The 288358-nt window shown below is 41.6% G+C and overlaps 1 protein-coding gene across 1 annotated transcript; it reads right to left on the bottom strand.

The window, feature by feature from the left end:
• Positions 1–127899: 127899 nt before the first annotated feature.
• Positions 127900–265129, bottom strand: LOC124789138 (putative neural-cadherin 2). Its single transcript, XM_047256431.1, has 14 exons — positions 265007–265129; positions 241937–242145; positions 209829–210097; positions 208384–208589; positions 208093–208235; positions 207690–207950; positions 205052–205396; positions 196304–196417; positions 195977–196163; positions 178250–178439; positions 139633–139850; positions 135673–135870; positions 133068–133235; positions 127900–128096 (listed from the first exon to the last, which is right to left on the bottom strand). Exons 1-14 carry the CDS (start codon positions 265062–265064, stop codon positions 128029–128031), a joined length of 2634 nt encoding a protein of 877 aa, XP_047112387.1. The 5' UTR covers positions 265065–265129; the 3' UTR covers positions 127900–128028.
• Positions 265130–288358: the final 23229 nt, after the last annotated feature.

Here is a 288358-nt window from a genome sequence, read left to right as displayed (position 1 = left end):
GACGCTTCAAACAGCGAGGTATGAGACGTGTGATAAAAAGGCCCGAGGTCAGAAGCTTATCTGCCGTGTAAGGTGGGGTAATGACGTCACATTGGCATCAAATTTCACCAGAATGCTGTTCAGCGCCACAGTGGACGTGTCACACGATGGGAAGGTCGTCACACCCCCTCATTCCCTCTCTTGACGCCTCTCCGATGGAGATCAAAATGGTGACACCTGGTGTTGAAATCACGCAGTTTATTTACGATTGGCCATGTAAAAATGACTTTTTTTAAAATAATATCAATATTTATATATGTGTTTGGAGAGAGAGAGAGAGAGAGAGAGAGAGAGAGAGAGAGGGAGAGAGAGACAGACAGACAGAGAGATAGAGAGAGAGAGATTGATTTTTGATTGAGATTTTTACTTTAAGTCGTAACTGGTAACTGAATTTTGGTTGCTGCCTCCTTGAATGATTAGCTTCTGCACCAGTTGTTCACGTATTGCAATTTGGAGGAAGTCATTGTTCTTTAAGGTTTAAAATACGACTCTGTTAGTTACTTGGCCGTATTGTGGATAGCTTTGAGCCCAAGTTTTCGTAGCTTTTCATAACTAAGGGACCACTGTTGTAAGTAAGTAATATCAAACAGCAATGTGTTTTTCGTGAGAAAAGGAGATTGCTTGGCACACAAACTTCCTTCAAACTACACGTCCTGCTACATCAAAATTGGTCAGTGGAGTTCATCGCCATACCATTGTACAAGAACATAATAAAATTACTGTAATTAAAAAAATGAGAGGTTGTTGCTTATTGAATGAAAACTATAGTGAATGCATTTCTTTTCCTATATTTTAGTGAACTTTGTACACTTACAATTCTGTCGATTGATAGACGGCAACGACAATGAAGTTCACCTCCTTTTCCAAAAACAAGATTTTTTTATTCTTCACTTCCAGAAAATTTATGCACATATGTTTGGCAACTCTTACACACACTTCACTCGGTTTTATCACTAGAATGTATTTACATACATTACTGAGCTTCTCAGAATAAAATCAGACACAAATTAGTTAAAGAAAGAAAAGCAGTGAGGCACACATAACATTCCAACACCCCCTCATCACCTCTATTGACGCCTCTTCGAAGGAGATCAAATTGGTGACACCTGGCGTTGAAATCACGCAGTTTATTTACGAGTGGCCAGGGAAAAGATTTCAGATACACTGCTACTCAGAACAGACAGGAAAAGGACTCAGAGGATGACGTAAAAGGGCTCAATGAAACCAGGTCTTTCCTTGGGGGCGCTGAGTCCCGCACATTTTGCGGTAGAAAACGACAGTTCTCAGTGTGATGAACACCAGGGCCGAGTCCTTAACAACCTCTTGACTGTGCTACACCCCACGACATTTCAATTCCTCTCTTAGGACACTGTGGGGTTGCATCCCCATTGAACGCGATAGCTCATATTTGGAGCGCAGCCTGATCGCAATTTTTGCTCTCGTGTACAGTTTTGAATCCCTAGCGACCATCGGAAATTATTCAACGGCATTTGAGCTTGATCCGAAACAGTAAAGGGTCCTTATACATTTTCATCTCCCGTTCCGCATTCTCCTGTGGCGTGATCACGGAGAATTGCGACATTAACACATGCATGAATACAACGGGAGAGTGTGCCTCTAAGACCTGCCTCTAAGACCTTACAGTTTGGCAATACTCTTGGTCGCATCCGACCACATTTATTGAGAAAACCTGCATCTTTACGAAGAAAAACTGCCAAGTAACCCTAAATGCCTGCAACCTGCCAGCTGGCTTCGGACGGTTTGTCAAGTGATTCCTTGCGTGCAGGGACCTAGGGATGCTTCACAGGTTTTGTTTGCAGAGGCACATTTCTAAAATTCTCAATACATGTGAGTGGGTGCACTGTCGAGCCACAGGATGACACATGTCAGAGTACGGTGCAGCGAGTAAATGCAACGTTTTCAGACTTGCTAATGGTGACTGTGTGTTGAAAATGGCTCAAAGAACACATATTCATTACGTTATGAGGGGTAGAATACTAGGGCGACTGCAGGCTGGTCAAACACATCAGGTCGTAGTACGGGCCCTCTGTGTGCCGTAAAGTGTGATCTCAAGATTAGGCAACGATTCCAGTAGACCGGAAACGTGTCCAGGCGCTACAGTACGGGACGTCCACAGTGTACAAGACCACAAGAAGACCAATACCTCACCATCAGTGCCCACAGGTAGCCTTGCTCGGGACCTTACCGCAGCCACTGGAACAGTTGTCTCCAGACACAGTCCACAGACGACTCAACAGACATGGTTTATTCGTCCGGAGACCTGCAAGTTGCATTCCACTGACCCCTGATCACAGGAGAGCCCATAAAGCCTGGTGTTAAGAAGACAGTACATGGTCATTGGAACAGTGGTCCCAGGTTATGTTCACAGACGAGTCCATGTACAGTCTGAACAGTGATTCTCACCGAGTTTTCATCTGGCGTGAACCAGGAACCAGATACCAACCCCTTAATGTCCGTGAAAGGGACCAGTATGGAGGTCGTGGTTTGATGTTGTGGGGTGGGATTATGATTGGTGCACGTACACCCTTGCGCGTCTGTGACAGATGAACTGTAACAGGTCAGGTGTATCAGGCCATCCTTTTGCACCAGTATGTCCTCCTTTTCAGGGGTGCAGTGGGTCCCACCTTCCTCCTATTGGATGATAGCGCGCGGCCTAACCGAGCGGCCATCGTGGAGGAGTACCTTGAAACAGAAGATATCAGGCGAATGGAGTGGCGTGCCTGTTCTCCAGACTTAAACCCCATCGAACACGTCTGGGATGCTCTCGGTCGGCGTATCGCTGCAAGTCTTCAGACACCTAGGACACTTCAGGAGCTCCGACAGGCACTGGCGCAAGATTGGGAGGCTATACCCAGCAGCTACTCGACCACCTGAACCAGAGTATGCTTACCCGTTGTGCGGTCTGTGTACGTGTGCATGGTGATCATATACCATATTGATGTCGGGGTACATGCGCAGGAAACAGTGGCGTTTTGTAGCACATGTGTTTCGAGACGGTTTTCTCAACTTATCACCAATGCTGTGGACTAAGAGATTTGTGTCGTGTGTTTTCCCTATGTGTCTATGCTATTAGCGCCAGTTTTGTGTAGTGTCACGTTGTGTAGCACCACATTTTGTAATTATCCTTAATTTATGAGCATGAGTGTAGTCGGTATGGCTGCTTTCACTGCTCTTGTAATCGCACTCACCAGCTCTTCGGCATACTTGTTCACGTCTATGCCCTGGTGTGCGTCACCTTCAGGTAATGCAGGAATGTCGCACTCCCTCGCTAGGCGTTCCCAATCTGCTCTGTTGTAGTTCATCTGAACCTCCCAACCCACGGTCCCATGGCACTCTCTGTCACCCAGAGTGAAAGTGATGAGACTGTGATCACTTGTGGTGGCATTGTCTTCAACCTTACAATTTTTTATAATGTTAACGGCGTTTGGTGTGGTTAGCGTCACGTCAATATTTGTGCCTCGTCCCCCTCTCACTGTGTAGGTGGGAGGGTTCCCAGACTTATTGGCCACCACAAGTTGCAAGGCCATGATCGACTCTTACGCTTTTCCTCCATTTGCGTTTCTTGTGCAACTGTGCCATATGGGGGATTTTGCATTAATATCAACAGTTATAATCACATTTTGTCCCCGCAACACCGTGATTACTCTTGTAAGATAGTCCAAGTGTTCCTCAATATTATATCCGTACTGGAAGTATATATTTACGAGAGTTAATACTCCCGCGGGAGATTGCATTTCCACGACGTTGCAGTGACAGTATACTGCGAGAGAGTTGTTTCCCGCAATAATCTATTTGTAATTATTATTGCAGCTCTCGGGTTAACTCCACTGCTGACAATTTGCAATGTTGCAGTTGCAAAAGCTATTTTCCCAGCTTGGGAGTACGGCTCCTGCAGGCAGAGCATGTCTAGTCTCTTCTTCTCCACGAGCCTGTGCAGCTCCTGCATCTCATGTCTGCTGTTATGATTGTGTATAGATGTCATCAAGATCGAATTTTCACCTCGTGTTTAAAAAACTTTCTTAAGCAGATCCCGCAGGACTCCGGAGTCTGTGGGGAGTTTCATCGATTTGAGCTGTATTCTGTCCACAGCCTCTATCACCGAGAAGGTGACCTTTCTGTCATATTTATGCCCTACCTAGACCACAGGTCGCAATGCAGTGATCAGGGTAGACAGTTGCTCCAGCCTTGCAAACTGTATGGTGTGTTCTACACTCCTGGAAATTGAAATAAGAACACCGTGAATTCATTGTTCCAGGAAGGGGAAACTTTATTGACACATTCCTGGGGTCAGATACATCACATGATCACACTGACAGAACCACAGGCACATAGACACAGGCAACAGAGCATGCACAATGTCGGCACTAGTACAGTGTATATCCACCTTTCGCAGCAATGCAGGCTGCTATTCTCCCATGGAGACGATCGTAGAGATGCTGGATGTAGTCCTGTGGAACGGCTTGCCATGCCATTTCCACCTGGCGCCTCACTTGGACCAGCGTTCGTGCTGGACGTGCAGACCGCGTGAGACGACGCTTCATCCAGTCCCAAACATGCTCAATGGGGGACAGATCCGGAGATCTTGCTGGCCAGGGTAGTTGACTTACACCTTCTAGAGCACGTTGGGTGGGTACGGGATACATGCGGACGTGCATTGTCCTGTTGGAACAGCAAGTTCCCTTGCCGGTCTAGGAATGGTAGAACGATGGGTTCGATGACGGTTTGGATGTACCGTGCACTATTCAGTGTCCCCTCGACGATCACCAGTGGTGTACAGCCAGTGTAGGAGATCGCTCCCCACACCATGATGCCGGGTGTTGGCCCTGTGTGCCTCGGTCGTATGCAGTCCTGATTGTGGCGCTCACCTGCACGGCGCCAAACACGCATACGACCATCATTGGCACCAAGGCAGAAGCGACTCTCATCGCTGAAGGCGACACGTCTCCATTCGTCTCTCCATTCACGCCTGTCGCGACACCACTGGAGGCGGGCTGCACGATGTTGGGGCGTGAGCGGAAGATGGCCTAACGGTGTGCGGGACCGTAGCCCAGCTTCATGGAGACGGTTGCGAATGGTCCTCGCCGATACCCCAGGAGCAACAGTGTCCCTAATTTGCTGGGAAGTGGCGGTGCGGTCCCCTACGACACTGCGTAGGATCCTACGGTCTTGGCGTGCATCCGTGCGTCGCTGCGGTCCGGTCCCAGGTCGACGGGCACGTGCACCTTCCGCCGACCACTGGCGACAACATCGATGTACTGTGGAGACCTCACGCCCCACGTGTTGAGCAATTCGGTGGTACGTCCACCCGGCCTCCCGCATGCCCACTATACGCCCTCGCTCAAAGTCCGTCAACTGCACATACGGTTCACGTCCACGCTGTCGCGGCATGCTACCAGTGTTAAAGACTGCGATGGAGCTCCGTATGCCACGGCAGACTGGCTGACACTGACGGCGGCGGTGCACAAATGCTGCGCAGCTAGCGCCATTCGACGGCCAACACCGCGGTTCCTGGTGTGTCAGCTGTGCCGTGCGTGTGATCATTGCTTGTACAGCCCTCTCGCAGTGTCCGGAGCAAGTATGGTGGGTCTGACACACCGGTGTCAATGTGTTCTTTTTTCCATTTCCAGGAGTGTATTTTCGGGTACACCCTAACGGGGTGGTATTCTGACCAGAGTGGTGTCTTGTGTCGCTGGGTGCACACTGTTGCTTGTTACTGTATTTTCTTCATCTGGATGTTGTTCCGCTCTGCGCAGATCATTTTTCTGCATGGCCACAGGTGGGACCACTATCACAGGATGCCCTTGCCGCTCTAGGTCTTTTATGGACCTGAATCCCCGACTTTTAGAGGAGAGAGTTACAACCATCATGGGAAGCTCCGTCTGTATCCCGATGTCAACCATTTCGATTTTGTGGGTGCCCGAGATTGACCTCAAGAATTCTCTGAATTTGCTTGCCCTTATAGCGCCCCTCCTCCTTTTATTCGGGATTTTCGATTTGGCGTACTGCTTCCATTTCTGTTCAAAATGGTTCAAATGGCTCTGAGCACTATGGGAGTTAACTTCTGAGGTCATCAGTCCCCTGTAACTTAGAACTACTTAAACGTAACTAACGTAAGGACATCTCACACATCCATGCCCGAGGCAGGATTCGAACCTGCGACCGTAGCGGTCGCGCGGTTCCAGACTGTAGCGCCTAGAACCGCTCGGCCACTAGGGTCGGCCCCATTTCTGTTTTCAGCCATAATCTATTCTCGAAATGGGCCTTTGTTCAAGCATCCTGAAAGTAGGGCAATTCCTACCAGTGATTCCACATGATCTTATTCCTCGTTTCATGCATGGCTTACATACCCCTGCTGTCTTGCAATCTTTGCGTGTGTAACTTTCCTCACCGCACTTGGAACGAGCCGACCCCCTGGTGCAGTGCTTGAGAATGTGGTCCAGGTCACCACGGTTATGGCAACGAGGTACCACGGGATAATCCCTGACACTGACTGCATGAAAACCAATATAGAGTTTGCCCACTGTCATTACTTTTTTCCACATTGCTCCGGTGACTTCAGCAACGTGATGGACGACATCACGTTCCCGAGGCCCCGTTTTAAATCTCAACTTAAAACTCCTTTTAAACTCTTCGTCTTCCATATCTTCTCTTTATTGTATCATACAATTCCCCGTCTTTCATTACTGTAGGTACATCATACAGGATAACTAAAGGATTTCTTTTCTTGGGTGGCTCGCATTTCACCACCTTGCTTAACTTTTGGTTTTTCATAAGTTTTTCTTTGTCCTCCTCACTAACTACATCTACGAATACGACATTTTTACCAGGTTTGACCTTGTTAATCCTAATTTTAGCTTTAACAGGATTAACAATTGTTGTAAGAAGTTCCTGTACTTATTTGATGTCCTGGGCAGGCAGGGACCTCAGGAAGACCGCCGTGTCTGACCGTTTGCTCACTTTCGTGATCGTGTCTTTAGTGGTCTGCGGCTTGAGTGGCGATTGCGCGACCCAGGTGTTTGTCGGTTGTTTCCTTAATCTCTCATTTTCTTTCTCCATTTGTTTGACGCAGCCTTCGAGTTTGGCATTGGCAATAGCCCATGCAGCCAACTCATTTTTAATGGTTAGTAGAGCTGCTTGACTGATTTTGCCGTTTTTAATGTTCTGCTCCAAGATCAGTGTGATTCTAGCGTGCCTCTGTGAAACAATCTCATCAGCCGCCTGTCCCAGCTCGTCCTGTGGAGAGGGGTCAGACATCGTAAATGCCCGTGAAGGCGCACTCACATCACTCGTTTCTGTTTCAGCCATCATGAGTTAACGAGTGATAAAAGGTGGGAGCCCGTCTCTTCCCCGGACCGGCTCCTTTGGCATGGGGGGGGGGGGGGGGAGGGGGCAGATGCAGCTCACCCACCGGCCTCCCCCCTAGACCAAGTGCACTCCAGAGCTGCCGGGTTCAGCAAGCCGTCGCCAACGTACTCGTCCCCCTCGGTGGCGATTTCACTCGGCGCTCCTCGGTAAGTACACTACTGGCCATTAAAATTGCTACACCAAGAAGAAATGCAGATGATAAACAGGTATTCATTGCACAAACATATTAAACTAGAACTGACATGTGATTACATTTTCACGCAGTTTGGGTGCATAGATACTGAGAAATCAGTACCCAGAACAACCACCTCTGGCCGTAATAACGGCCTTGATACGCTTGGGCATTGAGTCAAACAGTGATTGGATGGCGTGTACAGGTACAGCTGCCCATGCAGCTTCAACACGATACCACAGTTCATGAAGAGTAGTGACTGGCGTATTGTGACGAACCAGTTGCTCGTCCACCATTGACCAGACGTTTTCAATTGGTGAGAGATCTGGAGAATGTGCTGGCCAGGGCAGCAGTCGAACATTTTCTGTATCCAGAAAGGCCCGTACAGGACCTGCAACATGCGGTCGTGCATTATCCTGCTCAAATGTAGGGTTTCGCAGGGATCAAATGAAGGGTAGAGCCACGGGTCGTAATACATCTGAAATGTAACGTGAAATGTAACGTGACCGAGACGTGTAACCAATGGCACCCCATACCATTATGCCAAGTGATACGCCAGTATGGCGATGACAAACACACGCTTCCAATGTGCGTTCACCGCGATGTCACCAAACACCGATGCGACCATCATGATGATGTAAACAGAACCTGAATTCATTCGAAAAAATGACGTTTTGCCCTTCATGCACCCAGGTTCGTCGTTGAGTACACCATCGCAGGCGCTCCTGTCCGTGAGGCAGCGTCAAGGGTAACCGCAGACATGGTCTCCGAGCTGATAGTCCATGCTGCTGCAAACGTCGTCGAACTGTTCGTGCAGATGGTTGTTGTCTTGCAAACGTCCCCATCTGCTGACTCAGGGATCGATACGTGGCTGCACGATCCGTTACAGCCATGCGTATAAGATGCCTGTCATCTCGACTGCTAGTGATACGAAGCCGTTGGGATCCAGCACGGCGTTCCGTATTACCCTCCTGAACCCACCGATTCCATATTCTGCTAACAGTCATTGGATCTCAACCAACGCGAGCAGCAATGTCGCGATACGATAAACCGCAATCGCGATAGGCTAACATCCGACCTTTATCAAAGTCGGAAAGGTGGTGGTACGCATTTCTCCTCCTTACATGAGGCATCTCAACAACTTTTCACCAGACAACGCCGGTCAACTGCTGTTTGTGTATGAGAAATCGGTTGGAAACTTTCCTCATGTCAGCACGTTGTAGGTGTCGCCACCGGTGCCAGCCTTGTGTCAATGCTCTGAAAAGCTAATCATTAGCATATCACAGCATCTTCTTCCTGTCGGTTAAATTTCGCGTCTATAGCACTTCATCTTCGTGGTGTAGCAATTTTAATGGCCAGTAGTGTACATCCCGCACTCAGGAGAACCGGATGCACTTCTCATTCTTCACAGCCTACTAGCCCCAGCTTCCATCTCTCGGCCAGGGACCCACTCCTGCTCAGGTGGTGGGCCGGTCACCCAGTCGTGCAGTGGTCGAAATGTATCCTCGCGTCTGAATGGGAAGTAAGAGTCATTGTTTGGTAGTTGATGTCGTAACGCGGCTGCCACACCATTGAAAAGCGGGCACTCGTAAACCACATGGTTGGGAGTATCCTCCAAGGTGCCACAGTCACACGCAGGCGTAGCCCTCCTCCCAAACCGACATAGCTATGTCGGATAGGGCCCATGACCAGTGAGAAAATGGACAGTCCCCCAGTTGGCTCAAAGTATTTCTTTCACCTCTGGTAAAAGTTGAAATGTTCTTCGGCCAGTATCATCAGCTTCCATGATTCCCGCGATAGCTCCTCGCCTCTTCTCCTAATCGCACTCTCATCCCCAACGTGAACGCCCAGAATGCTCCCTCTTTTCCCAATGTCCCCTTTCTTGACCTATAGCCATGCTGTTAGCTCTCTAATTTTGTTGTCTAGAGGACAGAGCCCCATTATCACTAACAGGGCCCCACCTGGAGATGTCATGTTCATCTGCACCCTTCTCACTGTCATGGCGGGCACCACCCTCGTGAGCCTGTCCCCCCAGACTCTCGAGCCTTAACCCACTATTGATGTTAATATGCTGTTATGAGGGGGAAGATGGAATCCTATATGACCAACGGAGATAAGGTTATTGAGTACTTGTGGGGCTCTTTGGGTTACGGCTTCGATGTGGTTTCCAAAGTTCCACCTTTCATCAATGACGACTCCCAAGTAGTGTGCCTCGCGTCGTCGAAGAACTGGCGAGGCCTCAATTACAATTCTCACTGTGGGGTTCCTAACGAGTTGTCCTTTTAGCAAAAGATATGTTGCGTTATTCGGTGAAATTGTCAATTTTATATTCCGGCACCATAGTTGCAGTTCTTCCATGGCCCTTTGTATCTTAGGCTCAATATCTTCGAGGCTACGGCCGCCAACAAACGGGAGGAGGTCATCTGCGTAGGCTGTCATCTCTAGCACCTCTTCGCTCTGTTGTAGGCTATCCAATAGTGGCGCCATGTGGATTTCCCAGAACAGGGAGCCTAACACGGAACCCTGGAGGCATCTCTTTGTTATCATTTTTCCAACTCCAGATCCTCGCAATACCTCCTCAGACAACAGTATAGCGGCCCTGGACACTCTTTCTCCCGTAAACAGAAGAAGAGCGAAGGCCACCACAGATAGCCGAAGGCGCCACTGATGTCCACCATGATGCCAAATACGAACTTGTATGCGGCTGAGTCACAGACCTTGGGCGCCAGGGCGATTGTGTCAATTGCCGACCGCCCATGCCTAAAGCTGAGCTGCCTGTTACTCATCCCGCATAGCACACGGTGTGCAGCCAGTCTATCAGCCAACAAATTCTTAAGTAATTTCCCAAAGAAGTCCAATAAACAAATTGGTCTGTATGATTTAGTTTCAACTGGGTCTTTGTTGGGTCCTTTCTTTATAATTACAAAGTTTGCAACTTCCCAGATTTTCGGTAATTTTTGCTGCCTAAGGCACTAGTGGAATAGTTGGGTGAGTGGTGTTACCAGCTGAGGAGCTAAGAATTGCAATTCCTCCGCCACAGTGCCGTCTTTCCCTCTCTTTTCTGCGATTTTATGTGGGTAGCCACCTCCTCTTCAGAACAGAGGTATACTGCCTTAACATTGGTGTATCTAACGAGATCGTCATTTCGGTTTCCCTGTACGCACTGTCGTCAGGCAGCAGGAATCGGAGGAGGACCTCAGCAGTTTCCTGCCGGGATTCCGTCATCCCGTCCCCATGCCTGACTGTTGATATCGCCATTGGAGAGCGGATCTTTTCTCTTTCTAGGTTGTAGGGTCATCCCCATGGGCCTATAGCTAACTGATTTATTGCGTAGCTTTCCCAGCCCCGTACACTTAATGCCCGAAATTCATTTTGGAATCTCTCCTTTGCCTCCTGGTATTGCTGCAACCATCGCTGCCCTTTCCACCTGACGACATTGCGCTGGTAGTGCCGTCTCAGCCTTCTGACAGACCGGCCCATATCCTCTAGTTTGGCTGACCATGGTGACGGAGAGGCCTCCATGGCCTTCCACCTACACTCATGCTCATAAATTAAGTATAATTGAGGAATGTTGTGCCACACAACGTAACACAACACAAAACAGGCGCTAATAGCATAGACACATAGGGAACACATACGACACAGATCTGTAAGTCCTCGGTATTGGTGATAAGTTGAGAAGACCGTCCCGAAACACATGCGCTACAGAACGCCACTGTTTCCTGCGCATATACCCCGACATCAATAGGGGATATGATCACCATGCACACGTATACAGGCCGCATCACAGGTTGCCATACTCTGAATCAGTTGGTTGAGCAGTTGCTGGGGTATAACCTTCCATTCTTGCCCCAGTGCCTGTCGGAGCTCCTGAAGTGTCCGAGGGGTTTGAAGACGTGCAGCGATACGTCAACCGAGAGCGTCCCAGATGTGCTCGATGGGGTTTAGGTGTGGAGAACAGGCAGGCCACTCATTCGCCTGATATCTTCTGTTTCAAGGTACTCCTCCACGATGTCAGCTCGGTGGGGCCGAACGTTATCATCCATCGGGAGGAAGGTGGGACCCACTGCACCCTTGAAAAGGCGGACATACTGGTGCAAAATGACGTCCCAATACACCTGACATATTACAGTTCCTCTGTCAAAGACATTTAGGAGTGTACATGCACCAATCGTAATCGCACCACACACCATCAAACCACAACCTCCGTACAGGTCCCTTTCAAGGACATTAAGGGGTTGCTATCCGGTTCCTGGTTCACACCAGATGAAAACCCGGAGAGAATCACTGTTCAGACTATACCTGTACTCGTCTGTGAACATAACCTGGGACCACTGTTCCGATGATCATGTCCTGTGTTCTTGACACCAGGCATTACGGGCTCTCCTGTGACCAGGGGTCAGTGGAATGCACCTTGCAGGTCTACAGGCGAATAAACCATATCTGTTCAGTCATCTGTAGACTGTGCAGCTGGAGACAACTACTTCAGTGGCTGCGGTAAGGTCCCGAGCAAGGCTACCTGCAGTACTCTGTGGCCGTCTGCGGGCAATGATGCTGAGATATCGGTCTTGCCGGCCATTGTGGCCGTGCTGTTCTAGGCGCTTCAGTCTCGAACCTCGTGACCGCTACGGTCGCTGGTTCGTATCCTGCCTCGGGCATGGATGTGTGTGATGTCCTTAGGTTTGTTAGGTTTAAGTAGCTCTAAGTTCTAGGGGAGCCCATAGTGCTAGGAGCCATTTGAACCACATGGGTGTATGTGTGTTGTTTATAGCATAAGTTAGTTAAGTAATGCTTAAATCTAGGGACCAATGACCTCAGGAGTTTGGTCCCTAGGGATTTCACACATACGCACATACACCCACACACACACACACACACACACACACACACACACACACACACGCACACACACACACACACACATGCATGAGGGTTATTCGACTGTGAAAAGAGACCACGAAACGAAAAGACACAGAAGACTATGAGCCTAGTATCATCCGAATACCACTCTGGTGCTTCAACAATTTTTCGACCTGTCTCACTAAGATTAAAAGTGCAAAATATTGTGCATGGCGCTTGTACGAATCCTTGTTAAAAGCGAGAAACACACTGGTACTAGATGGCATAAGGAGATTAAAAACGGAGTGTAGACGATTTATGTACACTACTGGCCATTAAAATTGTTGCACCAAGAAGAAATGCAGATGATAAATGGGTATTCATTGGACAAATATATTATACTAGAACTGACATGTGATTACATTTCCACGCAATTTGGGTACATAGATCCTGAGAAATCAGTACCCGGAACAACCGCCTCTGGCCGTAATAATGGCCTTGATACGTATGGACATTGAGTCAAACAGAGCTTGGATGGCGTGTACAGGTACAGCTGCCCATGCAACTTCAACACGATACCACAGTTCATTAAGAGTAGTGAATGGCGTATTCTGAAGAGCCAGTTGCTCGGCCACCATTGACCAGACGTTTTCAGTTGGTGAGAGATCTGGAGAACGTGCTGACCACGGCAGCATTCGAACATTTTCTGTATCCAGAAAGGCCCGTACAGGCCCTGCAACATGCGGTCGTGAATTATCCTGCTGAACTGTAGGGTTTCGCAGGGTAGAGCCACGGGTCGTAACACATCTGAAATGTAACGTTTACTGTTCAAAGTGCCGTCAATGCGAACAAGAGGTGACTGAGACGTGTAACCAATGGCACCCCATACCATCTCGCCGGGTGATATGCCAGTATGGAAATGTCGAATACATGCTTCCTGTGGTGTCACCGCCAGACACCACACTTGCTAGGTGGTAGCCTTTAAATCAGCCGTGGTCCGTTAGTATACGTCGGACCCGCGTGTTGCCACTATCAGTGATTGCAGACCGAGCGTCGCCACACGGCAGGTCTAGAGGGACTTCCTAGCACTCGCCCCAGTTGTACAGCCGACTTTGCTAGCGATGGTTCACTGACAAATTACGGTCTCATTTGCTGAGACAATAGTTAGCATAGTCTTCAGCTACATCATTTGCTACGACCTAGCAATGCGCCATTAAAATTTGCTATTTATCTTGTGATGCATGTACCGTCAGGCCGATGTTCACCAATTATGGATTAAAGTTAAGTATTCCAGAAGCTACGTACTTTTTTTACTAGACTCAACTCCTTTAACTGTTCCAGACCTCACGCCAGCCTGCGTGAGCTTAAACGCATGCCTTTCGGCTACCTCATAGTGACTTGGCTGTCTCGCCAAGTCACAACAGTTTGGCGACGAGCCAATTCGCGTTGTACCAATACTACCCTGATTTACTTGTGGAATAGATTCGCCACAATCTCCAGATGTACTGTCCGAATTTTATCGCTTACAGAATCAGCAGGCGCAGGCCTTATTGGATGCCCTTGGACAGCTCGTCCAGGGTCAACGTGCAATGCAAAACGATGCGGCAGCCGCCGCTCCACCGCTACCGCAGCCACAACACGCAGTTGCACCACCTTTTCGTCCTTTTGATGTGGCACTGGAAAGCTGGACGGAGTGGTCACGCCAATTTGGATTCCATCTCGCCGCCTACAGAATTCAAAGTAATGAGCGGCAGCCTTTATTATTATCGTGCGTCGGCGTGTCCACGTACCGTGTGACTGTCAAATTATTTCCCCGACGCGACGTAGCAACTCTGTCCTATGACGAAATTTTGTCTGCATTAGATGCATATTTCAAAGAATCAGTCAATGTAGTTGCCAAACGGTATACGTTCTTTCGTACAAAACGTACAGCCGGTCAGACTAATCGGGAGTGGCTTGCAACCTTGCACGGCCTTACTAGGGATTGTGCTTTTGCGTGTGAATGTGGACTCCCTTATTCAGATGCTATGGTACGTGATGCAATTGCACAGAACGTTTCTGATGTTCGTATACGGAAACAGATTTTGAAACTAGTCAATCCCTCCCTTCAACAAGTGATGGACATATTGGATCGGCAGGACACACTTGACTTTGCTCAGGAATCGTTTGAAACTTCGCCAGCCGTGTGTCGCGTTAATTAACCGGCCCGCCGGGCGTGCTGCACGGAACAGTAAACAGCCCGTCCGCGCAGCTGCCGCCAAACTCTCAGCCACGTGTGCCGCACAAGCAAGCAAATGCAGTGCTAAAATCATGCCCGCAGTGCGCTACTAGAGATTTGCGTGAGAATTGCCCGTCAGGCCGGCTATTTGCTTTTTCTGTAGTAAAAAAGGCTATGTTCAAAGTGTTTGCCAGAAAAAGCTCAGATCGGACACTCACAACCATTCCAGGCCCTTTGCTTCGCGCCACAATCGAACCAAGAATACTCGGGCTCGTGAACCTTCGCCCATGGAAATTCATGTAGTTCATTCCACTCCGCCCAGTGCCAATCTCTCAAACAGTGACTGTGTTCATCCCACAAATAGTGTGCGTCGACATCGCCGGAAATCCCGTCAATTCGCAAGTGATTCTGTACCAGTGTCAGTTCACGTTGCACGAGACAGTCACTCTTGTCGTCAGCAGGACAATAAACTTTTTGTAGATTTGGACATTAACGGCAAAGTGATACCATTCCAGATCGATACCGGAGCTGCAGTTTCCTTGATCAATCACAGCTGGGCACACCTCCGTTGCATGCTGCCACTGTTAAGCTAACTACATATTCGGGTCACGGGCTCCCTGTGTTAGGACAGTGCAGCCTTCTTGCATCATACAAGGGACAAACAACACTTGTGTCATTGTACGTCCTTCGTTCTTCTTCTGCAGTGAACTTGTTTGGTTTCGATTTATTTCAGTTGTTTAACTTGTCTATAGTAAATCAGGTCCTCTCAGTGAACCAGAATGTGCCTTCAGACAGTGTTTCTCGTCTATGTGAAGAATTTGCAGACATTTTTGGACCGGGCCTTGGTTGCGCTAAGAACTATAAAGCACGTTTGGAACTGAAAGTAAACGCGCAACCGAAGTTTTTCAGAGCGCACAATGTTCCCCACGCATTGCGTGATGAGGTCGCAAGAACATTAAACGATTTGGAATCACAAGGTGTAATTGAACGTGTGCAGGCTTCTCTCTGGGCATCACCCTTAGTAATATTGCCAAAACCTTCCAGAAAATTGAGACTTTGTGTGGACTTCAAGGCAACAGTGAATCCACAACCAGTGATTGCAACTTTTCCTTTACCCCGCCCGGAAGATCTTTTTGACAATCTGTGCCCGGGTAAATATTTTTCGAAGTTGGACCTAGCAGATGCGTATTTGCAAATACCGGTGGACGAAGAATCCCAGCGCGTTTTGGTGGTTAGCACGCATCTTGGTTTGTACTGATTCAAACGACTGCCATTCGGGTGTGCATCCGCCCCTGCATTGTTTCAGCAATATCTACAAACTGTTTGTGCGTCGGTCCCTACTGCAGCAAACTATCTGGATGATATTGTGATCTCCAGAAAGACGGAAGAACAACATTTAGCCAATCTCAGAACATTATTTCAGGTCTTGCGACAAAATGGACTTGGCTTGCGGAAGGACAAATGTGTGTTTTTTGCTCGTGACTTACCCTATCTGGGCCATGCACTCAATGCCCAAGGCATACATCCGAGTCCAGAGCACCTCCGTGCCATACAAGACTTGCCTTCGCCGCAGAATTTGAAGCAGCTACAGAGTGTGCTGGGCAAAATTCACTATTACCATCGCTATGTTCCCCACGCCTCTTCCATTTCAGCTCCGCTTCATCACTTACGCAGTAAAGGTGTTCCGTTCGTCTGGACGACGGAATGCGAACGCGCCTTTCGCCAGTTGAAATCGGCGTTGCTTTCCAATACTTGCCTTACACCATTCGATCCCCAGAAACCCCTTTTGTTGATGGTGGATGCATCGGATTTCGGGATCGGTGCTGTGCTTGCGAACAAAGATGGATCACATGATCGCCTTATAGCCTCTGCGTCCAAATTGCTCTCGTCTGCGCAAAGAAATTATTCACAGGTCGAGAAAGAAGCTTTGGCTCTCGTATTTGGTGTTACTAAGTTTCATGATTTCTTGTATGGTCGTCACTTTACCATCATCACAGACCACAAACCTTTGACATCGCTTTTTCATCCGAACAAGCCTGTACCTCCACGTACAGCGCAGCAATTCATTCGCTGGTCAATTTTCCTCTCGCAGTACCGCTACGATATCTTGTATTGGTCCACTGCTAAGCACGGAAACGCCGATGCGTTGTCTCGTTTGCCTGTTGCTGAGGATAGGGCATCCGATTCCTCCGAACTTGCTTGCATGTTCATTGATTCGGAAACCGATGACGTGGTCGAATCGTTTCCGATTGATTTTCGTCGTGTAGCTACAGCCACAGCTGCTGACCCTGTCCTTGCTACCGTTCTGCGTTTTGTTGCTACGCAGTGGCCCTTGTCAAAGTCACGGATCGAGGATCCGTTGGTTCGCCGATTTTTTGCTCACAAGGAGAGACTTTTTGTACGACGTGGTGTTTTGCTGTTGCGTTCTGATAATGATCAGTCCAGGGTCGTGGTCCCACGTTCGTTACAGTCCTCTGTCTTACGGCTTCTCCACCAAGGACATTGGGGTATAGTGAGAACGAAACAACTTGCTCGTCAGCACTGTACTTGGTTCGGAATCGATGCCGCGATTACGAATATGTGCTCTTCTTGCATGATGTGTGCTGAACAACAGTCAGCACCACCGCGGAAATTCTTTGCATGGCCACAAGCCACTTCCCCTTGGCAACGCTTACACATCGATTTTGCTGGTCCATTCTGGAATGCTCGATGGTTGGTTCTGGTCGATTCATTCAGTAATTTTCCTTTTGTTGTCCGGATGTCTTCCACGACGTCATCTGCCACCATCCAAGCGTTATCTGCTATCTTTTGCATTGAAGGTCTGCCACAGACTATTGTTTCCGACAACAGCCCACAATTCATGTCCGCAGAATTTCAGTCATTCTGCAAGGCCAATGGTATTCAACATCTGACGTCCGCGCCGTTTTCGCCGCAGTCAAACGGTGCCGCTGAACGTTTGGTCAGGACTTTCAAGTCCCAGATGTTGAAGTTGACAGAGTCTCATTCTCGGGAGGACGCGTTATTGCTCTTTTTGTCCTCGTATCGCTCTCAGCCCCGAGATGGTCGCTCGCCGGCTGAGTTGCTCCACGGTCGTCCTCATCGAACCTTGATGTCTTTGCTACATCCGCTGCATCAGGTTCCTGTGCAGCAGCAGACACCTGTTCCTGTGCAGCGGCAGACACCTGCTTTTGCCCTAGGTGACGTTGTATGCTATCGCAACTATCGAGGTTCACGGCGTTGGCTCGCAGGGCGCATTCTTCGCTGCCTCGGCCGCGCTATGTATCTGGTTTTGGGGGCCTCTGGTGAGGTGCGTCGGCATCTCAATCAGCTGCGCCTCTGTCGTCACACGGGTTCTGCCGCTCCCCGTCTGCTTTCAGCGACGGTGCCGTCCGGTCAGCGCCCTGGGGACCCATCTACTGGCACGCCTCATCCCCAGGTGTTACCGACGCTGCCTTCCATTTTGCCCCGTGGCGACGTGCCGCCGCCTGTTCTCTCGCCTGCGACGCCCGCGGTGGACGCGTCCCTGCAACTGCCGGGCGCCTCCCTGGGTCACGCGCCGCCGATCGCTTCCCGTGACCAGCTGTCCTCCGACATGGAACTCTTGCTCGCTCCGGACCACATGGCGTCTTCGCCCGTCGGGTGCCCCAACCCGATGGAGGTCGACCCTTCGGCCCCTCCTGTCTCTCTACGGGCGCGCACACCGCATGTTGGCGTGCACCCTGGACTAGGTTTTCAGGCGTTTCCTAGCTCCCCTCGGACCGAATGGCAGGGTGCGGGTGGCACAGCCTCGCCTGTTGTTAGGCTCCCCACCTCGTCGCATACGTCAATATGGGATCCTCCCCACGGCGGGCGGAAGCCTTATAACACAACCGTCCGCCGATTTGCGGGGGAGGAATGTGGTGTGACCGCCAGACACCACACTTGCTGGGTGGTAGCCATTAAATCGGCCGCGGTCCGTTAGTATACGTCGGACCCGCGTGTCGCCACTATCAGTGATTGCAGACCGAGCGCCGTCACACGGCAGGTCTAGAGAGACTTCCTAGCACTCGCCCCAGTTGTACAGCCGACTTTGCTAGCGATGGTTCACTGACAAATTACGGTCTCATTTGCCGAGACGATAGTTAGCATAGCCTTCAGCTACGTCATTTGCTACGACCTAGCAATGCGCCATTATCATCTGCTATTTATCTTGTGATGCATGTACCGACAGTCACGGATGCGACCATCATGATGGTGTACACAGAACCTGGATTCATCCGGAAAAATGACGTTTTGCCCTTCATGCACCCAGGTTCGTCGTTGAGTACACCATCGCAGGCGCTCCTGTCTGTGATGCAGCGTCAAGGGTAACGGCAGCCGTGGTCTCCGAGCTGATAGTCCATGCTGCTGGAAACGTCGTCGAACAGTTCATGCAGATGGATGTTGTCTTGCAAACGTCCCCATCTGTTGACTCAGGGATCGAGACGTGGCTGCACGATCCGTTACAGCCATGCGGATAAGATGCCTGTCATCTCGACTGCTAGTGACTCGAGGCCGTTGGGATCCAGCACGGCGTTCCGTATTACCCTTCTGAACCCACAGATTCCATATGCTGCTAACAGTCATTGGATCTCGACCAACGCGAGTAGCAATGTCGCGATAGGTAAACCGCAATCGCGATAGGCTAAAATCCGACCTTTATCAAAGTCGGAAACGTGATAGTACGCATTTCTCGTCCTTACACGAGGCATCACAACTACGTTTCACCAGGCACCGCCGGTCAACTGCTGTTGTGTATGAGAAATCGCTTGGAAACTTTCCTCATGTCAGCACATTGTAGGTGTCGCCACCGGCGCCAACCTTCTGTGAATGCTCTGAAAAGTTAATCATTTGCATAACACAGCATCTTCTTCCCGTCGGCTAATTTTCGAGTCTGTAGCACGTCATCTTCGTGGTGTAATAATGGCCAGTAGTGTAATAACTGTGGGGGACTTAAAATCTCCAAGTTTTCAGTCTAGATAACCAGCGTAGACACAGTGGGTCGACATTGTATATTTTCTCGCTTCATCTTTCAAGACTTGTTTGTAGTATCGATGCATGCATGTGGTATTGTAATGGACAATGGTTTAAGAAATGACGTCAGAACACATTTCCACGGAAACCACGCTCTGCATTGTCATATTTCTATATAAGAGCGGACGCAGGGAAGTTTAGGCAGAGCTTTGGAGACGGGTCACTACAAGCAGACAGAATGAAGCAGAAGCGAACATACGTGGACTACGCCGTCACCGCGTACAAGTCACTGGAAGTGCAACAGCTTAGGGGGTGGCGGCGTCGATGAAGTAAGCGAACTATACGAAGGTACGCCCTGGTATCTGATTGCGTACGAGCTCCTACGACTTGTGGTAAATTTTTGTTCACGTAATCTCTTATTTTTCTCAGAGTTCTGAATTTACTGGAGTGCAACGACGATGCCGCCGCCGTATACAAGTCGCTGGGAGCGCAAAAGCTTGGGAGGTGGCGGTGTCGAAGCCGTCTGCGAACGATACGGAGGTATGTCGCCCTGTCTGAGCTTATATGAGCTTCCACGAGTCGCAGTAAATTTTGCTCATGTACACACATTTATTTCAGTTTTGGATTTATTTGAGTACAACGACGATGCCACCGCCGTGTACGAATTTCTGGAAGCGCAAAACCTGGGGAGGCGGCGGCGTCGAAGCTCTTTGCTGACAATATATGTCGTGGTGTCTGAGCAAATTCGAGCTCCCGCGACTCGCACTAAGGCCTTGCTCACATAGGCCTACTCTTCGTTTTCGTTCAGAGCCTTGCCTTGTATTAGTTTGTGTACGACGACGATGACGACGTACTATTTGATGGAAGCGCAATAGTTGAGAGGAGTGGCGGCGTAGGAACCTGTCTGCGAAAAAGACGAAGGTATGCCGTGTTGTCTGAGCACATACGAACTCTCACGACTTGTGCTAAATTTTTACTCACGTTCTCACTTTTTTCCAGAGTTTTGGGTTTGAGTACAACGACGATACCGCCGCTGTGTACAAATCGCTGGAATCGCAATTGCCTGCGAAGGTGGCGTCGTCGGAGCTGTTTACGAACGATACGAAGATTTGTCGTGGTGCCTGAGCACATGAGTCTCCGCGACTCGCAGTAAACTATTGCTCATGTACTCTCGTTTTTGTTTCAGATTCTTGTATTTGTGTATGACGAAGACGCCGCTGCCATCACGATCGCCGCCGCCGTGTGCAAGTCACTGAAAGCGCAAAGCTGAGCAGGGGGCGGCATCGAAGCTATTTGCGAACGATGCGGAAGTACGCCGTGGTGGCTGACATCTTAGACCATTACAGCACTCAAGTCGCGCTGGGATGGTGGGAGACCGATCTAACAGCTGTAGCCGACGGGCGTAGAAGATGATGATGGGTGCGCGCTGAATTTCTGGACTCAATACTAATGCACTTGTAAATGAAACAAAATAAAATTAGCCTGAAATAAGTAACCGATTTTGTTGTAACTGGTAGACATATACAAACACACACATATAGAAATATACACCAGAGCCGCCAAAAATATTCTTTCTCAAACGTGAGCTTGTACAAATTATGTGTAAATTGAGTTTGATGGAAAATGCACATGAGGCTCATAATTTCTACTAGAATAATAAAAGTAATCACCTCCCACCCCCACCACCGCCGTAAACTAAAAAATACCTGATGCTCATAACGTCTACTAGAGAAACAAAAGTAATCTCACCTACCTCCGGCCCATACAGGTAGGAGCGGAGCAGACGTCGTGTCGCTTCTATCCTTAAGGCTCACGTAATTCAGATGGCTCACATAAACGGGTGACGTAATGGCGTTGACAGCGCATGCGACGACGAAAAAACGCACTATGCTGGGAAACTCTGACTTCCACAGCAAGGGTCTTTTTTTTTGCATAGTGTGGGGCTCAGTGTCATTTGCGGTCAGTACTGCTCCTGACACAGAATTCTGCAGTCAGTAGCAGCAGCTAGCAGAATGGGCTGCAGAATTACACCGCCACTAGAAGAGAGTTATCATGTTGTGGGCGATGAGACACTAAGGTATCAGAGCAAATGAAAAGGTCGACTTTCGCAAAGAGGACGATTCAGCATGGCATGAAAACGTATGTCCATGTTCCGTAAACTGCTATAACGACTAGAAGACTAGACCGCAGTGGTACACCTTCATGTCGTTGGAGATGATACCTTTCAATGCCGGCTCCTTGACCAGTGCTCAAGCTTTACAGCTGAGCTTTTTGCTCTCTATCAGGCTGTTCAGTATATCCGCCGCCATCGTCATTCTCCCTGTGCCAACTGATCTGATTCTTTCAGCGCCATTCAGAGTCTCCTTGACCCATATTCGGAACAGCCTCTCGTGCAACGCATTCACCGGTCCCTTCAGTCGCTAGTTGATACCGGCTCTCGTGTCCTTTTTTTGTGGATTCCTGGCCACGTTGGTGTGCCTGGGACGAAGCTGCTGATGCTGCGGCCAAGGCTGCTGTCCTCCTGCCTCGGACAGATTCCTTTTGTGTCCCATCAACTGATGTTAGTGGGGTTCTTTGTCGGCGCGTTTCATCATTGTGGCATGAGGCTTGTTCCTCTCTCCGTGAAAATAAGCTTAAGGCCATCAAACCGATTCCGACGGCTTGGACGACCTCGTCACGCCCTTCCCGGCGAGAGGAGGTCATTTTGGCCAGCTTGCGGATTGGGCATTGCCGATTTAGCCACCGCTACCAGGTGTCCGGGTGACCCCGCCCCACAGTGCCCCTGTGGTCATCCATTGACGGTGCGTCATGTTTTATTGTCCTGTCCCCATTTTATTCATTCTCATGTTTTCCTATGTCTGCCGTCTACCTTACAGGAACTTTTAGCTGATGACGTTCGAGCAGCTGCTCGTGTCCTTCGTTTTATTACACTGACGGACTTGTCCCAAATGATCTATTTTATTTTGTTTGCCTGCGTCCTTGTCAGTACTTTCTGATGTTGGCCCCTTGCGTTTTTCTACGCTATTTGTGTACTAAAAAAAAACTTCATGATGTATCACAGGAAAATGTTTGTCATAGTCATTTTCGTCTCCTCCTTGTTAGTCATAGTCATTTTCGCCTCCTCCTTAATCACGGGACAGAATGCAGCACCTCATGCAGTACCACTGTCGTGTGTGCGTGCATGCGCGTGTAGCTTGAGAGTAACCCAGATTTCAACCCAGCTTAGAAGAATATGTTGCCTATTTACAGGCACTTACGGCTTTTAACTATGTCTAGCTGACGTATAACAGTGTACTCTTCCCTCAAAATGACCGAACTTATTCCCTGAACACAGCGTGTATGTAAATTATACGAGCTTGTGTCATATAATGACATCTGCAGCTCATGTTATACCGGGAGTAACCACACTACTGGATCGCAGCATTATCAGCAGTTAGTATCCTTACATAACAATGTATTTTCCAAATACAGCTAAGTTTGATCTACTTCACCGTTGACAACCCTTTGCATCCGATAATTACTGGAAACTTTCCCCTTGAGATCACACAAATCTGTGAACTACACAGTTGATTTTAGTTGCCTAAACGCAAACCCTTATGTTCTTCCTTGCGAAGAACTTTGGCGTACCTCTTTCCCTTGCGAAGAACTTTGGCCTACCTCTTTCCCACCACTCACCCGGGCACACTCTCTTTTTCTTGGTTACGACATTACGAAGCGGGATGACAAAGGATGAAAGCTTCTGTTAAAGAGCCCTAAGTTAAGTCAGCGATATGTGGAAAAACCTTTAAGAGCCCTAATCATCGTTACAGTTAACCACGATAGGCAGTAGTTCTAAAGCATACACAAATTTTATGTCAAAACTTGTGTTTGGATGACTTAATGTTTTTAAAATAAGAGCCGTTATTCTGTGAAAAATCCTGTCGTGATACAACAAAAAGAAAGTATTTCTGGAAATCTATATTGATTGTAGAACACCTGCATTTGAGAAATCATTTGCCAAAAATTTCCAATTGTAAGCTTACCTAAACTTCGTCTCTAAGAAGTCTGTAACCCTACTCCGTATCGGTACAGATGTGTGGTGCCTTGTAACGTCACCACGGAGCTCGAGGACGCTTCAAACAGATATCAGACGTGTGATAAAAGGGCCAGAGGTCAGAAGCTTATCTGCCGTGAAAGGTGGGGTAATGATGTCACATTGGCATCAAATTTCACCAGAATGCTGCTCAGCGCCACAGTGGACGTGTCACACGATGGGAAGGTCGTCACACCCCCTCATCCCCTCTCTTGACGCCTTTCCGATGGAGATCAAAATGGTGACACCTGGTGTTGAAACCACGCAGTTTATTTACGAATGGCCATATAAAAATGACTTTTTTAATAATAATATCAATATTTATATATGTGTTTGGAGAGATAGAGAGAGAGAGAGAGAGAGAGATTGATTTTTGCTTGAGATTTTTACTTTTAGTCGTATCTGGTAACTGAAGTTTGGTAGCTGCCTCCTTGAATGATCAGCTTCTGCACCAGTTGTTGACGTATTGCACTTTGGAGGAAGTTATTGTTCATTAAGGTTTAAAATACGACCCTGTTAGTTACTTGGCCGTATTGCGGATAGCTTTGAGCCCAAGTTTTCGTAGCTTTTCATACCTAAGGGACCACTGTTGTAAGCAAGTAATATCAAACAGCAATCTGATTTTCGTGAGAAAAGGATATTGCTTGGCACACAAACTTCCTTCAAACTAAAATTCCTGCTACATCAAAATTGGTCAGTGGAGTTCAGCATCATACTATTGTACAAGAACATAATCCAGTAACTGTAATTAAGAAATTATGAGAGGTTGTTAAGAATGCATATCTTTTCCTGTATTTTAGTGAACTTTGTACAATTCTGTCGATTGATAGACGGTAACGGCAATGAAGTTCACCTCCTTTTCCAAAAACAAGATATTTCTATTCTTCACTTCCAGAAAATTTGTGCATATAAATGTTTGGCAGCTATTACACATACTTCACTCGGTTTTATCACTAGAATATCAGTTTTCATTAAATGTAACAATACGTACTGAGCGAGGGCCTAGCAACACGTCCTCTTTCCACAAGATACAGATTAACAGTCTTTTTGTAATGAAATCAATTGTCTTTTTTTTTAGAGTCCATACTCAAAGATTCTCTAATACTATCGTTGCGGGGATTGCACGCTAAAGAGTTTTTGCTGTCCAGCTGCGCTTCACTTCACTTCAAGTAGTTTTTGAGTCACATTTACATTTTCGGTATTTACATACATTACTGAGCTTCTCAGAATAAAATCAAGCACAAATTAGTTAAAGAAAGAAAAGCAGTGAGGCACACATAACATTACAACACCCCCTCGTTACCTCTCTTGACGCCTCTCCGATGGAGATAAAAATGGTGACACTTGGCGATGAAATCACGCGGTTTATTTACGAGTGGCCAGGGAAAAGATTTCAGATACACTGCTACTCAGAACAGACAGAAAAAGGCCTCAGAGGATGACGTGAAGGGGCTCATTGAAACCAGGTCTTTCCTTGGGGCCGCTCAGTCCCGCACATTCTGCTGTCGAAAACGACAGTTCTCAGTGCGATGAGCACCAGGGCGGAGTCCTTGACAACCTCTTGACTGTGCTACATCCCAGGACGTTTCAATTCCTCTCTTAGGACACTGTGGGCTTCCATCCCCGTAGAACGCGATAGATCATATTTGGAGCGCAGCCTGATCGCAATTTTTGCTCTGGTGTACAGTGTAATATTAGTATCTGTTTCGATAGCTTAAATAAACTTACATTCGATAATGTAAACATGCAGGTTCATAAAACACATCTGTGTAAAAATTTCTTAGATCGTCGCTGAGCAGCGACCACTTGCCATTTCAAAGAATACCTTACGCGCCACGGCGCGGAATGCGAATTGTTCATAAATTGTATCGATAGAGATATTTTGTGTTTCTTATTTTTTGACAGCTGAAGAATTGTAATCCTCTTCTGTTAACACAGTCGTGATATTTTTTAAAGACGGCGGACGCGTATATGGCGTGGTCCGCAATCACTAATTAGTTATTATAAAGTATTGCTATTGTTCAGTACTATGTAAGAATTTATGTGTGCATCTAAGATGAAATATCGAAGATGTTGAAGGACTTTATTTAAGGAAACAGCCAGAAAGATAGAAAATTGAAATTGTATGGAGCCTATTGTTAGCAATACTGACTAAGGTAATTAAATAAGTTATTGTGCTCTCAAATGCAGTAGTACCTGCTTATTACTTAAAGTATTTCTATGCTATACATCTCCTATTAATAGCAACAGCAATAACGGTGTTTTTATAGTTTTTATACAGCTACCAGGGACCGACTGCATGTCGGCAAACGTAGTTAAGGCAGAAGGCGCATTGATATTTACCTTGTTTGTGATTTAAATCCAACTTCTTTTAAAGTGTGGTGTAGTACAGCAAAGAAAATTTCCAGCTCTGTCTGGTCCCTTAGGTTTCTCTGTTCGTAGTTGCTATGTCTCATATCCGGTCGTGATCGAAAATCATCACGACACAAATAAAATAAATGTCAATGCGAACTCTGTTCTTGATCTTGAGAACGCTACGCCTTCTGCAAACGATTTCAGGTGACATATAAAATATGACATACAGTACTTAAGTTTTTTGAAAAGGCTTTGCTCCTCCCGCCAAGAAGTGGTGCAAAACTCACAACAGATTTCTGAATCTGAATCTGCACAAGAGAATAAAAATCTAATCAAAATATAATTAAAAAAAAAAACCACCACAACAGTTTGGAATCCCTAGTGACCATCGGAAACTATTCGACGGCATTTGAGCTTGATACGAAACAGTAAAGGGACCTTATACATTTTCATCTCCGGTTTCGCATCCTCCTGTGGTGTGATCATGGAGCATTGCGACATTAACACATGCATGAAAACAATGGGAGAGGTTCTCTCTAAGACCTGCCTCAAAGACCTAAGAACTTCCAGTTTGGCAATACTCTTGGTCGCATCCGACAACATTTATTGAGAAAACCTAGAAAACCTGCATTTTTGAGGAGAGAATCTGTGAAGTAACCCTAAATGCCTGCAAGCTGGCAGCTGACATCGGACGGTTTGTCAAGCGATTCCTTGCGTGCAGGCACCTAGGGCTGCTTCACAGGTTTTGTTTGCAGAGGCACATTTTTAAAATTCTCAATACATGTGTGTGGGTGCCCTGCCGAGCCACAGGATGACACATGTCAGAGTACGATGCAGCGAGTAAGTGTGGTCAGAGTACGGTGTAGCTGTAACACCGGAAATGCATATCCTCCTATATCCATCTATTGTACTTAAATTTTTCCTTATTGTGTTACCTGAAGATACGACATTTCTGTGTCTTTATATATGGTAATTGTTTTACTATTTGTATGTATATATTTATGAATTTATGTCGATGTACAATTGGTTTTTTTTTGTAAATATTATTTGAATTTTTACGCTGGGTCTTGCCTAGGGAAAACTATGCTATCGAACTATTACATCGATAGGTCGTGTGGAGAACCAAAGTGTTTAGGATCTTTGGTAGTGTTAACTCTGCCGCATGGAGCGCGGGCAGAGGGAGTCGGGCTGGAGTAGGGCGGTGGTGCAGGTGTGTTGAGTGACGCTCCCGCGAGTTGCCGCGCCTTTGGGGTTTGGCAGCATGTAATTGCGCTCGACTTGCTATGATAGTTTCTGACACGGTGTCGCGGACGAGAAGCATTAGCTATCGCACATCAAGAGCCCGTTTCACCTGGTGACAGTGTAGAGAAGAAGGCGCGCCAACATCCAGCTTCTGCAACAGCGACGGCCGACAATGAGTGACTGTCGCCACCTCCTCGACCGACGACTTCAAACCTTCAATCAACCAACAAGGAAGACTGGAAGCACGTAAAGTTTTAGAACTGTATGGAGGACCTCAGCTTTTAAAATTGTTCCATTCACAAAATTACAGCAGCTTAGCGTGAACCTTTGTTGCTCATTGTCCCAAATGCATTACCAATCAGGGTCCCTTCCTTTTCCGGAATGAGCCCAAGTGTTGTTGAAATTCAAACGCCGGCATTAAAGTAATATCATTCCATTTCACTGCTTTAATTTCAAAGTTCAGTTAAAGTATTCATAGCTGGCTACAATATTTAGATTACACACGCACAAATTAAGAGTGCGAGTTTTGTTAGCATATTTTAGCTTACCTGTGACTGCAGCTCAGCTTGGTACGTACCAAATGTTACAATTGTTAATTGTCCAGAATCATTTAATTCAAGTTCAAAGTTAAATCTCTTATTTCTAAATTGCGTAGATTCAAGTAGCTTTTGAAATGATTGTTGAGGTAGCCCAAGACTAACCTTATTTTACTGAATTTCGTAGTGCTTCAGAAACAAATCTCACTATTAATTTCAGTCACTAAATTAAGTTTCAATTTTCCGGTTTTATTAATTCTTTTGCAAATTAAGTCAGAGTGTAGCGAAATTTATTACTTCTGACAAACATTCAGTTTTCACACAACACGTGTCAACCTTCAGTTGCCACGCTTTTTGCTAATTATATGTGCATTAATCTTTCATTTTCAGTTATTATAGTAGTTGTCCATGGGACTGGCGACCGTAAATTTCAACAAACTCAAATATCTAAATAACGCCAATTAATTGTTAACGTAACGACCGCACATTTTTCTTTCTTTATTAATTTTACCCTTTTCTCAAAATGAATTTCCACCAATGCCTTTTGCATTTTTCCTTTCGTTTAGATGAAACCCTTTCCTCCCTCTTTACCGACAAATTAACTTCGGTGACGATTGCTTTTCACAAATTTCCCTAAGGTACACGCGGTTTAATTTTTCACTGTCATTAAGGTCGATAAGTGAGGGGGATGTTACATAGCGAGTAAGTGTGCAACGTATTCAGACGTGCTAATGGTGACTGTGTGTTGAAAATGACTCAAAGAACACATATTGATGTTGTTATGAGGGGCAGAATTCTAGGGCGACTAGAGGCTGGTCAAACACAACAGGTCGTAGCACGGGCATTCCGTGTGCCACAAAGCGTCATCTCAAGATTATGGCAACAATTCCAGCAGACAGGAAACGTCTCCAGACGTTACAGTGCGGAACGTCCACAGTGTACAACACCACAAGAAGACCGATATCTCACCATCAGTGCCCGCAGACGGCCACGGAGTACTGCAGGTAGCCTTGCTCGGGACCTTACCGCAGCCACTGGAACAGTTGTCTCCAGACACACAGTCTACAGGCAACTGAACAGACATTGTTTATTCTCCCGGAGATCTGCAAGGTGCATTCCACTGACCACTGGTCACAGGAGAGCCCGTAAAGCCAGGTGTCAAGAACACAGTACATGATAATTGCAACAGTGGTCCCACGTTCACAGCCGAGACCAGGTATAGTCTTAACAGTGATTCTCTCCGGGTTTTCATCTGGCGTGAACCAGGATCCAGATACCAATCCCTTAATGTCCATGAAAGGGACCTGTTGGGGGTCATAGTTTGATGGTGTGGGGTGGGATTATGACTGGTGCACGTTCACACCTGCATGTGTTTGACAGAGGAACTGTAACAGGTCAGGTGTATCGGGACATCATTTTGCACCAGTATTTCCACCTTTTCGGGGGTGCAGTGGGTCGCACCGTCTTCGTGATGGATGAGAACGCGCAGCCTCACAGAGCTACTATTGTGGAGGAGTACCTTGAAACAGAAGATATCAGGCGATTAGAGTGACCTGCCTGTTCTCCAGACCTAAACCCCATCGAGCGCGTCTGGGATGCTCTAGATCGACGTATCGCTGCAAGTCTTCAAAACCCTAGGACACTTCAGGAGTTCCGACAGGCACTGGTGCAAGAATGGGAGGCTATACCCCAGCAGCTGCTCGACCACCTGATCCTGTGTATGCCAACCCGTTGTGCGGCCTCTGTACGTATGCATGGTGATCATATCCCATATTGATGTCGGGGTACAAGCGCAGGAAACAGTGGCGTTTTGTAGCACATGAGTTTCGGGACGGTTTTATCAACTCATCACCAATACCGTGGACTTAGAGATCTGTGTCGTGTGTGTTCCCTATGTGCCTATGCTATTAGCGCCAGTTGCACATTCTGCAATTATCCTTAATTTATGAGCATGAGTGTAGTCGGTACGACTGCTTTCAATGCTCTGGCAGTCGCACTCACCAGGTCTTCTGCATACTTGTTCACGTCTATGTCCTGGTGTTGGTCACCTTCAGGTAATGCAGACAAGTTGCACTCCCTCGCTAGGCGCTCCCAATCTGCTCTGTTGTAGTTCATCTGAACCTCCCATCCCATGGCCCAGTGGCACTCTCTGTCGCCCCAAAGTGAAAGTGATGAGACTGTGATCAGTAGTGGCATTGTCTTCAACCTTTCAGTTTTTTATAATGTTAACGGTGTTTGGTGTGGTTAGCGTCATGTCAATATTCGCGCCTTGTCCCTCTCCAACTGTGTAGGTGGGAGGGTCACCAGACTTGTTGGCCACCACAAGTTGAAGGTCATGATCGACTCTTACGCTTTTCCTCCATTTGCGTCTCTTGTGCCACTGTACCATGCGGGGGATTTTGCATTAAAATCAACAGTTACAGTCACTTTTCGTCCCCGCAACGCCGCGATTACTCTTGTAAGATGGTCCAAGTGTTGCTCAATATTATATCCGTACTGGAAGTTGTAACATCCACCAGATAAATTTTAGCTACAGTGCGACGAGAGGAAATTATGCCTCTAACAGTTATAAACGTTATCTATCCGACATATGAAAAAAACAGTGAAAACGATGATAAATATTAATTATTTATATAATATTTTATGATGTAATTGGACATATCGATATGTATCATACAAAGACAATGATAATTGTAAATTCATTTTATTATCTGCGTTTGTCTTCTTTTGTTTTTACCTTTTGTTGGATGGCTTTTGTAGGCTACAGACGCATATCAAACTGAGGTATGTCAAGAAATTGTAATTATTTGTTAATTATTACTTGAGAATAGAGTTCATTATTATTATAAATATGAGTGAATAATTATTTGCAACTTTCATTCCTCACTCAATAAGCATTATCTGTGTTAATTATTTTTTTCCGCTGCAAGGAGCCCAGCCATTGATGATAGCGATTTGTATCGCGTTTTTGTCTGTGTTTTCCTTAGAAAAAAAATCAAATGTTTGCTTGATGAAGTCTAAATAGTGCACAATACGAAAGTAAAATTTAATAAGCATTTCAAATACTTATCCTATTTGCTCTAACAATAGAAAGTCTCTATCAATTTTCTGCCGCCATCTTAACAATTATCTCAGCGGCAAATTCAAATTACGCAACTCTGCAGACATAAATGCCGAAGATAATATAAATGTGTAAAAACAAATGTGCACCGGTGGTACCGAACTCATTTTAATGAAAACAATTCGAATCAGATTGGTTCTTTAAAAACAGTGCTCATAGCACGATCCTTATAAGAAACTTTTCTAGCTGATGTATGGAGCCGAAATTAATTAAGCACGAGTTGCGAACAATACTGTTTCAGGTAACATACGTCAGAGTTGTGCGCGGCTGATATTCGGTGGTTTTAATGATCATTTTGCTGAAGATAACTGCTTCCATCATAATCAATAGTTGTATAGAATCTGTTGTATGAACTGTGATTTAGTGACACACAACTTACAGACAACACTTTAACACAACGTTAACTTGGAGTTCTTTAGCAACTTGACCAAATCTTTAGCCGGGAGAAAAATTATTTAGTAATTACTCAATGTAATGAAATAAGATTATCATTTTCATTTACAAATTAAATACCAAACCACTGAATAAAACAGCGAACGCCACAAAGTACATATTTACGAGAGTTAATACTCCCGCTGGAGATTGCATTTCCACGACGTTGCAGTGACTGTTAGTGTACTGCGAGGGAGTTGCTACCCGCAATAATCTATTTGTAATTATTATTGCAGCTCTCGGGTTAACTCCACTGCTGACAATTTGCAATGTTGCAGTTGCAAAAGCTATTTTCCCAGCTTGGGAGTACGGCTCCTGCGGCAGAGCACGTCTAGTCTCTTCTTCTCCACCACCCTGCACAGCTCTTGCATCACAAGTCTGCTTTTATGATGTTTAGTTGACCAATAGCTATCTTTGTCATTACGGGAATTATGTGTGTATTCGATCATCTGGCGAATTCTTTCTCCAATCGAAAGCGATGCGTCCATTTGCCAACATTGATTGTGTATAGATGTCATCAAGTTCAAATTTTTCGTCTCGTCTTTCAAAAACTTCCTTATGCAGATCCCGCAGGGCTCCGGAGTCTGTGGGGAGATTCATCGATTTGAGCTGTATTCTGTCTACAGCCTCCATCACCGAGAAGGTGACCTTTCTGTCACACTTATCCCCTACCTAGACCACAGGTCGCAATGCAGTGGTCAGGGTAGTTGGTTGCTCCAGCCTTGCCAATTGAATGGCGTCTTTTATATTCGGGTACACTCTAACGGAGCGAGTAAGTGGTGTTCTGACCAGAGTGGTGTCTTGTGTAGCTGGAAGCACACTGGTGCTTGTTACAGTATTTTCTTGATCTGGATGTTGTTCCGCTCTTCGCAATTAATTTTTCTGCATGGCCACAGGTGGGACCACTACCACAGGATGCCCTTGCCGCTCTAGGTCTTTTATCGGCCTAAATCTCCGACTTTGGGAGGAGGGAGCTACAACCGTCGTGGTAAGCTCCGTCTGTATCCCGATGTCAACCATTTCGATTTTGTGGGTTCCCGAGAGCGACCTCAAGAATTCTCTGAATTTGCTTGCCCTCATAGCGTCCCTCCTCCTTTTACTCGGGAATTTTCGCTTTAGCATCCTGTTCCCATTACTGTTTTCAGCCATAATCTATTCTCGAAATGAGCCTTCGTTCAAGCATCGTGTACGTAGAGCAATTCAGACCAGTGACTACAAATGATCTATTACCTCGTTTCTTGCATGGGATACATACCATTGCTGCCTTGTAATCTTTGCGTGTGTGTCTTTCCTCACCGCACTTGGAGCAAGCCGATCCTCTGGTGCAGTGCTTGAGAATGTGGTCCAGGACAACATGGTTATGGAAACGAGGTACCACGAGATAATCCCTGACACTGACCGTGTGAAAACCAATATAGTGTTTTTGCCCATTGTCATTATTTTTTTTCCACATTGCTCCGGTGACCTCAGCAACGTGATGGGCGACATCACGTTCCCGAGGCCCTGTTTTAAGTCTCAACTTAAAATTCCTTTTAAAGTCTTCGTCTTCCATATCTTCAAAATTTTGTCTCTTTATTGTATCATACAATTCCTCGTCTTTCATTACTGTAGGTACGTCATACAGAATAACTAAAGGATTTCTTTTCTTGGGGGACTCGCATTTAACCAACTTGCTTAACTTTTGGTTATTCAGAAGTTTTTCTTTGTCCTCCTCGCTAGCTACATCTACGATTACATCATTGTTACCATGTTTGACCCTGTTAATGTTAATTTTATTTTTAACAGGATTAACAATTCTTGTAAAAAGTTCCTGTATTTTCTTGATGTCCCGGCCAGGCAGGGGCCTAAGGAACACCGCCGTGTCTGACCGTTTGGTCACTTTCGCGATCGTGTCTTTAGTGTCCAGCAGCTTGAGTGGTGTTTGCGCGACCACTCCCACCCAGGTCTTTGTCGGTTGTTTCCTTAAAAAATCTCATTTGTCTTTCTCCATTTCTTCGAGTCTGGCATTGGCAACAGTCCATGCAGCCAACTCGTTTTTAATGGTTAGTAGAGCTGCTTGACTAATTTTAGCCATTTTTAATGTTCTGCTCCAAGAGCAGCGTGATTCTAGCGTGCCTCTGTGAAACGTTCTCATCAGCCGCCTGTCCCGCCTCGTCCGGTGGAGAGATACCAGACATCGAAGATGCACGTGAAGGCGCACTCACATCACTCGTTTCTATTTCAGCCATCATGAGTTAACGAGTGATAAAAGGCGGGAGCCCGTCTCTTACCCCGGACTGATTCCTCTGGCATGGTGGGGGGGGGGGGGGGGCAGATGCAGCTCACCCACCGGCCTCGCCCCTACACCAAGTGCACTCCAGAGCTGCCGGGTTCAGCAAGCCGTCGCCAACGTACTCATCCCACTCGGTGGCCCCGTCATCGATGATTTCACTCGGCGCTCCTCGGTAAGTACACTACTGGCCATTAAAATTGCTTGCTACACCAAAAAGAAATTCAGATGATAAACAGGTATTCATTGGATAAATATATTGTACTAGAACTGACATGTGATTACATTTTCACGCAGTTTGGGTGCATAGATCCTGAGAAATCAGTACCGAGAACAACCCACTCTGGCCGTAATAACGGCCTTGATACACCTGGGCATTGAGTCAAACAGAGCTTGGATGGCGTGTACAGGTACAGCTGCCCATGCAGCTTCAACACGATACCACAGTTCGTCAAGAGTAGTGACTGGCGTATTGTGACGAGCCAGTTGCTCGCCCACCATTGACCAGACGTTTTCAATTGGTGAGAGATCTGGACAATGTGCTGGCCAGGGCAGCAGTCGAACATTTTCTGTATCCAGAAAGGTCCATACAGGACCTGCAAGATGCGGTCGTGCATTATCCTGCTGAAATGTAGGGTTTCGCAGGGATCGAATGAAGGGTAGAGTCACGGGTCGCAACACGCCCGAAATGTGAAGTCCACTTTTCAAAGTGCCGTCAATGCGAACAAGAGGTGACCGAGACGTGTAACCAATGGCACCCCAATACCATCACGCCGGGCGATACACGCCAGTATGGCGATGACGAATACACGCTTCCAATGTGCGTTCACCGCGATGTCGCCAAAAGCGGATGCGACCATGATGATGCTGTACACAGAACCTGGATTCATCCGAAAAAATAACGATTTGCCATTCGTGCACCCAGGTTCGTCGTTGAGTACACCATCGCAGGCGCTCCTGTCTGGATGTAGCGTCAAGGGTAACCGCAGCCATGGTCTCCGAGCTGATAGTCCATGCTGCTGCAAACGTCGTCGAACTGTTCGTGCAGATGGTTGTTGTCTTGCAAACGTCCCCATCTATTGACTCAGGGATCGAGACGTGACTGCACGATCCATTACATCCATGCGGATAAGATGCCTCTCATCTCGACTGCTAGTGATACGAGGCCGTTGGGATCCAGCACGGCGTTCCGTATTACCCTCGTGAACCCACCGATTCTATATTCTGCTAACAGTTATTGGATCTCGACCAACGCGAGCAGCAGTGTCGCGATACGTTAAGCCGCAATCGCGATAGGCTACAATCCGACCTTTATCAAAGTCGGAAACGTGGTGGTACGCATTTCTCCTCCTTACACGAGGCATCACAACAACGTTTGACCAGACAACGCCGGTCAGCTGCTGTATGTGTATGAGAAATCGGTTGGAAACTTTCCTCATGTCAGCACGTTGTAGGTGTCGCCACCGGCGCCAGCCTTGTGTGAATGCTCTGAAAAGCTAATCATTCGCATATCATAGCATGTTCCTCCTGTCGGTTAAATTTAGCGTCTGTAGCACGTCATCTTCGTGGTGTAGCAATTTTAATGGCCAGTAGTGGAAATTCCGCACTCAGGAGAGCCGGATGCACTTCTCATTCTTCACCGCCTATTAGCCCCAGCTTCCACCTCTCGGCCAGGGACCCACTCGTGCTCAGGTGGTGGGCCGGTCACCCAGTTGTTCAGTGGTCTGGACCCAGCTAACCTGGCCCAGGCGATGTCACCACGTCCTGGATTTGGCACAACACGCCTCGGTTACCCAAGGGCGCGGCGGAGCGTCCTTGCTGACTCGCGCCGAAATCCCACGCCGACAAACGAGCTCACCGGCATGCAGAGCACCTGGTGTTCTGTGCTCTGCGCAGAGAGGGAGAGAAGGAGCAGCCGCCCATCACTGAGGAGTCGCACACAGAGTGAGCAACACCCCCCGCAGCCTAGCAGCCCTGCTCAGCCCTCCCCCCTCCCCCCCTCCCCCCCTCACAAGGGACAGACCTTCGGTCCCTGGATACAGCTCCCCCTGTGCCATGCACCCTTCCCTTTCGCATTGCACACTATTTAGTCCAACTTAAACTAACTTACGCCAAGGACAACACACACACACACACACACACACACACACACCCATGCCCGAGGGAGGACTCGAACCTCCGACGGAGGAAACCGTGACAAGGCGCCCTAGACCGCGCGGCTACCCCGAGTGGCGATCTAGATGAAACTTGGCGGAAATGTAGAGGGGGCAAAATAGTGCAATGCGCATTTTCTCTGTTCGTCCCCAATTCCACTTTTAAGGGATAAAACACATCCTGGTTCAAAATATGGATACAAAGTTGCCGTTTCTAATAACAATAGCTTGCAGAAAAATCTTGTTCACTGCTTGAAGTGCACAGTTGCTCCTACACACAGTTCAGGAGTTCATAAAGCCACTTGTGATATGGGCCTTCAGTGTCAGCTACAAGGGACATTTATTGGGAAAAAGAGGCACTAATATGCATAATTCCACTTTTGCTGATCTGTTAATTTCCTTTCACAAACCGAAAAGTATTGACGAAATTTCCATTTCACATAGGGAATAGAAAGGTGATAGGCTCGACGTACTCGAAGAGCTGGAGGTTTTCAAGCATATTTCTAAGAACGATGGCCTCATCCTCAACGAGGAGTTGCAATTACGTAACAAAAATTTTTTCAATGGTTTTAATCGTCTACTCGCGGTATTTTTATGCCTTTATTTTTTACCTTGTTTTCTTGCCTCTAGTTCCGTAACATCCTGTTCTTCAAATCTCAGATATGTGTACTACTAAAGTTTCCTTCAGGCAGTGTGTTTGGACTATTCAGCTGTTCGTGTAAATATTCCACAATACTCTGTGCTTTACGTAATGTCTATTTCAGAAAAGCCTAATAGGTGGCTCTTAATTGTACTTTATGTACATGACTAATTTCTATTTTCAAAAATACATTAAGCTCTCATCCTCCGAATTTCATTTTTATAGTTAACTGTCCCTTAATTTGATTATGTCTGTTGTATGTCTCAGATGGTAATATGTTTCTGTCGGTACCTGAAAGGCGGAGTAACTTGTCTTGTTTTTGTAGCAGCAATGTAAGTCACTGGGCTGCTCATTCTGATGTGTCTTGCAAGGTGTACGCACCAAAGGATGGAACGTTTTTAATTTTTAATTTCTGATTTGAGCATGTCTGAACTAAACTTTGACTATTGCCTTCTTGCACTGTAACTTTATGTAAGTAACCTTTCTATTTTATGACATTTTCATCTTGATTAATGTTTCTGTAAAACTTATTTTCTGCATTTTATCTCATAGGGCTTTTAAATTTTCATTCTGATGAAGACATCGTTAGAGCCTAGATAAATGTATTAAACAATTATCTGCAACCGGTTGGCTGTGTTATTTCTCCTTTGGTTCTTCATTGACCACCCAAAAGGTAATTGGGCACTTTAGGTTTAGAGGGAATATCTTCAAAATGATATATAAAAAAATGTTTTTCATATAAAAGTTTATATGTAATTAATACTCTTGAAAACTATATAATAAACTTTTATAATAATTTCAAAGTTTGCAAAATACCCCACCATCATTAATCAATTTAGAAAAATGAAAATTTTTGTTTCAACATAAATTAGAAATGCTTTCAAGCCATACACATCCATGTGTAATAAGGCTGGGTTCTGAAATACCATTTTTGGAAAATAAGCTGTAGACAATGTATTGTCAGAACATTTTCAATACACCTAATCAAAAGATCCTTCCTCTATCCAGTGATATGCGCAGTGTGTTTGTCTTTCATAGTTTGTCTATAACGAAAAAACTGAAGTTGTTCTTACAGTTTGGATCATGTAGCCACTTCATCATAGCCGGCCGCGGTGGTCTAGCGGTTCTAGGCGCGCAGTCCGGAACCGCGCGACTGCTACAGTCGCAGGTTCGAATCCTGCCTCGGGCATGGATGTGTGTGATGTCCTTAGGTTAGTTGGATTTAAGTAGTTCTAAGTTCTAGGGGACTGATGACCACAGTAGTTAAGTCCCATAGTGTTCAGAGCCATTTGAACCATTTTGAACTTCATCATATGGCTGCGATGTGAGACTGTAAGATGGGAAAGAATCAAATATTTTTACCTAATAGTTTATCTGCAATCGCTTAAGAACGATTGCATAACAAATAAAAATATTCCGGTAAAACTATTTCAGTGAGAGATGTAGCTTTGCTTCGCTTACACAAAGAAATTTTTTCCACCAGTGCAGCAATTTTCTGCTTTCCTTGAATCAAACGTAGGTGTGGACACGAATCTTTACACGCAAGGGCGAAATTTTATGCTACAAACTGTCTGTGACAAATAAATGCGGTACCAGTAGGGAGTCTGAACGATGAATCAGAAGTGCTTGCATTATTACATTGTAAGGTGGCTATAATTTCGGACCTTACAAGGACTGATCCACATACTTTGCTGTAAACTACAACCACAATTAGATATCATTTGATAGATTGTACATCGTATATATGAATATTTAAAGGAGACTGACATTTTCACATACGCCTTGTAAATAATTGCTAATACTTATTGCATAAAAGGTGACAGAGTATCTTTATTATCATGCTAGTAGCGGTTGGAACGACAGTGGAAATGAAACAGCAGGCGGAAGTAAAGCTCTGGGTGGAAGGCCCACACAGGTGTGTTGGTCCTGCTTAAATACAGGAAGTAGCAAGGTGGACGTTGGGACAACTGAGCGCTGGGGCACAATAGAGTCGCGACCGGCCGGTTTGTAACTGGATGGGAAGGATTATATTTCGGAAACTACGAAAATCTTGGACGCAACTGAGAGGAACGAGGAAGCGTCACCTCGGAAACCACTTACGCTGGGTTATTTCCAAGTATTTTAACTCAGAAGCGTATCATTGTACAAGTATAGGTTTTTTTCTCGCAAATTTTCCGCACTGGACGAAAAAAGACTAAAATATGGTTGGTAGGCGTTCGGAAGAATCTGTAGAGAGGGAGAATATTCCTTGGTTTTGGGAATATGATTCGTTTTCGGACTTACGAGGATGGGGAACCGAGCCTTGTTGGGAGTCCAGCGGTGGAGAGACGAGGTTTTCCGTTGTGAGCGCCCGTGTGTGACGATCGCTCAATATAACCTTTGTTGGTACAGACGGACTTGCTATCTTTGCCCTCAGGAGAGTTTATAGTTGGACAGTTAGGCACTGTACTGTTGCGAATCTATACGATTCTGGACATCACCTCCGAGTTGGAATTAGTCGTTGACTATGCAGCGTTCAGTAATTGAGAGAACTTCCTCTGCCTATACTTACGTTGAGACGTTATCTGAACTCCGTCCTTGTGGCTGGGAGTTCGCGTTTCTCGTCTGTAGAACACAGAGAGGAGAAGACAGTATTAGAGTAGATTAGTTAGAGGACCGCCTTCTGCCGTACTAATGTTTGAAAGAGTTTATTTGTGGCTGGAGTTCTACCATCGAGTACGAGAACCATCACTTCGATGCACCGGACGCAGTACATACTGTGATATCGCAAATTGCTTCGGCTTATTAGGGCTATAAAAGCTAAATAGCCGTGATCACGTTAGTTTATTTCGGTTCTACATCACCGTAGATCATCTTTGAAACTAGTGTCTTCTATTGTGTGGTATGTAGATTATGTCAGTCATTTCGCGTTATTGATAATAGGTGGTGCAGTCATAATAAGGGACAGAGTTGGGCAATTGATTAGTAATTTTACTTAGGAAATGTAAACTTTGCAATCTAATTTTTTTGGATCTACAATAAATGTATAAGCAGGAACAACGTTTATCGTTTAGTAGGATTAGTTGCCTTCATTATTCATTTACGTTTAGATTGTAATTTATAGAATTAAGAGATCCTAAGATCTGCTTAAGGGGGTAGTCCGACAGGGCCAAATCTTCCTTTAGCGTTTATTATTTTCCGTTGCGCACATTCATTTTACACCCGCCGGGAGTAGCTAGCATCTTAGAACATGGCCCCTAAGCTGTGCAGACAGCACGGTAGTGGAGACAGCAATGGTAGTGAAGGACGGGCAGGAGGGGAAGGCTCTCCTGCGCTTGGGGTAGCGCGGTAGGGCAGATGTAATTCTACAACTTTTTTTTTAAGGCCGCTCCCGCATCAGGACACCAGCAGACCTGAGAAGCGATACCTGCAGCTCATCCGTACATAGTTTTTTTAACCCACGTGAGCGCTATGGATGGTTTTGACACCGAATCTGTAACCTGTGTGATTCAGATCAGGTCAGCAACTTGGGACGCTCCATCTTCTACATGTGCGTGGATACTCTTCAGTCACACTCAAGTGCCTGGCATAGCGTTTATCGAAGCACCTTCGCAATAATCCTCTATTATTCCAATCGCGAATAACGCGCGGAAAAAACGAACACATATACCTTTACGTGCCAGCTCTGATTTTCCTTATTTTGTTATGATGGTCGTTTCTCCCTATGTAGATCGGCTTCAACAAAATATTTTCGCATACGGAGGAGAAAGTTGGTGATAGATATTTCGTGAGAAGATTCCGCCGCAACGAAAAACTCCTTTGTTTTAATGATGTCCACCCCAAAACCTCTATCATGTCAGTGACACTCTCTCCCCTATTTCGCGATAATACAGAACGTGCTGCTCTTCTTTGAACTTTCTCGATGTACTCAGTTAATCCTATCTAATAAGGATCCCAGATTGCGCAGCAGTACTCTAAAAGAGGACGGACAAGCATATTATAGGCACTCTCTTTAGTAGAACTATTACATTTTCTAAGTGTTCTGGCAATAAAACGCAGTCTTTGGTTTGATTTCCCCGCAACATTTGCTGTGTGTTCTTTTCGATTTCAGTTGTTCGTCATTGTAATTCACAGGTATTTAGTTAAATTTAAGGCATTTGACAGATTCATCGTGTAACTGACGATTAAGGAATTCCTTTAAGCACTTGTGTGGATGACCTCACACTTTTCATGGTCAGTTGCCAGTTTTCGCACCACATAGATATCTTTTCTAAATCGTTTTGGAAGTTACATAGATCTTCTGATGACATTACTAGACAATAAACGACAGCATCATGCAGAAACAACCAAAGACCGCTGTTCAGATTGTCTCCCAAATTATTTGTGTAGATAAGGAACAGCAGAGGGCCTATAACACTACCTTATGCAACGCTAGAAATTACTTTTGTTTTACTCGACGTCTTTTCATCAATTACTACGAACTGTGACCTTTCTAACAGGAAATAACGAATCCAGTCACATAACTGAGACTATATTCCATAGCCATGGAATTTCACTGTAAGCCGCTTGTGTGGCACAGTGTCAAAAGCCTTCTGGATATCTAGAAATACGGAATCTATTTGAAATTACTTGTCAATAGTACTCAACACTTCGTGTGAGTAAACAGCCAGTTCTGTTTCACAAGAACGATGTTTTCTAAATCTGTGTTGACTATGTGTCAACAGGCCGTTCTCTTCGAGGTAATTGATTATGTTCGAACACAATGTATGTTAAAAAAATGGTTCAAATGGCTCTAAGCACTATGGGACTTAACAGCTGAGGTCATCAGTCCCCTAAACTTAGAAATAATTAAACCTAACTAACCTAAGGAAATCACACACATCCATGCCCGAGGCAGGATTCGAACCTGCGACTGTAGCAGCAGCTTGGTTCCTGGCTGAAGAAGTGCCTAGAACCGCTCCGCCACTGCGGCCAGGACAATGTATGTTCCAAAATACTGCTACATAACGACGTTATGATAAGGGCCTGTAATTTAGTGGATTACCCCTACTACCTTCCTCGAATATTAGTGTGGCCTGTGCAACTTTCCAGTCTTTGGCTACGAATCTTTCGTCAAGAGAGCGGTTGTATGTGATTGTTAAGTATGGAGCTATTGCATCAGTATACTCTGAAAAGAACCTAATTGGTACACAGTCTGGGCCGTAAGACTTGCTTTTATTAAGTGATTTAAGTTACTTCACTACTCCGACAATATCTGCTTCTAAGTTATTCATATTTACTTCGTCTTTGGTGTAGGAATTTCTGAAGGCTGTGTTTAGTAACTCTGCTATCAGGCAGAGAAGGCACTGATTGTGTCTTGCCACTAGCATACCTTACATCTTAGAATTATTCAAAACGCGAACTGGAATAAAAAGTGTTGGGGATTAAGAGCGTCATAAAAGAATATTAGTTCGAAGAGTAAGCTCCTCCTCGTTACAGTCACGTTCAAGCTACTTATACTGCCGCAGTTTCTGGACTCTGGCCAGTTGGAGTCCATGGAAATTATCAATCTCCAGTTTCCTCACAGCCTCTTCCTGGACATCCTCTCGAATCAAAAGAACTTCACACCACAGACAAACCACATTTTTTTATCCAGGATAAGAAAGTTTTCCTCAAAGCTTTCTTACAGACCGAAATAGCACAGCTACATTCCTGCTGCAGCAAGTGATGCTAATGGATCCTGTACATCAAACACGCTAGAATTATTTTAAGAAAAGATTTCTGAAGAAATAAGACACGTCTCATACTTTTTGTCTAAAACATGTGTAAAGTAAATTTCACTTTACAATAACGTACTATTCAAATAAAAACTGAAAATTCTCATTAATGTATATTTTACAGTTGCAACTAGAACTGTAACTATCGTTGCAGACAGCAAATAATTAGAACGAAATTAGAATTATATTAATACCGTCTTCTGCCGACGGGCGTTGATATATATCAACAGGGACAGGTGAAAATGTGTGCACCGACCGGGACTCGACCCCGGGGTATCCTGCTTACATGGCAGACACTCTATCCATCTGAGCCACCGAGTGCACAGAGCATAGTGCGACTGCAGCGACTATCTTGTGCACGCCCCCCGTGAGACCCACATTCTCACCTTGTATGTCCACACACTACATTCGTGGTGCACAGGTGGAAGCACAAGCGGCCAAAGACACTGCTAGCTAGGGCATAGCCACCTATGGTAAACAAACATACGCAAACAGCGACAAACGTCGGTAAGCCCCTGCATACCAGCAACACCGACTGGCAACTACCAGCTTCTATTAGAGCCGACCAACAGGCCACAGCAGGGACACTGACGAGCTCGCCCACAGACGTACAAACAATCTGCCAACATTCCCTCACACTGTGCTTCCGGTATATGACCTATCGGACACAAGAACGATAACAAACCTAACTGTTGCAGGTTGCTGACGCTGAACGAGGACTCTGTACCAGCACCCAGAGCCAGTCGCCGAGCAGCACAAACGCACAACGTCAAGGTATCGACATGCATGATACCCACTACTAACAAAGCCTATCCTTGCACAATCTATCACAGGCAGCAAGACAACCGCTACTGCTCTTACCACCCGACCTAACTACCGCAGAAGTTTTTCTCCCTTGGCTCTTGCCTTGGCACTTTTTTTTCTCTGCCCTTCAAACCGCTACCTTTCGTCAGATTTCGACCAATCTATCTCCAGATGAGCGCGTATTAATGGTTAATCCTAACCAAACATACGCAAACATCGCAGTACCCACATCCTGCGACACCTCACTTTAGTGAATACTAACCCTTATGCAGAGATCGCAGTAGACCTTTTGTGTTGGCCATTATGCCGGTGTGGGCGTGGAGGGGCTCCACCTCTGTTAAAAACACTACATTCGTAGTGTCCCTACCAAACACACTCGTTACTCGTGGAAGACATTCTTACCAAGTCCTGTAAGAGTTCGGGGAACATGTGTGTACCTGCACAGAAGAAGAAGGTCATAGCCGGTATTGCCAGAACTATATAATTATATGGATATGGGGTCTGTTCTTTCTTGGAGACAAAACAAAAGGCATACTAGGAACCAATGTACCATATGGCTGTTTGACTAACAGTCCTGTAGTCTCAGCAAAGCTCCAAGTCTTCCAAGTAATAATATTGGTATCTGTAAATGCTTCAAGGCCACCATAGTCTGCATGATTGTCCCAAACAACAGCCAGTGTCAGCCATGTACTGCCTCCAAACACAGCTTGTACATCACAAGTGAAGTTCAGACGCAGTCCACGAAAAACATTGGGACCTCCAATTAATTGCTGTTTTTTAGACTGTCCAGCCAAGTCAATATCAATTGCTTTGAAGCTCCAATACGTTCATGTGTGTTAACGTGCCTCAGCAATGCCTCTGCGACGTCTAGGTTACTGTCATCGCTGGCGCCGCAGTGTTGTTTTGTCTACCAGAAGAAAGAAGAAGTTGAATGCTGATGAGTATTTGTTTATGTGGGCCAAAGTCGGAAATAGCAATTGTAAAATAAAGATCAATGGTGACTGTATGTTGTATTATAGACAATAAAGTTCCTTATCTCCTTTCCTTATCTCCTTTCTAGAAAAATATTAACAATTATCATATATCTCGTGTGGACTTGGTTTCATGCTAGGCAGCGCGTGACCTTGAACTGCACGTAATATCTCTGACTTCGAATATTTTATCTGTGGCGCTCAAGCTCTTTGGCCGACATGGCTGCCGCCAAGCGCACTGCCATCTTGTCACGGGCCTTAGCTCCTGTCCGAAAGAACAGACCCCATATGCATATAAGCAAATAATTAGCTACCGATTAGACAGGTCATGAAAATCTTTTCTTCTCGTGAGATTACTTTCCTTAAAATAGCTTCCATTTCCGCCAGTTAATTTCAGGAGATCTCCACTGACTCATCAAATGAAGGTACTGACGTTCTCATGAAACTGAAAAATTTAACACTGTAATTTCTTAACTCATTATAAGCGTGCGAAACAACACGTTTATGTCACATTCACCAATGAGGGGATACACCCAGAAGTTCTTATTCTGCATTATCTTCTTATTTCCAACTTGCACACAAAGCTAGTAGCTCTTCTGCTGAGGGAAGATTGAACGCATTCCTCTGGTTGCTCTGCTGGCGTCTGGTACTGCCATACCTGAGAGCTACTAAGTCAGTGCCAGCAGACCTGCCGTCGCGTCCCATTTCGGAAGGGACCTAAGCCGTTACACAAAAAAATGTTTCAAATGGCACTGAGCACTATGGGACTTAACAGCTGTGGTCATCAGTCCCCTAGAACTTAGAACTACTTAAACCTAACTAACCTAAGGACATCACACACATCCATGCCTGAGGCAGGATTCGAACCTGAGACCGTAGCAGTCGCACGGTTCCGGTAAGCCGTTACACAAACGCGTAAGTAAGTATTCTGTGAACTAGCGTTAGTAACAGGTTGCGTTTTGAAAGCTGATACGTACTGAATAAATTCAGCACGTGAGCGCATGAAATTCTTGATGCCGATTCATGAGAATCCCTCCCTGACTGTTACGCATATTTCTGTAAAAATGCACGCCGAGATGTGTTGCAGACAGACTGCATGTACACGGTGTCCCATAATAACGTATACACTCTCTTAAGCTGAATATCTCTTTGATTTAAACAGACAGAAATGAAAAGTTTTTGGTGTTGTCTACATTAAGGCGTAACTTATGGGGCCTGCTTAAAGTGACCATCTTCTACCGCAAAGCATCGTCGACAACGACTTCGAACACAGCGGTATATCAATTGTATAGTTTCTAATTGATTAGCATCACAGGCTCGCTAAATTTTCTCTCTTTGATCATACAATGTTTGTAGTTTTGCGGCGTGCATGTGTTGTTGACACTCTCCCAAATATAGAAATCAAAAGGGGTCAAATGTTGTGATCGAGATCGATACTCCATAACACTTCCTCTTCGTCCTAACCATCTCGAAGAGAAAATGCGACTGACAACTTCCCTCACGTCAAGCTGAAAGTGTGATTCCGCCCATCATGTAAAAGTAATAATCTTCACGTCAAAAATGTCGGTGAGGCCTGGAGTTGTCAAGAGCAATATTGCTGGTAAGAATGACCTGTCACAGTCCCTTCGAAGACGTACGACATCATTAGCTCTCAAGACGACAGAGTACACCAGACAGATACTTCTGGCAGATTAACATGAGTTTCTTCGGTTACGTATGGATTTTCATTAGCCCAGTACACACAATTACGGCTGGTAATTGTTCGGTTAAGGTTAAAAGTCGCTTCATTCGACCAGAGAATTAAATTTTGGAAACACTCTCTTTTTCACCCATGTTGATTAACCAGTTACAAAAATTAGTTCGCCTATCGGGATCATCTTCAAAAAATGGTTCAAATGGCTCTGAGCACTATGGGACTTAACTTCTAAGGTCATCAGTCCCCTAGAACTTAGAACTACTTAAACCTAACTAACCTAAGGACGTCACACACATCCAGGCCCGAGGCAGGATTCGAACCTGCGACCGTAGCGGACGCGCGGTTCCAGAATGTAGCGCCTAGAACCGCTCGGCCAACCCGGCCGGCGGATCATCTTCGTTCAGAGCAAGGAGAAATATATGAATTTAATGTTTCCGTCTCTCATTCCTCGAAATCCTGTGGACCAGTGGTTTTCTGAGCGCAGTCTCAAGCGAGCATGCCTCTCATACTTTTTCGGGGACTGTGTGCACGCCTGAACACTGCACCAATCCTTTTGTTGTCTGTTGAACAACTCTTTCTTCCGCTACACCTCTTCTCTGCATCATGCATCAGAGCATCGACTACAAAAACGTCTCGGAGTCTTTTAATTGTTAATTGTGAAGGTGGAGATGTTCTTAATTCGCCCCTTCAACGTCGTCGAATCTCATAGACATTCTCTGTTTTCCCGCAACGCTTTAGTACTCGCTCCCGTTCTTCAAACGATAACGCCATATTTATTTCCAAATCTGCAGCAAATGGAAGCATTGCCAAGTTTTTCGACGTCTTCTGAAGTATTACCTTCAAAAAGTTGTTTCTATCTGCTCTAATTAAAGAGAAGTTCAGTTTCGAACAGTGTATACATTATCTTGGGACACCCTGTAAAAATATATAATAAAATGTAAAACATATTTTAATTGCCTAGATCGCGCACATATATAAAAATTAAAATATGACAATTAGACTAGTTTCAGTTATCAGTGAACCATCTTCGGATCATGCTTGTATGAGATGCAGGTTGAATTAAAACTGGACGTATCGGTAATAGCCATATCACGCAATAACTTGCACTTTTATCAGAGGCAAGTTAAATAAGAAATTTAATGGATACAGCAACAACAAAAAGGAGCCTTGTTCTATATCATGCTCGTATGAGGCGCAGGTTGAACAAAAACTAGTTGTACCAGTAAAAACTTGTTTGTAACCTTGTTTTTCTATAAGAGGCAAGCTCACCGAAAAACATTTTAGTTAAACAGTACATTAAAAATGGGACTCATTTACACCATTGGTAGTAAAATCGTAGTCAAACGTAAAATACAAAAAAGGCTATCGTTACACCACGTAACTTGTCGACAGGAAATAAAATATTTGTGTGTCCAATCGGACTAACTTGACTAATATCCATTCAAAGTCATAACAAAACTCAGTCCCATTTCTATTGCGCGTGTGCACCAAAAATCTTTTTTTCATCTATCTTGCTTTATACAAGCACAAGTTAGTGCCATCCAAATTTTGCGTTACGTCTAGGAAACCGTTCAGTTACCACCGTGTCGTTGTGATCCATTTTGTAAACTGAGCTTAAGTGAAGTATTTAGAGCTCACACATTGTTGTCTTTTTTAAAGTGAGATTGTTTTTTCTGCTCTTGCCTGTGATATAACCAATACTGAGCATGTGTGATGACCGATATCCAGGAATGACAGGATATTTATACGACATTATGCAGCGATTTTCTTTCCTTCAGACCATTACAGGACGACAGCCAGAATTTTTGTGTTACAGAAACATTTCTTTGCAATAGGAAACAAGCCGAAGTGGTGTTGCTCTGCTCAATTAATTTGTTTAGTAAGTTTTGGTTTTCTTTTCTTGTACAAATGATATTGCAGGCATCGTTCGTAATGGGGAGTTCACTGGTTTATCAAGATGCATTTCTTACGATCCGAGAGACACGTCTTAACACATGAACATCAAGTCAATCAGTAGCCAGATGCTGGAGGCTACCGGGTCTTTGCACCAGACAGCGTCAACAACTATTGAAAATTCTTTGAAAGCGCTCGTATCCGGCTTGTAGGACTGAAAGAGTAGCTTATTGGAAATCTGAGTTTCCAGCATCGGCCGAGTTTTTCCCCTTGTTGTAATCCTTGTTTACGTTCCTTCATCATTCACGAAAGAACTTGCTATCGGCGCTGACCTAAGTTAGCTGTGACGTAGCTGAAGTATTCATCACAACAACATCACGTCTATCTATCCTAATCATCCATACTCTCTGTTTTATCATCTCCGGTCTCTCTGTTTCTCCCCTCCACCTCCAAAATCTGTTGCTTTAAGCTCGTCGGCTTTATCGGTTAAGTGAGCAAAGAGTGATTCTTTTAGATGATACATACTAACGAATACGTTCCGTAGAAACACTGGAACACGTGAGGCAATACTGACCTTACGACTTATCTTAGAAGAAAGATTAAGGAAAGGCAAACCTACGTTTCTAGCATTTGTAGACTTAGAGAAAGCTTTTGACAATGTTGACTGGAATACTCTCTTTCAAATTCTAAAGGTGGCAGGGGTAAAATACAGGGAGCGAAAGGCTATTTACAATTTGTACAGAAACCTGATGGCAGTTATAAGAGTCGAGGGACATGAAAGGGAAGCAGTGGTTGGGAAGGGAGTAAGACAGGGTTGTAGCCTCTCCCCGATGTTGTTCAATCTGTATATTGAGCAAGCACTAAAGGAAACAAAAGAAAAATTCGGAGTAGGTATTAAAATTCATGGAGAAGAAATAAAAACTTTGAGGTTCGCCGATGACATTGTAATTCTGTCAGAGACAGCAAAGGACTTGGAAGAGCAGTTGAATGGAATGGACAGTGTCTTGAAAGGAGGATATAAGATGAACATCATCAAAAGCAAAACAAGGATAATGGAATGTAGTCTAATTAAGTCGGGTGATGCTGAGGGAATTAGATTAGGGAATGAGGCACTTAAAGTAGTAAAGGAGTTTTGCTATTTGGGGAGCAAAATAACTGATGATGGTCGAAGTAGAGAGGATATAAAATGGAGGCTGGCAATGGCAAGGAAAGCGTTTCTGAAGAAGAGAAATTTGTTAACATCCAGTATTGATTTAAGTGTCAGGAAGTCATTTCTGAAAGTATTCGTATGGAGTGTAGCCATGTATGGAAGTGAAACATGGACGATAAATAGTTTGGACAAGAAGAGAATAGAAGCTTTCGAAATGTGGTGCTACAGAAGAATGCTGAAGATTAGATGGGTGGATCACATAACTAATGAGGAAGTATTGAATAGGATTGGAGAGAAGAGAAGTTTGTGGCACAACTTGACCAGAAGAAGGGATCGGTTGGTAGGACATGTTCTGAGGCATCAAGGGATCACCAATTTAGTATTGGAGGGCAGCGTGGAGGGTAAAAATCGTAGAGGGAGACCAAGAGATGAATACACTAAGCAGATTCAGAAGGATGTAGGTTGCAGTAGGTACTGGGAGATGAAAAAGCTTGCACAGGATAGAGTAGCATGGAGAGCTGCATCAAACCAGTCTCAGGACTGAAGACCACAACAACAACAACGAATACGTAGTACTGGGCTGTAGTAATCAAGTTGTCTCTGGTAGTGTTAACGACAGGAAGAGTGGAGGATGAATAACTTTGCACCATATGGGGTCCAAATATGAGACACATTATACACAGGCAGGAGTTTCTTGGTGCTTGAAAGGCTTTTGGACTTTGTTCATTACATAGCGGTTCATGCCAGATACCTTCCAGTCTATTCATTTAGTAGAGTCTCTTAAATTGTACGAATGTATTTTAGTTCCTAGACAACTGCCGTATGAGTAAACACTATCAGAAAACGTTTTAACAATGCAACGTTTGTAGTAATGAAACTTGTTGGCGGATTAAAACAGTCTGCCGAACTGAGACTCGAATTCTTGATCTTTGCCTTTCGCAGTCAAGTATTCTACGGACTAAACTAGCCAAGCACGGCTCGCGACCCCCTCCACAAGCATTACTTGCCCCTACGAAGTCCCGAGTTCGAATCTCCGTTGGGCACACACTTTTAATTTGTCAGGAAGTTTCAGATCAGCGCACACTCTGCTGCCGAGTGAAAATTTTATTCTGGTTATAGTACTGCTTTGCATACATGGCAGTACTATATTACCATGGAACAACCACTTCAAAAAGTACCGATCATACAAACGTAGATGTAGCTGCTTAAATGTGAAAAAGGAAAGCTCTCGCTCGGTATGTAGGCAACAAACTGTTGATGACCAACTGTAAATAAAGAGCCCAAGCACCAACCCAACCTACGATCGGAATGTTTTACCAGATGTGAAAGTAACGATATAAAAGACCCTGCTGATGATGTTCCGACCGTGACGACCCGTGGTGTGGTCTTCAGTCGGAAGACTGACGCAGCTCTCCACGAGTCTACCTGAGCAGTTCTCTTCATCTTTACATAACTACTGCTACCTGCAACCATTTGAAGCTGATTACCGTAGTCAGTCTTGGTTCCTGTCTACAATTTTATCCCATCACCAAACACACTCACTACACACACACACACACACACACACACACACACACACACGCACACGCAAACACTTCCCACTATTACCACATTAACTATTCCTTGATCTTCAGAATGTGTCCTATCAAGCGCTCTTTACTTGTGCCAGAATCATTCTTCTCTGTAATCGAATCGTGTACCTCCTCGTTAGTAATCTGATCTTCAGAATTCTGCACCACTACGTTTCAAAATCTTCTGTTTTGTTCTTGCCGTGACTGTGTCACTTCTCCGTATGTTAGAGTCAAATGAAAAGCAAACAGCAGCTGTGTGCTACTCAAGACAGAACTTCGAAATGTTTCTTTCCATATCTTAATTTCACATATAATGTAATAAAATTCTGTATTGTGGTCTTCTTTTGAAGACCAATTCATTTGCCAAGATCGCTATGTTAACACAAATACTGGCCTACTTGTTGCGGCAATGTGTGTTGCCGCGCTGAGAGCCATAAAACCGGGTAGTAGCTGTTATGTCATACAATGTTTACACTACTTTGTCACATCAGCACTATACAATATGTATTTTAAAATTTGAAGCATTACAATGACATGCCAGGTGTTCTATAAGAGAACACTTGGCGTGCCGTTGTAATGCTTCGGTTTTATGGATCTCTGTGCGGCAATACACGTTGCCGAAACAAGTAGTCCAGTAATTCTTTTAAGGTGGCGATCTTGGCAAATAAATTGGTTTTCAGAAGAAGACCACAATACAGATCGCCTCCTGCGCTGAATGATCTATACCAGGTAACCAGTACAGAGTTAGAAAGGATTTTACTTCCGTTACCGTGAGAGTTTGACAGAGCACTGAAGGACCTAAGTCGAAACAAGGCCCCGGGAGTAGACAACATTTCATTAGAACTACTGATAGCCTTCGGAGAGCCAGCACTGACAAAACTCTACCAGCTGGTGAGCAAGCTGTATGAGACAGGTGAAATACCTTCAGACTTCAAGAAGAATATAATAATTCCAATCACCAAGAACTATCAGTTTAATAAGCCACGGCTGCAAAATACTAACACGAATCCTTACAGACGAATGGAAATACTGGTAGAGGCCGACCTCGGGGAAGATCATTCTGGATTCCGTAGAAATGTGGGAACACGTGAGGCAATACTGACCCTATGAATTATCTTAGAAGGTAGATTAAGGAAAGACAAACCTACATTTCTAGCATTTGTAGACTTCGAGAAAGGTTTTGACAACGTTGACTGGAATACTCTCTTTCAAATTCTGAAGGTGGCAGGGGTAAAATACAGGGAGCGAAAGGCTATTTACAATTTGCAAGGAAACCAGATGGCAGTTATAAGAGTCGAGGGGCATGAAAGGGAAGCAGTAGTTGGAAAGGGAGCGAGACAGGGTTTTAGACACTCCCCGATGTTATTCCAGTCTGTATATTGAGCAAGCAGTAAAGGAAACAAAAGAAAAATTTGAAGTAGGAATTAAAACCCACGGAGAAGAAATAAAAACTTTGAGGTTCGCCGATTATATTTTAATTATGTCGGTGACAGCAAAGGACCTGGAAGAGCAGTTGAATGGAATGGAAAGTGTCTTGAAAGGAGGATAGAAGATAAACATCAACAAAAGTAAAACGAGGATAATGGAATGCAGTCGAATTAAGTCGGGTGATGCTGAGGGAATTAGATTGGTAAATGAGACACTTAAAGTAGTAAAGGAGTTTCGCAATTTAGGGAGCAAAATAACTAATAGTGGTCGAAGTAGAGAGATATAAAGTGTAGACTGACAATGGCAAGGAAAGCGTTTCTGAAGAAGAGAAATTTGTTAACATCGAGTATATATTTGAGTGTCTTGAAGCCGTTTCTGAAAGAATTTGTATGGAGTGTACATGGACGTGGAAGTGAACATGGACGATAAATAGTTTGGACAAGAAGAGAATAGAAGCTTTTGAAATGTGGTGCTACAGAAGAATGCTGAAGATTAGATGGGTAGATCACATAACTAATGTGGAAGTATTGAATAGAATTGGGGAGAAGAGAAATTAGTGGCACAACTTGACTAGAAGAAGGGATCGGTTGGTGGGGCATGTTCTGAGGTATCAAGGGATCACCAATTTAGTACTGGCGGGCAGCGTGGAGGGTAAAAATCGTAAAGGGAGACCAAGAGATGAATACACTAAGCAGATTCAGAAGGATGTAGGTTGCAGTAGGCACTTCCAGATGAAGAAGCTTGCACAGTTGGTTGAGCTACAGTACAATGTAATTTCAATTAACTTTCTATGGAAATTGGCACATCCAAGGACTAGAACAAAACGAGTACACTGGCCTCCTTCCAAAGGACGTAGCGCACAACGGGAACTTTATCTCAGAATTGAATGGGGACTCTGAACTCTACTCTTCCTTCCTTCTTTCCGAGTTGAATGCGCCTGGTCACGTTCCCTAGCTTAAAGCAAGAGCATGTGGCGCATGAAAAGGAGAATGGAAACGAACACGACTGCTGAGGGGCCGCCAATAACGTATTCTACAACCCCCTCCCCATCTTCCCCGTCGCCTTTCAGGAGTCGTGATCAGGAGATTCAACAACAGGTAGGCAATATCTGAAGTGCATCACAAGGATGCGATGCCATCATGAAAACTTCCCGTCACCTGCTCAGGGAAGCCATCAGTGATTCCTCAATTTGTTCTTCCTACTCAACACCAGAAAATGATTTAAATCACGTACCTACTCTTTTCGTTTGAGTGGTTTGGCGAACAGTAGGTATTAGTGCAAGGGACTAAGGAAACTGAAGCTCTGGTTCCCCGACATCAAGATTCACCTAATAAAGGCAAGGTCTCTCCTGATTGTATACCAGTCAGGTTCCTCTCAGGGTATGCTGATAAAATAGCTCCATACTTAGCAATCATATACAATCGCTTTCTCGTCGAAAGATCCGCACCTAAAGACTGAACTGTTGTACAAGTCAAACCAATATCCAAAAAACGAAATAGGAGTAACCCGCTGAATTACAGATCGATATCACTAATGCAGTAGGGTTTTACAATATGGACTGCGTTCGAATATCATGAATCTACTCGAAGAAGACGATTTATTGAAAAATTGTCAGCATGGAAAATACTGTTCTTGTGAAACAAAGCTAAGTCTTTATTCTCACGAAGTTATGGGTGCTGTCGACGAGATAGATCAAACTGATTCCATATTTTCAGATTTCCAGAAGTCTTTTTATACTGTTCCTCACAAGCGACTTCTAATCGAATTAGGTGCCTATGGAGTATCGCCCCAGTCGTGCGACTGGATTCGTGATTTCCTGTCAGAAAAGGTCACAGTTCGTAGTAACTGACGGAAAGTCATCGAGTAAACCATAAGTAATATCTGGCGTTCCCCAGGAAAGTGTTAGTGGTGCTCTTCTGTTCCTGATCTACATTAACGACATAGTAGACGATCTTAGAAACCCTCTTAGTTGTTTGCAGGTGATGCTGTCATTTACCGTCTTGTAAAGGCTGAAAAGTCGTGGCTGACTCTAAATAATGAAAAGTGTGGAGTTACCCATCTGAGTACTAAACGAAATCTGATAAATTTAGGTTACGCCATAAAAGACACAAATCTGAAGATTGTAAATTCAACTAAATACTTGGGGATTATAATTACGAATAACTTAAATTGGAACGATCGCATAGATAATGTTGTGGGGAAAGCAAACCAAAGACTACGATTTACTGGCTGAACTTTGAAAAGTTCAACAGGTCTACTAAAGAGACTGCTTACACCACGTTTGTCTGCCCGGTTCTAGTATATTGCAATGCGGTGTGAAATCCAAATTAGATGGGACTGATGGAGGACGTCGAAAAAGTTCAAGGTAGTGCAGCTCGTTTTGTATTATCGCGAAATAGGGGAGAGAGTGGCTCGGACATGATACGCGAATTCTGGTGGAAATCATTGAAACAAAGGCCTTGTCCGTTGGGCAGGATCTTCTCCTGAAATCCCAGTCACCAACTTTCTCCTCGAATTGCGAATATGTTTTGTTGGCGCCCACTTATTTAGCGAGCAATGATCATCATAATAAACTGCGTTGCGGCAGGATCTTCTCGTTCGATTGCGAAACTATTTTCTTGGTGCCCACCTACATATGGAGAAATGATCATCATAATAAAATAAGAGAAATCAGAGATTCCACAGAAAGATTTAAGTGCACGTTTTCCCCGCGCGCCGTTCAAGAGTGGAGCAATAGAGAAATAGCTTGAAGGCGGTTCGATGAACCCTCTGCCAGGCACTTCATTACGAATTGCGTTGTTATCAAGTAGATGAAGACTACCACCATCAGAAAACGAAACACTTTGTGAAACCACCATGAAATTTGCAAGGAATTGTAACCTGCATGTATAACAGTGTCTATTACTGCGGAGAGCATTTGTAACATACTATGGTTCAAAGGGCTCTGAGCACTATGGGACCTAACTTCTAAGGTCATCAGTCCCCTTGAACTTAGAACTGCTTAAACCTAACTAACCTAAGAACATCACAAACATCCATTCCCGAGGCAGGATTCGAACCTGCGACCGTAGCGGTCGCGCAGTTCCAGACTGTAGCGCTTAGAACCGCTCGGCCACCCCGGCCGGCAACATACTATGGAGTGTCTGACAGGTGACGGTGCCATATCTATGTATTGTTGAATCGTGATCTTATGACGGCGTCGTATATGCAGAAGGTTGTGCCGGCTCAACACTTGATAGCCAGTTAGTATATTTCTACTGCTTTTTTTATCATTTCCTCTCGATACTCTACAAAAATTGTATTTCTTGCCTGATGTGTTACTACGATCTGTTATCAGGTACTGATTGCTCAGCCTGTACTTACACAAACTGATTTTGATCATTAGTGTAATACGGTGCTGCCTAGATTATATGTATAGAAAACGTCTAAAAATAAATACGAAAAAACCGTGTTTGCTACACAAGCATAGGTATGTTAAAGTTGTGATACTGATCTCTCTTCTGATGAAATGTAGCCAGTGTAACAGAAGCTCAATTGTCTCATTACTGAGGCTTCAAACATGTATTTTCGTTATTATTCTCGTTCCATGAAGCATGTGAAGGGAATTCCCAAAGAACGCTCCATTTCATCACGGCTTCCGCTGTGTAAACGGGCCCGCTTCCTCGACGGCCGCGACAAACACTTTTATCAAGCCGAAGGTTCAGCCAGTCAGTCATCCCGGTTCAGAAGGTTTGGAGGCAGCGCCCCATTGGACGGTCCACACGGAAAGGCGACAGTAGCTGGCGGCGGGCGCCTGCTGGTCTCCTTCCTCGTGACTCACGGTTTTGGCCGACCTACTGGCCAGTTGCTTAATCATCCACGTGGCTATCTTCCGCTTACTCTTCCCTGCACTCAGGGAGTTGAAAGAGAGTCCCATGTTCTTACAGGAGACTGTACAAGTCATAACGAGGAAAGGCCCTATAAACATATGTCCGGAAACAAAATACTTGTTTTTTCACATGAAGTGCTAAGTGCTATTGACAAGGGATTTATTCACATAAAGTGCTAAGTGCTATTGACAAGGGATTTCAGATCTATTCCGCAATCCTGGATTTCCGGAAGGCTTTTGACACTTTACCACACAAGGGCCTCGTAGTAAAATTGCGTGCTTATGGAATATCGTCTCAGTTATGTGACTGGATTTGCGATTTCCTGTCAGAGAGATCACCGTTTGTAGTAATTGACGGAAAGTCATCAAATAAAACAGATGTGATTTCAGGCGTTCCCCAAGGTAGTGTTGTAGGCCCTTTGCTGTTCCTTATCTATACAGGGTGTTACAGAAAGGTACGGCCAAACTTTCAGGAAACATTCCTCACACGCAAATAAAGAAAAGATGTTATGTGGACATGTGTCCGGAAACGCTTAATTTCCATGTTAGAGCTCATTTTAGTTTCTTCCACCTACGCTCAATGGAGCACGTTATCATGATTTCATACGGGATACTCTACCTGTGCTGCTAGAACATGTGCGTTTACAAGTACGATACAACATGTGGTTCATGCACGATGGAGCTCCTGCACATTTCAGTCGAAGTGTTCGTACGATTCTCAACAACAGATTCGGTGACCGATGGATTGGTAGAGGCGGACCAATTCCATGGCCTCCACGTTTTCCTGACCTCAACCCTCTTGACTTTCATTTATGGGGGCATTTGAAAGCTCTTGTCTACGCAACCCTGGTACCAAATGTAGAGACTCTTCGTGCTCGTATTGTGGACGGCTGTGATACAATACGCCATTCTCCAGGGCTGCATCAGCGCATCAGGGATTCGATGCAACGGAGGGTGGATGCATGTATCCACGCTAACGGAGGACATTTTGAACATTTCCTGTAACAAAGTGTTTGAAGTCACGCTGGTACGTTCTGTTGCTGTGTGTTTCCATTCCATGATAATTGTGGATTGAAGAGAAGTAATAAAATGAGCTCTAACATGGAAAGTAAGCATTTCCGGACACATGTCTACTTAACATATTTTCTTTCTTTGTGTGTGAGGAATGTTCCTGGAAGTTTGGCCGTACCTTTTTGTAACACCCTGTATAAACGATTTGGGAGACAATCTGAGCAGCCGTCTTCGGTTGTGTGCAGATGACGCAGTCGTTTATCGACTAATAATGTCTTCAGAAGATCAAAACAAACTGCAAATCGATTTAGAAAAGATATCTGAACGGTGCGAAAAGTGGCAGTTGACCCTAAATAACGAAAAGTGTGCGCAGGAGTACTAAAAGGAACTCGTTAAATTTCGGTTACACGATAAATCAGTCTAATCTAAAAGCCTTAAATTCAACTAAATACCTAGGTATTACAATTACGAACAACTTAAATTGGAAAGAACACATAGAAAATGTTGTGGGGAAGGATAACCAAAGGCTGCGTTTTATTCGCAGGACACTTAGAAAATGTAACAGACTTACTAAGGAGAGCCTACACTACGCTTGTCCGTCCTCTTTTAGAATACTGCTGCGCGGTGTGGTATCCTTACCAGGTAGGACTGACGGAGTACATCGAAAAAGTTCAAAGAAGGGCAGCGCGTTTTGTATTATCGCGAAATATGGGAGGGTCACAGAAATGATACAGGATTTGGGATGGAAGTCATTAAAAGAAAGGCGTTTCTCGTTGCGACGGAATCTTCTCACGAAATTCCAATCACCAGTTTTCTCCTCCGAATGCGAAAATATTTTGTTGACACCGACCTACATAGGGTGGAACGATCACCACGATCAAATAAGGGAAATCAAAGCTCGGGAAGGAAAGATATAGGTGTTCCTTCTTTCCGCGCGCTATACGAGTTTGGAATAATAGCGAATTGTGAAGGTGGTTCGATGAACCCTCTGTCAGGCACTTAAATGTGATTTGCAGAGTATCCATGTAGATGTAGATGTAGAGGTATGAGCCATTCTTTCTATGACAGCTGCTGACACTATAGAAGATGTTCAGTGTTGTTACCACTTCTTCTAACCTAAGTCTTTCAACTCTCCTCAATGAATCGCGAACTCACGCAAACACACCTGGTTGCCCTTGGATTTTATTACGTACATGGGACACATGTTTCTGTAATGCCCGTGCACTGGCTATGTGTGTGGATTACACCTTTGAATGTTCCGATAAACAGAAATCTGACAAGGATTTTTACGGCATTTGATGCCCCACATATTGTCAACAATGCAACCACAATATTGCGTCAACAATGAACAGCACTGAAGGTATCCAGTGGTGAGCGCAGCATGAAGCTACGCAGCGTGGTTAAACTGCTTAATTGATGAGGAACTCAGAACAGTGCTACAGTGATAGTGGTGTTGGTACAAAGCAGAGCAATCGCAACGGTAAACAAAGCAAATATTGCATTGTATCCACAACAGTAGTTGCCGATGTTGACATTTCGTCAGAAAGTAACACAAGGTTCAAAAATGGTTCAAATGGCTCTGAGCACTATGGGACTGAACTGCTGAGGTCATCAGTCCCCTAGAACTTAGAACTACTTAAACCTAACTAACCTAAGGACATCACACACATCCATGCCCGAGGCAGGATTCGAATCTGCGACCGTAGCGATCGCGCAGTTCCAGACTGTAGCGCCTAGAACCGCTCGGCCACTACAGCCGCCTAAAGTAACACAAGGAATTTCAAAGAGTGAGATAGAAGTGACAGATGAAACATTAGCATTTCTGCAAGGTGAGTTAGTAAAAAGTGTGGTGTCGTATGCACTCGACTGTGCGGACGATGTACATGAGGAGTATAATGATGGTAATACACGCTTAACAAGTGAAAGTTTTAGTGAAACAGGTATCGAGCCATGTAGTTCGTCAACATTGTCGGACAGGGAGTCACAAATCCCGTCTCCTTTGAAACACAGAAAAGGGCAATCGTTGTCCAAGGAGCGGGTACTAAAGATACTTGCGTACATGGAATATCATCCACAGCACGATAAAAAAAAATTACGAACAGATGACAGAAGTCCGCAGCAATATGACTGTGTACCGCTTAAGAAGAACTATGGGTATTCAGGTAAGGACAAGGCGTACATGTTACAAAAACTGGTATTTGCGCGTTGCAAGGAGACTCGATAAAATTTATAGAATGCGCATGATAATGACCTACTACATTACGCACATCAAACTGCGCGTGACATAGATTACAGTGATTTCGTGGGAGACAGTGAATGGTTGGATAACTTCAAACAGTGCTACAGACTGGAAGACGTAGATAACGAAATTTCAAACAAAGCGTCAACTTGACGATGCGCAGCAAACAGCGGAATCGGCCCGAAAATTTGTGGACGAATAGCAAACTTATCCCACTGTTCAGAAAGGAATTTGTTTTCAACTGCGATCAATCGGTGTTTGAAGAGGAAATGCATGTGAAAGGATCTCCCGAAATTAGAGGTACCAAGAGAGCCGCACTAAGATCCACTAACATCAAACCTTTAATGTATTCGTATAAAATTGTGCCGACTGTTAATGCAGATGTTAAATTGGCTGGAATGTCATTTATTGTGCTACGAAAAGTTGGAGGTCTCTACCACCTACGATTCTTTCTCATTTTCGTGATTCTGCAAGTGTAGTAGGGAATATTTGCGTCACAGCAAGCAAGCGTGGGAAATAGGGCGTAAGTGACCTACAAATATGATATGTGCACTGCTTTCAGCCACAATCTGATCAAATTAACTTGCTTTTGCTTGATGTCCGGTCTGTGTATACATCATAGTCCTGTACAGTAAACGACCCATCCTGGAAAATGTGTGACATTCATTGACAATTCATACTACCTGAAACGACTGGACAAATTGAGCTTCTGGATGTTTTTTTCCGTGCTTACGAGACATATCATCGCACTATCTGCAGCTAGCCAGTTTCACGATGAACTCCACGACAGACTGTTTCCCGTTCGGTTGCATGCCATCACTCCGTTACACCAATATGATTCTTTACGCATTCCGTAAGAGTAGATACATAGCTGACGTTCTGCACGTTTTGTAACTCCCGAAGAGATAGCTTTAGATCTTGATGGTGCGAACCTTTGTGATCACTGTGACGCGTCATTATTAAGTCGGTGTCCACGGTGCGAGTTTATGGTTTGTTTTGAATATTTGCAAATTTAGATCAATTTAAAATAAGCTAATTCGTATACACATATATTTACAAACCTCTAGTTAGAGACAATCATTAGATTTACTCCTGGCATACAATACTTTTTTTTACAAATAACTTTATTAAATAATGTGATGCCACACTGTTCACTCATATCTCACTATCAGTCACTGCACACACTATACACACATTGTTTCATAACACTTCACTCACCACACACACACACACACACACACACACACACACACACACATACACACAAACACTGGTGATCTCTGGGCCATTTTCTGTACCGTAACTTCCCATTTGCTACCCTGAAAAACTGAGTCAGCATCCCTCCATAATGAGTGAGATGTTGAGCTCTGAAAGAGGAAGAGGTATTGTGTTATGCATAGCTTGGGGGTAAGTATTTCTAGAAAGGAAAAAAGAAGGAACAAACAAAGTGAAGGTGTTATGTGGAATGTTGGATATTTTAAAATAATAATAATAATAATAATTATAATAATAATTATTATTATTATTTATTGTACAACATTTTTTTATCAAACCCCTACTCTGTTTTAGCTAAGTAATCCTTCATGTATAAAATGTATTGCGTAACAGGTACTTCTTAGATGCCTTAAATAAGTGTATTTTTGCAATTTCTTTAAGCTCTTTTGGTAATTTATTGTACAGTTTTATTCCTTGGTAGAAAATGCTGTTTTGAGTTTAATGTTTATTTTTTCTTGGTAAATGTAAGTTGAGTCTATCTCTTTTTTGACATGGTCATGGACAGAGCTGTTTGTGCAGTAATTACCAATGTTATTTTTGATGTGTACAACTGACTGGTAAGTGTATTCACATGGAACAGTTAAAATCCCCAGTGTTTTGAACAGATCTTTACAATGCACTTGACTATTATTCTTGGTTATTATTCTTACGTCTCTTTCCTGGAGTTAGGAAACTGTGTTCATATTTTGTGCATTTGTTCCCGAAAAAAGAATGTCATAGCTAAGAACTGAATGTACATATGAATAATTTATAACTAAAAGACACTGCATGTTACACACTGATGATAGGATTCTAAGGGCATAACATGCTGTTGACATTCTGTTTGCAAGTACCTTTGTGTGTTCACACCACTTCAACTGAGAATCAATATTCATTCCAAGAAATTTTGCATTTGTTACACAGTCTATAGAGGTGCCATCTACATTGGCATTTTTCCTCTTCAAACTGAAATTCGTGGCATTTAGATCACATAACTAACGAGGAGGTATTGAACAGGATTGGGGAGAAGAGAAATTTGTAGCATAACTTGACTAGAAGAAGGGATCGGTTGGTAGGACATGTTCTGAGGCCTCAAGGGATCACCAATTTGGTATTGGAGGGCAGCGTGGAGGGTAAAAATCGTAGAGGGAGACCGAGAGATGAATACACTAAGCAGATTCAGAAGGATGTAGGTTGCAGTAGTTACTTGGAGATGAAGAAGCTCGCACAGGATAGAGTAGCATGGAGAGCTGCATCAAACCAGTCTCAGGACTGAAGACCACAACAACAACAGTTTTCTTTATGTTCAATGTCACTTTATTGCTTATTGACCAGTCATAAACGTCCTTGAGAGTTTCATTTGCTTTCTCAGCAAGAAGTTCTCTTGTTTTCTCAGTGACTATACTATTGCTGTAATTAGCGAAGAGAATTTTTACACCATGAGTAACACTACTGGGGAAGTCATTGATGTATTTCAGGAACAGTATTGGTCTTAATATGCTACCTTGCAGAAGCCCTATATTAATGTATTTTGGTTCCGATAAGTGTTTTACTAAATGTTTAGAGCTATTTGAAGTATGTGTTATCTCTACTCTTTGTACCCTATCTATTAGGTATGATCGAAACCAGTCATTAGCTACTCCTCTTATTCATAATGCTTCTAATTTATTTAATAGAATCTTGTGGTCGACTGAATCAAACGCCTTAGAAAGATCCAAAAATGTGCCTTGATACACTCATCTTTATCAAGAGCATCAAGTACAACTTTTGTGAATTCTATGGCTGAATCCGTATTTTTGCCACTTTGAAAACCAAACTGTGATTCGCTTAAAAGATTGTATTTATTCAGGTTATTCATTAATCTGTCTTTCATAACTGATTTTGTTATTTTTGAGAATGGTGACGGCAGGGAAATGGTCTGGTACTTTTCTATGTCTTCTGCGTTACCTTTCTTAAGCAAAGGTACAACTCCTGCCTGTTTTAACTGCTCTGGAAATGTCCCTGATGAGAAGGATTCATTTATTATATTTGCTAAGTGGCCTTTTATAACCCCTATGCATTGTTTCAGTACACACATTGGTACTTCATCTAAGCCTACTGACTTATTTTTTAGTTTTTGAACAGTTTTATTGACTTCATTCTCTGTGGTTGGAAGTAACGTCATTGTATTTAGTGCAACATTATTTAGAGGAGTTATGTGTGTTTTGGGGAATTTTTGCTGTAACTTCTCTGCAATACTTGAAAAATGCTCGTTTACATAGTTTGCAAAGGTTGTGGATCATTTATTACCTTATCCCCCTCCCTCAGCAGTATGTTATTCTGCGTTCATTTGCTTCTCCCCATTTCCTTTTTTGTAACATCCCAGACTGCTTTGCTTTTATTCTCTGCATTATATATTATTTCGTCATTAAATGACTTTTTTGCATCAATCAGCACCTTCCTATTGATCTTTTTGTATCTATGATAGAAAATTAAGAATTCTGGATCATTGCGAATCTTTTTCATGGAACTCAGGTGTTTAAGTGTTTGGGAGGACTTCTTAATACCTGCTGTTATCCATCTGTTTTTGTGAGATGTTGATACAGACATGCATACTTTTGGAAATGCCTTTTCAAAGTTCAATTTAAACAATGTGGGGAATTAAGAAAATTTCATATGCACATTGGTTTCCTTATACACTTCATCCCAGCTTTGTTTTTATAGTTCTTCTGAATAATCTTTTATTTTGATTTCTGATAGCTGTCGTTTGCAGGCTTGATTCGATTCCTGATTTTACTGTTGTTATTGCACAGAGATGGTCTGATAGTCCGAGATCTTATACAGCTACACCACATTTATCCCTGTCCACATTTGTGGCCACATGGTCAATTACTGATGAAGTCGTTGTAGTAACCCTCGTTGCACTATTGACCAATAGGGACACGCCAAAACTTTGAAGGATGTTTATAAATGGTTCAAATGGCTCTGAGCACTATGGGACATCTGAGGTCATCAGTCCCCTAGAACTTAGACCTACTTAAACCTAACTAACCTAAGGACATCACACACATCCATGCCCGAGGCAGGACTCGAACCTACGACCGTAGCAGTCGCGCAGTTTTGGACTGAAGCGCCTAGAACCAATCGGCCACAGCGGCCGGCCAAGGATGTTTATGAAGGTCCTGCTGGATTCATTTATCATATTAGTGTTGACGTTAATGTCCCCACGCAGAATTATGTTGACCTTTGTACTTGAGACTTTATCTATAACTTCTGTTAGCTTACTGAAAAAATTGTCCACACTACCACTGGGAGGTCTATACATAGACAAAATGATTAATGTCTTGGTGATATCAAGCTCTGTTAATTTAGTTCCTGATATTTCAAAGTCTTCACTTACTGTACTGAGGTCTTGTCTTGATTTGAACTGTGTTCCTTTTCTGATATAAATGCGGGATCCTCCACCTCTTGAAGTAGTTCTACAGTAAGAGTTTGCCTTTTCACACACTGATAATACTACATGATGGATTTCTGTGTCTCTACACCACTGCTCAGTAATACAAACTACTGTACAGTTCAAAGATTGGAGCTCAACTTCTAATACACTCCTGGAAATGGAAAAAAGAACACATTGACACCGGTGTGTCAGACCCACCATACTTGCTCCGGACATTGCGAGAGGGCTGTACAAGCAATGATCACACGCACGGCACAGCGGACACACCAGGAACCGCGGTGTTGGCCGTCGAATGGCGCTAGCTGCGCAGCATTTGTGCACCGCCGCCGTCAGTGTCAGCCAGTTTGCCGTGGCATACGGAGCTCCATCGCAGTCTTTAACACTGGTAGCATGCCGCGACAGCGTGGACGTGAACCGTATGTGCAGTTGACGGACTTTGAGCGAGGGCGTATAGTGGGCATGCGGGAGGCCGGGTGGACGTACCGCCGAATTGCTCAACACGTGGGGCGTGAGGTCTCCACAGTACATCGATGTTGTCGCCAGTGGTCGGCGGAAGGTGCACGTGCCCGTCGACCTGGGACCGGACCGCAGCGACGCACGGATGCACGCCAAGACCGTAGGATCCTACGCAGTGCCGTAGGGGACCGCACCGCCACTTCCCAGCAAATTAGGGACACTGTTGCTCCTGGGGTATCGGCGAGGACCATTCGCAACCGACTCCATGAAGCTGGGCTACGGTCCCGCACACCGTTAGGCCGTCTTCCGCTCACCTCCCAACATCGTGCAGCCCGCCTCCAGTGGTGTCGCGACAGGCGTGAATGGAGAGACAAATGGAGACGTGTCGTCTTCAGCGATGAGAGTCGCTTCTGCCTTGGTGCCAATGATGGTCGTATGCGTGTTTGGCGCCGTGCAGGTGAGCGCCACAATCAGGACTGCATACGACCGAGGCACACAGGGCCAACACCCGGCATCATGGTGTGGGGAGCGATCTCCTACACTGGCCGTACACCACTGGTGATCGTCGAGGGGACACTGAATAGTGCACGGTACATCCAAACCGTCATCGAACCCATCGTTCTACCATTCCTAGACCGGCAAGGGAACTTGCTGTTCCAACAGGACAATGCACGTCCGCATGTATCCCGTGCCACCCAACGTGCTCTAGAAGGTGTAAGTCAACTACCCTGGTCAGCAAGATCTCCGGATCTGTCCCCCATTGAGCATGTTTGGGACTGGATGAAGCGTCGTCTCACGCGGTCTGCACGTCCAGCACGAACGCTGGTCCAACTGAGGCGCCAGGTGGAAATTGCATGGCAAGCCGTTCCACAGGACTACATCCAGCATCTCTACGATCGTCTCCATGGGAGAATAGCAGCCTGCATTGCTGCGAAAGGTGGATATACACTGTACTAGTGCCGACATTGTGCATGCTCTGTTGCCTGTGTCTATGTGCCTGTGGTTCTGTCAGTGTGATCATGTGATGTATCTGACCCCAGGAATGTGTCAATAAAGTTTCCCCTTCCTGGGACAATGAATTCACGGTGTTCTTATTTCAATTTCCAGGAGTGTAATTGTATTTTATTTGTTATTGATTACATGTTTTGATGGAGGATTGTTAACTCTGTGAAATGCCCCATGTTACTCTTTCCAATGGTTTGTTTTTCTTTGTGACATCTGGTATATGTGATAGTTGAGGTGTTAAAATCTGTCTTTGAGTGATTGTTTCAGTGTTTTTTAAAGTGCTGGAGATACTCTTTAGGCAGAGATGTTCATTTAGTGAAGTGAAATACATACATCCATAGAAGATTGATATTTGCACCTTCCGCACACTCGTTTTCTGTCGCCCTCCTGGTGCACATGGTGAATCATTAGCAGTTAATATACACTCCTGGAAATTGAAATAAGAACACCGTGAATTCATTGTCCCAGGAAGGGGAAACTTTATTGACACATTCCTGAGGTCAGATACATCACATGATCACACTGACAGAACCACAGGCACACAGACACAGGCAACAGAGCATGCACAATGTCAGCACTAGTACAGTGTATATCCACCTTTCGCAGCAATGCAGGCTGCTATTCTCCCATGGAGACGATCGTAGAGATGCTGGATGTAGTCCTGTGGAACGGCTTGCCATGCAATTTCCACCTGGCGCCTCAGTTGGACCAGCGTTCGTGCTGGACGTGCAGACCGCGTGAGACGACGCTTCATCCAGTCCCAAACATGCTCAATGGGGGACAGATCCGGAGATCTTGCTGGCCAGGGTAGTTGACTTACATCTTCTAGAGCACGTTGGGTGGCACGGGATACATGCAGACGTGCATTGTCCTGTTGGAACAGCAAGTTCCCTTGCCGGTCTAGGAATGGTAGAACGATGGGTTCGATGACGGTTTGGATGTACCGTGCACTATTCAGTGTCCCCTCGACGATCACCAGTGGTGTACGGCCAGTGTAGGAGATCGCTCCCCACACCATGATGCCGGGTGTTGGCCCTGTGTGCCTCGGTCGTATGCAGTCCTGATTGTGGCGCTCACCTGCACGGCGCCAAACACGCATACCACCATCATTGGCACCAAGGCAGAAGCGACTCTCATCGCTGAAGACGACACGTCTCCATTCGTCCCTCCATTCACGCCTGTCGCGACACCACTGGAGGCCGGCTGCACGATGTTGGGGCTTGAGCGGAAGACGGCCTAACGGTGTGCGGGACCGTAGCCCAGCTTCATGGAGACGGTTGCGAATGGTCCTCGCCGATACCCCAGGAGCAACAGTGTCCCTAATTTGCTGGGAAGTGGCGGTGCGGTCCCCTACGGCACTGCGTAGGATCCTACGGTCTTGGCGTGCATCCGTGCGTCGCTGCGGTCTGGTCCCAGGTCGACGGGCACGTGCACCTTCCGCCGACCACTGGCGACAACATCGATGTACTGTGGAGACCTCACGCCCCACGTGTTGAGCAATTCGGCGGTACGTCCACCCGGCCTCCCGCATGCCCACTATACGCCCTCGCTCAAAGTCCGTCAACTGCACATACGGTTCACGTCCACGCTGTCGCGGCATGCTACCAGTGTTAAAGACTGCGATGGAGCTCCGTATGCCACGGCAAACTGGCTGACACTGACGGCGGCGGTGCACAAATGCTGCGCAGCTAGCGCCATTCGACGGCCAACACCGCGGTTCCTGGTGTGTTCGCTGTGCCGTGCGTGTGATCATTGCTTGTACAGCCCTCTCGCAGTGTCCGGAGCAAGTATGGTGGGTCTGACACACCGGTGTCAATGTGTTCTTTTTTCCATTTCCAGGAGTGTATTTCCTGTCGTAATTGTTAACACAACACTTTCGAATGAGCCTGACTAAAGACTGAACTTGCAACGGAGTTCTTTGTGATTGATTACTTACTCCCAGGCTGAAAACCGCTGCTCTAAGACGTTAGCATATTCAAGCTTCTCAAAGCACTGCAGAGGCCCCCGAAAGGAGCTCGAAGAGGCCACTGTGGAGAGTCTTTCCGTCGTAATATGCTCCTCTAAAGGCATCTGAAGTACGTTATCCATCTTTGTAGAGACGGTACGCCTGTTTCCATCCACCTAAAAACATTCATCTCTGCACAATGATATAATACGCAGACGACCTTTGCTTCTGCACCAAAAGCTGAGCGTCTTGGGATGTCAGCTTCATACGTCTCTCGCTATGGAGATGTTTCAGGATTTGTTGAACGGAATTCCTTAGAGACATCGCCAGCCAAACACTCAGCTTGCATTTACATGCGAAATACGTGTTATTGGGTCTATTTTGCATAGACGACCGATCGGACAAGTTTTCAATTCAATAAACATTACCAACAGCCGTACACTTTAAGATATTTTATTTTATTTCGAAAGCAACCCGTTTCGGTAATTCATTTTGCCATATTCAGGCCCCATACGCTTTTTTCGAATCGACGAGCTTATCGTATAGCGCCATAAAACTGGATATCGTGGATCCCAATCGTTGTGCAGCCGATTCATACGAAAGCGCTTTCGTATGAATAAGCTGTACAACCACTGCCCCAAAAACAAGCTTCTGGAGAAAGTACGATATCGCAGTGCCTGTGTTATTCTGATTACGATGCAAAGTTCCTATGGACATGCATGCGTGCCCAAAGGAATTTTGTATCGTAATCAGAATAACACAGGCGCTGCAGTATCGTATTTATCTGCCGATACCGGGCAAGCGACTTTCAAGCACAACTTCTGACCTGTACGGCAATATACATAATGGAAGTACGAGCGCCGGTCGCTGTGGCCGAGTGGTGCTAGGCGCTTCAGTGCGGAACCGCGCTGCTGCTACTGTCGCAGGTTCGAATCCTGTCTCGGGCATGGACCAGTGTGATGTCATTAGGTTAGTTGGGTTTAATTAGTTCTAAGTCTAGGGGACTGATGACCTCAGATGTTAAGTCCCATAGTGCTTAGAGCCATTTGAACCATTTTGAAGTACGAGCTCAGGTCGTAGACTCGTGTTTGACGACGTATGGAAGTTTGGGTCCGGTCGTGAGGCGTGCATGGGTAGCCATACGCACGGTAGCTCAGCGTGTTGTATCAGATGGTTGGCTACCTTCTGTAATAAAAAAAACTGAGTGATCAGATCAAGGAAAAATCGGAATGGGTGTCATCGGACGTCCGCCCTGAACAAATTCAACTAACAATATAGAACAAACTGAGATCGAAAAAAACAACAACAGAAAATCGAAGTGGTAAGGCGACCGCTCGCGATAATCGAGAAACCCGGGTTCGAGTCCGGTCCGGCACAGGTTTTCGTTGTTGCCATTCCATTCTGCTGCTGATGGTAGTCCTTATTCGCAGTTATGAAATCAGGTGATGTGTTTGGTGGAAGTGTTGCGTTAAAAAAAAAAAAATACCAGCATGTTTCATTTACAGGTGTACTACTCATTTTAAAGTGTAAAGGAATCACATTTCATTCGTAAGTGGACTCGTTCATGCAATATTTCCTTTTATATACATGATTTTTCATTGTGCTGTTCACTTTTACTGCAGTGGCTTTATTTCTGATATTCGACTATAAATTTACTGTCAGTACAGTTCGAAAATCTGTTTAGGTGAATACCGTGAGAAGGTAAGATTGGAAACCGATCAAACATAGCAAAATACGTTCACGGCATTTTCAGATAGAGGACATAGACAGAATGTCAGTGTCTTAAACCCATATTTAGGAAACTTTTGGATTACGAAAGCAGCCTTTTCACATCAGATACTTCTCTCCTTGGTTACTCTAAAAGTATTCTAAAAAAGAAAGTTACATTAACTAGGCCAAATGGATCGTATTACTGGATCAAATATGCATTTAAGACCAAAAAAATATCTAAAAATGCCTACCTGAAGTGTTATTAACTAAAGCACTGAATTTTTATTATTTAAAACAACTGTTGCGTGCACACAACAGAAACTGAGAAGAAGAATCAATCGGATGAAGTGGTCTGGTAACGCTTTGGGGCATCTAACGTTGAGGTGCCGGCTTCAGAGCAACGTACAGCGTTAAGTCTGTAGCGCCATCTCCCTTTATTATACCTCCAGGGAACCTAAATGTGACACTCATTTCCACCTGGCACAACAACAGGAGTTTTCAGCTGACTGATACAAATGAGTATGTATTATACGCTGGTTATATTGCCAACACCTTCTCCTTGAACACAGTGTTGCAAACTTTGTTGAAAAAAACATTTTCGGTGTCAGAATCTGAGTACCGTTACTTCCTGTAGATGTCTCGTATGTAAAAAGTATCCTGATTCGTTTTCTGATTGACAGGCTGGCATAGCACCGCTGCTGTTTTGCGCAACTGACACCCAATAATAATTACTAATAATAATGATAATAATAATTTTGTGTGGTTCAGTGGCATGGCGCAAATCTTGCGTGTCCCTAACCTACCCCAAAAACGCTACCAGAGAAAGGGGACCTGCTGTTTTTTTTAAACGTGGCACCGGATCTTCACACATGTTTTCCTTGGCTACTTTCTCTCGACAGTTTGCATCTTCGTCAGTGATTCTTGTGCGGATACCATATGGCATCTTTCAGATTCTGTCGTGACAATTTTACTCAGTATGTTTTACGACAGAGGATAGCCAGCTGAGTTACAGTTCTGGTAACAGTTTTAGTATATGTACCACCGTAGCGTGTACGCATATTGTGAAAACATTATTTACCCACCACAGATTATCCGATATGCCTGCAAGACATCTCATAACAATGGAATATGAAGGTTGGTGCGCTGGAAACATTCAGGGTCACAGCGGTATTCAATCACGCGACCTTTCAGTTTCCAAGCACACGCCTTACCACTTTTTTCTTCATTTTGTTCGTTATTGTTCTCATCATTTGATCGTTGAATGCGTCACTCAGTTTACATAGACACACATCAAAAAAAGTTTTGCATCACCTCGGTTCCGAGAGTTCCGGAACCTGTACAGAAAATTGGAATAGAGATCAACATAAACATCATTTCCGCCCTTTTTATTGCTCATGAAAACCACACATTGCATGTTGTACCACCATACAGCGAGACCTTCAGAGGTGGTGGCCCAGATTGCTGTACACACCCGACCCTCTAATATCCAATAGCACGTCCTCTTGCATTGATGCATGCCTGTATTCGTCGTGGCATACTATTCACAAGTTCATCAAGGCACTGTTGGTCCAGATTGTCCCACTCCTCAATGGCGATTCGGCGTAGATCCCTCAGAGTGGTTGGTGGGTCACGTCATCCATAAACAGCCCTTTTCAATCTATCCCAGGCATGTTCGATAGGGTTCATGTCTGGAGAACATACTGGCCACTCTAGTCAACCGATGTCGTTATCCTGAAGGAAGTCATTCATAAGATGTGCACGATGGGAGCGCGAATTGTCGTCCATGAAGACGAATGCCTTCCCAAAATGCTGCCGACATGGTTGCACTATCGGTCAGAGGATGGCATTCACGTATCTTACAGCCGTTTCGGAACCTTCCATGACCACCCGCGGCGTACGTCGGCCCCACATAAGGCCACACCAAAACAGCAGGGAACCTTCACCTTGATGCACTAGCTGGACAGTGTGTCTAAGGCGTTCAGCCTGATCGGGTGCCTCCAAACACGTCTCCCACGATTGTCTTGTTGAAGGCATATGCGACACTCATCGGTGAAGAGAACGTGATTCCAACCCTGAGCGGTCCATTCGGCATGTTGTTCAGCCCACCTGTACCGCGCTGCATGGTGTCGTGGTTGCAAAGATGGACTTCGCCGTGCACGTCGGGAGTGAAGTTGCGCATCATGCAGCCTATTGCGCACAGTTTGAGTCGTATTCAGTATGGTAGCGTCACTTTCAGGATTCCTCGCCTGGACACTTTCCTTGTTGAGAGCCCTTCCGGGCACTAAGTAACAATGCATGCGCGATCGAACCGTAGTATTGACCGTCTAGGCACGGTTGAACTACAGACGACACGAACCGTGTACCTCCTTCCTGGTGGAATGACAGGAACTGATCGGCTGTCGGACCCCTTCCTTCTAATAGGCGCTGCTCATGCATGGTTGTTTACATCTTTGGGCGAGTTTAGTGACATCTCTAAACAGTCAAAGGGACTGTGTCTGTGATACAATATCCACAGTCAATGTCTATCTTCAGGAGTTCTGGGATCTGGGGTGTTGCAAAACTTTCGTTGGTATAATAAATATGAAACTTGGTTGCAATTGATACACGTCTGTTGTTTGAAACTGAAAAACAATATTTTATTCAAAACAATCTCCATTGCTATTTATACATTTCTCCCACCTCTCTGGCAGGCTATGAATGCCACGCCAAAAAAACAGTTCTTCTCTTGAAGCGAACCAGTGAAAGAGCTATTTTCGCATATTTTCATACGAATTGAAACGCTGTTCAGCGAGAGCGTGTCCCAGTGATGCAAACAGATGATAATCGGACGGAGCCAAGTCTGGAGAATAAGCCGCATGCCCTAGTATTTCCCAACTGAGCGCCTCGATCGTTTCCCTGACCCGTTTTGGTATGTGTGATGCGGCTTTATCATGGAGCGATACGACTTTGTGTTACCTTTTTCTAAATTACGGTGGTTTTTCACATAATTCTCGATTTGAATCGATTATTTGCTGTTGGTAGAATCAGTGTTAACGGTTTCACTAGGTTTTAGCAAAAAATGCTTCAAGTGGCTCTGAGCACTATGGGACTAACATCTGAGGTCATCAGTCCCCTGCCGGCCGGGATGGCCGAGCGGTTCTAGGTGCTACAGTCTGGAACCGCGCGACCGCTACGGTCGGAGGTTGGAATCCTGCCTCGGGCATGGATGTGTGTGATGTCCTTAGGTTAGTTAGGTTTAAGTAGTTCTAAGTTCTAGGGGGCCTGATGACTTCAGAAGTTAAGTCACATAGTGCTCAGAGCCATTTCACCAGTCCCCTAGACTTAGAACTACTTAAACCTAACTAACCTAAGGGCATCACACATAGCCATGCCCGAGGCAGGATTCGAACTTACGACCATAACAGTAGCGCGGTTCCGGACTGAAGTGCCTAGAACCGCTCGGCCACAACGGACGGTCAGGTTTTAGTAGCTCATAATAGATGATACCCTTCTGATCCCACCAAACATAGAGCACTGTCTTTTTCCAAAGCGATTCGGTCCTGCAGTGGATGTCGATGATTTGCCTGGATTCACCTATGATTTACGACGCTTAGGCTTCTCAAAGTATATCCATTTTCATCACCTCTCACTGTTGAAGAAACGACTTTCTCTTCGATCTGACGAGCAGCAATTCACAAGTTGTCTTTCGATTTGCTTGCTTTCATTCAGTTCATACTGAACCCATTTTCCCACTTTCTGCACCTTTACAATAGCTTTCTGCGTCACAGTCCATTGTTTCGCGAGTTCTTGTTGAGTATGAGTATTCTTGGAACTTTTTCGGTGCTTACCCAAAAAATGGTTCAAATGGCTCTGAGCACTATGAGACTTAACATCTGAAGTCATCCGTCCCATACAACTTAGAACTACTTAAACCTAACTAACCTAAGGACGTCACGCACATCCATGCCAGAGGCAGGATTCGACTGATGCGCCGAGAACCGCTCGGCCACACCGGCCGGAGGTGCTTAATCACGCTCGACGTTTCTCATATCAAAATCACAACTTTTGAATTTATTGAAACACTCGAAACACTGCTTTCCTAAGAGCATGTTCGCCGAAAGCTTCGACAAGCATTCGTTGCGATTCTGCAGCAGTTTTCTTCAAATTATAACAGCAAACCAATGCTGTCCGAAAATCGTAGTTCGTAGGCACAAAACACGACATGTTTACGGGTTTCAAACAGATACCAATGAATGGAACTTGGGCTACTGTGTGTTGACATTCGTCGTCAGCCATTATAGGAAGCATATAGCGCTACAGATGCGGTCTTACGGGCCCTACACTGACGACTAGCACCATCAATAGGGAAATTCTGGTTCCGTACTTCTTCACCTAACATTACCACTGGAAACACCTCTCAAACTACAACAAACACTGAATAACCAATTCCACAGTGGGGAGAGGTGCTGGTGGAGTTGGTTAATACAAACCATTGATAAATGCACGGAAGTATAATTTTCAACACATAATTATGTTTTTTTTAATGGAAACCTGTTATTGTTTTAGCACAACTGAAAATAGAAGCAAATACTTAATCAGTGCCGTTTGTTACATTGTAAAATGTTAAATACATCCGGAGATTTGTGACGTGACGCTTCAAACCTCAGTCGTTCAGTCGCGTGTTGTAACAAGCAAGATCTGTAGGGGTATGTTGAGGAAGATTACAATGTTTACGAGTTTGGCTGTCTCAGTGTCTGCACATAGCGCTTGCTGAACTAGTCATTGTACTCAGAACAACTGTAGTAGCCGGCCGGAGTGGTCGTGCGGTTTTAGGCGCTGCAGTCTGGAACCGAGCGACCGCTACGGTCGCAGGTTCGAATCCTGCCTCGGGCATGGATGTGTGCGATGTCCTTAGGTTAGTTAGGTTTAATTAGTTCTAAGTTCTAGGCGACTGATGACCTCAGAAGTTAAGTCGCATAGTGCTCAGAGCCATTTGAACCATTTTTTTTTTTTAACTGTAGTACATTGTGTTACCGGACATCTGTGACAGTGTACTGTAAACAAGTAAGAACAGAAGAACGCACAGTAGGAACGTGAGAAGGTCGAAATACAACATTATGTACGGTGTTGGAAGAACTGTGAAAATGGTTTAAGCGAACTCTGAAAAGGCACAGATGATACTCATCTATGGCCGGGCGGAGTGGCCGCGCGTTTAGAAGCGCCATGTCACTGATTACGCGGCCCCTCCAGGCGGAGGTTCGAGTTCTCCCTCGGGCATGGGTGTGTGTGTTGTTTTTAGCAAAGGTTAGTTTAAGTAGTGTGTAAGTCTAGGGACCGATGACCTCAGCAATCTGGTCCCTTAGGAATACACACATCTGAACATTTTTTAACTCGTCTATGGCGAGTGTAGGCAAAATGCAGCTTCAGCCTGCAGGTTGTATGCAGAAAGGTACCCGGACAGAGATCATCCAACGTGCCGCACACTTGAAAACATGTACAAACAATTGTATGCAAAAGGTATGGTCGTAACACACAAACGGGTCCGTAACAAACCCATCACAGGAGGAGTAGGTGCAGTTGGTGTGTTAGCTGCTGTTGCCGTGAACCCATGCATGAGTTCACGTGACATCGCTAGAGGCAGTGCAATGAGTCAAAGTAGTGTCATGCGCTTACTTCATCGTCACTAATTTCACCTGCACCATGTGTCGCTGCATCAGCAATTACATGGAGAAGATTTTAATAATCAGGTGAATTTCTGTCGATGGGCATTAACAGAGAAAGGAGTTCTACCTGTTTACCGATGAAGCAGGTTTCACAACCCACGGTACAGTGAATTTACGAAACATGCATTACCGGTCCGTGGACAGTCCTCGCTGGCTCTGACAGGTAGAGTGACACCAACCGTGTAATCTAGATGTATAGTGAGGATGGTTGAAATGACTCTGAGCACTATGGGACTTCACATCTGAGGTAATCAGTCCCCTAGAAATTAGAACTACTTAAACCTTACTAACCTAAGGACATTGCCGGGATGGTTCCTCTGAAAGGGCACGGCCGACTTCCTTCCCCAACCTTCCCTAAACCGATGAGACCGATGACCACGCTGTCTGGTCTCCTTCCCCAAACAACCCAACCCAACCCGAACCTGAGGATATCACACACATCCATGCCCGAGGCAGGATTCGAACCTGCGACCGTAGCGGTCGCGCGGTTCCAGACTGAAGCGCCTAAAACCGTTCGGCCACACCGGCCGGACTATAGTGAAGAGTAATTGGCGACCATCTCATTGGTCCTCACTTCATTGAAGGCACCGAAACAGCTGCAAAATACATCGAGTTTCTACAAAATGATCTGCCAACATTGCTAGAAAATGTCCCGCTGGAAACGCGTAGACGTATGTGGCATCAACATGATGGTGCTCCTGCACATTGTGCAATGAAGACAAAGCTGACCCTTGACAGAATGTTCGACGGGCGTTTCATAGGACGTGGCGGACGCATAACTTCTTTCAGTGGGGCACGTTAAAGGAGAACGTGTACCGTGATGTGCCTGCAACTCCAGAGGATATGAAACGTCGTGTTGAGGCAGCCCGTGGCAACATTACACCAGATGTACTGCGTCGTGTAAGACCTTCATTACGCAGTCGGTTGCAAATGTGTGCAGCAAATCATGGGCACCTCTTTGAACATTTATTGGCCTGAAATGTCAGGAAAACTCTTTTACATTCTATAATTGAAAACAAAAGGAACTAATTTGTAAGTTTAATTACATTCTCATGTTGATGTTCATTTTCATCTAAAAAATCAGTGCCGTACAGTATTCTTCAGAGAAGAAGACTAATAAAAATGTTACCATGTACACGTAACGAACTGTTCATGCATCTTCTGTACCTACGTTACATCACTGATCTTTTTGTATCCCTAATTAATTCGGTTCTCTCCGATGCACCCGATTGAACTACTGAGTTACTTAAGCGTCAACTGTACGTTACAAATTACTCTGGATATGATTAACACTTTACAATGTAAGAAACGGCGTTGATTAAGTATTTTTTTTGTTTACAGTTATGCTAAAAATAATAACAGGTTTACATTTAAGAGAAACATAAATATATGGTGAAAATCATACTTCCGTGCATTTCTCAATGTTTTGTATTAACCAGTTACACCAACCCCTCTCCTGAGAGAGAGAGTGTAGCCAGTCCTCTGACCGAGCTACCGTGCCGGCACCGCTAACCCACCAGGTCCGCCCCGTCAACGAATAACATTTAACCACCTGATATGGCACTCCACGACATCTGTATTACCGACGGCTAATTCGGTTCATGGCACCCAATCCCATTTGCAGCTTGCCTATCTAACAGCTTCCAGGGGAAAAAATCGTTTTTCAGTATTTCATATAATTACTGACAGAATTTGAAAAATAAGATGGTAATATGACTTGACGTTTGTTATGGAGGGCATTGGACTAGTGTACTCTGTGCAGATATTTTCGCTATAGTGTTGCGGTTGTGCAGTGGCCAGCATTCCTCCCTAGTAAGCAAGGAGACCTGGGTTCAAGGCCTGGTCATAGCACGAATTTTGATTCATTTCTTCAGCTTCCATCATTATCATTAAAACTTTAAAATGCCGTCAAAATCTACGCATGCGAATTGTGTATAAGTATTGAGGCAGCGTATCTCGCTCCGCACAAATGCCCAGACCATACTCATCCAGTGTTTGAGGACGAGGGAACTTAGCGGCTTACAACAAACTCTACACGTCACATCAAACTACTACGGAACTTTTTCTCGCTGACGTCCTTCACCTCCCCTCCCGCCCCGAAGAAAATGTTGAGAAGGAAAATGTTTGTTGTTGTTGTGGTCTTCAGTCCTGAGACTGGTTTGATGCATCTCTCCATGCTACTCTATCCTGGGCAAGCTTCTTTATCTCCCAGTACCTACTGCAGCCTACATCCTTCTGAATCTGCTTAGTGTATTCATCTCTTGGTCTCCCTTTACGATTTTTACCCTCCACGCTGCCCTCCAATACTAAATTGGTGATCCCTTGATGCCTCAGAACATGTCCTACCAACCGATCCCTTCTTCTAGTCAAGTTGTGCCACAAACTCCTTTTCTCCCCAATTCTATTCAATACCTCCTCATTAGTCATGTGATCTACCCATCTAATCTTCAGCATTCTTCTGTAGCACCACATTTCGAAAGCTTCTATTCTCTTCTCGTCCAAACTATTTATCGTCCATGTTTCACTTCCATACATGGTTGCTATATTTTCGCTGTTCATGCAGTAAACAAATGGTTCAAATGGCTCTGAGCACTATGGGACTCAACATCTTAGGTCATAAGTCCCCTAGAACTTAGAACTACTTAAACCTAACTAACCTAAGGACATCACGCATACCCATGCCCGAGGCAGGATTCGAACCTGCGACCGTAGCAGTCCCGCGGTTCCGGACTGCAGCGCCAGAACCGCTAGACCACCGCGGCCGGCATGCAGTAAACTTCAGCATCAGACATCACATTTTAATTTATTACTTCTTTATTACTAACTCTCTTCGCATCACTTTTTGCAACAGTATCCACACAGACCACTGAATGTATTTGCAAAATTATATCATTGCACGGCACGCAGCTCTGGAGATAAGACGTCATAAATATTGAGACGCGTGGTAGACCGGCTTTTCCTTAAAACGAAGCTCGAATTACCCCCATTATGCTCATTGTAACATCCACGAGATAAATTTTAGCTTCAGTGCGTCGAGAGGAAATTATGCCTCTAACAGCTATAAACGTTATCTATCCGACATATGAAACAAGAGTGAAATAAATGTTAATTATTTATATAATATTTTATGATCTAATTGGACATACGATGTGTATCATACAAAGACAATGATAATTGGAAATTCCTTTTATGATCTGCGTTTGTCCGCCTTTGTTTTTACCTTTTGTTGGTTGGCTTTTGTAGGTTGCGGACGCAAGACGCATATCAAACTGAGGTCTGTTAAGAAATTGTAATAATTTGTTAATTATTACTTGAGAATAGAGTTCATTATTATTATAAATATGAGTGAATAATTATTTGTTAGTTTAATTCCTCTCTCAATAAGCATTATCTGTGTTAATTATTTCTATCCGGTGCAAGGAGAGCAACCATTGATGATAGCGATTTGTATCGCGTTTTTATCTGTGTTTCAAAGGTTTGCTTGATGAAAATTATTCTAAATAGTGCACAATATGAAAGCAAAGTTTAATAAGCATTTCAAATACTTATCCTATTTGCTCTAACAATAGAAAGTCTCTATCAATTTTCTGCCGCCATCTTAACAATTATCTCAGCGGCAAATTCAAATTACGCAACTCTGCAGACATAAATGCCGAAGGTAATAAAAATGTGTAAAAATAAATGTGCACCGGTGGTCCCGAACTCATTTTAATGAAAATGATTCGAATCAGATTGGTTCATTAAAAACAGTGCTCATAGCACGATCCATAAAACAAACTTTTCTTGCTGATGTATGGAGCCTAAATTAATTACGCACGAGTTGGGAAGAATATTGTTTCAGGTAACATACGTCAGTGTTGTGCGCGGCTGATATTCGGTGGTTTTAATGACCATTTTGCTGAAGATAACTGTTTCCATCATAATCAATAGTTCTTACAGACAACACTTTAACACAATGTTAACTTGGAGTTCTTTAGCAACTTGACCAAATCTTTAGCCGGGAGAAAAATTATTTAGTAATAAAATAAGATTATCATTTTCATTTACAAATTAGTTAAATACCAAACCATTGAATAACACAGCGAACGCCACATCATCCAGCGTTCGATAGTGAGAGCATTTAGCGATTATCAACAAGCTTTAAACATAATTTCAAATCGTTTCTAAACTTTTTCTCGTTGCGTATTTAACGTCGCATATTTAACACTTTCACTCATTTGTAACGTAATCAGAATTTTGTTGCTGTTTTATACATAGGAACTGGATTCTTTAAAGCGTCTGGGGTTTACTGATAAGCCACAAAAACAGGACCGAAACACGTCAAAAATGAGATAACTCCATCTGGATTGATTCTCCTTCTCTGAAAAAATCAAATTGGAATGTTCCTACCAGATGCACGCAATCTCATTAACGCTGTAACTTGTGTGGCAACTTTTTTTTCATAAGATTTCCCTAAGATTTTCTGGTTTTTCCAGGTCGAAATTCCAATCTACTTTTTGTTGTATGTAAGGGCAAATTTTACTTACTACTTTTCATTATCGCACAGTATTCGTTTTCAGTTGTCACGTCTGTAATTATCATTTCTAGTTCAGCTTGGATTTATCTTTTTATCTACAATTCTGTAAGCTTCGTCTGTCACCACTCTATGTCACGCCATGTCATTGTGCTATAGCCTTAAGCATAAGAGAAATCGTAGGAGGAACACACTTGGAACTGTTGTCATTTCAATGTTAATGCCAATGTACTTTGATATTAATAACGCACCATGTTTCAAACCGGACGCTCTTCGGGATTTGCCATTATCAATCCTAACACTGCAAGAAAGTCGGCAAAGTACCAATCTGCAACGAAATTAATGAAAAAGAACTGAAGTCTGAATATTCAGTGCTGTGCTGTGCTGTGCTGTGACGAATTCACAGTTACATGACAATGTCTCACATGCACGTTGCGATGCATCACTCTTATACCATTGTGGAACGGGGAACTGGCGAGGAGGGCCGGCCGGGATGGCCGAGCTGTTCTAGGCGCTACAGTCTGGAACCGCGCGACCGCTACGGTCGCACGTTCGATCCTGCCTCGGGCTTAGATGTGTGTGATGTCCTAAGGTTAGTTAGCTTTAAGTAGATCTAAGTGCTAGGGGACTGATTACCTTAGAAGTTAAGTCTCATAGTGCTCAGAGCCATTTGAACCATTTTTGAACTGACGAGGAGCCCAAGAACCATTTCAGAGCCCTTCTTCACCTTCCGTTGCGTGATTCCACAACGCTTGTTTCCGACGCAGAATGTAAGACTGATTTGTAACAAAATTACTGTGAACGTTTATCTCCGTCAAGGAATGTCTTAATTCCCCCCTCAGTTCTTCAGAATTTCCTGAATCTTATAGAAGTCCCTAAAGTTTGCCGGAATTTTTTAGTGAGTTCAGTTTCCCTTAGCAAACCCGATTCTCCAAGTTTTCCAGACAAATCGCCACCCTGGTAAGACACCTCAGATATACTGTACCTAAGCTGCTACGCAGGAAGTTTCACGTAGAAATAGATGATTGGTCAATACTGCCTCTTATATTGTTACAGTGAATTACCGATGCTGTTAGTCCTATCCCAAACTCGATTTCCAGCCGGCTAATACTCGCAAGTAGTTCAGGGCAAGAGTTAAACGTTAGCTGCCCGCGGTAGCTCCTTCTACGGAGCTCGGTCCAGAAGCAGTAATCAAAGGCTGTCCGATCGCTACTTGGACCTTGACCTGTGTCCGGAACCAGGTCGCAGTTGGCTTTAGTCAACAAGTTTGAAGCGACTGCTTCCGCACACGTGCGCCGCTTGGTCCAACACCTGACCACAGATTTTGTACGTCCATCCGTTGCTACACGTCGTTACGACGCTTATTCATTTTCTAACTCGGGACTGCCCTTTCTTTATTGTCGGCTACTGCATCAGTAATGTGAAGAAACAGAGAAAGAAATGATTGTCGGAAGGACTGACTCAGGATACAGAAAAGTCAAAACAACCGTCGGTGAAATTAAAAGCAAGGGCTGTGACATAAGAGTCCAATGTAAATTCCACTGTCAGATGCAGAGGATAGAGCGGATAGTTGGAAAGAGCACACTGAAGGCTTCTTCTATCAGTGGGAAGAATTGTCTGACTACATGATAGAAGAAGAAACAGGAGTTGATATAGAAGAGATAGGGGATCCAGTATGAGAATCAGAATTTAAAATAGCTTTGGAAGACTTAAGATCGAATAAAGCGGTAGGGATAGATAACGTTCCATCGGAATTTCTAACACCAATGGGGAAAGTGGCAAGATAACGATTATTCTCAGTGGGGTGTAGAAGGTATAAGACTTTCGGAAAAACAACATTCACACAAATGGGAAGATTGCAAGAGCCGACATGTGCGAAAATTGTTGCACAATCAGCTTAACAGCTCATGCATCCAATTTGCTGACAAGAACAATAGACAACAGAATGGAAACGAAAACTGAGGAAATGTTAGATGATGATCAGTTTGGTTTTAGGAAAGGTAAAGGCACAAGGGAGTCAGCTGTGACATTGAGGTTGACAGTGGAAGCAAGACTGAAGAAAAATCAAGACATGTTCATAGGATTTGTCTACTTGGAGAAAGGAATATAGGAAAACACTGACAAGGACAGGATGATAGGACATCTGTTAAGACATTAGGGAATAACTCCATGGTACTAGAGGAAGCTGCAGAGGGTAAAAACTGGGGGGGGGGGGGGGGGGGGAGACAGAGTTTGGAATACATCCAGCAAGTAATTGAGGATATAGCTTGCAATTACTACGTCTGGAACCGAGCGACCGCTACGGTCGCAGGTTCGAATCCTGCCTCGGGCATGGATGTGTGTGATGTCCTTAGGTTAGTTAGGTTTAATTAGTTCCAGGTCTAGAGTACTGATGACCTCAGATGTTAAATCCCATAGTGCTCAGAGCCATTAGAACCATTTTTTTGCAATTACTACTGTGTTCTGTGTCATTGTGATTGCGTTATTACAGAGCTATGTGAGTTCCAAAGTAGGCGAATTGTTAGGTGTTCCTGTGATGGGTGGTTCTGTAACCAACGTAGCGGAAGGGTTTGGTGTTTCAATAGGCACCATATCGAAGAATTATCTGCATACAGAGGAAGCGGAAATCCGCTAAGTTACAACGAAATTTTTTGGAAATTGGTGGTAAGGTCTTATGGGACCATACCGATGACGAGACGAGGTCATACGTCCCTAACCTTACGCACTACTTAAGCTAACTTAAAGTAACTTACGCTAAGGACAAGACACACACCCATGCCGAGAGAGGACTCGAATCTCCGAGACGCGGGTGTGTGGGGTGGGGTGGGGGGGGGGGGGGGACCGTGACAAGAGGCCCTAGACCACGCATCTACCCAACGCGACAAGTTACAACGTGAGTAAAAGAGTGCGTTGCGTGATCGCGACAGACGGTCATTGAAGAGAGTTATGACGAAGACTAACAAGATGGCAGGTGCAAAAATCACTGCAGAATAGAATGTCGCACCAAAACAATACGTAGGGAGCTCCATATGCAGGGAGCTGCAGGGTGAACTTGGATTCCAAAACCATACAAATGCCCGCAATAGCAAGACCTGGGCTATGGAGCAATGGATGACAGACATTCGATCGGACGACTTTTATTTCTCATTGTTTCCAACTTTTGGTCCCAAAAATAAAATATGGCTGGGTTTCGCTGACGATCTGGACAGCCATATTGTGGTATTCCAGATCTGCGGTTATGCTGCAAGCTCGCATTACTGCCAAGGACCGTGCGACCATCTGGGTGATCAGGTCCATCCTGTGGTACAGTGTTTGTTCCCCAATAGTGACGCTGTATACTAAGAGGACAGGATCACTGTTCACACAGCTTGCATAGTCCAGGGCTAGTTTTGTGAGAACGAGGATGAATTATTACATCTCCCTGGTTACCACAGTCACGCGACTGCATTATTATTGAACCTTTGTGGTCTGCTTTGGAGAGAACTACAAGAATTATCGAAAAGAGAGCCAGTTAATTATCAAGCTGTGCTATCAGACTATCTACATCTACAAGGATACTCTGCAAATCACATTTAAGTGCCTGGCAGAGGGTTCATCGAACCACCTTCACAATTCTCTATTATTCCAATCTCGTATAGCGCGCGGAAAGAACGAACACCTATATCTTTCCGTATATGCTCTGATTTCCCTTATTTTATCGTGGTGATAGTTCCGCCCTATGTAGGTCGGTGTCAACAAAATATTTTTGCATTCGGAGAAGAAAGTTGGTGATTGGAATTTCGTGAGAAGATTCCGTCGCAACAAAAACACCTTTCTTTTAATGGTGTCCAGCCCAAATCCTGACACTCTCTCCCACATTTCGCGATAATATAAAACGTGCTGCCCTTCTTTCAACTTTTTCAATGTACTCCGTCAGTCCTATGTGGTAAGGATCCCACACCGCGCAGCAGTATTCTAAAAGAGGACGGACAAGCGTAGTGTAGGCAGTATCCTTAGTAGATCTGTTACATTTTCTAAGTGTCCTGGCAATAAAACGCAGTCTTTGGTTAGCCTTCCCGACAACATTTTCTATGTGTTCCTTCCAATTCAAGTTGTTCGTAATTGTAATACCTAGGTATTTAGTTTAATTTACGACCTTTATATTTGACTGATTTATCGTGTAACCGAAGTTAAACGAATTCCTTTTAGCACTCATGTGGATGACCTCACACTTTTCGTTATTTAGGGTCGACTGCCAATTTTCGCACCATTCAGATATCGTTTTTAAATCGTTTTGCAGTTTGTTTTTATCTTCTAATGACTTTATAAGTCGATAAACGACAGCATCATCTTCAAACAACCTAAGACGGCTGCTCAGGTTGTCTCCCAAATCGTTTATATAGATAAGGATCAGCAATGGGCCTAACGCCAGAAATTACTTCTGTTTTATTCGATGACTTTCCGTCAATTACTACGAACTGTGACTTCTCTGACAGGAAGTCACAAATCCAGTCACATAACTGAGACGATATTCCATAAACACGCAATTTCACTATAAGCCGCTTGTGTGTTACAGTGTCAAAAGCCTTCTGGAAATCCAAAAATACGAAATCGATCTGAAATCGCTTGTCAATAGCACTCAACACTTCATGCGAATAAAGAGCTAGTTGTGTTTCACAAGAATTGTGTTTCAGAAGAACTATGTCTCCTAAGCCCTTGTTGACTGTGTGTCAATAGATCGTTTTCTTCGAGGTAATTCATAATGTTCGAACAAAATATATGTACCAGAATCCTGCTGCATACCGACGTTAATGATATGGGTCTGTAATCAAGTGGATTACTCCTACTACCTTTCTTGAATATTGGTGTGACCTGTGCAACTTTCCAGTCTTTGGGTGCGGATATTTTGTCTAGCGAACGGTATATGATTGTCAAGTATGGAGCTAATACATCAGCATACTCTGAAAGGAACCTAATTGGTATACAGTCTGGACCAGAAGACTTGTTTTTGTTAAGTGATTTAAGTCGCTTCACTACTTCGAGGATATTTACTTCTACGTTACACATGTTGGCAGCTGTTCTTGATTCGCATTCTGGAATATTTACTTCGTCTTCTTTTGTGAAGGCATTTCGGAAGGTTGTGTTTAGTAATTCTCCTTTAGCAGCACTGTCTTCGATGGTATCTCCATTGCTATCGCGCAGAGAAGGCATTGATTGTTTCTTGCCGCTAAAATACTTCACATACGACCAGAATCTCTTTGGTTTCTGCCAGGTTTCGAGACAAAGTTTAGTTGTGGAAACTGTTATAAGCATCTCGCATTGAAGTCCGCGCTAAATTTCGAGCTAATGTAAAAGATCGCCAGTCCTGGGGATTTTGCGTCTGTTTAAATTTGGCATGTTTGTTTTCTTGTTTCTGCAACAGTTTTCTGACCCGTTTTGTGTACCAAGGCGGATCAGCTCCGGAGTTTGTTAATTTATTTGGTAGAAATCTCTTAACTGCTGCCGATACTATTTTTCTGAACTCAAGCCGCATCTGGGTGTCTACACTAATATCATTAATTTGGGAGTAGTGGAGATTGTCTCTCAGGAAGGCGTCAAGTGAATGTTTTTCTGTTGTTTTGAATGCCAGTATATTCCTCAACCTGATTAGCAAAATCACCCACAGCAGTTTGTGCCACGTGTCATGTGTCTCACTGATGCAATATCATATTCTGCCACCGCTTCTCCAAACCCCTTTATAAATTCAACGTTTAAAATTTGATAGCCATGTGCCGAACAAGCCTATACGTCATTCTTACGCCAATTAATACTGAGTGAAAATTATGACGACGCCTAAGATGAGAGGCTGTTATTAATTTGTTATTGTGAGACAAATAGCCTGTAGTACCTAAAATGCAACCTTCTGAGTAACATACAAGTGGAAATGGAATTAAAATTGCTCTGTGAGTGCGCGTTGACGACATCCGCAAGATCTGATATTGCCATAGATCGGTGGGTTCATCTAACTATGTACAGTATCAAGCAGCGGTTAGAAACATGTCTGCGTTGGTGAAGAACACTATGGAATTTTACTTTGCAAGATTAAAAGACATTTACGAGATGTTAGAACGGGAAAATCAAGATATTTAAACTATTGGAAGATACAACATCAACTGCTGCTCAAGCGAGGGGTACAAATTTAGGGACAGACTAAGTATCAGCATCAGCATCCACTATCGATACATCATCTGATTGAGGAAGACAAGCATGTACAAAATCCTTGCAGGATGACAAAGGTAATGCATGGTACTCAGCCAAAATTTGTCGATCCATTTTCAGTACGTGTATTCTACGTAAGTAATCATATCGTAAAAAATACGAATGGCTGAAAGTGGAGGAAGGATACAACACAACACTGGCACTGGCACAATACAACCGGGACCCATTTGAACTGTTCGTCATCGCAGAAGTCAAAATGAGCATATTGTCAGCAATGACGCAGAATTCACTGGACAAGGACAGCACACTAGTGGAACAGTCTTGGAAATATTGGCATATACTGGAAGACAGCTTTATAACGAGCATCTAGCAAGACAGAATTTACCCATAGCGTTTATGTAAGGAGTGACGCACTTGATTCCCAAACAGACACGTCCTATCAGTGCAAGAGACTATCGGCTGGTCACGATTCTAAACATGTGCCTAAAGGCCTACACACGCCTAGTGAACAGCAGATTCACAATACCTCATACCCTGGATCCAGTCAATTTTCTGTCCCCCTAAAGAGACTTTGTTCACATGACTTAAGAGTCATGTGACACGGTTGTTGTTGTTGCGGTCTTCAGTTCGAATCCTGAGGTAGCCTTCTCATTTCTGAATCAATACTGCAACCTACATCCGTTTTCTGGCTTTAGGAACTTGCTTATTAATAATAGTGATGCTGTAACTGTTGGTTGGTAATATTTACTGACAAAATGCAACCTAACGCTAGATTGCGTACTTACGGCTATCCTGTGTGGCCGTTTTTTAGTACGACTTTAAAAGAGAGAGAGGGAATATTAATTGATCACCGATGCGTCGGTTCTCGATTGTGTTCAGGAGACGTACGGATGGACTACGCGAATAATTGACCTTTTGACCCGGATTGCCTTGACGCAATTAAAATCTTCGATGAAAATACCTAAGGGACCTATTTGAATATAAAAATGGAAATGAAAGCAAATTAGTGGAATTTCGTAAGAGAAAGATTAACAGATCGGAAGTTGAACACATTAGTGGTCTCCAAAATACAATCGAGACACCGCGATAAAGAGCGAACCTGTAACAAAGCTCATATACAATTTGAACATCAGTTTTGGTTACTGAAAGAAAAGAATAAGAAGCAAATTACCGCATCATAAAATATTAATATATTTTGAAAAAAAAAGGCTTTAAACTTCTGCACATTGACAAATACACAATAAATGTATGACTTACATCTGATATTTCTTTTGTAAATGGCGCAGTACAATAATCGCAGCTTTGTCAGTCCGTTCCTTCTTAAAATTAAATGTCCTTGCATGTGCGTAAGTACATTGTATCCACACCCGAGTTACCGAAATGTTTGTTCGTCGTTTCACATAGTTTTTGCGCAAAATAAAAATACAACTTGTAGCAATGCTATGTAGTACGTGTTAACATGTCGGCGACCAAAAGTACAAGGGATAATGAAGTCTCTAGAATATTTCTTAACAAAAGATAGATTGTTCTTTTTTCTGTTTCACAGCTTCTTGCTATCAAGCGCTGCGGGAATGATTTTAAATATCTGTGCCCAGCGGGTCATAGTGTTTATTTAGAGTATTTAAACGCTGGACGCGCGTCTTGGTATAGGCGCACATTAAAAAAAAAAAAATATTCCGTCTCTTTACTCTCGCGCTATGATACTTAGCATCTTTACGAACTACAGCTCGTTGACTGTCCTTTTCTTTTATGACAAATATCTCATATGCAAAGTATCTGAAATCCAGTAATATTACAGTTTGAACCTGCTAACTGTAGTCAACCCTGGATCCCCCACTACAATTGTTATTACCTACACTTCCCGTCAGTACCAAATTAACTATTCTTCGACATCTCAGGTTCGTGTCGGATCAACCACCCCTTCTTTTACCTAGAGAGGTGGCGCCATGGTTAGCTCACTCGACTCGCTTTCGGGGGGGGGGGGCTACGGTTCAAACCTGCGTCCGGCCAACCTCATTTAGGTTTCCGTTATTTACCTAAATCTCTTCAGGCAAATGCTGAAGTGGTCCCTTTGAAAGGGCATGGCTTACTTCCTTCCCCATCCTTCCCTAATCAACCAATTAGCCAACCAGCCATCCCTTCTTTTTGTCAAATTGTGCTACAAACGTCTTTTCTCCTCAGGTAGATTCTGTACCTTCTCATTGTTAATCTGATCTATCCATTTAATCTTTAGCGTTCTTCTCTAACACCACACTTCAAAAGCTTCTATTCTCTTCTTACATGAGTTGCATGTCGACCCCGTTTCATTTCTGTACAAGGCTACAAGCACGTTCAGAAAAGATATCCTAACATTTGTATTTATATTTAATCTTAACAATTTTCTCTTTGCCAATAATTCTTTTCTTGCTCCTGCAAGTTTGCATTTTATATCCTCTCTACTGCAGCCATTGTCAGTTATTGTGCTATCCAAATATGAAAACTCATGTACTACCCATTTGCCTCATTCCGCAATCTAATTCGCACAGCATCACCTGAAATGCATTACTCTTGTTTTACTTTTGTTTGTTTTCATCCTATAATTTGTTTTCAAGACACCATCCATTCCATTCGAATGATCTTCCCAGTGTTTCGCCGTCTCTTATAAAGTTACACTGTCTTCAGCAAGTCTCGACGTTTTAAATTCTTCTCCCTGAATTTTAATTTCCTATCTATATTTCTTTTCGGTTTCCCTTACTGCTAGGTCAGTCTATGGCATGAGTAACATCTGGGATAAGCTATACTCTGTCTCACGGTAGGGACTGTCTTTTTAGATTTCTGAATGTCACTCGTACACAGACGATGTGAGTGTAATTAGTAAGAAAGTGCATGACTTATCAGGCATTAAGAAGGAGCCCAAGAAAGAGGAAGGCGACTTAACATGAACAAATCGACGGTAATAACACTAAACAGAAACCCAACGACATCACCACCCAGCGGTTGCGTCGACTGTCTGAAAGAAAGCAGGTAGGGTTAAAAATCATTGTACAGTCGCAAACTCTGTGGTTAATCAAGTGAAAGGATGGAAGAGTCTGTTTCTGGCAGTGATCAGGAATAACAAAATGAGGATACTGGGCAGGATACGGAGACCATCTTCTTTAACGATTAGCTTTGCGAAATTACAACAAGATCTACCCACCGCCCTAAACTAATAGCACGTAATATACTTGCAGCAGTTGCTTGGTATATCTGTATGCACAGGATCTTTACGGTAGCCAACATAGTAACAGTAATGCCATTTTAAAAAGAGGGCATCGGCCTATATGACCCACAGGACCACTGCATAACGTCTTCCTTCAGCAAGGACATGACATCCTCGCGACAAGAGGAGACTGTTCATAACGCAACAGGTGTTTCTCATGACACTGTCACAGATTATGTCCCTCTCCATTGACAGTATCATAATAATCGCCCGGTCCAACGTCAATACAGGCATTTCCTAGTGTTTCTCATGACGCAGTCACAGATTATGTCCATCTCCATTGACAGTATAATAATAATCATACGGACCAACGTCAATAGAGGTATTTCTTAGAGCGGGGCTATGTAAAAGAGGAAGCATTTCGGGCATACACATAAAACATTTATAGCAATTTAGCAGATATTCTTCGATAACAGCCCTAAATAATCTCACTCCCCACATGGAACTGGAAGAATACTTGCGGGAATGCACATTTACAGATTCTCCGGTTGTACGTACGTGGCATTGACTGGTGTGATTTGAGAACGGATTCCGTCATTATGAACATGAGGAACTTCAAAATCCATTTAGCTACGTCCCCATATTTGGACAAGAACCAAATAATCACCTCTATGTGACACTTACTTACCAGCGAACAAACGCTTCAGACCTGAAACTGGATAAGGCCCGCACTTAATGCCATAGTGACAGACGTCGCTTTGTTACCGGACTTAGGAGATTTTCCTCGTTTCGAAAATCAGTAACATGGATTCTCGATCATTTTGTAGCCTACGTCCTGAGCACGAAGAAACAGAACGTGGGAGAGTGCCCCTATTATTTTCTCAACAGCAGTAGGCAGCGCGACGTAAGTGTTGCCAGAACTATGGGAGAATATTGCAAAATGTCTTCAAGATTTCACTGACACCACCACAATAAGGACTCATTTACACAAACGGAGTCAAAGTTTTTTAATTTTTTTAAATTTTTTTTAGCTCAAGGGATGTTTATACACTCCTGGAAATGGAAAAAAGAACACATTGACACCGGTGTGTCAGACCCACCATACTTGCTCCGGACACTGCGAGAGGGCTGTACAAGCAATGATCACACGCACGGCACAGCGGACACACCAGGAACCGCGGTGTTGGCCGTCGAATGGCGCTAGCTGCGCAGCATTTGTGCACCGCCGCCGTCAGTGTCAGCCAGTTTGCCGTGGCATACGGAGCTCCATCGCAGTCTTTAACACTGGTAGCATGCCGCGACAGCGTGGACGTGAACCGTATGTGCAGTTGACGGACTTTGAGCGAGGGCGTATAGTGGGCATGCGGGAGGCTGGGTGGACGTACCGCCGAATTGCTCAACACGTGGGGCGTGAGGTCTCCACAGTACATCGATGTTGTCGCCAGTGGTCGGCGGAAGGTGCACGTGCCCGTCGACCTGGGACCGGACCGCAGCGACGCACGGATGCACGCCAAGACCGTAGGATCCTACGCAGTGCCGTAGGGGACCGCACCGCCACTTCCCAGCAAATTAGGGACACTGTTGCTCCTGGGGTATCGGCGAGGACCATTCGCAACCGTCTCCATGAAGCTGGACTACGGTCCCGCACACCGTTAGGTCGTCTTCCGCTCACGCCCCAACATCGTGCAGCCCGCCTCCAGTGGTGTCGCGACAGGCGTGAATGGAGGGACGAATGGAGACGTGTCGTCTTCAGCGATGAGAGTCGCTTCTGCCTTGGTGCCAATGATGGTGGTATGCGTGTTTGGCGCCGTGCAGGTGAGCGCCACAATCAGGACTGCATACGACCGAGGCACACAGGGCCAACACCCGGCATCATGGTGTGGGGAGCGATCTCCTACACTGGCCGTACACCACTGGTGATCGTCGAGGGGACACTGAATAGCGCACGGTACATCCAAACCGTCATCGAACCCATCGTTCTACCATTCCTAGACCGGCAAGGGAACTTGCTGCTCCAACAGGACAATGCACGTCCGCATGTATCCCGTGCCACCCAACGTGCTCTAGAAGGTGTAAGTCAACTACCCTGGCCAGCAAGATCTCCGGATCTGTCCCCCATTGAGCATGTTTGGGACTGGATGAAGCGTCGTCTCACGCGGTCTGCACGTCCAGCACGAACGCTGGTCCAAGTGAGGCGCCAGGTGGAAATGGCATGGCAAGCCGTTCCACAGGACTACATCCAGCATCTCTACGATCGTCTCCATGGGGGAATAGCAGCCTGCATTGCTGCGAAAGGTGGATATACACTGTACTAGTGCCGACATTGTGCATGCTCTGTTGCCTGTGTCTATGTGCCTGTGGTTCTGTCAGTGTGATCATGTGATGAATCTGACCCCAGGAATGTGTCAATAAAGTTTCCCCTTCCTGGGACAATGAATTCACGGTGTTCTTATTTCAATTTCCAGGAGTGTAGTTTCAAGAGGATTTTTAGTTTTCGCGAGACTATTTAGTTTGCAAAAGTTTTTTAGTTTTCAAGAAGTTTTTTAGTACTCAAGATTTTTTTAATTTTCAAGAAAATTTTTTGTTTTAGGGAATATTTTACTTCATAATAAGATAGTTTTTGTAAAAATTAATCCCAAATAAGTGTTTAATTCTGAAGATGATTTTATTGTTTCAACAAGATTCTAGTTTTCAAGAAAATTCTGCTTTTGAAGAATATTTCAGTTTTCAAGAGGGTAGTTGTTTCTACGAAGAGTTTAGTGACCACCAATAATTTTAGCTCCGCCGATGTGGCGGAGCGGTTGTAGGCACTACAGTGTGGAACCGCGCGACCGCTACGGTCGCAGGTTCGAATCCTGCCTCGGGCATGTGTGGTGTCCTTAGGTTAGTTAGGTTTAACTAGTTCCAAGTTCTAGGTGACTTATGACCTCAGAAGTTAAGTCCCATAGCGCTCAGAGCCATTTCAACATCAGATCAATTTTCTCGAGATTAGTCATACATTGAGACCTCCACCAAATCTAAAGAAAAATTCGATATGTTAGTTAAATTTCATACGCAGCAACACATATATCAAACGCAAAATCATAGTGACCCCTATTTTTCGTTACAAACTTTTTCCGAATTTCTCTCAGTGAAAGTAACACAAAAATGAAATTTTTTACCGAATAGTTACGATAAAATCGTTTGAGAAAGATTGTCTTCCGCTGTCCAAAGTGTACTGTAGGAAGCTGGATGAAATGTTTTGCTAGGTGCGAGACGGTGCATGTCAGAAATTTAAAAAATTAAGGAGGTGTTATTTATAATTTGGCAACTGTACCTGAGACAGCTATACAAGAGCTACATCCTAACACTCTTCATTTAATTCAATGAAAATTCTGTGCTGCTGAAATACAAACATATTTAAGCTCGTAAGAAAAATTGATTTTTCTCTGTTCAATATTTATCACGCCTGATCTTGTAAACTATGTGCTGCACAAAAACGTAATTTTATAATTGCTTTCAGCAGTGTATGTCGATAACATCTGCAAACTTTCTGGCTAATAGAGTCAGTAGTAATAAAGTGGTAAATTAGATTCTCACGTCTGACGCAGAACTTCCATAAAACCAACATCCGAAAAGTATTAAGCCATGAACTTTTTTCCCTTTACATTTTTTGCGGCGAGCGATAGCGAGAAAATGTTTCTAAAAGTTTTAAATTTATTTTTACTGGTCGTTGGAAGTCGGTGGATGCTACAGATCCTCCTAGATAAAAAGCAGTATTTTGTGTTGACTGGCACGACACGAGTTCCAGCGCGCTGCGAGGAATATTTCGCCGCTACGGTAGTTGCAGGGACAGCGAAGGCCAAACTTGTGCAGAGCTGCGCTCGATCTAAAAAAAAAAAATAAATAAAATGTTAATTTTGCGTTTCAAAAGTACATGGAAGTTAGGGAAGAGAAGGAATACTGTGTATTAACTGGAAAGAGCACCCAGAAAGCGCAAAGCAGCCAGACAGATGCTCCTACACCGTGAGGAAAAAAGAGCGTACAACATTTTAGTAACTAAACGTTTGCTTGACGATGCGGACGAGTTTACGGCATTTATCAGATTCACACCCAACCAATGTCATCGTCTTCTATCGTTAGCTGAAACAAACTGAGAAGTAATTACTGTAACCGCGTGGCGAAACCAATTAAACCAGCAGAAAAACTCACAGTTGCATTAAGGTAAATGTCCCGTTAATAAGTAACGTTAATGTAAGTTGTCAGGCGACTGTCGTAGTATCGGTTGCAATATGTACTGCTGCGCTATTGCTCCAGTAGAAAAAATGCTGCTTGCCCAAATTTCCGCTACATATAACGAACGTTTATTAAATCGTACTAGATTGCTGATGTAGTAACGGTTATAGTATATACTGCTGACCCATTGTTCCAGTAGAATAAATGCTGATTTCCCAAATTTATGCTACATATAATGAGAGTGTTGGCCTTGTAGGATCTTATTGGATTGCTTTCCTTTAACACTGTTTAAAATGTATATACATGCAGCTTTTACTGTTTCCCAAGGCAGGGAAAGGGACTGAGAATGGGACAAAAATATTGATTTTACACTTTGAATGAAATACATTGCAGCAGAAAGAAAGAAAATAGTACTATATGACATAATATAGAAAGTGTGTTTAATTAAGTGCAGGTTGAGAAGTATGCAGTAGTGACGTTATTATTGTAGTACCTAGGGCCTTCCTCACCGTCAACATTTGAGACACAAGCAGGAAGGCAAGATGCCAATGGGTCACTGTATTTTTCGTACCGAAACGTCGATTTGTTGGCGTATCTTTCATCTCTCCAATTTACGGTCTCCAAGTCTATCACAATGTTGCGGATGTGTTTTTTGACTTTTGATATATCGGGTCTAAATTTTTTTGACTGTTGTTGCCATGGATTTGAGACCAAATCAGTTGCGTTCTCGTTTTCAGGTATCCACTAGCTTGCCGATAAATTTCGAAAAAGTTTGTCTGTCCTCACATATTTCTTTAACGAGTTCCTGCGTGTCTGTGGATGAGCGAAGGAGAGCTGTGACATCCACCTCTGACCACGCAAATCGCTGCGACCCGTGAAGCACACAAGCATCTCTCGCGCGTAGAGCCTACACAGGATACGGTGGCCGATACTCGGTGACCAATTACCGTCCAAAGCGCTGGGCGAGTTCATTCGTTTGTTTTGAAGGGGAGGTCTTATTATTTGTCCGCTTACGGCTGGTCAGCGACGCGCTGCGATGACAGCATCGAGGCGCATGGCGTGCAATCTTTCTCGAACGATTTTACAGAAACTATTCAGTAAAAAAAATCATTTTTGTGTTACTTGTAGCTTTATATGTCAGGTTCATGATGATGTGCCCATTATTTCGTTAGCGGTCATAGTGATTGTGATATTTAGACAGTGCGAGAAATCCGAAAAAGTTTATAGTGAAAAATAGGGGCCACTATGATTTTGCATTTGGTGTCGATTACATAATATGTTGCTGAGTACGAAATTTAACTAACATATCGAATTTTTCTTTAGACTTGTTTGGAGGTATCAATCTGTCACCAATCTCGAGAGAATTGATCTGATGTAGCACACTCATTTGCGATCGCTCCACGCCAGCGATAAAACCAGAGTGAAATGTCTACAACATTCCTCTTGTTTCATAAACGATTTGAGATATTAGAAGAGATTTTGGCAAATGACAGTAAACAAAGAGGAGAGTATTTTGCTGTATGTTTATTAAGCAAAACTTCTTTATCTACGGTGTTACTCCACTAACTACAGACATTTTTCATGAAAGAATTTAAATTTTAAGGGCCATCGGTAGCAGGTGGAATGAGAAATGCAATAGGTTTGGGAACAATGTAAGTGAAGACATTACACGTCTATTTTTGTACCAAGGATGTGTTTTTCATAAAATATTGACCTCACTTAATAAACGTAATGAACCACTGTTTCAGACTTCTCTCAAAATTGTGTCTGCACAATATGTTCATGAGGTGACATTTTGCAAACTGCACTATGTGTTGGCAGAAGAAACAAATTTTACCATGTCAACAAGAGGTTTTACTCAAAATTCGCCACTCATGACGTTTCTCTGAAAGTTACAAATGGTTAACAACCTAGGCGAAACTTCCTGGCAGATTAAAAACTGTGTGCAGGACCGAGACTCGAACTCGGGACGTTGCCTTTCGCGGGCAGGTGGAAGTAAAGCTGTGAGGACAGGGTGTGAGTCCTGCCTGGGTAGCTCAGTTGGTAGAGCACCTGCCCGCGAAAGGCAAGGTCCCGAGTTCGAGTCTCGGTCCTGCACACAGTTTTAATCCGCCAGGAAGTTCCATATCAGTGTACACTCCGCTGCAGAGTGAAAACCTCATTCTGGAACCTAGGCGAAAATTAATCGCTGCATTTCCAGTGGAATTCTTTATGTATACTAACCACGGTGACCATGTAAGTGTGGGCGTGGACGGGCTCCGCTTAATACTTACAACAGAATGTGAGTGTAGACTTCAGTTCAGAATCGCATTTCCCCTCCAGCCCTCGGCATTTCCCCTACAGCACGTACCTGCAGCTCCCACCACTACCGCCTTCTCAACGCGTGCCCTGCCATCTACGAATCTACCAGAAACGGTATTTTGCGTAGACTCTAGATCGTGCAGCGATACTGTGTTGTCAGAACACCATGAAAACTGTGTGGTATATTTGCACTGTGCGAGAGGGAAGCCCGGTCTCGCATGCGTTTTACGCAGCACGTTGCGGGAAATTCGCACTGCTAGGAAAATTCAGCTTCAGCTAATTCCTTCGCCAATGGACTTCTTCCACTGAATCTGTCTGGCATCTGCTTTACCTGACATTAGTTTTATGTGGTCATTGAACTTTAAAGCTTCTCTGTAACGCTTTTGGTCTTACTAAATGAGCCTGATTTTACAGGACTGCAATGAAACTTTATAGATAAACATGCAATATCGTCAAAACAGCACTATGTGCGATGGATAATCACACAGATAAACACGCAATATCGCCAAAACACCACTATGCGAGCTGGATACTCACGCCGTAATTGAAACTAGTAGGTGTCAGGTTTCGACAACTGCCTGACTGTTTTACATAGCGACCTGCAGTAAGTCGTTTGGTGCGACGGAATACCAGTAAATGGTTTTGTATGTGAGCTCCGTTAAAAATTTAAAACAAACATTCCCTCTCGACATTACTCTGGCTCCAGTTCGTAACAGTGCGCAGCAGATCAGGTTGAAACAGAACCTGTATGTAGAAGCTGTAGAAAGAAGATATAGGTGTTCATTCTTTCCACGTGCTATACGAGATTGGAATAATAGAGAATTGTGGAGGTGGTTCGATGAACCCTCTGCCAGGCACTTAAATTCGATTTGCAGAGTATCCATGTAGATGTAGAAGTAGAACAGAACTCTCATGGCAGTTTGTAATACGTAAAATATGGCTTAAGAAAGTAGAATTATGACTAATGTGTTCTTCAAACGTTCTAAAACACACGCAGTTTCAATCAAAAACTGTCGCGCGTCCCCTGACAGCGCTTAACTCTTACGCTACATGGATAAAACGCCTCTGGCCTGCGGATGCTGGCCGTGCGGTTAAAGGCGCTGCAGCCTGGAACCGCAAGACCGCTACGGTCGCAGGTTCGAATCCTGCCTCGGGCATGGATGTTTGTGATGTCCTTAGGTTAGTTAGGTTTAAGTAGTTCTAAGTTCTAGGGGACTGATGACCTCAGCAGTTGAGTCCCATAGTGCTCAGAGCCATTTGAACCATTTTTGAACCTGCGGATGCTTGTGCTCACAAAAATCGAATTAGAGCCCACGCTTCGCAGGTGATAAGAGCCATTGCTGTTTGCTGCGTCTGCTGAACCAAAAACAATGAATTCTGTGGCTTCGTAAATAGTCAATAGATGCTGCTACATTCGTGCAATTTTTTATACTCTTGCTTTGCAGGTATAACACTTAAGCAAGCAGTGTACGTCTGTTCAAGGAAAATTAATCGAAGGATTTGGAGTAAATCGTCAAGCGATGTTGGGGATATTTTTGTCTTTAGGTGTCATGGTTTCGTTTATGAGTCACTCTTAGGAAATTGGAAATTTATGGTAAGGTCTTATGGGACCAAACTACTGAGTTCATCGGTCCCTAAGCTTACACACTACTTAATCTTAAAGTAATTTACGCTAAAGACGACACTCACCCATGCCCGAGGGGGGACTCGAACCTCCGATTGGGGGAGCCGCGCGGTCCGTGACAAGACGCCCCAGACCACCCGGCTACCCTGCGCGGCAGTCTTAGGCATCTTAGGATTGTTCACTACAAAAACTTACATATGCAAGAAGTACTGCAAAGAAGTGAAACCAAACATTTATTTATTTCTGTGGCCGAAATAAGATAGGAGAAAACAAGATTGGAGGAGTGAATGTGCTGTCGTGGCCCTGTGGCACGTGTAGCACTATTCGACGATCTGATATTATAAGTTTGATGAAAAACCAGTTTGTACCGACGCGAGTATGTGCAGTATTGTTGATTGGCAGGTCTGTACGTGGTTTCGAGGAGAAACGCGCCAGAGAATAATTATAACATACGGCCTTTACTTGCTGTGAGCGCGCATGGGAATGTGATAATTCATCAATCTTTTAATGCAACGGATGCGAGAAGTGAATATCTGTTCAGTCAAATTTTATAAGGACGTGACTTAAATTTGACTTTTCGTTATGGGAAGAAATCTACAGTACCGAAATACACCCAACGGTAACAGTTATTGTAAATTCATAATTACAGAGCACTCTGTTCTGCAGTAAGGTAAAGGAAAATATATGCATTTCAGCCACTAAAAATATTATAGTTATCGTGAAATTTAAATTTGTCGAGAGCATTACATTTGTGTTTGCTGATATTCCACTAACAAATTTCAAACAGTCATTACCGTGATATATCAGTGAAGACAGAAAAAAAAATTATTCTCGCAACTTGCATTCTTATGAATTCCAATAAACTCAAGCACTGCCTCCCACTTCCTCCCCCTGTCACCGTAGAATTTAAGATTCCACAAATGCCTGGTATTTTAGTTCCTGAGAACAGGCGGAGCGAGGGGGGTAAAATATACCCACTATAGCTTTGATACGTTGGTAGCATTGTTAGATTGATTCTAAAACTACGACGTTGCACATACTGTACCTTTCAACCCACTGTCCCTCCTTTTAAAGCGGCCCCTAGACGGCCAATAATACTGCGCAACGTTCCCTGATGAGCTATATTATTGAATGTCTAGGAGTGAGATTGCGAGGTTGCGCAGTAATGCTGAAAACATGAATAACTTTTGAAATATATTGTGCTGCCCGGAAATATTGTACCGTCTGTGGGCAGTCCTTGCCAGTCTCTCGCGTGCTGCAGCCGGAGGTTGCTGGATACCTTTGTGTTCGCTGTTCGTCGTTGTTGTGTTGAAAATGAGGTCCAAACAAGACGAAAGAGCATTCTTAATAGAGTGAATTGTGGGATATTAGAGTAGATGAGTACAAAGACAGATATGTAAAGAATGAATAATGTGATTTTTTGTTCTGAAAATACCGAGAACTGTGCCATACGGTCAGGGAGGAAGACGTTCTAAGAAATTTTAATTAATACAAAGTTACTAATTAAAGTATATGTAGATATTTATGTATATGTGTATACCTACAATCCTGTAGCTCACGACACATTTCGTTAACTTCGTTTCAATACTCTGAAGTGAAACTGCTCTTGTAAATGTAGTCACCGAAAGGATTGCCAGTAAGAAAGTATCGTAGTGTAGTATATAACTGCTGACTTGGTGGAATTACGTCTCTCTTTGTATTATTTTATTTTTTTGATTAGGGGGATGTGGGCGTCCACAGAATTTTTCAGTCCAGGAGCAGGAGCGGAGAGGGGGCGGGGGATGGTAACATAAAATTGCCGTATTTGGTATAAGTAATTTGGTCGGTTTCGAGACGTGTCACCCCCTCGAGAACTAAATTTTATAAGTAGCACAAAAACTTAATATATCCCAGGGTTGTTCTTCACTCAATATTTGTTACAGGAGATAACTTCGATACATAAAATCAACAAACATATATAGCAAATAAACTGCGAAAAATGCAAGGGGCATCCATTACGTGACATTTACCCAAACATTTAAGTTGCGCATCATCTGATAAGGCCATAGTATTGTTTCATTGCTATCGACCGCGTAGTACTAGACGAGAGGGAGAGGTTTAGCGGAATCACGGGAAATCACTTCTAGAGGTGTGTCAGCATTTTGTAATGAATAAAATTTCTGTACTCCAGATTCCAGGTGGGAGAAGTGCGTAATTATATGGACAACCATTTCCAAAAAAGTATCCAAAGTTAATTGTCCAACACGTAAAAAGTAATGATATCGTATTCTTTTCTTTCCGGTGAACCTCACTTCTTTCAACAAATTTTCGTGAGTGTTCTGTGACGCTGCTTGAACCAAATTTTCATCCACCTGTTTTTCCACTTGCAGCAAAGTGTAGCAATTGTCACGACAGTAGCGTCTTTATCGTCCAATATTCTGAGCCACAATTATGTTGAGCGGTCTAATGAGAACTTTAAAAATATTGCTCAATATTATTGTGCCATATTATTGACCGTCTAGGGGACGCTCAAGAATGTATAAATTCCCTAGTCTTACGCATTTTCTTGTTGATAAATTGTGTCTTCTACGCGTGGGTAAAAAAATGCACAGCGCGTGTGACAACGTTGCTTCTGCAGCCACTGAACTGCGGGAATAGATTGTGGATTCGGACGTGATAAAGATATAGCATCCTATGTATAATATTGTCAAACGAACATGAAATGAATAATGAGTTTGAGAGCGAAAATGATCACAATTCAGCGAGTGGTCATAATACAGATTCTGAGCAATAGGTAGACAGCAATGATTCAGAGGATGTGATTGTAATATCTCAAGCAAGCTACAAAAGAAAGGATGGCACTGTGTGGAATAAATCTGCACCCTGGAGGAACACTTACCCTCACTTATCAAATCTGCTGTGAGGGCCACCAGTGCCGGCCGCTGTGGCCGAGCAGTCCATGACGTTTCAATCCGGAACCGCGCTGCTCCTGCTGCGGTCGCAGGTTCGAATTCTGCCTCGGGCATGGATGCGTGTGATATCCTTAGGTTGGTTAGGTTTCACTAGTTCTAAGTCTCGGGGACTTATGACCTCAGATGTTAAGTCCCATACTGCTTAGAGCCATTTGAGGGCCACCAGTGGAATGGAGGAGCCAAGACAGAAAATAAGAAAGGCTTCTGGAAATGTGAGGTCTGTCACCGGAAAAAGGACCGAAAAACAAAAGCTGTATATAATACTTGCTGCTGGTTAATACACATATCAAAAAAAAGTTTTACATCACCTCGGTTCCGAGAGTTCCGGAACTTGTACAGAAAATTGGAATAGAGATCAACATAAACATCATTTCTGCCCTTTTTATCGCTCATGAAAACCAGACATTGCATGTTGTACCATCATACAGCGAGACCTACAGAGGTGGTGGTCCAGATTGTCGTACGCACCGGTACCTCTAATATCCAGTAGCACGTCCACTTGCACTGATGCATGCCTGTATTCCTCGTGGCATACTATCCACAAGTTCATCAAGGCACTGTTGGTCCAGATTGTCCCACTCCTCAATGGCGATGCGGCGTAGAGCCCTCAGAGTGGTTGGTGGGTCACGTCGTCCATAAACAGCCCTTTTTAATCTATCCTGGGCATGTTCGATAGGGTTCATGTCTGGAGAACATGCTGGCCACTCTAGTCAAGCGATGTCGTTATCCTGAAAGAAGTCATTCACAAGTGTACGATGGAGGCGCGAATTGTCGTCCATGAATGCCTCGCCAATATGTTGCCGATATGGTTGCACTATCGGTCGGAGGATGGCATTTACGTATCGTACAGCCGTTACGGCGCCTTCCATGACCACCAGCGGCGCACGTCGGACCCACATAATGCCACTCCAAAACAGTAGGGAACGTCCATCTTGTTGCACTCGCTGGACTGTGTGTCTAAAGAGTTCAGCCTGACTGAGTTGCCTCCAAACACGTCTCCGACGATTGTCTGGTTGAAGGTATATGCGAGACTCATCGGCGGAGAGAACGTGATGTCAGTCCTGAGTGGTCCATTCGGCATGTTGTTGGGCTCGTCTGTACCACGCTGTATGGTGTCGTGGTTGCAAAGATGGTTCTTGCCATGGACGTCGGGAGTGAAGCTGCGCATCAAGCAGCCTATTACGCACAATTTGAAGCGTAACGCAACGTCCTGTGGCTGCACGAAAAGCATTATTCAACATGGTGGCGTTGCTGTCAGGATTCCTCCGAGCCATAATCCGTAGGTAGCGGACATCCACTGCAGTAGTAGCCCTTGGGTGGCCTGAGCGAGGCATGTGATCGACAGTTCCTGTCTCTCTATATCTCCTCCATGTCCGAACAACATCGCTTTGGTTCACTCCTAGATGCCTGGACACTTCCCTTGTTGAGAGCCCTTCCTGGCACAAAGTAAAAATGCAGACTCGATCGTACCGCGGTATTGACCGTCTAGGCATGTTTGAACTACAGCCATGTACCTCCCTCCTGGTGGAATGACTGGAACTGATGGGCTGTCGGACCGCCTCCGTCTAATAGGCGCTGCTCAAGCATGGTTGTTTACATGTTTGGGTAGGTTTAGTGACATCTTTGAACAGCCAAAGGGACTTTGTCTGTAATACAATATCCACAATCAACGTCTATCTTCAGGAGTTCTGGAAAGTGGGGTGATGCAAAACTTTTTTTGATGTGTGTATGTAAGGAACATTAATTTTCAGCTTGTGAAGAATTTAGGCAGTGTACGACGTCTGTTCAAAAACAAATTCCGGAACATTCGTAATTTCGCGCCGCGCCAATGGTGTGTTGGAGTGGAAATGTGATTGGCACCCCTGCACACGCTTGTTTTTAATGTGCTACTGCCGGAAGTTTCATTATTATATGGCTGTTAGTTACTATTCAGTGCTGTATGAATAGAATTTTTGTCCCACAGTTTGCAAATTTCGGGATGGGAGAGTTAGAGGAGCAACGCGTCTGCATTAATTTTTACGTGAAACTCGAGAAAACCTTCACAGTGACACACCAAACGGTGTAGGAAGCCTATGGTGATGAGTGCTAAAGACGTTCTCGGTGTTACGAATGGTTCACACGGTTTAACAATGGCAGGATGGAAGCTAAAGATGACCCTCATTCAGGACGCCCTTCGACATCTATCGAAAGGTTGGTTCATCATGGATTCATGCCACAGGGACAAACTGTTAATCGATGGTACATCGAGACGTGTTGCGACGCCTGCGAGAAGATGTGAGAAGGCAACGGCCTGAAATGTGGCGAGACAATTCGTGGCTCTTGCATCACGATAACGCACCCGCACTTTCATCCCTGTTGGTGTGTGACTGTTGCACAAGAAACGAAATATCACTGTGGTGACTCAACCTCCGTTCTCTCCAGACCTAGCCCATGCGGACTTTGTTTTATTTCCAAAGTTGAAAGCCCCGTTGAAAGGACGAAGATTTTCAACAATAGACAAGATAAAAGAAAATTCTCAGACGGCGTTTCTTGGGATCCAGCGAGAGGCGTACCAAGACAGCTTTCAGAAGTGGAAACGGCGTTGGGAACGGTGTATCAATTGTGGAGGAGAGTATTTCGAAGGAGGCCAGACACAATAAGTAAATGGTAAGCGCAGGAAAATTTTGTGGAAAATATTCCGGAATTTTTTGAACAGACCTCATATATTGCTACTCGAGTGGCAATAGCGTCACATGGATAATTCCACTCTGTGCGCATCCTCAGCCACGGAGGCGGGTTCATTATATTTAACAATTCGGAAATAATTTTGGAGAAACTCAACTGTTCTGTATAATCAAAAACACTCGCTTTACTTAACAATGATTATAAAATTATGAAAATGTGATGATTTGCTTTGTTTCTCGTGGTCATTTTACAACACAAAACCTGTATTTGAGATCGACGCTACTTCTAAAACGGCTGATGCTCATCGTGAACGATCGTCAGCTGCTACCGCCCGAGCAATTTGGTTTCCGAAGTGGACACTCCACAACACATCAACTGCTTCGTGTTGCGGAGTACATCACGCAGACATTAAACAACCAAGAATTCTGCGCGGCGGTCTTCTTGGATGTCACAAAAGCTTTCGATAGCGTTTGGCACAAGAGACTCCTTTGGAAGCTCCACAACTTCGGAGTACCCCAGCCACTCATCAAGTTCCTCTCATCATACCTCGAAGAAAGAAGCTTTGAGTCGAAGATGCACAATCAACCATCCGTCCCATACGTGCCGGACTTCCCCAAGGATCCGTTCTAGGACCGACGCTGCATTCATTGCACTCATCGGATCTACCGCAGTCTCCCAGAGTTGAGAGAGCAATATATGCCGACGACACCGTCCTGTATACCAGAAACAGATGGACAGAAGTAGTACACCGACGCCTGCCACAACCTAGAAGATTAGTCTCGTATATGGCGCATTGGATTCAATCCACAGAAGAGTCAAGCCATCGTTTTTACGAAGAGAAGAGCCTTCCACGCTCAAGAAATAACACTTTTCGGCACCGAATTGGCATGGCAATACACGGCCACGTACCTCGGAGTAGTTCTGGATGCACACCTCAATTGGAAACATCAAGTTGACTCCGTCTGGAATAAGATCAACCAGAGGATTGGTGCACTCTATCCCATGATTAATGAAAACTCCGCATTATCAGTCGAAAATGGCGTGCTGATATTCAGAATGTTTATACGACCTGTAATGGACTACGCATGCCTCGTTTGGGGAAATGCAGCATCTACTCATCTACACCGACTTCAGACAATGCAGAATCGAATCCTCAGAAGAATCTTCCACGTTCATCACATGTTTCCACATCGTCCACTCCACGACGTAGCGGGAGAACCAGAAGTCCTTGCAAGGTTTCAAGCCACAGCCCGGAAATTCTACGAGAAGAAGGAGGCCTCCAACAGTGAATTAATCAAGAACTTAGGCGCACTGAACGAAGACAGAGACCGCTATAAGCGGCCCGTGGCTCTGCTGTATCGCTAAAAGCCTACAGCATCCACAAGAAGATGCAACAAATCCAAAATTAGTACCCCAATTACCCATACCGTAATAAAGATGACATAAACACCCCCAGAAGTTCCAAATACAGTCCTCTACACTCATAATAGTAGTAAATGCTCCTGAGTAAATACTACACGAACACAGACACTAGTCTAAGAAGATGACGGAACGGCGCTAATTTAGAGCCTTTTTTCCGATATATACCAATCAGAACAAGAATGGCAGGGCATTTGAAACATTATACACATTGTTTCTTTACACTGACCATGAATTTTCGGATTTCTTGCCCTCTGTCTGCTGCCACTGACTTGAAGCAAGACATTCACTGTTACTCTAAGATTCAAGTGATAATCAATGGAAGTTTTCTCACTTCGTTATTTGTGCTTGATGAGCATAAGGGAAGTAATGACGCACTATTGGTCACAGAACCAGATCAGGACGTATATCAGTCACTCCTCATACAGAATTGGGATGCACTGCCATGTTGCATCATAAAATAGAATACATAGGCTGCAGCCTAAGATCACTAGAGCGATCTGGGGATTTTACTAAGTCCCATGGTGCTAAAAAATTGTGGAACTGACCTAAAGCGCCGGAAGTTCAAGCTGTTCGACGATGATTCTCTTGTGTTTCGTTATTTCAAAACAGATGATGGCAGGATAATCCTCATACACACAGGGGTATGTGCGATCGTGCCTTCGTATCATAGATATAATCAACATCAAAATAGGACATGCATATGTTTTCATGAAATTACAAGAGATTCCGACGTTGGCCTGTAGAAAAGAAGTATTCAAAGGCAAATGTTCAGGTCTAAAATCGTCAACAACAAAAACGATATCTAGAGGACAGTAACCTCATTCATTTACTTCAATTCCTTGCTAATGCTACTGCTCATCGCATTGTCGTTCAGAATCACACACAAAACCAACAGTTATCGTGTATTACGCAGACCATGATGTCAACCTTAAAAAGAAGGTCACATCAAGTCGTTTCAAGTTACACCACTCCTTCAAATAACCGCATTTTACGATACCAGTACTGCTAGTTTACATCGTATTCAAAAGAAGAAAAAACCCGTCATACGATTTGATTCTATTATAGGATGATCCGCACGCATACACAAGTAACGTCATTGGCCATATGTGTGCGCAGCTGCAATTTTCACATCATATATGTAATCATTTCCCGTGATCTTTTTCCTTACAGAATGAATGAGCCAGAGTTCAGACACTTTACACTACGTATAATATGCACAAATTTAGTTTTTCAATGATTAATCCTCAGTTATTATTAAATAGTAGAATGAACCCACCTCCGTGGCCAGGGACGCGCACAAGGTGAAATATGTATGAGATTACTACCACTCGAATGGCAATAACCACTGCAAAGAACGAATCGGAAAAGGTTATGATTAGATAAAATACAAATTGTCCAGAATACTCTGTATTTTTCGAAATTTACTTTTTGAAATTATGAGACGTGAGTCTTTACATCTTAAAGATCATTAAATATATCTGTAAAATACTCTAATGTTGTGATGTGACGTTAAAAATCAAGAAATGTGAATTTGTAAAAACGAAAGATCCGCGGAAATTAGAAACAGTTAGAGATTGCCAACCATTAAAGACTAAAAAAGCAGCTTAAGTCTTTTTTTTATCTTATGTAATTTCTTTCGCAAATATGTAAATGAGCAAACTTTCAATGATCCAAATTTATGTAATTTATTGAAGGAAAATAGTGCATCTGTATGGACAGAAAAGTGTCAGTTAGCTTTCAACAAACTAAAACAGGAATTTACAAAGAGCCAAATTTTACACCATCCTGATTTATCATTACCGTTCCATATGGAACAGATGCATACGATTATAGCGTTGTAGTTCATATTTTTCAGGAAACAGGGGTAGGAGGAAATAAAGAAATTCGTTCTATATCTGGCTAATACAATGCCCTTTTCTATGGTATTGATATTCCCAAAACCTTTTCTGCTATGTCTTACATTTCATCATAAGATGGAAACAATTTATTCAAGTTTCTAACGTGATAACGATCAGCTCCTTCACACAGGTCTGTACACATTGTTAACTTAAGTATTCGGTTGTGAAATGACATATGACTACACCAGAGATATTGAAATTAAGCTTAGTAAATTCAGGAATGTGGGACAATAAACAGGAACCTAAAAAACAAAACCAGGAAAGACACTCAAATTAAATTTTACAAAACTGTTGCAGTTCCCATATTGCTCTGTTGAAGTGAGACATTGGTGATTACCAAGAAGCAAGAAGCCGGATTCAGGCGCAAGAAATGAAATTCTTTGGAGGTGTTAAAGGTTGCTCAAGAGAAGATAGGCTAAGAAATCAAGATATTAGAGAAGAACTGCAAATCTTTAGCCTCAATGATAAAATTCGAGATTACGGAATAAAATGGAATGGACATCTACAAAGAGTGGAGAGTGAGGGACTTCCCTTAAAGGCAAGAAATTATAAGTGCCATGGGAGAAGAGACAGAGGAAGTCCGCGACAGAGATGGGTACTGTAACAGGCAATTCCTGCGTTCATTTTTTCATAAGATGGATACAATTTATTCACGTTTCTAACATGATAACACTCAGCTCCTTCGCCCAAACCTACGCACATTGGTAACTTAATATTCGTAAGTTAACTTCACTCCTTTCACCAGTTTCTACTACTTCATCAAAATACACATTTATGTTCCTGTCTCCCACTGAAAAATCATTTCCTTCCTATCACAGTCAATAATTACTTTACGCTTAGTCATCCAATCCATACCTGCAATTATTTCAATACTTAGCTGAAGAACCACTAAGAAATCGTGTTCACACAACACATTTTTAATAACCATTTGTAACCACATATGAGATTTTATTGGTTTACTACAACTACCAGTAGCACCTATTATCTTCACGCTCTCAACTGACATCTCGACTATTTCACGTTCATTCCTAATATGCTCATAAAATGACTGGAAACACACACTAATCTGACTAGGTACCACTATCGATTAATATCTCAGCTTCCACACCATGTATATTTACAGAGATCATTATTTGTTCACATTGTCTCGTCTCATCACCTCTATCTTCAATTAATAAATCCTGTTCCACTTCCAAATCATTCCACAGTATACCGCCCGGCTCAACCATTTTATCCGATGGTGTTTTCTGCCCCCTACTACTACCTTCTTCTGTTTGAAACAAAACAAGTTTTATTTCCGCAGTATCTGTTCCATCGTCAAGCTGGCTTACTAAACCTGAACACAATACTTCTGCCGTAACTTGGTACACATTGGAATCTTCCGTTTCGCTCACTAATCTCACCCAGTTATCAGAACAAGCAGACGCTTGCCCTATAACACAGTTTCCGGCTGTCTTTTCTAATCCGCTGTATTACGCACCTCACATGCCCACATTCTTTATTATATTCACGTATCTCATCAATATTATTTACTTTATGTAACACCTCTTTCAAATTACCCGCCCATTTCGTCTCACAGACAAAATACTCATCATCATTACTCATCACTTCCTCATTACTTGCCGTAAAATATACGCTACTTTCTTTCTTCCAATCCTTCAAACCATCGTACATATTACTTAATTGCGTCAGCCATCCCTTATCCTCAATTTTTCCCACTTCATTTACCGAGACAACTTGCTTATTAGCTACCGGAAGATACGCCACTCCAAGAACATTCGATATTTATCTTGCTAATAGACCAAATTCGACCAGCGCCCTAATCGCGACATTTCAAATGATTCAAAGCACTATGGGGAACAACATCTGAGGTCATCAGTCCCCTAGACTTAGAACTACTTAAACCTAAATAACCTAAGGACATCACACACATCCATGCCCGAGGTTGGATTCGAACCTGCGACCGTAGCAGAAGTGAGGTTCCGGACTGAAGCGCCTAGAACCGCTCGGTCACAACGGCTGGCTCGTGACGTTTCTGCATCGTTTTTCATTCTCGCTGTTTCCAGAGTACACTTGACCTCGTTTAAGTTCGTTACTTATTTTGCTTCCCTTGGCGTAGTCATTGTCTCGGCGGCAATTCTGCCTCTGAAGCCGGCGGGGTCTCACAAAGCGGTCCTCAGCAGTAAGATCCGCTACTGTTGCGGAGCCCCGTTTCCCACTCTTATCATTGCCATGGTGGTTACAATTATAAACTCCCCTACCACGGCCATAACCTCTTTCGCCTCGTCTTCCACTATCTACATGTGCAGGTCCCACATTGTAACCACTATGTAAGTTTCCGTTTTGACTTTGATTATTTTGACCTCGTCTTTCGTAATAGTTACTATTTCCTTTCTGATTATAGCTCCTGTTGTGGTGACTGTACTGGCGATTTTCGTTATCACGGTATAACACATCTAGATCTCCTATCTTTTTAAAAACGCTGTTTTGCTACAGCCACCATCGTGTAGCCGCGGACACTACGTGGCAATTTGCCGAGCAGTGTGTCCAACATTCTCTGTTCGGTTATGTGTCCTTTTACATGCTTGATCTTTGTACACATATCTTCGCTTAAACTTTTCATATTTGAGTCTCTGCTGGCACGTTACTGAGGAGCATACCTAAATTCCGTAATTACTTCCTCCTGTTTACTGGCTGATGTATTCGTCTTCAAATCGTTTTAAGAATTCGTCAAGCGTTTCGCAGCCGCTCAGGGCGCGATCTGCTCATCTATTTACGTCACCACTCAGTCGTGTCCTGGCAATCCTGACACGATTTTCTTCTGGCAATTCTTTCGGAATTAACGCCTTACATTTGTCCATGAACACGACAGGTAACTACCACCTTTCGGATCAAATTTATCAATCTCCCTGCTTATTTGGCTCTGGCATTTCCTCGTACATCGTACATGGCGGTTAGATTTCATGCGTTCTCCAGATTTTTAATACACTAATTTATCTCACCCACATCTTTGTCTTTTATTTCAGAAAACTTATTAATATATATTTCCAACGCCTGAACTTTGGCCTTAACAGTTACAATTTGGAAATTCAAAGAAGCCACCGAGTTTTTAAAGTCAGAACGGACTCTTGCTATTTTCCGATTCACCTTTATGTTAACATTTTCATTGATCTCGTCCGTTCTCACACCGATATCATGTTGCAGTTGATTTCCGATATGTTCGCAATTTTCATCTAGTACGTCACCCAATTGTTGTTGCATGTTGTCCTTCATTCTTTTCATTCCGTCCGTAAAAAGTTTCATCACATCTTTTCTGTTATTACTAAATTTAGTATCCAAGTCATTTACTTCTTTTCGCAAGGTTTTGTTTGAAATTTCTATTTCACCTCACATCAGTTATTTCCTAATTTACGGATCTTATCTCACTACTTACGGTCTTCGTCACGAATCTGATCTCACTGCCTCATTTACTCACCCAATTTTTTGAATCATTTGCATTAAAGCATTCATACTACTAAATACCGGCAAATTACTACCCTGTTCCATTGTCTGTTTGGTTTTCTTCTCTGTTGCATTTACATCACTTTTATATCCTGTGCCTTTCATTTCCAAATTATCGTTACTGTCATCAAATATTTCTTGCCTCTGCTTTGCATTGTTTACACATTCCATTCCTCCAGCATTGTTTAGTTTGTCGTCAATATCTGAAACATTGTCGAACATGTTTACGCACTAGTAAAGGCAGCTCTTGATTCTCAAGGTGACATATTAAGTGACAATTCCCCTATAGGTTTTGTTCACTGCCACATTTTGCGATGAATGTTGATTGACGAGTGAAATTATTCTGTACTGAAAATCACAAACATTGGAAGGGCTGTTATAGTACTGGTATTGCTAAAACCAATTATAATCAACATAATCCCTCCAATGAATTGGCTAGCGAGTTGGGTCTGTGAACACTGTACATCTGACCACTTCTTGAACTGAGTCGAATAATTCAGAGTTATCTAAGCAGTGAACTGCCACTAGTGAAGGCATCATTACTAGGCAGCTGATATTTTGACTTGTTCATGTAATTATACCTTTCATGGGCGTAGTTTTCCAAATGCTTTCTATGGATAACATAACTGAAAAAAGGAGACAAAATTAGACAAGCACAGGAATTTGCTACCAACTGCTAATATAATTTTGAAGGTAAACAGTCCATGTGCATTACAAATTACTGTGCATTTGTTTTTCAAATACATTGTCTGAAGTTTGGTGAGAGTGAACACTAAAATATAAAATTTGCAGCCCACAGTTACAGTATAACAAAAGTGGCCAGAGTTAAGTTGCGTTCTCTCCCCTCTCTGCACTTGTAGGACTTTTTTTTAATGTTTATTGCTTCTTTCACCTCTGGCAAACATATGAAAAATGCCTATATGCACCAAAGTGTGGAGTCTACATTTAACTATAGGGCCCCCAAGAACTAGTTGTGTAAGTCATTTCAAAATTTGGAGAAAGGAAAGGGCATACCACTTCCATTTGAATCCCACCTAGTGAAGCACTGTGGCATTCAAACCAAACTTCACTGTATCAGATTTACTTTATGTGCATATTCACATCACTTTAGCTCTGTTAATACTTTGTTTCAGCTAAGCATCTAAGCTTAGGCAGATGCATTTAATGTACTAGTACCATAATGTCAAACAGATAACATCAAATCATCTGCAAAAAGAAAAGCCAACATAAAGTTTGTTATGCATTTCACTGTTTAAGATGGTCCCTCACTCAGGTGGAACACATTGTTTCAAAGCCAACACACATTTTCTGCATACAATGCTTTTCATTATCAAGGACTGAATGGGCCCCTATACATTTCACTAGTTTGATAAACATCTGTCTGTAGTATAAGTAGGCATCTCTCTTTCATAGTTTGACGTTTTCTTGTACCACAAATGAAGTTGTTCCAGGTAATTCATGGATGACACTTGCTTTGGTGAGAGGAAGTGAGAAGCCTTTGCAAGGATTGGAGGCTTACTATGACAGAGATATTATCTGTTATAAAACATTTTCTATTGGTGTTGTTGGAAGCAGAGATTATGGTACTTCTATTGTAACCACAGACAAGCCTTTTCTATTGTATACGAGGAACAGAAGAAAGATTACTGTGTGGAATGTGCTGGTTGGTTCACAAAAAAATAATTCCTCATAACAAACAGATAGTTACCACAAATTATTTACCAATTATTACAGTACTTTGATATTAAACTTAATGTAGCTTCAACTACACACACACACACACACACACACACACACACACACACACACGCACATGCATGCATGTTTACAAGGCTGAATAATTTTCTCCTTTCCGTGAGAGAATGATATGTAGTAGGATACAAGTAATTTTATTTTCTAATGTAATATTTATCAAATGATGCCATTGGTTGACAACTGTGATGAGTTATTTACGACAACATTCACAAAAGGGTTGCTGCCAAGCCTAACTGCTTAAACATTTGTATGTGTAGAAAGTTTGGAAAAGTTATCTGTTGATTATAGGTATTTCTTATTTCTCCGAGATAAATATTGTTGTCAAAGCTCAGAAATAAGACTATGTTGTTAATGACAGAAAGTGTTGAAAGGAAGCATACATTCTAAAAGTTTGATAACCATAATCACATATAGATTGAATGAAATATTCGTAACTCAAGTGCATATTAAGATCTAATAATAATTTTAAGAAATATGCTATCCATCCTTTACAGAATTCATTATAGTTCAGTCATTTATGACAAGCTTAACTGCGTGATGGACCAGGACTTGAGCCTGGACTCTTGCCTTTTGCAACCAAAGATCTTGCAGTAGAACTGTTCTAACATCCTTCACCTACATGCTGGCCCTTCTCTATTAATTTTATTCTCTACAGAGACTCTCATGGATGCTAGCACAGGGTTTGACTTAACCACTGTCTCAAGGTTGTAACTGATGTAGAAGTTTTTACTTTTGGCAGAATATACATTACATTGCCCAATTACTTTCAGCCAAAATCCTGTGCTGGATGGAATTTTAACAATTATATGTGAGTGTTCAGTGCTAAATTATATTTTAAGGGCAAGTGCAGACGAATTATCAGAAGACTACTGACAGAATCATGCATAATGGTAAAATACGGATGCTGGAGGCTTAGAGAAGTAGCTTCTATGCAAAGGGTGACGGACAACATCTTTCTGTTAGATCACAGCTTTTCATGGAATGATGTGTACAGTCTGATTAATTCCACAATCAGCAGCATCAGCTAAGCACTGTGGCCTTCTTTGGAATACATTTCATTATCTAAACAAGCCATGTCAGATTATATTATAATGATATTTGCCATAAATACTAAGCAAATGACATGCACTGATGTAAAGCTAACGAAGAAGCTCCTTATTCAGCTTTGCAAGAACAGAATAATAAAATTGAGAGTAATAAATCCTTAACAACGATGGAAATGTTATAAAAAACAAAGGGTAATAGTAGTGACACTTTACTCCCTCCAAAGCCCAACACTTTGATTCATTGACTGTGGCATCTCCAACACAGAACCCCTGTGGAAGGGCAGAACTACTGGGATATATGGGTATCCGTATGTTATCCTCTGACACACTTGAGAGGTCCTATCTGTCACATGTGTTGCCTATGACCTTTCTCTCGGGGTGTCCGACCTCTTGATGGCAGTGTGCCATTTTCATGTCCTGGTCAACTTTCCTGCTGTCTTCGAGGGGGTGTCTCTTCCTGTCTCCTATTTGTTATTTCTTTATCAGTTGCTAGTATGTGGGTGGGCTTCACTATTTCCAATGAGACAATCAGTGCCTTGTTGTGTACATCTGTCTGCAATGAATGTTCACCCCTCACTAGTACTCTGTACAGCCCTGAATAAGGTGGGTGCGGTGGTGATTGAATGGCATCTGTCCTCAGCATGATGTGCAAACATGCACAAAGCTCCTTATGGAAGAGCATTTTTCTGTTTCCATACCGTGATCCCTTGGAGACCAGAGTTTAGATATCTGGTCTTACTTGTTAAGCCACTTGGAAATTCTACGATCATCAACAGCTCTTGTGCTGTGAAGAACTCAACTCGTAGACACAAGGTCTCTCCACAGATCATTTCCAGTATTGACACTTTTTAAATCTGGTCCGTAGGCAACTCACATTCCCAATAGAACTACTGGCAATGCTGAGGCCCAACTGTTGACACATGAACACAGCCTTCAATGTCTGGCGCTGCTGCTCAACCATTCTGTCACTGACTAGATGGTAGATGGTTGTGTGATGGTGTCAGAATCTGCATAGTTTGGACAACTCCAAAAATAATGTTGACCCGAACTGGTGACCCTAGTCTGTAATGACACTCAATGAGCAACTGAATCTAGCTATCCATAAGGCCAGAAAGACCCATGCTACTGTCTCTGCTAATATACCTGTTAGTGTCACTGCATCTTGTATATCAATCTACTACTGTAAGGAGGTAATGAAAACCTTCTGATGGCAGCAGTGGTCCCACGATGTCCAGTTTCTGTCATGAGCATCACTGTGGTGTTCTCACATTTGGGTGGGCTAGCCCATGAATACTTCCAAAGAATAACTTTTGCAGTTTTGTGGGGGCAAATGGACATGGCTTGCCTTCTGACGTATCACACCAAACCTCAGTCCACATTCCTGCTGGTCATATTTGCTTAAACTGCAGCCCTGTAGAGATGTTGTGCCTGTATTTTTTGAGCTGTAGGTCAAGTATTTGAGCCCTTGCCGGCTGGTCATAATCAGTGGTTTGTAATATGGGTTGCACCCTTGGCAAGAAATCAGCAATGATGTTCTCCACTCAACCAATGTGATGCAGGTCTGCTGTAAATTGCACTGTAAATTCCAACTGCCTAAAGTGTCATGGGGAGCAGGTATACTTATTCTTGCTAAATGCATAGGTGATAGGCTTATGGTCAGTGAAGACAGTAGATGCATGGGCGAAAGTATCACACCCCCTCATATATCAAAAGTAACTTCTGTCATTCATGCTCCATTTGATTTGCAATGCTGTAAGTTTGCATGAAAAGAACCCTAAGGGCTGCCAGAGTCCATCCACATTTTGTTGGAGGACTGCTCCAATTGTCTGTTGGCTGGCATCAACAACTATGGCTAAATGTACTCGTGGGTCCGGATGTGCCAACAGGATCACATTCCTCAGGATGGATTTCACTTGTTAAAAAGCTTTTTGCATCTCAGGGGACCATTTCAGATGTTGGCCTGTCGTGTCTCTGCTCCCTAGAGCAGCCACCAGTGTTGTCTAAATATCGGCCGTGCCTGGTAAATGCTGTCTATAGAAATTGACTGCTTCGAGAAACCTTCTAAGTTTGTGATAATATGTGGGAGGTGGTATTTTCTCAATGAAACCTATTTTGTCCTTTGGAGGGCATATCCCAGTCACTGAAACATCATAATGCAGAAACGTTACTTGTTTCTGCTGGAGTGTACATTTCGCTTCATTCACTACAACTCCATATCTCTTTATATCTGCTTGATTATAGCCTTGAACTGTTCTTCTTGGTCACTTTATGACTTTGAAAACACTAAAATGTTATGTAATGATATGAAACATTTTCATCCACACAGTATCTTATCAATAAATCACTGTGACACCTGTGCCACATTTTTTAGGCCAGAAGGCATTTTCATTTATTAGAACAAGCTGAAGTGTGTTATTACTGCTATTTTCTGAAAGCCATCTTCTATGACCAGAATTTGGGGGCAAATGTTCTTGCAGTCAGTCACAATGAACATTGTTGTCCCTGCCAATACAGTGGTAAAGTCTCTGACATTGGGTACTGGATACCAGACCAGAACTGTGCGGGAATTAAGTGCCCTGTAATCACCACAGGGCCTCCAAGTACCATCTTTTTTCTTTGTCAAATGCAAACAGTGAGGTCCACAGGTTGTCAGGCCTGCATATCATGCCATTTTGCAGTAAGTCTCCGAATTCTGTTTTCACTGCTACAAAACAGTATGGGGCTAATCTCCTCAGGCAATTTGACACTGGTTGACCAGTTGTCACTTGAATTGGCTACATGAAGTCATGTACTACTTACTGTATAGGTGATACTTTGGTGCTGTTTGTACCTGGCAACAATAACATACTTGCACAGGTCACTGCCTGTCTAGTGTTTCATTCCAGTATGCCCCTAATCACTTAACTGCCTTTTCAAACCTGTGTGGTGCTAATGTTGACTTCCATTCTGGTGTGGTAAAGAAAACCAGCACCTAATATGAGTCTGTTGCTTCTGCTATAACAATAGTTGACTCACAGCTCTGCTGCAAACTGAAGCTGGCTTTTAATGTGCATTTACTGTGCATGGCTATTGGTCATTTATTGGCTGCTGTAAGGCCTGCTTGCTGGGAATTTCCTGTCACTGTACAGCTTCCTGCTGATGGTATGCTAATATCTGATCTGGACTCTATAAGTTGGTAATGGCCAGAACATGTCTCTGATGTACATACATGGGACAGGATTGATACATAAGGTAAGTTACTCACCATGTTCCCTTGCTCACCTCCTTGCTGCCGGTGTTTGTGGTAGCTGCATGGTGCAATGCATCTCATGGTTCTGTTGCCAAATCACCCGAGGTACCAACAGACCAGCTGCTGAAAACTGTTCTGGTTCATCTCATTTCCATTCCTACTGTCTAGCCTAGTTGAGTTCTTCTGTAGCTCGAAGTAACTAAATATCTGTTTCTGTAGTGACTTGATCTTCTTTTTCAGTTCATGCAGTTGATGATTTAGATCTGATTGTTGGCTTCTCTTTATAGCTGCCACATCTTGTTTTTCACAGCCATTAGCAACCATTGCGATGCTCACTGTCTATGAGTTGTTTAATATTGCACAGGATTTGTCTGCTAATGTTATCAACGTGGTAATACCATCTCTTGCATGGAAACACTGCTGTTTTTACTGCTACTGGTAGCTGTGTTAATCATATATGCCACAGCACTCTGTATCGTAAATCTGCATCTCCTATGAAGCCAAGCAAGCAATACTGGGAGGGAGTTAAGTTGTTCCCGATTTACTTGTAATGTAACACTTTCTGGATATGCTGATCCAATGGTTTAAACATGCAATCAGTTAGTGCTTTCTTCAAGCATATATATTGTTGCTTCTCCAGCAGCTTGAGTATTATGTCCGTGCCAATAGTGGCCATCCTGTTATCTAATTCATTCAATGATGCCACGAGTTTTTTGTGCTCATCCATTACCTCATTTTGCACAAATGCCAGTTCCAGCATCACAAACTGTAGTGCTAGTTTGCCTGGTAGGAATTGTGGTGCCTATACCTCCATCTGCAATCTTCTCATGATAGGACATCTAGTCCTATTTGTGATCACAGACTGGTCACTGGACTAGTTTGCTCTGTCATTGGTAACTGCAGGTCTGCAATTTGCCTCTGCTAATTGTCCTGTAAGGCTGGCAACTGCATTCTCATCTCTTGTTTTATCACATCTTTACATGATGATACCGCCTGATTTTGCATATTCATTTTTGCAAACTTAGGTCTATTTGCTTGCGGGGTCACCAATTTATAGTTATATTCACTATAAACAGTGTGAAAATAACACACACCAATGTAAAGCTATTAAAAAGACGAGAACAGAATCAAATCTAGAATAAAAAATTCTGAACAACTACGGGATGAGGAGATAAGGTAATGGCAGAATTAAAGCTGTGGGGATGGGTTGTGAGTCATGCTTGGGTAGCTCAGATGGTAGAAACTGTGAAAGGCAAAGGTCCGAAGTTTGAGTCTCGGTCTGGCGCACAGTTTTAATGTGCCAGGAAGTTTCAGCTATGGAACTATTATAAAAAACAAAGAGTAGTAGTAATGTCACTCTCCTCCTTCCAAACCACAACACTTTGATTCACTGTGCAATTATTTCCTCTCACTGCAACAACTCCCACAATATGATAGTATGACGAAGGAGACCCTTGACCATCGTCAAAAGTGTCATCTGGCTGCTTTTCCGTAAGTTGTTTGAACAACACTGGGAGAAGCTCAACTGTAATAGGGAGACCCTTCATTGCTGCATAATTTCCCTTGAACATGTGGTGGGATTTATTTGCTGGCTAAATTCAATCTGTTTTGCGTTGAGCTAACTGTAATCGGATAACTGAAGGCAAAATTTTTTCACGTGCTCAGATTCCCTGAATATAATTAAAAATATTCATCAGACATGCTAACATGGTAAATGGCCCAGTACATTGAGTATGGCATTTTTCTTTTCCATTGTAACAGTGAAGGAGTCTTACCCTTTTGGAAGCTGGAGCAAGCAAGTATCCTGTGAAATGAGGAAGCTGATGCAGTGGCTTATGTTGCTTGAAGACGATGTACTGGGGGAAGCTGTTAAGGGAAGGACCTTCATCTTGTTGGTAGTAAGTGGAAGAAGATCCAGTGCAACAGTGTATATCTCAATAACCAACTATCTGGATCTGGCAAACATTCTACCAGTTACTCACATGCAAACCTCATGATTAAGGAGAGTGCAGTGCCCTCTGGCAAGATCAAGAGTCCTTCATTTTATGGTGTTTATGGTGCACCTACAGCCAGGTACATAAAAACTCATGTTTTAAGGTATACCAACAATGTTAAATTAAGCAAATTCAGGTCACTTTTCTCAGAAACTACTGGACAGACTTGTCTGAAGATTTCTCTGTAAATTAAATGATCTTTGTGCTCCTCACTGATCTGAAATGGCTGTGGTATTTTAATTCAGAATATATTTACAAATTTAACTTCCATACATTCAATTTTTTGTGAAAAAGTCATAAATATTTTTATTGCTCGAGAATTATTAGTATAGTAACATGACTGATGATCCACAGCTGCAATAAAGTGATGTTTACAAGCTGTGAAATTTTCAGTAAAGTTTCTTTCACAGTTTCGGAGAAAACAGGACAAATGCAAGTTTGCTCTTGAGTGTATGCGGGTGCCCATCATCTTTTTAACATGCCCCAAACATTCTAATTTTATTGCTGGAAGATTATAAGATTTACTATGCCAGATAGGACTGAGTATTTTACTATCTCTAGTGTCTAGATATTCCATATACTGTACACTTCTCTCAGACTCAGATCTACTGAAGACAGCTACAGTTGCAGAAACTTCCATCCCCCGATTGAGCCTTTATAGTTTTTCACATATCTAGGTTTGTGAAGAGCCATTCTGTTTTGATCTATCCCTATTACTGAGCACCCACGACATTATTTAGTATGTATCTGGAAGTGGACAACTTTACCTGTGTCAACACATGTTGCTGTAGATCAGCCTTTCTTAGAAGTGTGCCCTCTCTTCTGCCCAGCTTCCATCAAAGGCAACAGGAATGCCATTTCCATTGTCATTAATTTCTGCTGCTTCTTACTTGTAGATTTCATTGAATATTCAGCTGCTGTAGTGATAGTATCCAATATGTAATTAGTGTACCTGTGACACTTTGTAGAAATTTTTGGCAAATTAATTACTGATCATAGCATTTCACCATATATAAGATCCTGCCCAGTGCACCAGAGACAATAAACTAACCTCACATTAGCGTCGTATAAATCACTGTTATAACACTGTTGTGATGTGTAAAATAGTTTTTCACTGCTGCAGACACTGCAACTATTTTCAGTTTACATACTACGCCTACCCTGACACCTGCATCTTCACAAAAACTTACTTGAGCACCACACAACTTCCAGATCAACACTTCACTTAGAATACACCACAATAACCCTAGATCTACTATAATATTAGTACTGCCACAACTTTCACTATTTTTGTGCAGGCATCAACTGTTATCTTCTGTCTCACTTGGTGGTGTTTCACATACAAGATACAGACTATTGCTACACTGATTTTGACTTTTACTTACAACAGGTTTCCAGTTTTGATTTCCTCTGAATTTACATTTCTTGAAAACACTTCTTGGTTTCATTATTATAGAACCATAGATTATTATACATCACACTAAAACTTCCAAGAAACTTTATATTCATGAACAATATCAAACAATGAGAGACATATTTCCAAGAAAACAGCTTTTGCTAACAATTACGCCGGATGACAGTCAGCTATCAAAATGTGCTGTAGCAGGTTAATCAACACAAGACTGACTGTAAACTAACTGTAAAAGAGCTGGAGATGTAAAACTTTCTATGGAGAAGGGCAAAAAATTACTACAGTGACAGATGTCATAAAAATAAAAAAAATAATAAAGCAGTTACAACTGAGGGCAGTAATAAGTAGAATGTATAAATGTTCAAAAACATAGTATTTAATTACATGAAAAACTAAAAATTCATTTTCTGAAAAGTTTCAGCCTCCTGTCTTACCTGGAGCAAGCAGGTATCCTGTGAAATAAGGAAGCTGATGCAGTGGCCTACACAGCTTGAAGACAATGTACTGTGGGAAGTTGGTAAGGGAAAGACCTTCACCTAGTGGGTAATAAATGGGAGAAGATCCAGTGCAACAATTTATAACTCAATAACCAACTATTTGTACCTGGGAAACATTCTACCACTTACTCATATGGAAACTACAACATGATTGAGAAAACTGCACTGTACTCTGGTAAACAGGTATCTACACTGGGCCAAGAGTACTTCAGTGTATGGTGCTTAAGTGCACCTACTGCCAGGTACATAAAAAGTCTTGTTTGAGTGATGATCTACTGATTTACATGAAAACTAAAATTTTTAAGGACATAATGATAAATGTGGCTGTACCTCTGATTTCAAGTAAAAATATCGAAAACCTGCAGATGGGAGTTTTGAACTAAGACTCAACAAATGCTTCTTGAAATTTCTTATAAAATATTTTGAACTTATGCCCACTTCATATCTAATGTTATGATGGCTAAGAATTTTGTTTGGTAGGAAATATTAACTCTAACCTCATTAAATGTGGAACTAAACTGTTAATACTGGAAGATCATTTGCCAGCACCACTAGTTCTTAAAACATAGTATGTAGAAAGTATTGCCATTTGGCCAACAGTGGAAGTGGACCATAAGCTTTTCTTGATTAATAAGTGCAATCAATAAGAAAGTCTTAAGGCTGGTTTACATGTTGATGGAATGTCTGTGTTAAACAACATTTTCTTTAGGTCAAATGGTGCCACTCACGCTCACTCCCAATGGAACAGAACTGAACGTCAGCATCAAACATGTCAAAAATTCTCAGCAAGATTGCTGTGGTGCCTCCCTAAATTCTAAAATTTTGTGAGACCTACAATCTGTCCTGGCAGACAACTCTACCATTGCAGCCACACCTTGATTCTCTCCAAAGCACCCATGCCATAATGGAACCTAAACTGAGCTGACCCCACTACCACAATCTACCTGCCAGTGCTGCCACCCAGAATTGCCATCTGCATGCAAGGCAATCTTTTTTGGTGTGCGTGAGTGATGAACAGTCAATGCATCATGTGCACAAATACACCTCCCTTTGTTGTGAACCAGTGCTACTGTCTGTGAACCAGTGCTTCTATCTGTGAAACAGTGCTTTTGTTTACAACAAGGACCAAAGGACTATCACACAATAACTATTTAAGGACAATCTACTACACAATAACTATTTGAGGATAATCCTTGTGGATTGCTTCGGGAAGATAGCTTGCAAATGCCATAGCTTCCTGAGCAGGACCAGTCACAGTCCAGTGGTTAATGGCTCAGGTGATGTCCTCCCTTTAGTTTTTCTGAGGCTTTGGAGAGCTGCACTCCAATTTCCAGAGGCCATAAATTCCACATGCAGTAGCACACATAAATGCCCTCTACGTTGTACTGCTTTTTGCTAATTAGTGCTGAGCACCCACGTGGACCAACCTACTAAATCATTACACAGCTTCATATCCTCCTTTGTCCATGGCAGTGTCTTGCCACAGTGTTCCTGTTACCTTTGTTCTCTGCTGGGAACAAACTTTTAGGGTTTAAATTGAGCTTTTGAGCTTTGTGTAAATTTTGATGAAGGCTCCCACCTACGAACTTTAAACATACTTTTGTTCCTGTATTGGCACTGCTAAACTAAGAAGCTTTGCTGTGCAAGTCACACCTAAATTTTGTACCAATCACATATTCCCCTTTTTGTTTCTGTTAAATGAAATGTAGTAGTGTCTACTGTAACAAATGATTTGTATTGCCAAAAATTTGCCCCTTGTTTCTTTTTTGTTGCTTCTCTGAAAGATGTTTTCCATGAAATTTCCCACCTTCTTCTTCTTTTCCTCTTAATTTCCCTCACCTGATAGCTGTGATGTACACTGTGCAGCAAAATACTTTTGGCACTGCAAGCATTACCATCCTGGTGACCCAGACTTCAAGCACCCCATTTCCACCATCCCCATTCCTCTTATGCTCCATGCAGCTCACCTCCCCCAGTATGCTACCCTTTGTGCAGCTCTGCACTGCCCCACAAGCTCCAAGTGGTGTTTATTCATTGTTTCCATCATGCACTTACACCCTCATCAGTACCAAATGTATGTTTTTTTCTTCTCCCTCCCAGTCATATTCATCCTGCGCTCATGCCCAAGATGCAGCCTATATAAGGAAGCCAAAATGATCCCTCAAATCTCATCCACAGTGGAGTGTGTTTCATCCAGTCTAATCCCTGTCCCTAGTCCATGCAAGCTGCTTGTTAAAGTAGCTGGTTTAAATCAGTTTCTCACCCAGTTTGCACAACTCTTGTGCACCATTACACCTCAGGTACAGGTCTCGTTTCAACCCATCAATCATACAACACTTCTGCCCACCTCCCCACATTCAACACCTGTGCCCTGCACCTGTGTTTTCCTCTGCTGACGTGATCTTTGGCATGTCCAGAGTTATGAGTGACAAACAAAGTTCACCCCTACTATTGCTGAGCCGGAATACTCTGTCATGACAGAGGCTTGTGACATCATCACCAGCCTCCACAGTCTGACAGTGACCATAAATTAAAAGAGCATCTGACACATGATTGCTGTCATCCGAAATGCAGCGCTCCTGGTCACTATTTTCTGTGGAGGAATGTTCTGGTATGAGGCCCATCCAGCTCCTCCAGCACTTCTATGGCTTAGCTGAACCCCATGTCTTGACAGAAAACTTTTTATTCCACAACTGGAAATCTTGCTTGCCTTCAATGATTCATATGGCACTCGCCACATAGAACCACACAGACGTCGGCACCACTGCCGTTCATTGCAGACCAGTTGTGTAAGTCTCTTGGCCCCTTGCTGGCCATAGCTGCCACCCAGCCCCTTATCCTTACCCCACCTCCTACTTCAGTCCCCTTGTGCTACATGGCAAGTCCCTCAGCCACCCCAAAGTGCAACTGGCAGTGGTGTCCCCACAGTCCATGCTTCGAGATGCACAGTCAGATCTAGTGCAAATCATGATGTGTTTGAACAGTGAGATGGCCAGCTTAACTGCTGCCCTCACTAGCTCTCGTCTGCCCATTTCTGCACTCCCCATCCTGCCCCACCCACACAGTCCAAGGTCACTATCGACATGGCTCATGCAACCACATCTTCCCTCTCCACAGTGACTGCCAGATTGCACACCTGTGCAGGTGTTACTATTACCCACTGGGCTGGCAAGCTGGAGGATCCACGCAATGTTGAACATTTGTGCTGGTATCACTAGCACTTCAGCAGTGGCATTGCCAACTGCAGACCACTGTGCCCATGGCATTCAAACTCAGTTAATGACTGGCAATAGGCACACCCAGTTTCTCAGCAATTCCTCAGTGCCTGTTTGCACTTGACCACTGTAACCCCACCTCACTTATTGCCTATCTCATAACATCAACAGCAGCTCAAGCCTGTCCATCTTCCCATGCAAACTCCTGCCCTGGTCTGGCTCCCCATCCCCCTTCCTCCTCACTGACACAAGCGGCTCCATCATCACTACCTACAGTCCCCACACCTGCCGCCATCATCCCAGACTTGATGAAGAGCTTCTTTAGACTTTCACTATGGCTGATGTCACTGACCTAATCCATGGCACAGATTTTATCTCCCATTTCAATCTTCTTCCTGACCTTGCACAGTGTCACCTAGTTGACGGCATGTCGGGTCACTCCACCCCCTGCACTTCTCACCCACTGGTCACCTTGCCATTAAACAACTTTCTTACAATGGCCCTTTCACTAATTTCCTTTCCGAATTCCCGCCTCTCACCCACCACCAGTGCCACCTGCGAGTTGCACAATGATATGATGCACTACATCATGAGGGCTCCAGGCTCACCGGTTCACTGCTGTGCCTGTTCTCTTCCATAGGGCAACCACAGGTTTGCACAGGCAGATATCTAGACTTCCACTGACGGTAGAATCCTCTGCCCACCCAAAAGCCCTGGATCCTCCACACTTCATTTAGCAATGAAGAAAGCTGGGACCTATGTGCTTGTAGTGATTATTGGCAGCTCAGTGTGAGAACAATTCGTGACCATTGTCCTGTCCCAATCTTACACAGCTGTAGTAATGACATAAGAAGGTAAACAAACCCGTACTGTGCACCCTACCTGTAACAACCAGTTTCGAGAGGACTAAGCATGACCACCAGTGTGGCCCTTCTGGTACACCCCTACTCTCAACCTCTCTTGCTCTCACTACTGATGTGAATCAGTTCACAATCAGCTTGGTCCTTTGACAGTGCATCAAGTACATTTGGCAGCCTCGCCATATTCTGGGCTAAGCTATGTGAGATCCAGCACAAATGGGCTGGGTGCAGTCAAGAAATGCTCATCATCAAAGAGATAGTGAAGAACTTCCGCTCTTTTATCATCTTCACTGACCACCACTCTCTTGTGACAGTGTTTCATCAGAAATATGGTGCCAAAATATCACCGTTCCATCAGCAGGAGTACATGGCTCAGTTTTCTACCAATATATACCAAGTAGCTGATGTTGATAACATTTTTGTTGACTATCTCAGTTGCTCCTGCACCTTGAGCCATCTGTTAGATTAAAAAGTCATCACAAAAGCCCAGTCCACCAATCCCACACTAGCTCAGTTAAGGCAGAAGCTGAATTGTGACATTGCCCTCCAGGTCCTTGGCACAGACCTGCAAATTTAGTGTGATATACTTTCTGATCTCACACATACTGTCAGCTCCAAAGATCCCATCCACTCCCCCATCCCCCCCCACCCCCCACCCACTTTCTGTAAACCAGCTTTTGACTGCTTGCATGGCTTGGCACAAACCGGCATCTGCATGTCCACTGCCCTCATCCAGGAACATTTGTTCTGTCCTGGAATCCAATGGGACTGTTGCACTTGGGCCTGCACCTGTGTGTCATGCCTGTGCACTGAGTGGATTTCCAACATTTACACTGACATCAACTACATCTACATCTACATCCATACTCCGCAAGCCACCTGACGGTGTGTGGCAGAGGGTACCTTGAGTACCTCTATCGGTTCTCCCTTCTATTCCAGTCTCATATTGTTCGTGGAAAGAAGGATTGTCGGTATGCCTCTGTGTGGGCTCTAATCTCTCTGATTTTATCCTCATGGTCTCTTCACGAGATATACGTAGGAGGGAGCAATATACTGCTTGACTCCTCGGTGAAGGTATGTTCTTGAAACGTCAATAAAAGCCCGTACCGAGCTACTGAGCGTCTCTCCTGCAGAGTCTTCCACTGGAGTTTATGTATCATCTCCGTAACACTTTTGCGATTACTAAATGATCCTGTAAAGAAATGCGCTGCTCTCCATTGGATCTTCTCTATCTCTTCTATCAACCCTATCTGGTACAGATCCCACACTGCTGAGCAGTATTCAAGCAGTGGGCGAACAAGCGTACTGTAACCTACTTCCTTTGTTTTCGGATTGCATTTCCTTAGGGTTCTTCCAATGAATCTCAGTCTGGCATCTGCTTTACCGACGATCAACTTTATATGATCATTCCATTTTAAATCACTCCTAATGCGTACTCCCAGATAATTTATGGAATTAACTGCTTCCAGTTGCTGACCTGCTATATTGTAGCTAAATGATAAGAGATCTTTCTTTCTATGTATTCGCAGCACATTACACTTGTCTACACTGAGATTCAATTGCCATTCCCTGCACCATGCGTCAATTCGCTGCAGATCCTCCTGCATTTCAGTACAATTTTCCATTGTTACAACCTCTCGATATACCACAGCATCATCCACAAAAAGCCTCAGTGAACTTCCGATGTCATCCACAAGGCCATTTATGTATATTGTGAATAGCAACGGTCCTACGACACTCCCCTGTGGCACACCTGAAATCACTCTTACTTCGGAAGACTTCTCTCCATTGAGAATGACATGCTGCGTTCTGTTATCTAGCAACTCTTCAATCCAATCACACAATCCAACCATCAGATCCCTGCCATCCCCAGACACCTGTTGCTATCTTTTCACAATAATAAACCAGTTTAGACTCTGGCCAGAAGCCATCCCCATCTCAGACACTTTGGCTGAAATGGTTACTGCAGCATTTATCATGCCTGGGTTTTGCATTTTGGCTGCCCCACCACAATTCACTTCCTATTTATTCAAAACCCTATCTGAGACTTGCACCCTTGTTCATTTTACCACCATCTACCACCCCACACCTAATGGCATGGTGGATCGTTTCTATCATACTTTAAAATCTGCCCTTATCTGCTATGACACAAAATGGTCCACAGCCCTGCCACTTGTCCCGTTAGGTTTGTGGGTGGCCTACAAGCCGACCTGGAAGCATCTGCCACTGACCTGGTTTACATGCAGCCCCTGCACCTACCAGGCGACCTTATTGAGCTGCAGACTCTCATGCTACAACCCATGTCCTTGCTTGTGTCCAGCAGCTTCAACACAGTATGGCCTGGCTCTGACTGATGCCTCCACGGTGCCATGGTGAGGGCAAGACTTTTGTACACCGTGACCTAGTGTTGTACACTCATGTAATGCTACACATAAATGCCCCCACTCTGTCCACAATACTCAGGTTCTCACCTCATTTCACAATTAAATGACAAAACATTTACCATGCATCTCCATGGCACCCCTTCCATTGTGTCCTTCAATAGATTAAAGCCAGCTTACATGCTCACTCTCAACAATGTCCACTGACAGTCCAGGTCTCTGTGTCTGCCACTGATGCCACTGCTGATGCCACTACCGACACCACCCCTTTACCCCGCCCCCGCCAGTGCTGCTGAATCATCAGCTGGCACCTGGGACCTCTCTCCCATTTGTTTCTCCTCCTACTCCCGCCTTTTAGCGTGTGGAGCCTGATACTGAGCATGTAGTGCCTGATCTGAACCCACTACCTCACCACTGCCACCAGACAGAGCCTCAGACAATGCTCCTCCAGACCTCCAGACTCGATGCCATGCCCTGCAACCGTGCCAGCCAGCTTCTCACAAGGGTGTCTGGAAGATAGGAGCAACAGCAGCATCTGCACTTACACAGCATGCACTATATCATATATGGCAGCTGCACATTGTGCATAGCTATATGTGCTCTGCCTGCCCGAGTCTCACCCCCCCCCCCCCCCCCAACCCGCACTCAGTGAGACTACACCGTGCTGCATCTCCTCGTGCTGCCCAACACCTCCTCTGCACCCATTGCTCTGCCACGCAGCCCCTTGTTTCCCGAGATGCAGCCCGAGTGATGTCGCACATCATCAGGCATGCCTTCGCCAATGCAATACAACACGCTGTCCTGCTGCTTGTCTGTCACAAGTTCTGGACTGCTGCCTGCTGCCATACACAGCACACCACCCTCGTTCATCACCGTCGCTACTGCACCACCCTTGCTGCTGGTAGTGGCCTGCTGTTTGCCCCCCCCCCCCCCCCCCCTCCCCCCACCGCAGTCCGCACCACTACACCCTGCACTGCCGCAGTGATCTAAGCAAGGGGTTCTTTAGGCTGGTCAGTAGTCTTCCCTGGAGTTTTGGTCTACAATGCAGAACTATATGTTTCTGAATGCCCGGGTGTGGATAAGACATTTTCTCATCTGCTTTGACTTCCTCAGTTCCATCCAAGTGATTTCATAGATGTACCCAGCAGAAAAAAATGCCTCAGATGATTATGGACTCCATGACGCATCTCCATAACAAGGGACAGGAAGCAGTATTCTGCTGGGTATCAGGACATGTCTGAATCCAGTATGATAATAATTCAACCAAGGGAGCTTGTCAGGACACACAGCGGAAACATATGGTGTCTCCTTATGCAATATTTCCTCACTGTTGAGCCAGAAAGTCATAAGCTGTTGTGGGGCAGAGTGTTTCGATATGTTGGAAAAGCAGCTCCGGTCTGTGAAACCAATTATCTGTTTGTGTTAAGCCTCCTTCTGGTTGCAGAAGCTGGATGAAGCGGCACTGACCTGTCTCCATTGTCCTCTGACCCATGGCTTCTTGCTCCTGTGAGGACCTGCCAGTTTGTGGAGCACATGGAGTGTTTGTTTCAATACATCACATTCTAACAGACTGTTCTATATTCTAACAAGAGGGCAAGAGTAAATTTAAGTGAGAACCTGCTGTCTATGTTAGTTGATGGTAAGGTGAGTGTGGTATACATATTAAAATTTTGTGAATTTCCAGACTCAAACCTAAACTGTTAGGCTGGAGGTTTTAGAATGTTACAGAGTGACTGTCACATCCTGTTTTTATTTAATAAGCAGGCAGCTACATTTGTTCCTGTGTTCCTTTTCCAATATTTTAAGAACTGATGCATGGCAAGCTTTTATAGTATGTTTGTTTTTGTGTGTTTTTTCTACAATTTTTTAGCATTCTTACTCATTTTAATCAAATTCATCTTGTCAGACCTTAGTATCGGCTCTGAAAACATTTATGTCATTTGCCCAAATAAATCTGTCACCATCAAATAAGCCAAAACCAAATGTTGGGTGGCACATGAAAACAAGGTAGAGATATTACAAAATTCATCAGGAGTGTTTACTCTCTGGAGTACATGACAACTGAATGTAGTAATACACCATTGCATTGCAGCTACAGTAAAAATAGTGGCAGAAGATTCCTGTCTGACTTGTTTATATTCAAAGAGTTTTGTTTCTTTTAATCACATCTATATTATCATGTCCAAGAATTAACTTGGCCACAGACATAGTGCTGTCTTTGTATATAGCAGTAAATTCCGTCAGTGAAAAACAAAGGCAGAGAGTAGATCTCCTAAAAGAATTTTTATTGTGAAAACACTGGCGTTTTTGGTTTTATTGTTGAAAAAATTGTTTAAATGATGGAAAAGTATTGGGAAATCTTACTAATATTTTGAAGCCAAACCAGTGTAAGCAGTCAAGAATGCTGTACAACCTAAGCAATTACATTGCATATTTTCATTAAAAAAAGATTTAGAAACTCTTATTCAAAAATTTTATTGTTTTTAATGATAAGTTGACAATAGTACCCATCAGTTATTTATGTGTAAAAAAATCTGTTTTCACAAGAAGTTAAATCTCCATTCATCAACAGAAAACACATGTTATATCAACAAGTCAGTGATAAAAAATATATGTATATGCTCACATTTGTTATTTATAAAAATATGTTAAGTCTTGATTTTTTCAAATAATATCACAACACTGCAGCAAGCAGAGAGTATGTATACAAAGAAATTGTTTGTGAATGATAGAACACTTCTATCCTTAGTCTCACTTTTGAGAAGTTGGTCTACTACCACTGCAGGTTTCTTACTCAACCCTGTAAGATGTGTCACATTGAGTGCAAGACTTATTGGTCCTGCCAAGGTGTATGTATTATACTCTGGTAACATCTTGTGCAATTTTTGTGATGTCCTTGCAATCCTTTTCTGTGCCATCATACTCTGGAAGAGATGAATAAGGAACTAAATTTTGAATGTAGTTAGGAAACTATCAAATGTAGAATCATACTAATACACTACAAAATTTAGGAATAGTTAACATGAAAGCCTTCTACAGATTAATATCTTAATTTTTCTTTTATATAATGTGCAATTTAGATCAAAATAATAATTTATGTTATTAACTAAATTTCAGTGCAACATCGTATCATCAAAGATTCCAGACACTGCAAACACTAACCAACATTACTTCTTTCAGCAAATAATGTGGTGTGTGTGTGTGTGTGTGTGTGTGTGTGTGTGTGTGTGTGTGTGTGTGTGAGAGAGAGAGAGAGAGAGAGAGAGAGACCTTCAGCATACTGGACAAGGGAGACCTTGTCAGTGCAGGGGCACCGTTTCCCAGTCACCAGGCTGCCTGTGTCATTTCCCCAAGCAAACCCAATCCAACCTCTGCAACATCTGAGTCCATCCCTATACAACTCCCAAGCCCAATCCCTTGCCACAGTGATCATTTCCCTGTAAAAGACCCAAGTGCAAGAGCCTGCCCAGTCCATCCACCCAGCATTTCGTATTTCGGTCCTGTCACAGGCTTATCATACCGAATTAGAGTTTGGGCCATACGTGAAAGCAGTAGTGACATGTACCAGCTCTACTGCAATCACTGCACAGCTTTTTATTTTTTTTTTTTTTAGTGTGACCAAGAGCAAAGTGGACCACCATGTGGCACAACATGCAGCTGTACATGACAAGCTTAACTTCAGTGGCTGCCTTACAACCTGGGCCATCTGGATCATTCCATCCACCACCAGCTTTTCTGGACAAAGCAGATGGGAAATATCCATACAACAGATTCTCCTCTCCAGAAATTATCCTGGCCTCACCCTAAGGCAACCTTCTATGCACACCCCATCCACCCAAGGAGTTTCTGCTCCCTCTTTCCTATCACCTCCTTCCAATTCATGCCCCCTCACCCTCATTGTGCATTGCTCTCTCTGGCCAAGCAGTTCCAGGTGCTCCACTCCAGAACCGCACTGCTACTACGGTCGCAGGTTCAAATCCTGCCTCAGGCATGGATGTGTGTGATGTCCTTAGGTTAGTTAGGTTCAAGTAGTTCTAAGTCTATGGGACCAAATGACCTCAGATGTTAAGTCCCATAGTGCGTGATGTCCTTAGGTTAGTTAGGTTCAAGTAGTTCTAAGTCTACGGGACCGATGACCTCAGATGTTAAGTCCCATAGTGCTTAGAACCATTTTTTGCATTGCTCTCTGCCAATGCACGCACCAGTCTTTTTTCTCTCCGCTCCTCTCCTTTTCTCTGCTTCTCGCAGCCTCCTAGCAGCTTTGACCTACCATCTTCTAGTCACTGCACAGTGCACCAGATAGCGCTCTTCTCTCCTGCATTCATACCCAACCATCCGGCCTACTTCCCTGCACCAGTCCAGGTTGTTGCTTTCGTTGTTCAATGCAACAGTTGCTACCTGCCCAGAGCTGTCAAAGTTAGAAGTCATGTGTACATGAGGTGTACCAGCTTATGTGAATGTGTGCATTTTCCTTCCTTTTCTGAAGAAAGGCTTTGGTCAAAAGCTATGTGTAACAGCCTTTTTGCTGTGGCTGTTTGCAGCTCAGTGCTGCATCTTTAGGGTATCAATCTCTCCTTTCCATAACTGCCAATATTCCAACCTGGACTTTCCATTGTTTAGTACTGAAAGAAACTTTGATAGACAGGGACCACTTGTGTGATGAAACGAAACAAACATATTATTTCACTACTGTAATAAGGGAACACACAAATTTACGAAGACTGAAGGAATCAAGCATAAGGAAAAAAATAGTTAAATACGTGTGTGTGCATGAGGGTGGTGGGGGGTGGGCGCATGTGTGTGTGTGTGTGTGTGTGTGTGTGTGTGTGTGTGTGTGTGTGTGTGTGTGTGTGTGTGTGTGCGCATGCGCGCTTGCGCCTTTTCTCAGCAGGGGACCATAAAATGAAACAACAGAGATACACAGTAAATGTTCAGTGTATCTGACAGGGGTCACCATTTGCAGGTTGGCTCTTATCTTCTTCCAGTTAAGACATTTGCAATTAAAAGGTTGTTCTTAAAATAGATCAAATGCTTTTGAAACTTCCTGGCAGATTAAAACTGTGTGCCCGACTGAGACTCGAACTCGGAACCTTTGCCTTTCACAGGCAAGTGCTCTACCATCTGAGCTACCGAAGCACGACTCACGCGCGGTACTCACAGCTTTACTTCTGCCAGTACCGCGTCTCCTACCTTCCAAACTTTACAGAATCTCTCCTGCGAACCTTGCAGAACTAGCACTCCTGAAAGAAAGGATATTGCGGAGACATGGCTTAGCCACAGCCTGAGGGATGTTTCCAGAATGAGATTTTCACTCTGCAGCGGAGTGTGTGCTGATATGAAACTTCCTGGCAGATTAAAACTGTGTGCCCAACCAAGACTCAAACTTGGGACCTTTGCCTTTCGCGGGCAAGTGCTCTTCCATCTGAGCTACCGAAGCACGACTCACGCCCGGTCCTCACAGCTTTACTTCTGCCAGTTCCTCGTCTCCTACCTTCAAAACTATACAGAAGCTCTCCTGCGAACCTTGCAGAACTAACACTCCTGAAAGAAAGGATATTGCGGAGACATGGCTTAGCCACAGCCTGAGGGATGTTTCCAGAATGAGATTTTCACTCTGCAGTGGAGTGTGCACTGATATGAAACTTCCTGGCAGATCAGGCTGTGGCTAAGCCATGTCTCCGCAATATCCTTTCTTTCAGGAGTGCTAGTTCTGCAAGGTTCGCAGGAGAGCTTCTGTAAAGTTTGGAAGGTAGGAGACGAGGTACTGGCAGAAGTAAAGCTGTGAGTACCGGGCGTGAGTCATGCTTCGGTAGCTCAGATGGTAGAGCACTTGCCTGCGAAAGGCAAAGGTCCCGAGTTTGAGTCTCGGTCGGGCACACAGTTTTAATCTGTCAGGAAGTTTCATATCAGCGCACACTCCGCTGCAGAGTGAAAATCTCATTCTGGAAACATCCCTCAGGCTGTGGCTAAGCCATGTCTCTGCAATATCCTTTCTTTCAGGAGTGCTAGTTCTGCAAGGTTTGCAGGAGAGCTCCTGTAAAGTTTGGAAGGTAGGAGACGAGGTACTGGCAGAAGTAAAGCTGTGAGTACCGGGCGTGAGTCGTGATTTGGTAGCTCAGATGGTAGAGCACTTGCCCGCGAAAGGCAAAGGTCCCGAGTTCGAGTCTCGGTCGGGCACACAGTTTTAATCTGCCAGGAAGTTTCATATCAGCCCACACTACACTGCAGAGTGAAAATCTCATTCTCAAATGCTTTTGTTTGACAGTGTCAGATTTCAATGAACTACACTGTCCTCTCACATCTCACTTTTCTGGCTTTGCTGTTTCTCACTCCACCATATCATGATTAACTGTCTACCAAGATATACTCAATCCAGTCACTCATACTCAATACCCTAGAGGAACATATATTCCTAAATAGGTGCAACATGGTACTAAATCAAATGTATCAAAGAAAGGGTATAATTTATATGCTCCCTGCTGGTTGTGATGTAGAATGTCATTTGGTTCAAAGTCGCTCAATAGATTCGATATATTTTATAGAAACCTGTAACCAACTCAGTTGTGTATAGTAGTAGTTCCCTTAATCTTTTCTACTGCTTTTCAGCACTCACACTCAGTCACTCACTCTCTCTCTCTCTCTCTCTCTCTCTCTCTCTCTCTCTCTCTCTTTCTGTCTGTCTCTCTCTCTCTCTCTCTCTCTCACACACACACACACACACACACACTGAAATTGGAACTCAAGTCATCTTAGGTTATCTATAGATATCTGACATTGGAAATAAACGTTTTGTCCTTGGACAGCAATAATTTTAGTGATCTACTAAAACAATATTTGAATAGGATTAGAAGAGGCACATGAAGTTAAAAGTGAAAATTTACTATTAACAAATCTACCAACTTCCTTGTTATAAAGCTATAAAGAAGGTAAAATAATCCTTTATTGCTGAAAAAAAATGAAAATAACTTTTTCAGTTTCAATTGTCTTGATGTCATTGTGATGAACTGAGATTTTTATACGTATGCATTGTGGCATGCTACTATAACCTTTTAAATACATTTATCTACCAGGGCTGACTGTCATACAAGAGGGGGGGGAGTTTGTAACTGAGACACTGAAATGACACTTTGCAGAAAAAAGCTATAAGTTCAGTAATGACTCTTTCACCCACCACAGAATCTGCATTATATTGAACATTTCTGGCAGATAAAAATGGTGTGCCAGTCCAGGATTTAACTGAGAACCTTGCCTTTCCTGCGTAACATTATTACTGACTGAGTTATCTAGGTAAAAGTCACAAACAACACTAACAGCTTTACTGCCACCAGCTCCTCTCCTGTCTTTCAAATTTTGCAGATGTTCTCCTACATACCTTTTGGACTAATAATCCTGGAAGAAAGGATACTGTAGATAAATGACTTAATCATAGCCTAGGGAATTGTTTCGAGAATGAATCTTTTACTTGGCAGTGATATGCAAGAGAACTTCTGTGATGTCTGGGAGGTAGGAGAGAGGTACTGGCAGAAGTGAATCTGAGAGGGCAGGTCTGAGTCATGCCTGGATAGTTCAGTTAGAAAGAACAGTTAGAAAGAATCCTGGTCTGAGTCCTGGTCCAGTATGTAAATCTGCCAGGAAGTTTGAAAACAGTCTACACTCCACTGCAGAGTGAAAGATTCATTATGAAAAGAATTCCCTAGCTATGTCTACTCATTTACCTGCAACACCCTTTCTTCCAGGAGTGCTAGTCTGATAAGTAAGCAAGTAAACTTCAGTAAAATCTGGAAAGTAAGACAGCTACTAGTGGAAGTAGAGCTGTGAGGGTGAGTACTGAGTCATTTCTGCATAATTTCAATATTTGCCACCGTCTGCTAAAACATTTAAAATTAATTGTGTACCTGTGGTCAAAGAGGATAAAGAACTAGAAGCTTCTGCAATGCCTTCAAAATCATAGCAACATGTGTGGTCCAAATTGTCAGAGAGTATTTTCATATCAATTTCTCTTTTGTGTTTTTCTATTATATTTTTTAATATTTCTTCAGAATTCTGTTGAATCTCTGAAAATTCTGCAAAAAGAAAATGAAATTTGAGAGGATAGCATATTATTTTGTATTGAAGAAATGGTATTTGTACTCCATAACATATATTTGTTTCAGCATTATTGTAATAATGTTACTCTCTCTCTCTCTCTCTCTCTCTCTCACTCACTCACTCACTCACACACACACACACACACACACACACACACACACACACACACACAGCTATTGTTTCTTCTCAGCATTGCTGCCTGATTAAAGTGAGGTGTGGATGATATAGACGTGTAAAATATGTGGTTTTAGAGGAGAGGAAGAAATGGCAGGGAAAGGGTTTAGGAAGAATCATATATTGTGAAAGAATTATGGATATTCTGGGGGCAGGGTAGGGGCTGGTGTGTGAAACATTGTGGGGATAGTATACAGGGATAGTGAAGCAATTGAAGTAAGAAAACAAAATAAGGAAAGGGTGATATATATGAACACAATGCAGTAAAAAGTAATAAGAAGGGTGTGAGGCTGGTGTGAGGGCAAGGGGGTGAAATAACAGGGAAATGGGATAGGGAGCAGGGTTGGGTAGAGGGCAGGGAATGATGGAGACAGGTGGCAGATGAGTCACAGCAACAGAGGGTATGTTGCAGGTATAGTTTATATTTTCACAAGTTGCAGATGGCGTAGGTTGTTAAGAAGCAGAGCAATTTGCTTTGCAAGTAGATGATGTTAGTTGCTCCTCCACCACAGCTTAGTGATGGTAATACATCTGGCTGTATTATTGGTTTGTGGCCATATTGATGTAACCAAGTGCACTTAGTGCTTTAAAGTTAATAGGTATTGTGGCTGCTTGTGCACATTGCCCTAACTCCAATGCCATAGGCAATGCTAGCAGGAGGGCTGGAATACGAGTGGTGTATTGATGTTTGGCACAGGTCTTTCAGCTGTCTTCCCCAGGATATGACAGTCTGGACTGGGAGCTTAAAGCTGGGTAGGCATATAGATGGCTATGAATGTTATGTATGTTGTGTGGATGGTAGAATATTGCTTTGAAAGATGTAGGAAGGATAATGGGGAGGATATGTTCATTTAAAGGGATAGTCAGACAATGTAATTCAGTTTCCTAGTCCTTGGTGGATAGTGGTGATGAAGAAGGGGCTATTTTGTGGTTGGTCAGCAGGTGTACAGTGAATATGGAATGAACATATGGATATGATATGGGATAATCTCTTTTCAGACAAGATGAGAAGAGTAATGTCAATACGCAAAGGCCTTTGTAAAACTTTCAGCATACTAGGAGGATGATCCTTTGTTACTGCAGTTAGTGCATCTGTGGGTGACTAGTCTATATTTTTTAGTGCTTAATAGTTGGTAGCTGCTGAAATACAGGGAATTTTTTGAATTTATTTGCAACATGCTCCATTGCAGTATTTGTAATACTACATGTACATGTGTGTGTGTGTTGAGTGTAGTGTAACGTTCGTGTTGTATGATGATGATGGTGGTGATGAGAGAAGGTAGAGGGTGAAACCCAGTGCTTGCACATAGCCTACTCTTCGTGAATAGCACCAAGGAGGCCACTGATCTTAACTTACCCATTCGAAGGACAGATCATCATCAACAGTGTCACATACCCTCACTTCATGAGACACTGTGGAGAGGTTTGGTATTTAAACTAGGACATTGGTACAAAGTCTGATGTTCAGGAGCTTTACACCACCACCTCTCCTTGCCTTGCCAGCCAAATGCTGATGATGAAAAATTTTTACACCACCAGGATTCAAACTGTCATAGCCCCAGGTCAAGCACCACTGCACAAGTGTGTATTAGTGACCTTGGCCACAGAGGTAGGTTACAAGCATTGCTTGTGACTGGCTTTAGTGTGAGTGTAGGTTCTTATGTACTCATCACTGATATGGGTGTCCATGTCTAGGAAGCTCACTGACCTGATGGGAGAAGGTGAACGATGAGAGAAAATGTGTTAATGAGGGTCTGTTGTCCTTAATCTGGGACTAGATCATCATCAGTAAATCTGAACAAGGCACAGGATTTAGAACTATGAGTAGCTAGTAAAGATTCCCCTAGATGGCCTTTGGGTGGAATGGCGTAGGAAGTCGCAGTCTTGAGTGCGCAATGCAGTGCAGTAGACTGTAGGTGATGCCTTTAAACAAGTTGAAGTTGTGGGTAAGCCATGGTTACAAGGGAGGAGGAGATAAGTTTAAAATCAGCTGAATAAGTTAGAGTTGGACTGTGACATGAATGGGGATGTTAGTATAAATTTAATTTTTGTATACATTTAATTTCTTAGAATTAAGGAATGGATTATTAGAGCACAGCATAAGTTTGTTAACTTTGCAGATAAAACCATATTTTTCTAGAAAACTAATTATATGCATTGGCTGCAAAAAAAGTCTGACACTTCTGTAGAATAGAAATTACATGTGACATCTAAAAATCTTAGAGGTTTTGTACATACTGTGCATTTCCACTGATTCTGTAGGCCCAATCTTGTCAACATATATTTTCAATTCTTTCATGCTACAGGAGACTGTGTCGTCTTTCCCTCCTCCTTCATCAGCGTGAAATATCACATTTTCTTGAACATCATTCTTTACTTCAGTTGTTTCATGGGTACTGCATTGATATTTGTATCCAATGAACATTGCACCAAGCACTGTAAATCAAATTTATTACACTACGTTTATTAAACATGATCTTAAATAAAAACAAAAGCAGTAGTTTGATCAGATACATGTATGAACAAGTCAGAAAGGTGACTAGGGATTGAAATGTACCAGGTAGTGAGGGGTTGGTTTTTTTCATATAGTTGCTCTCACAATATACTAAAAAGTGTTTAAAGCCCTACATCTATACATTTTGTTGTTGTAAGAGCATGTGAAGGAATTTGCTGGAACAGAAATCATTTCTTACCACAGTTCATCAGTTTCGTTGATACACCATTAATTCATGTATTCTGTTTTAGTCAGATTATCTTTTTGCTTCTGTCCATTGTCTTCTTGAAGGGTTATGCTTTTTCTCATTTCATATTATTCATATACATATCATTTTCCACCAATCCTATCATGAAAGGGGCCTTTGTATATGTGGGTTGTATCAAACTATACATTCATGAACTGCTCATGGGTACTCAGATAAGTAGTGTCATGCAGATGGCACAGGATAAGTAGATGTGGAGATAAACAAACATCTCCCATTTCTTGACTGCTGGTTAAATGGAGACCAAATGGTGTGCTATGGTATAACATTTACTGAAAGTCAATGAATTGAGATTTGTCCTTGCACATCTTCAGCTGTCATAAGTCCATCTGCTCTAAAAGCTCAAGGGTACCAACTGACCGCCATGTCTTCCTCAGCCAACAGGTGTCACTGGATGCAGATATAGGGGGGCATATGGTCAGCACACTGCTCTCCTGGCTGCTGTCAGTTATTGTGACCAGAGCTGCTAATTTCCAGTCAAGTAGCTCCTCAATTGGTCTCACAAGGGCTGAGTGCATCATGCTTGCTGACATCACTCAGCAAACCCAAATGATCACGCTAGACAAGCCTGACAGCACTTAACTTTGGTGATCTGACAGGAAGTGGTTTTATCACTGCTGCAAGGCCACCAGCCTCCAGCTGTCACTACCCATTGCAATACGAAGGTGTCCTAAGTATACTAGTATACAGGGCACAGGGAATTTCCAGTCAAGAAAGTATACTAAAGAAGTTTAACTACTTGCAGTCAGTTATCCAGAACAATGGCTACTACAATTGCTAGATCTGGTGTGTCTTGAAACTGAAGGATACTATGCCTAATGTTGCAGTAGAGGAAAAAGAAAAAAACATATAGCATGGATGTTCATACCTTACATCAGAAACATATCCACTAAAATTGAAATAATTCTCTGCAGAGACGATGTCAAATATGTGTTCTGTCCACTGCAAAAGAACATAGCCTTAGGAAGCTCTATGGAAGATGAACTGAGCCTCTGAAACTGGGAATGTGCTGCATCCCATGTCAGTGTGGGGAAATGTACATAGGTCAGACAACCCAGACTGCACAGGTGCCACAACAATAGGCAACAGCCAAAAAAGTCAGCTTTTGCGGATTGCTGCCTCTCCACAGGACGTAGAATGAATTATGATGGGACCAAGGTGAGCAACAGGCCAATGCTGTCTAGGACTGCATCCTAATAAAATACCATGACACATGCCTCCTCTGTTTAAGCAGTGTCTTAAAACACAATGAGACAGCAGCTGAGGACTATGTTTCATGCCCTGAGATTGTTCTTCCAGCCACACCAGGCTGCTGGGGCTGCAGATATATAAGAAGGTATCCACATGAAGACATTTAGTCATCAGCACCATGTGAAGATGGCATACTCATGACTGCCATGTTGGGAAGCCTGAAATTATGCATCAAGTGACAGGTGGACTACTTTTGTAAAGTAAATACTATACTACAAATTATGACTAGAGCTAATTTACTCACACTGACAATCATGAGGATTAAGGTAAAACTGTCTCAATCTGTAGTGCTCAGTTTGAAGGGGTAAGCCCTTACTTTCTTCTGATCTTAAACTGACTTAGACAGTTAATTATAGGGGGACTTACATGGTGCAGGTTTGCGATTTTTGCACTAACAAACATTATCAGAAGTGAAAAACTGATGAATGACAGAAATAATCATCATAGAAGTCTTAAAAATTTCTTTTTACATCTAGATGAGCATGATCTTGCTGAAATTAGGCCACAATAGTTGATGCCTTCAAAGTAATATTGAATGACTACCTATGTTATAGCAGGAATTCACCTTTAATTTTCAACATGAAAAGACCCTATTTTTTAAAACAAAGGACCCACTGCAAAGGTTTGTTGATAGAGGGTAATGGAAATGACCAACTGACTGAGAGCTGAAGTGCATCAAATCATCAGCAGCAGTTTAGTGGGGCATTTTTACTAAAGAAAAGAGGCTGTGATAATGACAAATGATCAATTTTTGCCTTAAAGACAATCTCAGAGCTCTAGATAAGCAATTTTCTCTGGATGTCTATTTATTACTGGAGATATAGTATCATTTTGTGTTGTTTTACTGAGCACTTGTTTACTTATTTGTACATTAGAATCTTTGTTTTGCACATATTGCACACCAGATGTTGAAGAAAACTTACATCTTAGCATGTTGTTTTGATTATAATTTATGCTGTAACATACACTGTCTTATTCCTTTTTAAGTTATGTTCCCTTACGGCTTCCCCATCCACATCTGTACTTTGGTGGAGGATACTTCTTGGTATCTTTCCCCTTTCTTGTTCCATTCATGAATGTCTTGCTGGAAGAACACCTGTTGGTTAAATGCCTTATGAGCTCAAATGTTTTTCCAATTTTAATGTCATATTGATTTTGTGAAATGTGTGTAGGTGGAAGAAATATGTTGACTGATTCTTCTTGGGATATACGAATTTGAAATTCAAGCAGTAAATATCCTTGTGACACACAACATCCCTCCTGTAGCATGTACCATTGGAATGTGAACAGTTGGTCCAGTAAGGCCTTTCTAAGTTACTTTTTCATGAGTCAGTTACATTTCCTTAGGATTACTCCAATCGATCTCAGCCTCTGTTTTTGTGTGTTCATTCCCCTGGACATATTTGTTGCCATATTATGGTTGTTTCTCTCACTTCAACATGCAAATCACCCCCACATTCTGAAAACTAGTATATGTCAAATGATATGCTTCTGCATGCTGAGTGGTTTCATTGTAGACTATGGCTTACTGTTTAGTTAATTTCCTCATTGAAAAATACATGGCATTGGGGAAGAGAGAGTGAGAGGTGAGGGCATTGGAGAATGATATGAAAAGAAGAAAGGTTTTGTGATAAAGACATGGTATTCTGAGTCCAAGAACACTAAGAGCAATCAAACAAATACCAGCAGAGTAACACCACAGAATAAAACAGATTAAGAAGTGATTCCAAGTCCCCTAGAAAAGATAGATTGAAGTTGTTTAGTAAGAGCAAGAAAGTGTGTAGAAAATAATGAATTAACTGTAGGAGAAACAAGACTAAAACCCTTTAGGCTGCAGCCAAAATGTTGAGCACTATACACTTCTTCCTTAGATTTTTAGAATAAAGTTAGTGGAGCTTTTGTAGAGTTTAACAACAGTATGCCATTCACTGCTAAATTAATACTCAGTGCTAATCCAAGAGATATCTCCAAGTTACATAATTATGAGAACAATACACAAAACATTGAAGTCTGGGTTTGAGTTCTATTTTGATACACAGTTTTCATTTTTTTGCAAGCAAACACTTTACTAAGAGTGAAAGAAGTTGTTTGATAAATTTCTCGATTTCTAAAATCAAATTTGTAATTATGATTCCTGGTCTGCATTTTTTAAATAAATTATCTTCTTATTTAATAAAAACAATCTTACCAAAGAACAAGACAGCTGCTGATAGCAACACAATCAGAATCCATATACCAAGAGAAAATGTGTGCCTCTCTTGTAGAAATCCATGCCTTACGCCTTCTGCATCATCAGGGCAAACACACTTGTAACTAAGTTTTGAGTGTTGATAGAGACATTTTCCACTTTCGGGATTATTACAAACGTCAGCTCCTGGTTTCAAAGTAGTACTTTCACTACCACACCTAGTAACAGAGATAAAACAATGTTTGTCCAAAATATGAAAATGACATCCAAAGGAGGAGTTTATGCTACAAAAAGCAAATTATAATGATATATCCATATAAATAATCTGAACACCTTTATCTTTGTTACATTTGAATTTGCTAAAGTACGGTACTCATATTCTTGTGAAAATTTTAAGATAATCTATTAGCTAAGTGGAAATTTCTCAAATATTGTTGCTTTAAAGTTGCTTTAAATGTATTTCGCTTTTGACACCTCACTTCACCATATTAAAACTTCCAGGTTTGATATCATACGTGTAACAACCTTATGTATAAAATGATCTGTGTGTATGTACTGAACTTTCAATTAAACACTTCTTTTTCTAATAAAAATTTCAGATGCAGTCCACATGTACTTCTCCAACACTGTAATTAGCTCTGTGTCACTCATATCCAGACTCCAGAAACAGCCTAAAAAACTTTTAAAGCAAAATATTAAGAGCATGTTCTTCTGATATAGCAACTGTTTTCAGCCATATATTTAATGCATCACTTTCATGATTTATTTTTCCAGACAGGCTAAATTTTGCTATTATTAGACCTCTCTTTAAGAAAGGTTCTAGGACAGATAATAATAGCTTTTGATCCCTTTCACTATTAAGTGCCTTCTCAAAAGTGTTGTAAAAGATAATATTAAAAAATGGTTGAACAAACCTGCAAATGTAATATTTTGAGGCAGTCACAATTCAATGACAAGGTTTCACCTACCCATTTTTTATGAACTGACTAAGGCTTTCAGTTGTACAGATCACAGGATCCTATGTCCACATCTATATCCACATCCTGCAAACGACTGTGAAGTGCATGGCAGAGGCTACATCTCATTACACTTGTTATTAGGGCTTATTCCAATTCCACTCACATATTGGCTGTGGAAAGAATGATTGCCCAAATGTCTCAGTGCATACTGTAATTAATCTAATCTTGTCTTGGCGGTCTGTATGGGAGTGATACATAAGTGTTTATAGTATATTCCTAGATCTGTCACTTGAGGGGAGCTTGAACACCCTATGTCAACAATGTTAAATTGATACTTGGCTTCTCTACATTTCAGAAATCACTGCAGCAATGGACGTAGAACTTTTACAAGACATTACACATTACATATTCTGATTTAAGGGCATTGAATTTCAGTCAGTGGTTTGAGAAATACAATACTTTAAGTAAACTAGTGTTCAAAATTAAAGCAACAAACTGCTATATCCCTGTTCTGTGTCTAATACAAGATATAATCATACAAACAGTCAACAGATGTCATTACAATCATGTTTTGCATGGAAGATGGCATTCCAATCAGTGTACAACTACACCAGCAATGACTTCAGGGCACCTGTCAAGTGGGGGTAGTGCCTGCAGGGTAGGCCCACATCCGCAATTGCTGTGTACACAGTCACAGATGGTGCAGTATGGTGCAGAGAAGATGCCTACAGACCCTCTGCTGTGGAGGGCCACAGAAAGAATGGAAGCAGGAGAGTCACAAACTGTTGTGGCCCGATGGCTTAATGTGAACTGTTCTGTTGTTTCTTGGACAAGGCGACAATGTATAGAGACCGGAACTGTATCCCAGAGACCAGGAAGGGTCGACCACATGTGACATCAGAAAGAGTGGACCATTATCTGCCAGTAAGGGCATGATGATACCGCCTTAGTACTGCATTGCAACTGGCATATGACCTCACAGCATCCCCTGGATGTGTTATAATGAGTCAAACGGTGCACAGAAGGCTTCAGCAGAGTGGCTTTTATTGTTGGAGACCTGCTGTCTCTTGACCTCTGTAATGTCTTCAAAGAAGGGAAAGTGTAGAGCGGAGCTGTCTACATGCTACTTGGACAGTCGAATGGTGGGCCAATGTTGCTTTCACAAATGAGTCCCGATTTGGTCTGGAAGCGATTCTCGGCAAATTCACACTGAATGGCAGGTGTAACACAGTTTTGGAACCCAAACATTATGGAAAGAGACTGTTATCAAGGAGGATCTCTAATGGTGTGGGCAGGGATTATGCTGAATAACCATTTATGAAAATTGTACAGGTGAATCAGCAAGATTTAACTACTGTCAGGTACCATGAGGAGATCTTGGGATCTCATGCACAGTTGCTGTGAGGTGCTGCGAACCCAGCCTTCATATTGATGAATAATAATGCTTGACCTCATAGAGCACAGGGGTGTGTGTTTTTAGATATTGCACACATGGTGTGGGCTGCTCACTCTCCCAAATTGAATCCCAATTAGCATGTCTGAGATGCACTAGGGAGACAGCCAACAACCCTCCAAGGCTTGTGAACAGTTCAGCTGGAAGAATGTGCATTATTGCCTCAACATTAGATTGACGACATCATTCACAGCACAGGCCTGTATTGGTGCCAGAGGTGGTCACACCCCATACTGAGCACATTAACCAGTTGACAGAATCTGTGTGCAAATCTTTTAAGTTGGGAAAAAATTAAGAACAGTTTTGTCTACTGTTATGCGTGCAGTTGATAACATTCCACGTTCTTTACATTGTTTCTACTTTACTATCTCCTTTTACACTGCTTTGTGGCAAAATGTGGCAAAATAAATACAACCTTGCAAAATTTCTGTTTGTTGCTGTAATTTTGGACATCGGTGGATATAGTTAAAATTTTTTATAATTTTTGCACTCTCTCCAAAATAATTTTAATTGTATTTGGCGTTATGTATTTTATTTTAGTTTGGGAGACTCGGTACATCCACGTGTCAGCTTCATGAAAATTTGAATATTCTACTCAAGTTCTTTCTAAAATTTAGTGAATAATGCAACTAAAAGCTTAATTTTCAGAAACAGCTTCTAAAATCTGAAATGACTAAAAATTATTGTATACAGGGTTATTACAAATGATTGAAGCGATTTCACAGCTCTACAATAATTTTATTATTTGAGATATTTTCACAATGCTTTGCACACACATACAAAAACTCAAAAAGTTTTTTTAGGCATTCACAAATGTTCGATACGTGCCCCTTTAGTGATTCGGCAGACATCAAGCCGATAATCAAGTTCCTCCCACACTCGGCGCAGCATGTCCCCATCAATGAGTTCGAAAGCATCGTTGATGCGAGCTCGCAGTTCTGGCACGTTTCTTGGTAGAGGAGGTTTAAACACTGAATCTTTCACATAACCCCACAGAAAGAAATCGCATAGGGTTAAGTCGGGAGAGCGTGGAGGCCATGACATGAATTGCTGATCATGATCTCCACCACGACCAATCGTTCGGTTTTCCAATCTCCTGTTTAAGAAATGCCGAACATCATGATGGAAGTGCGGTGGAGCACCATCCTGTTGAAAGATGAAGTCGGTGCTGTCGGTCTCCAGTTGTGGCATGAGCCAATTTTCCAGCATGTCCAGATACACGTGTCCTGTAACGTTTTTTTCGCGGAAGAAATAGGGGCCGTAAACTTTAAACCGTGAGATTGCACAAAACACGTTAACTTTTGGTGAATTGCGAATTTGCTGCACGAATGTGTGAGGATTCTCTACCGCCCAGATTCGCACATTGTGTCTGTTCACTTCACCATTAAGAAAAAATGTTGCTTCATCACTGAAAACAAGTTTCGCACTAAACGCATCCTCTTCCATGAGCTGCTGCAACCGCGCCGAAAATTCAAAGCGTTTGACTTTGTCATCGGGTGTCAGGGCTTGTAGCAATTGTAAACGGTAAGGCTTCTGCTTTAGCCTTTTCCGTAAGATTTTCCAAACTGTCGGCTGTGGTACGTTTAGCTCCCTGCTTGCTTTATTCGTCGACTTCCGTGGGCTACGCGTGAAACTTGCCCGCATGCGTTCAACTGTTTCTTCGCTCACTGCAGGCCGACCCGTTGATTTCCCCTTACAGAGGCATCCAGAAGCTTTAAACTGCGCATACCATCGCCGAATGGAGTTAGCAGTTGGTGGATCTTTGTTGAACTTCGTCCTGAAGTGTCGTTGCACTGTTATGACTGACTGATGTGAGTGCATTTCAAGCACGACATACGCTTTCTCGGCTCCTGTCGCCATTTTGTCTCACTGCGCTCTCGAGCACTCTGGCGGCAGAAACCTGGAGTGCGGCTTCAGCTGAACAAAACTTTATGAGTTTTTCTATGTATCTGTAGTGTGTCATGACCATATGTCAATGAATGGAGCTACAGTGAATTTATGAAATCGCTTCAATCGTTTGTAATAGCCCTGTATATGTTGTATTTCTTTGTTTGTACTATCTCAGAAGCACCCTGTTCAGTGTTGTGTATCACCCTTTTGACCATTTTCCATGGATATCATTTTTTTCTAACTTCTATTGCCTAGTACAGCAGTGCAGGTCTCCCGCATCATTCCCCTACACTCTGTCAACGGGTGTGGGACATGATGATCATCATCATATTCCCTAGTGATCATTTCTGCTGTACACTGTGCTTCATGAATGTGAACTGTGTATTTGTTAAATTTCTCTGGTGCTGTTTTCTCCAGGAATAATTTCTCATATGCTGTCTCTCTAAGACACTTGAATAACAAACATCCATTTCACTCATGGCTCGACTCAAAATTTCAGTATCTGCAGAGCCCTCCATTTCGCCACTTGTTCCTTTATAGTTACTGTCACAGATATGAACTGCCTGTTTCAATCATTTACATTCATAACAATGTTTTTTTCAGAATCTGAAAGTCAACCACCTTCTGGTGTCCACACTGGTCATCATAGCAATAGAATTCTTGGAACTTGTACATACTACATGGGTTTATATTATGAAAAACTGCTATATTGTTTTCAACAGTGCTATCAATACACACAAAATAATTTTGCTGTCGTAATACTGCAATCCACAGCCTTCTGCATAAAAAATTACATTTTTTTTTTAAATCTTGAAGCTATGCTTCAAAAATTTTCTGAATAGTAAGTTTATAAGTAGTTATATAACACTTTCTTAAGGAAATTGCACATTTTATAATGGGATACAAATGTAAAAAAAAATTTCTTTTATGTTCTAACTCCCCTTAAAGTTGGTTTTAGAAACTGTCAAAGTAGGTTTTCATTGGATAGTGTCTGCCTTCAAGCATCCGCCAGTTGAGTTCTTTCAGCATCTCCATGACAAGGTCTCCATTAGTCTTATTTGGTGTGTGTCCAACACACAATATTCTAGGATGGGCTGCACAAGTGTTCTGTATGCAGTCTCTTTTGTAGACTATTTGAATTTCCCTAGTATTCTTTAGATGAACCAGTCTGCCACTTGCTTTACCTATAACTGCTACTATGTGATCATTTGATTTCATATCCTTACAAATTATTACACACAGGTATTTGTGTGAGTTGACTGGTTGCAAATGTGTCTCACTGATATTATAGTCATATGCTACATTTTTTGCTTTGTGAGGTGCACAATTTTACATTTCTGAACATTTGAAGCAAGTTGCCAGTCTTTGCACCATTTGAAATTGTGCACTTTGAAATCTTTTCATGGTATGTGCAACTTCTTTCAGGCACTACTTCATTATAGATAACTGTGTCATCTGCAGAAAATCTGAGGTTACTATTAATATTATCCAAAAAGTCATTAATATACAATTTTTTTGGAATAATGCGTTACTGGTTCACTTCATATTTAACATAGGAAACAAAGAGTCTCACTAGATAGCTCTAAGAATGAATCTTGGGTTCAGTTCAGTACATGAATGGGTGATTGTTAAAAGATACATTAGTCACTTTTTCATAGTTTTAAGAAAACCAAATTTACTTATTTTCTAGTGTGTTATTAAATAGTGCTTAGGCATACCTTTTAACTCCCCATAAAATTTGAAGCATGTTTTTGCTTCAGGCAAATCAGATTTTTATTAAACAGTGAGTAATATCTGTTAGCGCATATTACAAACACAAATCTTTAATAGTTGATGAATATTATTACATTACAACAACTTGTATTTCTGAATCTTATTCATTATCATTGTGAGAAACAGAAGCTACTGGCCACTGTAAAAGTAGATCATAAAAGCCTTTGTGCTTTTCTACAATATATGGCATAACTTTCTTTAAGTCTTTAAGTCTTCAATTGTGAAATTTTTGATGGGTATTTTTCCTTGCAGATAAGCTTCTTTACTAAGTAAAGATACTTCATTAGTTTTCTTGAGGATAAAAGTATTCAGACTTTGAAAACCATCTCATCTTATGTACTCAGTTGTTTTCACAATACCTTTATGCTCATGAGAGTATTCAAAATAATGATATTTTGAAATACTACATTGTGCTATTTCATTTCTTGAAAGTGTCTTGTTTGAAGAGGGATTGATGACTTTTTATAATAAATGTACCATCAAGTAGAATATTCAGTGATGTGTGTGCCTCAACCAGCATAACTGTCCTTGGATGTTTTTTCTCAGCATTAGCTATAAGCTTTCAAACTTCACGTGGAGTGGAGATACCATCACATTTCCCAATTGGATATTTTATTACACTGAATTTTCAGTCTCATGGGTTGTATAAATGTCCACATAAAGGGAAAAATCTATTTGATGGCTCTGAGCACTATGGGACTTAACATCTGAGGTCATCAGTCCCCTAGAACTTAGAACTACTTAAACCTAACTAACCTAAGGACATCACACACATCCATGCCGAGGCAGGATTCGAACCTGCGACCATAGCGCTCGCACGGTTCCAGACTGAAGCGCCTAGAACTGCTCGGCCACCACGGCCGGCATCTATTTGATCATTTTAAACTTGCACATATTGGTTAGAGCAAGACAAACTCTTGACAATGTATGATTCTTCTGAAAACTGATGTAACTGGGTAATTGTCTTGGGTGCATGGTTTTTAATGAAGTGCAACAGAAATGAAGCAGCTGCATCGAGTTCGTTGTGGGCCCGACCTTCATGGCAGATACAGTAATCAGTTACATCTGTTTTAGAGTTGAAAACAGAAAATATGTTCATTGTGAGTTGCCTCAGGTAATAAATTTCCTGAACAGGAATCTTCCTTAAACTTATGTTTTGCTTATAGCCAAAGATATTTGCATTTTCTTCATTCTTTTTAGTTGCTTCATTAAGACCAGATGTGAACTATTTAGCTTACCTCATGTGCACAATTTATTCAGCAGTTGCTACTCTTTTTGCAGTGCCCTGTAAAGGAGGACCATGTATTCACACCTTTTTCCCTCATAAAAGCAACAGTTGTCAATTTATGGTTTCCCAAACTTTGGGTTAAAATTTTTTTTGAAACATTTATTTAAAAATTCATACTTGGTATTTATACCAGGATATTTTAGCTTATACAAGCCATACATTGTGACAGACAGTTTAGAGGACAAATATGTGAAGTTTGTATCAGATGCAGGGAGCATTTTGTACACAGGCAAAGAGCTCAAAAATCCATGTATCCTCAAAATTCGCAGTGTTACCAATGTTTGAGTGTTAAAAGGGACCAGAGTCACTGACTTAGGTACCTTTTGGCAAGCACTTAAAGAAAAAGGTAAGAAAAGAAACACTGGCTGTACCATGTAGAAAGAAAGCTTGACTGAGGCAATTTTTGATGCTCAAACCTATGTAAATCCCTATAGATGGTGGAAACACAATTATCTCACACAGTGAAACACATGACTTAGGCGTCTTTAAGTTGTCGCTCGCCATATGGTGGAGATGCTGAGTCGCAGGTGGTCACAACAAAAGGAATGTCACAAGTAAAGCTTTCGGCTCCAGGTCTTGCATCTAGGTGTATTACAGAGGTATGAGCCATGAGGTAAGAGGTTGGGAGCAGGGGTTGTGCAGGGATGGACGAGTGTATTGTGAAGGTTCGTCAGAAGGCAGAATACCACTGTGGGAGGGATGGGAAGGATAGTGGGCAGGATATTTCTCATTTCAGGGCATGACAAGAAGAAGTCAAAATGCTGGTGGATGTAATTCAGTCACTCCAGTTCTGGGTGGTGGTGAGTTATGAGGGGAATTCTCCTCTGTGGTTGAATGGTTGGACTTTGGGAGGTGGTAGGAAATTGGAAAGATAAGGCATGGGAGATTTTGTACAAGATTGGAAGGATAATTACGGTTTGTGAAGGCTTCAGTGAGACCCTCGGTACATTTTGAGAGGGACAGTCACTGCAGATGTGATGACCACAGATGGCTAGGCTGTATGGAAGGGACTTCTTGGTATGGAATGGGTGGCATCCGTCAAAGTGGAGGTACTGCTGGTGGTTAGTAGGTCAGATATGGACAGAGATACTGATGTAGCCATCTTTGAGGTGGAGATTAACATCTAGGTAGGTGGCTTGTTGGGTTGAGTAGGACTTTCCTTAAAGCAGAAATTGTGTTATTTGCTGATGATGCGAGCACTGTAGTCAATCCCAACAGAGCAGCAACTGCAGAGCAAGTATGAAATGAGGTGAAACACATTCCAGTTAATTCTGCACAAGGCAATAGCATCTTCATCAGCAGTAATACATCACAGGGGCATGGAAGTGTCTAAAACTGATTGCCCAAATCAGAAGTTCAAATGGATACCACGTATTATAGACCTTCTCAAATGCTTGAGTTCAGCAGCATTTTCTCTGAGTAACTGCTGCTTTTGCTGATGCATAACTAGCTTAAAACTGAAGAAACCGCAAAAAGGTGGGAATTTAAGGAGATGGGACCTGGATAAATTGAAAGAACCAGAGGTTGTACAGAGTTTCAGGGAGAGCATAAGGGAACAATTGACAGGAATGAGGGAAAGAAATACAGTAGAAGAAGAATGGATAGCTTTGAGGAATGAAATAGTGAAGGCAGCAGAGGATCAAGTAGGTAAAAAGACAAGGGCTAGTAGAAATGCTTGGGTAACAGAAGAGATACTGAATTTAATTGATGAAAGGAGAAAATACAAAACTGCAGTAAATGAAGCAGGCAAAAAGGAATACAAAGGTCTCAAAAATGAGATCGACAGGAAGTGCAAAATGGCTAAGCAGGGATGGCTAGAGGACAAATGTAAGGATGTAGAGGCTTATCTCACGAGGGGTAAGATAGATACTGCCTACAGGAAAATTAGAGAGACCTTTGGAGAAAGGAGAACCACTTGCATGAATATCAAGAGCTCAGATGGAAACCCAGTTCTAAGCAAAGAAGGGAAAGCAGGAAGGTGGAAGGAGTATATAGAGGGTCTATACAGGGATGATGTTCTTGAGGACAATATCATGGAAATGGAAGAGGAGGTAGATGAAGATGAAGTGGGAGATACAATACTGCGTGAAGAGTTTGACAGAGCACTGAAAGACCTGAGTCGAAACAAGGCCCCGGGAGTAGACAACATTCCATTAGAACTACTGACGGCCTTCGGAGAGCCAGCCCTGACAAAACTCTTACCATCTAAGAGCAAGATGTATGAGACAGGTGAAATTCCCTCAGACTTCATGAAGAATATAATAATTCCAATCCCAAAGAAAGCAGGTGTTGACAGATGTGAAAATTGCCCAGCTATCAGTTTAATAAGTCACAGCTGCAAAATACTAATGCGAATTCTTTACAGACGAATGGTAAAACTGGTAGAATCCAACCTCGGGGAAGATCAGTTTGGATTCTGTAGAAATGTTGGAACACGTGAGGCAATACTGACCTTACGACTTATCTTAGAAGAAAGATTAAGGAAAGGCAAATCTACATTTCTAGCATTTGTAGACTTAGAGAAAGCTTTTGACAATGTTGACTGGAATACTCTCTTTCAAATTCTGAAGGTGGCAGGGGCAGGGAGCGAAAGGCTATTTACAAAGCAGATGGCAGTTATAAGAGTCAAGGGGCATGAAAGGGAAGCAGTGGTTGGGAAAGGAGTGAGACAGGGTTGTAGCCTCTCCCCGATGCTATTCAATCTGTATAACGAGCAAGCAGTAAAGAAAACAAAAGAAAAGTTCGGAGTAGGTATTAAAATCCATGGAGAAGAAGTAAAAACTTTGAGGTTCGCCGATGACATTGTAATTCTGTCAGAGACAGCAAAGGACTTGGAAGAGCAGTTGAACGGAATGGACAGTGTCTTGAAAGGAGGGTATAAGATGAACATCAACAAAAGCAAAACAAGGATAATGGAATGTAGTCAAATTAAGTCGGGTGATGCTGAGGGAATTATATTAGGAAATGAGGCATTTAAAGTAGTAAAGGAGATTTGCTATTTGGGGAGCAAAATAACTGATGATGGTCGAAGTAGAGAGGATATAAAATGTAGACTGGCAATGGCAAGGAACGCGTTTCTGAAGAAGAGAAATTTGTTAACATTGAGTATAGAGTTAAGTGTCAGGAAGTCATTTCTGAAAGTATGTGTATGGAGTGTAGTCATGTATGGAAGTGAAACATGGATGATAAATAGTTTAGACAAGAAGAGAATAGAAGCTTTCGAAATGTGGTGCTACAGAAGAATGCTGAAGATTAGATGGGTAGATCACATAACTAATGAGGAGGTATTGATCAGAATTGGGGAGAAGAGGAGTTTGTGGCACAACTTGGCCAGAAGAAGGGATCGGTTGGTAGGACATGTTCTGAGGCATCAAGGGATCACCAATTTAGTACTGGAGGGCAGTGTGGAGGGTAAAAATCATAGCGGGAGACCAAGAGGTGAATACACTAAGCAGATTCAGAAGGATGTAGGCTGCAGTACGTACTGGGAGATGAAGAAGCTTGCACAGGATAGAGTAGCATGGAGTGCTGCATCAAACCAGTCTCAGGACTGAAGACCACAACAACAACAACTAGCTTACTTGGTATATTTTCATTTATTGATTAAACAGAACGATTTTCTGGGGCAGTTCCTCACACAAAGTGTTAATTGCACAGAAACATGCTGTAAGGACAGTACCTAGTGTCTACCCTCACTCTGAAACAAAGTAAAGTGGATTGATACATATGGTACACTTCTGCTCCTTTAAATAATTTTTCTTTTTCAGATAATTCCACAGCTACACACAATGTTTATAGCAAGTGTATTCAGAAATGCCAAATTCTTATCTATGTAATAGTTAATGTAATCTTATTATATACATTATAATTTACCAACATAAAAGATCGTTATTCAAAATAAATATAATTGAAGTCATTCCAATGATGTGACCAGAAAAAAGTGATGACCTAATCAGTAAATCTGAGGGTCTGGCATAGCTAGTTAGATAGCCCTAATTTCAGTCTTTAGAATTAACAGTTAAAACTTTTCCAAAAATTCATAAATTTGGAAAATTCCATAATTAAAGTTTTACCACACCTTAAAATACTTTCATCATTTAACCACTTAAGCTTATTTATTTTCCAGATTCTGTGCTAGGCTTTTGTTTCCCTAATTTTCCTAAACCAGACAATGCATTTGTTTATCAAAATAATGCACTAATTAAGAATGGTGACATAGTGGAAGCTGTAGCATTTAAATCTGTGCAAACAAAGAGCAACATTCCAAACTGCAAAAAAGCTGCCTGTAACAAGGTCAAAAAATCAGCCCTAACCTCATGTGCTAACCTAAGTGAATGTAAACAAACTGTCCAAGATAACAATCTGTGGAAGTGTATGAAGAAGCTGGCTCAAAAGAACAATAGAACTAGAAACACAAGAAGGGAAGGATTCTAATATATTGATGGAATAGCACAAAACATCACAAGGATCCAGGACAACTTTACGGCTGTGGCTCACATTCAACGTGGAGCACCTCTTTCTGCTGTGGTGAAGCCATGTGTGCAGAATAGTGTGTCTTTTTCAGCAGATGATTGTGTCATAATCATGGAAGGAACAAATGATGTAGCAAAAAATCAAGCAAATGACACTATCAGGCACATGAAAGAGGCACACAGTAAGTTGATTAACACTAAAGTAATTATCATTAATATTCCACAGAGACACTATCTAATGGAACAATCTATAGTGATCTTGGAAGTGCACAAGACAAATGATAGGCTTAAAATAATATGTAATACATTTCACAATGTGTCAAATGTGAGAAATCTAGACAAAGACCTGCATACAAATAATGGTATGAACATGAATAAAAGAGGCAAGAATACTGCCAGCAAATTAATTGTTAAGGAAATTAGACTAAATTCTCCACAAAACAAGGTAAATAAGTGCATTGCCATGGAATGGCACAACCCACCAAATCAGAATCTGCCACACAAACAGCCACTTCAGGCAAGCCTGGGAAACTTGTAAAGCCTGCTGGACAGTTTGAATATTGGTACAATGAAGACGTAATTAGTATTAGTAAACCACTCTCCATGAAATTTTGTTCTGCCTTTAGTAGGAAAAACAAGTCTGTGGGTGGCATAGCAATCTTCACTGTTAAAGCAAGTAATTTCAGTGTTATTGATGCAAGAGCATTTTTCGAAGAGACAGATGCTTCCGGTCCTGTTACCTATACCATCACTGGTAAGCACTATGAGTGTCTTTCGTCATTCCAGCTCTCCAACAGCGTGGATGTGTGGATGGGATCATTTTTATGCAAGGTGGCGCACCTCCGCACATTGCAAATCCAGTTAAGCAGAATTTTCTGCAGTAAATCTAAAATGGGGTGGAAAAAATATAGCAATTACCAGCGTGTGTAGGCCACCTGGGACATGTATGGATACATTTTTCAAAAACCTATTTGATTTGCTGACATACAGGGTGATTATAATTAAACTTTCAAAATGCTGTAGAAATAACACTACAGGTCACAATGATGTCAAATTGCAATGCAATATTATTGGAGAAGGGGGAAAACGTATGGCAGAAGGAAAAAAAAAAATATTTTGAAAACTGATCAATAGATGTGTTAGAATATGTAAATAAAAACAATTATCATGTGCACGACCCATTTAAGTTGATATAAACACGTTGGGTACATGGCTTTTCCTCCTTTTACATCTGCGACGTTCGCCATGACTGTCTCAATGCAGGATCATGCTGTGCTTGTAAAGCTATATTAGAAGAATGGTGACTGTGAACACGTCACTCTGCAGAAGTTCCAGACACTGAAGGGTTTGAAAAAAGGTGTTTGTCTGATGACTGCCTCAGAAATGCGAAAAGATGGGTTTGCTACCTGGTAGAGGGGGGAAACAAATTTATTAGACATCAGTGGAAGCAGTGGCCACAGCAGTGCAGAAGGAGATGAGTGGTGATGTGCAAACACATAGTGGATGGAGAATTGCCCAAGCGTTGGACATACCTGTGAACACAGTGCATAAAATCCTGCCAGCAAGAGAGACCTTTGCTTTAGAATTTCTTGCTCACCTGCAAGTGAACAATGATTGGCCGTGGAAAATTTTGTGAACAGATGAACCCCACTTCCATCTGACAGGATACATCAATACACAGAATTGTCGAACATGGGCAATGGAATATCTACACGCAAATCAACCAGTACCACTTCATTGTGAAAAGGTCACTGTGTGGTGGGGTTTACGGCATCATTTTTCATAGGGCCATATTTTTTCGAAGAGACAGATGCTTCCGGTCCTGTTACCTGTACCATCACTGGTAAGCAATACGAGTGTCTTTCGTCATTCCAGCTCTCCAACAGCGTGGATGTGTGGATGGGATCAATTTTAAGCAAGGTGGCGCACCTCCGCACATTGCAGATCCAGTTAAGCAGCTGCTGAAGCACCATTTTAGAAATGCTAGAATTGTCTGCCACCTTTTCCCTACAGCCTTGCCATCCTGATCACCTGATCTTAATCCGTGTGACTTCTGGCTTTGGGGCTACCTGAAAGATGTTGTGTTCAATGTTCCGATTGCAAACTTAGCTGCATTGAAGGCATGCATTGTGCAACATATTCTGAATGTGGCCCCAGAAACACTTTGATCAGTTGTGAAACATGCTGTTTCTCGATTTCAACTTGTTGCAGAAAATGGTGGACAGCATATTGAACATGTTTTGCACCAGTCAAACGGAAAATAATAATCTGATTTGGTTTTAATTGATGCTTTTTATGCAGTTTTTGGTTTCATAAAAATTAAAAACTGATGTGATTTATGGTTTTTATGCAGTTTTTAGCCTCAGGACAATTAAAAACAGATTTTTTCCATTTGATGTTATATGACCTCGCTGTGGTGGATGGGCTTACATAACTGAAATTATCACACCTGTGTACCCGTGTACACTGGGTAGTACAGTTTGTTTAGTGTCAAACATACACCTTATGCATTTTTGTATGATTCATTTGTCATTTGAAGTTGACCACTATTAAATTATGATGCTTACAGTGTCCGCTATTGCTACATTTTATAACTATTTATTTTTCTTCTGCCATACATTTTCCCCTTCTCTGGTAATATTCTGTTGCAATTTGACATCATTCTGACCAGTGGTGCTATTTCTACAGCAGTTTGAAAGTTTAGCTTTAATTATAAACACCCTGTATATATGACAACACATTTTCTGGGTTAAATGGCCATGTAAATACTGTAATAACAGGGGTTATTAATATAGACTTATTAACCAATGATGCCAACACCAAATAGCTACACCAACTACTTGATGAATTCAGTCTGACCTCACTTATCCATGAGCCAACTAGAGAACTGGAAACAGTAAAACATGTCCGAATAATAAAATAACAAACATGACTCATTTATTTATTTTTTATTTACATGTCAAGTTCCATAGGACCAAACTGAGGAGCAGATCACCAAGGTCATGGACTATGTTAGTACATGAAATTACAACATAAAAGTAATAACAGATAAAAATAAAATGTTTGTGAACCCGAGAAATGTCAATCCATAAGTTTATGTAAACACAATCAACAATACAGCAAGAATCAGCTTAATTTTTCAAGGAACTCCTCGACAGAGCAGAAGGAGTGACCCATGAGGAAACTCTTCAGTTTTGATTTGAAAGCACGTGGATTTCTGAGTGGTAGCTTTTTGAAAATGGATGCAGCAGTATACTGCACACCTTTCTGCACAAGAAATACGATCCAAATGCAGGTTTGATTCCTGCTGAGTATTAACTGAGTGAAAGCTGCTTATTCTTGGGAATAAGTTAATATTGTTAACAAGAAATGACAGTAAGAAATATATATATATATATATATATATATATATATATATATATATATATATATATATATATATATATATATATAAAAAAAAACAAAGATGAGGTGACTTACCGAACAAAAGCGCTGGCAGGTCGATAGACACACAAACAAACACAAACATACACACAAAATTCAAGCTTTCGCAACAAACTGTTGCCTCATCAGGAAAGAGGGAAGGAGAGGGGAAGACGAAAGGAAGTGGGTTTTAAGGGAGAGGGTAAGGAGTCATTCCAATCCCGGGAGCGGAAAGACTTACCTTAGGGGGAAAAAAGGGCAGGTATACACTCGCACACACGCACATATCCATCCACACATACAGACACAAGCAGACATATATATTTCCTGAGAGCCCAATGACAAAATAACCAGACCTGTGAACAGGGTCGACAAGAGGTTCATGAACTTACACCACATATTGCCCGAGCCACCCATTTATGAGCCACAAATATCCTTTTAGAATGGGAAGAGTTACCCTAAAATATAATACCATATGACATAAGCAAATGAAAATAAGCAAAGTAGCCTAATTTTCGTGTCGAATGATCACTCACTTCAGATACTGTTCAAATAGTAAAAATGGCAGCATTAAGTCTTTTGAACAAGATCCTGAATGTGAACAAGATCCTGAATGTGGGCTTTCCACGACAGTTTACCATCTATCTGAACACCTAGAAATTTGAACTGTTCAGTTTCACTAATTATATGCTCATTCTGTGAAATTAAAATGTCAGTTTTTGTTGAACTGTGTTTTAGAAACTTTAGAAACTGAGTCTCCCCATGATTTAGCATTAGTTTATTTTCTACAATCCATGAACTTAGGTCATGAAGTGCACTATTTGAAACCAAGCCAATGTTGCACACAACATCCTTTACTACCAAGCTAGTGTTATCAGCAAACAGAAATATTTTAGAGTTACTCATAATACTAGTGGGCATATCATTTATATAAATAAGGAACAGGAGTGGCCCCAACACTGATCCCTGGGGCACCCCCCACTTGACCGTGCCCCACTCAGACCACACATCACAGCCATTCTCAACATTGTGAATAATGACCTTTTTCTGTCTATTGCTAAAGTAATAGGTGAACCAATCGTGACCTACTCCCCGTATTCTGTAATGTTCCAACTACTGGCTCTGAGTACTATGGGACTTAACAATTCCAACTACTGGAGCAATATTTTGTGACCAATACAATCAAATGCCTAAGTTAAATAAAAAAATATGCCTAGTGTCTGAAACCTTTTGTTTAACCCATCCAGTACTTCACAGAGAAAAGAGAATATAGCATTTTCAGTTGTTAAACGACTTCTAAAGCCAAACTGCACATTTGATAGCAAATTGTGTGATATACGAGGGTAATCCCAAACGTAACGTCTCCTATTTTTTTATAAGTACATAGACCTGTTTATTTCTACAATGGCTTACATCAGTTTACAGCTTGAACATTTAGCTAGTTTTTGACATAATCACCATTTCTGTCGATGCATTTTTGTAGACGTTGTGGCAGTTTTTGTTTGCCCATGTCATACCAGCTCGCCACCATGCTGTTCAGAAAGTTATGAACCTCTTCTTTCACCTCGTCATCAGAGCTGAATCACTTTCCGGCCATATGTTCTTTTAACCTAGGGAACAGGTGATAGTCACTGGATGCCAAATCAGGACTTATGGTGGGTGGGTGATTATGTTCACTGAAACTGTTGCAGGAGAGCAACAGTTTGCCGAGCGATGTGTGGGCAAGCATTGTCATGGAGAATGTGTATGCCCTTGCCCAACATTCTTCTTCCCTGGTTCTGAATTGCCCGTTTGAGTTTTCTCAGAGTCTCACAGTACCTGTCAGTGTTAATTGTGGTCCCAGCAATTCAGCTCTGATAACAAGTTGAAAGAAGAGGTTCATAACTTTCTGAACAGCATGGTGATGAGCTGGTATGACATGGACATACAAAATCTGCCACAGAGTCTACAAGAATGCATCGGCAGAAATGGTGATTATGTCAAAAAATAGCTAAATGTTCAAGCTGTAAACTGATGTAAACCATTGTAGAAATAAACAGGTCTATGTACTACTAAAAAAATAGGAGACCTTACTTTTGGGATTACCCTCATAAAATGATCAATTATCGTTACATACACAGCCTTTTCAATAACTTTAGCAAACACTGATAGCATAGAAATAGGTCTAAAATTATCAATATTATCCCTTTATCCCTTTTTATAAAGCAGCTTTACTACTGAGTTCTTTAATCATTCAGGAAACTGACCATTCCTAAAGAAAAAATTACAAATATTGCTAAATATAGGGCTACCATGTGCAGAACATTACTTTAATATTCTGCTAGGCGCTCCATCATAACCATGAGAGTCCTTAGTATTCAGTGATTTAATTATTGACTCAATCTATCCCTTGTCTGTATCACAGAGGAATATTTCAGACATCTATCTCGGAAAGGCATTTGCCAAGAAAAATTATATGTTTCCATGTAGAAACTAAATTTTTATTTAATTCATCAGCAATGCTCAGAAAATGATTGTTAAATACTGTACATATATCTGATTTATCATCAACAGAAACTTGTAGATGTAGATGCACTACGAACTGGCTTTATATCATCGAGTTTGTGTTGCTGACCTGACACTTCCTTCACAACTGACCATACGGTTTTTTCACAACTGACCATATGGTTTTAATTTTATCCTATGAATTAGGTATTCTGTTTGCATACCACATACTCTTTGCCTTCCTAATAGCATTTTTAAGTACCTTACAATACTGTTTGTAATAGGCTACTGTAGCTTGATTGTGACTACTTCTAACATTTTGATATAATTCCTGATTTGTTCTGCATGATATCCTTGCCCCACTAGTCAGCCACCCAGGCTGTCTATTACTGCTAGTATCCCATTATAATGTTCTAATGGAAAGCAACTCTCAAAGAGCATGAGAAATGTGTGAAGGAAAGCATTATATTTATCATCTGTGTTATTGGCACTATAAACATCTTGCCACTCTTGTTCCATGACAAGGTTTGAAACACTCTTTATTGCTGTTGGATTAACTTTCCTACACAGTTTGTAATTATATGTGACATTTGTTTGAGAACAAAAGCCTTCTAGTGTTAAAATTTGTGCATCATGGTCTGAAAGGCCATTCATCATTTTACTACTTTCCTACAATACATCTGCTCCAAGCCCGCATCTCGTGGTCGTGTGGTAGCGTTCTCGCTTCCCACACCCGGGTTCCCGGGTTCGATTCCCGGCGGGGTCAGGGATTTTCTCTGCCTCGTGATGGCTGGGTGTTGTGTGCTGTCCTTAGGTTAGTTAGGTTTAAGTAGTTCTAAGTTCTAGGGGACTTATGACCACAGCAGTTGAGTCCCATAGTGCTCAGAGAGCCCATCTGCTCCAAAACAAGCCATCTCTGATCACAATGCAGTACGGCTTCAATTGGAGGCAAAAAAGATGTCCTTTCTCACTAAAAAAGACTATATGTAAGCAAAAGAATTATGTATAATGATAACATCATCAGACTGAACTGCACGTTAGTACACATACCATGGTTTGAGAATGATAGCTTTTCCTACAATACCTTTGCTGCTGACATCTACTACTGTTTCGATGCCATGTGCCCAGTTGTAGGCACAAAATCTAAACAAACTAAAAATATAAATAAAAGTATCAGGAAAAATAATGATGTCATTAAAGAAAGGGAAAAATTGAAATTATTCCTTAGTGCAATGTTGAATAATAAACAAAATCTCAAGCTAAAGGAGGCCTTCAAAACTGATCAAGAATACTATAAAGATTTATTAATACAGACCAAGAGCAACTATGATGCAAACAAGTGTCAGGCTTCACACAGTGTTACTACTGATATCTGGGGAATGATAAACAGTTTTAGAATAGGCAGACAAAGCCTGTATGGACTTTATTATTGACCACAGTGGGATGGTAGTGAAAGATCAACTTGAAATTGCTAACATATGCTATGAATACTATTCTTCAGTAGGGGAGGCTATCAGTGACAAACATAACAACCTGAAGTACAAATTTAAAGGCAATCCACATAAGCACAGCATATACCTAGCCCCCACAAATTGCAAAGAAATAGTTGACATCATTAGCTCTCTAAACTATACCAGTTCCACAGGGCATGATGGTTAAGTATCAATGTATTAAAAATGTGTAGGCAAAATGTTTCTGCATCTCTGTCTCTAGCATTAAATAATATAATAGAATCAGGCGCCTTCCCAGAGAGACTAAAAATAGTTCAGGTAACACAGTCTTAAAAAAAGGAGACAGACTCAAAATTCAAAACTACAGACCAATCTCAGTACATCCTGTCTTTTCAGAATATTTGAAAAAGTCATCTAGAGCAGAATTATAAACTTTCTCTGGGTGCACAAGCTAATGTTTGAAAATCAAAATGGTTACGTAGAATGTAAATCGACAAGCACAGCAGCTGCTTAGTTAATTGAAGAGATGATAAGTGGCATCAAGAACGAACAACATGTCGCTGGTATATACCTTGACCTCGAAAAAGCTCTTGGCTGTGTGAGCACCATAATCCTATTACAAAAGCTGTGGAACATTGGCATCAGAGTCACCGCTCATGACTTAATAAAATCTTACATTGGTAACCAAAACAGTTTGTACTGCTTAAAACTGACAGTGGTGTTCACAAATCCAAAATCAGTAATATAAAATATGGAGTGCCCCAGGGCTCAGTACTGGGTTCTCTTCTGTTTTTGTTTTATGCAAATGACATAAGATATTGCACTCAGAGTTTCAAAATAGTTCTTAATGTGGATGATGCATCCATTGTGTGTAAAAAGGGATCATTTAATGAACTAGAGACCTGCTGTAATAACATGACAAACGAAATTGTTCAGTACTTTAATGAGAGCCACTTAAATGTAAGCAGTAGTAAAACATGTCTCATGGAGTTTAACAACAGTAGTTTTAATGATGAAATTAAACTATACATAAGCAAGGAATTAGTAAAAACAGAGTTTAGTGTAAAATTCTGTGGCTTAACAATTGAAAGCAATTTAAAATGGGACACATGTGTTGACACTCTAGCATATAAGTTATCTAATTTTTGTGTTAGCAGAAGAGCCAATACCGTGTTACGAGTGGAGGCCGAAATGCACACATTTTAGCTCACGCAGGCTGGCAAGAGGAGGGAAGAACTATATTGACATGAGGTCTGGAACATGACAAGGAATAAGAATTCAGAAAGTAGATGTAATTAGTTTGATGCTTAACTTTAATCCATTAATGGTGAACGTCGCTCTTGACGGCACATGATTCACAATATTATCTGTTCACAATACATTCTTGAAGATAATAACTATAGTAACTAAACATGGCGCCTTGCTAGGTTGTAGCAAATGACATAGCTGAAGGCTATGCTAAACTGTCGTCTCTGCAAATGAGAGCGTATGTAGACAGTGAACCATCGCTAGCAAAGTTGGCTGTACAACTGGAGCGAGTGCTAGGGAGTCTCTCTAGACTAGACCTGCCGTGTGGCAGTGCTCGGTCTGCAATCACTGATAGTAGCGACACGCGGGTCCGACGTATACTAACGGACCGTGGCCAATTTAAAGGCTACCACCTAGCAAGTGTGGTGTCTGGCGGTGACACCACACTAAGAACATATTTGCAATTAATATGATTAGCAAGTTCTGCAGAGACACTGTTGTCCTAAAGACTGCGTACTGTGCTCTATTTTTCTCTCACCTGAATTACGGAACAGAAATTTGGGCAGCAACAACCAAAGCAAAACTAAATAAGCTATTGCTACTTCCAAAAAGGGCTGCAAGAATCATCTGTGGAGCAAAATACAAGTAATCATGCCATGGCTTGTTTCCAAAAACTGGTGTACTAACCGTAGTAAACATGTAAAATGTAAAAGCCATGTTACTTGTTAAAAGACTGCAACCCAACATTTGTTCTGATTTGTACCAGTACAATACCAGAAATAAAGAAAAATTTTACATCAACAGCTACAGAACATCACTCTATGAAAAGAGTCCACAATATGCAGGTTTAAAGTTAGCCAACGCACTGCCCAGTAAAGTTATGACCCTACCCACAATGAAGCTTAACTTTCAGCTAAAGAAATTCCTATTACAAAATAATTTTACACATTAGAAGAATACCATACTTACATGCAGAATAAGAAGTGCTTTAAAAAAGTATGTAAATAGTGTTAAGCACCGTTTTATGTGTAATTTAATTATTTTCTTAATGAACGACATATTCAGAAGAATGTATTATTGTGCTGTGTGTCAAGAATAGTAACCTGTTTTTATACATATGCAATTACTCATTCAATGTTGAATAAAGTATTATTACTATCAATAATAATAATTTAACTTACTTAGCAAAATTACACACCTGGTAATTTTAACTGAAAATGGATAATCCACTACAAATGCATACAGTGTATTAAGCAAATAGTAGAAACAGTTAAACCAAGCTATTGTTGGACTCATTGGGCTGATGCCACTCCTAAATATAACCTTTCTACCATTATAAACTAAGATGTAATTAATGAACTGACAAAACACTCATACACCAGTCTTCATATACTCCCCTGTGGACACAAAAACCTCAGCTCACATCTAATTAGTCACTGCTAACATCTCTGTGTCATTATCCACAATTAGGCATGGAAAGCCTTCATTGAAATACCCACCAATTAATATTTCTATGTTAAAAAATATGGACAGATTATTTATAAGTAACATTTCAATGCCATTTATTCTGAAAATGTGGGATTATATGTGCATAATGTGTATATGTATTTGAGTCCTCTACTGTGTTGTGTTTTCCTTATGAACTTTTGTGTGAGAAATTGTTGTGCATATAGTCATTAGCTCACGAATGTTGATGAGTGGATAGTAATATGGACATCATTATGTGTGAGCTCAGTAAACACTCAGTGATCTGTGAAAGTGATATGAAGAGAGGTGTTAGTAATGGACTTGTTCAAAAGCTACCACATCATTATTAAATCACAATTTGGTAACAAGATACAAAATCACTTATATTGTTTGGCTAATAACACTGTTTTGATGGAAGTCGGACTGGTAATATCAGATGAGGATTACTATTTAAGCGATAAATAATGTACTGCTAATTATAGAGACTGGCCATTGCTTAATGGTGATTTAAATTGGAATAAATATGCCAATGCCCATGGCATCTGTTGTTTCCCAACTTAGTTAAACAGTTTTTGGCAAGAGTCTATTGATTTGAAGGTGCCATTGAGGAAAAATAGTCTACAACCAAGTAAGAAATTTTACAATCCATTATGTAGCTTGTTGTGAAAAATCAGGGACTATCTGAAAGTCACACACACACACACACACACACACACACACACACACACACACACACACATACACACCTATGAACAAAAACAGCATCCACTCTCCATAACTGAACCTTACTGTTATTGCATAAAAAGGAGCAAAGTATGCAGGTATAAAAATATTCAACCATCTCCAGTGTGAATTAAAGATGTGGGCAGATAATGAAAGTTTTAAAAACAACTTGAAATAATTTCTGCTTGACAATTCCTTCTGCTCCATAGCTGAATTTCTGAGTAGATAGTATGTATGTAGTTGAATTACATTCATCAGATTTTGTTGTAGATTAAGATTATGACAGAAAAAATCACTTACATAAATGGCCAGCATGTAGCCTTATTTTCACAGAGAAAATGTATTTTGTTTGTGAACCCACTGATGTGTTCTACATGATGGCAAGTTGTCACAAATGTAATCCACTGAACATGCAAAAAAAACCTCACAGCACACAAAAATATCAGCAGGGGTGATACCTGTCCCTTAAATGCTTGCCCCTCTCTGAGTTCATGCCATATTCCTTTACTTCTGAAATCAACTATCTGGAATTCAAAGCGTTTCTAAAAAATTCTGTATTTACAATGATCATATGTTAAATCAATAATGTACCACCAAGATTTTTAGTGGCACTACATAAACATCATGCACACCATTCACAATATACTTCCATCTGCTTCTCTTAAAGAGTTACCTTAAACACAGGGTTTTATTGTTTATTGTGACTGTTTTAAGTAGACTCCATACATACTATGTGGCTATGCAGTGATAGGACAAGCTCATTTTTGAACCCCATGACAATGTACTTGATCAATGTGCAGCTGTGAACCTCATAATATATACCCAGAACATTAATTCAGCTCTCATTCTTCTAGATCATTAATGTGTGTTCAAGGTACATACTATGCACAGATTATGAAGTAATGCACATATTGAGTGACAGTTTCATACTCCACTGCAAGTAATACTTCTGGATGTTGATTGTGCAATTTTCAAAGATAAGGTCTTCACTGTATTTAATGACGTAATCCATATTCTCTTTCTGTGTTTCTGTGACTATTGAGAGTCATGCTTGTATCTGTTTACTCCCCTTTTTTAGGGTAGCGAGGACAGAAAGAAACCAAATTTTAAGATAGCTTAGGACTGAGACAAACCTTCAGTTTGAGAAAGAAACTAAAAAACATAATTCTAGCTTATTACATTAGCATAAACAGCCATTGGTTAAGAATTTTCAACAGTCAGTAGATATTTTAACTCTACCCAATTTTAACTCAGTCAATGTGAAAAGTCAGCTATCTTTATTGCATCAAAATATTCGAGGACTGAGAAATAAAATTAATTAATGAATTATCTGCATAGATGAATTAGAGTCTTCAAACCCAGCTGACATAATCTGCCTCTCTGAACATCATGTGGCCACTGGTGGCACTACATAAACATCATGCACACCATTCACAATATACTTCCATCTGCTTCTCTTAAAGAGTTACCTTAAACACAGGGTTTTATTGTTTATTGTGACTGTTTTAAGTAGACTCCATACATACTATGTGGCTATGCAGTGATAGGACAAGCTCATTTTTGAACCCCATGACAAGTGTTACAGGGTTTTGGTTAGCATCTCACTTTTGTATATCAGAAATGGAGAAAGGAGGAGTTGCCACATTCATCAGGAACTGTCACAAATTTAAGGACATAGACATTCATAAATTTTGCCTAGAACAGCATGTGGAAGCATGTGCAACAGAACTAGAATTTCACAAAAAATCCTTCATAATATTAAGTGTAAATCGAACACCTGCAGGTAACTTTAATCTGTTCATAAACCACATTGAAGCTGTTCTGGCCCATTTAACAACCAAAAACAAAGAAATAGTGGTTGCTGGTGACTCTCCCAATAAGAACTTATTTGAGTTAGTAACACTATCATTCAACTTAATTGCCACTGTAAAGTTCCCCACTAGGGTAGCCAATTGCTCACAAACAGCCATTGATAATATCTTTGTAGAAAAGTCCAATGAACAAAATTATATTACAAAACAAATAGTCAATGGCCTCTCAGATCATGACGTGCAGCTCCTTCTGTTAAATGTTAACATTGAACAGGATATAAAATCTGTTAAATCTGAGCTCAAGAGGGTAATCAATAAGTCAAAAATTGATTATTTAAGGCACTCCTCAGAGACATTCACTGGACTGGTGTTTACAGTGCTCATGGCATGAATGAAAAATATAACACTTTTACTAATAAAGTGCTTACCTTATTTGAACACTGTTTTCCCCAAAAACTTACCAAGGTTAGAGCAAAGTCTACAAAGAAGCCATGGATTACTCAAGGAATAGGGGTATCTTGTAAAGCAAAAAGAAAACTGTATCTGTCAATCTGAAACATTTCCAATGTTGATGCTATATCACATTACAAGAAATACTGCAAAATATTAAAGACTGTAATACAGACACCAAAGCAAATATATTACAAGGAAAAGATAGTCATATCAGATAACAAAATAAAGACAATATGGGATATAGTGAAGGAGGAGACCGGTAGAACCAGACATGAAGAAGGACAAATAGCATTAAGAGTAAATGATACATTGGTGACAGATGTGTATAGTGTTGCAGAACTTTTTAACAAACATTTCATAACTATTACTGAAAAGATGGAGTTGTCAGGTTCTGTAGATGCTGCTATGGAATACCTCAGACCAAACATTTTAAGTAACTTCCATTATATGAATTTAACCCTCACTATCCCAGCAGAAATAATGTCCATCATAAAATCTTTAAAATAAAAAACATCTAGTGGGTATGATGAAATATCAACAAAGCTAATTAAAGAATGTGATTCTGAGTTAAGTAACATATTAAGCTATCTGTGCTACCAGTTGTTTATCAGTAGAATATTTCCTGAATGGTTAAAATATGCTGAAGTTAAGCCACTGTTTAAGAAGGGAGATAAAGAAATAGCATCAAATTTCTGTCCAATTTCACTTTTGCCAGCATTATCAAAAATGTTAGAAAAAGTAATGTACAATCGGCTTTATAACCATCTTATCTCAAGTAACATACTGTCAGAGTCACAGTTCGGATTTCTAAAGGATTCTGATATTGAGAAGGCTAGCTACGCTTACAGTGAAAATGTGCTTAATTCATTAGATAAAAAATTGCAGGCCACTGGTATATTTTGTGATCTGTCAAAGGCATTTGACTGTGTAAATCACAATATCCTTTTAAGTAAATCAGAATATTATAGTGTAACAGGAAATGCTGCAACATGGTTCAAATCTTATATCTCTGGCAGGAAACAAAGGGTGTTATTAGGAAAGAAACATGTATCAAGCTATCAAGCATCATCCAACTGGGAACTAATTACATGTGGGGTCCCACAAGGTTCCATTTTAGGGCCCTTACTTTTTATTAGGTATATCAACGACCTTTCATCAGTAACATTACCAGATGCCAAGTTCGTTTTGTTTGCCGATGATACAAACATTGCAATAAATAGCAAATCAAGTGTAGTCTTAGAAAGATCAGCTAATAAAATATTTGTGGACATTAATCACTGGTTCCTAGCCAATTCCTTGTCACTAAACTTTGAAAAAAAAAAAAAAAAAAACACTACATGCAGCTGAGAACTTGTAAAGGGTGTCCCACGAGTATTTGCCTAACATATGATGACGAGCAGATAGAAGAAGTGGACAGTGTTAAATTCTTGGGATTACAGCTTCATAATAAATTCAACTGGAAAAAGCACACCACAGAACTGCTGAAGCATCTTAATAAATCTCTATTTGCAATGCGAATTGTGTCAGACATAGGGGATATAAAAATGAAAAGGTGGCATACTATGCTTACTTTCATTCTATAATGTCATATGGGATTATTTTTTGGGGTAATTCATCAAGCCAAGCTAAAGTTTTCTGGGCACAAAAACATGCAGTAAGAGTTATATGTGGTGTGAACTCAAGAACATCCTGCACAAGCCTGTTTAGGGAACTAGGGATACTAACTACTGCTTCCCAATATATTTATTCTTTAATGAAATTTGTCATTAAAAATATATCACTTTTTCAAACCAACAGCTCAATTCATGGAATCAATACTAGAAATAAGAATAATCTTCACAAGGATTTAAAGTCACTTAGTCTTGTACAATAAGGTGTGCATTATTCAGGAACACACATTTTCAATAACTTCCCAGCAGCCATAAAAATCATAACAACCAATGAAATTCAGTTTAAGAGAAGCCTAAATAATTTATTGGTGGTCAACTCCTTCTACTCCATTGATGAATTTCTCAGTAGAACCAACTGATTTGTGTGTGAGTGTATGTGTATGTAAGTACAATATAACTTCTGCACAATTTCAGTGCAGTAAATAAGTGTGTGTGTGTGTGTGTGTGTGTGTGTGTGTGTAAGTACAATCTAACTTCTGCACCATTTCAGTGCAGTAATGTGTTCATTGTAAATAAGTATTATAGTAGTTGTATAACTCATTTATTACCTTATAAATAAATAAAAAAACTTTTTTTTATTTTAAATTCAGTGCATTAGTATTTGTAAAATGATTCTTTCATATAGTCTTCATTAAAAAATGACGATCATTCCACTTGGGACCTGTGGAATGGTACATTAGCTTATTTGTTTGAGTTGTAAATATTAGTGATGTATTGTTGTTTTTCTGACATGTTCTACATCTGGGAGGACCTCCTCACTACGAATCAATTGGAATGAAAGTAAATCTAATCTAAGAACTGTGTACTACTTCCAGACATTAGCTACATTCATGCTGATGAGCCAAAATGTTATGACCACTGCCCACCATGAAACTGCTTGCTTCGTGTTGGCAGTGTGGGCAATTGATGAGGTAATGGAAGTATATAAGTGGAGAAGATATTAATGGGTAATCATTCTAGTGATTATAAGGGCTGCAAATAGAGAAATCCACTGACATAAGCAACTTTAATAAATGGCAGATTGTTGTGACCTGGCTTTTCAGAATGAGCACACCTGTACTTCCATGGGCCCTTTGGTAGTACATAAAGGAGTCAGCTGTGGACTAGGTGAACATTATAGTGGGCCACAGGCACCCCTTCATGCATGATGCCTTTTCTGAAGGTGATGGGTTGTTCTAGCAGGTTAAATGTCCATAGCATAAGGCCCGAAAGGTGAACAATGCTTTGAGGAATATGGTAATGAACTCATCAAGTATGATCACAGCAGTTTCACAGTTATTGCATGAAGTGTACTGCATTCAATCAGAGGATGCAGACTACAGATATATTTGTAGATCTGATAAAAGCTTTTGACATGTTAAACCACATGTTACTTCTAAAAAAAAAAAAAAAAAAAAAAAAAAACAGAAAATCCCACCATACTGAGGATCATCCATGCATCGTCTAGCAACATACCTGTTGAATCTTAAGCAAAGCAGTAAACAGGCATAGTATTATATGATAAATTTATAAACTTTCAGTCCATTAGTGAAACAGTATACAAGGTGTACCTCAGGTTTGAGCCTTTGGTCCCTTTCTCACAAATATTAACAACATTGCACAATCCATTAACTCTCATACATATAATGAGCTATGCAGATGACATTTCAGTCTTATTGTATGGTAGGAAACGTAAGGAGCTAGAATCTTTTGCTGTTAGAGGTGTAACATAATTATCAAACTACTTCAATGACCAATGTCTAAGCAGTTATGTAAATAATGTATGGAACATCTCAGCAACAGAAACTGGATGCTGTAAATTTATAAATGTGTATGTAGAAAATGTGCATTGGACAGACCACATTAATTTTGTATGTTGAAAAATCATTAATAGCTTATATCTCCTTAGCCAACTCATAGCAAACACAATTCCTAGTCAAACATTAAAAATGGTATACAATGGAATGATTTAACTCTTTTTTAACTATGGGGTTGAATTATGGGGCTATACAGCTGATGTCCACTTAAAAAGAATATAACAATATATTCTTTACACATATTTAAATTAATTACTTTTTTCATGGGCCAATCAATGGAAATTATCAACAGCAGTGATGTAAAAGATCACATCATCAGGGTAAAATATAACTACTTCCAGGAGAGAATAAAATTAAAAATGTCAGATCAAAGCCCATGCATCATTGGTTTGATTTGGTTTAATTAGTTACCATAATCTCTAAGGGCATATAAGGGGAATGCTTTGAACACAAAATTAAAATGTTTGTGATAGAAAAATGTTTTAAGGCACAACTTGTGCTATGACTAAAAGCATATTGGCTACAAAGTAATAAGTGTAATTATTGTCAGGTTATTAATGCCTGATGTTTGCAACATACCGTAATGGTGGTACTGTTATCTATGTTTCAAATGAAATGGAGTGTAGAGAACTAGATCTTAGTTGGGCATGTGTAGAGAAAGACTTTGAAATTACCGGGATCATAAGTGATATAATGAAACTTATCATAGTATGTATCTACCATTCCCCTGACTCAGATGATAAAACTTTTTTAGATAATTTAGACAGTGTACTCTGCTACATAACGAAATGGAAACAGTATGTAACTGTAATTGGGGGAGACTTTAATTCAAGCTTTGATGTAACATGTAACAAACCCAGTGTAAATAAGTTACTGAATATGCTAAGGCAACACAACTTCCATCATGTAAATTCAGAACCAACAAGAATACAAGCGTGCTTGGATAATGCTTTTGTCAACTGTGCTCGTGATATGTACTCCACCAAGGTAAAGGAGTTTGTTTTCTCAGACCACTCCATGTTAACAGTAAAGTTAAGACATTTTATAAAAGGGGATGAGAGCAAGGCTGGACAAAAGTTAACAAAATCTAATACCTTAATATTAACAAAACACAATCTCATAAAACTAACACACCAGTTGAGCATAACAAACTGGGACAAATTATTTCAAAACTGTGATTCCAGTGCCCAAACAGTTTATGAAACATTCCACAATTACTTAACAGGTGTTTTAAAAGCCCATCTTGTTCAAAAGAAATACCATAAAACAAGAAAAGGTAAATTTTGGTACACCAAAGAACTGGAGAATCTAAAAAATAAGCTACTGCTGTTGAAGTGCCTTGCCAAAGTAAAAAATTCTAATGCAATTAAGGATCTCGAAAAAATCACTAAGAAACTGTATAAGAAAGAGTTGCAATTAGCGAAACTAAGATACAACACAAATTACATAAAAAATAGTAAAAACCAATGCAAAACAGCCTGGTCAGTAGTTAATACTGTTAAAGGTGAAGTCAGAAACTTCGACAAGACAGTCCCAATACCAGCAGATACATTCAATAAATATTTTGTAAGCTGTGCTGATGATATCAAAAAGCTGATCAGTAAACCCAATGTAACATGTATAGATTATCTGAAGAGAGCAAACCTAAATCATAATAGGGCCGGATCATCATTAAAACACTTCAAAGAGGTATGCCAACATGAAGTTCTTAAAATAGTCAAAGAAATGAAAAATTCATACAGTACAGATATTTTTAATATGTCAAACAATCTATTGAAAAAAATCATACATTACATTGCAGCACCATTAACATATTCTATAAACCAGTGTCTCATAGAAGGGTTTTTTCCTGATCCTTTCAAACTATCCAAGGTAACTCCAGTCTTTAAGAAGGGTGTCAAATCAGATCCTGCAAACTACAGACCAATTTCACTAATTCCAGTACTAGGAAAAGTCTTTGAAGGCATAATATATAAGCAGATGTATGAGTACCTAGAACTAAATGGTATGTTAAGTGCATCACAGTTTGGTTACAGAAAAGGAAGGTCAGCTATACATGCCATAGAGCTCTTAGTCAGAAACATTCTAAGAGCATTTGAGGACCATGTGCACGCACAGATAACCTTATGTGATCTGAGCAAAGCTTTTGACTGTGTTGACCACTCACTTCTGCTCTCTAAACTTGAGTACTATGGAATATGTGATAAAAGTTTAAAACTCATCAAATCATACCTCAATAAAAGGAACCAGGTGGTGAGTTCAGGAAGTCATCTGTCAAACATACTCGAGGTTCAACATGGAGTGCCACAGGGATCTAAATTGGGACCCCTTCTTTTCCTTGTACACATAAATGACTTACCAGGAAATATAGATGTAAAGACATATATGTATGCAGATGACACAACTTTTCTATCTGTAAACCATGTACTTGATAACCTTGTAAGTGATATGAAATTGACAAAAGAAAATGCAACATCATGGTTTAATGCCAATGGTCTGCTATTAAATGAGGAAAAGACCCAGAATATGTGGTTCAGTCTATCAAAGACTACAAAAACAGAAAAATAAAAGGCAAAGTTTTTAGGTATTGTACTTGACAACAGTCTAACATGGAGCTCTCATGTTGATCACATAGGGGTTAGGTTGTCAAGAGTTATATATTTGTTGAAGAGACTGATGTGTTGTGTGACATTTGAGTACGTAAGGACAGCGTACTTTGCCTTTTTTCAATCTGTTTTAAGGTATGGGTTAATACTCTGGGGAAACAGCAGAAAAATAAATGAAATTATGGTGATCCAGAAGAAAGCAATCAGAGTAATGGCTAAGGTAGATAATAGAACACATTGTAAACCATTGTTCACTAAATATAGAATTTTAACAGTAATTAATTTATATATTCTTGACAGTGTTAACTACATACTTGCTGAACTACCTAATTTAAGGGTAACAAATGAAAGAGATGGCTACTATACAAGAACGTGTACTTCTCTGCTGTTGCCACAAAATAGATTAGCTAAAACTAACAATAGTCATAAGTATATGGCAATTAAAATATATAACAAATTGTCTAAAAATGGGTCAATCAAGCCTGACAAATTATTTAAAGACAATGTTCATAACTTCTTGTTAACTAATCCATTCTATTCATTAGAAGAATTTTTAGAAATGCCCAATATCAACGTAAATATGTAAATTTTTTTTTTGTAAAATTAATAGGTTAAGTGAACTGACGAAGTCTATTGCATGTAACAATGCTGAATGACTAATAAAGAATCTGAATCTGAATCTGAATCATTGTGATGGCTCCATGCAAAGAAACTAATAAGCTATGCAGATGACACTTCAGTCTTATTGTATGGTAGGAAATGTAAGGAGCAAGAATCTTTTGCTGCTAGAGGTGTAACATAGTTACCAAACTACTTCAATGACTAGTGTTTAGGCAGTTTGATGTAAATAATGTACAGAACATCCCAGCAACAGAAATTGGATGTTGTAAATTTATAAATGTGTATGTTGAAAATGTGCAGTGGACATTAAAAATGGCATAAATGAATACTGAGACTTTTGTTAGTATATCTAGAGGCTTAAGGAGCTGTCTACAGGAGATCTGAGAATTTATATCACATAACATGTAATGTTTCTTACATTGTCCATATTAAATTACTGAATATGTGCTAACAAAAGTAAACTAATTGACATCATACTCAACAAAATCAACCATCACATATAAAGTGTAAGTTATTGACTTACACAAGATGATTAGTAATATGTGATTTTTAATACAAGTTCATTTCATTATGTACACTTACAAACTAGACTCAGGTCACAATTTAGTAATGATGAGGAGGAGACTGAAGTTAAAGAGAATCATATGGAAGAATCAGTGTGAAAGGAAGTGGGATACTGAAGTACTGAGGAAGGGTGAAACACGTTTGAAGTTTGTTAATGATGTGGACACTCTGTTAAGGAATAACACAGTAGGGAGTCCAGCTGAAGTGTAGTGCACATCTCTGAAAAGAGCAATCACAGATGTTGGAAAGGCAGACATAGGTATCAAGTTGGTAACTGTGAAGAAACCTTTGGTGTCAGAAGAAATACTTCAAAGAAAGAAGCAGGAAAGAAAGTAGTACAAATATGTCCAGGGAAAGTCAGGAATATAGGATGTAAACCAAGAAGGAATGAAATAACTGGGAAATGCAGGAAAGCCAAGGCAAAATGGCTGTGGGACAAATGTGAAGAAGTAGAAAAAGAAATGATCATCAGAATGACTGATTCAGCATATAGAAATGTCAGCACAACTCTGGTAAAATTAAAAGTAAGGGCAGTAAACTTAAGAGAGAAACTGGAATTCTACTGTTAAACACAGAGGAGAGAGCAGATAGGTGGAGTACACTGAAGGTCTCTATGAGGGGGAGGAACTGTTTCATAACACAATAGAAAATGGAGTGGATAAGGAAGAGATAGGGGAACAAGGGTTTGGAAGACTGAAGATCAAATTAGGTGGAAAGGATAGATAACACTCCATCATAAATTCTAAAATCATTAGGTGCAGCAGCAACCAAATAACTGTTCAAGTTGGTGTGTAGAATATGTGAGACTGGCAACATACCATCAGACTTTTGAGAAAACATCATCCACATGGTTCCAAAGATAGCACTGGCTGACAATTGTGAGAACTACCATACAATCAGCATAACAGCTCACGTGTCCAAATTGCTGACAGGAATAATATACAGAAGAATGAAAATGAAAACTGAGGGGGACTTTAGGAAAGATAAAGGCATCAGAGAGTCCCTCCTGACATTGTGCTTGATGATGGAAGCAAGACTAAAGAAAAACGTCACACACATTCATAGGATTTATTGACCTGGAAAAAGCTTCTGACAAGTAAAATGGTGCAAGATGTCCAAAATTCTGAGAAAAATAGGAGTAAGCTGTGGGGAAAGACAGCTGATGTACAAAATGTGCAAGAACCAAGACGGAACAATAAGACTGGAAGACAAAGAACAAAGTGCTTGGATTATAAAGTGCACAAGACAGGGATCCAGTCTTTTGACCCTACTGTTCAATCTATACATTAAAGAAACAATTATGGAAGCAAAAGAAAGGTTCAAGAGTGGGATCAGAATTCACAGTGGAAGGATATCAATGATAAAATTCACTAATGACACTGCTTTCTTTAGTGAAGATGAAGAAGAATTACAGGATCTGTTGAATGGAATGAAGCATAATGAGTACAGAATATGTATTGAGAGTAAACCAGAAAAAGACAAAGGTAATGAGAATAGTGAGAAACTTAACATGAAAATTAGTGATCATGAAGTTAGGGAATTCTGCTACCTCAGAAGCAAAATAATCCATGATGGGTGAAGAAAGGAGGGCATAAAATGTAGATAGCACATGGGAAAAGAGCATTCCTGGCCAGGAGGTGTCTATCAGTACCAAACATAGGTCTTAATTTGAGGAAGAAATTTCTGAGAATATGATGATGTATCAAGGACTATGGGAAAACCAGAACAGAAGAGAGTTGAAGTATTTAAGATGGGGTGCTAAAGAATGTTGAATATTAGGTGGATTGATAAGAACCAATGAAGAAGGGAACATATGGAAAACACTGACAGGAAGATGGGACTGGATGATAGGATATGTACTAAGACATCAGGGAGTAAGTTTCATGGTACTAGAGGGAGCTGGATAAACTGTAGACGAAGACTGAGATTTGAATGCATCCAACAAACGGTTGAAGACATTGGTTAGCTAGTGCTTGTATGAGATTAGCACAGGAGAGAGGAGTTCATGGCAGGCTACATCAAACCAGTAAGATGACTGATGACTCAAAATTGAACATTCTGCAATGTAAAATCTATATGAACTGTGAACATTTATGACAAGTTAAAATTGTTTACTACCCTTTTGATGGCAATGCACTGTCAACTGGACTGTCATTGAAATTTTCATGGCCAGACTCAAGGTTTTTCTACTTATAATGCTGGCATCTACTTGTCATCCAAATCACAACTGTTCATATTACCCATACCAACAGTGTTTAACATGCCTCCCACACTTCATCTTCATCATCATCATCATCATAATCATCAATAATTTGGTATATGGTATATTACTGCATAAATTCCTCCTACAGACTCTACCATCAGTTATGGTCTGCATGTCAAAACTGGTAGTATTGTCTGATGGTGAGCCATCCTTTTCAGTCTTATTGGAAACCTATTTTTTTAAATCCTATTTAGTGTACCAAAAACACACTGCCCTTTATTACTTTTCTTCAGTTGCCCTAAATATAAAAAAAGAAAAAAATCCACTGGTTCAATTACTTCAATGTCAGTTTGTACTATTCTCTTGTCAGTATTTGCATATTATTTTAATACTACTAATATAAATACTATTTTTTTTCCTTTTTGCTCTTTATTATGTGCATACCTGTAATACCCAGTTCTAAGCAAAGAAGGAAAGCAGAAAGGTGGAAGGAGTATATAGAAGGTCTATACAAGGGTGATGTACTTGAGGACAATATTGTGGAAATGGAACAGGAAGTACATGAAGACGAAATGGGAGATGTGATACTGCGTGAAGAGTTTGACAGAGCACTGAAAGACCTGAGTCAAAACAAGACCCCCGGAGTAGACAACATTCCATTGGAACTACTGACGGCCGTGGGAGAGCCAGTCCTGATAAAACTCTACCATCTGGTGAGCAAGATGTATGAAACAGGCGAAATACACTCAGACTTCAAGAAGAATATAATAATTCCAGTCTCAAAGAAAGCAGGTGTTGACAGATGTGAAAATTACCGAACTATCAGTGTAATAAGTCACAGCTGCAAAATACTAACGTGAATTCTTTACAGACGAATGGAAAAACTAGTAGAAGCCGACCTGGGGGAAGATCATTTTGGATTCCGTAGAAACGTTGGAACACGTGAGGCAATACTGACCCTACGACTCATCTTAGAAGCTAGATTAAGGAAGGGCAAACCTACGTTTATAGCATTTGTAGACTTAGAGAAAGCTTTTGACAATGTTGACTGGGATACTCTCTTTCAAATTCTAAAGGTGGCAGGGGTAAAATACAGGGAGCGAAAGGCTATTTACAATTTGTACAGAAACCAGATGGCAGTTATAAGAATCGAGGGGCATGAAAGGGAAGCAGTGGTTGGGAAGGGAGTGAGACAGGGCTGTAGCCTATCCCCGATGTTATTTAATCTGTATATTGAGCAAGCAGTGAAGGAAACAAAAGAAAAATTCGGAGTAGGTATTAAAATCCATGGAGAAGAATAAAAACTTTGAGGTTCGCCGAAGACGTTGTAATTCTGTCAGAGACAGCAAAGGACTTGGAAGAGCAGGTGAACAGAATGGACAGTGTCTTGAAAGGAGGATATAAGATGAACATCCACAAAAGCAAAACAAGGATAATGGAATGTAGTCGAATCAAGTCAGGTGATGCTGAGGGAATTAGATTAGGAAATAAGACACTTAAAGTAGTAAAGGAGTTTTGCTATTTGGGGAGCAAAATAACTGATGATGGTCAAAGTAGAGAGGATATAAAATGTAGACTGGCAATGGCAAGAAACGCGTTTCTGAAGAAAAGAAATTTGTTACATCGAGTATAGATTTAAGTGTCAGGAAGTCATTTCTGAAAGTATTTTATGGAGTGTAACCATGTATGGAAGTGAAACATGGATGTTAAATAGTTTGGACAAGAAGAGAATAGAAGCTTTTGAAATGTGGTGCTACAGAAGAATGCTGAAGATTAGATGGGTAGATCACATAACTAATGAGGAAGTACTGAATAGGATCGGGGAGAAGAGGAGTTTGTGGCACAACTTGACTAGAAGAAGGGATCGGTTGGTAGGACATGTTGTGAGGCATCAAGGGGTCACCAATTTAGTATTGGATGGCAGCGTGGAGGGTAAAAATCGTAGAGGGAGACCAAGAGATGAACACACAAAGCAGATTCAGAAGGATGTTGGTTGCGGTAGGTACTAAGAGATGAAGAGGCTTGTACAGGATAGAGTAGCATGGAGAGCTGCATCAAACCAGTCTCAGGACTGAAGACCACCACAACAACAACAACAACCTGTAGTACAGTACAATCCAGGCCTGTCAGTCATCACATGGTCCCCTTAAAATTAATAAATTTATCATTTTTTTTAAATTTCTCATTAAGATTTCACTTTCTATACCCAGTCATTCTAGCCAAGTACATGTGCTGTTTTATGAGTACTGGATTGATGGGCCCAAGTTTGAGGGCAGTGCGGAACCCATGCTAAGATGCAGTGTAGCCAAGCAATATGCATGGAAGACAAGACATGTGACTGCCTCTTGTGTATGGGTGCAGAGAAATACTTGTGAATCTCACCCTCTTGTCTTCGGCATTTCCTACAGGCTGATGACTAGCCCATCTGCCTCTCTCTCTAATAATTTACTTTTGCCTCAGAGCAAATGGCTTAAACCATCTGCCTCACCCTATTTTGTAACTGGTGTATGCCTCATTGTCTTACTGTTATTTCACATTTGACCTAAACTATCATTTTTCCTTTCAAATATCCTTTAACTCTTGTCACCCGCCCCGTCATATATGAGACTGGCGATGTAATACCGTTGTTCCTGGAAGATCTCATTGCAAACTGAAATTGCACTAAATGCAAACATGATTTGCAGTCTTTTTGAGACTTTCAGTCACTCCTGACAATGATCTATTCCATATTGTCTACATATCACTTGGCGTACTTTATAATGTATAAACTATGCATATAGGATATATACAAATTCTTACCCCAGCTATACTTTCCAAAACCTTATTATTCAATGTATAGTTTAGATGCTGCAGGAAATAATAGTATGAACAGTTTATGCAGAAACATTCAATTTAATTAAATGTTCCAAATTCACAATTTACTTAAAATGTGTGCACTTAGAATTAATGCCACTAATAACTAATAACATCGAGTATAGATTTAAGTGTCAGGAAGTCATTTCTGAAAGTATTTGTATGGAGTGTAGCCATGTATGGAAGTGAAACATGGATGATAACTAGTTTGGACAAGAAGAGAATAGAAGCTTTCGAAATGTGGTGCTACAGAAGAATGCTGAAGATAAGGTGGGTAGATCACATAACTAATGAGGAGGTACTGAATAGGATCGGGGAGAAGAGAAGTTTGTGGCACAACTTGACTAGAAGAAGGGATCGGTTGGTAGGACATGTTTTGAGGCATCAAGGGATCACAAATTTAGCATTGGAGGGCAGCGTGGAGGGTAAAAATCATAGAGGGAGACCAAGAAATGAATACACTAAGCAGATTCAGAAGGATGTAGGTTGCAGTAGGTACTGGGAGATGAAGAAGCTTGCACATGATAGAGTAGCATGGAGAGCTGCATCAAACCAGTCTCAGGACTGAAGACCACAACAACAACAACAACAACAACAATAACTGTTTGTTGTATGGCTGGCATACTACATTTAAAATCCATCATTTTCTTCTATCTGAAGAACATTTTACTTTTTCTGAAGTATTTGTAATTGAAAAATTACCTTTGTTCAAAACTGTTGCTTTCCGGAATCTTCAAAACTTAAAATATAAGCCTTTCAAAAATCTAGTGTCATAGTTTTGTAGACCAATTTTTCTGTTTCCAAAATTGTATTATTTTACTAGAATAACATTTTAGTTACACAACCAAAAAATTAGAAAATTTAAGTTTCCAGAAAGCTCTTGGTAGACTTTTCTAAATCTCAGAAATATTGTAAAAGTGGAAATCCAAAATTCCACTCTCATAGCAGGGCTGTTTGTCTGTTAATGTGTAATGTATTCCCTACCTTACCTGTTTACATATATATTCAAAATATAATAAACTTTGTACAGTGAAATATATAAAAAGTCAGTCCTGGTCGTGCTATCGTAGAGTAATGTCTGTACAGTCAGACACAAGAGAGCTTTTGTCTTTACAAACATGGTCCAGATCTATTCCATTAGATGTGTTCCCTCCTTGATTTTCCCAGTTTAAGAGCTGCAAACTACCACTGTGACTGCTGGGAAAGATGTCAGATATTGAATCTCCAGTGCACACTCTGCTGTAGAGTGAAAATACAGTCTCCGCTTTCTGCTCTCTATGTCTCGCTATCACTATGAAATGTAGTCAGAGTTGTACCCACACATATTACTCTTTCATTGAGAAAAATCATATTCATACCAGAAGAGAATTATTTTTTATTACTGGAAACAAAATATGAAAGAGACTTACATGCAATGATATTTGTTCAGTATCTCACTGGCGTATATTAGTGGTTCTTGGCAAAAACCAGTACTGCAGTCAGAGTAGCCACAGCCATGTTCCACATTCAGAGCTGCAGTTGCTTGTCCCCACTGTGTGACATTCACTGATGGAGGCAGTGGGAGCACCCTTCCATCCAACCTAATGTCATCCATACAGCCTATTGATAAGAGTTTTATGAGGTGTTCATTGTTACTGAAAATTTATATGCAACGTAAAATATACTTACTGAACACAAAGTAAATGAAAAGTGAAAAAACAGTCTCATAGATGAATATGATGTGCGCTTCTTACACAAAGATAGTTGAAATGATGTGTAGTGACAGTAATACTTATGCAGAAGTGTAGACATAACTTAGTTATGGATAATGTTAAAAAAAGAACACAAATAAAAATAAAAATAAATTTTGGTACTGATATGCAACAAGTGTCCAAGAACGAAAGTAATTCTTATATAATAATAGGAAAAGCTTTTAGTAATTTTAAAAGAAGAAAATGTGGACAAAATTAAAATTAGAGATGAAATGGATAGCAGTTTGGCTGGATACCAGATATCTGTTCATCCCTGAGCCAGACAGCTGAATATCCAGTAACTAGATATTTGGCTGAACATTGCCCCAGAGCATGCCATAATATGTAGGTCTGAATGAGATTGCAAAGGCCAGGTGCAGATGACCGCTAAATTCAGTCATCGTCATTCATTAGTGAAGTCAGCAAATGTGATATTGATTAACTAACTTGACTATTTGACTTCTCTGAGTACTTTCACTTGTTATTTGAGGTTACTGTTGAAAATAATTTGTTAATTTCAAGATAAAATACAAAACATGTAATTTGGGGATATTTTGATATGAACAGAGACAATAATAAGTTTGCTATTTGTTTGTAGTGCAGATTTCAAGTTTCTGGTGATGGAGAAGGAAAAAATCCAAGTTATGTATCAAAGCCTTAACCAACCTTTTATTCTCTTGTTTTGACTTGTTTTATTACTCTGAGCAACAAGGTATTAACCCACATCCTCAGTTGCACACCTCGTTGGTTGTGTCCTGAATTCCAGCTGGAACATGGAGTTCTTGCTACAAAGTCTTTTCTAGATTCTCACACCAGAGATAACATAGGAAGGGAGCTTAATACCATTGCAGATTGCTGGGGTATTGACCAAAGTAAAATACATTTACCCACTGTGACAGAGGTTCAAAAACAGTGAAAGGTGTTCAAAATCTGAGTATGATTCTGAAAGAAGTTACAACCATTCACATCAGAAGGTTGTAACTGAGCTATTGACGGTCCAGCTGAAGTAACAGGAATGATTGCTAGTGGTAAGTACTCATAGTGCACTTCAAACATTTTAGCTTAGGTCAAGAAAAACGGTTGACAAGATACCAGCATGAGGTAGAATTTCACCTTTTAGATGGCAAACTGTCTTTTTGAATAAAAACAGGCTATGTCATTGCATGTGACTCATGATATGTTTATTAATATGACAACTTGTCAGTGGTGATTGATGGAGCAATGTGGAGCAGGTGAACTCTGAGGACATTAATGACTTATCTTAGAAAATAGGAAAGGCAAACCTACATTTCTGGCATTTGTAGACTTAGAGAAAGCTTTTGACAATGTTGACTGGAATACTCTCCTTCAAATTCTGAAGGTGGCAGGGGTAAAATACAGGGAGCAAAAGATTATTTACAATTTGTACCAAAACCATATGGCAGGTGTAAGAGTCGAGGGGCATGAAAGGGAAGCAGTGGTTGGGAAGGGAGGGAGACAGGGTTGTAGCCTATTCCTGATGTTATTCAATCTGTATAGTGAGCAAGCAGTAAAGGAAACAAAAGAAAAATTCGGAGTAGGTATTAAAGTCCATGGAAGAGAAATAAAAACTTTGTGGTTTGCCGATGATACTGTAATTCTGTCAAAGACAGAAAAGAGGACCTGGAAGAGCAGTTGAATGGAATGGACAGTGTCTTGAAAGGAGGATATAAGATGAACATCAACAAAAGCAAAACGAGGATAATGGAATGTAGTCGAATAAAATCGGGTGATGCTGAGGGAATTAGATTAGGAAATGAGACACTTAAAGTAGTAAAGGAGTTTTGCTATTTGGGGAGCAAAATAACTGATGATGGTTGAAGTAGAGAGGATATAAAATGTAGACTGGCAATGGCAAGGAAAGCGTTTCTGAAGAAGAGAAATTTGTTAACATTGAGTGTAGGTTTAAGTGTCAGGAAGTCGTATCTGACAGTATTTGCATGGAGTGTAACCATGTATGGAAATGAAACGTGGTTGATGAATAGTTTAGACAAGAAGAGAATAGAAGCTTTTGAAATGTGGTGCTACAGAAGACTGCTGAAGATTAGATGGGTGGATCACATAACTAATGGGGAGGTATTGAACAGAATTGGGGAGAAGAGAAATTTGTGGCACAACTTGTCTAGAAGAAGGGATCGGTTGGTAGGACATATTCTAAGGCATCAAAGGATCACCAATTGAGTATTGGAGAACAGCGTGGAGGATAAAAATCATAGAGGGAGACCAAGAGATGAATACACTAAACAGATTCAGAAGGATGTAGTTTGCAGTAGGTTCTGGGAGATGAAGAGGCTTGGACAGGATAGAGTAGCATGGGGAGCTGCATCAAACCAGTCTCTGGACTGAAGACCACAACAACTTCAGTCACACAGCTTGAGGCTGCTGCCAAGGGGCGTCACTGTTTTGGATCGGACTTGGGGATGCAGGGGACGATGATCACGTCCCACGTGAACTCTGATCGGTCCACTGCTGTGGCTGCCCAGGTACTGCCTGCACTGAGGTTGACCCTCACCCGTGGTCGAGTGGGAGATCATTCCAAAGTCTGGCAGGCAGTGAAAAACTTTCTGAGGGGCCGATTGTAGGGCCTCCCCAGTTCATTTTATGAACAGGTTTCAGGCGTTATCTGTGGCTGATGACGTCTCTGAGCCGGATGCAGTCATCCACCCTGTTCCAGAGGAAGCTTCTCGGCCCGCAAGGTCTGGGCATTCACAGAGGGTGGGTTTGCTGGTAGTTGGGAGCTCTAACATTAGGCACATAATGGGGCCCCTTAGGAACATGGCTGCCAAGGAGGGGAAGGAAGCCAGTATGCACTCCATGTGCATTCCGGGGGGAGTCATTCCGGATGTGGAAAGGGTGCTTCCAGATGCCATGAAGTGTACAGGGTGCAGCCAACTGCAGGTGGTGGCTCATGTTGGTACAAATGACATGTGTCACTTTGGATTGGAGCAGATTCTGTCTGGTTTCAAGCGGCTAGAGGAAATGGTAAAGACTGCCTGTCTTGCTTCCGAGATTAAGGCAGAGCTCACCATCTGCAGCATCATCGATAGAACTGACTGTGGTCCTTTGGTGCATAGCAGAGTGGAGGGTCTGAATCAGAGGCTCAGGCGGTTCTGTGACCGTGTAGGCTGCAGATTCCTTGACGTGCGCCATCGGGTGGTGGGTTTCCAGGTTCCACTTAATAGGTCAGGAGTCCACTACACACAGGAGGTGGCTACATGGGTAGCCGTGGCTGTGTGGAAGAGACTGGGCGTTTTTTTAGGTTAGAGGGTCTCAGGGAACCACAGATGGGATTTCCGTCTAAATGTGGGCAGGTAAAACATAGTAAGGTAGTTTCAAATAAGTTCCCCACTCATACAATTATAGTAGGTGGTGAGTTTAATCTACCCTCAATATGCTGGAAAAATTATATGTTTAAAGCCGGCGGCAGGCATAAAATGTCATCCAAAATTGTACTGAATGCTTTCTCAGAAAATTATTTTGAACAATTAGTTCATGAGCCCACTCGAAGCATAAATGGCTGCGAAAGCATACTTGACCTTTTAGCAACAAATAATCCTGGACAAACAGTGAGTATTGTGACGAATACAGGGATTAGTGACCACAAGGCAGTTGCTGCTAGGCTGAATACCGTAACACCTACAACCATCAAAAATAAATGCAAGGTATATCTATTTAAAACAGCTGATAAAAATGCTCTTAACAACTTTTTAAGAGACAGTCTTCACTCCTTTGGATCTGATAATGTAAGAGTAGAAAAGTTGGGGAATGTTTTCAAAGAGATAGTGTCGACAGCAGTTGAGAGATATATACCACATAAATTAATAAGTGATGGTACTGATCATCCATGGTACACAAAACGGGTCAGATCGCTCTTGCAGAAGCAGCGAAAGAAGCATGCCAAATTTAAAAGAACACAAAATCCCCAAGATTGGCAAAGTTTTACAGAAAGTTCAAAATATGGTGCGTACTTCAATGCGAGATGCTTTTAATACTTTCCACAACGAAATTCTTTCTCGAAATCTGTCAGAAAACCCAAAATGATGACGGTGCCACCAAAGCATAGTTATTAAACACAGTTTTCCGAAACTCCTTCACCAAAGAAGACGAAATAATATTCCTGAATTCCAATCAAGAACAACTGCCAAAATGAGAAACATAGAAGTAGATATCCTCGGAGTAACAAAGCAGCTTAAATCACTTAATAAAGGCAAGGCCTCCGGTCCAGATTGTATACCAGTCAGGTTCCTCTCAGAGTATGCTGATAAAATAGCTCCTTATTTAGCAATTATGTACAGCCACTCACTCACAGAAAGATCTGTATCTAAAGACTGGAAAATTGCTCAAGTCACACCAATACCCAAAAGGGAAGTAGGAGTAATCCGCTGAATTACAGGCCTATACCACTAATATCGATTTGCAGTAGGATTTTGGAACATATACTGTATTTGAACATTATGAAGTACCTTGAAGAAAATGATTTATTGACACATAGTGAGCAGGGTTTCAGAAAATATTGTTCTTGTGAAACACAACTAGCTCTTTATATTCATGAAGTAATAAGTGCTATCGACAGGGGATGTCAAATTGATTCCATATTTTTAGATTTCCAGAAGGCTTTCAACACCGTTCCTCACAAGCATCTTCTAACCAAACGTGTGCCTACAGAGTATCGCCTCAGTTGTGCAACTGGATTCATGATTTCCTGTCAGAAAGGTCAGAGTTCGTAGTAATAGATGGAAAGTCATCGAGTAAAACAGAAGTAATATCCGGTGTTCCCCAAGGAAGTGTTATAGGCCCGCTATTGTTCCTGATCTACATTAATGACACAGGAGACAATCTGAGTAGCTGTCTTAGATTGTTTGCAGATGATGCTGTCATTTACCATCTTGTAAAGCCATCAGATGATCAAAACAACTTTCAAAATGATTTAGATAAGATATCTGTATGGTGTGAAAAGTGGCAATTGACACTGAATAAGGAAAAGTGTGAAGTTATTCGCATGAGTACTGAAAGAAATCAGCTAAATTTCAGTTATGCGATAAGTCACACAAATCTGAAGGCTATAATTTCAACTAAATACTTAAGGATTACTATTACAAATAACCTAAATTGGAATGTTCACATAGATAATATTGTGGGCAGAGCAAACCAAAGACTGTGATTCATTGGCAGAACACTTAGAAGGTGCAACAGGTCTACTAAAGATACTGCTTACACCACACTTGTCCGCCCTATTCTGGAGTATTGCTGTGTGGTGTGGGATCGCATCAGATGGGACTGATGGATGACATTGAAAAAGTACAAACAAGGGCAGCTCATTTTGTATTATCATGAAATAGGGGAGATAGTGTCACAGACATGATATGTGAATTGGAGTGACGATCATTAAAACAAAGGCATTTTTCGTTGCGAAGGGATCTTCTCTTGAAATTTGAATCACCAGTTTTCTCCTCCGATTGCGAAAACATTCTCTTAGCACCCACCTACATAGGGAGAAATGTTCATCATGATAAAATAAGAGAAATCAGGGCTTGCACAGAAAAATTTAAGTGCTAGTTTTTCTCGCATGGCGTTCGAGAGTGGAACGGTAGAGAGACATCTTGAAGGTGATTCATTGAACCCTCTGCCAGCCACTTTATTGAGAATAGCAGAGTAATCACGTAGATGTAGAACAACAAAACAACAGTAAATAATGCAACCAGTCAAATATATATTTAAAATTCTTTTATTCCACAGCCATAACAGAGGTCATGCCTGTTTTCAGATGGTTAATATTTCCAATAACGTAAATCTTTTCACCAGTAGCATGTCGTCAGATCCGCAGTGCACAAGAATATTTGAATATCTATTGACACTCCTATGTTTCAAATATTCTTGTGCAGTGGCGGAACTGATAACATATTGCTGATGAAAGCTTTTATGTAAATGCACATCTTAGCCTTTTGAAGATGGGCACGAATGTCCAAAACCAGTTATGGCTGTGCAATAAAAACATTTTAAAAGTATTTGTGGCTTGTTGTGTTGCTCACTGAAATAACAAAAAAAGTCTGGCCTTTCCTCCATATCTGAAGTAATACCATATGTTGCGGTATTAAGCAAGTATTTAGATAAAGATGAGACAGCACAAAGAACCCCTGAGGATATGGTTCAAAAGCTGAATTAGAAAGTCATTTCAGCTCCTTAAATAAAGATTCAAATTACTTGATTGGAATCTATCTAATCCCAAGATTCAAGACAGACTATTTGGGGTTTCTTGAAGCTGAGAGAGCTCAACAGAAGATCCTATTGGAATTTTGTGAACAATCTTATACAAGTAGCAGTTCACTTCCAATGCCTACTCAGAAATGCAGAAGAGACAAAATTGAATCAAATGTGACTTGCCTGAAGCTCATGACATATTTTGGGATTGCTTTAATGAAGTGGTAACTGAACTAATAATAGTCACTGTAACAATCAACAAACAAATGTGAGACTGACTATTATTTGAGGACAGTTTGAATTGATTGCATTTGTTAATTTTACTCTGATGTGACAAAAGCTGTGGGATATCTGCTAATATCGTGTCAGACCTCCTTTTGCCTGGCATAGTGCAGCAGCTCAACATGGCATAGACTCAACAACTCATTGGAAGCCCCTGCAGAAATTTTGAGCCATGCTGTCCCTCTAGCTGTCCATGACTGCGAAAGTGTTGCTGGTGCAGGATTTTGTGCATGAACTATACTCTCAACTATGTCTCATAATCGTTCAATGGGAATCATGTCAGGTGGTATGGATGGCCAAATCATTGACTCAAATTGTCCAGAATGTTCTTCAGACCAGTCGCGAATGAATTGTCATCCACAAAAATTTCATTGTTATTTGGGAAGATGAAGGTCATAAATGGCTGCAAATTGTCAAACATAATCATTTGCAGTCAGTGACCAGTTCAGTTGTACCAGAAGACCCAGTCCATTCCATGTAAACACAGCACAGCCTACACCATTGTGGAGACACCACCAACTTGCACAATACCTTGTTGACAACATTCCACATGCAAAGTCTGTTAATTCCTGTTGTGTGGCCATAATGGCCATGGAAGCCTTTCACACAAATCATCTGAGTACCAATGACATCTCCAACAATGCACTGCCATCTGTAAATGTGCACATCCTTACAAGATGGCTACCATATTAGACATGCCACAACGTTGTTCCTAATTATGTGATGATTTGTAGTGAATAAGACAGTGACAATAAAAACTGTATTGCACACAGCTATCTGAGTGCCAGTGGTTCATAGTTAATGATAACAATGTTGCCTTGAAGTTTTAATAATAGCTTAAATATGATGGCACTTCGAGGTGCTCGTTATACAGGTTCATGTCCTAAGAACAAAAAAACATGGGTGTTTCTTGCCTTGTATGTGATGAAACAGTGATAAAAGATTTCTGAATTTGTGCTGAAACCCAACTATGGATTCATTCCTTCTGCATCCAGTGACTCAATACAAAAAATTCGTTATGTTTCTGTGACAGTGAACAGTGTATGCACACAGCTGAGATATTAAAAACTTATGATTTAAATACTGAACAATTCATCACTGAAATGCTAATAAATGATATCTTGTGACTAAAAGATGAGCTAAAACTGTTAAGAACAAATACACATAGTAACAACAGAAGTGTGTGCATCAAACAAGGAAAAGAAAATGTAAACACAATTGAAGGAAAACATAAAGCTTTCATTAGGCCCACTAAAACAATTAACGGTAAGCGAATACAATTTAACACAGACAGTACATATTCAACAGATATGACAGGAAAAAATTACAGTGTGTTAGTTGAAGAACAAACTGACAGCCAAAGAATAAACTATCCAAAAAACAACCTAACTGCATCTTCAAAATATACAAACACATCTACCTCAGTGCACATGGCCAAGATAATGTCAGCAAGTAGTAAACAAGTGAAGTTAAAAAAAATGAGCTATGGTGCTTGGTGAGAGCCTCGCCGGGAGAACTGCCGAAAAAATAAACAATTATAGTACGGTACGTCACTTATGGCTACAGGAATAACCAAACTGAATGTACGTTTGACTGAGATAATAAAAAACGGTAACTCACTAAATGATTTATCTAAGAATGATACCATCATAATCATGGGCGGAAGCAATGATGTTTACCAGCATGAGGGGAAACATGCTACACAGTGCTTAAAAACTAACTACGTGATTTCAAAGTGCCCAACATCGTAGTTACTAGCATGCCACAGAGATGTGACCTGCAGGATAACTCAGTCATAAATTCGGAGCTTTAAAAAATAAACAGACAGTTCCAAAAGTGTGCAAGGCCTATCATAACATGACATTCTTCGAACTTCCCACGTTAAGAGAACTATTTACAATACATGGACAACACTATAACAATGCTGGAAGTCGCTCATTGCTAAAACACTAGCGAATTTAATACAGAATGTTGACCACATTACAAGAAAACCAATCTTTATAGAACCAGTCTCTACAAAAACTGTACTGAGTAACTGGTTGAGCAAAGCTGTAACATGTACTTTAGGAATTGTTTGCGATAAAACTTGTGCAGCTACGAAGAAATACAGAAAAGAGACACCTATAGGCAGTGGAACTAAAACGTCAAAATATACAACCACAGCTACTGCTGATAACCTTGGTGTTGAGCACTCGTAACCACCCCCCCCACCCACTGGCCCCCACAACCACAGGTACAGGAGAAAAGACATCCACAGTCAGAATACAAAAGAACCGCAAAAAATGTCCATGAACAAGGAACAAGGATTTTTATGGCCTCACCAGGAAAAGAACACCAAGCAGACACCAGTAGTGAAAACAAACAGGTAAAAAAGAAGGTAAGTGGTTAATTACATGCACATGAACTCGACAGAAGTACAACATTCATACTCTTTCATCAGAATGTTCAATCTTTTCCAAATAAAATCAATGATTTCGAAATACCCTTTTCAGATGAGCTCAAGGAAGCTTCTGTTATATGTTTAAGTGAATATTGGTTGAGTAGTGATATGTTAGGAGTCACAAAATTACCAAGATTAACATTATCCTCATCAGTCTGTAGGACATCCTCTGCCCATGGTGGGACACGCATTTTTGTTAAAAGTAACACTGAACATCACTGCTTAAAATCCTTAGAGATATTGGGAAAAGAGGAAGACTTTTAAATTTCAGCTACAGAAATAACATCACTAAAAACAATAATAATTTTCTTGTACAGAAGCCCAGATGGAGGCTCACATATTTTCCTACAGAAACTAGTCAGTACACTCAGCAAACATAAAGCTAACAAGAAAAATCTAATAGTATATGGTGACTTCAACATAAATTTCCAGAAAAACTCAAATGTAAAACAAAATCTCATGACCATTCTTCCAACATATAATTTATAGGCCACTATAAACTTTCTCTCTGTTGTTGTTGTTGTTGTGGTCTTCAGTCCTGAGACTGGTTTGATGCAGCTCTCCATGCTATTCTATCCTGAGCAAGCTTCTTCATCTCCCAGTACCTACTGCTACCTACATCCTTCTGAATCTGCTTAGTGTATTCATCTCTTGGTCTCCCCCTACGATTTTTACCCTCCACGCTGCCCTCCAATACTAAATTGGTGATCCCTTGATGCCTCAGAACATGTCCTACCAACCGATCCCTTCTTCTGGTCAAGTTGTGCCACAAACTCCTCTTCTCCCCAATCCTATTAAGTACCTCCTCATTAGTTATGTGATCTACCCATCTAATCTTCAGCATTCTTCTGTAGCACCACATTTCGAAAGCTTCTATTCTCTTCTTGTCCAAATTATTTACCGTCCATGTTTCACTTCCATACATGGCTACACTCCATACAAATACTTTCAGAAATGACTTCCTCGCACTTATATCTATACTCGATGTTAACAAATTTCTCTTCTTCAGAAACGCTTTCCTTGCCATTGCCAGTCTACATATTATATCCTCTCTACTTCGACCATCATCAGTTATTTTGCTCCCCAAATAGCAAAACTCCTTTACTACTTTAAGTGTCTCATTTCCTAATCTAATTCCCTCAGCATCACCCGACTTAATTAGACTACATTCCATTATCCTCGTTTTGCCTTTGTTGATGTTCATCTTATATCCTCCTTTCAAGACACTGTCCATTCTGTTCACCTGCTCTTCCAAGTCCTTTGCTGTCTCTGACAGAATTACAATGTCATCGGCGAACCTCAAAGTTTTTATTTCTTCTCCATGGATTTTAATACCTACTCTGAATTTTTCTTTTGTTTCCTTTACTGCTTGCTCAATATACAGATTGAATAACATCGGGGAGAGGCTACAACCCTGTCTTACTCCCTTCCCAACCACTGCTTCCCTTTCATGTCCCTCGACTCTTATAACTGCCATCTGGTTTCTGTACAAATTGTAAATAGCCTTTCGCTCCCTGTATTTTACCCCTGCCACCTTTAGAATTTGAAAGAGAGTATTCCAGTCAACATTGTCAAAAGCTTTCTCTAAGTCTACAAATGCTAGAAATGTAGGTGTGCCTTTCCTTAATCTTTCTTCTAAGATAAGTCGTAAGGTCAGTATTGCCTCACGTGTTCCAGTATTTCTACGGAATCCAAACTGATCCTCCCCGAGGTCAGCTTCTACTAGTTTTTCCATTCGTCTGTAAAGAATTCGTGTTAGTATTTTGCAGCTGTGGCTTATTAAACTGATTGTTCGGTAATTCTCACATCTGTCAACACCTGCTTTCTTTGGGATTGGAATTATTATATTCTTCTTGAAGTCTGAGGGTATTTCGCCTGTTTCATACATCTTGCTCACCAGATGGTAGAGTTTTGTCAGGACTGGCTCTCCCAAGGCCGTCAGTAGTTCCAGTGGAATGTTGTCTACTCCGGGGGCCTTGTTTTGACTCAGGTCTTTCAGTGCTCTGTCAAACTCTTCACGCAGTATCGTATCTCCCATTTCATCTTCATCTACATACTCTTCCATTTCCATAATATTGTCCTCAAGTACATCGCCCTTGTATAGACCCTCTATATACTCCTTCCACCTTTCTGCTTTCCCTTCTTTGCTTAGTACTGGGTTTCCATCAGAGCTCTTGATGTTCATACAAGTGGTTCTCTTATCTCCAAAGGTCTCTTTAATTTTCCTGTAGGCAGTGTCTATCTTACCCCTAGTGAGATAAGCCTGTACATCCTTACATTTGTCCTCTAGCCATCCCTGCTTAGCCATTTTGCACTTCCTGTCGATCTCATTTTTGAGACGTTTGTATTCCTTTTTGCCTGCTTCATTTACTGCATTTTTATATTTTCTCCTTTCATCAATTAAATTCAATATTTCCCTCTAGAATTAACAAAACTACTTGTACCACTATTGACGAAATATTCAAAAATGTACAAAAAAATAGCTTCCAGGCTGGAACCATTTAAAAACAGAATTTAGTGACCATAATGGACAGTATATTGCTTTCCATACAGTACCAATACCTAAACCCACAATGCCAACAGAACTAGTCAAAGAAAACAAATCCTAAGCGAACAGAACATAGACACCTTCAGACAACTGTTAGCTAAGGAAACATGAAAGTATATGTGAAAAGTTCAACAGATTTATGGAAATATTTAGCAAGTACTATGAAACTGGATTCCCCAATAAAGAAACATAGAATGAGGTCTAATAATAGAAGCAGATCTTGGGCAACAACTGGAATAAAGATCTCAATCAAGATAAAGAAAAAACTATATGATATTATAAAAATGCAACAGGTATACAATGATTTTCATGCTTATTACAGAAAATACAAGACAATATTTAAAAAAGTTGTCAAGGAAACAAAAATGAAGGCAAATGATCTATACATTCAGTCTGCTGGAAACAAAACCAAAGCCACGAAGAAAGTTGTGAAACAGCAGACAGGCATTGTCACTAACAGAAATGACAATATCACTCTATGTCAAGACGGAGAGAAAATAACAGAGCCCAGGAAAGTAGCAAATACCTTCAATAGCTGTTTTATGAACATAAGTGGGCCACTAATCAGTTAGATTACTCCAAGTAACCAAAATACAACAGCACCACTGTTATAACTTCAAGTTAAACAAATATATTTCAAGGAAGACGCAATACATGAAAGTCACAGATCAAGTAAACAAGTAAGATGTGTGTACACTTTAACAGTCAAATCATAACTGAGTCCGAGTCTAGCGGCCGCTGGCTGGCTGGCCGCTTAGGCGGCGCTGCTGCTGCATGGCTGGCAGACAGCGCCGCATGTAGAGGATGCGCGTAACTGCGCGGCAGCACTTTGAAAGATCGGCGAGTCACAACACTTTTCCCCCCTTTGAAGTTTTTGCATGGGTCTTGATGGAGGTGGCCTGTAGATTGCTAACGTCCATAGGTGTTGTTTGACAGGCCGTAAAGTCTCAAGGAGGAGGCTTCCCGTACGGACGGAAGTGTACCCGATGATAATGGGTCGAGATGACAGGAGACGTGGGGGTTGAATCTGCTGGGGCCCCGTGCACCAATCGGCCAGTTGTGGCAAGTCCGGTTGTAATAACAGGAGACATGGGTGATGTGTCCACATCTGTAGGAGAAGGAGGCAAGTAGAGTTGCTCCGACAGATGGTGGTCATCTGGTTCCTGCATGGGCACGTCTCCTGGTGGTGTCAGTTCTTCTGCTGGCAGCGATATGATGGTGAGAGGACTGCGTTGTGAGTAATGAGAGATTCCAGTATCCTGAGTGTCAGGTAGAGCCGAAGGTGGTATAGCGGTATCTGGAACAGGTGTTGCCGGCACGCGAGGCCAAAGCTGGTCCGAATGACGCACTGCAACACCTGTGTCCGTCTGGATTTCACACAGGCGTTGGCCTTGGTGTTGTAAGATGCAGCCAGGATTCCATTTTGGCCACCTGCCATATCCCCGTACCCATACAAGGTTGTCGGCAGTGAACCGGCCAAGCGAAGGCACCGGGGCCATGAGGTGGAAGGCAGTAGAAGATGAAGTAGCGTGTGGGGCTGTCGGCCATGTAAGAGCTCAGCCGGGCTGTGGTCGCCCATGGAGGTGAAACGGTAAGAAGCCAGAAATTGGAGAAGTGCATCATCAGCAGCAGAAGAAGTCAGATGTTTCCTCCTCTGAGTCTTAAATGTGCGGACCAGTTGTTCAGCCTCACCGTTTGACTGTGGATGGAATGGAGGGGCCATGACACGCATGATGCCATGACGGGCACAAAAATCCGCAAAATCAGAAGGGGCAAATTGCTGACCATTATCAGTAACAAGAGTAGAGGGAAGGCCTTCCAAAGAGAAAATGCACGCTAGAGCATTGGTGGTTGCCGTGGTGGTAGGCGACGTGCAATGGACAATGAAAGGAAAGTTAGAGTAGGCATCAATAACGAGAAGCCAATCAGTACCTAAAAAAGGTCCCACAAAGTCAGCATGAATACACTCCCAGGGCTTCTCAGGTGAAGGCCACGGTGACAAAGATGACTTCGGGGCAGTGGCCTGTGATGCACAAGGGCCACAGGCAGCGACCATGTGTGCGATTTCAGAGTCGATGCTGGGCCAGTACACAAGACGGCGCGCCAGAGATTTTGTACGGGAGACACCCCAGTGCACTTGGTGAAGGAGGTGCAAGAGTGAAGCTCGCAAAGACGCAGGTACCACAACACGCAGCGAAGCATTTTCGGTGGAAAGGAGGATAACACCATCCCTAGCCGTGAGGCGGTAACACAAAGCGTAGTAGTTCTGCAATGGGTCAGAAGTCCTAGTGGATGGACGATCTGGCCAACCCTCCCAACCCGGGAGAGGGTAGGGTCAGAACCTGTAGCAACCGCCAGCCGGTCCCCGGTGATGGGAAACCCGTCCACAACCCGCTGCTCGGCAACATCCAGGTGAAAACACAAAAGTTCGTCCCTATCGAATGCCAGATCAGGAACCATGGGAAGGCGAGACAGTGCATCAGCATTCGCATGTTGAGCCATCAGCCGGAAATGAATCTCATCATTGAAACGAGACAAGTAAAGAGCCCAACACTGGAGGCAGTGTGCAGCCTTGTCGGGAAGTGACGTTGATGGATGAAACAAGGAAACATGTGGTTTGTGATCCGTAACAAGATGAAATTTGGATCCATAGAGAAAAACACCAAACTTATGAAGAGCATAAATAATGGCCAAAGCTTCTTTTTCAATTTGAGAATAGTTTTGTTTTGCATCCGTGAGCATTTTGGAGGTATAAGCTATGGGTTGATCAGAACTGTCAGAAAAATGGTGCGCAAGGACTGCACCGACCCCATATTGAGAGGCGTCCGTGGCAAGAAGAAGATGTTGGCCAGGTCGATAAGTAGCCAGGCACGGGGCCTGTTTCAGCATAGTCTCCAATTACTGGAAAGTCACATCGCATGACACGGACCTGTGAAAAGGCACGTTTTTATGCAACAGGCAACGCAACGGCTGAGCCACCAAAGCAGCAGATGGTAAAAACGTGTGATAGTATGCTGTTTTCCCCAAGAGGGCCTGCAGTTCCTTAACAAATGCATGGTGAGGAGGGGCATCAATCGCAGCGACAGTTTGCTGAAGTGGACGAATACCATGCCGAGAGAGTTGAAACCCCAAGTACGTGATAGATGCCTGAAAAAATTGTAATTTCTGAAGATTACACTTAAGACCGGCAGTCTGTAAGACATGAAAAAGTGTGCGGAGATTTTGAAGATGTTCGTCAGTGGTGGAGCCAGTGACAACAATGTCGTCCTGGTAATTTATACACCCAGGAACAGTGAGCAATAATTGTTCCAAGAATCGCTGAAAGAGAGCAGGAGCACTGGCAACCCCAAATGGCAGTCGTTGGTATTGATAGAGGCCGAAAGGTGTGTTAGGGACCAGAAACAGCCGGGAAGCAGCGTCGAGGAGAATTGATGATAAGCTTCTGACAAGTCAAGTTTAGAAAAATACTGGCCTCCAGCAAGTTTAGTGAACAATTCTTCAGGTCGAGGCATAGAGTAAGTGTCGATAAGGCATTGAGCGTTTACAATGGCTTTGAAATTGCCACAAAGACGAACATCACCATTTGGCTTAGCAACGACAATGACAGGAGAGGACCACTCACTGGAAGTGACAGGAAGCAAGACCCCTGAAGCAGTGAGATGATTCAGCTCCCGTTTGACCTGATCACGAAGGGCCATAGGAATGGGCCGAGCCTGAAAAAAATTAGGCCGAGCTGTGGGTTTGAACGTGATATGAGCTTCAAAGTCATTTGCACGGCCTAACCATCATAAAAACCTTAAAAACAAAACAGTCCTCGGAAGTAGATCATATACCTGATAAAATAATAAAACGATGTAGTGAATGAATTGAAAAACCACTAACATATTTACGCAATAGTTCACTGGCATCATGGACTTCCCCTTCTTGTCTAACTTCTCAAAAATTCCAGGAAAAGTCTTCCATGAAAGACTTGCAGAGTTTATGGAAATATATCAAATCCTATCCACAGCACAACACGGGTTTAGGAAGAACCACTCAACCAACAGTGTTATCTCTGAATTCCTAAGTGAAATTTACCAGAAAGTGGACAGTGGTGATTATATCACTGGTGTATGCCTTGACTTGTCAAAAGCATTCAGTATTATAGGTCATGAAGCACTCCTACAGAAATTAAATCAACTAGCCATAAGAGCCATACCTAATGACTTGGTCAGGTCATAGCTTTGCAGATAGAAACGTACAGTGGAAATACAACATATTGACTTGCTGCAAAATCACAAACCACTACTGAGATTACCAAGGCATGAAATATGATGTTCCCCAAGGGTCAGTACTGGGACAAGTGCTGATCCTCCTATATGTAAGTGACCTACAAATAAACGTACAGTGTCAAAAAGCTTACCAGTTTGCTGATGGCACGAGCTTTCTCATTACTACAAAATCAGAAAACCTACTATAAGAAAACACAACAAAGACAATGGATAGCATAGCAGAATGGTTCACATACAATATGTTAATCATAAATGAAGGAAAAACTGTAGCAATTAACTTCCATAGTGTCAAGGAAAAGGCTCCACAAACTATAAATATCCAGCTGTCAAACAAAGCTGTACATAGAGTTGACCTGGCAAAGTTTCTTGGGCTGTGCGTCCAGGATAATGTCATATTGACAATCTTAGCAAAAAATTGAACACATTCTGCTATGTAATGAGGATCCTTTAAAGCTGCTGTAGTAAAGACTACCTAAAAAGTGTGTGCTATGCAAGTGTCCAATCAATGCTGAAGTATGGAGTCATTTTCTAGGGAGCTTCTCCAAATACCATCAAGCTATTTAGAATCCAAAAAAGAATCAGAAGAATCATAGAAAGTGCCAAACAGAAAATCTTGCAAGCCACTCTTCAGAAAACTGCAGATTCCACACTCTTCCTCAAAAATGAAGATGTACATGCTCAAAAACAAGGCAAAAAATGGATTTCCATATGCACCATAAAAAAACTAAGCTTTGCTGAACTGGAGTTCTACACCTTGGACAATAAATATTCAGGAAACTGCCAAGTAACATACAATCAATAAACAACATAGCAAGGTTCAAAGCTGCAGTAAAGGAGTATCTAATTGATCACTGCTTCTGCAGACTGAAAGAGTATTTTGATAAATAATAATGTGCCAGTATGAATAATAATTCACCAGTCTTAGCCACCGAAACCATAGTAACATTGTAATCACTGAACAAATACAAATAATGCAACAGTAATAAGTAGTGTAACCATAAGAGATTAATGATGCTAAAATGATAGAAAGAATTCTGCATTAAATGATGTCCAACATCTTATGTACATTCTATATACCAACAAGGTCTCATGGACAAATAAATAAATACTTTATGACTTTTGCCACCTTATTGTGTATTTGGAAAAGGTTCCACAAACTATAAAGATCCAGTTGTGGTCACCTAATGCAAAACAGTATCCAAATATGACAAAGTTTGTCAGAATGTATATATCAGCAACCTAAAAGACTTTTCTATGAATCACGCCTTGTTTATGAATACAAGTGAAACCACTTATTACCTATTAATGGAAAGATATTTCTGTTCATTCACCATAATTTGCCTATACTTCAGCATGAGTACTAACTTATTTTTCATTAACATTAATAATAAACTGTGTTTTTATTTGAAGATATTGTGACTTTATTTGTGTTTAGAGTATCTTACATGTGAATTAAAGAAAGTCAGTTTTATGAAATTTTAATAATTTGTTGAAAATTGGCATGTGCCAGATATTGATATACTATCTGCTATTTGGTCAGATAGTAAAATTAAGCCAGATAGGTCAGATACTTGATAGGTGCCTGATATCCATTTTATCTCTGATCATGATTTGTAAACTGAGTGAAACAACTTATGAACAGATCTTACCATTCTTATAATCAGCAAAAATTTCCAATGTATTCATGCCTAGGTACTCTGCTTTTCCACCTGCATGCACACCTTCCTGTTTATCAACAACTAATAGCTGATGTCCTTCAAATGAGGTGGTCTGATTATATCTAGTAAATTCACCATCATCTAACTGGAGGATAGATAGTGAGCCATAACGTGAAATCTGAAATCCAAATGAGTTAGATTAATAAATGCTCATATGTCCACAAGATTATAGTGTAGCTTTACTTTAAAAATAATTGTAACTACACATACAAGAAACTTAATTTTTTTAAGAAAAAGTGAAGGAATCCCATTACTTGCCTTTGCAGTATGCCAGTTGCCATCACTGATGTTAACATAACTTAAGCAGACAGACTGTTCTTCAGTATGTATGCTGTTGAGGTTGTAACGGAAACATAAGCTTCCATTTCTTATCTAGAAAAGACGGGGAATTCATTATTCATGTGACGCAGAAAATAAACAAGAAAGTGAAAAAATTGCACCATTACATGTAGATATATAAAGAACTGTAAAACCACTTAGAAGCATATGTTGTATTTTGCACTTTTTAGCCAAACGTATCTCCTTTTTCTTGTATGATGAAAAATCTTTTGTTCATCAAAGCCACGTGATGATTTGCAAAGCCTGTGTGCACACCCTCCATGTGGTTCACATTGGGCAACATTAATTACAAGCACTTTAAAGGGATGCAGTTTCATAAAAGTTTTTGTGGATTTATGAAACAATGAAATATCCAGGATGGAATAACTCAATATCTTGAAAAGAATTGCTTATGACTGAGCATGTAGAGCTGATGCTGAATCATACACATGCACAACGAAAAGACCGCCATACATTTTAGCTTTCGGCCAAAAGGCCTTTTCTGAAGTAGAAAGCACACACACATTCACAGAAGCACAGCTCCACACACGTGGTCACACATGGCCACAGTCCAGTCACAGCAGCCAAAGACAGTGGTCATGTGTGAGTTGTGCCTGTGTGAATGTGAAGGCCTTTTGGTTGTTGTTGTTGTTGTTGTTGAGGTCTTCAGTCCTGAGACTGGTTTGATGCAGCTATCCATGCTACTCTATCCTGTGCAAGCTCTTTCATCTCCCAGTACCTATTGCAACCTACATCCTTCTGAATTTGCTTAGTGTATTCATCTCTTGGTCTCCCTCTACGATTTTTACCCTCTACACTGCCCTCCAATACCAAATTGGTGATCCCTTGATGCCTCAGAACATGTCCTACCAACCGATCCCTTCTTATAGTCAAGTTGTGCCACAAACTTCTCTTCTCCCCAATCCTATTCAATACTTCCTCATTAGTTATGTGATCTACTCATCTAATCTTCAGCATTCTTGTGTAGCACCACATTTCGAAAGCTTCTATTCTCTTCTTGTCCAAACTATTTATCGTCCATGTTTCACTTCCATACATGGCTACACTCCATACAAATACTTTCAGAAATGACTTCCTGACACTTAAATCTATACTCGATGTTAACAAATTTCTCTTCTTCAGAAATGATTTCCTTGCCATTGCCAGTTTACATTTTATATCCTCTCTACTTCAACCATCATCAGTTATTTTGCTCCCCAAATAGCAAAACTCCTTTACTGCTTTAAGTGTCTCGTTTCCTAATCTAAATCCCTCAGCATCACCCAACTTAATTTGACTACATTCCATTATCCTCGTTTTGCTTTTGTTGATGTTGATATTATATCCTCGTTTCAAGACACTATCCATTCCGTTCAACTGCTCTTCCAAGTCCTTTGCTGTCTCTGACAGAATTACAATGTCATCGGCGAACCTCAAAGTTTTTATTTCTTCTCCATGGATTTTAATACCTACTCTGAATTTTTCTTTTGTTTCCTTCACTGCTTGCTCAATATACAAATTGAATAACATTGGGGAGAGACTACAACCCTGTCTCACTCCCTTCCCAACCACTGCTTCCCTTTCATGTCCCTCGACTCTTATAACTGCCATCTGCTTTCTGTACAAATTGTAAATAGCCTTTCGCTCCCTGTATTTTACCCCTGCCACCTTCAGAATTTGAAAGAGCATATTCCAGTCAACATTGTCAAAAGCTTTCTCTAAGTCTACAAATGCTAGAAACATAGGTTTGCCTTTTCTTAATCTAGCTTCTAAGATAAGTCGTAGGGTCAGTATTGCCTCATGTGTTCCAACATTTCTATGGAATCCAAACTGATCTTCCCCGAGGTCGGCTTCTACTAGTTTTTCCATTCGTCTGTAAAGAATTCGCATTAGTATTTTGCAGCCGTGACTTATTAAACTGATAGTTTAGTAATTTTCACATTTGTCAACACCTGCTTTCTTTGGGATTGGAATTATTATATTCTTCTTGAAGTCTGAGTGTATTTTGCCTGTTTCATACATCTTGCTCACCAGATGGTAGAGTTTCATCAGGACTGGCTCTCCCAAGGCTGTCAGTAGTTCTAATGGAATGTTGTCTACTCCCAGGGTCTTGTTTCGACTCAGGTCTTTCAGTGCTCTGTCAAACTCTTCACACAGTATTATATCTCCCATTTCATGTTCATCTACATCCTCTTCCATTTCCATAATAGTGTCCTCAAGTACATCGCTCTTGTATAGACCCTCTATATACTCCTTCCACCTTTCTGCTTTCCCTTCTTTGCTTAGAACTGGGTTTCCATCTGAGCTTTTGATACTCATACAAGTGGTTCTCTTTTCTCCAAAGGTCTCTTTAATTTTCCTGTAGGCTGTATCTATCTTACTCCTAGTGAGATAAGTCTGTACATCCTTACATTTGTCCTCTAGCCATGCCTGCTTAGCTATTTTGCACTTACTGTCGATCTCATTTTTGAGACGTTTGTATTCCTTTTTGCCTGCTTCATTTACTGCATTTTTATATTTTTTGCTTTCATCAATTAAATTCAGTATTTCTTCTGTCACCCAAGGATTTCTACTAGCCCTTGTCTTTTTACCCACTTGATCCTCTGCTGCCTTCACTACTTCATCCCCCAAAGCTACCCATTCTTCTTCTACTGTATTTCTTTCCCACATTCCTGTCAATTGTTCCCTTATGCTCTCCCTGAAACTCTGTAAAACCTCTGGTTTAGTCAGTTTATCCAGGTCCCATCTCCTTAAATTCCCACCTTTTTGCAGTTTCCTCAATTTTAATCTACAGGTCATAACCAATAGATTGTGGTCAGAATCCACATCTGCCCCTGGAAATGTCTCACAATTTAAAATCTGGTTCCTAAATCACTGTCTTACCATTATATAATCTATCTGAAACCTGTCAGTATCTCCAGGCTTCTTCCATGTATACAACCTTCTTTCATGATTCTTGAACCAAGTGTTAGCTATGATTAAGTTGTGCTCTGTGCAAAATTCTACCAGGCGGCTTCCTCTTTCATTTTTTACCCCCAATCCATATTCACCTACTATGTTTCCTTCTCTCCCTTTTTCTACTGCCAAATTCCAGTCACCCATGACTATTAAATTTTCGCCTCCCTTCACAATCTGAATAATTTCTTTTATTTTAGCATACATTTCTTCAATTTCTTCGTCATCTGCAGAGCTAGTTGGCATATAAATTTGTACTACTGTAGTAGGCGTGGGCTTCGTATCTATCTTGGCCACAATAATGCGTTCACTATCCTGTTTGTAGTAGCTTACCCGCATTTCTATTTTTCTATTCATTATTAAACCTACTCCTGCATTACCCCTATTTGCTTTTGTATTTACAACACTGTATTCACCTGACCAGAAGTCTTGTTCCTCCTTCCACCGAACTTCACTAATTCCCTCTATATCTAACTTTAACCTATCCATTTCCCTTTTTAAATTTTCTAACCTACCTGCCCGATTAAGGGATCTGACATTCCACACTCTGATCTGTAGAACGCCAGTTTCCTTTCTCCTGATAACGACATCCTCTTGAGTAGTCCCCGCCCGGAGATCCGAATGGGGGATTATTTTACCTCCGGAATATTTTACCCAAGAGGACACCATCATGGCCTTTTGGTACAAAGCTAAAATGTAAAGTATGCTGGTGCAAGCTGTCACCAGCACATCAGGCAGCAGAGAGATTGATAGAGGCCAAAGACAAACTCAAAAGAAACACATCGCCAACACTCTCTCGTCTGCTAGTATTTGGTTCGCTGCCACAGATAGGAGGGGCCAGTCTGTCACACACACCAAATCAGTCATCCAGTCATCCAGTGAGTAGAGTGGTGTCATCAGTTGCAGCCCAGTGGGAATTGCAGTCACAGTTAGCTCAGCCTCTAGCTCAGACTCAGGCAGCCCATAGTGACCAGTGTAGTGTGCATAGCTGGATGTGTACTTCACCAGCAGTGAGGCTAATGTGGACTATTAAGGAAGAGCTTGTACCACAACACCTGGACTATCTTAAGTTAAGTAACATCTTGTTGTTATGAATAAAGAACCCTGTTAATACATGCATGCAGTTGTGTCATAAAGAGAGGACACCTGCCACCAACAACATCCTCTCCTTACTTCCCATGGTACAAGCCTACAGTAACAACAAGATGACACAAAATATAGCATTCTTTTTGTTGTGTATGTCTGCAACTCACCATCTCCTCAATGTGGTGAGTAGCCATCTATCCTTTTTGCAATATTATTGTGGATTTTTTTATGCTGAATTGATTCAAATAGATGTTCCTATTAAAAAATAAATTTTGCTTATTTAGTGTACATCATCTGGCAAGGTCCTGAAAATAGACTCATAATATTTTGGTTGGAACTTCCTTAAGTTTAGAGTTGCTGTCGAGAGACATCTTTGAGGGTGTGGATGTCATCATGTGCCCTTGCTAGGGAAGTTTTCAGTTTTACTCATTTACAACCAAGTCATTCATCCAGTAAATTTTCTTTTGGTATCTGACACAAAGTGGACAGTGTTTTTGCGATAGATTTTTTTCAAGTTTTGGATTTAGGGTTCACAAATATGTGAAGTGCCTTTCACCCCCAAAAAACTCTCTGTGATCTTCAAATTTTCTATCTGGATTAGGGAAACTAACTGATTTCAAAACCCGCATCATACTTAAAGTGACAGCTGCCCAATGTTTCTTCAAAAGTGTGCTGGGTGCCTCTTAGCCTAAAGGATGCCTTCAAAACAGAACTTGACCCACTTAATCATAAAGATGTGTTAACGCCCATTCCCCATAGTCAATGTACCACTCCATTGGTAACAGTATGCAGATACAAAGGCACCTTGAGACCTTGTGATGACTTTAAAATAATGCAGTGATATAGACTCAAACCAGGACCCAATGCCAAAATCCAGATGTTGATCAAGTGACGCTGGCTCAGCATGAAGCCATGCCAGTGGCTCCACAACTACCACCTAAGTGCTGGGGCAATAGCTGGCATTCGAGGCATTTTAGTGGTGCTTGGCGTGCTGCATATGTGACCTCCCCACAACAAGATGTGCCCTTTCATGTATAAAAGCTAATCATTTGGCGAGTCTGACTATGATACAGTGGGTGACTTTGAATTGGTGTCCACTCTGCGTTGGCTTTCAACGTAAGGCTGCCAACATTCTTTTGCTGTCATGACTTGACCGCCAATCTGGGGTTCCATCTGCCACCTCACAGATCAAACTAAGGTCAGCCCAAAACACCTGTACTCTGACAGCATCCTACAACCACCAATCTGCTGTTCAAGCCTGGGCAACACTGGAATTGACTTGCTTCACACAGTTATGAGAGCAGAGGTGTTGCAGCTTGACACTGCATTATGAGATAGTTGAAATGCTCAACTGGCAAGGTCACTGGTGAGCTGTGTGGATGAAAGCACTAACATCAGCACATCATTGCTGACTCATCCCACCATGAGATTCATTGGCATCTGCCCATCTCCTTTGGGCACACAGTCTCTATGCCTGTCTAACTTGAGAGTTAGTAAATTATTGTCGCCCCTGGTTGCCTTCATCTTCTGCACCTGTTCTCTACCACTGTCTGTGAACTACTGATCCACTCCAGTACAGTAATGATAAATACAAAAACTGAAGTGGAAGCACATTCCCTACCCACCCTGTGTTTCCAAAGCACCTTATTCAGTAAACCTGATCTTGCAGATAAATGATTTCAAATTCTCTTGGCCACAACAGCACAAGCTTTCCTAGTACTCAATACTCCACATGGCATCTATCGTAAAAATCAGTTGCCTTTTAGAACTGTGCTGGCCCTGGCCATATTACAGTGTTTTATGGATTATTTACTACAAGTTATTCCAAACTGTGCCACATATCTTTGTGATATCTTGGTTAGAGGTGCAACTCCAGAGCACCATCTCCATAACCTTGAGCTCTTGTTCCAGACATCTGCAGCAAAAGGAATAAAATGCAGTCCGCACAAGTGTGTTTTCTTGCAACTATCCTTGACATATTTGGGGTTCAGTCTCCTGGTCAGTGACCTCTAACAAATGCAAGATTACATCATGGCTGCCAGCCACAAGAAAATGGTGTCAGATACCCCCACATAATGCCCTCTGTGGTTTTATTGCAACTTTTAAGGCCACCCCTATTGAAGGCCCTACTTGACAGAGGCTTCATAGCCAACCCCACCACACCCACACAGAAGTGTGCCACCCACTGTTAGTGCACATTGCCATCAAAGCCTTTTCTTTCTGTGTGGGTGCTCCCAGTTGGGGCCTGTGAGTTTGAATGCCACCCTACCTGTATTTGAAGACAATCTCCATCTGTCCTGTGTCCATTATGGATACTATGTGATTCACCCACATACTCTTGAGACATCCTTGATGTCAATTTTATCTCTGCCATCCTGATTAATAGCTGGCTTTTTCCTTGCCTCAGTGATCCCTGCAGCTAGGGTGACTCTTGAACTCCCACTGCGCCTCGTCCTGCCCCATCCTTCTGCAGCAGCATCCATGGACATTGATCCATTATCTGTCCCAGTGATGGACCCTCCAGGCTATACACAACCAACATTCTTCTCTCCCAGTAGCCATTGCCAGGGGGGAGGGGATGATGGATGGATGTAGTAGTGCCACCTGACATCACTATGTCACTTTAAAACATTGCTATTGATTACTGCGGCACCACTACTACTTGTCATCAGGAGTGCCCTCTGATGAAATTACGTCAGACATTGCACATAAGCCAACCTAGGGGAAGTCAGAGTCAGCTGTAATAAAATCAATGAAGAGTACAGCAACCGGCATATTGATTAGTTTTACTTTGGACCCTGTTTGTTATTGGTGGAACTCCGATATCGTGTACATTGTATTTTGGTTGGGATGGTTACTTAAAGTAGTTTGCACCAATCCAGGAATGTTCTGTAACAGATCTCACTTTATCAAATAAATCAGGGGGATCCCCACAAGTTTTGTGTTTAACTTGACTATGCAAAAGTAGAGGGTCATAAATTAAGTACACTCTAAGACAGAAAAGAGATGCACCATGAATTACCCAAATGGGATGGAAATCAGTGAATGTGACATACATGTACGGACAAACAAATGATTACAATATAAGAAAAATCTGATAATTTATTCAAGAGAAAGAGTCTCACCAATTGAGCAAGTCATTAATTTGTTGATCCACCTCTGGGTCTTATGCAGGCAGTTACCTGGTTTGGTCCTGATAGAGTTGTTGGATGTCCTCCTGAGGGAAATTGAGCCAAATTCTGCCCATTTGGCATGTTAGATCATCAAAGTGCTGAACTGGTTTGGGGTCCCTCCTGTTAATGCTCCAAACATTCTTGATTGGCCAGACATCTGAAGACCTTGCTGGCCATGGTAGGGTTTGACAACCATGAAAATCGGCTGTAGAAACTCTTGACTTGTGCAGAAGGAAATGATTTTGCTGAAGTGTAAGTTCTGGGTGCCTTGCTATGAAGGGCAACAAAATGGGACATAGAATATCATTGATGTACTGATGTGCTGTAAGGGTTGTGCAGATGAGAACCAAAGGGGTCCTGCTATGAAATGAAATGAAAACCAGATGGTCACTTGTGGCTGTTGGAGCATATGGTGCGTGGCAGTCAGGTTAGTATCTCATTGCTAGCTATGGCATCTCTTGAAATGTTTTTGTTGGTCATTTGGGCATGGAATCTCATTGACTGGAGTAGAATTGTCTTCAGTGATGAGCCCACTTCAAAGTGAGCCTCAGTGACAAACAAAGACATGTTTTGAGACACCTGGGACAGTGGGGGATACCAATCTGACTGTCATCCACTATACAGCCAGACAACCAAAAGTGATGGTCTACAGTGCTATTTCATTTCATAGCAGGTGCATTTTGGTTGTAGTCCACAGCACCTTTACAGCACAGCAGTACATCAGTGATGTTCTATGTCCTGTTTTGTTGCCTTTCATCAAATCCATCCTGGGCTAGGCTTACATTTGAGCAAGATAATGTGTGTTTTCACATGGTAAGAGTATCTATTGCTTGTCTTTGTGCTTACCAAACCCTACCTTGGTCAGCAAGGTCACTGCATCTCTCTCCAATTGAGAATGTTTGGAGCATTATTGGCAGAGCTCTCCAACCAAGTCAGTATTTTAAAGATGTAATGAACCAATTGGACAGAATTTGACATGATGGTGCCCCCTCCCCCCCCTCCCAGAAGAACATCCAACAACCATGTGAATCAATGCCAAGCTGAATAATTGTTTGCATAAGGACCACAAGTGGACCAACACATTTTTTCTGAAATTTTAATCATTTGTTTTCCTGTACACAATCATATCTACTGATGTCCATTTCGTTTGGATAATTCCTTCATTATGCATCTCTCTCTCTCTCTCTCTCTCTCTCTCTCTCTGTTCTCTCTGTCTGTTTCTCTCTTCTCTCCCCCCCCCCTCCCCCATCTTTCCTTCATCAGATAATTAATTGTTCTTTGATGCTTCAGTAACTGTCCTACCATACTATTTTTTTCTGTTAGGATTATTCTTATATGACATGTCATTAAACCTATTATGCTTTTTAATGTCATATGAATTCAAGCAAACCTTAATATCTACATCTACATTATGTGTGATTTCATCATTCTTCCATTTCTTTTACACAGTGAAAATAAGACTCTGATCACAAACCTCAAGAATGGCATATTCCTGTGAGACCTGGTCAGCAAGGCGGAAAAGCTCTCCTTCAACCTCTTCTGTTTTGAATCTCATCTGCATGACTGTGGTGAAATGACTGAGTTCAAATGATAGTGCAAACTTAATGTAACTGTGAGGCAGGAATGTGATGGGTTTCGTAGGGACAGAGCAACTGGGGCCACTCCATCCCACATCACACCAGCACTGTGGTGCTGCTCCTGTCAGGTCTGCTAGACATGTGCCATGTGCTGTACAGTTGAGCTGGCTGCATGCTGCCTTTGTGTGAGAGCAGCCCGTAGTTGTACCCACAGACAGCAGAGGATCAGCCAAGTCCACAATCTGTGAGAGAACACCAGAGAGGGTTTTATTTTCACTAGTTGAGGCAACATTTAAATAAGCACATCTACTGAATTAATAAGTAAACTTCTCTATTTCTATTTAAAAACACACAGATATTTACAGAAATATATTTATATGATGATAAACTAAACAAAGTGAAAGCCAAAAATTATTCTTCTATTCAATAATACATCTCATGGAATAACAATCTAAACACTGAATCTGTACAACACATTGATCTAAGCCTGAGGGGCACTATATCTACAATGGTTCTAATTCAGCTATTTTTACCATTTCATTAGCAACCTCAGTATTGCAACAGTTTGCATATATCTGTTATGTTTGGCTTATTCTAAGGGCTTCTGTGCTCTGTGTAAAAACTAAGATTGGTCACTTTTCAGGAGACCGATCAGCTTCACTTGCAATTTGTATATTATTTATGTGATAAATCTGCTGTTAGTATTAAGTTTTATCTTTTATTGATGACCCTTATCTCATATTTGGCATCTGATGACACACTGACTGAAAAAAACTCAGAACACCAAAAAATAATTAATGCAGATTAATGACATTTTAGAAATACCTTTGTCTCAGTAACATACTTAAGTGATTAATATTGCAAGATCAGAGGTTAATGTAAATGAGAGATAATCCATTGCAAATGTGAAATAAACCAGTGTGACCATCATAATGTTGAATGCAAGCATGAAAATGTGCGTTATGTTGTACAGGTATGAAATGTCAGTTTGTGGAATGGAGTTCCATGCCTGTTGCACTTGGTTGGTCAATACGAGGGCAGTTAATGCTGTTTGTTGATGACGCTGAAATTGTCATCCAATGATGTCCTATATGTGCTCAATTGGAGACAGAGCTCATATCTCATGATCAACTAGGCCAAGGAAACATGGGAACACTCTGTAGAGCGTCGTTGGTTACAGCCGTTATATATGGATGAGTGCTATCCTGTTGGAAAATACCCCCTGAAATGCTGTTCATGACTGGCCGCACAACAGGTCGTATCACCAGGCTGACATAAAAATTTGCAGTCAGGGTGTGTGGGGTGGTCCTGCTATCATTCAAAATCACACCCCAGAGCGTAAACCTATATGTAGGTCCAGCGGGTCTAGCATGCAGACAGGTTGCTTGCAGGCCCTCAAATGACCTTCTAACCAACATATGACCATCACTGGCACTGAGGCAAAATCAGCTTTCATCAAAAACACAACAGACCTCCCCCTTGTCCTCCAATGAGCACTTGCTTGACACCAATGAAGTTGCAAATGGTGGTGGGTTGGGATCAGTGGAATGCATGCTCAGGGTGTCTGGCTCTGAGTTGTCCTTGAAGTAACTTATCTGTGGCAATTGGTTGCATCACCATGGTCCCAACTGCTGCTCAAATTGCTGCTGCAGATGGAATATGATACACCAGAGCTGTATACCAAACACAGTGGCCTTCCCTCTCAGTAATGCACATGATCATCTGTAACCCAATCTTCTTGTGACTGTATATTCTCATGCCCACTGCTGCCAGCAATCTTGTACAGTGGCTACATTCCTGCCAAGTTGTTCTGCAATATCATGGAAAGTTCATCTGGTTTCTCGTAGCTCTGTTACATAACCTCGTTCAAGCTGAGTGAGGTGTTCATAATGACATTTTTGCCATCTGAAAGGCATTATTGTCTAATTTCAATTCACCACATCCAATCTCAAAAGTAACCTATGCTTATGACTGTTACTGTGTGTATTTAAAGCAAACCTGCTACTAGTGCCACTCTTATGTGACTGGCGCAAAATTTGAACAGAAATCATCTTTCAGATGTAGACACACCTACCAACTTTCGTTTATGTCGATGACTCCCTCTTGATGTCACAATTTTTTTTTCTGTCAGTGTAGTTACTATGTAAGTTGGAGGTATTTGGGTACTACAGCAGATCAGTTGAAATGTGACTAATTTGGCTACAAAAATTCAGTTGTATATGTAGCAAGGAATCAAAATACAATCTTCAGGTGGTTTGAAAGGGCCATCTAGTGAAGAGTCCAAACAGTACAAAAATGCATTTGCCTCTATCTATGTTCCTAGGTTAAAATTGTCACATTTGGTCAAAGCATTCACTGTCACCTTTGTTGTGTAACTTATATCTACCTACTTCTAATTTATTCAGTTTAGAACTTATAATGTACTAAGAGTAAAATAGGTTCTTCATAATTTCATACTATGTATAAAGACCCACTTTACCACTAAAAATAAGTAAGAATTAAGATTATACCTTTATTTACAGATAAAGCTCTTACCTGGCTATTGTGAAAGAAATTTCTTATGCAGCCATCGAAGTTTAATGACTTTGGAAAGACACGCCACTCTGTTGCCTTTGTAGGAATTTGTGTCCAGTAAATTCCACCAATCTGGAGAGGGCTGTTTAAATTGAGTTGAGTGTTCAGATATGGCAGGCTTCTCTCTGCTTGACAGCTTGTCCCATTGAAGAATACCACTGCTGCTTCTTTCATTTCTACCACATCAGCAGACTTGCAAAAATCCACTACAAGACGAACATTCTATTCAAGCAGAAGAAACAAATTCAAGAATTCATATAATAACACATCTTCCTCTACACTGTTTGCTGAGTCAATTTCATTCACAAACAAGATGAAAAAATGAGTTAAATAACTGATTTTACTGCTAACTTTTGATAATTACCACAGAATTCCAAAATATGTCAATGTGATGCCATTTTCCATCATTTAGATTTCTCTCCACATGTACGCTTAGTTCCACAGTTCCTTGTGTTGTTTTCAATAATAATCTGGGTTTACCATTGTATATCTCAAATGCAACAAAATCTGAAAATTTTATCATTAACACATCACATTTATTAGTCACAAATAGCCTTCTGTATATTCCCATACATATCTCAGTGTGTGGGTATAGCATGGGAATTACAATTCTTGTAGAGAAAAAGATGATGGTGTTAAGAAAATAAGAGGATACCTGACACAGAATCTTCAAGTGGGGCTATAATTGATACTGGACCATTGTAGAATATCAGGCCATGTTCTTCCTTTGTTAAAAACTCGAGACTAACATGGTTTTCAGATTGTGGAGTGAGTGAGGGAAACCAAGCCCATCCATCTCCTTGGAAACTTCTGACTGTTCCTTGACATCGAGGACCATCATAACCCACTGGGCAGATACAGCTGTAGCCAAGATATATGAATGTCAGAAAAGAAATGGTATATTATGTCAAAACATAAAAAATTTATTTGGCTGTGAAATACTATGTGTGCAGACTCTTAATGTTCTGCATTTAAACATTCAGAGTATGAACATGAAAGCTCAAATGTTATTTCCTCTCTATTTAGCATTATGCTACTGCCATAATGACTGGAGGATATTTTATTGTTCTTGCTCATTATACACTTTAATGATGTCTCTCACTACTGTGATCCCACAAGCATATGTTCATGCAAATACAAATATGTGAGAATGCAAAGTTGTGCTTATATGTCAGTAATAAAGTGGTAGTGCAATCTCCAGTCCAGATGAGAGGAAATGCAAATCAGCAAATCATAAGTAATTATTTTTTTACATAAAAAATCATGATGTGAACTGTTTAATAATCTAAAAATAAGAAAACTGTATCGTCATAGATCCCACTGATGATGACTTAGAACAAGAAAAATGCGAAACGTGGCTGGGATAAATGAATTAAGTGGCAGCAGGAAAATGTGTTTTTATTTACAAAACAGGTAGAAATATATATTGTTGAAGAAACAATAATGCATAACTGGCTCTGTATCCATTTGCTGCATAAATATAAAAGTGTGTGCAGTATCAACATTTTGTTATAGCTTGTTACATGTTTCTCCATGTTCAAAAGCAGTTCTTGAGGCACGGTTTCAGTTGATGGAAATGGACTGCATTTCACAAGACAATCATTTCTTGAAGAAAGAACTTGTTGCTCACATGAAGGCATCACATGATAGTGGAGATTTGTTTTTGAGAGTGACTGACACCTGCCAGCCACTGACCCAACTGTTTGATCCTCTGCAGAGCTTCTTGCATTTTGGTACAGTTTTCTGGTATCATAACCTACCATATAGACAACAGCTTCATGGAGCTTCTGCCATTCCAGTTACATATCTCATTCTTTTGCAGTTGCATGGAATTTACATATGTTCTTGCCATGTTTGATTTATGTGGTATTCTTACATGTTAATTTTCTTTTGCAAAAAATTGAAAATTTGCATTCCCCGTGTAACAGCAGATGCACTGAGTCAAGTATGCCAACTGTCTGAAATCCAGAAAATCAGAAAAGCCTTTAATGTGGTATTCTTTCTTCAATGCTGGTATGTCTCTTGCTAGCACAATGCTGCCCATCTGTAAATATAAATATGACAAATATAAATATGACAACAGAAAAATGCAAAATTTACCTGACACTAGGTCCTTTCTGCACACAGCAGCCACCATTGTAACAGTGATGGTCATGACAGCTTTTGTGTGCTGATTCATTTGTGATGTCCTGACACTCAGGTGTAACAATCACAGAAACACCAACAAATGATGTTGTATTTGCATCAACCAAGAGAGAATATTTGCTTGGCCTGTAGCTGTTTGTACATGGACCCTCACATTTTGTCTCATGAACTATACAGTGGTTTATACCAATGAGGACTATATTAAGACCAATTTTTCTTGTAATCTGCAAATAGAATGAATTATCTCAAGTAGGACAGTAAACTTTATTGATGACTATGTAAGTGTTTATTATCCATGCTAACTAAATATATTGTCAAACAAAAAAAATGTGAATGTTTTTCTTGGCTCCACTGAAGTCAAGTATTAAAGAAATATTTTACTTTGATTTCTCAAAAGATAGAAAAATATTCACAAAAATAATGTTTGTTTAACTTGAATATAAAAGACCACAGTAAAATTTAGGTGCTGAAGTCTTTATGCCAATGGAGAGCAAATATTTTTCATTGTGTTTTACACTATCTCATAGTACTTAACAAGTAAACGGGAAGCAGCTTTATTTGAAATGTAGATCCATTTCAGTTTAAAATGGAATTCAGATTTTGTGACATCAAAAATACCAGTAAGGTTTTGAAGACCAAATGTACTATTGTATTCACTGATGAAAACCCTTTTTTTCTATAATGCAAAAGATTTCTACAAGACTTCTCCTCCCTGTCTCTCTCTCTATCTCTCTCCATCACTTCCCCCCGCCTTCCTTCTGTCCATTACGTCTTTCCCCCTCTCACTGAGCTTGATCCCAGCTTACGGATATTGCAAGTGAAACCTTAATCGAGAACTCAATTCATTTAAAATGAGTGGATAAATCAGTTGGGATTGTTAATGCAATGGGTATAGGAGAGACCTCTCTCACTGCTGGATCTGTGAGGACATTAGCTTGAATGACAATACTTCTCAAAGTTTTGATCTGTGGATGGGTAGGACTGAAAAGTTTTGATAAGCTACAAATACAGCATTCTTCTTTCCTTAACTGAATGTGATGAAAAAAAAGGAAAATACACTGTTATGTGTCCAATATTTGTTTAAAATTATGTTTAAGGAGAAAGAATATATGTGATATATGTGGAAGAAACAATTTGGCTAATGGTTTAAATGTCCTTATATTTAAGTTAAAACTGACTCCAAGAAGTAAAATGAAACCACGCGTTTTCACAGCACAACATTTTGTTACTTGCAGTCCATGTTGCAGGAAAATCCATATCTTTTTAAACAAAGATATATAGCCTACGGCCATCTGTATGTTAGTAGATTGTCATATAACAATTTGTAGTAAATCAGTTAGGAACCTTACGAGTTTTTTGCTGACTATGTTTCCCCCTGGTGTAGTATACATTTATATATGATATATATTAAAAAATATATAACCGATGTCTATCTGAATTTTTATTAGAGTGTCACATAAAAATCTGAAACATTTTTGTCAAGAATGTTTCAATAGTTTTCTTAACAGTCTTTCCCATTTATATAGTCTATATATAGATATATACCACATATATTTATAGAATGTGTGCCCTATATCTGTCTAAACATTTATTACAATGTCATGTAAAAATATGAAGTAAATTGGTCACAAAATTTTCTAAATTTGTGGTAACAGTATTACACTACAACTTATCTTTATATAGTAGCACAGATATTTTGCTTGATATGTTAATTTGAATGTTAGAATGTGTGGATGAATTTCATTTTTGTTCTCAGATACTTTCTTAATTCACGTCTGGGTTTTTATAAGCTGTCAGTGGTGGAGAACCAGCCACCCACCCAAACTTCCAGTCCATTACATACTGACCAATTTGGTCACTCTCATGGTCTGAGCAACTGTGGATGTTTCAATCTTCATACACCAAGTGACAGAGTGAACAAAGGAGAAAGACAGTCAGTGTAGTAATTGTAAATGAGAATCTAATAGAATGCAAACACAATAGTCCTATGTTATTTTAAGTGATTTACAGGTTTAAGTAGCAGCCTGGAATTTGATGGACCAGATCTTACTAAGGGGGCAGGACTGTTGTGGGAACAACTGAATTTCAGACTTTGCAACCCATCAAGAGGTGTGTGAGTGAGCCGCCTACAAGATCCTGCTGCTGGGTGCTAGAATATTGCTGAAAAGCTTGGTGCAAAGCCTCAGTCCACCACAATGGTGGGCTGAAATTCCATGTGCCCTGGCACAATGCTTCCCATGCTCACCTACTTGACAGGAAGTGGGGCCCTGTCACAGCATAGCCGGACAGAGTGAATATAAATACTCGCTGCTTAGCTTTTAGCAGCACTTGTATTCACACTATGAATGGCTATGAGACTTTTGACAACAGATAGTCTCTATACCAGCTGGCAGTCTAACACAGGCCAAGCACCTTCAGCTTTGCCTAGCAGCATCACCAGCTAACCACAGATCAACCAACCATCAGTAGACCTGGTGGTTATTGGCCTGATATGAATGCCTTCAAAGGAGGAACACTTCTAGGGTTTCTTTGTACAGCATCTGGGCACCTCCAGAGGTCCTGAGTTCAGCACAGGGCTTCTGTTCATGGCCACCTTGGCTTAAGACAACCTACCTTACATCAGCACTACTACCGAGCCTAGTCACAGCCTTCCACTGAGGCAGCATGAGACAGCAACGCTGCCATGCATACCTGTACTGCCACCAGGTGTCATGCTGGGCTAGCAACCACTGCTTGGGATCAGGCATGCAACTGTGATGCTGACACCAACTTCTGTGTGGAAGTCTTGAAGAATACAGAACTTTAACACACTAACTGAGCTTTCCTGTTTCTGCACACACTGAGGCACTGATAGAATGCAAACCACCCTCCTGTGTATGACATTCTGGTATGGAAAAAAACCATCCTGGCACATAATGGTGTCCACATCCACGTCAAGATTACAGAAGCTATACCCTGAATTCCACAAGTCAAAAAAGACCTAGAAAGAGCCTAGATAAATTTTAGACTTAAACTCATACAGACAAAAAATAACAGATGGGACGTGCACTAAGAGAATGAAACTGCAAAGGAAATGGCAACAGAATGAACTGAATAAAGAATGAGACTCCATGGAGAAAAAAGTGAGAGCTGCATGGCAAAGCAGTTAACTGAATTATAAGGTTTTCATGATCCAATAGTATCCAGTTGCACATAATAATTAATAAAGATAATTAGCTGTATTTATGATGAAGTTTTAATCTTTTCAGTCTAGATGGCTACAATAATGAATAATGCATCATTTTAAGTAGTCCTACAATCATTATTTTGTTTGCACTCTCCTTCCCTGAGGCCAGAGTGTTGTTCCCAGAATATTCACATAACTGGGAAAGAACAGTTTTTTCTGTTAATTATGTAATATGCCAGTTTATTACTATTTTAAGCATAAACAATGAGTGAGAAATGATATTCATAAATATCATAAGCAGTATATAAGAAATTATAACTTAATTTAGTCTGCAGAACCAGTTAATCATTATTCATCCAAAAGTCATCTCAGAATGATATAGGAATCATTGTGGTAATGACGAACTTCAATGCAAGACGCTTTTAATAGTTTCTGCAATGAACTCTCTTTGCACATCTGGCACTAAACCTAAAGAGATTCTGGTCCTATGTAAAGTACACCAGTGCCAAGATGCACTCTGTGGTAACAGTGGTGATGTTATTGATGAGATGCCACTACAGCAGAGTTACTAAACATGGTTTTCTGAAATACCTTAACAAAAAAAGATGAAGTAAATATTCCAGAATTTGAATCAAGAACAACTGCCAACATGAGCAATTTAGAAGTAGATATCCTCGGTGTAACAAAGCAGCTTAAAACACTTAAGAATCGAATTAGCTGGGGCAGTACTTGCACCTAAATGTGTGTTTATAGATCATCTGGTGATGACTTTTGTCTTCCTTAGAAACTTTGCATTATTGGTAGAAAAAGCATAGTACAATAACTCAACAAATGTAGTAATATGTGGTGATCTCGACACTGATTTTCTTGAAGAATCTGTTAGAAAGCTGCAAATGATAAATTTAATCATGTCATTTAACTTAAAGATAAAAGCCATATCTCCAATGAGAGCTGTCTTGACAAGGTGGCCACTAACACTGACTGCACTGTAAAGATTATAGATATTGTTTTTACAGATCACAGTGCACTTAACAATAATTTGAAACCACCACACAGTGTACTCTCAACAGGAAAAATATCTATTAAGTATGCAAATTACAGTGACAGTAAGATAAATATCTTTATTCTTAACTTGAAGAAAGAAGACTGGCAAACTGTATTTACTTGTTCATCTACAAATGAAAAGCCTGAATTTTTTTTGCAGATATTTGAATATTATTTGAACTGTTATTTCCAATGAAAAAAAAAAAACTATCACTAAACAAAAAAAGAATGCGTTGGCCGCAAAAGATATTAAAACTTCATCAGAAAAGATGAGGCTGCTGCACAGACTTAGCAGAATGGACAGTGGCAAATCCAGAGTTGAAGGCATATTGTAAACATTACAAAACCACATACAGGAGAGTTAACAGATGTGCTAAAAAGGCTCATAATGACAAAGCAAATAGGGGTGAGGGGGGGAGGGGGTGCTCTTCTAATAAATCCAAAATTGTCTGGGGTATAGTAAATGAACAAACTTGTAGAATGATAAGGGTAGAGGATGAAATCATACTGAATATCGAAGAGCAAAAGACTGAAAATGTACATAAAACTGTTAATAAATTTAACAGGTAGGTTTCAGAAATTGCCACAAATCTCTTGACCAACTCTCCAAACACTGTACACTTTCTTCCCACAAACAATACTCCTCTCAGTTCCTTTGTCCTATCTCCCATAACTCCATGTAAAATTGAAGATATTATAAGGAAAAAAATTTGAAAAGACTTATTCTGCTGGGTATGATATGATAACCTGCTTCTTATTTCATAAGCACGCCAACTGCATCAGTAAGCCCCTGTCAAATACACACACCAAAAAAGTTTTTGCATCACCTTGGTTCCGAGAGTTCCAGAACCTGTACGGAAAATTGGAATAGAGATCTGTTGTGACTCGCCGATCATTCAAAGCGCCACCGCGCAATTACGCGCGTCCTCTACGTGCGGCGCTGTCTGCCAGCCATGCAGCAGCTGCGCCACCTAAGCGGCCAGCCGAGCAGCGGCCGCTAGACTGGGAGTCAGTGCTCATTCGAATGCTAACGTGTACACACGTCTTACTTGTCAACTTACTCTGTGACTTATATGTGTTGTGTCGTTCCGAAATATATGTGTTAAACTTGACGATATAACAATTGGCGACGAGGTAGTGGATTTTTCCTTTTCACCGTTGACTCACAGGGTTCCATGGCTACTGTCGAGCAACTATTGCAAAATCTCCTTGAACAGCAAACGCTTCTAACAGCGGCGATTCGCGATTTCGTCGCGGCGTCAAATGCGGGGTGTTTCTCGTCGTTGGCTATACCTCCTTTTCCTCCTTACGACGAGACGGCGGAAGGCTGGTCTGATTATGAAAAACGTCTTCGACAGCACTTCTTGGCATTTCATGTCACGGACGAACAATCATGTAAGTCTCTGTTCCTTTCCTGGATTTCACCTCAAATGTATCGGTTGTTGTCGCAATTGGCTCCTTTGAAGGATCCTGCGTCTCTGTCCTTTGCTGAAATGTGCTCACTTCTGTCTGTCTATTTTCAAAAGCAAACGCATGTGGTAGCCTCTCGTGTTGCCTTTTATTGTTGTCAAAAACAGCCACATCAATCCTATCGCGCTTGGGCTGCTGAACTTCACGGCCTCAGTTGAAAGTGTCAGTTTGTTACTGACGTTCACAAAGAATCCTATGCCGATTCCATGGTACGGGATGCTATTATCCGGTCGGCGCCCGACAAAGAAGTTCGGCAACATGCCCTTCAGTTGGCGAATCCGACTCTAGATGAAGTTCTCTCCATTGCGCAGTCTTTTGAAATTTCTCTCGCCGCTGGGGCGCAAATAGAGGTGTGGGGTGATGTCTGGGAAATACAACCTCTGTGCGCTGTTGAAAACGCATGCGGCGCGTCCCCGCCGGCCGACATGGCCGCAGTGCGCTCCCACGTGCAGCCTCGGCCTAGCCGTAAACAACCCGCTAAGAAACTGCAGCGAAACCCCCGGCAACTTCCTTCATGTCCGCGGTGTTTTACGAAACATTCACACGAGGATTGTCCTCAACGTTGGGCTGTGTGTCACAATTGCAAAAAGAAAGGTCATGTGTCTTACGTTTGCAAATCCGACCGCATACATGATGTTCATGAACATGACGCTGATTCTGATTCTGTGTTCTGTCAATTGCACTTCTCCCCTTTCAGGGAAGTTATTTCTCACTGTCCAAATCCTTGGTCGAGATGTTCGCATGCAAGTGGATACCGGTTCTGCTGCCACTATAATTAATTCTCACACATATCTTCAGTTGGGTTCTCCACTCCTGTCACCTGTCACTCGGCAATTGCGGACGTACAATAAACAGAAGATTTCTCTCTTGGGACAGTTTAATGCTGAGGTATCTTACAAATCCGTCGTTCGCATTGTTCCCATATTTGTGGTCGACCAGAGCAACGCAGAAAATCTTTTTGGTTTCGATGCTTTTCACGTTTTTGGGTTCTCCATAGATGACTCTGTCAATATTGTCTCTGATGCTATTCCTTATGCTCAACTGGATTCCTTGTCGACGACATTTTCGTCCCTTTTCTCTCCTGGGTTAGGCCATCCAAATGACTTTGAAGCTCATATCACGCTCAAACCCACTGCTCGCCCTAAGTTTTTTCGGGCTCGGCCCATTCCTGTGGCCCTTCGTGATTGCGTAAAATGGGAGTTGGATCATCTCACTACTTCAGGGGTCTTGCTTCCTGTCACTTCCAGTGAGTGGTCCTCTCCTGTCGTTGTTGCTAAGCCAAATGGTGATATTCGTTTCTGTGACGATTTCAAAGCCACTGTAAATGCTCAATGCCTCATTGACACTTACCCTATGCCCCGTCCTGAAGAACTGTTCACTAAACTTGCTGGAGGCCAGTATTTTTCTAAAATTGACCTGTCAGAAGCTTATCATCAACTTCCTCTCGACGCTGCTTCCCGGCAGTTTCTGGTCCTTAACACCCCTTTCGGCCTCTATCAATACCAATGCTTGCCATTTGGGGTTGCTAGCGCCCCTGCTCTCTTTCAGCGATTCTTGGAACAATTATTGCTCACTGTCCCTGGGTGTATCAATTACATGGACGACATTGTTGTCACTGGCTCCACCACTGAAGAGCATCTTCAAAATCTCCGCACACTTTTTCATGTCTTACAGACTGCTGGTCTTAAGTGTAATCTTGAGAAATCACAATTTTTTCGGGCATGTATCACGTACTTGGGGTTTCAACTCTCTCGGGATTGTATTCGTCCGCTTCAGCAAACTGTCGCTGCGATCGATGCCCTTCCTCACCATACATCTGTTAAGGAACTGCAGGCCTTCTTGAGGAAAATAGCATACTAACACAAGTTTTTACCGTCTGCGGCTTCGGTGGCTCAGCCGTTGCATCACCTGTTGCATAAAAACGTGCCTTTTCACTGGTCCGCGTCATGCGATGCGGCTTTCCAGAAATTGAAGACTACGCTGAAACAGGCCCCGTGCCTGGCTACTTATCGACCTGGCCAACATCTTGTTCTTGCCACAGACGCCTCTCAATACGGCGCCGGTGCAGTCCTTGCGCACCGTTTTTCTGACGGTTCGGAACAACCCATTGCTTATGCCTCCAAAACGCTCATGGATGCCCAACAAAAGTATTCTCAAATTGAGAAAGAAGCTTTGGCCATTATTTATGCTCTTCATAAGTTTGGTGTTTTTCTCTATGGCTCAAAATTTCATCTTGTTACGGATCACAAACCACTTGTTTCCTTGTTTCATCCATCATCACTTCCCGACAAGGCTGCACACCGCCTCCAGCATTGGGCTCTTTACGTGTCTCATTTCAATTATGAGATTCATTTCCGGCCGATGGCTCAACATGCAAATGCTGATGCTCTGTCTTGCTTTCCCATGGGTCCTGATCAGGCCTTCGATAGGGACGAACTTCTGTGTTTCCACTTGGATGTTGCCAAGCAGCAGGTTGTGGACGGGTTCCCCATCACTGGGGACAGGCTGGCGGCTGCTACGGTTTCTGACCCTACCCTCTCCCGGGTTTTACGCTGTATTCAGAAGGGCTGGCCAGATCGCCCGTCCGCTAAGACTTCTGATCCGTTGCGAAACTACTACACTTTGCGCTACCGCCTCACAGCTAGGGATGGTGTTATCCTCCTCTCTACTGACAATGCTTCGCCGCGTGTTGTGGTACCTGCGTCTTTGCGTGCTTCGGTCTTGCGCCTCCTTCACCAATGGCACTGGGGTGTGTCTCGCACAAAATCTCTGGTGCACCGTCATGTGTACTGGCCTGGCATTGACTCTGAAATAGCACACATGGTCGCTGCCTGCGGCCCTTGTGCATCACAGGCCGCTGCCCCGAAGTCATCTTTGTCACCGTGGCCTTCACCTGAGAAGCCCTGGGAGCACATTCATGCTGACTTTGCGGGACCCTTTTTAGGTACTTATTGGCTCCTTGTGATTGACGCCTACTCTTACTTTCCTTTCATTGTCCGTTGCACGTCACCTACCTCCGCGGCAACCACCAGTGCTCTCGCCCGCATTTTTTCTTTGGAAGGCCTCCCCTCTAATCTTGTTACTGATAATGGTCCGCAATTTGCCTCTTCCGAATTTGCGGATTTTTGTGCTCGTCTCAGTGTTATGCATGTCACGGTCCCGCTGTTCCATCCACAATCCAACGGTGAGGCTGAACGACTGGTCCGCACATTTAAGGCTCATATGCGGAAACTTCTGACTTCTTCTGCTGCTGATGATGCGCTTCTCCAGTTTCTGGCGTCTTACCGTTTCACCCCCATGGGTGACCACAGCCCGGCTGAACTCTTACATGGCCGACAGCCCGCATGCTACTTCATCTTCTGCGGCCTTCCACCTCCCAGCCGCGGGTGCCTTCACTTGGCTGGTTCACCGCCGACGACCTTGTCTGGGTACGGGGATATGGCAGGCGGCCAGAATCGAACCCGGGCCGCATCTTAAGACACCGTGGCAGACGCCTGTATGAAATCCAGACGGACATGGGTGTTGCAGTGCGTCATTCGGACCAGCTTCGGCCTTGTGTGCCAGCAACACCTGTTCCGAATGCCACTACACCACCTTTGGCTCTACCTGACGCTCGGGATCTTGGCATCTCTCAATACTCACAACGCAGCCCTCTCACCGTCATCGCGATGGTAGCACAAGAACGGACACCACCAGGAGACGTGCCCATGCAGGAACCGGATGACCATCCTCTGTCAGAGCAAATCTACTCCCCTCCTCCTCCAACGGACGCCGACACATCGCCCATGTCTCCTGTCATATCAACTGGACTTGCCGCAATGGGCAGATTGGTGCATGGGGCCCCAGCAGATTCGAACCCCATGTCTCCTGTCATCTCGACCTGTTATCATCGGGGACACTTCCGTCCGTACGGGAAGCCTCCTCCTCGAGACTTTACAGAGAGTCAAACAATGCCTATGGACGTTAGCCATCTCCAGGACACCTCTATCAAGACCAGTGCAACAATTTCAAAGGGGGAAAAGTGTTGTGACTCACCAATCATTCAAAGTGCCGCCACACAATTACGCGCGTCCTCTATGTGCGGCGCTGTCTGCCAGCGATGCAGCAGCTGCACCACCTAAGCGGCCAGCCGAGCAGCGGCTGCTAGACTGGGACTCAGTGCTCATTCGAATGCTAACGTGTACACACGTCTTACTTGTCATCTTACTCTGTGACTTATATGTGTTGTGTCATTCAGAAATATGTGTGTTAAACTTGACGTTATAACAAGATCAACATAAACATCATTTCTGCCCTTTTTATTGCTAATAAAAATCACACATTGTATGTTGTACCACCATACAATGAGACCTTCAGAGGTGGTGGTCCAAATTGATGTACACACTGGTACCTCTAATACCCAGTAGCATGTCCTCTTGCATTGATGCATGCCTGTATTCACCATGGCATATTATCCACAAGTTCATCAAGGCACTGTCGGTCCAGATTGTCCCACTCCTAAATAGTTCAGTGTAGGTCCCTCAGAGTGGTTGGTGGGTCACGTCGTCCATAAACAGCCCTTTTCAATCCATCCCAGGCATGTACAATAGGGTTCATGTCTGGAGAACATGCTGGCCACTCTAGTCGAGCTATGTGGTTATCCTGAAGGAAGTCATTCACAAGATATACACAATGGGAGCACAAATTGTCATCGATGAAGACGAATGCTTCGCCAATATGCGGCTGATAAGGTTGCACTATCGGTTGGAGGATGGTATTGACATATTGTACAGTCGTTACAGCGCCTTCCATAATCATCAGTGGTGTATGTTGGCCCCACATAATTCCACCCCAAAAACAGGGAACCTCCATCTTGCTGCACTCACTGGACAATGTGTCTAAGGCATTCAGCCTGACCGGGTTGCCTCCAAACATGTCTCTGACGATTGTCTGGTTGAAGGCATATGCGACACTCATCACTGAAGAGAACATGATGCCAATCCTGAGCATTCCATTTGGCATGTTGTTGGGCCCATCTGGTTTTGTGGTTGCAAAAATGGACCTCACCATGGACGTCAGGATTGAAGTTGTGCATCATGCAGCCTATTGTGCGCAGTTTGAGTCGTAACATAACGTCCTGTGGCTGCACAAAAAGCATTATTCAACATGGTGGCGTTGCTGTGAGGGTTCCTCTGAGCCATAATCTGCAAGTAGCAGTCATCCACTGCAGGAGTAGCTGTTGGGAAGCCTGAGTGAGGCATGTCATCAGCAGTTCCTGTGTCTCTGCATCTCCTCCATGTCCGAACAACATTGCTTTTGTTCACTCCGAGACAGCTGGACACTTCCCTTGTTGAGAGCCCTTCCTGGCACAAAGTAAAAATGTAGACATGACTGAACTGCAGTACTGATCATCTAGATGTGGTTGAACTACAGCCATGTACCTCCTTCCTGGTGGAATGACTGGAAATGATAGGCTGTCAGACCCCCTCCATCTAATAGGTGCTGCTCATGCATGGTTGTTTACATCTTTGGGTGGGTTTTTAGTGACATATCAGAACAGTCAAAGGGACTGTGTCTGTGATACAATATCCACTGTCAACATCTATCTTAAGGTGTTCTGGGAACCAGGGTGATGCAAAAATTTTTTTGATGTATGTATTATAAATCGTCACTTCTAGAGAGAACATTTCCAAACCAGATAAAACATGCTAGAATTATACCTCTCTATAAGAAGGAAGAGAAAAATGACATAGCAAACTGTAGGCCACTTGCCATACTGTCTGCTTTCTCAAAAATCTTTGAATACTGTGTGCCAATAAGATGAGAAATATTTTTAATTTCTAGCAACATAATCTCATCTTCCCAATATGGATTTCAGAAAAAACAGGTCCACCACACATGTTCTGTAAGCATTTTTGCAAAAGTACTCAAGCTTTTTTGACCATAAACAACCTGCTATTGATATATTTCTTGATCAGTCCAACATATTTGATATGGTTGACCACAAGCTGCTCCTTGCAAAACTCCAGCAGTATGGGATTAGAGGTGTAGCCCACAGTTGGTTCTGTAGCTACCTCAGTGAAAGAAAGCAATATGTAGAAATAAGAAATTCTAAGACTTCCGGGTATTGTAGGTCAGATACACTACATATCAAAAATGATGTGCATCAGAGGTCTGTTCTTGGCCCTGTCCTTTTCGTTCATTAATGACCTCCCAGATCACATACCAAATGCCAGCTCCTTCTTGCATGCTGATGGCACAAATATTTTGATAACAAGTAGAGGTGACATATTGCAAGATGATGTCAATCAAACTAATTGTCAATTAAAACCTTGGTTTGAAGCAAATAGCTACTCGTAAATACACAGAAAAATGTAACTATGAACTTCCACACAAGAAAAAATCTGACTCCCTTCAATTACAAATAGACAGGACACCAAATTTCTTGGACTTACTACCAGTAACACTCTAAATTTGAAACCATATATTGAGGCATTGTCACAAAAGCTTAACAAAATCTGTTATTTATTAAGATCATTAAAAAACACAGCTAGTGTAGATACTTTGAAACTGATGTACCATTCACATCTGTCTTGATGTATGTCCTGATCATCTGGGGAATCTCTCATAATATTCAAACTACAAAAACAAGTGGTAAGAATAACGACTTAAAAAAAAAAAAAAAAAAAAAAAAAATGAGCACTGTAAACCACTGCTTAAACAGTTGAAAATCCTGCCACTGATATGCCTCCTTATAATGGAATTGGCTTGTTTTACAGTACAGCACTTGGAATCCCTCCACAGAAATGTAGACTGCCACACACATGACACCAGAGGAAAACCCAGTCAAATTTTAGCACACAACACAAAATTATATGCTAATAGGGTTAAGTGTAAGGGTGTTAAAATATACAATGAGCTCCCATAAAACAAAAAAAGCAAAAATCAAAAAATGAGTAAATTAAAGGAATCATTACTAAGTCAGTGTTTCTGTTTCCGTATGTGAATTTCTTGAAACAAAATTTTAATTACTTGTAACAAGCTGGATTTTGTTTTAACTATACTGTACAGCATGTAATTTTTATCTGTGTGTGCACTAGGTGCACAAAACTTAGTAATACTAATATAATCTCCAGTGGGGACCCATCTGTACTGATATTCTTGGCAATGATAGCTATGCAAAACATATGGATTATTTCTTAGTCGTGTAAATTTTCATTTGTTATTCACTTGTATTTCAGTTTAGTAAGATAATTTACACTATTATTTCTTATAGCATTATGTTTTTGTCTGTATCTCATATATGTATTTTGCTATACGAAGTATGTACCAGCACCACCACTATCCTACCATAATTTTTAACTGACTTGTCCTATATCATGATGTGCTTTACTGTACAAAATGTATGATCTACAAGACTAATAATAAATGAATAAAGGCAAGGCTTCTGGTCCAGGTTGTATACCAGTCAGATTACTTTCAGAGTATGCTGGTACAATAGCTTCTTACTTAGCAATTATATACAACTGCTTGCTCAATGGAACTAAAGACTGGAGAGTTTCACCAATCACACCAGTACCAAAGAAAGGAAATAGGGGTAAATCTCTGAATTACAGAACCACATCAATAACGTCAATTTGCAATAGGGTCTTGAAAGATATGTGTTTGAAAATCATGAATCACCTCAGAGAAAACTTATTCTTACTCTTCTGTGTAGATTCAAATTTTTGTAATTCTGTCACTGTAGTCACTATTTGATATATTAATTGGAGGAAGTAATTTGTCTATTCATTTGTTTTGGAACAGAGATCTCAGAGGGGGCTCACCACAATGCACAAAACTTTTCTTGTAATATTACTACCTGAGTGAATGAGCATTTCAGCACTAACCAAGGAAGTAGTTGAACTGCACTTTTATTTTGTAAATTTTCTTTCTTTTCTTTTAACTATGTTTGATTAATGGTACAAACTGGACAGTTCTCAAGAACTGGTCAAATAAAGCTTTTGTCAATGACCTTCTTTGTGGGTGATATGTGTTTCCTTGGGATTTTTCTGTTAAATCTCAGCCTAGAACCTGCTTTTCCATGTCTAGTTATATATGGCCATTCTCCCATAAACTGTCCTGGAAATATGCTCCTACATACATGGGAGTTGCGAAGGATTCCACTGACCACCAATGCTAAGACTGCAGTCAAGCAATCATGGATTTATTTTTATATTTGCTTGCATTACATTAATGTATACTTAGGATCAACTCTAATTTTCTGATTATCATCTGCATGTGCATTGTCATGATGTCCCCTTCTTGTAGGCTGACCCATCTTCATCTTCTGAGAGCTAGAAACATCATCTGCCAGACTATTTATATATCATGAACAATAATGGCACCACCACACTTGCTCATGATATACACAATGCTACTGATTGTCATTCTCCTAAGAGATAACACACTAGTTCTGTTGGCTAGGAAGTCTTGAGTGAATCACATATCTGTTCCAGTATTCTGTAAGTGTGTATTTTGTTTGCTAGTAAACAGTGCAGAACTGTACTGGAGCTTTATGAATGAAAAGAAAAATCTGATGTTCACTTGATTGGTGCTGGTGGAATCAAAGGCAGTAAAACAAGTCCCAAATTCTGGGCATTGCTTCTGTAAACATTCTTAAAAAATTGGACTACCTTCACCTTTTTCCATCACATTGAGCACTCCTTTGTTTCAGTGACCTAAAATGACTGTTGTTAAGAGATACCAGTTCTTTTACATATCTAATAAAAATTCTAATCAGTCTGTCAGATAGAGTGACTTTTCTCTACAGAATATGTTAGGCTGTTTTTTTTCTGTTGTAAACTTACATGTTTATGGATTTGCCTTTCACTCATTTGTGTGACAAGCAGATTTAGGAACCATATTATGATTGTCTTTGCTAAAGCCATGTTGGAAAATTTACGATTCAGCACTCATTTTATCATCTTCCATTTTAGTAACATCATGTTTAGTGATTGTCTTTTATATAACAGTTGAAAATGTAGTACAATTACAGAAATAAATCTGTAATTCTTTTGTTCTACATTAGTTGAAATCTTTCGAATAAATAGTGTTCTATAGAACAAAGGAACTGCCCAGTAGAAATTTTATCAGTTTGCTTTAAAATTTACTAGCTACCTACTAGATATTTCATTACATTTGGTAAATGATCAAAGATTTTGTTAGCAGCATTATTTACCTTTGTCTGAGCTAGGCAGTGGCAATCAATATCCCTTTCGAACCACATAATGTAACAGAGATTCCTCAATAGTAGTACACAACACATCATTTTCAGTATACTACAAGATACTGGTACATTGGTAATTTCATTACATAAAATTTTTTTTAAGACCACATTTTAATTTTCATCTTACACCTATTGTTGTATAATGTTATCAAGAGTAGTAACCAACGTTAAAGGGTATTAGCTCAATACTAATCTACTAAATGATGAAAATTTTTGTTCATGATGTAAACAAGTTTTAATTACTAGTTTTCAAAATGAACTGGAACAGTGCATTTTGTATAAAATAATGAAGATTTGAGATTGGAGTTATGACTGTTGTAGGGAAGTAAAATATTAATTTGTTTTAATGAAAACTTATGTATTGTGAATATTAATGGTTAAAAATATGGTTATAATAGAGGGAAACATTCCACGTAGGAAATATATATCTAAAAACAAAGATGATGTGACTTACCAAATGAAAGTGCTGGCAGGTCGACAGACACACAAACAAACACAAACATACACACAAAATTCAAGCTTTCGCAACAAACTGTTGCCTCATCAGGAAAGAGGGAAGGAGAGGGGAAGACGAAAGGAAGTGGGTTTTAAAGGAGAGGGTAAGGAGTCATTCCAATCCCGGGAGCGGAAAGACTTACCTTAGGGGGAAAAAAGGACAGGTATACACTCGCACACACGCACATATCCATCCACACATACAGACACAAGCAGACATATTTAAAGACCAAGTGTTGGTTAAGTTGATCCTGTGGTGAACTTGGGTTGGTAGACAGCGATGTGCATGAAGGTTAGGTGGTTGTGTTGCCGCTAAAACACGTTAAAGGACGGAGAAATTCGGGAAAATTTCGAAAAAACGTGTAAATGTATTAAAAGGCGTGGTGTTGTGGTGAAAGATTACGAAAATGGGGCTAACAATTGTAAATAATGACGTTAAAACCTGTGGAGAGCGGCTAAAAATGATCAGTGATGTACGAAAAACGGAAGTGGAAATAAAGTAAAAGTTATTAGAACTAGCCGAAATGGTTATTTAATACGTGAAGGCAGCTGTTATTGAACTAGAAACGGTTAGCGGTATTGTTGAAAGCGCAAAATAAAAATTTTTTGGTTATGGTTTGGAAGTGGGTTACGTATTATAGAGTATATATAGGCGGGATAAATAGGCGGGATAAATTTGTATTACGGTAAAAAGGGAAGGTGAATAGAAAGTGAGACTACTGGTAAACGCAGAAAGAGAAAATAAAGAGAAAATAAGACGACAGGAAAGATTTCGAGATGCAACAGCGACAATAACAAACGTAATTGTTGGGTTCAAATTAATGATATGGTTATAATAGAGGGAAACATTCCACGTAGGAAATATATATCTAAAAACAAAGATGATGTGACTTACCAAATGAAAGTGCTGGCAGGTCGACAGACACACAAACAAACACAAACATACACACAAAATTCAAGCTTTCGCAACAAACTGTTGCCTCATCAGGAAAGAGGGAAGGAGAGGGGAAGACGAAAGGAAGTGGGTTTTAAAGGAGAGGGTAAGGAGTCATTCCAATCCCGGGAGCGGAAAGACTTACCTTAGGGGGAAAAAAGGACAGGTATACACTCGCACACACGCACATATCCATCCACACATACAGACACAAGCAGACATATTTGTATGTCGTCTTTAAATATGTCTGCTTGTGTCTGTATGTGTGGATGGATATGTGCGTGTGTGCGAGTGTATACCTGTCCTTTTTTCCCCCTAAGGTAAGTCTTTCCGCTCCCGGGATTGGAATGACTCCTTACCCTCTCCTTTAAAACCCACTTCCTTTCGTCTTCCCCTCTCCTTCCCTCTTTCCTGATGAGGCAACAGTTTGTTGCGAAAGCTTGAATTTTGTGTGTATGTTTGTGTTTGTTTGTGTGTCTGTCGACCTGCCAGCACTTTCATTTGGTAAGTCACATCATCTTTGTTTTTTAATGGTTAAAAATATTCATATTACAAAATTTAACATTGGAAGATCTATATTTTGCCAAAATATTATGTAAAATATATTTATTTTATTCTGCTGAGCATACTGCAATAAATAATATCTTCGTATAATATTTTCTCCACTGTAAATTACATGACATACTTGTTATAACAATAGGAAACATCAGCCAATAACCCACTGACAAGGACCGTGCGCCAGGAGCAACCTCTGCAAGAAGTGAATATAAGCGCCACTCCTATCAGCCCAGTGGTCATTAGTGGACAGGATTTGCAGAGTATTAGCATGGCCTGGCAGAGAGTGCTACAATATCTGATCCATATCCATTGCTTGTTTGAAGATTGAGTATAACAAGAACTTGGATTTATGTTGTATGTCGTCCATCGCTTGAGACACCTTTGTGCATTCAAGTTAAGTATTGTCATCCTCCTTTATTGAAATGAACTACTAATTTCATTTGCTTGAATTGCTGTAAAGCATTCTGACAAATGCAGCTTCCTTTAGGCACCCTATACGAAACAAGTGGGCAAGACCCAACAATTGGTGACGTGGTGTTACAAACCAACCCTGTGCCTGATGGTCTGACTTTTTTGTGTTTTTTGCTGGCACCTTAATTCTCTCTTGTCTTTACTTTGCAGGTGTGCTTCATTGCTTTAACAGTTTCTTGTCCTTTTTGCTAATCAGTGTTTTCAGGTGGGTGTTGCAGAATATTTCTTTGTATATATTTTTGTCTTTTTGTTGCATCTGTGTCTTCCAACAAGCCCCCACCCCTCCTCCCACCTGTCCCACCCCCTGTTCAGGCACTGCAGATGCAAGCATTAGATGTCTCACAGCTAAAGCAGATGTTTCAGTTTCAGATGCAGCAAATATCTACACTGCTCAACACGGCGCAGCAGCTACTCGCCAACGCTGTGTGCCCTAGGGAACAAGCACACCCTACAATAGCTGCTATACCACCTTTTCAACAGTTTGGCGAACAAGACAAGGAATAGCTCAAGTGGCTGCACTAGTTTGATGCCCATATGCTGGCTCACAATGTCCCAGGTACATGAAACTTCACTATCTGTTATCAACGGTAGGAAGAGCAGTGTTCAGATTAATTCAAAAACTCTTTCCTAACACCACTCGAGTGAACTTGCTTATGACATGGTGACACTCACTAACAAACTATTATGAACAGCAAGTGAATGTGGTAGCAGCTAGGTATCAATTCTTCAATTGCAAAAAACGGCCAGAACAAACTTATCATGAGTGGGTAACAGATTTTCAGGGCATGACAAGGAAATGCAAATTCAAATGTGCTTGCAGTGCCTTATGTTCAGATGTTATGTTGTGTGATGTGATCGTGTACTATGTACCTGATGTCAAACTCAGAGAACAAATTTTGAAACAGTCTGATTCATCATTTCAGCAGATAGTGCAAATACTAGATCAGTATGATTCTGGTGCCTTATCAGCTTATACATCTAGGCAGCCAGCTATTTGGAGGGTTGAGTGCCATGTACCGCTCACATACACAAACAGTGACTTTTACAGTGCTACAATCACATGAGTGTGAGAAAATATTTGGTCTTGATTCATTTGGTTTTTTTTTAAACATTCAGGACAATGTATTGTCAGTGTCTGCATTCAATACAAAGGACAGAGTAACTGGGTTGCTAAAAGACTTCCCAGAACTCTTTTCTGGAGGTTTAGGCATAGCTAACAATTTTGTTGCATATATTATGCTGAAAGACAATGAATGCTCAGCTGAAATTTTGCCAGGCCTTAACTGTTCCCATTGCATAACAGGACACAGTTGCTGCTGAACATAAAGAATTTCAAACTAGTGGAGTTATTGCACCTATATCAGCTAGTCAAGTCCACTGGTTTTGCTCCCCAAACGTTCAGGTCGCATTCACCTCTGTGTTGAATTTAAATCTAAAGCCAAACCACAAACTGTCATTGATACTTATCAATTGCCATGCTTGGAGGAGCTCATGAACAGATTAGGCACTGGACGCTACTTTTCTAAAATTGATTTGCGCGATGCATATCTTCAGATACCGCTCGATAAAGAATCTTAAAAAGTGTGTGTAATTAATACTCAACTGGGATTGTTTAGATATTTCCATTTGCCTTTTGGCAGTGCTTCCACACCCACCATTTTTCAATGGTATTTGGAACAGCTAACCGCACATGTGCCAAACTGTTCATATTATTTGGACAACATAGTCATAGCAGGTCGTACACCTGAAGAACGTAATGCAAATTTGCATGCTTTGTTTCAAGTGTTGTCTGAGGCAGGACGAAAGAGTAGACTGGACAAGTGTGACCTATTAAAACCTGAGTTGCAGTATCTTGGTCATGTCATAAACAGTCAAGTCCTCTTCATTCACATTTGTTAGCCATATGAGATTTGCCAGTTCCTTGCAGTATCACAGAATTGCAGTCAGTTTTAGGGAAAATGAACTATTACATTCAGTTCACACTAATGCTGCACAAATCGCAGCCTCATTGCAACACTTGCATCACAAGAATGTCCCCTTTGTTTGGACAGATGAGTGCCAAGTAACTTTTCAAAAAATTACAGGTGCATTGCTCAGTGATCGATGCTTGGTTCACTTTTATCCTGACAAACCAGATGTATTGCAAGTTGATGTTTCCTCTTATGGAATCAGTGGAGTGCTTTTGCACAGAATTGTGATAAAGACAGAGCTACTGCTTTCGCATCAAAAGTGTTGTCGAAAGCTCAGTGTAACTACTCACAAATTGAAAAAGAGGCTTTGGCTATTGTGTATGGTGTCACCAAATTTCACCACTATTTGTATGACAGAAAATTCTACTTAGCAGATCACACACCTTAGCAGCCCTTCTTTCATCTGACAAAATCAGTTCCTGTATGAACTGCCCAAAAACTGTAAAGATGGGCTTTGTTGTTTTCTCAATACCAGTATGAGATTGTGTATCATCTGACAGCTCAACATGGTAGTGCAGACACACTTTCATGTCTTCTGATTGGCCCTGACACAGACTTTCACATTTCTGACTCATCTTGTTGTCACATCAATGCTCAGGATTCTGAATTACTTCAGTCTTTTCCTTTAAACTGTAAGAAAATTGCACAAGTCACGGAAACTGATTCAGATTTGAACATTTTGCTAATACACATTTGGACGTCTTGGCCTAATTCCTTGCATAGCATAAAAAACTCTGTAGTGCGCCGATACTTTGCCCATTGGCATAGCCTTGCAGTATAGAAAGGTGTGATTCTGATTCAAAATAACAACAGACAGTCACGTGTGTTAATCCCTAAAGTTTTCTAAAAAGAAGTGTTGCGGTCACTTCAGCAAGGACACTGGGGGATTGTTTGTATGAAACAATTAGCATATTGACACCGTACTTGGCAGGGTATGGATGCCCAAATAGAACAGATGCCTGTGTGGAAAATCAGTCCACTCCACCACAAAAATTCTCCGCTTGGCCTAAGTCACAATCACCATGGCAACGTGTGCACATAGACTTTGCAGGCCTTTTTGGACCACCCATTGGTTGATTGTGGTTGACTCATACAGCAAGTTTCCTTTTGCTGTGCCAATGAATTTAACAACAACACATAGCACAATTCAGTTGATGTCATTGATTTTTTGCCTAGAAGGTTTACCTGAAGTAATAGTGTCAGACAATGAATCTCAGTTCATTTCAAATGAATTTGAAACATTCTGTGAACACAATGGAATGCAGCATCTAACTAGTGCACTATTCCATCCACAGTCAAACGGAGAAGTGGACGTTTTGTCAGAACATTTAAGCAGCAGATGGCCAAACTTCACTCTGCACACAGCAGGGATCAAGCACTGCAACTGTTTCTCACCTCATATCATTTTCATCCACAAGATGAACCATCACTGGTGGAATTGCTTCACAGCTGCCACCATCAGATGCTGCTCCACCTGCTCCACCCTCCTCAGCACCCAGCACTGAAGGAAGGCTGTAAGTATCGCTTTGTGCCACATGTTATTGTCTTTTACGGGGTTTTTAGTGGCAGCAGATGGTTGGCACAAGGTGAGATCATCTGTGGACTTGGGGTTTGCATGTTTCTTCTTTCAGGTCCAGATGGTTTGCAGCACCGCCATCAAAATCAACTTTGCCTCTGTCATGTACACAATGATCTTTCAGTCTCTCTTCCCCCAGATTCATGGGCCCAGAGGACAGCGTGGCCACAGCAGCTGCCAGAAGGTGTCATCAGGACACCACAGGACAACCCCATGGAGATGAAGCCTTTGCCTCTGCCATCTCCTCTCATCCTACTGATGGAGTTGGATCCACCCACACTGCAGCCATTGCCACCTTCGTCCTCTGGTTCATGGCAGCAGGAGGTGGACATGTACCATTCTGGTCATTTTCCCAAGGGATATTTCCGCCAGAGCGCAGGTCGGATGGCGGGGTACGGACGGAAGCTTGACATTCCCTGCAGCCACAGCTTCCAACCTGACGTTGCGCCCACGCTCCTGTATCCCTCATGATGACAGTCCATCACTTTGTGGGGTGGGGGGGGGGGGAGGGTGGGGAGGCATGTTATGGCATAACCACAAGTGCCGGAATGAAGATGAAGAATGCAAGACCAGAGAAGGTGGTGAGGAAGTGTCAGCCAGTAGCCCGCTGACAAGGACCGTGCCGCTCCAGGCCCAACCTCTGAAAGAAGTGAATATAAGTGCCACTCCTATCAGCCTCAGTGGACATTAGTGGACATGATTTGCAGAGTATTAGCATGGCCTGGCAGAGAGTGCTACGATATCTGATTGTAGTGATCTGTATCCATTGCTTGTTTGAACATTATGTATAGCAACAACTTGAATTTATGTTGTATGTCACCCATTGCTTGTGTCACCTTTGTACATTCAAGTTAAGTATTGTCAACCTGCTTTATTGAAATAAAACTACTAATCTTATTAGCTTGAATTGTTGTATAGCATTCTGAGAACGCAGCTTCCTTTAGGCACCCTATATGAAACGAGTGGGCAAGACCCACCATTAGTTACTATTAGTACTAACTCATATTTAGTTCTTTGTGAGGTGTTTGGAACTAGTAAATGAAGAAAATTATATGAATATCTGTGTTGGAATTTTTATTTAGAAGGTAAAAATAGGATAATAGCTAAAGAAAGCATTATAATCAGAAAATGTAATGAACCTAAGACATCTGCAGATACATGAACAACCATGAACATCACCCTCAAATCCTATCAAGATAAGTATTCATCACCATAAAAGTGTTGCTACCTGCTCAAAAACTGCTATTATTTACAAAACTTCTCATGTAGTTACAGAAAATGAAGTCTATAATTAGCAGTTTCAATTAACATTTATGTCATGATTTACAGCTGGAAATTCTTGGGTGAATGCTGCACTTATTCTTACTGCACATTTTTGTACAATGAAAAATTCTTTGAATGTTTGCCAGAGATGATGAACTGTTCCTGCACCAGTCAGCAGAATGACTTTATAGAGGGAGAAGCACATGTAAGCCAGAACAGCTGCTACTATTCAGCAAAAGAGTGCAGTCAGGATGGAAGAACATTAATTCGGTAAGCTGACACTGTAGAATACAGTAGCCAACAACAAGAGCCAAAGTTGCAACATCTCACAGCTCTGGCAGGACTTCTGAAGGAGCCAACTAGACAGGAAAACCAGGACAAATGAAGTTGTCATGGCCCAACAGCAATGCCCGGCTGCTCCATCATGTAACAGTTTCTGTGGTGTGGGTGTTGCCATTGGAGGAACTCTAGCCAGCTTGCTCACAAATATATCACCCAAATGAGACCCTCATTCTCTGACATTTATTGTGCACAGCAATATCCAGGTGTGTACAGAATGCTGAGCAATGCAGTCCATGCCAGCCAATAACTACAAGATGAAGACCACTTGCAGTTCAAGCTGAAGCAGTCAGCTACTACTGACAGGCTTTGTCACCTTTAGCTGCAGGCCTGTGCCTGAGCGTGTATGCAGACAATTTAGCACTTTTGGACTGGTAGATCACCTGCTGGGTGACTACTTTCTACTGACAGCCACTTCCTTGGTGATGTGGGTTTGATCCTGGGCTAACTAGCTGCCCAGGTACACTGCTGCTGTTCAATACCAAGAGTGGGCAAGTTCTGTCATCTTCAGTCGTGTCTGGCACTGCAGTTTAAAAAATGCATTGTAAGCTTCAGTCATGAAGTGATCAAACAGGAGCTGTCTCTGTCAGGACCCCATGGCTGCACTAACACCAACAGCTGCCACCACCAGCATGTGCTGCCAACAGCATGTGCAACAGACTGACAGGCAGACTGCTGATGCTGACATGCTGCATGACCATGGCTGACTAGATCACAGAGGACAACAACCTTCTTGTCAGCTTTGATTCCATCTTTATACCCATTGTAGACAAAGGACTTTCTTAATCAGGGATGTTTTACTGGTGGTCTCGTGTTTGTCCCCAGCCATCACCACCTCTGCAACCCATGTCCAGGTGCGGAAATGGCATTCCACCCTGTCTTGCCCACAGTTGATCCACCCACCACCATGAGGGCCACACCTTGACCTCTGCAATATCTTCTGAGATCTGAAAAGTTATGTCAAACTGGGGACTTGAAGCCAGGTTTGCTGATTTGAACTTTCATTGTCCTGGAAATGCCCACCTGTGATTTTCTGATTTCCAAACACTACTACCAAAATTTCTCCAGTACTATATGTGGAGATAACATCACTGGGGAAATGGAGCCAGTGAAGAAATGTGGCTTATACTGCTACAAGGGATTTATATGAAATTGAGATACATGATATGAAATGAAAAGAGTGATGACAGAGATGCTGATAACAAGCATCAAAACAGATACAGGGATTAGTGAACACAGGGCTGTCACAGTGAGATTAAATATTTAACTCCCAATTCATCCAAAAATAAACAAAAAATTAACCTATTCAAAAAAGCAGATAAAAGTCTCAGGATCCTTAGCAGGTAGGACTGATGGAGTATATTGAGAAAATTCAAAGAAGGTCAGCATGTTTTGTATTATCATGAAATAGGGGAGAGAGTGTCTCTGAAATGGTACAGGATTATGGGTGGACATCATCAAAGCAAAGTCATTTTCCATTGTAGCAGAATATTCTCTTGAAATTTTGATCACCAACTTTCTCCTCCAAATGCAAAAATATTTTGTTGATGCTGACCTACATAAGGAGAAATGATCATAATAAAATATAGGAAATCAGAGCTTGCATGGAAAGATATAGGTTTTCATTTTTTCTGTGTGCTTTATAAGACTGGAATAATAGAGAATTATTGTGAAGGTGGTTCGATGAACCACCTGCCAGACACTTAAATGTGATTTGCAGAGTATCCATGTAGATGTAGATGCAGATGAAATCCCTATCATCCATATATTACAGTGAATTTAGTAAAAAAATTCTTTCTTAAAAGTGAGGTATGTCAAAATACCATTTCATAGCACACTTTTGGATAAAAACAAGAAATGTTAACTCACAGAGCTCTATAGGACTTGTAAATTACACAACGAGCAAAAGTGATGGTGTCAATAAATTTAAGAAGCCACTAAGATTGTTAGTCAGTAAGAGAGGGCTATTTTCATGGGCAATACGACCTGTCAGTTTGACTACCATATAATAAAATACTTAAATGATGAAATATTACAATCTGAAATCTTGTGTAATTATAGCCATTGACTGCGCAAACAACATTCTTCTGAGCAGTCTTAAATCTTAGGCACTGAAGATACAAATAATAATTTGTTTAATTTTTAACTAATAGTGAGCAGAGTCATGCTTGAGAGTTCGATGAGTTTGGATGAAGAATCATGAGACAGATATGTTATAATAGTGAAATCATTAATTATCAGCAGTTTCATTGAGTCTTAGTCCTTATTCTGATTTCATCAGCAATGATTGACTGTAAGCTGTGTAATGATTATGAGGCTTTTTTACACTCCTGGTTGAGAGTATTTATAATTTTTGAAATACTTGTGAAACAGTCAGCTTGTTATGGATTGCAGTTCTACTTCAGAATCAAAGATAGCATGACTGTAGTCCCAACACTGGTGATCAGCCACTGGAAACTCTCACAACTCCCAAGTATCTAGGAGGGCCTTCTACATAACAGTTACATGAACAAAATTTTAAAGCACTGACTTTTTTATGAGAGTAGTTACTCCCAGCTAAAAATGAAAATAAAAGATATGTGACCCGTTTAGTTCTAGTTCAGTTATGTTTATGATAAGATTAACTAGGCTATCACCACAACAGTCATGGTAAAATGTGCAATTTCCATTATATGCTTTGTTAAATTTCTTTTCATCCAAGTGAACATTAACAAAATAACTTGAGATAATTTCATAAATTCTATTTGTAGCTCTTATTATTCAGTAGTAGCTGCAGTTGATAAGCCCTGCTCAGAATGCAAAGAGGAATTGTGATGATATGTTTTAAGTGTTTTTAAGCTGCTCTCAAGGTAGTAACAATGCAGTTTTGCTAATATAAGAAGTATTCTGATTTTAATGTGAGTGTCATTCTGAAAAAAAAAACTTCTAGCTCTGGACCTGGAGATGTTTGCAGATCAGTAGATAACAAAATTTTTCTCATTTGTCATAGTACTGCAGAACAGATGTTTGATGTTTTTGTAGGTTGGTGTTCTATTCCTCTTAGTGAGGTTTAAAAAGGATTGTATAAAGAGCAGAAAAAAATTGAAAGCAGTTACTTTGCCATCTATGTCCTCTTTGACACTGACTACTGCAGACACAGATGACATCATGCATTCAATTTCAGATACAGTACTTGTTTATGGGCAAATGGTAGTCACAGCCAGTAAAGGCATAGGCCCCCACAGCCAACTGATATGAACTGAATTTTCTACCTCTAAGCTTGCTAGTTGAATTCATTACAGTTGTACTGCTACTTGATACATACTACTCTGTTACTGTTGTATTTTGTCATATTTTAACTTTTACCAAGCCACATGCATGTTCTTATACCATTTGTTTCTTGTTGTTATTGTTGTGGTCTTCAGTCCTGAGACTGGTTTGATGCAGCTCTCCTTGCTACTCTATCCTGTACAAACTCCTTCATCTCCCAGTACCTACTGCAGCCTACATCCTTCTGAATCTGCTTTGTGTACTCATCTCTTGGTCTCTCTCTACGATTTTTACCCTCCACGCTGCTCTCCAATGCTAAATTTGTGATCCCTTGATGCCTCTGAACATGTCCTACCAACCAGTCCCTTCTTCTTGTCAAGTTGTGCCACAAACTTCTCTTCTCCCCAATTTTATTCAATACCTCCTCATTAGTTATGTGATCTACCCATCTAATCTTCAGCATTCTTCTGTAGCACCACATTTCGAAAGCTTCTATTCTCTTCTTGTCCAAACTATTTATCATCCATGTTTCACTTCCATACATGGCTACACTCCATGCAAATACTTTCAGAAACGACTTCCTGACACTTAAATCAATGCTCAATGTTAACAAATTTCTCTTCTTCAGAAACGCTTTCCTTGCCATTGCCAGTCTACATTTCATATCCTTTCTACTTCGACCATCATCAGTTATTTTGCTCCCCAAATAGCAAAACTCCTTTGCTACTTTAAGTGTCTCATTTCCTAATCCAATCCCCAACTTAATTCAACTACAGTCCATTATCCTTGTTTTGCTTTTGTTGATGTTCATCCTATACCCTCCTTTCAAGACACTGTCCATTCTGTTCAACTTCTCTTGCAAGTCCTTTGCTGTCTCTGACAGAATTACAATGTCATCAGTGAACCTCAAAGTTTTTATTTCTTCTCCATGGATTTTAATACCTACTCTGAACTTTTCTTTTGTTTCCTTTACTGCTTGCTCAATATACAGATTGAATAGTATCGGGGAGAGGCTACAACCCTGTCTCACTCCGTTCCCAACCACTGCTTCCCTTTCATGTCCCTCGACTCTTATAACTGCCATCTGCTTTCTGTACAAATTGTAAATAGCCTTTGCTCCCTGTATTTTACCCCTGCCACCTTCAGAATTTGAAAGATGGTATTCCAGTCAACATTGTCAAAAGCTTTCTCTAAGTCTACAAATGCTAGAAATGTAGGTTTGCCTTTCCTTAATCTTTCTTCTAAGATAAGTCGTAGGGTCAGTATTGCCTCAAGTGTTCCAACATTTCTACGGAATCCAAACTTATCTTCCCCAAGGTCGGCTTCTACCAGTTTTTCCATTTGTCTGTAAAGAATTCGCGTTAATATTTTGCAGCTGTGACTTATTAAACTGATAGTTCGGTAATTTTCACATCTGTCAGCACCTGCTTTCTTTGGGATTGGAATTATTATATTCTTCTTGAAGTCTGAGGGTATTTCGCCTGTCTCATACATCCTGCTCACCAGATGGTAGAGTTTTGTCAGGCCGTCAGTAGTTCTAATGGAATGCTGTCTACTCCCGGGGCCTTGTTTCGACTCAGGTCTTTCAGTGCTCTATCAAACTCTTCATGGAGTATCGTATCTCCCATTTCATCTTCATCTACATCCTCTTCCATTTTCATAATATTGTCCTCAAGTACATCACCCTTGTATAGACCCTCTATGTACTCCAACCACCTTTCTGCTTTCCATTCTTTGCTTAGAACTGGGTTTCCATCTGAGCTCTTGATATTCATACAAGTCGTTCTATTATCTCCAAAGGTCTCTTTAATTTTCCTGTAGGCAGTATCTATCTTACCCCTAGTGAGATAAGCCTCTACATCCTTACATTTGTCCTCTAGCCATCCCTGCTTAGCCATTTTGCACTTCCTGTCGATCTAATTTTTGAGATGTTTGTATTCCTTTTTACCTGCTTCATTAACTGCATTTTTATATTTTCTCCTTTCATCAATTAAATTCAATATTTCTTCTGTTACCCAAGGATTTCTACTAGCCCTTGTCTTTTTGCCTACTTGATCCTCTGCTGCCCTCACTATTTCATTCCTCGAAGCTACCCATTCTTCTTCTATTGTATTTCTTTCCCACATTCCTGTCAATTGTTCCCTTATGTTCTCCCTGAAACTGTGTTCAACCTCTGGTTCTTTCAGTTACCCAGGTCCCATCTCCTTAAATTCCCACCTTTTTGCAGTTTCTTCAGTTTTAATCTACAGTTATAACCAATAGATTGTGGTCAGAGTCCACATCTGCCCCTGGAAATGTCTTACAATTTAAAACCTGGTTCCTAAATCTTTGTCTTACCATTATATAATCTATCTGAAACCTTCTAGTATCTCCAGGGTTCTTCCATGTATACAACCTTCTTTCATGATTCTTGAACCAAGTGTTAGCTATGATTAAGTTATGCTCTGTGAAAGATTCTACCAGTCCGATTCCTCTTTCATTTCTTAGCCCTAATCCATATTCTCCTACTATGTTTCCTTCTCTTCGTTTTCCTACTGTTGAATTCCAGTCACCCATGACTATTAAATTTTCGTCTCCCTTCACTACCTGAATAATTTCTTCAATTTCTTCATCATCTGCAGAGCTAGTTGGCACATAAACTTGTACTACTGTAGTAGGCGCGGGCTTCGTGTCTAAATTGGCCACAATAATGTGTTCACTATGCTGTTTGTAGTAGCTTGCCCGCACTCCTATTTTTTATTCAATATTAAACCTACTCCTGCATTACCCCTATTTGATTTTGTATTTATAACCCTGTATTCACCTGAGCAGAAGTCTTGTTCTTCCTGCCACCGAACTTCACTAATTACCACTATATTTAACTTTAACCTATCCATTTCCCTTTTTAAATTTTCTAACCTACCTGCCCGATTAAGGGATCTGACATTCCACACTCCGAGCCGTAGAACGCCAGTTTTCTTTCTCCTGATAATGACGTCCTCTTGAGTAGTCCCTGCCCGGAGATCCAAATGGGGGACTATTTTACCTCTGGAATATTTAACCCAAGAGGATGCCATCATCATTTAATCATACAGTAAAGCTGCATGCCCTCAGGAAAAATTACGGCCGTAGTTTCCCCTTGGTTAGTGTTACAAGGCCATATCAGTCAATCATCCAGACTGTTGCCCCTGCAACTACTGAAAAAGCTGCTGTCCCTCTTCAGGAACCACACATTTGTCTGGTCTCTCAACAGATACCCCTCCATTGTGATTGCACCTACGGTACGGCTATCTGTATCGTTGAGGCACGCAAGCCTCCCCATCAATGGCAAGGTCCATGATTCATGGGGGGGGGGATTTGTTTCTTATATACGTGTATTTTATGTCATCACATTTCTCAGCATTCTACCTTACCTTGTTCTACCAGGAAGAAATCTATCTGAACTGAATTAAATGCATTGAAATGAATGGATCTGTAAGGACAAAATCAATGAATAAGCAGTGACATGAAATGATATTAGTGTGGGCTATTCAGACTGTGAACTAGTAATTTATTGTATATGATGGGACAATTAAATATTTGAGCCAGACTGGATACAACCCAAATTTCCTGGTTTTTCATGAGCAGTTACATCAACCAGTAGGCTTTCTGAATACATCTTCAGGCCTGACTCAAGTCTTTGAAAATCATAAGGGGGAATATTACTGGAAGTAAAACTTTTGAGTTGGATCTGGAGGCAATTTCTCAAACTGTGTTATGATAAAATGTAGATGTATTTACACTCATGAGCAATTGTATCAGAGACACTTATCAGCACTGTGTAGCAACTGCTTTCATCCAGAACATCATGGTAACATATTTTTATATGATTCCAAGAGACACTGAAAGCAATAGTGAGCCACCATGGTCATCCTACTACCTCTGATTCAACTGCCCATGAGTGTATGCATGATCAATGAAAACATACCTCTTCTTTGTGCACTTGTAGGAGTCCAGTTATTGTTTCACGCCTGTGAAGCTTTGGATCATTGACAGAAAAGAAAATATCTAGCAGAGGTGGCTGTTTTCCTTGTTGCCTAATGCTAAATATTTCCACATTTATTTCATCAGTGCTGAGTATTTCTGCCAATACGTTTGTAAGATGTTGAGCCTTACTCATCTGTGTACCCTACTTAGAAAGAAAAGCAAATCATTGCAGATTGCATTTAACATGTGTATGAGGCATCAGTAGTTAGCACACTTGGCTTATTAACTTACCATGTATTGCCACTCTCTAATGAAGTCTTCAGCAGATACTCCAGAAATTTGCATTGATCCTGAGTTTCTGACAGAACTATGTGGCAAATTCTTTACTGTGACAATCATAATCGCTGAGACATTATGCTGTGAATGCCTTCGATCTGACACTCTGAACATCAGAGTGTATCTGAAATTAACACGAATAACTTTGAAATGTGTGCCAGAAACCGGGTAAAAAGATCTTTTAATGAATATACATGGTTAGATTTATTTTCAGTGCAATGCTGAACTCACTTTCCCTCTGGTGTATTTGATCTCATGGTCACCATCCCCGTATCTTCATCAACTTTAAATATTTGGTGATGCTGATATTTTGCCCAGTAGAATTTCTTATCAGGTAGGTCCCAATCGTCAGGATCTTCTATGTGTATCCTTCCAATATCTGTTTCTGGAGTTTGATCCTTTATATCAGTGTGGAAATATATTAACACATTCTAATATGTGTATGAAAATCTACAAATAACCAATGTAAGAGTGTTATACTAAAGCATGCCCTTTATATTATGTACCTAAATTGTAAAGTACGATGAATATACTACTGAGCTACAATAAAAACAAATGTGGATTAATGCCAAAAGTAGCTAGTATTTGCACATAAACAGAAACTTTATTCAGCAACATCAAAAAAACTGTGGATGTTTACTGCAGAAAGCTCCAGAAATGTGTGTTGTTACAGTGTTAAAGGAAAAAGTAAACTGAATAGCTGGGGGGAGGGGGAGGGCGGACAACTTTTATGTGGAGATGACAAAAATCAACAAATACTGTGCAGAGAAAATAAGACAAAGAAATACCACAATAATATTTGTGCTACATTGGTGAAAGTGGTAACTTACTACAATCTAAGAAGCAACTTATCTAGTGTTCGCAGTCCACAAAACATGTGACTAGTAGCATTTTTTTTATTCATAAAAGTCAATGGACAGTGATAAACAAAATGTACTATTATAGTTTTAAATGAGACAGGAGGATAAAAGATGAACATCAAGGACAATGGAATGTAGTCAAATTAAAGCAGGTGATGCTGAGGGAATTAGATTAGGAAATGAGACACTTAAAGTAATAGATGAGTTTTGCTATTTGGGGAGCAAAATAACTGATGATGGCTGAAGTAGAGAGGATATAAAATGTAGACTGGCAATGGCAAAGAAAGCGCTTCTGAAGAAGAGAAATTTATTAATATCGAGTATATATTTAAGTGACAGGAAGTCTTTTCTGAAAGTATTTGTATGGAGTGTAGCCATGTATGGAAGTGAAACATGGACAATAATAAATAGTTTAGACAAGAAGAGAGTAGAGGTTTTCGAAATGTGGTGCTACAGAAGAATTCTGAGGATTAGATGGGTAGATCACATAACTAGTGAGAAGGTACTGAATAGAACTGGGGAGAAGAGGAATTTGTTTCACAACCTGACTAGAAGAAGAGATCGGTTGGTAGGAAGTGTTCTGAGGCACCAAGGGATCACCAATTTAGTATTGGAGTACAGCATAGAGGGTATAAATCATAGAGGAAGACCAAGAGATGAATACACTAAGCAGATTCAGAAAGATGTAGGTTGCAGTAGGTACTTCGAGATGAAGAAGTTTGCACAGGATAGGGTAGCATGGAGAGCTGCATCAGATCAGTCTCTGGACTGAAGACCACAACAACAACAACAACAACAAATGAGACAGAGGCACCAAAAGAAGGATCTGACAAGTTTTTTCTCTGAGTGTCTATTTTCTTTGAGGAAAAAGTGGATAGAAAGTAGGGGAAGATGTTTAATGAAAAAGCAAAATTAATTTAGAGCTTTGGAGTATGCAAGAGACTTACAGTATTTGGAAAAAAAAAAAGTTGCAGCTCACATTTTAACTTTTGTGTTACTTATTGCTATTTCAGCAAGTCTAATAGTTTCATGTATACTCATATGTAGGGAAGACTAGCTTATCACAAATCTGCACAAAGTATATGATTTAAAATGAAGCAAAGGCCATTATTAAACAAATATGTCATTAATGCACCTTACCTGATGCTTGTAAACCAGTACAGTCTTTTTTCCTGGTTTCATCAAATTATCATTGACATCTCCAATTGTAATTTTGACTGTGGCTGTACCAGTAAGTGGAGGATAGCCAGAATCAATAACTAGCATTGGGACCAAGTATTCTCGCTTCTCTTCCCGATCAAACGTTCTGAGTGAAGAAATAATTGCTGAGCCATTTCCATCATGACCATCTGTTAAAAAAATGCATTGCATCAGGGATTACACAAATAATGTTGAATAAATTCTGCAAAAATAAATCTTTGAGTCATTCATGAGCATTTACTACATTTGATTTCTGACAGTTGTGCATTATCTTAGGAAATCTTTAACTTCGAAGTGTGTGTTTAGTGATAGTAATTATGTCATCAATTTGATTATTTTTCAAAGAATAAAGATTGTTTGTGTAGAAACAGATAGTAACTGATTGTATAACTGAAAGATTATGTGTAATGGGTGACTCAGCTTAAAATTCGTAGAAAATTAACTATGAAGCTATAATATTAAATCTTCTGTCTCATGTAGCTTTGTATTAATAAATATTAATTTAAAGGTTTTTTTAAATTAAAAATGGACTTTTAAAAAGTTTAGAAAAAACCTGTGACAATTAGGACAAAAGGGACAGAAATTGTATTTACTGACTCCTGCTACTAGAGCGTGCACTGAGTGTAGTGTTACTATGTGTATGTGCTTAAATCAACTGCCATCTGTATCAGAATGGGCTGCCCACTAGAGGCCAACTGTTGGAAGTGTGCACAGTGACTCACACCTATATGTGTGTCAAATGGCTCTGGCTCATCTTCACTATGTTATTTTAGTATGTAGCATCCACATCAACTGTTATGTGTATCACTTATGTGGCACCTTCTGTGTGATTCTTTTGTCTTGTTGCATGTGAAGTCATGAGAAGCTTATTTCCATTATTGTTCAGAGGTTTATGAAAAAAGTCATATTTGTGTTACTTGGATCAGTTTCATGTCTTACTTGGTTACTACACAATTGACAGTTTCTGTGTGTGCGTTATTTAAGTATATTTTCTTCAGGTTAAATCATAATAGACATCATGCTACTGGCCTTGATTGAACAGCTTACTTTGGCAGTGACCACTTTGTCAGCTTCCGCTAACAGACAATGTACTGTTCCACTAGTCTATGCATCCAGTTTTCTTCTGTTTGATAATTCAGCTGAGGACTGGATAGATTATGAAAAGAGACTTAGACAGCAATTTTGGCTTTTGGTGAGACAGACTCAAATTTGTGCAAAGCATTATTCCTCTCATGTATTCCACCTAAGATGTATCAGTTAATGTGTCAGCTTGTCCATTTACAAGAACCGGTAGCTCTTACTTTTGATCACAAGTGCAGTTTATTGTCCATCTACCATTGCAAATGAATGCCCATTATACTGGTGTGAGTTGAATTCTACTGAAGCCACAACAAGCCAAGTCAGTCATACAGGGCTTCAGCGACTGAACTTCATGGCCTTAGCTGTAAGTGTCAATTCATAATTGATGCCCTTAATGACTCTTATGCATACTCTATGATGTGTGATGCATTATCTGTTTAGCTCCATACAAGGCAGTGTCACAAAAGGCTTTACTCTGTGAACCCCCCTCTTTGGCAGAAGTTTTGCAAATAGCACCAGCTTTTGAAGTTTTTCAGACAGTGGGTGAGCAAATTGAATCATGGGGTGATGTGGCAGTAGTGTCACAAGATGCGGCCACTAGGATGACAGTTATCTTGCAAAAGGAAGTGTCAGAGGCAGTGGTAGACATGTGGGCCTGAGCAGACAAAGGTTGTCCCAAGCAGTCGTGAGCACCACAATGCCAGGGCCAGCATTCTCTGTTTTCTTTTATGCTTCCTGTTTTGTCCAGCAAGAATGTTCAGCATGCCTTAAGCCCAGGGCTTCTTGTAATGCTTGCCAGAAGGAAGGCCACACCACCTCCGTGTGTTACTTGCCAAAGGTTGTGCAGGATATGGACATGGACGTAAACTGTGTGACTCCAATGCTTTTGATTTTTTTTCTCCCAAGTTGTTTATTGAGTTAAGTGTGTTTCTCCAAGTGCTCTAACTCCAGGCTGACACAGATGCTGCAGTGTCATTATTGAATTCTCAAACCTAAGTGAGTTTAGTCTTGCCACCGTTGGCACTAGTCACATGGAAGCTGGTCAGAACATTGCACTGTTGGGATGAGTTACAGCATCTGCCTCTTACAAGTCAGTGGTTCATTCCATTACATTTTTGGTGGTTTTGCTGACGCTAGGGTTCAGAATTTGCTCAGAATGGATACATTTCAGGGATTTGAATTTTCTGTCACTGACACAGTGTACCTTGTGTCTGATCAGATATAGTATTTGCAATTGGAAACTATACGTGAGGAGTTTTCAGACTTTTTTTGGCAGGTATAGGGCATTCTTCAAATTTTTCTGCTCATATTTCTTTGAAATCCACAGATCGGCCTCATTTTTGTCATGTGTGTCCTATTCCTGTCATCCTGAAAGAGCAAGTGAAAGCAGCCTGTTATGGCTAATGAATGGTCATTTCTGCTAGTTGTAGCTTGGAAGCTGTTGGAGAAACTTCACTTATGTGGAGACTTCAGTACTACTCTCAATGTGCTGTTGATTGTGGATACATATTCTCAACCAGGCCAGTAGGAACTGTTGGTGAAAATATTGGGTTGATAGTATTTTTCTAAAATTGATTTGTTTGAAGCTTATCTGCAGGTTCCTTTGGTTGAAGACTCTCAGCAAGTTCTGGTTCTGAATACTCCTTTTGGTCCCTGTCAATATGTGGCTAGTGCCCTTGGTATTTACCAATGATTTTTAGAGCAATTGACTATGCCTGTCTTGGGTTGCATTAATTATTTGGATGATATTTTTGTCATGGGCTCCTCCCTGGCTGATCACTTAAAAAATTTGCACACTTTGTTTTCTGCCTTACAGTCTGCAGGTTTATGGTGTTACCTTGTGAAATCTCAGTTTAACTTCTATTGTTTATTTAGCATTTGAAGTCTCACAGGATGGGGTTCAGACTCTGCTAGAACACATTGCTACTGTTTTATGTATACCTCTCCCCTCATCCATGAAGGAGCTTCAGGCTTTCCTAGGGAAGACAATGTACTTCCGCAAATTCCTCCCAGGAGTGGCAGTATTGGCCCACCCATTGCATGCACGCTTTTCAAATGTTCAAATCAAAACTATTCTTGGTCCTTTGTTTAGTTATATTCTCACCAGACTAGCACATAGTTTTGGTGACTGACACCTCACAGTACAGCCTCAATGCAGTCCCGGTGTACCAATATGCCGGCAACTCTGATCAACCCAGCAGCATTACTCTCATGTGGTAAAAGAGGCCCTTGCCATAGTCTGTGGTCTCCAGAAATTTTATGTTTTTTATGGCTCCAAGTTTTACCTTACTACTGACTATAGAACCTTGGTTTCTGTGTTTAGCCCCCACACTTTCTTACTTGACAAGGCAACACACCACATACAATGCTGGGCCCTGTTCTTGTCATGCTACAAATGTGAAATTCGTTTCCAACCTACATCTAAACATGCCAATGTGGATGCCTTGTATTGCCTTTCCATGGGTCCTGATCCTGATTTTGATTGCTTCCATCTTGGTATAGAAACACAGGCTGCAGTCAAGAGTTTCCCAATTATGAGCTCACACATAGCAGCTACCATTGTTGCTGTCCCCATTCTCTGCCAAGTGGTTCAGTTAGTTCAATAGGACTGGCCAGATAAACCACCAGGTTCAGCTTTGGACCTCCTGTGCAACTATTTTTCTTTATGGCGTCACATCTCTGTTTTTGACAGTGCTTTGCTGTTGTCCATGGAAGACATCTCTCCCAGAGTAGTCATTCCTACTGCACTATGGCAAGAGGTTCTACACCTTCTCCACTAGGGCGATTGGGGTGTTTTGCAGCAGTGCACAAAACTGTTAGCTAGGAGACTTCTTCTTTGGGCAGGTATTGATGGCGAAATTGTCTGTTTTGTCATGGCTTATGAGCAGTATGCTAGACAACATGCAGCTCCCAGGGCATCTCTGTCCCCCTGGCCCACTCCATGCCAGCCCTGGGAATGCATTCATGTAGACTTTGTGGGTTCCTTCTTGAATTCCTTTAGGATCTCAGTTGGGGGTGCATTTTCTCAGTTTGAATGCTTTTGAGTTTTTTTTTCTGTTGAGGGGTTGCCTTGTGCCTTAGTTTCTAATATTGGGTCCCCAGTTTGTTTCTCTCACCTTTCAGTTGTTTTGTTCCTGTCATGGCCTTTGTCATGTTATGGTTCTGCCATTCTTTCCTCTACCAGAGAACAAGGCTGAACAACTAGTGCATACATTCAAGTCCCAAATGAAAAACTTTGTTGTGGTTCTGTGCTGGATGGTGCCTTTCTCTGGTTCCTGAGCCCCTACCCTTTCATTCCTGTGGGTGAGCAGATCCCAGCTGCACTACTGTATGGCTGGCAGCCATGTACACTGCTCTATCTTCTGTGGCCTGTGCTGCTGCAATCAGGTCCATCTGGCCACTTTGGCGGGCATTACTGGTGTGAGTGCGAGGCTTTGTTTGCTGGCCCAAGTGGATACTGTCCACTGTTGTTCACTGCCAGGGCTGCCATCTTTGTGATAAACATTGGGCTGATGAGTTGGTGGCTTGCCATTTTGATCAACTCACTGCTGGAAACTACCAGTCCATGGGTGTGGCTCCTGTTGCCACAGCCCACCCTGCTGCCGTCCGCCTTGAATCTATGATTGCCTGCTCTGGAGGTACACCCATCCCACTGGCTACCCCCTCCATGTGCAGCTCCCTGGGGTTGTAGCTTCCTGAGACTGGGCACTGTTCCATTTCTGGCCTTGGGTCAGTTGTCGCAGCCCGCTGTTCCGTTTGGCCACCTCCACTGGTCCCCTCACTATCATCGCCTCAGCCATCATTGGCAGTGGGTCCAGCTCTTCCCCTCCACACTGGGAATTGCCTGCTTATGAGGACACAGGGAGGCTGATGGCACCCTTGTCCTTGGTGCTTCATCCAGTGCAGTGTGGGTCCACCACCCTCAGGCATTCCCCTGTCTACGCACGTTCCAGCCCTATGCTGTGGTGTCCACCCATCACATTGTCCCACAAGCTGTTGGTACCAGCTGCCGCCACTCTGGATTAATGGATGTGTCACTCAATGGGCCTCCTGTGCCTCCTCCATTGTATGGTGCTCTCTTCTCCCAAGACAGAGGTATGGTCTGTCTTGCTAGTTGTGCATGTGATTGTCAGTGCACTGAGTGTAGCGTCACCACACATGTGTTCTTAAATCAACCACCAACTATATCAGTGCAGGCCAACCACTAGAGGCTGCCTGTAGGAAGCACGCACAGGGCACAGTATCCACCATGCCATCTACTGGTGACTCATACCTTTACGTGCACGGAGCAGTGCTGACACACCCTCACTATGTTCTATTAGTTTGTACTGTTAACATCAGTTGTTCTGTTTATCACTCTTGTTCCATATTCTGTATAATTCTTTTGTCTTGTTATGTATGGAGTCACAAGAGACTTATTTCTGTTATTGTTCAGAGGTTTATTAATAAAGCCATATTTGTGTTACTTGGATCAGCTTCATGTATTACTTGGTTGCTACAGTACAGACAAAATTAATGGACTTAGTACCTTTGCAGCAGGCACTCAGATGATCCCAAATGAGTTTTTACAATTATTCTGCTGCACTATCACCATACTTTTCAATTTTATGTATTTTATCAAGAAGTGTGTTTTTGTTTGAAGCCTCCTGCAATGGTTCTTTGTCTTAATGTAATTCACAGTGTCAAACTTTCCACCATGTCCAGTTGCAAAATTTGATTTGCATAACATATTTTCTACAGTTCCTTCACTGCCAGTGATAAAAGTAATCCTACTTTTTATATTGCTGTTAAAATTACACTTTCTTTTTGATATGTGAAAGAGGGAGCATAAACTGGAATATTACAAAACATTAACAATAAATAAACAAAGATTACAGACAATAGTATAAGCAACACTTCCCAGCATATATACTTGAACAATGCACAGAAAGTTGTAAATCAGTCACCTGGTAGCATAAAATACCTTAGCTAAGCAGAATCACAAATATGTGGGACACTAGAATACCCCAGGAAAATTTTTGGGACAACAGAACATTTTGGAAAAAAATGGGACAGTCTCATAAAAATGGGATGAGTGGATACCCTACATTAAAATCTCAACTCATTATTGAGATGGTAACATCAGTTGTATACCTTCATGAATACAGGCATATATAACTTGCCCTATTCATCTTCACCGCCATTAGGGTTGGGAATTAACTACCCAAGACATGAAGGGAGGGACAGGTATGCAGTCATGAGTCTATTATGTTAAAAGTAATCTGTATGTACCATAGAACACAAGAAGTTAATAGTTAGCACTGAATTACTGTCTATGGCAGAATTTAAGACCAAGCTGCTTGTCCATTGAAAATGGTTATTGCTGAAGGAATAAAAAACCCTTCAGTTATGAGATAGTGGATCTACACAACCAAGGATAATTTGTCAGGAACACAGAGAAAAAAAAGAAGAAATATTAGTGTAGAACAAAATACATATGGCAAACAGGTTTGAGTTAATACTTCCTAGCAGATCAAACCCATGTGTCCGGCTGAGTCTCGAACATGGGAACTTTGCCTCTCATGGCAAGTGCTCTACCAACTGAAATGTCCAGGCATGATTCACAACCTGCCCTCACAGCTTCACTTCTGCCAGTGCCTCTTCTCTAGCCCACCAAAAGTCGTAGAAATTCTTTACATACCATGTTGGATGAGCACTCCCGGAAGAAAGGATACTGCAGTGAAATGGCTTAGCCATGGCCAAAGCGATTGTTTCCAACCAAAGGTACATCCTGGTCTGGTATACAATTTTAATCAGCTAGGATGTTTCAAATCAGCAAACATTTCACTGCAGAATGAAAATTCTGTCTGGAAATAATTCCATAAGCTGTTGTTAAGCCATGTCTCCATCACTATATGCAGAGGTGAATCCAGTGGAAGGGGAGGGGGGTCTTTGGGGCTACAGTCCTCCCCTCTTAGACAGTAGACCACTTCTTAGATTTGCCAATTCACTCATATGGTAAAATAAGATCAGACATCGGTATATATTATAGTTATATTGATAGAAAAACTCATTTTGTGGGATTCTGATTGAGATATAGTATATTAAGTTTTCGATTTTATCACAGAATAATCAATTTGAGGTGCTGAGAACCATAAAGCACATCGTCGTTGATTGTGGGACTGTAACATTTATTTATTCTTCTGACATCTGTTTATCTTATAGTGAGTCTGGTTTATCTGTGTTGCAAGTCCACATCATAAATATGAACATTCACACAAAGCTCTCACTGGTTTCTCTGATATTCACTTACATGTGGGATTAATGATGGTGTGCTTTTGGCCCTTATAGTTCTCATTTGTATTCTAGGTAAGTGACCCTGTTGGTAGACCATACTACCTGAATTTAATAATTTTCACAAATGGCAGTTTGTGTTTGGAGTTGGTTGTTTACTGTGCACTAATTGACCTTTGTGTGCAGTATCAACATGACCTCTGTTGGATCTGTTTCAAGTTTTTATTTTTATTTATTTACACGTCAAGTTCCATAGGACCAAATTGAGGAGCAATTGTCCAAGATCATGGAACATGTCAGTACATGAAATTACAACATAAAAGTAATAACAGGTAAAAATAAAATTTTATGAACCCAAAAAGAGTCAGTCCATAAGTTTAAGTAAACACAATCAACAATACAACAAGAATCATCTTTATTTTTCAGGGAACTCCTCGACAGAATGGAAGGAATGACCCATGAGGAAACTCTTCAGTTTCGATTTGAAAGCACGTGGATTACTGCTAAGATTTTTGAATTCAAGTGGTAGCTTATTGAAAATGGCTGCAGCAGTATACTGCACATCTTTCTGCACAAGGTTTAAGGAAGTCTGACCCAAATGCAAGTTTGATTTCTGCTGAGTATTAACTGAGTGAAAGCTGTTTATTCTTGGGAAAGCTAATATTGTTAACAAGAAATGACAGTAAGGAACCCAATGTCAAAATACCCAGACATGTGAACAGGGGTCAACAAGAGGTTCATGAACTTACACCACTTATTGTCCGAACAGGACATTTCTGAGCAAAAATATCCTTTTAGAATGGGAAGAGTTACCCCAAAATAAAACATAAGTGAATGAAAATAAGCAAAGTAGACTAATTTTCGTGTTGAGTGGTCACTCACTTCAGATACTGTTCAAATAGTAAAAATGGCAACATTAAGTCTTTGAACAAGATCCTGGAGTGGGCTTTCCATGACAGTTTTCTATCTATCTGAACACCTAGAAATGTGAACTGTTCATTTTCACTAATCATATGCACATTCTGTAAAATTAAAACGTCAGATTTTGTTGAATTGTGTGTCAGAAAATGTAAAAACTGAGTCTTACTGTGATTTAGTATTAGTTTATTTTCTACAAGCCATGAACTTAGGTCATGAATTGCACTATTTGAAACCGGGCCAATGTTGGTCACAACATCCTTTGCTACCAAGCTAGTGTAATCAGCAAACAGAAATATTTTAGAGTTACCTATAATACTACAGGGCATATCATTTACATAAATAAAGAACAGGAGTGGACCCCACACTGATCCCTGCGGTACCCCCCACTTGACCATACTCCACTCAGACCCCACATCACAGCCATTCTGAACACTGTGAATAATGACCTTTTGCTGTCTGTTGCTGAAGTAAGAGGTGAACCAATTGTGAGCTACTCCCCATATTCCATAATAGTCCAACTTCTGGAGCAATATTTTGAGATCAACACAATCAAATGCCTTACTTAAAAAAAAAAAAAAAAAAAAAAAATGCTTATTGTTCGAAACCTTTTGTTTAACCCTTCCAGTACCTCACAGAGAAAAGAGAATATAGAATTTTCAGTTGTTAAATGACTTCTAAAGCCAAACTGTACATTTGATAGCAAATCGTGTTATTTATTTATTTATTATCATCCCAATGATCACATTTGTTATATAGGATTTGTCAGGATACATTTTAACAACTATATAATATCTTTATAAAATTTGTATCTGTGCTGAATTCATATTAATCTATCTTATGTTTAATACAACTAATAAGTGTTTTTATAACATAATTTATTATGCACTAATGTAATTTCATTTGTCACATTAACTTAAACATATATTTTATATAGTTGCGCAGAGATATTCACTTATGCTGTAATAGAATTTGTCAAGCATGTGGTTCTTTAGAACAGTTTTAAATTTATCCTCATTTTCCAGCTCTTTGATATGTTTTGGTAGTGCATTAAAAAGTTTGATGCCTTGATTACATACATGTTTCTGGCTTCGGGTCCTTGTTACAGCTTGTATGTGGAGATCTTTACATTGCCGTGTATCGTAATTATGGAAGTCTGTATTGGTTTTCATTTTGTCCTGATTTCTTTTGATCACCAACAGACATTTCAGAATGTATAATGATGGAATTTTTAAAATTTTTAATGCTTTAAAAAGGGGCCTACAATGTGTTTGAGGTGGGCTGTGGGTCATTATCCAAATAGCACGTTTTTGCAATTTGAAAATCTCATTTAGACGACAATTTGTTTTTCCCCAGAATACTATCCCATAGGATGCAATGGACTGAAAATAGCCAAAATATACTAATCTGGTACAGTCATTACTACAAACTCTGGAAATTATTCTAAGCACAAAACATGCTGAATTTAGTTTTAGTGCTAAGTTCACCACATGGTCCTTCCAATTAATCTTCTCATCAATGTGCATACCCAGGAATTTTGCACACTGTACTCTTTCAAGTTGTTTGCCCTCCATGGTGGGATTTAGGTCGTCCTGTTCACTTATTTTTCCATATTGCACATAATTAGTTTTTTTTTTTTTTTTTTTTTTTTTTTTTTTTTTGCATTCAGTGTTAGCTTGTTAGCACTAAACCATTTTTGTATATCTTGTAGGACATGGTCCACACTACTATGCAATGACTGCTTCATATCACTAACTATTAAACTAGTATCATCAGCAAATAACATGATTCTAGCTTTTCTCTCTGACACCTGAATATCATTAATGTAAATGAGGAACAGCAAGGGGCCTAATACACTTCCTTGGGGTACTCCTACTGTGACCTCCCTTGGATCTGATCTTAGTTTGATTTTTTGATTAATATTTGGTGCTGTAATTTCAACCACTTGCATCCTCTTTTCCAGATAAGACTCAAACCACTTTTTTACCGGTCCTCTGATACCTATAGTTCAAGCTTTTTCAAAAGTATGCTGTGGTCAACAGTGTCAAAGGCTTTTGACAAATCTAGATTTATCCCAACTACACTATTTCCCTCTTCCAATTTAATGATTATTTCTTTTGTGTATTCTAGTACAGCTGTTTCGGTACTTCTCCCAGTTTGAAATCCATGCTGATTACTGTTTATCAGATTGTGCATATTAAGATAATGTGTGACTCTATATTTCATTAGTATCTCTAAAACTTTAGAGAAAGTTGGGAGGAGTGAGACAGGTCTGTAGTTTTCTATTTTAAGTTTATCACCCTTTTTCAACAGGGGAATGACTAGAAATTTTCAGTTTTTGTGGAAACACGCCCTCAGCCATTGACAAGTTTGCCATGTGCGCCAATGGTTTCACTATCTGATTAGCTGTTTTCTTTACTAATATTATTGGCACCTCATCTACTCCAGCTGACAACTTGGACTTCAGACTTTTAATCACTTTTAAAACTTCTTTTTCGTTTGTTGGAACTGCCATCATACTGCTGGCTGCCTTGGGTGCTTCCATCTTAATCTGCTCCCCAAGATTCCTGCTTAATGTCTGGGGTACATTTAAAAAGTAATTATTTATATAATTAGGCATGGCATATTTGTCTACCATTTTATTCTCTTCATCTTTTAGAATAATTTCCTTGTCTTTGGTAGGTACCCCGGTTTCTTTTCTCACAATTTCCCATGCTATTTTAGTTTTATTTCTGGACTGTTTTATTTCCATATTATTACTTAATAACTTTGCATTTGCAATTACTCTGCGGTATATTTTCCTATACCTCTTATATATTCTATAAAATCAATATTTCTACACATATAAAATGATCTATTGTCCTTGCACGCACAGCCGTTTCAATAACTTTAGCAAACTTTGATGGCATAGAAATAGGTCTAAAATTGTCTACATTATCCCTTTCTCCCTTTTTATAAAGCGGCTTTACTATTGAGTACCTTAATCATTCAGGAAACTGACCATTCCTAAAGGAAAAATTACAAAAATGGCTAAATACAGGGCTAACACGTGCAGCACAGTACTTTAATATTCTGCTAGGCACTGCATCATATCCATGGTGACTCCTTAGTCTTCACTGATATGATTATTGATACAATCTCCTCCTTGTCTGTATCACAGAGTAGTATTTCAGACATCAGTCATGGAAAGACATTTGCCAAGAAAGTTATATGATTGCCTGTAGAAACTAAATTTTTATTTAATTCACCAGAAATGCTCAGACATGATCGTTAAAACTGTACATATGTCTGATTTATCAGTAACAGAAATATTTTTACTACAAACTATCTCTATATCGTCAACCTTTTGCTGCTGACCAGACATTCCTTCACAACTGACCATATGGTTTTAGTTTTATCCTGTGAATTAGCTATTCTATTTGCATACCATATACTCTTTGCCATCTTTTCTGACAGAAAATAAAATTTCAGGGTAAGGCCTCCCAGACCAGAACCGTTGACTGAGAAAGTGACAAAATCAAATAAGCGTGACTGAAAATGTGCAATAAGCACAAGGTTATTGTGTGGGTGCAATGCAAAAATGTCTGACTTGAGCCTCAAAGTTAATTTGTTAACAAAAACATGTCAGGAATCTTTTACATTTGTCTGAAAAAGTAAAACAGCTCAAAAGCTTCTACTTACACAACAGAGAGTAACAGAAGCTTAAGTATTATTTTGTTCTTGCCTTAAACTGTACTTAATTATGTAAAAAGCAACAAAATCCCACCAAAACCATTATTTCTTTTTCCAAATATGTACAGTAGTAGAATACATATGATGTGCTGAGAACTATAGGGGCCAAAAGTACACTGTCATCAATACCATATGTAAGTTAATTTCAGGGAAACCAGTGAGACAGCTTTTTGTGAATGTTATGAATATTATTCTTATTTTATTACTGTAGTTATTGTTATTGGCAGTGGCTGTAGTTGTATAAATATGTTGATAAGCATACTGTTACGCAGCAAATGCTATTAATTTCACACTCTCATATTTATCTGAATCTAAAAACATACAGAATGTGAACTCATGAACCACCACTGAGTATAAAAAAAAAAACATGTACCATATGCTCAGTTTTTCAGTGACTAAACTATTCATTATTGTAAGGTGCAGGAAGCATTTCTTAATTCAGTGACACACTGTGTCCCATAATTATCATGATAATTAGCTGTCTGGACTCAAACCTAATGGAACAAGTGTAAGAACAGTGACATTAAAAAGAAGAAGACCCTGAGAAAAGAAGGGAGAAATGAAAAAGTCAGAATGTAAGAATGTTTATTACTTGCATATGTTCTGCTTGAAGAAAACACATTACACTTCAGAAGCTGTTAGTATCCTATAATCTTTCTGTTCTAGCACATGCCCATTGTACTGATTCAGAATAATATCCCACTAACCCCCCCCCCCCCCCTACCCCCCCGTGTGTGTGTGTGTGTGTGTGTGTGTGTGTGTGTGTGTGTGTGTGTGTGTGTGTGTGTGTGTGTGTGTGTGTGTGTGTGCAGCACGCACAAGCGCTGACCATTCACACTTGATATTTGTACGTGGCTCATTAATTGTGTGGTCAAATTGCACAGAAGTTTCATATTTTTTTGTCTGGATATTACTTCAGTTTTTGTTATATCAAGCTCATTGTGGATAATAACTTCATTTATAAAAAGTCTGAGAGTGAAAATGTTATTTTATACAAAACTATTAAGTGTAACAAAAAAGGCAATGGTCCTGTTACATTTCTCAGGAGACCACTAGTTTTTACTTCACCATCCAGGTCTCTAACATGACTGCAAGTTGGGTTTTGCATGATCAGTCTTGTCAAGATTAATAAACTCATTTTCTTCTAAATATGTAATTGGGTTTGAACTCATTACACACTGTGTGAAAAACTTAAGAACAAGAGTAACTTTTGCATGATGTGTCACTACCAAGTAATATAGTTTGATGAAACTTGGGAAGAACTGCTGCAGTGTAGTACAAATGGTAACTGAAAGAAATACCCAATGAGACAAAGAGAAATGACACTTCTGTTCAAAGATAATAATTACACTGAAGTCACTGCAATTTGTGATATTCCTTGGACATTACAGAAGGTAGGATGTGGTTCTTAACAGGGTGTAGGAACACCGAGGATGGCAATGAATGCTCTGCAATGTGCTCCCATGCTTGCCATGAGCTTGGTAAGGAGTTCTGGTGGTAGGGTATTCCATTCCTCCATCAGTACAGTTGACAACTGGTGGATAATCATTGGCACATGTTGACATGTGCAATATGTCTCCTCAACACATCCTACATTTGCTTGATGGGATTTAAGTCAGGGGAATAGGTTGACATGGCAATTTGCCTAATATCGTCTCATTCCATGAGTTCCTCCACCTGCACAATTTGATGCAATGACACAGTGTCATCCACAAGAAAATGAAGTCAGGGCAGAATGCAACTCTGAAAAGGTGCACATGGGGAATTCACAATAATGCTCAGTGTTGAGTGAAACTTGTTAAATGATTTGGAGGTCAGTCTGCCCTTGTAACCTTATACTTCCACAAATCTGAACACCTGGACCACAAAAATGGCCATGTTGAACAATGTTCCTAGGTGCATGAACATGGTCATTTTGGTGGTCCAGATGTTATGTTGTAGGGAGGCATAAAGTTACAGCAGCATACTGACCTCCAAATCTTTGAACACAGTACACTCACTTTTCAGTGTTATTGTGACACTGCATTCCTTTCCCATGTGTATATTTTGGCCCTGACTTCATTTATATGGATGACAATGTGCAACTGCATAAAACAGTGCAGGTTTAGGAGCTTCTGGAACAAGAGGATGATTGGCAAATGGACTAGCCTGCCCATTCCCCTGACCTAAACCCCATCAAGCACATGTGGGATGAATTGGGAAGACATATTCCAGCACATCCACATGCACAAATGACTCTCCATCAGTTGTAAACCGCACAGGTTGAGGAGCTGAAAGCCCCACCACAAAAACTCCAAACCTGTGGCCAGTGTGGGAGAACATTGCAGAGTGTGCATTGCCATCCACAGTGATCTCACACCCTGTTAACAACTACATCCCACCTTTTGCACTGTTCAAAGGACCCTCATAAATCATTATGACTTTAGTGTAATTACTGTATTTGAATAAAAGTGTTATTTCTGTATGTCTTATTGGGCATTTCTTTCAGCTAACTTTTGTACAATACTGTAGTAGTTATTTCTATGTATGGTCCAAGTCTCATCAAACTATGTTGCTTGGCAGTGAGACATCAAGAAAAGTTCCTTTCATTTTTAAGTTTTTCATACAGTGTATCATGTAGAATTCTTTTGCATAAAGAGATTAATGAATACAACAGCAGCTGTGTGCATAATTTTTGCTATGTTTTATGGCATAGAAGAAAAGAAAACTATTTGCACCTTTATTTGGAAATGTGTGTTGATTGTTAGAACTAAAGAAATATGAAAATCATAATAAAGATGCTTGTCTTGAATTGAAATTTGTGTCAGTTAGTAGTAGGCAATGAGCACTGCCTCACTTTCCATATGGTTGGGGACAAAAATTGGATGAGAGCTTGATTCATGAAGCAGAGAGAACCACACAGGTTTGGCTGAAGAAATGTAAAGGAAACGCAAATCATACTGTACTTAGTAGGATTCCACACTTGTAAATTTTGAAAAAGATTAAACTGTTTTAGCATTATGTGCCTGTTGCCCTCCTGAAACTTGCAACATTATGAGGAGCCAGCCTGAGGGACAAAAGGCAGCAGTGTGTTTTTGGTGGCATAATAATGTGGCCAGATGGGCTAGACCAGCTAGCCAGGCAGGCTATGATAGGAATGCGGGTAGAGGTGATAACTGAGCCACAGAATGTGGCTTTTTCTTAAGGTGGGTACAAGCTTAGCCAACTGCAGGTGTGTAGACCACACAATGGCAGATAACATGATTGAAATGAAACATTCATGTACACTGAAGTGCTAAAGAAACTGGTATAGGCATACTTATTCAAATACAGAAGTATGTAAACAGCCAGAATATGGCGCTGCTGTCGTCAATGACTGTATAAGACAACAAGTGTCTGGCACAGTTGTTAGATTGGTTACTGCTGCTACAATGGCAGATTATCAGGATTTGAATGAGTTTGAACTTGGTGTTACAGTTGGCACATGATCGATGGGACAGAGCATCTCCGAGCTAGCAATGAAGTTATTTTCCCATATGACCATTTCACGAGTGTACCATGAATATCAGGAATCTGGTAAAATATAAAATCTCTGACATCGCTTGGCTGGAAAAAGATACTGCAAGAATGGGACCAGTGATGACTCAAGAGAATTGTTCAGCATGATAGAAGTCCAACCCTGTTGCAAATTGCTGCAGATTTCAATGCTGGGCCATCAACAGATGTCAGCCTGCGAACAATTCGATGAAACGTCACTGTATGGACTTTCAGAGGAGAAGGCCCACTTGTGTACCCTTTATGACAGCATGACACAAAGCTTTACACCTCACCTGGGCCCGCCAACACTGATATTGGATTGTTGATGTCTGGAAACATGTTGCCTTGTTGGATGAGTCTCGTTTCAAATTGTATGGAGTGGATGGATGTGTATGGGTATGGAGACAACATTATGAATCTATGGGCCGTTCATGTCAGCAGGGGACTGTTCCAGCTGGTGGAGGCTCTGTAATGGTGTGGGGCGTGTGCAGATGGAGTGACATGGGACGCCTGGTACGTCTACATGCAACTCTGATGGTGGTACATATGTAAGCATCCTGTCTGATAACTGTATTCATTCATGTTAATTTTGCATTCCGACGGACTTGGGCAATTCCAACAGGACAATGCGACACCCCACATGTCCAGAACTACTACAGAGTGGCTCCAGCAACATTCTTCTGAGTTTAAACAGTTCCGCTGGGCACCAAACTCCCCAGACATGAACATTATTGAGCATATTTGGGATTCCTTGCAATTTGCTTCTCAGACGAGATCTCCATTCATGGACAGTCCTGCAGGATTCATGGTGTTAGTTCCCTCCAGCACTACTTTAGACATTAGTTGAGTCCAAGCCATGTCAAGCTGCGTCACTTCTGCGTGCTTACGTCGCCCTACACGATATTAGGCATGTGTACCACTTTCTTTAGCTCTTTGGTGTATATAGTCAACAAGAAGTACAAAACAGACATTACGGGCAGGCTACAGAAAAACTAAATACACCAGAGAAATTACAGCAATGGGAAAAGCTTATTGTAATTTTAAGCATAATAAACCTAATATTTATAGTTATAATGGTTTTTAATTAGTACAGTTCGTAATATTAATAATTTAAAAAAATAGCAAAACAAACCAGTGAAGCGATATGTTCATAGGAGGTGTTATATGAAGCAGTGTCAATAATCACTACAACAAGCTACTTGTAAATAAGGCAACTGTATAAACAATTATAGACAAGTTTACTAAACTGATTGCCATTTATTCTAAATTCTCCATATGTTGTTGTTGTTGTGGTCTTCAGTCCTGAGACTGGTTTGATGCAGCTCTCCATGCTACTCTATCCTGTGCAAGCTTTTTCATCTCCCACTACCTACTGCAACCGACATCCTTCTGAATCTGCTTAGTGTATTCATCTCTTGGTCTCCCTCTACGATTTTTGCCCTCCACGCTGTCCTCCAATACTAAATTGGTGATCCCTTGATGCCTCAGAACATGTCCTACCAACCGATCCCTCTTCTGGTCAAGTTGTGCCACAAACTTCTCTTCTCCCCAATCCTATTCAATACTTCCTCATTAGTTATGTGATCTACCCATCTAATCTTCAGCATTCTTCTGTAGCACCACATTTCGAAAGCTTCTATTCTCTTCTTGTCCAAACTATTTATCGTCCATGTTTCACTTCCATACATGGCTACACTCCATACGAATACTTTCAGAAATGACTTCCTGACACTTAAATCAATACTGGATGTTAACAAATTTCTCTTCTTCAGAAACGCTTTCCTTGCCATTGCCAGCCTACATTTTATATCCTCTCTACTTCGACCATCATCAGTTATTTTGCTCCCCAAATAGCAAAACTCCTTTACTACTTTAAGTGCCTCATTTCCTAATCTAATTCCCTCAGCATCACCCGACTTAATTAGACTACATTCCATTATCCTTGTTTTGCTTTTGTTGATGTTCATCTTATATCCTCCTTTCAAGACACTGTCCATTCCATTCAACCGCTCTTCCAAGTCCTTTGCTGTCTCTGACAGAATTACAATGTCATTGGCGAACCTCAAAGTTTTTATTTCTTCTCCATGAATTTTAATACCTACTCCGAATTTTTCTTTTGTTTCCTTTACTGCTTGCTCAATATACAGATTGAACAACATCGGGGAGAGGCTACAACCCTGTCTTACTCCCTTCCCAACCACTGCTTCCCTTTCATGTCCCTCGACTCTTATAAGTACCATCTGGTTTCTGTACAAATTGTAAATAGCCTTTCGCTCCCTGTATTTTACCCCTGCCACCTTCAGAATTTGAAAGAGAGTATTCCAGTCAACATTGTCAAAAGCTTTCTCTAAGTCTACAAATGCTAGAAACGTAGGTTTGCCTTTCCTTAATCTTTCTTCTAAGATAAGTCGTAAGGTCAGTATTGCCTCACGTGTTCCAGTGTTTCTACGGAATCCAAACTGATCTTCCCCGAGGTTGGCTTCTACTAGTTTTTCCATTCGTCTGTAAAGAATTCGTGTTAGTATTTTGCAGCTGTGACTTATTAAGCTGATAGTTCGGTAATTTTCACATCTGTCAACACCTGCTTTCTTTGGGATTGGAATTATTATATTCTTCTTGAAGTCTGAGGGTATTTCGCCTGTCTCATACATCCTGCTCACCAGATGGTAGAGTTTTGTCAGGCCGTCAGTAGTTCTAATGGAATGCTGTCTACTCCCGGGGCCTTGTTTCGACTCAGGTCTTTCAGTGCTCTATCAAACTCTTCATGGAGTATCGTATCTCCCATTTCATCTTCATCTACATCCTCTTCCATTTTCATAATATTGTCCTCAAGTACATCACCCTTGTATAGACCCTCTATGTACTCCAACCACCTTTCTGCTTTCCATTCTTTGCTTAGAACTGGGTTTCCATCTGAGCTCTTGATATTCATACAAGTCGTTCTATTATCTCCAAAGGTCTCTTTAATTCTCCTGTAGGCGGTATCTATCTTACCCCTACTGAGATAAGCCTCTACATCCTTACATTTGTCTTCTAGCCATCCCTGCTTAGCCATTTTGCACTTCCTGTCGATCTCATTTTTGAGACGTTTGTATTCCATTTTGCCTGTTTCACTTACTGCATTTTTATATTTTCTCCTTTCATCAATTAAATTCAATATTTCTTCTGTTACCCAAGGATTTCTACTAGCCCTCGTCTTTTTACCTACTTGATCCTCTGCTGCCTTCACTACTGCATCCCTCAAAGCTACCCATTCTTCTTCTACTGTATTTATTTCCCCCATTCCTGTCAATTGCTCCCTTATGTTCTCCCTGAATCTCTGTACAACCTCTGGTTCTTTTAGTTTATCCAGGTCCCATCTCCTTAAATTCCCACCTTTTTGCAGTTTCTTCAATTTTAATCTACAGCTCATAACCAATAGATTGTGGTCAGAGTCCACATCTGCCCCTGGAAATGTCTTACAATTTAAAACCTGGTTCCTAAATCTCTGTCTTACCATTATATAATCTATCTGATACCTTTTAGTATCTCCAGGGTTCTTCCATGTATACAACCTTCTTTCATGATTCTTAAACCAAGTGTTAGTTATGATTATGTTGTGCTCTGTGCAAAATTCGACCAGGCGGCTTCCTCTTTCATTTCTGTCCCCCAATCCATATTCACCTACTATGTTTCCTTCTCTCCCTTTTCCTACACTCGAATTCCAGTCACCCATGACTATTAAATTTTCGTCTCCCTTCACAATCTGAATAATTTCTTTTATTTCATCATACATTTCTTCAATTTCTTCGTCATCAGCAGAGCTAGTTGGCATATTGGCATATAAACTTGTACTACTGTAGTAAGCGTGGGCTTCGTATCTATCTTGGCCACAATAATGCATTCACTATGCTGTTTGTAGTAGCTTACCCGCATTCCTATTTTCCTATTCATTATTAAACCTACTCCTGTATTACCCCTATTTGATTTTGTGTTTATAACCCTGTAGTCACCTGACCAGAAGTCTTGTTCCTCCTGCCACCGAACTTCACTAATTCCCACTATATCTAACTTCAACCTGTCCATTTCCCTTTTTAAATTTTCTAACCTACCTGCCCGATTAAGGGATCTGACATTCCACGCTCCGATCCGTAGAATGCCAGTTTTCTTTCTCCTGATAACGACATCCTCTTGAGTAGTCCCCGCCCGGAGATCCGAATGGGGGACTATTTTACCTCCGGATTATTTTACCCAAGAGGACGCCATCATCATTTAATCATACAGTAAAGCTGCATGCCCTCGGGAAAAATTACGGCTGTAGTTTCCCCTTGCTTTCAGCCGTTCGCAGTACCAGCACAGCAAGGCCGTTTTGGTTATTGTTACAAGGCCAGATCAGTCAATCATCCAGACTGTAGCCCTTGCAACTACTGAAAAGGATGCTGCCCCTCTTCAGGAACCACACGTTTGTCTGGCGTCTCAACAGATACCCCTCCGTTGTGGTTGCACTTACGGTACGGCTATCTATATCGCTGAGGCACGCAAGCCTCCCCACCAACGGCAAGGTCCATGGTTCATGCGACACATTATATGAAGGTAGTAACAAATAATCCTATTGGATGAGTAACGAAAATTTTTTAAAAGATTTAACATGGATTCAGTCATGTGTGAGGTCAGCGAAAGCATTTAAGTGCAGCAAAAGAGGACGAGAGGGTCAGTAACATGTCATGAGTTGTTGCTCAGGCACACTCTGAGTTCCGAGAAGTGCTGAATTGAGCAGCAGATGTGGTGGGTTGCTGTTTGGCTGAGCTTGCTCTATCACCAACTGCATTTGCGCCCTCCGCCATGTTTGGAGTTGGCCTGGACATGAGCACTGACATTACCGATGCCAGTGATGTTGAGGGTCCTCCTCCCTATGTGGTGCAACGTAACTAACGATTTTTCTGAAGAAGTGTGTAAGTATTAAGAGAGGCAGTGGCACTGATCGATCTAAACAACGAGCAGCAGAGCCATTTGAGGACCTTGATGCAACCTACATGCAGTAAACACTCATCTCGACGACAGGAGGGAAGAAGAAGACTGTAGAACAGCACTGTGTGCAGTGCTTGGGCACCTATCGCGTCCAAACACATAGATTGCCCTGCAAACCCTGCCATGGGAACTACAATCACCAGTGCCAGATGATTCCAAAAATTGGTGAAGGATCAGAGGTCAGACTCTCCACCAGCTGCAACTCGTTCCAACACAGAAGAAGCCAGCCTGTGCTGATCAGTGACTGATCTCAAACCATTGGACCACAGGCCACCTCTGGTCATCATGGAAATTAAAAAAGGACTATAAAGGATTCCTGCAGCATCTCGACCAGTAGATGGCAGCAGTCTATACAATGAGATCTGCAGTTGCAGACCTCGTGTGAGATCAGCTCACAAACTTTTGACAACTCCTGGCAGGCGACAATTGAGATGGCGGCACTCTCTCTACCATTCTAAGCTTAGACCAAAATCCTGGAAAAACTGATCAAAGCAATGTTCAAGGGCTTTCCATGATGTGTGGACACTGGTTACATCAAAGAAGAGATTGAGGAGCCTGGGGAGATGTGTGCATACTGGCGTAAATCAAGTCTCAAAAGTCACACAGAATGAGTCATAATCTCTTCTCATTTCGCTCCAGATAATGTGGAGAGCCAAAAGCTCTTCTGGCCATGCAGGTGGCAAACACAGCCGTCACTGTCGAGCCATTGAAGCACAAGAAGGTCTCGCTGAATTGCTTCCACAGCCAAAGGGTGGGGCATGTAGCATGCCATTGCTCCTTCCCCATGGCATGTGTGAAGTGTGCAGGTGAGGCGTTCTCTGAAGAAGGTCCTGTTCGAGAGGCGGTGCACTCAAGAGCCATGAACGAGCTAGATGTACTTAGAATAACCTTTGTGTGCTCAAGTCACAGATTTAATGTTTTAAGGGACTTGGAGTATTTGGCTGTCTTCTTGGTGATTGTATTCCATGAATACCCTAATTTTAATATGATTTACGTGATTTGAGATAGCTGTAAACTGTAACTCTTTGCTGCATTTCAGATCCACATGCGTGTGTGATGAACATGTTCGATGTGTTTTACTGCTGTTGTTGAGAGTAACGAATTTGAGTTTACGTCATGACTGAGAAGTTTGGACTGTTTGAACTTTAAACATCAGGTTTAGCCTACACATTAATCCTACAGTATTTACTAGTCATTTTCTTATTTACTTATAAACTTATATTTTGATGATTTGCTTATCTATGAGGGTTGTCCAGAAAGTAATGCACCGCATTTTCTCCTTCAATAGTTATTTATTGAACATAATGAGAATTACACAGACAAAAGAATGGTGTCAACACACTCTGTTTTTCCCATGTAATCTCCATCCCATTGTATGGCCTTCTTACAACGCAAAACAAGGGTGTGTATGACCAGTTGGTACCAATCTTGGTGCTGCTGGCAGAGTCAGTGCTTCACTGTGTCAATCACCTCCTCATCATCCTCAAAAGTCTTCCACGAAGGCATCCTTTAATGGCCCAAACGAGTGGAAGTCCGAGGGGGCTCGCTGCAACAAATCAGGTGTGACAGCCGTGGATGGTCTCCCCAATCGCTGCAAATCGTGGAGCTCCGCCGAACCGCCTTCTGATGACCTCATCCTCCATGCCAGGCAACTAGCTGTAATTCTGTCGACAGCAAATGCTCCATAGATTTTGCACAAGGGTTTGTGAATATTCCCCACAGTTTCTTTCTCAGAAATGAGAAATTCAATGACGACACGTTGCTTGTAACGTACATCACCCACAGACGCCATTTTGAAATTGTCCTGCAGCAACGCTATCTGTCGGAATTGACGGAAACTTGGTGCGTTCACTCAGGAGACTTCAAATAATTCGTATGTAACGTTTCGCATTCGTAGCATTGTTTTTGGCTGAGAAAAAAATGCGATGCATTACTTTCTGGGTAACCGTCGTACTAAAGAAGGGTTTGTGGAATATTTCTGTACTAAACATTTGAGCTGTAAAGAGACGGTGCACGACCGACCCCTGTGTCGACGACGAGTCAGCCCAACAGGTAATTAGGAGGTGCAATGACCACACCAACAGCAGCAAATAAAATTGCCGGTGCGTCCGTAAAATCGCTACCTTCATGCGTGTGAACATGTCAAGAGCGTACCCCAGAACGGAGCTGAGTTGTGGGGGTAGGGGGTAACTCACGTTAGTTTGTCATAGAAGGGGGGAATAGTTTTGAGATTTAATGAAAAATGGTCCTGGATACGCTTGTAATAAGGAAATATCCTTCACATGGTTCTGGCTTTCTTCAAAGTGAAACTGAATAGATACATCTATCAGTTCGTTATAGAGGATCAGAATTCAGTTTGCTAAGATTTTTTTCCCTTTCTCTCACTGACAATGCTCTGGGAACATGTAGCTGCAGATGATTAATCCCAAGAAAATCAGACGAATTTAGACTATGTCACGAATGTATTTTTGCGTCTAAACTTACTTTTCTTAAAATCTATTCTAAATGAGGATTTTGTGTTGTCATCAGCAGTTGGATCCATTCTGAACAGGAACGGAGGTCCATTATGCCTGGAATAATCATCTGCATCAGTTGCAAATACTTCTATAATCTCTGTAGGTGGTGTGTTTTCTGGAATAACTGGCTGATAATTGCGGAGCAGCTGTGGAGCATTGTCGTTGACATCTTGGACAAAGACTGTTATTGTGGCCGTAGAGGTCTTCGGAGGTGATCCATCATCAACTGCCAATATGTGCACCTGAAATTTTGCGAAAGAGAATGTATTTGAGAATAGTCACACACAACTAAAACATTTTACTTTCAGCCTAATGCGAACTGAAAACTTAAGTACTTGAATGGTACACTGAGGTGAGAAAAGTCATGGGATATCTCCTAGTATCATGTCAGACCTCCTTTTTCCCATCGTAGTGTAGCAACTCGACGTGGTATGGATTCAACGAGTCGTTGGAAGTCTTGTGCAGAAATGTTGAGCCATGTCCCATCTATAGCCGTCCAAAACTGCGAAAGTGTTGCCGGTGCATGATGTTTTGCACGAACCGACCTCTCGATTACGTCAAATAAATGTTCGATTGGATTCATGTCGGGCGACCTGTGTGGCCAAATCATTCGCCCGAATTGTCCAGGATGTTCTCCAGACAAATCACAACAATTGCGGCCCAATGACATAGGGCAATGTCGTCCATAAAAATTCATTGTTGTTAGGAAGTCCGTGAATGGCTGCAAATGGTCTCCAAGTGGCCAAATATAACCATTTCCAGTCAAAAATCGATGTAGCTGGATCAAGGGATCCAGTCGATTCCATGTAAACACGGCCCACTGCACTATAAAGCCACCACCACCTTGCACAGTGCTTTGTTGACAACTTGGGTCCATAGCTTCACGGGGTCTGCGCCACACTTGGACCCTACTATCAGCCATTACAATCTGAAATCAGGGGTTATCTGACCATACCGCGGTTTTCCAATCGTCTAGAGTCCAACCAATATGATCACGAGCCCAGGAGAGGCGCTGCAGGCGATGTCGTGCTGTTTAGCAAAGGCACTCACATCGGTCGTATGCTGCCGTAGCCCATTAACACCAAATTTCACTGCACTGCTCTATCGGGTTCGTACATTGTACGTCCCACACTGATTTCTGCGTTCATATCATGTAGTGTTGCTTGTCTGTTATCACTGACAACTCTACGCAAACGCTACTGCTCTCGGTCGTTAAGTGAAGACCATCGGCCACTGCGTTGTCCGTGGTGAGAGGTAATGCCTAAAATTTGGTAATCTCACCACACTCATGACACCGTGGATTTTGAAATATTGAATTCCCTTACGATTTACGAAATGTAATGCCTGATACGTCTAGCTCCAACTGCCATTCCGTGTTTGAAGTCTTTTAATTCCCATCGCGCGGCCGTAATTACGTCGAAAACTTTTTTCGCATGACTCACCTGAGTACAAATGACATCTCCGCCAACGCACTGCCCTTTTATATCTTGTGTAGGCGATACTACCGCCATCTGTATATGTACATACCGCTCTCCCTTGACTTTTGTCACCTCGGTATATATGAATCCTGTATTCTTTGAACAATAGCACACTTAAGGGGAAAGGCCAATTGGTTTGCAGGAATCACTCCAAAAAATCATCTAACAAAAACCTCATACAGTTTCTAACAAATAAAAATTATCCTTATGTAGAAGAAATATAAATTAATGGCTGTACACTCAATAGTGTACAGCTTTTTAATGTCCAGTTAGTTAACTAAGTAGAGCAACAACAGAACCGGCAGCTTGATTCAGCGTCTTTTCCACTTACAAGTATCTTATTTTGTTGATTTATAGACAAGAGTGCTAGATTATATCTTGAATATATTCACTGCCGATTGTCTGGCGCAGTTATCTTTCTCGGTAATGCAATCAAGGTAAATAAAATATTTCCCAGCAGACTGCGACTACTCGCCATGCACTGGGTTAAAACATACTGTTAGTGTAGCTTTAGACGTGAAAACTGTTCAACAACACATTAAGTCGTCTTTGTAGCAGGATGTCCTGGCAGAATGCGCGCCTGATGGCCCGCAGCGAAGCAATCGTCTTGGGTACTGTTGTTTGCCCTGCTCCTCAGGAATATCGTTTGCAGGACATGTCGTTCGATCTCCGAACGTCAGTAAACAGAAGCGAGTGCAGAGGATACTGTGGAGTGATCGCAGTAGATGGTCTGCCTTCTTCCCTTCCAATCCTCTCCCAGCTGACCCTTAAGCTTTTCTATTTCCGCTGTTCTATCATGTAAGTGGCTTTAAGTTGCTCGAAGATGGAGTTGCAGTTTAGGCCCCATAAAAAACAGGGACGTTCACAAAGTCCTAGCAAGTGTACGATATCTTCAGCAAATGAGTCAAAAAGAGCTATTGCATTGGAAAGAAAGGGCTTCTGATTACAGTGGCGAATGAAATAGTTTGGCTGTCACATTGTAATGGTTCTTTATTTACGTGACCATTACGGCACTCCAACCCCAGTTCTCGATACCAGTAATATCGTACTACTTTTCTGCGAAGTAACAGACATATTTTTGTGACAATATTCACATTTGGTTTTATTAATGTATATGTACTCCGATGTATCGATATATTACAGTGATGTGGTTCTTGTGTGTATTCATTTCTGTGAGACTGTCATAATCTTTGACTTACTTGTAACCGTTTTGGCGCGAATGCGCACAGGGCAGTCTTTGTTTCACTTTGCAGAAGTTAAGTTGTTATTTCGCTTTGTAAAAGAACAGTCAAGTCTTGAGTTCGGTTAAAGGGGAAATTAAATATATGAAGATTGATACAAAACTGTTTTCTTGATGATGTGACAGTTAAGAAGAAGTATATGTGAATTTACAAGAAGTTTGATAAAAATGTGGATCGTGAACACCAAGTCAAAAATTATTTCTATCTTACCATTGTTCTGATCTGGGATAGTTTGATCATTAAGAATTTCCTGAAAAACGCATTTGTAGGTCTTCAAATATTGCTAAAATACAGATCTGGACCTTCTAGCAGTCAAAGTGGAATCGCCCTAGAATCGACAAGATGAGCCATAACAACTTCGACGAAATCTACGTGGGAATCCATTCACGATAAGTGCCAAAATTAATGACTTTTTTACAGTGACTTCATTATTTCCATTCTGACGATACCATCTACAGTCAATAACTTTGCTGTTGCCCGATAAAGCGAACATATGCTGCGTGAGCAACATTATTAATCTGATTTCTAACCTACTTTGCAAGTGGTGGTATTGTTAGAACGTGGCTGGAACATCACAACCTGTTCTGGCAATAGTCGAGCGTAAGATGGGCAAGGCAGGCGATATCATCGCATTTTGGTCGTAGCCAAACAGTGGGTGGTCGACGCAGGAGGTGCGTACATATCCGAGTGTATGCAGGCAATGGACTTTTTATTCACCATCACGTAAATGTCGTGTGACTAGGGCGTCCCGTCGGGTAGACGGATCGCTGGGTGCAAGTCGCCACTTCGGCGACTTGCGCGTCGATGGTGATGAAATAATGACGGTTAGGACAACCCAACACTCAGTCCCTGAGCGGAGAAAATCTTCGACCCAGCCGGGAATCGAACCTGGGCCCTTAGGATTGACATTCTGTCGCGCTGACCTCTTAGCTACTGGGGGCGGACCACCATGATGCAAAGGATGTACGGTGAGTACCTCGATTCGAGGACAACCGCCTCCTCCAGAGCCAACTGCAGCAACATGCTGATAAACAGGAAGTGCAGTAGACTACCTCGACTTGCAACAGCACATAGAGTGACCACAGTGCAGCTAACTACTCGCCAGTTCAGTGCTAGACCGTAACAGCAAGTGAGCAGCCACTCCATCCAAAACCACTTTATTCACCCTTGTGTATAGATACGGTATACTGTAGTGCCACCTCTATTGCTGCTAGCATGTGTTACGTACCCCAGACTCTTTTCAGACACTTTCCTTATTAATTTCTCGACACATGCGCGAATCTGTCTTGTGTGATCCTGGCTAGGTGGCTTACCTTGTGACGCGGAATTTCCTCCCTGTCCAGATGTCTCTGAATGAGCAGTTCGCCATTGTCATTGATGTTGAAGTGTCTGGCAGCGTCCGTGTCATTGCCTATCCTGTAGGATATCTTGCTGCTGCCGCCCCCGTCGCGGTCTGTCGCTTTGAAGGTGGCGACTTTGGTCCCCACTTGGGCGTCTTCCATTACGGCGACCTCCGTCATGTGCCTCGCAAACACCGGCACGTTGTCATTCACATCCCTCACCTTCACGGTCACCCACGAGTACGCCGTATGGTAGGGCTCGGTGGCGTTGTTGTCTCTCTGCAAGCAAATGAAGAAACATCGCACAGTTCTCACATATATACAGCATATCGTGAAGGATCTGTCACAAAAAAAAAAGAAAAACATCGAAGGAAGATTAGGGATTAACGTCGCATAAAGAGACAGAGTATGTGTTCGAATTAGAAAAGTATGGGGAAGAAACTATACCAACACTCACCGTAAGCGATTTAGGAATATCACTGAAACCTAAATCTGAATGTCCTGACGAGGATTTTAACCGATGTCCTCCAGAGTGCAAGCCCAGTGTCTTACTACAGGAATCTGCCAAATAGGCTCCATCGTAAATTATTGAGTGTTTTTTCTAAATGTTGCAATACCTTATGTGAATACCAGATAAAAATGTTACAGGGTATCCAGCTTGTTGCGCATTCTTTCCTGTAGACAATACATCATCAGCGAACAGTTCTAGTAATGGTGCTGACCCTAAGTGGTGATTAGATTATGTATATTGAACATTAGTGTGGCTATAACCCTTCTTCCGCTTTCGTTTAGGTTGCTTCTGAAGTCATACAGCTGATAAAGTATCTGAGCAAAAGCATATTGACATCTGTTAGTGGACATTAATATGGGAAATGAAATGTCCACTCTTGGACTTCATGATGGCCTAGATTCAGCTGGGGACACTTTCAATAAGGAGTGGTAACGTCTGTGGAGGAATGGAAGCCCTTCTTCCTCAAGAGCCGAAATCAGAGAACGTACCGTAAAGTGGAGTGACTATGAACAGCAAGGTGACTTTCAACAGCAGTTTAACGTCTTTTTTAAGTAAATACTGCACTCTAGTGTATAAATATGGAACCAAGGTTAGAGTGGTTAAATATCGCCAATAATTGATACTTTCAGATGATACGACAGTCAATATGAAAGAACGTTGTAAAATAATTTTCTGGAAATGTAAGTTCCTTTACAACCGCAAAAACATTTGCCTATTATCAGAAGCATTTTTTAGTGTAGAATCTGAAACGAGTTTTCATGGTTAAGGTTAACACTTGAATGAACATTTACAGAAAGCATGAAATGTTATATTTTTTCTTTGGTGACGCAAAAATATAAAATGTGATGGCTTGTCTTTCGAGGGGTGACTTTGAAGAGCGCCTTACCTATTCTTTGATACATCAGCTGCGTGGAAAATATGTTTTAGTGTAGTTTCCTTCAAAGAGAAGTGTAAAATATTATGTTGGACATGTTATCACTGACGATGAAATTACACTTATGAGAAAATGGCATTCCAAGATGGAATCAAAGATGTTTTTTTGTATGGCCTAATGTTCCAAATGCGCCAGGTTTTGAGAAAGATGGCATTTGTAGGATTATATCTAAGGTAGATAGAAGGGAAGGCTTCATTTTGAGTTTGAATTTGATGTATTTTTGACATATGCTAGAGTGCACACTCTTTCCTGGCAACTTCCTTTCCTATACAGTGTTTACAGATGTATTTCTTCAAAATGCGATAACTTTTTTTCATTACTTTTGTTAAAGTCATACAGACTGTTTTGAAAAGATCTGTTTTTAAATAATTCTCTTATTTCATAAGTAGTTCAGCATCCATCTCCATTATTAGCAAAATTAAGCTGTAATCATACAAACAGTTTCAGGTGATTAAAGAAAACACATAAAAATACTCAACATTTTCAAAATAAGTTACTTTCAAAACTACATTTATATACAGAATATCATCCTGTTTCATATGATAGGGGTATCGTTTAACAGCAATTGACATGACTCCCAGAGAATAGGTAAATGCTCAGTGACCCCGACCCATGGGGTGAAATTGAACAGTGAAAAATTTTAAAAATATAAACTAAGTGTGGGGGATAAAAATGTATAATATGCTTTATCATATTCAACAACACCTCTTGCAACTTCGCAAACAGTTTCATGTCAATATCTTGAGAAGTTTCTGTTTAATTTACAAAATTGAATTTAAAATGTTCAAAGTCACCCCACTTTGCAACAGCAAACTGGAGTAATGTCTACGTTCTAAATCATCCTGAAAATGTTCCAGTGAGTTCAGGTTGGATTCTGGGGAGGCACGTCCATATCAGGAATGATGTTGTCCACGAACTATTGCTCACAAATGCTGCTTTACGAGAGTGTGCATTGACACGCTGATACAAACAGTCATTGCCTTCGAACTGTTCCGCTACTGTACGCAGTTCATAATGCTGTAATGCTGTAAAATGTGTTCATATCTTTTTGTATTTAGCTTAAGTGCAATAAGATGACAACATCCTGACTACGACAAACACTTCTGTACAGTAACACCACCTCATCTGTGCTTCACTGTTGGTACTACACATGATGGCAAGTAACGCTCTTTACTCCATCTCAAGCGTCGCTTAACATTGACTGCAGGAATGTGTCGCTTGTGAGAAGCTGCTCGCTCATTATAGCCATTCTTTCTTAATGCACTACTCACAGTCATTGTGCCAGCTGCACTGCTGCACTTTGGGACTCACGGGTGCTTCTGTCTGCTGATTTCATGCGATTTGTTACAACCACCCTCTGCAATGCTCGACGGTACCTGAAGTCTGTCTGGCCTTGGTTTAGCTTGGTTGTTCCTTCACGTTTACACTTCACAATCACATCATCAACAGTCTACTTGGGCAGTTTCAGTAGGGTTAAAATAGCCCTGGTGCATATGTTGGTAAGTGACAGCCAGTGACTGACTAGGCTACCTTCAATGGCACTGTGCTCTGCTGACCGACTCATTCTGCTGTTTCTTTTTCTCTGCTGACTAGAGTACTAGACAATGCTCTTCGCATCCTTTTCTACTAGCGGGTCTGCCTCTCGTCACATGTATTGGTTGATTCCGCAGTACAAAGGGTGTTCGGGTACTTTTGTTGAGCTAGTGCATTTTCTATATGTTGTACACACGAAGCGAGTCTCAGGTATCCATCGATTAGATGAGTGTACAGAACGACGCAAAAAAAGCTTACAAAATCAGCCATACAACAGAAGGGCGGAGCGAAGGGTCTCGGGCGTTAATGCACTACACTCGTATTCGTAGACATTTGGTTCAAATCCCCGTCCGGGCATTCAGATGTATGTTTAGGTTGATATTCCTAAAACACTAAGAACAGTGAGGGGATGTTTATTTTGAAAAGAGGGTGTTCTAATTCATTTCCTTTCCGTCTTATCAGCACTTTGTCAACGGAAAACCCTAAATTCCTTCCTTCTAATAGCACAAGACATTCAGGAGTGACATCCATAGTACTACTGGGAGCGCAACAGGATAAAAACTTTAGGAGAAGATAGAGATTGCAATACATCCAACAAATAATCGATCTCATTTGGTTCAATGCCATTTTGAGATGAAGAGGATGTCCTAGCCAGCCTCGTCAAACAACATGGAAGACTGAAAAAAAAACTACTCTCAATGGCAAAACATTGCACAACAGCGGAGTATAAGAAGAACACTATTCGATTGTGTTTGTTCATATACAGGGTGTTTCAAAATGAATATATGGGTTTTAAGGCTTTTTAGCGTTTAATACAATCAACTTACAATTGAAGAGCTTATTTCAATAGTGGTACAAGTCCATTACCTCCACTTTTTTGCCAATAATGCTTCTGAAATTAATGATCCAAACAAACAGCTAGAAAGGTTCATCTCTAGCAAGAAGCCATATACTGAATATTTCTGGTATCTCAACTGCAGATTTTTCAGCGCTCATTTAACTTTAGGACTCTGTATCTCAAAATGAATAAAAATGGACTTGTACCCCTATTGAAATAAGCCCTTCGATTATAAATACTACGTCAAATGAAAGAGCAACTCAAACAATTTTGTTTGTATAGCTGTGCGCAAAGGGAAGAGTAAGGAACGAGCAAGGGCGTTTGAAGAAGGTTTTGGACAGGTGAAAGTCTTTCAAGCGTAGCCCCAAAAATCATTTCGGTAGGCTAATCGTGAATTAGCAGTTCCATTATGTCTGTGTGAAGACATTTAAGGAGACGCTTACAACTGCGTCCTTATCGCTAGCAGTACTTACAGGATCTAAAGCTTCCAGACTACGATTATTTACGAACTTTACAAACAAAATGTTAATGCTTGACACTGAAGATTTTTTCGATCGTGTCGTCTTCAGTGATGAATCGACATTTCATGTAATTGGAAAGGTGAAAGCGCCTAATGTACGCATCCGAGGGGTCAGCAGTCCTCACGAGATGGTACAGCTGCAACGAGACTCCTCTAAATAGAACGTTTTTTGTGTCTTGATCCGGGAGGAAAGTTTATGGGCCTTCATTTTTCGGTGAAGAAAGTGTCACTGGTGTTCCTTACCTTGATGCGATAGAACTATGATCCTTCCACAATTGTAAGAAGCTGAACCACAAACTTTGTTTGCCAGCAAGACGATCAGCCGCCACACTGGAATAACTCAGTACGCTATTGGTTAAATGTCGTTCTACCCGACCGCTGGCCTGGTCGCAAAGCGACGGATGAAAGAGCTTGTTTTGCATGACTTCCACGTTCACACACGATCTGACGCCAACGGTTTTTACCTTTAAGAGTTCATAAAGGATCATATGTATGTGCCTCCGTCAGCAGGTGATCTACCAGACATTAGAAACATCTTTGTTGTTGTGGTCTTCAGTCCAGAGACTGGTTTGATGCAGCTCTCCATGCTACTCTATCCTGTGCAAGCTTCTTCATCTCCCAGTACCTACTGCAGCCTACATCCTTCTGAATCTGCTTTGTGTATTCATCTCTTGGTCTCCCTCTACGATTTTTACCCTCCACGCTGCCCTCCAATACTAAATTGGTGATCCCTTGATGCCTCAACACATGTCCTACCAACCGATCCCTTCTTCTAGTCAAGTTGTGCCACAAATTTCGCTTCTCCCCAATTTTGTTCAATTCCTCCTCATTAGTTGTGCGATCCATCCATCTAATCTTCAGCATTCTTCTGTAGCACCACATTTCGAAAGCTTCTATTCTCTTCTTGTCTAAACTATTTATTGTCCATGTTTCACTTCCATACATGGCTACACTTCATACAAATACTTTCAGAAACGACTTCCTGACACTTCAATCTATACTCGATGTTAAAAAATTTCTCTTCTTCAGAAACGCTTTCCTTGCCATTGCCAGTCTACTTTTTATATCCTCTCTACTTCGACCATCATCAGTTATTTTGCTCCCCAAATAGCAAAACTCCTTTACTACTTTAAGAGTCTCATTTCCTAATCTAATTCCCTCAGCATCACCCGACTTAATTCGACTACATTCCATTATCCTTGTTTTGCTTTTGTTGATGTTCATCTTATACCCTCCTTTCAAGACACTGTCCATTCCGTTCAGCTGCTCTTCCAAGTCCTTTGCTGTCTCTGACAGAATTACAATGTCATCGGCGAACCCCCAAGTTTTTATTTCTTCTCCGTGGATTTTAATACCTACTCCGAATTTTTCCTTTGTTTCCTTCACTGCTTGCTCAATATAGAGATTGAATAACATCGGGGAGAGGCTACAACCCTGTCTCACTCCCTTCCCAACCACTGCTTCCCTTTGATGCCCATCGACTCCTATAACTGCCATCTGGTTTCTGTACAAATTGTAAATAGCCCTTCGCTCCCTGTATTTTACCCCTGCCACCTTCAGAATATGAAAGAGAGTATTCCAATCAACATTGTCAAAAGCTTTCTCTAAGTCTACAAATGCTAGAAACGTATGTTTGCCTTTCCTTAACCTATTCTCTAAGATAAGTCGTAGGATCAATATTGCCTCACGTGTTCCAACATTTCTGCGGAATCCAAACTGATCTTCCCCGAGGTCGGCTTCTACCAGTTTTTCCATTCGTCTGTAAAGAATTCGTGTTAGTATTTTGCAGCCGTGGCTTATTAAACTGATAGTTCGGTAATTTTCACATCTGTCAACACCTGCTTTCTTTGGGATTGGAATTATTATATTCTTCTTGAAGTGTCTGAGGGTATTTCGCCTATCTCATACATCTTGCTCACTAGATGGTAGAGTTTTGTCAGGGCTGGCTCTCCAAAGGCTATCAATAGTTCTAATGGAATGTTGTCTACTCCCGGGGCCTTGTTTCGACTTAGGTCTTTCAGTGCTCTGTCAAACTCTTCACGCAGTATCATATCTCCCATTTCATCTTCTTCTATCTCCTCTTCCATTTCCATAATATTGTCCTCAAGAACATCGCTCTTGTATAGACCCTCTATGTACTCCTTCCATCTTTCTGCTTTCCCTTCTTTGCTTAGAGCTAGGTTTCCATCTGAGCTCTTGATATTCATGCAAGTGGTTCTTTTTCATCCAAAGGTTTCTCTAATTTTCCTGTAGGCAGTATCTATCTTACCCCTAGTGATACATGCTTCTACATCCTTACATTTGTCCTCTAGCCAACCCTGTTTAGCCACTTTGCACTTCCTCTCGATCTCATTTTTGAGACGTTTGTATTCCTTTTTGCCTGCTTCATTTACTGCATTTTTGTATTTTCTCCTTTCATCAATTAAATTCAATATCTCTTCTGTTGCCGAAGGCTTTCTATTAGCCCTCGTCTTTTTACCTACTTGATCCTCTGCTGCTTTCACTATTTCATCTCTCAAAGCTACCCATTCTTCTTCTACTGTATTTCTTTCCCCCATTCTTGTCAATCGCTCCCAAATGCTCTCCCTGAAACTCTGTACAACCTCTGGTTCTTTCAGTTTATCCAGGTCCCATCTCCTCGAATTCCCACTTTTTGACAGTTTCTTCAGTTTTAATCAACAGTTCATAACCAATAGATTGTGGTCAGAGTCCACATCTGCCTCTGGGAATGTCTTACAATTTAGAACCTGGTTCCTAAATCTCTGTCTTACCATTATATAATCTATCTGACACCTTCCAGTATCTCCAGGCTTCTTCCATGTATACAACATTCTTTTATGATTCTTGAACCAAGTGTTACCTATGATTAAATTATGCTCTGTGCAAGATTCTACCAGGCGGCTTCCTCTTTCATTCCTTAACCCCATTCCATATTCATCTACTACGTTTCCATCTCTTCCTTTTCCTACTGTTTAATTCCAGTCACTCATGACTATTAAATTTTCGTCTCCCTTCACTATCTGAATAATTTCTTTTATTTCATCATACATTTCATCAATCGCTTCGTCATCTGCGGAGCTAATTGGCATATAAACTTGTTCTACTGTGGTAGGCATGGGCTTCGTATCTATCTTGGCCACAATAATGCGTTCACTATGCTGTTTGTAGTAGCTTACCCGCATTCCTACTTTTTTATTCATTATTAAACCAACTCCTGCATTTCCCTTATTTGATTTTGTATTTATAACCCTGTATTCACCTGACCAGAAGTCTTGTTCCTCCTGCCACCGAACTTCACTAATTCCCACTATATCTAACTTTAACCTATCCATTTCCATTTTTAAATTTTCTTACTTACCTACCCGATTAAGGGATCTGACATTCTACGCTCCGATCCGTAGAACGCCAGTTTTCTTTCTCCTGATAACAACGTCCTCCTGAGTAGTCCCCGCCCGGAGATCCGAATGGGGGACTATTTTACCTCCGGAATATTTTATCCAAGTGGACGCCATGATCATTTAACCATACAGTAAAGCTGCATCCGTCGGGAAAAATTACGGCTGTAGTTTCCCCTTGCTTTCAGCCGTTCGCAGTACCAGCACAGCAAGGCCGTTTTGGTTAACGTTACACGGCCAGATCAGTCAGTCATCCAGACTGTTGCCCATGCAAATACTGAAAAGACTGCTGCCCCTCTTCAAGAACCACATGTTTGTCTGCCCTCTCAACAGATAACCCTCCGTTGTGGTTGCATCTCCGGTATGGCTATCTGTATCGCTGAGGCACGCAAGCCTCCCCACGAACGGCAAGGTCCATGGTTCATGAGAAACATCATTGCGCTAAAACTACTCCAGACACCCTGATCAGTGTTTGGGAAGATCTCGCCTTTCGATCCGACGCGTGACGAATAATGCTCATATTAAACTCTTGTAAGAAAAGCTGTTGGAGTTGCTCTTTCATTTGTTATTTCATTTTTTGCATGTTGGAGTTTTTATTTATTTACATTAACGCGCTACTATTTTTATATGTGAAAACTATAAGAAAGTTGCACATAGGACATTGGACGCTGTGAGTAGCATATTTGCTATTCAAATTGTTACTCACCAACTTCAGTATGAACATTACCAACACGCACCGGAGTCTGCTAAACTGATATAATTTTTAGAAGTAAATTGTGAGACACTTGTAGCAAATTCTGGAGCGTGCAGCCAGTCTAGCGCAGTATGGCGTCTGCGCAACAAAAGGCGTATTGTGTTACTGAATTTAGTCGTACTCAATCAGTGATCGCAGTTCAGTGGGCGTTTCATATTGGATTTCGTGCTAAACCACCATCACCAAAGAACATTCGACGGTGGTATAAATAGTTTAAAGAAAAAAGGGTGCCTTTTTAAAGGCAAAAGTCCTGTCCGGCATGCATTCCTGAACAAACATTGGATCAAATACGACGAGCATTTGAGCGGAGATCCCGCAAGTCTACGCGTTGTGCTAGGCAAGAACTTGTGTTACCGTGCATGGCAGTGTGGCGTGTGTTACGGCGTCGTTTAGCCCTGAAACCATACCGATTATAACTGGTAAAGCCCTTCGAGATACTGACAACGTGAAGCGAGTGGACTTTAACAATGCTATTCTAGAGGACATGGAAGATGACACTTTTATGTCACGGTTGATATTCAGCGATGAGGCTACGTTCCATATTAGCGGTAAGGTTCATAATGTGCGTATATGGGGGTTCGAAAATCTTCGTGAAACAATTGAACACGAACGTGATTCACCAAGAGTGAATGTTTTTTGTGCTGTTTTACAAAGCAAGGTTTATGGACCCTACTTTTTTGAGGAAGAAACCGTAACAGGACAATCATATCTTGCAATGCTACAGAAATGGTTATTCCTACAACTTGACTCTGACAATTTCATCTATCAGCAAGATGGAGCACCACCGCACTGTCACAACAACGTGCGCAGTTTCCTCAATACCAACGTGCCTCAACGTTGGGTAGGGCGTACAGGACCGCTAGACCAGGCGTTACACTCTTGGCCTCCTAGGTCCCCTGACTTAACACCATGTGATTTCTTCCTGTGGGGATTTGTTAAACAATGTGTTTACGTTCCTCCCTTACCTCGTGACATTGATGAACTAAAAATCAGAATATCAGCTGCTGTAGCTTCAGTGACAAGACACCTTACGCTCAGTTTGGGATGAATTCGGCTATCGGCTAGATGTCATCCGTGCAGCCAATGGAGCACTTATTGAACATTTATGATGGATTTTTATAAACTTCTGTCTTTTCCGAATAATTTAGTATGCAATCTGTTAGTGTTAAGCTCTTCTTACTAATAAATAATTCTATTTAAAATCGGGTCATTCTTTTTGGGACACACTGTATTACACTCTTCATTTTCTGGCATTAAAGACGCGATGCAATCTCTAAAGACTGCTGCGTGTGCAACAACGAATGTACTCTCACAAGGGAACCTCCACATCGCACCCCCCTCAGATTTAGTTATAAGTTCGCACAGTGAATAGGCCTTGAAAAACTGAACACAGATCAATCGAGAAAACAGGAAGAAGTTGTGTGGAACTATGAAAAAATAAGCAAAATGTACAAACTGAGTAGTCCATGCGCAAGATAGGCAACATCAAGGAGCAGCTGCGGAACGAGAGGCCCTCGGTTCAAATCTTATCTCGAGTGAAAAGTTTAATTTTTTACGTAATCAACATCGCTCTCCAAAATTCCAGGACATGTTCAGATTTACTTGCATATATGCAGGATTTGACGGTCTACACACGGAAAAATTTGAAAACGTTAAAAACAAATGTTTTGACAGAGCACAAGGAAAACTGTCCGACTGTGAAACTGTTGCATTCATGTGTTGCAGTTTATGTGACAAACTCTTATGTTTTCATCACTTTTTTGGAAGTGATTATCACATCCACAAGAAAACCTAAATCGGGCAAGGTAGAAGAATCTTTTTACCCATTCGCCAAGTGTACAAGTTTGGTGGGTCGACAACATATTCCTGTCATGTGACGCACATGCCGTCACCAGTGTCGTATAGAATACATCAGACGTGTTTTCCTGTGGAGGAATCGGTTGACCTATGACGTTGCGATCAAATGTTTTCGGTTCCCATTGGAGAGTCACGTCCTTTCGTCTACTAATCGCACGGTTTTGCGGAGCGGGCGCAAAACACAGACACTAAACTTTTTACAGTGAACAGAGACGTCAATGAACGAACGGACAGACCATAACTTTGCAAAATTGAAGAAAGTAAACTTCTCACTGGAGGGCAGATCTGAACCAAGGACCTCTCGTTCCGCAGCTGCTCACGCTAACAACGGAACCACGGCGTGCCTGAGCTGACATTATCCTTGATGTTGCCTATCTTGCGCATGGACTACTCAGTTTGTACAGGGCTATTACAAATGATTGAAGCGATTTCATAAATTCACTGTAGCTCCATTCATTGACATATGGTCACGACACACTACAGATACGTAGAAAAACTCATAAAGTTTTGTTCGGCTGAAGCCGCACTTCAGGTTTCTGCCGCCAGAGCGCTCGAGAGCGTAGTGAGACAAAATGGCGACAGGAGCCGAGGAAGCGTATGTCAATGCACTCACATCAGTCAGTCATAACAGTGCAACGACACTTCAGGATGAAGTTCAACAAAGATCCACCAACTGCTAACTCCATTCGGCGATGGTATGCGCAGTTTAAAGCTTCTGGATGCCTCTGTAAGGGGAAAGCAACGGGTCGGCCTGCAGTGAGCGAAGAAACGGTTGAACGCGTGCGGGCAAGTTTCACGCATAGTGATGTGAAAGATTCAGTGTTTAAACCTCCTCTACCAAGAAACGTGCCAGAACTGCGAGCTCGCATCAACAGTGCTTTCGAACTCATTGATGGGGACATGCTGCGCCGAGTGTGGGAGGAACTTGATTATCGGCTTGATGTCTGCCGAATCATTAAAGGGGCACATATCGAACATTTGTGAATGCCTAAAAAAAATTTTTGAGTTTTTGTATGTGTATGCAAAGCATCGTGAAAATATCTCAAATAAAGTTATTGTAGAGCTGTGAAATCGCTTCAATCATTTGTAATAACCCTGTATATTTCGCTTATTTTTTTCATCGTTCCACACAACTTCTTCCTGTTCTCTCGATTGATCTGTGTTCAGTTTTTCAATGCCTATCCACTGTGCCAACTTATAATTAAACCTGAGGGGGGTGCGATGGGGAGGTCCCCTTGTCAGTACGTTTTGGAGACACAGAGACTATTTGCTCTTACGTCTCGGGAGGTGTTAGTAACTTACCTTGTCAGTGACCTGGATTTTGAATCTGAGGACGTTCCTGTAGACATCTTCATAATCTAGAGGTTTGATGATTTTTAGAGACCCGGTTCCGTCACTGTTCGTGACAAGTGCGAACCTATCCGCTCCGTAGCCACTGTCGTCGACCACCTGGAAAAAAGGTTGCTCACTTGCTATGTTATACGCAACGCAAGCTAAGCGACACGCAACTCACAGACCGGTGGCAGCTCACCGCGTACTGGAAGGCGCCGTCCTCGTCCTTGTCCCGCGCAGTCACGGTCAGGATGGGCTTCTGCGGCAGGCTCTCTGCGCCCGTCTCGTCCACCTCCACAACCCACTCGTCCTTCGTAAACTCGGGCGGTGTGTCGTTGACATCCTTCACCGTAATGGACACAGTGGTGGTCCCTGTTCATAAGGATAAACTGTTACTCGTCTATTCCTGTCAACTTAAAGACCTGTACAGGGGCCGGACAAAAATATGGAAACAGTGTGGGAACTGTATGCTTCAACATAAATGCAGATGCTAGCGAACCCCTGCAGGTTGCGCTGGTGTATCTGACCACGAGCGGCACCTGTGCAATGTCCTCAATACACCGCAAGTGTCTATCGTTAAAATACACTACTGGCCATTAAAATTGCTACACCAAGAAGAAATGCAGACGATAAACGGAGATTCATTGGACAAATATATTACACTAGAACTGACATGTGATTACATTTTCACGCAATTTGGGTGCATAGATCCTGAGAAATCAGTACCCACAACAACCACCTCTGGCCGTAATAAAAGCCTTGATACGCCTGGGCATTGAGTCAAACAGAGCTTGGATGGGGTGTACAGGTACAGCTGCCCATGCAGCTTCAACACGATACCACAAATCATCAACAGTAATGACTGTCGTATTGTGGGGAGCCAGTTGCTCGGCCACCATTGACCAGACGTTTCCAATTGATGAGAGATGTGGAAATGTGCTGGCCAGGGCAGCAGTCGAACATTTATGTATCCAGAAAGGCCCGTACAGGACCTGCAACATGCGGTCGTGCATTATCCTGCTGAACTGTAGGGTTTCGCAGGGATCGAATGAAGGGTAGAGCCACGGGTCGTAACACATCTGAAATGTAACGTCGACTGTTCAAAGTGCCATCAGTACGAACAAGAGGTGACCGAGAGGTGTAACCAATGGCACCCCATACCATCACGCCGGTTGATACGCCAGTATGGCGATGACGAATACACGCTTTCAATGTGCGTTCACCGCGATGTCGCCAAACACTGATGAGACCATCATGATGCTGTAAACAGAACCTGGATTCATCGTAAAAATGCCGTTTTGCCATTCGTGCACCCAGGTTCGTCGTTGAGTACACCATCGCAGGCGCTCCTGTCTGTGATGGAGTGTCAAGCGTAACCGCAGCCGTGGTCTCCGAACTGATAGTCCGTGCTGCTGCAAACGTCGTCGAACTGTTCGTGCAGATGGTTGTTGTCTTGCAAACGTCCCCATCTGTTGACTGAGGGATCGAGACGTGGCTGCACGATCCGTTACAGCCATCCGGATAAGATGCCTGTCATCTCGACTGCTAGTGATACGAGGCCGTTGGGATCCAGCACGGCGTTCCGTATTACCCTCCTGAACCCACCGATTCCATATTCTGCTAACGGTCATTGGATCTCGACCAACGCGAGCAGCAATGTCGCGATACGATAAATCGCAATCGGGATAGGCTACAATCCGACCTTAATCAAAGTCGGAAACGTGATGGTACGCATTTTTCCTCCTTACAAGAGGCATGACAACAACGTTTCACCAGGCAACGCCGGTCAACTGCTGTTTGTGTATGAGAAATCGGTTGGAAACTTTCCTCATGTCAGCACGTTGTAGGTGTCGCCACCGGCGCCAACCTTGTGTGAATGCTCTGAAAAGCTAATCATTTGCATATCACAGCATCTCCTCCCTGTCGGTTAAATTTCGCGTCTGTAGCACGTCGTCTTCGTGGTGTACCAATTTTAATGGCCAGTAGTGTAAAATGGTTCAAATGGCTCTGAGCACTATGGGACTCAACATCTGAGGTCATCCGTCCCCTAGAACCTAACCAACCTAAGGATATCACGCACATCCATGCCAGAGGGAGGATTCGAACCTGCGACCGTAACAGCAGCGCGGTTCCGGACTAAAGCGCCCAGAACCATGTCGTTATCATAACAATGTTCTGTGTAGCTGTGTGTGCATATGTCGGAGCTAACTGAATTCAAGCGTGGGCAAATTGTTGACGCTGCCGAAGTGTTTGGGATTTCAAGAGCCACCGTATAGAAACGTCATCCACTAAGATAAAATGCAGATGAAAATGTGTTTTCAGTGATCATAACGGACGGCCACTGAAGAGGATGGCAGCTGCAAAAGTTACAGTAGTACTGAATTCGCATTCGTGAACCCTGTCAGCACCAGAACAACACGAAAAGAGCTCCACGAGCTGGGAACTGCATGGTGCGCTGGAATTCCAAAACCACACACGTCAGTGATGCGAATGTTTGTAACCAGGCCCGGATCTAGTGGAAGGGGGGGGGGGGGGGAGGGCAAACTGGGGTATCTGCCCCGGGTGGCAATTTCAGAGGCCAGCAAATTCATGTTATTCAAGAAAAAAAACATTGTTTCACATGGCGCCTGGCATCTATCGCACATTGGTCCATCAATTATTCCTATGATTTTGAAACGCATCCCTGTTGGTTTTTGAACATTTTGGAATACGTTGTAAATTGGTTTCTGAACGAATCATAAGTTGATTTTCGAGTGAGTGCATAGTGTATTCCTACGTGATGTTTCTGCCACGGAAATAAACTTTCCCGCAGACAAAAGGGACGGGGCTATGAGCTGAGCTGAACAAGCCCGAAAGGGTGAGTGCCAATCGGTGTTTGTTTATGTGTTTGATTAGGTGCGCAAATGATTGGCGTTGTTATAATTACTACCGGTAGCGAGATTCATATATTCAGACCACCAGAGTGGAAATAAACGACCGACAGGAACAACAGGTAAGAAAGATTACATATTAATCGTCTCAGTGAATCCAAGAAAATGGAATTTTGGCAGAAAATGTGTTGCCAAATCGCTACACTACTAAGGGCCAGTCGTACAGTGCTCAGTTAGAAGCCGCTAAAGTTCTGTTCTCGGAATAGCGCGGAAAATACGTTGTACTTGCACGTAAGAACGCATAACTGGTAATTCTGGCTGCGTCAGTGAAGTTAACCGGAGAATAAATTTTGGAAATGGCAGGAAGAGTTACAAAATTAGTGGTGACAAGAATGTTTGTTCGAACAAGGTAGGAGAAGGAATGGGGACATTATACAAGTTATACGGAAGAATATGACGATTTCAATTTTATACGAAAATTTCGTACTGCTTCTTATTGACCCAATGCTTGAGAAACCGGAGCGTATGAACGAAATGTGAAACTATTTACTAATATAAAAGTTTTGCTTGTAGTAGGCCTAATAGGCATTTGATATTTGTACTTCGTGAATTATATTCTGTCGTGATATCTATGTAAATGAGGTAGATAAAAACGACAATTTGTGCCAAAACAGTCTCACTTATTTAGCAAGTGCTACAATTGCTGCAAAAAAGAAAGGCATTTTTCGTTTTATCTAGCAGACAGTGACAAAAGGGACATAATCAAACCGAGAAGCCACACCAGTCTTGGGTACTACTCGTTTCAGTATTAGACAACATCTTGATTTTTTATGTTTACGTTTAACGAACTTTGATGAGGTATTAGATTCTGTTGCAGAAAGGAAAGCACGTCATGTAAAGCTGCAGCAAGATTAGAGAGAAAAAAATGCTGGGACCTAAGGATTGAAGAAATGTGTACTTACTGGCTTGTCTCTTGTTTCATTGGTTTTATGTTTCCTGTATTTAATTTTATGTCACACAAAAGAGAAAGCTATTAGCTAGTAGAAAATAAAAGGTGCAAAGTTTCTAGAGAGTTCGTATTCTCCTGGTCACAAATAATCTAACCCATTATTAATCTTGAGCTTTTTTAAAGGGGGTTAGGATGTCAAACCGGCGAAATGGAAGCAGCAGAGGCACCACAGGACATTTTAATTTCCACTGTCCTGAATATATTTTTGATGGCTTGCATTACAAAATATACACGTTTGAATTCCACAGAACGAATACAGTGACATGCGATAGAAGAATGCTGTGTGATGAGGTGTGGCACTGCACTTTGATACATTTAAGACCAAATAAAATGTCTTACATTTTCTCGAATACATATGTTTTATGTATCAAACTCTTCAGAAAGATATATACCACCAAATGAACATAGTTTTGAAATTTTTTTTTAATTTTTAACGTACTGTCTCAAATGAGTGAAGGGGCGCTACTATCAAGTTTTTGCCCCAGTTCGGAAATATAGTAGACATGGGGTTGCTCGCAACAGGAAAACGCGGTGCCGAGGTCATAAAAACTGGATGGTGCAATGGGGGTATGTCATTTGGTCGGATGCGTCTTGTTTATCCATATTCCCAAATAGTGGCCGAATTTGCGCCCTAAGACTGACACATGTCAGATGTTCGGTAATGACTTGGGAAGATACATCGTGACATTTCATGGGCCCCATGGTTACTCCGCAAGGCTGCAGTAATGCCAAGGGTTATGTGACGATTTTGGCTGATCATGTCCATGCCATGACACAATATTTGTTCCCCATTACGACAAGACCTCTGTAATAGTCTGTATAGAACTGTTATGTCATATCAATTTTTATTTCGTTAGGCTATAATTATTAGACAGTTTTATTAATTGACTAACCTTTACCTCGCAGCTTCACCCACCTATGCATCTGTTACATATATTGAACATGGCTCCTCCTCCCCTTCTCTGTGTTCACCGCTTTCTCCCTCTGTCTAACCACCTCTTCCTCCCCTCTCTCCCTGTATCTTCGTCCCCTCCTCCCCCTCTCTTTGTCCATAGCCTCTGCCCCCTCCAGTCGTATCTCCACCCTCTTCCACTGACCATATGTTCCTGTCCCTCTCCCTTTCCATCTCCACCTCTCCCACTTCCTTTTCCACGTGCTTATTTCCCTTTTACACCTTCCACCTGCCTCAAGCATCTCCCCCTCATCCCCTCTATCTGTCCACCGCCTCCTCCCTCTCGCTGTGTCCACTGCATCCGTCCCCTCTATCCATCTCAACCTGTTCCCAACCATGATTATTGGCATGTTTAGCTCCTGCAATGCAATTCAATAAAGTAGGCCAATACTGCTTTCACAACACTCCAGTCAGGTGTGGCAGAATGCACAATAGTGGAGTGAAAATCATTTATGTATCCCTAATGTACAGGCCACCATGAAAAGCGGGTCGATAAAGCAGCCTGACAGTACTCCAACACAGTAGCCTGTCGTAAAGGACAACCTGCGTGTCAGGGCCTGGAAAATTGTTTCTTGGCCATCATGTAGGATGCCCAGTGGAGGAAGTTGTTTTGCCAGGCCGATACGGTTCCCACACAAGATGCCTGTTGTGCATGGTAGCCTATATTCCAGTGCTGGAAAAACATGTTTATGCCAGTATCTACATCTACATCTACATGATTACTCTGCTGTTCAATGAACGACCTTCAAGCTGTCTCTCTACCGTTCGAACGGCACGCGGGAAAAAAGAGCACTTAAATTTTTCTGTGCGAGCCCTGATTTCTCTTATTGTATCGTGATGATCAAAAATGGTTCGAATGGCTCTGAGCACTATGGGATTTAACATCTATGGTCATCTGTCCCCTAGAACTAAGAACTACTTAAACATAACTAACCTAAGGACATCACACAACACCCAGTCATCACGAGGCAGAGAAAATCCCTGACCCCGCCGGGAATCGAACCCGGGAACCCGGGCGTGGGAAGCGAGAACGCTACCGCACGACCACGAGCTGCGGACTCATGATGATCATTTCTCCCTGTGTAGGTGGGTGCCAAAAGAATGTTTTCGCAATCGGAGTAGAAAACTGGTGACTGAAATTTCATGAGAAGATCCCGTCGCAACAAAAAACGCCTTCGTTTTAATGATTGCCACTCCAATTCACGTATCATGTCTGTGGCACTATTTCCCCTATTTGGCGATAATACAAAACAAGCTGCCCTTCTTTGTACTCTTTCGATCGATGTCATCCGTCAGTCCCACTTGATGCGGATCCCACACCGCACAGCAATACTCCAGCATAGGGCGGACAAGCGTGGTGTAAGCAGTCTCTTTAGTAGACCTGTTGCACCTTCTAAGTGTTCTGCAAAATGAATCGCAGTCTTAGGTTTGCTCTATCCACAATATTATCTATGTGATCGTTCCAATTTAGGTTATTTGTCATTGTAATTCCTAAGCATTTAGTTGAATTTACAGCCTTCAGATTTGTATGACATATCTCGTAATCGAAATTTGGCTGATTTCTTTTAGTACTCATGAGAATAACTTCACACTTTTCCTTATTCAGGGTCAATTGCCACTTTTCGCACCATACAGATATCTGATGTAAATCATTTTTCAAGTCGTTTTGATCACCTGATGAGTTTACAAGACGGTAAATGACAGCATCATCCGCAAACAATCTACTCACATTGTCTCCTATGTCGTTAATACAGATCAGGAACAATAGAGGGCCTATAACACTTCCTTGGGGAACGCCTGATATTACTTCTGTTTTACTCGATGTCTTTGTCTATTACTATGAACTGTGACCTTTCTGACAGGAAATCACGAATCAAGTCGCACAACTGAGACGATACTCCCTAGGCACCCAGTTTGGTTAGAATACGCTTGTGAGGAACGGTGGCGAAAGCCTTCTGGAAATCTAAAAATATGGAATCAATTCGACATTCCCTGTCGATAGCACTTATTACTTCATGAGTGCCCCAGGGAAGCGTTGTAGGTCCGCTGTTGTTTTCTATCTACAGAAATGATCTTTTGGATAGGGTGGATAGCAATGTGCGGCTGTTTGCTGATGATGCTGTGGTGCACGGGAAGGTGTCGTCGTTGAGTGACTGTAGGATTGACAGGATTTGTAATTGATGTAAAAAATGGCAGCTAACTCTAAATATAGATAAATGTGAGTTAATGCAGATGAATAGGAAAAAGAATCCTGTAACGTTTGAATACTCCATTAGTAGTGTAGCGCTTGACACAGTCACGTCGATTAAATATTTGGGCGCAACATTGCAGAGCGATATGAAGTGGAACAAGTATGTAATGGCAGTTGTGAGGAAGGCGGATAGTCGTCTTCGGTTCGTTGGTAGAATTTTGGGAAGATGTGATTCATCTGTGAAGGAGACCGCTTATAAAACACTAATACGACCTATTCTTGAGTACTGCTCGAGCGTTTGGGATCCCTATCAGGTAGGATTGAGGGAGGACATAGAAGCAATTCAGAGGCGGGCTGCTAGACTTGTTACTGGTAGGTTTGATCATCACGCGAGTGTTACGGAAAAGCTTCAGGAACTCGGGTGGGAGTCCCTAGAGGAAAGGAGGCGTTCTTTTCGTGAATCGCTACTGAGGAAATTTAGAGAACTAGCATTTGAGCCTGACTGCAGTACAATTTTACTGCCGCCAACTTACATTTCGCGGAAAGACCACAAAGATAAGATAAG

Source organism: Schistocerca piceifrons, chromosome 3, assembly GCF_021461385.2.
Source record: "Schistocerca piceifrons isolate TAMUIC-IGC-003096 chromosome 3, iqSchPice1.1, whole genome shotgun sequence".
Taxonomy (NCBI): Eukaryota; Metazoa; Arthropoda; class Insecta; order Orthoptera; family Acrididae; genus Schistocerca; species Schistocerca piceifrons.
This window is presented reverse-complemented; position numbering and strand designations above follow the sequence as displayed.

Coding starts and splice junctions, on each gene's coding strand:
- LOC124789138 (XM_047256431.1), bottom strand. CDS start 265,064: ATGGATCCAACTGCTGATGACAACACAAAATCCTCATTTAGAATAGAT. Junction 210,098..241,936: donor TACTGGTTTACAAGCATCAG/GTAAGGTGCATT, acceptor TTCTATTTGCAG/ATTACAAGAAAAATTGGTCT. Junction 139,851..178,249: donor CTGAACAAATATCATTGCAT/GTAAGTCTCTTT, acceptor CTCTGTTACTAG/GTGTGGTAGTGAAAGTACTA.